At 40.2% G+C, this 288,358-nt stretch overlaps 1 protein-coding gene across 1 annotated transcript; it reads right to left on the bottom strand.

The window, feature by feature from the left end:
- Positions 1 to 60,321: 60,321 nt before the first annotated feature.
- TRHDE (thyrotropin releasing hormone degrading enzyme) lies at positions 60,322 to 282,387 on the bottom strand. Its single transcript, XM_049792005.1, has 19 exons — positions 281,128 to 282,387; positions 275,342 to 275,615; positions 242,539 to 242,665; positions 197,552 to 197,706; positions 190,918 to 191,031; positions 177,820 to 177,957; positions 160,238 to 160,303; positions 140,227 to 140,292; positions 137,540 to 137,727; positions 119,891 to 119,979; positions 110,809 to 110,942; positions 110,655 to 110,710; positions 93,069 to 93,216; positions 90,802 to 90,899; positions 90,213 to 90,320; positions 76,175 to 76,342; positions 75,486 to 75,626; positions 70,446 to 70,527; positions 60,322 to 68,007 (listed from the first exon to the last, which is right to left on the bottom strand). The coding sequence occupies exons 1-19, from the start codon at positions 281,949 to 281,951 to the stop codon at positions 67,864 to 67,866; spliced, it is 3,120 nt and encodes a 1,039-aa protein (XP_049647962.1). The 5' UTR covers positions 281,952 to 282,387; the 3' UTR covers positions 60,322 to 67,863.
- Between the last annotated feature and the right edge of the window lie 5,971 nt (positions 282,388 to 288,358).

The raw sequence follows: 288,358 nt of genomic DNA, 5'->3' as shown, positions 1-288,358 counted from the left end.
TTGCCAACAGAAAATTGTATTCCCCACTATCGCATATCTTGGGGAAAAAAAAAAAGAAAAACCACTATGAAATAGCAATGCATAAAAAAAGGAAGATATACTTTCCTAATGTCTGAGTTGGGGCGGGGGGGGGGGGGGAGGCCATGTAATTAAACTTTTAATGTTTCTACTGGAATATTTAGATCTGAAGTTAGCACAGGAGACAACAAGCTAAATTCTGATCCCAGCTGACTTAATTTGAAATCCTCAGCATCGCCACTGAACTCAGTGTAATCACTCTGGATTTGTACAGGTGATAATTGGGTAATAATCTGGTCCCTATATACATGGGTTTCCTACATGACATTTCAGAAAACTTATAAACGCTTTTTTACAATAAGATTAAAGACCCTGTGGTACCTCTATTTCACAAGCCAAAGCCCAGATTTTTTTCTGGACTCAGAACTTATGTGGCATAAATTCAGCCTCAGAGCAAACGTCTATAGCCATGTTATGAACTTGGTAAATGACAGGGAAGTTAAGGGTGAATAGTGTTGTTGCCATTACAAGCGAAGAGAAGGGAAACTGCAGGATTTACTGTGGAATGATTTTAATCATTTTTCAAAAGGAGACTGCTTTAAACTCATTTCTTTTTAAATTCCACCGAATTTTATCATCTTAACGCCAAAGGCATTCTTGCAAACAAAAAATAATAGTCAGTTCTGGTTTTGCTATATTTGAGCCTCGGTAGAACTATTATCAATTTTAGGGTCAGCCCTGCCATAACAACATAATTCTACGTTTATACAGCCAGAGGTAAAGTTCCTGCTGTTTGCTATGGCGTACCCGTGGATCTTAGCTCCTTTGATTTCAGCTAACGATCAAGCTCATAATTGTAAGGGCCTTGCTGTGGCTGTAAGCTTTGTAGCCATATCCAGAGCTTTGGCCCAGGCCTGGGACTGTACAAAAAGGGCAAAAGGGAAGAAAAGCTGTTTGCGTTTTTCCACGCTCTACCTACGCAGGGACCGGTCAGGTCATCGTCTCTGCATCCACGCACCGGACCTGTCCACTGGGCCGTGATGAAGACGAGCTCATCGCTCCCCGCACTGCCTGCCTCGAATGAACGGAGCTCTCTCTCCTGGAGATGTCGCAGGTGCCGTCATGCAGCAAACTTCCCCAAATCTCCTGGTTACGGCAGGGTGCTGTGCCATGCTGTGTCCTCACTGCAAGCTATCCCTGCTGTGTCACCATAAAGCCATCCATTTCCTCGGTTTGGGGACCGCGAACCTCCTTACAACTGTTCCTTCTTTCAGAGCTTTTTACCTCCTTGGGGAGACGTAATAAAGTCAGTGAATTATTCAATTCATTTTATTTCGGGGGTTCTTTTTTATCTCCTCAGAGTCGTATCATATTTGAGGTAAGCAGCTGCTGCTGAGACACCTACACTTTGACTATCTGACCCGGTGTTTACATACTGGAGAAACTGTTAGAGGTTATATAGCCCCAGACTCTCCTAGTGGTTTTATCCTATAGTATTTCAGACAGTTATTGTTAAAACTTACAAAATTGCAGTTACTGCAATAGAATTGAAAGAGTTAGTAGACTGGAAAATGGAAAGCAGCTACCTCACCCAAAAAGAGAAGGAGAAATATTGTGTGTTTTCATTTTGCCGGTTTGTTTTCTGTTTGTGGGGGTTTTTTTCTTTCTAATTTTCCTAATGAACCTACACCAGCTGTCTGAATACTACAGAGGCTCAAAGAAAATTGCAATTTCCCTACTATATACTGACCTGATACTGTGTTTTAAGTCTAGTCAGTGTGGGAAATGGTAATTGAAATCACCATAAATTAATTGCTCTGTTTTCAGGCAGTACAGAGAAAAATTAGTATCGCATATAACAGAATGCAGAACAACTCGTGAAAAAAGGTGCAGGTGTGTGTACTAAGTGACCCCTATCTTTCTCTTTTGTCAGGAGAATGATTCATTAGCAAAGAAAATTTACATTCTTAAATCAGTTCTCATGGCTATGTTGTGCTTCACCAGCCATCTTAGACATAGATCCTGATGCCACAGATACTTACACATATGCTTAATTTTGCTCACAGGAATGGTTCCAAGTGGCTTTAATGGGGCCATTCCAGGAATATACTTTTTCTGCAGAAGAGTATACAATGGTGTATCTGAGCTTGCCAGATTGGGCCCACAATTATAATCCGTGATTTTGAGTCACTAAAGCAGCAAAGACAGTTTCAACCTACCTCGCCTTACCTAGAGAAGCCCTGATCACCAAAAAAAGATGCTTACGCAGGGAAATGAGAACATAGGGACCTGAGACAGTGTTTCCGTTGCTGTCCTCCGTACGACACACAAAAAAACTTACTTATATTCTGCAGAAAGCACTCATGAAGAGTAATTTTTTGGATGTTCTGACCCACCATGCATACTTCGGGCTCTGCCTGCCATCTGCGGCCATTTCTCGCTCTGCCTCATACCCACCTGGAAGAAGGTTACGGCTGGTCACAGTTTCACAATCTCCTGCCAAGCAGATACTGCAATTTCAGAGATCTGCCCTGTGATTTCCTTCAATAAAAGCCAGTGGAAATGCAAGATGAATTCAGACAGAGAAGTTAGCTACATGTATAAATTAACTTGATTCATCATAATAAGACTGACAGAGAACTGCTAAAATTGGCCTCCTCAAACCAGCAATTAAAGATTTATTCCGTGTGCAAACACACTTATTAAAGTATTATGCAAAGTATCCACATTTTACTGATTATCATGATAGATTATATTACAAATGTTTAGGCTAAAATACCCACCACAGACAAAGACTGGATTAGTTAATCATATTGCTGGACTTGTATAGATTAATCTCCTGCCATGGTTTTATTTGGAAGTGTAAGGCTAAATTTCCATATCAAAACTTTAATTTTCCAAAGCACAACAATTAGCTGTGAAACATGGAGGAAAATCATATCCCTCCCTTTTTCTTTACCCTGTCTTTTTTCACATCTGTGTCTGAACAAAAAAAAAAAAAAAAAAAAAAAAGTTAAATACTTCATCAATTCAGGAAAAATGTGTAGATTTTCATAAGAAATATATAGTAGGTTAAGACAAAAGCTTTAAGCAGATGAGATCTGAAATAGGACACTCCAGGTCAGAGGGATATTTTGAATAAATAAATGGTTGAATAAATTGTAGTAATGGAGAAGAGGTAGAGGGAAGAAATGAAATAAGGGAGAAAAAGAGAGAGGGTTATTAAAAACCTCCTTCTTTTAGCCATGAGTTTACCATTATAAAGTAATGCCACTGGCTCCTACGCAGGGTGGATGGTCTCATTGCCATTTTGTTGTTGGCTTCCATTCTGGGATGGTACTGAACGGTCCTCCTCCTCTGGAGGACCATGGAGGGGCCTGGGGTCATTACTCGCTCACAAACTATCCCCAAAACTAGTGCTCCACAGGTGTGTACCAGTTTGTTGGGTTGGACATTTGAAGAATAAGCTTGGTTTTGGTGCTCGGTTCTCCCAGGTTGCACTGTTTGGGATGCGCGGGAGGAAGCAGGACCGGGTGAGCAGCTCTTACTCAGGGCAGCCAAGGAGACGCGGTGACTTCTTGGGGCTCTCTCCATGCACGATGAGGCCTCGAATTCCAATATGGAAAAAGCTCGAGTAAAAAGAGACCTCCTACTCACTTGCAGGATCTTGGTGCAAAAGTAGAGAGGATCTTATTAGGCTGTGCACAGATCACATATTTGCATTCAGCTGTTTAACATCCATAGGGGTCTTGGATCTGGCAGTGAACGGTGAACGGTGTTTTCTTAGCTTGTGGCGATCTCTCTGCCTAACGTTTTGTGGTATTTCCTCTGAAGTGCTAACAATTAATATCCAGTTGTTTGTTTGGTTTTGGTTTTGCTTTTTTTTTTTTTTTTGCTAGCACTTCTGAATCTGTGAAATAAATGGAACGTGAGCCATGAATACAGTCAACAAAACAGGAACACATGCTGGTTGTTGTTTTCGTTAGCACTCTGATCACTTACTGGGATTTAGCACAACTGATGAGCTCAGGTGGCTCAGGTAACTTTTACACTACAGTCTGCAAGCACTTTTCTGGTAACCCTCCTTCCTTAAAACAGACACTGTACAAATGCAGTGGGGAAAGCTTTTTGTGTCTATTCTTTTAGTCTACACTGTTTATCCTTTATTATATATCCCTTTTCCTTCTGCACTCCTTTTACAGCCGCTATTTTCAAGAGTAATAGGGTTTTTAAAACTTGAGGGGTTGGTTTGTTTATTTGGGGTTTTTTAACCTATTTCTAATAGATCATCATTTCTTTCCTGGACTGAAATAAAAGATATGGAGATTGAGAGGTCTCATTCTGCAGCTCGCAGGTATAAATCAGCAATTAAAGCACACTAGTTTTAAAGCAGGGTAAATTATATGAGAGATAAGCCCATAAAAGGAAGGATTCTTTTCAGAAAGAGTTACACCCAATTAGGTACCAAAAAAGCAGTAGACTTGCAGAAAAGAAAACACATTTGATGCAATTTTCTTCTGAGACCCATACCAGACAAAATTGCTGCACAGAGTTGGTTTTAGAGTTTTGTTTGTTAATGCCACATGTACTTCATTCCCTGCTAATTAAAAATTGTATCATATATTGAATTCATACTAGTAGCACATGGAACAATAATAAAAAGTAACTAAATTTCATCAAGGTAATAAATGAGAACTTCTAGTCTGGATCATATCAAAACTTCCAAAATTTACTTTGTATGGATTAGGGAAGGTATTGTTGTTGCCTTGGGTTTTGGAACAGGTGGAGTGTTTCGATTTTTTTTTTTTTTTTCAGAAAGGCTGTCTTTGCATTTAAATGGAAACCACTTCCAACTACCAAACATTTCAGTGCAAGCTGCATTGTCTTCTGAAAAGCATTTCATGCTTTATACTTTGAAAAATTCTATTTGAGATGTTTACTCCCAGGTACTGCACCCACAGCCAGCCAGCAAGAGAGGCAGTACAAAACCAGACGGAGTCCTGAGAAAAGGCACACTCTTAGTCTGTTTGCCTGCTTCCTTTGCTGGGCTGTGGGTGAACTTGCTCTACACACAGCCTAACCTGGGCAAGTATAAGCCAGGTCTATCCCAAAAGCTGAACGCTCACTTTAGCAGAGTGCTCTGTCATGGATCTATGGTGTCAGCAGAAAATGACAGCTAGGTCTGTGGGCATCTTGTGGTAGACGAATGATGTTACTGAAATTCAGTAATTTATTAGAAAAATGAAATGGGAATACTTCATACTGCTATTCAACCCTCAGCCGGCTCTTCATCAATTCGGTATTTTAGCTTTAAAAATGCCTAATGAAGGAAAAGATTAAGGAAACAGTGAATCATTACCCCTGCTCTGCTGAGTAGGGCTTTAGAAGAAGGAAGTATCATTGACTGTACCTTAATAAAGCCAGAGCAAACCAATTTTCAGTCTTTCTAAAGCTATTAAGAATACATGCTGGTACTTATATAAGTTTTATTATTTAGATTTAGCACTGTAGGAGCACCTGGTGACATTAAAGGTCAGAATCCCACAGTGCTCTGCATTGTACCAAATACACCGCAGGAGACAGTCCTTTCCTTGAGTGGCAGCCTAAGGGGTCTCAACATGAAAAGAGTATAAGGGGAAAACAGACATTGAAGGGACTCGTCCACGCTCACAGAAGTCAGGAGGTCTGTGGCAGAACCAAGAAACTCTCAGGTCTCCAGGCTGTTGACGCTGTACCTTTTTAAAATTCTTCATATACTATTCTTTATAACCTTCTGGGTTTGCCTCAAGCTTTAAAGAAAAAGCCTTGCAAGAGGGTTAAAGCCAATGGAGTCTCACTCTACACGTGGCTCCATCAGCTCCTACTGTTTCCATGGACACACTAGCTAGCCCCTTGAGTTTTTCTTGATGGTGTCTTATTAGAAGGTTATTTCAGAAGAAACTGGAAAGGTGACAGGGGAGGAAAGTTGGTACTAGAGAAGTACAGGTTCTGTGAAATCCAATGGAGACTACTGATTTTATATGGGGTATTTATGCCCCCAAGAAATAGATAGAATTTCTTTTATCTAAATATTTTCATCATTTACCTTTCATCTCTATTTCATTCTACCAGAGTATTTGATACGAGTGTTTGAGCTCTCAATTAGCTGTGTAAAATGAGAGATTATCTTGTCATCTCATTTTTAATCTCTTTTGATTCTGTAAATTGCAAGGCAAAAGAAGCAGTACCTGAAGAAAGCTCCTGGCAGTGGCTGCAGCCTTTTATGGCCCATGTTCACAGCTATACCAAGTCTCTGATTTCTTCACTGTCATCATTTACAGCATCAAAGGGACAGTTAGCTCGCTTCTGCTCTGTTAAAAAAATCAAAGCAAGTTCATTAAATTATATATACATGTACTTGACAGTTTGTTTTAGATGTCTTACTTTAATACCCAGTGGAAAGTAGCTTGCTTTGGTATAATTAGCGTTTAACATGTTCCAAAAAATGAAAAGGATATGTTTTTATAAAGTTATTTTTTGCATTTGAGACTGAAATGTTGTCTCATTCCCCAAGTGGGGGAAAAAATGAACCCTTCACATCACTTTGCAAAACAAATAAAATTGTACTAACACCTACTTCATTCCTATAGAGCAAGAGATGATTTGATTTATGAGACCTTCAATCAATAGCCTTCCAGGAGGACACACAACTCGTTGCTCTACTTTGAAGAGCCTTTGGGAGTAAAGGGAAAGTGGAAGTAATTGAAGGGTCCCTGTGGTCAAAAACAAATGGAGGTACATCTGCTGAAGACAAAACAATGTTAGGAGCTCCTTCTGAGCCTTTAGTATGAGCACACTAAAGTAGAAAAGAATCTCAGTCTCAGACAAACCGAACTGCAGTCCTGCCTGCCTCAAGTCTCATGTGAGTATGGGCTTTGAAATGAAAACATGGCTCAAGACGTAAACATAAAATATGGGGGTTTTTACAAAAGAAGGGTGAACCAGCACCATGGATCTGGACATCTCGACTTAGTTGCTCTGATGGTATATCTTTTTATTAAATCACAGATTTTTCTGGCTACTATAAGTATTCATATCTGATTTAAACTTCTTGAAAAAAAGTAATAATTTTCTATTAAATATTATAACAGGAATATTTCAGATCCTATTGCCTGACTTCTGCAAAGAAATAATTCATGTCCAGCTCTTGTAGTGGCATCGTAAAACTCTAATATTTGGCCATCTAGTTTCAAATTTAAAATGACACCTCAGAATGATTCATCTCTCAGATAAAAAGTTACTTTTCTTCAAGAAGAAAAAATACTTGCGTAGAGGTCAGTACCTAAAATAATTGTGTTGGCACATTAAGATCAAAGACTGAGATTTTAGGTATATTTATAGGGCAATAATATCACAACAATGACACCTGGATGTATCGTAATTATTTTTTGTCAGAGCTTTTTCCTTCCTTGAGCCATCTACCCTCCTTGTTGCTATTTCTTGCCTGCAATATTTGCTTCCCATGGCAGTATGAGGAAACCCTCTCAGGAATCCAGCCTGACCAAGGCCCCGTGTAGCAGCTTGTAGGAAAAGACGAAATAAAAGGACAAGTGTTGGGATATGAATACATGTCTAAGAACCAGAACAGTTCACAAATGTAACAAGACTGTGACTTTTTGTTGGAGTTACGCCCCATCCAGGAGCAAAAGTAAAAAGTATGGTAGGAAGGCTAAACTTGATGTATGGGGAAAAGGCTCTAGGAAGAAATGATAGGGGACTTTTTATGTTATAAAGGCAGATTGCAGGAGCTGAAGTACCACAGGTGGTATTATCTGATTGTCTGAAAACTGATTTTCTAAGTACTTGAAAATCTACATTATAATTGATATTATTTTCAGAAATGCTGTGGTTTGTAAGAGTCCGAGAGGGTTAATGGTCTAAGCTAAAAGTCTTAAGCACTTTATTCCCAAGGTACAACACAAAAACCTTAACCTATTCCCTACCTCCAACCAGGAATGTGCATCTCATAACCTATTGATTACCCTGCTCCTTCCCCACCATCCTCCTAATTCCTCTTCACCCATTCCAGCCACATCAATTCTAGTGAGCCAACTGACCAGGACACAGCCTCAAGCACTGCCCTGCAAATCGCGATATCATTTTGCTGTTAAGGACACTTCTTGGCACAGCTTTCACAAGCGCTTTCCTGAAGTCAGTACTTTCCCAGACAAAGGATATTACTGGCCCCTAACTGTTCCCAGCAAGCAGTTTGGATGAGATCTCCCTGCTATAGGGAAAGAGAGTTTACCAGTATGATACTGATTATGGCACTTGCACTTAGGGCCCAGGAAAAAGTCCTGGACCAATTCACTCAGATGCTGTCTCAAAAGGCCAGAAAAAGAGTGAAGCTGATGACATTGAACGACGAGATAAGGGAGTCCCAAACAGCTTCCGTGGGCTCCACTCTTTCCCCCAAGACACCTTCTCTCTGCTGACATTTTTGCCAAAATAAGGAATGATCACAACAGGAAAACTTCATTTCACTTGTCAAAACAAGCAGTGTTTTACACTCTGCACAATGTCTATTTAAATAGTGAATAGCAGTGTTTAACGCTCCAACAGCACATCAATGCACACCTCTACTGAACAAAAATCAGAAAGTACAGGGCAACAGGGCAGCCTCGCACCAAAGGTGAACCCACAGCCAACATCGATTGCTTCGCTTTATCCCTTTGAATAAAAGCATCAAGTGGTGTATGAAGAACTGGGAGACCATGTCCTCATTAAGCAGCAAAGATCAGTGGGTGACATCTGACATCTGACTGCATATATGCAGTGTATATATATATATCTGACATCTGACTGCATATATGCAGTATAAGCAGAAATTGTCCCTCTGCCCTATGGGCTCCTTTGGAGAACTGTCCATTTTTCTCTGCCCTGCCTTCGCCTCAGCTGGATCTCCACAGCTGGAGTGGACTTTTTGCTCTTCTCCTTGAACACCTCAGGATGGAAACTTGGTTTTGCATTGCTTTTTGAGCCGCGATGAGTTCTTGCGAGCAATTCTGTCATCAGCCAGGGGCAGAGGGAGACAGGAAAAGTATTTCTAAGAGTGTATATGACTGTATATGTTGTTGCTTAGCGACTTACAGTAGGTCTCTGAAGTCGTGAAATAGCACTCTGAGCACCGGGAGGTGTACCTTCTCCTCAGCCTTACCTCTGGTTCAACACAACTTCAGAGCAAGGAACTCCCCCACCATTTCGGGCTGCGGGGCAGAGGGTCCACGTCAGTGAGCATCCCTTGCCAAGCAGCCAGCGGCAAGGAAGCTCGGGTCTCCGTTTGTTGGGAATCTCAGCTACTGAGACAGGACGGTCTAGTGGCGAAATGAGAGAGATGGAGTCAACGAAGAGGCACAAAGTCACACCAGGTCAGTCACAGCTTCAGCCCCCTCCTTCCTCACAAACACGCCAGGTTTGGGCACCTATACAGCTCTCTAGTTAAAATAACAGTGGTTTAATGCGACAGAATTTACAGGAAACTGAAATATGCTTTAATAGGCTGGTTATGTGTGCTCTGGGGACCTTGGATAATTAGGATTTCCTAAGAAAGCAAGGCAGCAGGATAATTGCATGACTCTTAATGGAACATTGGCCAAGAAGAATTGACCTTGACTATTTTTTAATACTTTTTTCAGCTAGAGCTGGAAATTATTTCTCAGTGCAGCTTCAAAGTAAAACCAAGTCTATTTGTATTGACTATAAATATTTTTCAACACAAATTTTGGGATGGGTAAAAAACTGTATTTCATCTCTTACAAATGGCAAACACAGAAGATGAACGTTAAATCTGAAACAACCAACAGTTTGAACAGAGACACATGTAAGAGGTTTTGAGTTTTAGTAAATCAGGTTGTTTACTGATTTATACTCTTAATTTTTTATTATTGGAACTCATTAGTAGTAAGAATACTGTCATTTAACAGTGTTGTTTTCAAATAACAATGGAAACAGTTCTTTAAAAAAGGCAATTTTTTTTCCGCTATTCCACTGCCTACAACTGCAGTCATAGTTATTGCACATAATCAATATTGACCAGTTAAGCAAAAGATTTATTGCATGATAAATTAACATCCTTACCACAGTAACGGTCTTTTTGCCTAGTTCTAAAATGTCTGAATTAATTCATGTCCTTTGGGAAACAACATTTTAAAAATTTACTGTACCTGTTGCTTACAGATCAATAAACATTGCAGTAATGTATATGATTGCTGATTGTGACTGATATAATTTTAACCACTGTGATAAATATGAAATATAGTCACCATAAGAATAATGAAAATGTAATGAATGCAGGCTGGCTTGTAATAAAGGAAGGATAGTAAATGCCAGAAGAGTATTCCTATTAGATGTCAAAAACAGTGTCATATAAAGGAGACAAAGTTAAATGCTTTAGCATTACTGTAATTTCAATTCAGAAAATGAAATGAGATTGCTAACAGCAGCTACTGCTGGAGGGTAGAAGATGGTTAATTAATTTAAGCTAGCTAACAGTGATCTCAGAAGTTCACCTGGGGTCCAGTCTTGTTTCCACTGAAGACAGTGACAGCAAGATCAAGCCTTGATGAGGTTCCTGATACCAGTGTGTGATCTTAGCTCGGTTCTAAGAAAGCAAAGTATCAAAGCCATAGGAGATCTAGCCATCTCCAAAGCCTGTGCTTTTCTCATAGCTAGCTGGAGCATGTAGAAATTATTCGCATTACCACAGTGTTAGTTACTACTATGTAAAAAACATCTTCATCAAAATGACATTGTTATTGTAAATGGGATTTTTGACTAATTGAATTTCCTCAAATAGCTTTGTTTCCATGGAAATGCATTACTTTTAACAAAATAAAAAGTTCTAAAAGCAGAAAAGCGCTCTCAGACATCCCTGCGTGTCCCAGTTCTCCACCAGCCACAATTCTCATCAGCCACAAAGCAGTTTGCCAGCAGGACGGCAATTCCCAGTGGGAAATAGAGCGGAGAGCCCAGGCTGAGGGGCCAGGAGAGGAGCGGCCACCTGAGCCACCGCAGCTGTAGCTCCCAGGACGTGGTTTTCCACGACTTAGGTGTGGGCACTGGTGGTGGTTGCTTGGAGTGGGGAGGAGTCGGTTTGGGTGGGGTTTTGGTTTGTTGGGGTTTTTTGCTGAAGCATTGACATGTTGTACAGAAATACATCGATCAAGGGAAAGAAATGCAATTTTATAATTGTAGCTATGGTTTTCTGGTCCCTTTTAGTAGAGCGTGTACCTAACACCGCAGTGCTGGGAGGGATTCTCCGCCACTGACTTGGGGTCCACACCACCTCAGGGACTCAGCAAGAAATCCTCTTGAGTTTGATGAAGAACATTATCCAAAATGATTACTATCAGTCTTCTGCTGGAAGACAGTCCACAAGGTCATTGCTCTGAATGCTAGAATATTTAGGATATTTTCACATCCAACTTACCTCTCTTTAAAACTGTTCATTCCTGGTTTTAAACAGCTTTTCCTGTTCCCTGCTCCTTGCCTTCGTCCTGAAGTAGTGACACTAACATCTTCTGCTTAGTGGTTTAAACACCCAAGACCTTTTAGTCTCCCTAGCAAAGGTTTCTTCATTCCTCTGATCATCCCAATAGCTATTCTCCGTATTTGCCCCAGTCTGAGTTTATTCCTCATACATTTTTCTCAGGTTGGACAATGCCCAAACTGGCATATGTTACTAATTCATAGTTATCTTGAGATCAACTTCTTCCCACTGTACCTTCTCCTCCAAGTTTTCTTTCCAACTCACACACTCTCTGCTTACTGCACCGGTTTTCTTACTACCCCCTTAGCAAAAACCCCCTTGTTCTCTTTATATCTGTGCATCATTTAATTTCTGTTAAACCATATCTCAGAGTCATGAAGCTTGTCATATGTCACATCTCTCTCTGCGTATGAAAGATGTCTCTGAACTTCACACCATCAACAAATTTCATCAGCACACTGACACCTCTGGTGCAAGGGCATTTCTGAAAAAATTATAACTCAATTCCACAAAGAACTTTTGAATTACTCCACTGGTAATTTCCTACAAACCTGACAGTTTGTCTGTCAATGCAGCTTGTTCTCACCTCCTTTTAGCCAGTTCATTTAATGTGTTGCAGTTCTCCTAGTAACCCCCATCTTCACCCTCTTAACTCATAATTTCCCATGTGCCACTATGTCGAGTGTTTTCCTAAAGTCCAAAAGAGATGCGATCTATCGCATTTTCTTTGTCTAGAAAAACAGCTCTCATCAAAAGAAATCTATCAAGAAAATCTGGCATATCGTCTCCTTGATAACCCTCAATGGCATTTTTCCATTTACCACTGTGTTGCAATTCCTCCCATTTCTTCTCATTTCCTAAATAGGACTGCATGCATTTGTTGCTCCCTAGTCATGTACTCTACCTGTCCTTGCTGAACTTGTTGGCTAAAAATGTTTGGTAGCAAGTCTGTGATTTGATAAAATTTTCTTACCAAATAATGTATTGACTATTTTTTAGGAATATAGAGATAACCTTTTTTTTCCTTTTTCTGTTGAGTGCTTGGGGGAGAACAGGGTAAATCCATTAGTACCATTACAGTCAAGGTTTTTCCTTCTCCAATGGCTCAACCTTTATTTATTATTCATTATTTCTTAGTGAAAGAGGGATTGTTAAAGGACTGTGCTAGACTAATTAATAAAATAGGATCATATTAACTTGTTCTGCTTTGGGATCTAAGTTAAGAATTGGGGCTGAGACTTGGAATTACTTCCACTAAAATTGAGTGACTTTTACAAATTCAGGTAGGAAAAAAAAGTGAAAATCCAATGCCACTTTTCAGTAGGTCTGCCAGTTTGAGATTGCAGTGCCTAAAAATATTTCTTGTTTAGTGGCATGCCTTCAACCCTGGTGATGAGATCTCTTCACCTCCTTTCATGGAATGTCTCATTTAGAATAGGACAAGCAGATGCTTTAACCAGTAACTTAATGCTGGTGTTTCATTATTTCTATTTTAGAAAAAGCATTTTCAATCTTGATGGATTCAAGAGGTCCCAGGGGCCCTGAACAGCTCTCATCTTCTTTGCTTCCTCAAAGACTTATTCTTATTTATTGCTCCCGCTTGTGCTGAGCATCTGAACTCCACAAGTCTCACCTCCCTAATTGTCGGAGCAGAACTAACAGAAATGAAGCTGTTTTATGAATTTTGACAATTTTAGTTACATGGCTGTGGGTCCTTCAGCTGGGAAATACAGATTGTTCACTTTCTGAAAAGCAAAATTGAAATCTACGCTACACCCAGCTCTACAATTGAAAAGCTGGAGGGCTTTTTTTGTTGAATATATTTTCCCTGAGATGCGCATAGCTTTTCCCATCTCAAAGACTCTCCTTTTGTAGGTCAGTCTGTAGTTCCAAAAATATGAAGGCTTTTTACTTTGTGGTATGTTTTTTTTATCACCCACATGTAAGTTCATAATTTTGAATAGATCAAATGGATCAAAGGTGATCTCTGAAAGGAACATCTCTCAAGAGAAGTAGATTTAAGATCTGTTGGAGAACTTGTTCAAAATCCTCCATCCAAAAGCTCTAGGGTAATCTTCCAACAAATTCTGTCACAAATCAATAATTCTGATTCTTTTCAGAGTCATTAGCTCTGGGGTGCAGTGGACATTTTGCATGGTATGGGTACACTAATTCCTGTTTCTATATCATTATGTGACTCCCTAATCCACAAGTAGTTTCCTGCCAACAACTTTTTTTAAAATTTCTCTGATAAAAACATCTTTCCCCTTATATCATATGACAGTTTTCTAATGGATATATAATTTTCCTAGGGCCATCTCAAAAGTAAGATAGACACTTACATATTTTATATATTCTGCTTTCCATAATACTTTAGTAATCTAGCTCCTTCACTTTATTTACAGGTTTTGTTACATACTCCTAAACTTTGAATAGACTGTGAATACATATAATTGCATTTTTACCAGAAAAATAAGCAAATTAATAAAATGTTTATGAAGTGTATATTAAGAGGACAAAGAGGCTAGGAATTTTCTTGTCACTGTTCCTCCACCTTTTCCTCCAAAATAGTGAGTGGGCAATTCAAGGGGGCAAAATTCTGCTTTCAGTTAGAAGTTTGAAACCCCCTTTGAAATTAATGTGAAACCTCCTTTGAAATTAATGAGAGTTCCTCACATATATATATTAGACCAGAATTCTGGCCACAGAGTTTTATAATGAAAATGACACATTTATTTATCTAATCCGGATTTCATTCACAGTTAAAGACTTAAAGTTTTACTTGTACTATAGAGGTGCATCACTGTCTAGCAGTATGTTTCTAATTAAAAAAATAAAATAAATATATTTATAGTCAATAGCTATTCTACTGTGGATAGCTGCTCTTGTATCACAGAGAATGATTGTATTTCTATAAAATCTTTATAACAGTCTGACTGAATACATTGTATGAGTGTAAGTGTCTAAGTTTAACAGGAAAAAGTCATAGCCTTAACCCAATACTTTTACTGATAAAATCCTATGCTTAAACCAGCGTTACAATCATGAATTTTAGGCCAGTTTCTCAGGATTAAGCTGAACCTGTTACACAGCTAATTCAGAATAAGGTCTTGGGCACCTAGGTTATCAGATGCTGGTCTGAATAGATATTATTTCTTTGAGCAAAGGTAAGGGATTTTGGAGTAAGAACTTGTGTGGTTGCAGAAATGCGTTTTTTTATTCCCAAATTTTATTTGTCATAAAGTATTTTTAAAGATGAGGTCTAAAAAAACCTGGATAGTCCTAGTGACTGGCAATACTGTGCAAAGGCCATATACCCAGCAGATGAGAGTTAGACCATATCCTTTTTTTATCTCTGCATCAGCTACCCCATGCTCACAGCAAAGCAATCTATTCCCAGCCCAGCAGAAATGTGATGATCTTGTATATATACCTAGCAGAAAGGCATTCATTTCACTGAAAGTGGTTCTACAGAAATGCATTAATTAGCATTCCTACAGAGTGTCCCATCGCCGAAATCAAATGATGATATGTATAAAAATGAGGAAAAGATTTAGCAATACTTTATTCCTCTTTGCAGAAACGACTGCCAAAAATGGTTGTAGTACTGAATATTAGTACTGCAGTATGTCAGCAGGGATATGAAATAACTTAGTCCTGCATTTTTTTCTGGTTTTGAGGGGAAGTATTTTGCGTTTCTAAAAGTTAATTAATTCATTACAGAAAGGAAGTTTGGAAGCAAAAGTTTAAGTGAGTCTACAACCAATCCCAGAAATTTGCATAGAGTAAATGTGGAAGGAAGCTTATTTTGAAATTGCTTCAAAGAAAAACAGGTCAGTACTATTTCAAAAAACCCGAGGTCACATTGATTTGAGATAGCTCCACTTTGGTCATACTTGAAAAGTATATAAATTTGAAAAGCAAAAATTTGAAAAGCAAATAAATATTTAAGGAAAAATATTTCAGAGGCACTTTACAGAGTGCTGCTACTTGAGCCAAATGGGGGAAAAAACCCCACCACTAAGCAAAAAGCAAGGCGGCAGCCACCCTCCCTGGTGTGTTCGGAGAGAGATGAATCACAGCGAACACCCCACGGATCAGTGACTCCTACCTGTGTCAGAGTGAAGTTCAGGAATACTCTTTGGGTAGCTGAGCTTCCATCCTTTCCACTTTGAGAGCACAGATTGTTAGTTTGAATGCTTTTATTGTTCAAGCTATCAGGTAGGAAGTCAAGTCCCTGGTCATTTAGTACTTCACAAGTCAAAAACCACTGTGATCAAGAGAATGTACAGCTTTAAACACTGAGATTATCACAGAATAAGCTAAGGTCAAGGATGTACTTTCAGAGTTATTGAAAAATGGCTGATGTATATAAACCAAAGGGAAATGGAAAGAATATTCTGTACACATGCAGTCCAATAAGCTAGTGATGACACTGATTTCTCAGAGGCATGATATTCCTTACAAATTACTATTAATTCTCTTCAAATCTTGCCATATCTTTGCATCCTACAGAGTCTAAAAGAACTATCGGAAGATTTTGCAACAGATCTTAAAGGCTGACAAGAATAATGCACACACTAACTGGGAAATAAGTGTGTCGCCTTGGTAGAAATTATCAACTTTCTCCAAGTTGCAGAACATACGTTAGAGTGTTTTACTGAAGAATATCTCAATACACAGACACGCTTGCAGTAGAGATTCTAATAAAGAGTGGCCATTAAACAGAATTAAGCATATAAAAAACACCGAGCACTCAAATTACTCTCTGATTTCATAAATTCAATTACCATCCATACTGATTGAGCCTATCTCAGGGAAGGTAGCCAATCATTCCAGAAGCCATATGAAATAACAGTACTCAGAGAGAAGAAAAAAAAATTATATACATATATATATATATAAGCTTATGAAATGACAAGCAGTGTGTCACTTCCCAGCATTTGCCAGTTCACAGCATGTGCATTGCAAGAGTACAGCTCTCATGTGCATAAAAGGACAACAGGAACTATATAACAAATTAATTTATAAGGTTAAATTACAAAACCCAAAACCAAGGTCTGCATGAAGCTGGTTTACAAAGCAGTGATACCTGCATATTCTGGCAGGGTTTCTGTCCTTATTAAGATTTTGAAGTGTTGAACCTCCCTTTAAAAGCTGGAAGTTGTTCTCATCCCTCCACCAGGGAGTAAGTCAGACTGATTCCTCAAACCAGGCTAGAAATACTGCATAAAGTTGTCCACCTTATGAACTTTGGCAGTGGACACAATGACACTGAGTTTAGAGATCTAACTGCAAAGTTCCCACCAGAAACCTTTTGCTTATCTTTAAAAACCTCTCATAAATTATTGCACTGATCCTGTGGCTGGAACTTGCATTTCCTGAATTGCATTTAAACTTCTCTATTACACTTTTTAGAAGCAAAATTACTGTAGATAAAGACAACTAGGAGTCAGGCTATCCCCTGCAGACAAACCTGGCAAACACAGGAAATACTTTCTCCATACTTACTGAGATTGTGGGTGGATGTGTCTTACTTCTTGGTAAAATATCAAAAATAATATTCAGGTGCAAAATGATGTTGTAACCTTGTATGACATCCACGTTTTCAAGCAAGACTCGTGGGTCTTCTGGGCATCAGTTTCCAAAATACACTTTTTTCTTCCTTCTCCATACAGAAAGGAGATGCATGAACTGAGCCTCTGTCTTTTACTTATTTTTGTTTGCTTGTTTGATGAAATGATCGAACTATATAAAGAACGGAAACACCATCATGGGAAATGTTTAATTTTGTCAGAAAACACTGTTTTCTATCCAAAGAACAAACAATCCCTCAACATATCAGCTCCCAAACAAATTTCTGTATTGTAACTGACTTGATTTCAGCTGGATTTGTGTATTCCAGAGTGAAACACTTTCTAAACATCCTGGGAAAAAAGGATTAATGTTCTGCCCATTTATTATGGCCAGACAGAAGTAGCTCATTGTGTCATATGACAGCCACAAACTGTTCTGCAGTTTGGGGTTTCTTTCTTTTGGCAGCAGAAATACAGGAAACTCTTTCAAAAATCACGTACAGAACAGGCTAGATAAAACACTGATTTCTTTTGTTGCTGTTGATGACCAACAGACTGTTTCAAATATGAAAGAAACTATATACAAATATCAAATGGAAAGGAAATGAGAAAATATGAAGAGTGAAGTTGGAGGAAAAATACAGATATTGCAGTAAAAGGGTTGAAAGGAAATATGATTTTGCAATTACATGCAATTACCTGTGCCTATATACATCAAATTGCAAATTCCCTATTTTCTTACTATTATAAATCAGACAGGATTTATTTATTAGGAATTTTAATTATGTCTTTACACACCTTTAGTCACACATAGACTGTACGTTTCTATTGTGTGGCTCTTTGTGATTGATTTTGCATATGAAATAGTCTGTTGGTCATGAACCAAATAGAAAATAAAAAATCAATGCCTTCTCAATGTATTCATTCTGCCTTGTAATTCGTATTTACAAGCTAGTGATTATTCTCTTACAGTGCAAAAAAATATAATGGCAAACATTAGACATTTCATAATTTGTATGCACTGCTTCTTATCAGTGTATTCTTCTCCAGTATAGAATTTAGCAGTCTGAGCTGGATGGTTGATGGTTCAGATTGGTTTCCCTTGCATTTTTTCATGGGCTTTTGTTCTCCATTCAAAAAAAAACCTTTTAATGTTTTTCCATGGTTAAGCAACTATTAACTTGTCAGCTTGTACCTAAATTTCACCAAACTTTTGCTACTGCACTTAATTTTAAAGAAGAGCTTTGATGATTAAAATGTGTGTCGCCTGGAAAATGAATATTACAAACAGAAGTGTATTCCAACAGTGTATAATGAATAGCTAGTAAAAGATATTAAACACAAAGGATGTCAAAAATGTGTTTTAGCTATCGTTAGAAGATCACACTGTCTTCCCTTCCTCTGTTACACACAGTAGCCTGTAGCCAACAGCAAAAGTTGATAATAACGTCTTTGGATGTAAAGGGATGCTACTGTTGATTTCATCTCTTTAAGACAATATTGAAATCCTAATGAGTGCTAAAGGTTTCTGGAGTCGTACATTAACAATCAAGAGTAGTTGTGACTGAAAATTACTTATTCTCTATTTGCACAGAGAAGGTAAAATGTTCTGATTCTTAAATGAACATTTATTTTATATCTACATACTCCTGTATTCCAGGCACCTAAATCTGTTAAAGATTGTGAAAGCAAGAAATGGTCCTTAGAACCTCAGCCCTGAGAAGCTGTATCTACATCACCTACCCATGTCTTCTTCTTCTTCTTCTTCAGGGCACCACTGCTGAAAGAAATTTTAACTGAACCTTCGGATCCCTTCTACTGGGATGCTTCTGCCCACCTATCTTTGCCCACATCACTGTGACCTTTTGCACAGGAAAAAAAATCTGATTTCTGTGCTTACCAGAGAGCCTCAAGAGCACATTTTGGTAACATAGTGAAGAAGGTCATGTAAGCCAGCATATAGCAGAACGGATGTCATCCCATTTACTTACTGGCTCAAAAAGCAGTGGTATGCTCTACAGAGTGTTTTTCAGCTTGTGAAAAACTGCACTGGATTCATCTCATGATTCTAGCAGTGAGTATTCATCTCTATCACTATTTCTTAAAATGTATGTCAAGCTGCTAACAATTCAACTACTTTTTACCAAGAAAACAACATCTAACAGGCTACATATTGATGTGTGCTTTACACCATAACACAGTAGTTAGAGCATCCACTGGGATGCAGGGGAATCTGGGTTAAGTTCCCTCCGTAGCCTGATGGGAGATAAATCTATATCTCCAAAATATTTCATCGTCACTGCAATATCAGCTATTCTGTGTGAGGTACCACCAGAAGTTGATCCATTTTGCATGGGGAAAGAAAAAAGATGTATTTGGTCAAAAAGGCAGACAAAAAGAAAACTTGAAAGATGTCCCCAAGCTTCATCCATTTTAAAGAGCTGAGGGGTGCTCATGCAGAGAACCCGATCACCTTTTCTGATGGCTTATTGGGGTCCTCTCATGGGTTACTGTTACCCTCCTTCCCTGCCCTTTTCTAGGCATCCTCCTAGAAACCACAGGTTGGAAAACTTTATCTTAAAAGACTCAGCAGCAGCCGCTGCTCTCCTCTGCTCTGTCTGGGGAAAGGATGGCTCATGGACCTGGGCAGCAGGTTTGCACCTCATCACAGGAACATTCTGATGCCTTGGACTAAGCTGCCCCAAATCTGGTCCGCATCAGAACAGCCCTGGGACCAGCTCTGTCTGTAACGGTCCCACACATCCCTGTACGATGCCATAGCTCAGGAGTTCTTTGCCCCTTGATATGTTAAAGGAAACATATTACCAGAAATATTACTAAAACTAACAATTACTTCTGTCAACTTGTCTTGTATTTTACAGCCACGAGCTTCAATTAAATCTTGTTAATAATTAATACCACAGACAAAACAACAGAAATAATATTAATACATATTTATACTCCATAGCTTTGAATAATTTCAAATACACTTATTATCATAACAAAGCTATGGAAGTCTTTAAAACTCCAGTAAAAGTGGAAGAAAAAGAGTACTGTATAAGAACTTCAGATAAGGTCATGTTTTTCAGCTCAGCCAAAACAGTTCACAGATGTCACCAGTAACCAGAATGCATTTCAGTGGCTCCACCAAAATGAACTGCTGAGGTTGGACAAAGCATCTGTTTAAGAAGCACGGCAACTTAGCAATACCGCTCAGAATAAGGATCCGAAGGAAAGTGTTATCTCCATCTCCAGCTGCAGGGTAGAAGATTGAAGCAAAACAGGTTTGCAAATTAAAGTTGAATGAATGACAACTACACTGCGCTCTCCAGGCAGCACTGAAGGCCTGCTTGAGAGCAAGCTTTGGACTAGGATCAAACCCTAGCAGAAGTCTAGAGGCAGTAGTTTGGGAGGTGGATAGAATTTAAAACGTGCAGAAGATGCAGGGGACTGGGGGCAGTGCAGAGGAAACGGGGGTCCGTGGTGATCTCGATGCTGCCAGGGATGGACAGGAGAAGCATTGGTCTGTTTAATTTAACAGCCACGTCTCTAGGTTAGACCTTTAAATAGGGTCTGAGCATAACTCTGGTGCCCGTGCGAGAAGTTGAATCGGATCTCTACTACAGTCAGACTTCAGTGTCTTTCAGACTTCCTTCCCCCGAAGACAGCCCCATGCAGAGCACACCATCTCCCTTCACATTTGCTGAAATTATTGGCTTAAAATGGGTCCTAGAAAAGAGGCAGAGCCAAGGTCTGTGAACCTTCTCACTATGAAGCTTATATGTGTTTAAAATCACGCAGGAATTGGAGTGGAAACCTTGAAAACTGTCTCAGAGAGGAAGACCACCACAGCCTCTTCCCACCTCGTGTGGTCTCAAACACCAGACAAACCCCACCATTAGGCCCCTGAAGTCTGACAACACGTCAATTTAGTTTGAGACAGCTCGTCCATGATTTCTTGTGCTCACCTCTGACACATCTGGAGCTCCTGAAGGATCCGGAAAAGATTCCTGACCAATTTGGATACAGTTTTCAAACCTCAGGGAAGCATTTCTCCTTCTGAACCTCCAGGTCTGCTGTGGAGCTTCCTCAGGAGCAAAGCTCACCGTACTTTCTCGCTTGCCGATTCTGATAAGACCATAACCCAAGGAAGAAAATAAGGAAGCCTTCTGAAGTTCATCAGTAATTATTATAGAAAAATAGAAATTGCCTAGACTAATAAGTTCCAACAATCATTCATTGATCTGGCAGTGTTTGAGCACGTATGAAAAACTTTGATGTTTGTAACTTGAAAGTTTTCAGAGCGGTACCTCTCAAGAAATATTAATCGGGTATATGTATAATTTAAGTCAAAGCTTCAAAGCTTCCATGTCTGCAGAAATCACTTCAGGAGTATTTATGAGACATTTGAATTATTTCTACAGTGCAAATGGACAAAATGAAAACAAGAAGAAAATGTGAAGCAGAGGAAGAAGGGAACAGGTTAGATAACAGAAGAGATTAATCAGAATATAATGAGGAAAGGCAGATTATTATTTGTGATTATATAGCATGTTATATATATATATTTCATGTATTACATCAATATATGAATCAATACATTAATATACTGCTGTCAGAATTTCCACCGCTGAATATACTGACTTATGTAAGAGTGTTTTACTGTGACCTTGTTGCTATTACCTTATTCCCCAAATCACCACGCTATATGTCTGTGGTAGTTTGGCATGATCCTGGTCTTCACATTGTCTGAAGTAAGGGTTGTGCTTATTCTCTTCATTTCTTGGGCCTCTAAATAGCAGCACTGGAAACCACATCTGTACAGACAACTCATGGTTGACTAATTAGAGTAGAGATGTGGTTAATAAGGTTCTGTGCAGTACAGAGCTGTAAACGTCCTGTGCCTTGATAGAGAATCTGATCTGTTGCTTGAAGGTGGCTGACAAAGTAAAAAGAAGAATTGTAAGTTAACAGCATTTCAAATGAAAAGGTCAAAATGCTCTCTGCCTAGAATTACATCAAAGAGCAGAAACTAGAGCTAAGCAAACAGTGTAGAAAACACAACAGTATTTAAACTTAGTTCAAGCTAGCTCACACTGAACATTTTGCATAAGACAAACTCCTTCCTGTCAAAAAGACCATAAAAAGAACAAAAATTAGAGTGGTATGAAAGTCATGTAATGAAGGGAAATGGTGTAAAGGAAACCCATTTTCACTCCTATGACCACTGGAATGTAGATGTGTGGTAACCAATAATTACCTGGAAATAACTGATGGGTTGAATATGTGTTCTGAATATGCAACACAGTGAATCAGCCAAGGAAAGAATACTAATTTTTATTTTCCAAACCTGAGGTAGACTGCATAGTCCAATGAATTAAACTATATTTTCTTTCTATTGCACTTACAGAAATTTCTTCACAGATAAATGTATGAGCTTTAATAACAAATATTGTTGCAATATTGTTGCAACAGCTTACACAACGGTTAGCAAAAAGCCCTGTTGTTTTTCTCTAAACACAGCATCCCTACTTTTTTTTTCTTTTCTAGCTTTCATTGTATGATAATATTTTGAATTGCTACCGACTGATTTGGTCGAAAGAGAAGAGATTTAAAGAATCTTTCTTCATCTCCTGCTGCACTGTGGGACAGAAGCATCCCCAAACCCAGCTCAGTAGGAGTTGTATGACCATGGGGGGAAAAGAAAAGAGAGCTGTACCTAAAAGCCTCATGAAATGATAGGATACATAGAGATAGTGAAATGCTCCCCTGTTCCTTTTCACACCACTTATGAAGAGAAGCAACACAGAAGAAATATTAGCAACCAGTAGAGGCGATTGGAAAGAGTTCTTCGACACTGCAGAGGTTTTTATTATTTCAGTAGTTTTCTGTTTCACATCACAATTACAGTGTCCGTAGTTATCACAAAACAATGAGATTTATGGACCTCAGAAAACCTGAAACAGCACGTTCACTTAGGGTGGGAAAAGTCTAAGCTGAGACACCAGGTTATATCACCCAGGACAGGAATATAAGCCTTGCTTTCATGCATCGCAGTTGAGTTTGTTACCATCAGCCCATGCAAAAAGGGTTTGCCTAGCATGGAAGTGTCAGCCACAGAAGAGAAATCTTTCTTTCCAAAAATGTCAGTAAAAGCAGTCCACCGCTCCTAGGATCTTAGCTTTCTGTGGGCAGTACATTTAATTCTCAGCCAGCTCTAGTGCACCAATAGTCATTCTGTGCAGGTACAATAACTTGCTGAGGATTATTAAAGCACTGAGCCAGTGCTCTATACAGTTGTGTTTGAAAGGAAAAAAAATGCTTTTGCCAGTATAGTTTATTTTATCGGAAGAAATTATATAAATTATAGCACAACACTTCCCTTTCCTGGCACAGGCTGTCTCTACAGAAAAAGCATTTGCCACTAGAACTGCACCAGCTCAGCTACATCAACAAACCTGTTGTAATATATAAAATGCCCAAGACAGGTGCGATCACTCTAAGAGCTGCTTCTGGTGCAAAAGTGGCCTTCAAGTCCTTAACGTGAAATACATTCCTAACTTAATTGCAATTCAGTCTCTGTAAAGTGTTATAATAAATAGCACCATCACAATAGGCAAAATATGCTGAAAAGAATGCGGTCATTGTTACCAAAAAAAACTAGAATATAAAGTCAAGAACAGGTGAATAAAGTGAAAAATCCAGAAGAAATGCTTCATTCTTTTTAAAGTTACTGTCGATGCCTGCTATTGCATTGCTGGCCCTTGCACATGATTTGGGCTCTTTCAGTTAGAAAGTGGATGGAAACAAAAGAAAAAAAACTCCTAGAAAAGGCAACTAAGAATGCTACTTAGAAGACAATATCAGCGGAATATTTTCCTCTCCCCTGCCTTTAAGTTTCACTATTTAGTCTGCCTTCAGATTACCAGGAATTAGATTTTTCCCTGATTTTTTTTTTGTTTCCTTTCAGAAACAAATATTTCAAGGTCTAATGGAGGTGAATAATGGAAATGTAGAGTCTCAGGTATATTCATAACCAAATGGGTTGACTTCAATTCATTGGAAAATGTGAGATGAGTGTCATGCAGATCATTAAGAAGTCTCTGGTATATGACCAGTCTTATTTTTCAGGTTTTCATGGAAATGTTTTCAAACATTGAATAAAAGCACAGAGTTATTCATTGCTGCCTATTGATCTTTCTGTATTTATACCTTCTATTTAAAAAACTATCAGTCAGGAAGTGAGTGAAAACAAAACTAACTGGACTGAGATGATGAATCACACGTCACGAGTAACTAAACAGCCAAAATGAACTGTGCCGCTGCTGTGAAAGCAGCCTGTGCCGACTGGGAGGGGTTAAGAATCATGGTCCATGAGAAGATCCTATGGTCTCAAAATCCTGCTGAGGGTCAGTGTGTTCCCAAAGTCCAAGCTGAAGCAGCCAGGTTTCGTACAGAATGCTCCTTGGCTGAATATTTGTAAGTACTCAGGGCCAGATCTCATCTGCTTCAATCAAGGCTTGATTACTAAAACCTGTTGCCATAAGGCCCCGCAGAAGGTCCAGCACTGCTTAACCCTTCCGAACATCCCTCGTTGCACATCTATGTCCAGAAATACGTATGTTAGAATTTGTGATTCAAATTCCATTAAAATTTTGTTTGGTGTTGAAATGCTTTTGGAAAAAAAAAACCACTATGGACACACTAGTCCTATGCTTCCCAGAAATACTTTTAAAGGAGGAAATAATCTTCTCCTGGGAAATAAACTATCACTTGTGCTATTTTTTACCAGAAAGTGTCAGAAAGTGTCCTTCATGTCCAGTGTATGAGCCATTCAAAGAAAGGAAGCCATAAATGCATCAGAAATATGTGTGAATAAATAAATCAGATGGCTCTAAAGTAAATCTCTTTTTAAAACGTACTTACATTTTTTTAATTACATAAATTATTGCCAAGGATCAAATTAAAGAATTGCTAATGACAGTGCTGCCTTAGATCAGAATCATAAAAGTCAATGTCAGTAGAAATAACTGAGAAGAGATGCTGCACTTAAGTCCAGCTCTGGTATCACAGTTTTCAGAGTTATGAGAGTACGTCATTTCCCCTGTAAAAAATCATGAGTCACAACTGCATAAACATGCTTTTCAGAGGAAAGGAAAAGTGCCGCCTTCTCAGTTTGTCAGATACTGTGCAGGTGTAAATCAAAATGTCTCTGCTGAAGCAACAAGAACAACACAGATTTACCTTGGTTGAGATCAGGGTCCACAATATTGATTTTGTTATCTAAAGAAAAATAGGACGAAATTATAAAAATAACACTAAACAGATGTTGAGATTTCCAATGTTTTAAATAAAACCTGTAGTTTCTTATGGAAGAAATGGACAATTTCTGCTTAAAAGTTTTCTTTCTTTCTACTTTGAGAGAGGGTCAAAGCTTGGCTACGAGAAGGCTGAGAAAGTTTCTCTTCACAATTCTGAGTCTCTACACCCTGAGCTGCTCTGCTTCAAAGGCTTTACAGAGGAGATGCCCACTACTTCACACTGACACTCTCATGCACTAAAGAGACGCTGAATGTTTTACAGCAGGTAGACCCTCACCTCCTTTAGCTCATGTAACTACATCTGGACTCCTCTACAGAAGGTTAAACAAATCCCAGAATGACAACTGAGACCCAGTCTCACAAGAGGAGAAACATTCTCAAGAGGAGAAACCTTCTGCCATCCCTTGCTTTTCTGTCAGAAATTTTCCATTTACACAAAACCTTTAAAATACATTTTCTAATAAATTATTTTCCAGGGTGTTTCAGATTTGGGTTTGTTTTCTTCTACAAAGAATCACAAGTTTGAAAGGACATTTGGAGGTCAGCTGGTCTTAACAGCTACTCAAAGGGCCAACTTAGATTAGACTTAAATCCTGTAGTAGTCACTCATCAACAACAAGAGAAAAAAAGACAATTCTAAAATAAGCTTGAAATCTGACGTGCTGCAATAAAAAAAAAAAAAAAAAACAACAAAAACTACAACAAGCAGAAGAACTGATGAGGAAAGCTACAGAGTTAGTCCCCAGACATAGATAAAGAAATTATAAACAGCTATAAAATGAACATGTTAACAAGATGTGCACTATATTGTAATGAGGACATCCTTCTGGAGCATTATGAAAGACGTGTCCAAAGATGTGGTGCAGTATTTCCAGGACTCAGAAAAGTATTTGTGCAAAAAAATAATATACAACAGGGTCATGCAGCAGCTGGGAGGCACTGGCACATCACAGTCACGTAATGAACTTGCAACATGTTGTTCCACCTCTAAAGCTCACATTTGTCATCTTTTCATTTAATATAATAAGAGGATTGTTTTGTTGTTTTATAAAGTGGGGAGCAGAGCACCTATTCCATTTTTCTAAAAGCAATTTTTTTAACTGTCCGTTAAATTGTTACATTTTGTCCATTTTAAACAATTTACAACAAACAGTGCTCTATGAGGCATCAAACACTTGAAACCTTACAGTGGTTGCTGAAACCAGCAATTGTAACTTATTTATCAGAGCTATGGCTATGCTGGAAGCCTGAAAAATTCTGCAAAAGCTAATAAATATTCAGATTTATTATTTTTTTTAAACATACTTTATTCCTGGTCAAAGCTGAACATCAACCTACAAAAGAAGGGAAGGCTGATATTAGAATAGTGCATACATGTCTGGTAAGTGTTTTCTATAAAGGATACTAAAAGATGTGGAAAATGTTTAGAAAAGAACTATAGGGTTGATCTTAGGTCTGGAATAAAAATACCTTGCACTGACAGATTTAGAGCATACAATTTGTTGAGTCTGTCAAAAGAAACAGGAGCTAGAACTTGATTATAGCATGGAACTGCCTTGACAGGAAGAAAATAAGTTCCAAACACCTTTATAATCTGCGGAAAAAGTACACCAAGAAACAATGTTTGGGGGCTGAAGCCAAACAAATTAACATTTAAAAATTCAGCATGTATTTTTTCATTCGGCTTCCAAAAGAAAGGAATTGTGTTGTGTCTGTCTTGTCTATCTGCCTGTCTCTACCTGCTCGTGCTTGAGCCTCTTGATAAATTGCCACCACATTTGCGACAGAAGTAGATTTATTATCTCAGAAGTACTGTCTCAGAAATTACTAAATCCCTGCAAGCTGCCAGAAAATAATCAAGTAGAGGAGAAAGACTGTGTAGATTCTCCCCAATGAGGGAAAGACATGCACAAAGCTCCCATTAGGCACCAAAGAATCCCTACTGGAAGAGCCGTTATCCATGCTCTAACTATAAGGAAAAGCTTCCATTACAGCTAACATGCTACTAGACACTGGAGAATCTTTACTCAGGACATAAATCTACAGGAACACAAGATGTTGTTTCTACTACTTGCAGAACTAACAGCTAAAAAGGAGGATGATTAAACTCTGGAGTGAGATAAGAAGGGAAGAAATACGCCACCTTAATTTATTGCTATTTCCAATGAGGTCACGTCAGGTTAGGTTTTTTATGCACACATGGTAAGAGTTTTTCTCCCGGACAGTCTCACACCTACACGGAAGAGAATATCAAATGGTAGAGGAATGGAACAAAGCATCATCACAATTGCAGAGTGTCCTGGTTTCAGCTGGGATGGAGTTAATTGTCTTCCTAGTAGCTGGTACAGTGCTACGTTTTTGAATAAGGTCTGAGAAGAATGTTGATAACACACTGACGTTTTCAGTTGTTGCTCAGTAGTGTTTAGCCTAAAGTCAAGGGTTTTTCAGCTTCTCATGCCCAGCCAGCGAGAAAGCTGGAGGCGCACAAGAAGCTGGGAGGGGACACAGCCAGGACAGCTGACCCAAACTGGCCAATGGGTTATTCCATACCATGTGACGTCATGCCCAGTATATAAACTGGGGGGAGTGGGGGCGGGGGGATCGCTGCTCGGGGACTAACGGGGTGTCAATCAGTGGGTGGTAAGCAATTGCGTTGTGCATCACTTGTATATTCCAATCCTTTTATTATTACTGTTGTCACTTTATTAGTGTTATCATTATCATTATTAGTTTATTAGTTTCCTCTTTTCTGTTCTATTAAACCGTTTTTATCTCAACCCACGAGTTTTACTTCTTTTCCCGATTTTCTCCCCCATCCCACTGGGTTGTGGGGGGGTGAGTGAGCGGCTGCGCGGTGCTTAGTTGCCGACTGGGGTTAAACCACGACACAGAGTGAGTACAGCATTAAAAAAGGTATGAGCTGTGATTCCCAGAAGGGGGCCAGAAAAAAAAGGGACAATGGGCTATTGCCCATCTCAGTGAGAAAGGACACAGCTTGAAAGCCACAACTGCTCTGTTAGTCACGCACACCCCAAGACTGTGGTTAAGCTACAGCTCATGTACTGCCCTCCCTCTTTTCCTAAATGGAGTGTATACGCCCCGAGTGTGATCCACGCAGAAACAGGCAGCATCCGAACAGCAAATGTGTGGCAAAAAAGGCTCGCTGTACTCTCGGGCTCTTGATTTAACTGCAAATAGAGTTATAAAGGAACAGAAAGCTACTTCATACAACCAATAAGTCAATGACAAGGGCACTCACCTGGAAGGTGAAGGACGTATTTCCAAATCTCTGTTGCTCCTGATTTAGAGCAAGGATCTGCATCTGGCTTTTTGCATCCCAACCAACTGTCCTTGCCCATAAGTTTTAAAGGCAGATTCATCATTTTCCTCTCCTCTCTCAGGCCAAAACTGTATTTAACTATTTCATGCAACTGCAATAGTATCTTCCAAGAAAATTGCAAATGAGATCTTGTCCTTGGAAGTGACGGATTTGGTCTCAGCTTCCAACCAGGTCTCCGGCTGCTCAGCTGAATACTCCAGCTACTGGCTTAAATCAGCTGCTAACTGCAGTGTCTCATCTCTATTGCTTATGCAAGGTCTGATCCAGCTCTGAAGATGCCTACCGAATAAGGCCTTGCAGATGATGAGACAAGGAATGTCCAGTTCCAGGATCTTACCAGGATTTGCAGGTGCGGGTTTGACTGTGTGTCTATGTGGAAACTGCTGTCAGAGACGGCACTTCACATTCCAGGTTAACTGACAGTGAGACAAGTGGTTTTGGCGAGACAGTGGTGCCTAAATCTCGTACGTGGGCCAAGAAGCCCATAGAGGCTGTCAAAGTTATGAATCACACGGCTTCTTCTCACTTCACACATCTCGAGTCATTCTCCAGTTTTGCACTGCATCACCTGAAACTTCACGTCAAATTCGTTGTCCCCTGGAACACCTCCACTGCTTCTGAGACACAGCTTTCCAAGAGGCAGTCTCCTGATCTGTGCAGATGCTCTGCATTCACTGTTGTGAGATTTTTTTTTGTTCGGCACTCAGCTACACTGAAATACATCCCATAGGAATAAGCCAAATTTACTAGGTAATCCAAATTGCCCTCAGGAGACATTTAATCCTCATCATTATCTGTCTATAAAGTGTCTCATCCATGCATTGTACCGACTCTGATCTTAAATATATTTTAAGATCATTGAAGAAAATACTGAACAGCATCCAGCCTCATCTGAATACCATCAGTACCCCTTGAAAATCCTTTGGTCCATGACTCCCTTTGACAGTTGCTTTTTGGGATTTGCTAGTTAGTGAATTCTTAATCTATTTAATATGTGCTTGAGTGACAATATAAAGTGACTATTTTTAATCAGAATATCTGCGGTGCTAAGTTAAAGGCCTTATAAAGTTCTATTAAAATTGAGCAATTACGTTTATCAAACAAACTTACAATTTTCTCAGAGTGAACTCAGCATCATCATATTCCTAGACTTTATAGAGGTCCCTCACTCACTGTCATCAGGATCAACTGTAAAATACTATTTCTTGGCTAAGGTGAATTAATCCGAAATATCTTAAGTGGCCAATAGTCTTCATTCCCAACATTCACCTCTAGCAATCGCAAAGAGGTTTCATACCTACCAACCTGTGAGACCGATGTTTTCTTTACAGTCCACTCTGTTTATCTTTCAACATGGTTCACTTACAGTTTAACGGGTCACCACTAACACCTAGGGAACATTGCTATTGGAGAACTGTACTATACTGGAGTAAAAAAATCTCTGCTGCTATGAAAAAGTGGATGTTGTAAAGCCTAAAGTGTTTTCTGATTTGAAGTAAAGACTATTTAGCATGAATGTCTGCTCATTTTCCTTTGCCAACATAATATTTTAATAAGATTCTCTTACAAACCAGTAGGCTACCAAATACTAGTTCTAAGTTTTCCACCCACCCTGAAATGTATAAAGTGAAGAGAACAATCAGAATATTCATTTGATGTATCAGAAGGGCTTGAAAGAGAGCAAGCACAGCAGAAAAAGCAAAGAAGAAACGGGAAGGTTACAAATGTGAATTCTTGTGTTTTGCTGGTCCAGGGCACTGGTAGTGCCCTTCAGCAAAAGTGATTCCATCCAACAGGAGAGTTGCCTGAATACATGATATAGGGTGCATAGTTAGCCAGTTAGGCTCTAAAGGGCATTATTTTAACAAAACAGGATGGAGATTGCCATTGAAATTGAAAAAGAACTACACAAAGAAGAAAATACACAAATTAAAAGTCCTAGTTAGCTGCTCCTTTTTTTTCCTTCCCCCTCCCTCCCCGAGTTATTTTTTTTCCAGAAGTTTGCCCAAATTAACCTGCTTGGTACACCACAATGAATTTCTCAAAAGCATCAGCTGATATTAAAATGTCAGCACTTTCTCTTTTCTGTTCCTAAAGATGTCCAACAAAATCTTCTGCTAATATTTCCACAGTCACTTCTAACAGCCAGAAGATTCTTGGTGAAGCTTCAAATTATTGACTGAAAAGAGATCAGAAACCATTGTGCAGCACTCAGCAGAGGCTGATTGGAAAGATCTGATGAGCATTAGTGAGGGTTAGATGTTGTCCAACTTGCCCTTATAGTGTGATCAAAATCCTATCTCAAAGTTTTGTCGCAGCTCTTATATGAATGACAGCAACAATCTACTTCCACCCAGATTTGTAGCAAGATTGCAGCCAAAAGACCCAAAGCATTTGGGGCTTTCATCCTCCTCTGATTGGGAGGCAGCAGTCTGCTTCACAGACTACTGATTTCTCTGCAACGGTAGTTCCATTAATACCTGTCTCTTGTTAAAAGGTTGCACCCACCCCAGCCAAGAACAAAATCAAACATAAAAGGAAATAACACTGAAGATCTATCTATGTGAATATTCCTCTCTATTTTTTTACAATAACAATGAAGGAGTACAGCAGAAGCAATTGTTTCTTGCTATCAGTTTGACATAATACAAATCAAGTGGTTATGGAAGAAATATAATATTGGCTATCCAAGCATGCATTCAGCCTAGTATGTGCACTCATGTGCACTGGAAGAACACAGTGCACAAATGCAAACACAACTGTTTGAGAACTGGCATTAGCTCGTGTACACGGATGGGCAGTAACATGGAGAAAAGTATGTTCAAAAATTCATTCAACGTTCTTCTTTTCACTTTTCTCTGGAATACTGGGTTCACAGATGTTTATGACCCTCCCAAAGCAATGCACACAAATACTCACAGAAGCAGCTTTGGTTGCAAAAATGTTCAAAGAAAGGAGAGTCCTAGTAGCCGGCAATGTGCATCAGACCTTCCAGCTTTCTGGACACAATCACAGAAAGTGAAAAGGACAAAGAAAAGACTCACATAGAGAAATTAAGATGCTGCGAGGTTTATTTTCTGAATATAAATAAATTCTTTAATATCACTTTCATAATTTTTTATTGTCTATGTAAATTATCTCCAGTGACATACATGAAGTAACACAAAATTTGCGCCAGAAGGGGAGTAGCTTTGGCATTGAAATGGAAGCCAATGGAGAATTTCTTTTTTATGGTTTCATGGGAACATTTTCTCAGAAAGCATTCAGAAATTGATATTGAAAGCTATGTGGGGATTTGGGAATCACTCAGTGAGGAAACAGAAACAGCTCACTGCTATTTCCGATGCTTGGAGTATGGCAGTATTGCAAAACCATTATTGACAAAAGCTGCTAAATGCCAGTATTCCCATGAATGCATCTTTCCTTCTTTCACACAGGAATTGTCAGCTCTCTCTGTGGCTGCTCCTGTCTCCAGGATTCCTCAAAAGGCAGAGCCAAGGTAGGTAGGGAAAGGACAGCCCTGGAGTCACACAAACCTGCTCCCACACGGTTCCCGTGGAACTTTTCCAGTGGTGCAACTTGTACTGTCCATTCCAGATGTGACCAAAAGCAAAGGCCCTGGGGACTCTGATCCTGCAAGAGGCATGAAAATCGTTGGAGACCGGGCTGCTCACAAGGAACTGCCCCAGGAAGATCCCCTCTTCTCGTGGGATGATATGAATAGAGATAAAGAATACTTGGCACAGACTCTGTGAAAACACCATAAACTACGATAGAATTTGAGACGGTCTTTACAGGCAATGGCAACAAGCCTAAGGCAATGAAGAATCAGGGCTACTACCTTTGCCATTGTCCATTTAGGCAAGACTTCTGCCCGTTTGATTCTCCCTATGGGGCTAGATTTGTGACAGATTTCTTTTTTCTTTATCAGTCTGATGATGTTTGTTATCACCATTGACCCAAACTGTTAATCGAGTTTTGTAAATTTTTCAAAATAACATTTTTGTCAGAACTTGTTATTTTTTAAAGGTTTCACAGAAAGAGACGAGTTTTTGCAAAACTTACTATTTTTCCCTTTCCCCTTATCTCTGTATGTGAAAGCATTCTCAGGCATTTTCCTTTTAGTAACTTTTCTATTAACCTATGAAGTCACATTAGAATGCTTTATAGACAAGTCTTGCTTGGTTAGTTATATTGCAGCAAACTGTCTTTCCTATGTGATTAAAAAATAAATATTAAGCCACCTTAGTCCCAAGGTAGGTAACCATATTATTAATGGCTCTTGTTTGGTACCTGACCTTATAAAAAGATAGTTGATTTTGTTGCTCCAAACAAGTATAAATAATTCAAGAAAGTGTTTTTCTAAGCAGGTTATTACCTATAAAGATGTTGCTTTTAAGACAGCCTTTAGTATAAAATATGTATAACTGCCACATATATTATTAACAGGTACCCAAAATTGTTAGCATGGTACCTTATTACCAGAAAAACAAATGAGAATTCTGATAGGGAATTCTGTATCAGAAGAGATGTGTGAAAGCAGGCTGTTTCTTTCCTAAATGTATCTGCTCTCCCTTCATGGGAATTTAAACAAACCTCAGCGTAAGGGCTTCACGACGTTTTGTCTCTTTGTTGTAAGTTTAGAGGTAGCAGGAGAAAATAAGAGCTTGCCTCACAGAAAGGGAAAAATCACGTCTCACTGGAAGGGAAAATAAGCATATTTGCCATCAAGAGGACAATCTGCTATTGCATTCCTTTGATGCAGTTCGTATTATGATGGTCACAATGTCAGGATTAATTAGACCAGAGGGTGGTGTAAATGCCAAAAGAAAAAGTTGCCGTACATCTGTTCTAATTTATCTCATGGACGTTCCTTCAGTGAGTAAGTGAAGAATGTGGCTTGGGCCATCTGTGACCCAGTTAGAGTGAGCAGGACGGCTTGTTGCCTTGCGGGTGCCAGGACAGGAGCTGTGACAAGAAGGTCAAAGGATGGGCTGAAGAGCGCTGGGGAATTTCCACTCGTACGCAAACCTCTGACTGGAGAGAAGTAGGAGAGACTCAGGTGACATCAGTGACCTTGCAAGGGAAACTGAAAGCTGGATCTTCTCGGGCAATCCTCTCCAGGATAATCTTCAGCCTGTTAGCAAAGGGATAGACACATTGGTAAGCGTCCATTTATTGATGCAGAATAGTGCCAGGAAGAAAGCCAGTTAGAATCCCTTTGGGAGGAGGACAAAGTGTCCTCTTATATCAGCTTTAAACAGGACTTAGGACACCCAATAAGAGAGAAGAAAAGAGGGCAGATTTTTATTGACCTGTATTGGCAGTTTCGTATTGACCTGTACTTCCAATATAAATTTTAGAAAAATGAGATGGGGTGCTTTACAACATGATATAATGAACAATGAGCAAAAGCTCTGTGTGTTTGATCAGCTCTCTATGAAGCCGAAAGAACAGAGCAGATGAGACGAGCTAGCAAAAATTCCCCATGTGGATTTCAAATGTTGGGCCATACAGAACTTGGGGAATGATGGTTAGGAAAATAGTAAAAACAAGGTCAACCTGAACATATTTCCCACATGCAGCTGCCTTACAGGTGACAAAATTCGGTTAAATTGGGCCAGCAAGAATCTGTGTTTTTATCCGGTAATGATTAATAAAAATACTGACAGTCAACCCAAAAGAGGATTGGAAAGCAATGAGTTAAAAAAAAATAATAAAATAATAAACTATCTGAGAGCTGAGAAAGTGCTACGTAAACAGCCAACTGGAGATGAGTTTGTAACAAGCAATAATGGCCATCACAAAGTCAGTGTAATTTTCTGTTGAATAAGCTAAGGGATCACGTCCTGGGGTTTAAGCTTTCCTCCACATGCTAGGAAAGAATTTAGAGAGGTGTAATTAACAATCATGCTTCTACAGGGATTAGCTGAAGAGAAAAAATGGTACAGGGATGGAAAGGAATCAGCTAACAGTTCTGTAACACCAATAGGAGAAAGCAAGCTACTCAGCTTTGTCAAAAAAAAAAAAAAAAAAGAGAAAAAAAAAGAGAAGGAGAGTTTTTAATAAGGTATCCACATGAATGGGCACGACAATGAAGGAACAAGATTCAGAAAACTAAAGGATATGAATAAGGGTGGGGAAGAGCAGAAATTATATGAAGCAGCAGGAAATGTAAGGATGAACGTTGTGAGAAAGTGTCCCACAAGTGGAGCCTATGAAAGTGAAGAACAGCCTCTTCAGGAACTGCTGAACCGTGTGACTATAAAAAGCTCCAAAGAAAGCATTAAAAAGACAGTCTGATGGAGCTAACAAGCTTTCATTACAGGTAGCTAAGCTAAATAATACATACCTAGAGGTCATTTCCACCCCTAATTTTCTATACCACTTCACTTAATTGAATTAATGAAAAGTTGGAACTTTCATTCAAAAGCACATTGAAACAGATAGACTTAAAATTGTTCCAGGAAGGCTTTGCTTAACTATTAATTTGCTTTACCAGTACTACTGAGCAAAAGGATTACTGAAAGATCCTACTCAAGGAAAGAATTGGGAATAATCTTTTGGATCTTGTCACGGGCCCAGAGGTACAAAATGATCCTGACTTTTTTTCATGAAGGTCCCCAATTCGCTCGAACCCCAGCAGTTCTGAATTATTGTGTTATTGTTTTCTTCCTAATGTCTGCTATGCATCAATAGTTATAATGGAGAGAGATTGATAGAAAGCTGAGATTTAGTAGCAGCTCAGCAATTAAATTGCACAACTAGTCTTTCTTCTACTGTTCCCTGGTGGATACAATTCTGTTCATTAATCTGCATGTTGATTATAACCTCTCCGTGATATTGATCTGTGTTTCACAGGCCTGTGATTGCAAGAACATGTAGTTGCCACGGGCAGCTACAGTACTGCATACATTTCGAATTAATGCTGAAATATTTAAAGCCAGAAAAAGAAAAAAACCTAGCGGTCCTTAAACTGATTTGAGCTTATGTACTTTTGCCATGGCAATGTTTTATTTTTCCCTCCAGTTGCTGTTAATACAAAGAAAAATTAAACAAATTTAGACAAAAGAAAAAAAAAAAAAAGAAAAAAAAAACCCATAACAAACCCCTAGAAGATGTTTAACTCAGGGAATCTCACTTCTGTAATTGTTGAACTAATTTTAGGTCTTTACCACAACTTCTTCCTCTTGTTTAGACACGATTGTGTGGACAAGTACAAGGAAGGCTATTATTTGTCATTTATTCTCTAAGACATGGTGAATGCATTTCTCTTCCTCTTGCGTCCCAGTTCCATCTTCTGCATCTTCTGTATTTTTATTTGGATTTGCTCTAATGTAACAATTATTTAGTTTATTTTTTTGTTCATTTAAAGAATGCACACTCAGATGGAATAGTCCATCTGTGGATTCATCCATGCTTGAATTGGGCAATTATCCTGTCGGCTGCCTGCTCTGTGCATCTATACCACCAGATACAAGACCAGAGGTGAAAGAACCCGGCGGGAGGAGACCCTCACATCCCACCTGGAAGAAAATCCGAAGAGTGGTGTAGGCGGACAATCTGAAGGAGAGACATTTTATACCTGACTATACAAAGAGACAAAGAAGGTGTTAGAGAAAACATTCAGGAAAGGGAAAGATGAATCTTAACACCAAGGCTGCCTGGAAAAATCATGTAGCGTAACAGCACGTAACAGCAAAAGAAAAGCAGAGCTGGTATAGTCAGCGTGCGCACCCCAGCAGCCCAACCCCGTCCCTTTGAGAGATGGCCCACTATGTCAGCGACTTTCCTCTAGCGAGGCAGAGAAAACACTCCTCGACTATTTTTCTTCCAGATTTCTCTTGTGATGAAACGGGAGTCACTGCAAAGAAGAAAGAAATGTTGCTGAAAGGAGAGGAGAAGGAAGAAAAATGACTGGAGAGAAGAAAGGGACTGACGGGGGAAAAAAGAGAGGCGTGAAATGAATAGAAGCAGCAAAGCACAAAAAACAAAGGAGGGAAGGTAACATTAACCAGAAGATGGAAAGTTTTTCTGCAATATCCATCTTTAAGAATGAAGAGCAAAACAGATGCACTGCAAAGTCAGTTTGATTATTGGTAGGATGGCTATCTATAATCAGACACTAGCCCGGTCCCAAGACATTCATTCATTTACATCCTGGGGATTTTTCTGTCATTTTAAACATTTTTTCCTAGCCTGAATCAGGAAGAACCTACGATTTTTTTTTTTAAATTATTTTTGCAAATTGCTAATAATACTGTTACAGCCAATAACCACTAAGCTACAATGGAGATGTGAAGAATTTGAGTTCTTGGCTTTACTGGTTCCGAGCAGAGATTTGTACAAGGCTGTCATATAATTATGTGAGTGCCCTATGAGTGTAGTTCGCATACTATGAGATCCTTATGCGAGTCTCTTTCAGGGTGACTATTTGCAAAGATTATTCAATATCTTCTGTTGGTGCTATTCCATTTTATATGGATTTAAATTATTTAAAATATGCACTGGGTCAAGAACGATGTGAAAGCTCTGCCTCACTTGCAATGAAGCTAATAGCTGAGGTGGTTTAAGACCATCTTAATCACTGCTTAACTCGACACTTCACCGGGGATTACAAATCAGGCTTGATTAAAGTGAACCCCTACCTTGGCCACAGGAGTTCGTAGCTTGACATCTTAATACAAACCCGCCTTTATCGGGGGGGGTTACGTGAATATGCTGGGCTGTGAAATGAAGCATAAGCACACGTTCGCTTTGCACTCCTTCTTGCCAGCAGCCTTTGGCAGAGAGACAGAGCAGGCAACTGCGGGCAGCAGATTCTTAAACTGCCAGAGCTGGATCCATCAGGAATTCTCTGCCTGAGTGTTAATTCTCCACCCGGTGGTCACGGTACCCACCTGAGGAGGGACAATCCCAAGTCACATCACTCCAGAGTTAAGCAGAACAGATATTTACCTCCTGCCCTGCTCAGAGAAGTGTCCTGCGTTTGACAGTATCCAATTCTAGTCTTTCACCAGCACTTCCCGTGGATCATTACAAATTTTCCCCAAAAAGCAGTTTGTTGAAACAGACCAAAACCCATGCTGTGTTTACACTTTAGTGGAGCAGTGTGGCTTGTTTTCCGCTTTCTGGCCAGCTCCCGAAGCGTACAGACACCTTGAGCACAACAACAGACAGCTCTAAATGAGCCGGCGATTTTCTCTGACAATATTTTTGTTATCAAACATCTGGCTGTACTTATTTTTCATTCACTGACCGCTTGATTCATTGCCAGCCGTTCTCTGCCAGTGGAAACATCCACCCCAGTGGATGGCTAACAGCGCTATGGCTTTCAACTCCGGCCAGATTTCACGGAGCTTATCCGGCAGGAGCTGTCTGGAAAACGCGCAGGGTCGGCACGTCTCCCGGCCGCAGCGAGCACCGTGGCTGGGGGCAACGCAGCACCCTTTCTAGTGCCACGACCTGCCGGGGCTTCCACCCACCGCTGACGAGCTGCTTAAATATACACCCGGTTTTAGCGCTCTCCCGCAAATTGCATTTTTCTCTATTTCTAGATAGGGTCACTTCCATGCCTGAGTTTTCTGCTTCTGTGCTGCATTTGGTTTAGCCCGCTCTTGCCTCCTGCTAATTTTCCTGGGCTTTATTTCGCATCTTCATGACATTTTCCTCAGAGGTCATTTCACCCTGACGTTTTACATTCAGGCGTTCTCACGTATTGGCCTAATATTTGTTTTATGAGTGTCTACTCGTTTTTTTGATTTTGTTGCTATTGCCTCCATTTTTTTCCTGTTATTGCTGTTTCCACCAGCGCGACCTTACTCTTTGGACTGCTGCTCTCAGCCTCTAGAGCAACACTTCCTCCTGGCTTTGATCCCCAATTACCTCTTTCATGTGAGGCTCATTCAAACGGCATGTGGAATTCAGATTTCTTGAGCTTGACATCGCAAGCCCCAGAGCAGTTCTTGAGAAAAGAACGGCCACCCGCATCTGATTAAAGCCAAACAGGTCGGACGAGCCTGCCGCCAGCGGCCCGTTCCCGCAGGGCTCAGCCCTGCGGAGCTGTCCCCACTCCCCCAATTTGGCAGAAGAGCCCTGCCATCTTCCCGCTGCTGGCAAGACTCCGACTCCCGCTTCCAGCCGCGATCCGCAGGGGAAGGCACCGGCACGGTGTCAGGACGTTTGGCAGAGTCCGACCCTCCGTACAGAAGAACGTGAGATGTTTTACCTTGGCTGTTTCCTTGCTCCTGACAGATGAGGCTTCCGCTTCTCTACGTTTAGTCTTAGCCGTGCGCTGTGCTTTGTATTTGCTCACACAGCCCCTCCGTGATGATGCACTTTATCTATCCTTTTATTTATTATTTTAAATCCTTTTTTCCAAAAGCCCAGCCAGCCTTACACCCGGAAGGTTGATTCACCATCTGTTCAAAGTGGAAAACATCAGGGTAAATAAAATTTGGGTAAGGAGGCTCAGAGTAAACAGGCCAAATCTTTCTAAAATGTTGGAGGCGACAATGCATCTTAACCATCCAGTTTTCTGAGTATTGAGTACAGCTGTTTGCTTTGAAAGTTTTGTCAGTCCTTAATTTTGAACCCTTTCTTCCCTTTCAGCTTAGCCTATAGCAATCGTGAGTTATGACTGAGACTTGAGGAGGGAGGAAGGAGAGTTAACAAGTTGAAGGCATGGGCTTTACATAAAAGCTAGTGTTACATATTTTTCCACATCAAAACACAAAGAATGGGCACTGAAATGACCTAAATATCTTTTTTTACAAATAAGTGCCTTAGGGCTAGTAGATTTTAATCTCAGATGGGCGCTGCACGTGGTTGTCTATCCCAGAAAATCTGATGCTCTTAATGCTTGCACGTGTGAAGGGCTAATTTTTTATGCATTTTTCTGGGGTACAGAAGTGCCTGGAGTTTTGAAACTAGACCTTAATTTTCAGGCTAAAGAAACCAAATCTTGATTCACTCAGAATTGCCTTTCACTTGTTTACATTTTAAGGGTGTTTCAGCCCCAGAACGTAAAGGATTCAGTTCATCCCTTAATTATTGCATGTGATCAGGCATTTATCTTCCAGTCTCTAACATATTGAAAATTATGCAATTTACTTGAGAATTTTAAAAAAGAAATCAATACGTTCCCATGATAAACATACTGTCTATCCTTCCTCACACTAGGGAAGCCAGTCAGGGGAAGTTAATTGCCTAGACCCGGCAGTGCGGAGAACAGCATTAATAAATGGGGTGTACTGGCTTGTATAAAGGACAGATGTGAGTTTTCTGCTTCACTGTACGATGAATTAATTCCCTCTCTTTTCTACTTTTTTCCCAATTTATATGTCGCAGTGACCACTGAAGAGCTCCATTTATAGTCGCTTTGGTAAAGTGTTCCCAGAGCCCAATCCTGGCCACATCTTGCACTGCGTGGCCACGTCCTTATTCTCCAGTCCTCATCCCTGAGTCAGATCGGTCTGGACAAATGCTCAAGTCTGAGACATAAATGAAGTGTAATCTGAAGACGGGAGTGGCTGACCAGCAAGGACGGGAGAGGTTTGCAAGCTGACCCATGCCCCATCTCACCTGCTGTCATCTACAGACACTTTCTCTCTCCTCTATTACTACTTGCCCCCAGGGACTATGATTTGTGAGCTCTGTTGCAGCCCTTACCAAAAAAAAAAAAAAACAACTTAAAATATAAAAAAAAATGCTGCAGTAGGACTCTAGAAAACAGTCAAAATGGGGTTTGGCAAGTCAGGTGGTGCCTCAGGCAAGAGCGACTTTTGGCAAAGAGGCTGCGTGGCCGTCAGCTGTGGGCTTCTCAAACACGGAGCCCTTCAGGGCTCCTGGCTTTGCGCTTGGCTAAGGAAGGGCAAGACGGCACTCGTGGCATTCTGGTTCCCTGGTTTGTGCCCACCAGAGCTTGTGCTGTCTCTTATGTGGTTGAAAGATGAGGGCAATTGAGCTAGTCCAGGGGAACGGAGGGAGCTGGCACGCCTAACAAAATTGCAAGGCTACCATGGTTGGAAGAAAGAGAGCCGGCAATGGCATGGGCAGAGACAGCCCCAACTTCCAAACCCCCTTCAGATAGCTCTCATCCTTGTAGACACAACTCAGGCCAAGAAAGATGCGCGTTGTTGTGGACAGGAAAGGTGCTAACTCACGACATACTGGGAATTTCCTGCAGGGATGCCGTCAGCCAAAGGGGAACGTGGAAGAAGGCAAACCACCATCCTGGTGGGGGCTTACGAGCACCTCCCCAAGGAGCTGCTGCGCAGTAGCTGTGCACTGTGCAGCACTTGCATGCCCAAAGTCATTACCAGATCTGTTACCATTTTTAGGGTTCAAACGTCTTCTTTTAGAACTTTTCTGTCATTTTAAAAAGCAGGACTATGAAATATTACCCTTTCCCTGCCTGGGTCGTTAAAAGGTGCCTCCCGGCTTCCACAGGAAAGTAGTCAGACACTATTTAGAAATATGCTGTTTCAGAAAAAAATGTACTTTTGTCAGAAAAATAATTTGTCTAAAATTATAGGGACCTCTCAGTCTGATGTGCAGAGGATTTGTGCAGGTTTGTGAGTTACGTAAGCACAAACGACATATCATGAGTCTCACATATATATATACACACACATATATACACACACACACTCTCCATAGTATTTTTAGGAAGTCACTTACTTTTTTAAACATGTCCTTTTAAAGTTTCCACTTGCTGGGGACAAGGTGTACCATTCAGCTGATAATTTCACATTGATTTATTCGTTCTACTGCTCCAATCTACTGTTCTTCACACACTTGTCATGGTAAGTCTGTGTGATCCTGCTGTATATCTGCAGGCTAGATAAGGTGTATCGAATATGGTTTGAGGCATTCACACTACAGCACTCTTCCAAGATCGTTCAGGATCTAACCTGAAAAGTCCAGCAAAATCAGTGGTACTCTTGACAATGAAGTTAGTAGGGTCTGGATCAGGCAATATGTACTAAGACTCTTTAAAAACATATTTGCAAAGAAATTACTGAAGAGATCCCCGATACTGTTTCAAGACTAGGCAGTGAAAATATGAAAAAGATACCTGTTTGATCACACTTAATAAAAAAAAAAAGGGCAAATGATAGGCCAGGAAAAAAAAGTCTAAATTTCTTTTTAACATAAAAATTTTTAATAGGGAATGCTACCCTATCTAAACATATACTAAATCCATGCAATAGAATACTGTAGCAAGCATAATATTCTCATGAAATGCTAAAGTCTGTGTCAAAAACATACGGAAACCTTTTAAAAATTACATTGGACTTTCCCATCAGGTCTATCTTGTCTAATACAACATGCATTATTTCATTAAAATTAAACACATAGCCCTGCTCTCCCTGCCTCATCTCTTCCTCTTTGCTGCTACCACTGTAGCATCACTCATGCTAAGATTTTGTGATGTAGGAGGGCTTAAACTCACACCTCCTGAGGGTATCAAATTAAAGAGCTGCGGTCATAATTCCTCATTCTGCAGGGAAAACATGATCGTATCTCAAAGAGCATCCTTCTTATCCTCTCATTAACACATAGAGAAATACATACTCACACTAATACAATTACAAACACTGGCTAATCTGTATTGCTTTCTTTCCCTTTCACATATCCTTTGGGAAGCTACTGTCTTATTCTATATATTTTTATATCCAGTATTTTTTTTCCATTTACAATGAGATTGAGTTCATCTTTTGTGTAAACATTTTATTTACAATGTTTGGTCTCTTCGGAAATTGTATTAATTTTGAACTCTGTAGCTGATTAGCCTTTATACATTTGAGAGTACTTGCTTGACATACACACATGCACACACTTATACATAAGGAGAGAGACTTTAGCTTTGTTATATATCGGTAGAAAAGGAGTAAATTGACATTCTAGTAATTCCCAAAGTCTGCAGTGAGGACTGACAAGCTGTTGTGACTTGCACTGTACAGAAAAGAAAATTTAATTGCATCATACAGAAAAGAAACAATAGAGTTATCCCCATCCCTAGGCAATATGTGCACTACTATAACTGGGCAAACGCATCAGTGGGCTCTTTCATGTTCAGTGGTGCAATTACATCCCATATTCTCAGAATGCAAACAATTATAGTGTATATAATCTACAGAATTGTATTTAAAAAAAAAAAAAAAAGACTAAAAAAAAATCCTCTTGCCAAAACCTGCAGGGCATTATCTGTAGCATGGCACTCTTTTCCAAAATAAGTGGGTGGAGTCTTTATAAAATCATTTTGCATAATTCTAATGCTAGGGAAAAGACCTTACCTTCTTGCTATGCCATTCTGCCCAAAAAGAAAGCAAAAGCTCATCCCATTTATCTTACTCTGATGATATTGTTCGTCATTACAGTTGTAACTTTCTGTTTTGCTTCTGAACCATCCATTTCAATTGTTATCATAATTATCAGCCTTTTTGTGCGTTTTTTTCCTTGCCAAAAATTACAGAGCTGTTTCAGGCAGCCGTTGCTGTGGATGAGCCTATGCTGTCGGACAGTTTATCTCCCCAGCTCCTTCCCAGCCCCCACTCTCTGATCTTAGACAAACTATCCGGGTGCCTTAGGTCACTTTTCAGTTCTCTTTTGAAGTGAAGTGACTCGGGAACGCGAGCCAAGCTGGGACACAGTCCACACTTCATAAGCACGACCAGCCCTCTTTGGCTACCTCAGCCCTCAAAAACTAGCCCAAAAGGCCTTGCACCCCTTAAACTCCATCCTGCATCTCCCTGCCATGCCCTAGGCCAGGCAGTACACACTAACGAACGGCATCACGACAGAAAAGAAAATGAAAGCAGCCTGGCAGGCTATAACACAGCCCTCGCATTATTCCAGACATTTTCTTTGAGCTGAACAAAAGGCACAAAGAAAGCAAGCAATTATTTCCTAGGGCCATGAGCATGCTACCCAGAGCCCAAAAAAGACGTGAACCCAATCTACAGAACATTGTGAACGAATATAAAAAATATGTTATGATTTGACCTGGGAGCTGGGCACCATTCCCCGGAGCAGATGCCTTTTAGCGGAGTGGACATAGCCTAGAGGTGGAAGATGTCTGTACTGCATCATCCAAGACCTGAAGGTTTCTTGGAAACCAGGCTGAACCGTCGACTGAGTTATCTATCTCCCACACAGGCACCTTAAACCAGACACAGAGGCTGTCTGCTGGGAAAAAAGGTGGGAATTCTCTGCAAGGCCCTTAGGTACCAGCAGCTTCAGAAATTGAGTCATCACCCTCAGAAGTTACATCTGGGGGGGGGGGGGGGTGTGAAGGCAGTCATGGTGTCATGGTTTAACCTCAGCTGGGAACTAAACCCCACGCAGGCGCTCGCTCACTCCCCTCCTACCCAGTGGGATGGGGGAGAGAATAGGGAAAAAAACAAGTAAAACGTGTGGGTTGAGATAAGAACAGTTTAATAGAACAGAAAGGAAGAAATCAATAATGATAATAACAATAATGAAAATAATAATAATAAAAGGATCAGAAAATACAAAACAAGTGATGGACAATACAATTGCTCACCTCTCGCTGACTGGTGCCCAGTTAGTTCCCGAGCAGTGATCCGCCCCCAGCCCCACTCCCCGCAGTTTATATACTGGACGTGACATCACACGGCATGGAATACCCCTTTGGCCAGTTGGGGTCGGCTGTCCTGGCTGTGTCCCCTCCCAACTCCTTGTGCACCTCCAGCCGTCTCGCTGGCTGGGCATGAGAAGCTGAAAAACCCTTGACTCAGTACAAACCCTACTGAGCAATGACTGAATCAGTGTGTTATCAACATTCTTCTCCTACTGAACCCAAAATACACCACTGTACCAGCTACTAGAAAGAAAATTAACTCTATCCCAGCTGAAACCAGGACACATGGAAATGTCACTTTGGACCTTGACATCATTTATTTGCTCCTGAACCCTTTGCTGAGAAAGCTCTGAAGGAGCTCAGGACCTTGCCTCATCTACGCCCTCCATCCAGGGAAGTATCAGTGATGGAGATTGCTCTTGGTGACCAAGACGACCTTCTGGCCCCGAGAGAGTGAAGAAGCAAATCCAGAGTGAATTCTGGAGGGACATGTGTAAGAGCTGGCCCAGCTCAGGAAAGGACACCATCGAGATCTGGAGTCACAGGCAGAGTCCCCTTCCTGGGGAGGAAGGACTGGGATCTTCTCTCAGGGTCTGTGTGCTCTGCTGCCAGCGTGGGGCTCTCCTGACTCCTAACCATGGGGCACTTGTTCGGAGATAGAATACACGGGTAAATGAACGCTTAAATACACAAACACGTGCAGAGCACTACACGGTTCTCCATACAGTTGCTGTCCCACCTCCATCACATAGTTGGGACTGACTTTTCACTACTATGAAGAGTAGAAAGAGACAGCTTTACAAGAGATGACCATCAATAATTTCCGACAGCAGGTTCTCAGCTTGCCTCTACCCATCCGTGGCTGTGCGCGGTAGGAGATCAGCAGCAGGTTACTTACCAGAGCCGGATCCCATCCTGGTAGGAGCTGCATGAGCATCAGGATGAGCTGAGGTCCCTAACCACAGCAAAACAGACAACGGACCAGGGGAGACAGAGAACCAGCAGGGCAAGAACCAGAGGCTTAGAGACATTAGTTTATTTGAAAGAAACAGCCCGGCTATTAGCGGAAAAAAATGGAGACAGAAGCTGAGTGTCTCACCTTGATGCAATGTCCTATCCTACGCTTGATGCAATGTTCAGTGCATTTGTAGCTTAAATGAGTAAATATATTCCATTAAGATTAGTGGCTCACAGATGTGCTAAGAGTTATTGAAGAAAGTAAGGTTGCCATGGTAAGCGCACACACCTTTTCTGTGCAGTAAACAAATAAAATCCAGGTAATATTTGTGTGTGTATACTACTGTTTCTTGAAGATTCAGGAACAGAGACAATCTTATTCCTAAGTATATAAAAATAGAGATGAACACTACTTATGTTACCACTTGAAATGACCAGCAGTTAAAATAAAAAATCATTGACGTTTTGTACGTCTCATTTCAAGTGCTTAACTGAGAGAAAATGGGAAAATGAGGCTTAGGGTTTAATTTGAAAACTGTGAATAATTAAAAGTTTTGAATAATTAAATTAACGTCAGTTAGGTAAATCAACAATATTGCAGTAGTTCAAACATAAATGTGATTTCCCTGCCCTCCACAATGTTGTCATACTGGTTTAATACCACCCGATTTCAAAAGAGTTTGTGTATACAAGCTGTGGCATAGACATAAAAAGCATGAAGTCCATTATCTTTACATCAGGTAATGACGATATAAAACCTGTTTATGATGCATCAAGGTAAGAGTCAGTAATATCCTGTATACTTTAGATATTCTGATTGATATTCATCGCCCCTCACCTACCTATATGTGTCTGTCTGTTCTGCACCCTTCTGATTATCTAGACTTTCTGCATGGGCAATATATGCAATATATGACCGCCCAAACTAATTTAGATATCCACATTACAATGAGATGAGCAACACCGTGTTTCTCTCCATTAACTATGAAAAGACCAGATGACTAATTCAAATATACTTTTCTTATTGTCCCTGTTTGCATAGTATTAAACTCTAAGTGCCCTAAGCAACTTCGTAATGCACAGTCATAACAAAAAAAATCAAATTTAAGACCTCAAAGTTTGATATTAAAGTTCCTCTTTAGATAACATTAAAATCAGTTTTAAGGGGTTTATGTCATTATCAGTTTTAGGGGTTTTTCATGTGATTACTTGCCATGTATAGATTTATGTCCTTATATTTGTAAAGAACTTTAATTTGTGTTACTGTTGTTTTAGTAAAAATGAATAAGATCAGTGCAAGAATGGTTTTGTACTCTAATATAGTAGCTAATATTTTTGTGCCTTTTAGGGCTTTACTTTTTCAAAGTAGTTGTATATACAAACAGCCTACAATGAGAACCTTGAAATTATACTTGTGCATCATAAGACAAAGACCAGGAGCATATCTTCGAAGAGAATTTCCCATCATTCCCCCAAACCTTATCGCACTTTGCTTCACATCAGGGATCCATACGGGAAAGCTTGCGCCGGATTCCTTCTGGAGGAAACGGAGCGAAGATGCACTCCAGCAGCTAACAGGCAGTTAGGGCATGGGAGCAGACCTGAGCTACTCTGAAATAAAATTCCTGGTGCTAGGTCCAGTTTCTCTGTATTGAGCTGCATGTGCAAACACACACACACTGTAGTTTTGCTTTACCATAGGTAATTTTCTGCAGTGTAGAAGGGACAAAAGATGCCAATGACAACCCTTTTGTGAGCCAAAACGCCAGAGTTCAACCTGCACTTTCCTTTGATTCAAGTGCTTTTTACCACTTGTATGCCAAAGTAACTCATTTCATTAGGAAAATGGGATGATAAATAATTGCAATGCATTCACACTTCTACCTGCACTTCCAAAACACTCTGCATCCTCTCCCCCCATTATCCTACCAATGGTGGGATATACTACCACTGCTGCTGCCAGCACTTGGGCTCTCTCCACTAGGACTCAGATCACTCAAAACACAGCAGACTGCAGCACAAATTCTGTCACTCTTAAAGTATTTGATCCCTAAAAACTAATTCTGCCAGCTTACACCCTTCTCGCTCCCATGGTACATACTGTTGCTGCGGATGGAAAAAAAGTGTAGTGCTGTATTTTGAAAATATGTAGGTACATCTATCCTCCAGGTGCCTTCCTTTGGCACGTCAGGCTGTAATTAATTTCATTTACTTTCTTCTGTACCATGTGATGGAGAATGTGAAATTTGATTCTTGAGCTTCAGCACAGTAGCATTTTGTTGTAGACAAGCTTGACAAAGGCTGTGTTATTACTTTTAGCTTACTTAGACTATTAAAATGATTCATGTGCCGTATTTCAATCACTCATTATTTTGCCTCACTGTTTTCTTCAATTGATTAAATCTCTAGTAATCAAAAATTTTACATTTTAGGCTTACTGCTTATTTTGACTACACTTCATTGTTAGGACTGATCATTTAATAAATATCGATTGAGCAAGCTGCTCAAAATTCACCAAGTTTAATGCATAAAAATGTAGTTAGACGGTAGTAGCTTTGTATAACTCTACTTACAGAGAATAAATAGAAATTTACAATTAACCTCACGGGAAAAGAGTTAGGACAAAGCCTACTGAGCTCTTTTTGAAAATCATGATTGTTTTGCCCAACAAAATGCAAGCAGAGAACAATCCCTTTGAAAACTGTTCTCTTAGAGTCCCAGAGTTATATGGTCAAAGAAGAGAGAATACAGGATCCTGTGGAAGGAACTCTGCAGGATGTACTCTTGGAGAGCCTGCAATGTATAATAAAAACATGTCCATAGGCTCTGTGAAATCAACTTGTTTAATTATACTAATAATAGGAAGTAAGAGTATAATGCTGAAGTGCTGCAAGGCTCAAGATTTGTTTTCATAAAAGTCCTTCTCTAGGGAAGAAGAATATAATTAAAACCTTAGTTTTCACAGAAAGTATGGAGATCTGAAGAAAAATGGGAGTTTCAAGGAAAGTGATTAGTCTTGATCAAAGTTATTTGATAGAAAATGGCAGTCTTCTTTTGCTAAATGTGCCTGCTTACAATGCAAGAAAAATGACTATATTAACTTCTACTTTGCCATTTTTGCTTAAAAGACAATTGCGTGTGTTGCTCGTGATTAAATATTCTAAAATATTATTCTTGCAGGCAGATAACATTCCTTTAGTGAATTGGTTCTGGGAATTGGCCAATCACTGGGAACATTTTAATGACTGCAGTCACAGTATCACTGTTATTTGAAGAGGCAATAAGTCACCAGCCACGATGGCATCTATTGTCCTTTGGACAGTTTGGACTTGATCCCATGGCCTTCACTAGGTGTTAGTTGGCTTAGGCTACAAATATCTGATGGGTTCAGTTCATCTTCCAAAAATAAAATGTGGACCAGGGCTTTTCTGCATTTCACAAAAGGTGAGTGGATGTTCTTGAAGATTAGCCCCGAGAAGAACATACCTTTGAATTGGCCCTGAAGCAGAAGTGGCCTTCATTGAAATGATGACATTTGCATGTGAGGCCTCAAGGAGAGTAATTTCTAGCCACGAGTCTTCCCTGGAGGCTCTGGAACAAGAACGATTCAAGTAAGAACTTGAAAATGACCATAGTATGAAGTTAGACTATATTAGACTAGAAATGTGAGCTAAAGATTGTAAACATCACGTGAGAACTGCTTGTGAGCAGTGCCTGAAGTTTCTCGGTTCGCAGGCAGCACGCAGAAGAGTATCGGCTTATTCGTCCTGTTATGAAAGCTACAGAGTTAGCTTAAAGCTATCTGTAATAACACTTGTGTGGCTGCAATGTAAGCATACACTTTGATAGGAAGCCAGAAAGAGCTCTTAAATGAAGGAATTATCATAATTTTGATAGTGCTTTGAAGTGTTTCTCTGATCAGGCGGCGCTGCTCTTCCCGTGAGATCACTCACCACTGAAATTATTGCTGCTTCAAGACACTCTGGCTTGAAGCAGAGCACCAGAAGTCTGGAAGAGGGGCTCTGCCGTTGGACTTCTTTGTCTCCATCTTTCTCAAGGGAAAACGGGCAAAGATTTGGTAGGGATCTCCCCAGATTACCCTGGTGTCTCTCTCGGGCTGCTGTAGGGACCAAATAACTCCAGGGAATCACCAATGCCAAAAATTGTGTGAGTAACACGAAAAATGTCAAAAAAAATCCTATTAGCTCAGTTGGACCAGAAGAAAAAGTCAACCGGCATTTCCACGGCAGAAACACGCCTCAGCCACCTTTTTCACCGAGATATTTGGCAAACTCTAGGGCTGTCCAGCCCCGAGGTCGGGCGGCCAGCGCACCTCACGGCAGCGTCCTGCATCAATGACGGACATCAGCTTGTCCATCTGCACACCCCGCCATGGCTCACTGGCCACTGGCACGGCACGGCAGTGGGAGCTGCCGGGGGGAAGAGAGAGGCAGCGGAGGAATCGGGGTTGACAGCCCGAAAGCAGCCGCTCTTCGATTTCATCTGCAGTCCCAGCCTGGTGGTTCCCTCTGCCTCTCTGAGGATGCTGGGCACGAGCTCCCTCCGCCACACAGCCTGCCTGCGAGCCAAAAAAACCTCCTTTTCCAGCCCTCTGCCAGCAGACCGGAATGGCAGTGGCAGTGCTTTTTCCCTACCTTGACTGCTTTGACTCTTCCAGAGATATTGCTCAGGGTCCTCTCCATCTTCTCGGTAAAGTACGACGAAAATCCCTCACATTAGAAGGCATCCGGGAAGGTCAGCCATCCAAGTTAATTAAACAGTGCCGCAGTCAGCACAGCCACACATAGATCTTGTATGTTCCTTTTTTGCTAGAGTTACGTTCTCCAAGGCCAGTGCCTCTGCCAGTGATCAAGCATCTGAATTCATTTCATTTTCTCCAGTGATTTCTATTGCCCATTTTCAGAAAATATATTACTCTCGGTTCAAGCTCTGGTTAGAGCATTGTAGATCACAGCTCTTTTACAACAAAATTTTGGAACAGTGATGCTAAATACTGAATTATTATAAAAATAAGGATGGAGAACGTAATTACAAACACAGTCAGGATGTTGTCAAATTCACTCAGCACATACCTGTCAGCCCAAACTCCACCAACAATAAGAAAACTCCAGGGTAGATGCTATTCATCTATCCATCTATTTTCACATCTTCTTTTAGCGTTCAAGTTAGAAACAGCAGTATTAGCATGAACTGATAAAGACATCATGACGGTGATGGATGGAGTTCCAGAAACATATGCTGGGGATATGACTGATTTCAGAGACGTACATAAATGAAGTGAAGAGATTGTATTCAGTCTGGTGGAGTCAGTGTCTTGATCTCCCTCAGAAATCTCACTAAGCTATGCCGTCATTTATCAGATGATCTGGTAATTAAAGTAGTGTCAGCAAGGCATCTTGGCAGTCTCCACCAAATATACAGTTTGTAAATTTCTGTTATTGTAGCCAGGATTGTCCGCATGAAGGCTGTGCAAAGCTGGTAGGCAGAAATATATCTTTCATTCAACCTACCGATAGATTTGGAGAAAATCCCTAAGATTTCAGACACAAAAAGCCCTTCCTTAGTTTTGAAACAGAACAACCTACAGATGCGTTCAGATTGCCGCTTAACTGAACTGTGTTAAGCTGACAAGCCGATTACGGAGGGGAAGGAGAAAGGCATCTGCCTCGGGTCAGGCTGTGAGCTGGGCTGGAGGGACCACAGCACTGCGCTGAGTCAGCAGATGTGCCTCCAAAGTCTGGGGATCCCACGAAATGCTCCGAAGACGAGTTGTGTCCCGGTTGCATTGAAAGTGTTCCTTTTGTAGAACACTCTGCATGAACATAAAGAGGTTGGGGAGGTCAATCGTAGTGATAGCTGGATAACAACTGCATCAGTGATGGCTTTGCCAACACGCAAGGAAAACTGTTAGCGGATAGGAGTGGGAAACAAGCGTTAAGAGTGGTAAGCAGCAAGTCACCATCTTCCTGCCCAAAACAGCATGTAAAACCAAGACAACTTTGTATTCACAAAACAACTTCCACCAAAGGCTCTCCCAACTTTTTCCCACCTTTCAATACTCAGATCTCCCAATATCCCTTGGGGGGGGAGGGGGAAGTATTATTATGCAAAGGCTAAATGACTTGCATTCTGCTAAGGATAAATGATTTGCCTAAAGACAGAGAGCAAATCAGTGGCTTTGATTTATAGCTCTGATCTGGCCTGACTGCAAGGGAAGACTTTTCTGGATTCGCATGGAGCCCCACTGAAGTCTCCAGCCCCCACTAGAGAAAGAGCCGGTGCGCAGTACTCGATCTAGGAGAAGACATTCACCCTTTTTCTTGCCCAAGGTACTGTTTGCAGGGTAATGTCTGCAATGTCTTTGCATTATGTATATGACAGAAAAAAATATAATATAATAAGAATACTGTAATGTGATAATGTATGTTTATATGCATTGCCACTCTTCTTAAAATTGTGTTTGAGCAATCTATCTCGAATATTTCTTGTTTCTATAGAACTCTTTGCTAGCTAATTTTGTAAGTGTGTCTGATCGGGCTCATTTAATTCATCATTTTCGTTTGACTCATTAATCTCTGCCTCTCCTTTGAAAGATAATCTGCATTTAATGGCTATGTTATGTAATATGCAGCAAGGCAGGAATATCTTGCACACTTTCAGAGGGCAATATTGTAATGTGTCGCTAGATTTATCTATGCATCAAAATCTCATTTTTAAGATGCCCAAAGTGCTTTCAATTACCAATGGGGTGAGTTTCTGAGCACTGCTATAATTTGTTTCTGGGAGAGTCTGAGGATTAGAAATCAGAATCATGTAAGAGTTTTTCAAGGTATAGCCGCAATCACACAAAAAAGCTAAAGACAGGAATAAATTAAATTTAAATGATATGCTTTGTATTTTCTTATCAATAATTACTTACCCCAAAGCCATCCCTTCTGACAATCACTATGCTAAGATTGGTCATGGGCTGATTCCAGGCCCTGGGAGGGGGACAGTAAAGCCCAAACCCTCCCGTTCCCCGTGCTTCTTGCAGCTCCCAGTAAGGATAGCGAGGTCTTGGCGACTCTGCTATCGGCAGGTAGGTACAATCCATTTCCAGTGGCAGATGTCAGTCCACGCAGCTTTTAGCTAGTGAGTGAAGGTGTTTGATGTTCTTCAAACATCTTTTAAAGACACACACTGACAGCCGCTGGAGAAATTTAAAGATGCAACAGAGCAGTAAATCTGGCCCGCTGTTGATTTGGATTCAGTCTTTGTAAAGTTTTCCAGACCGAAGAGTCAATGGAAACGCTGAGAGGGTACCTGCAGACCGCTCACCTGGGTCTGGCGGTCCTTTTCTTAACTTCATCCCATTATTCTTACCACAGGATTCACCCTGTCCTTTCTAGGAAATTTGGGATAGTCAAGCTATGGCACCTCTTCCTTCCCCTTCCTATTGTTTCTAAGGGCACATATTACCATAGCTGATAGAAGGATCCATATATTAAGCACATAAATGATCCAAGTAATTCAAGATGACATTGCAAATACTCTTCTTACAAGTATCAGGACTTCTTTTGTCTTCGGGTATAATCATAGAAACTTCCTCTCCCTTACTGTGTTTAGGTTACTCATAGACTGTCTTAGTCACTGGTCTTTCATTTAAGATTTTCTTAATTATCTTATACCTATTCAGTATACATATAAATAAATAGACACTTTTTATTTTTGTAATCTCTTTGCCAATGACTTTATTTTATTAACAAGTTGAGACATCTAATTGGAGCAACCAAATACCATTTCCCTAAACTCTGTTTTGTTTCTCATCTTGAATTCTTTCCTATTTCTTAAATTCTTTCAGAGAATGAAAATCCATATCCAGTTGCGGTCAAACCAAAATTGGTAGACAAAGATTATAACTCCTTGTTCGGTGACATTATGCATTACAGTGTGATCCCATAATGGTACTAGCTCATTTTGCTACTATAACTCATTGCAAACTTGTACCTGCTTTGCTCTGCTAACTCCTCTAGACTATTTTGCACTAGTGCTATTGAGGTTTCTCCATTCTACTGAGTAACTGAGTTTCTGAATGATTTTTCCCAGGAGAATTAGCTTGCATTTAGAAGTGCGCGTTAGAAGTGCTTGCATTTATTTCCTGCGTGTTATTCAATTCTTTAGGTAGTGTCTCATAAATTTTCCCCATCCTTACTGTTGTTAAGAAGTCCCTCACACCGTAAATTTCATTAAGGGGCTGCTTTCTCCTTCCTTTCTGAGAAATCATTAATGAGATATTAAAACTTGAACAAACCCAGGCATCCACTAGACATCTCACCCAAGTCTTACAGATCACCCCTTCTCATTATCTTTTCTTAACAGTTCTTCAGCCAACTTCAGTCCATGTGAACATGTTTGTTCCCTGGCCAGTTTGAATTAATTTTGAAAGCTGCTATCAAATGCTTTATTAAAATCCAAATAAATGATAGCTACTGCCCTGAATTCATCCAATAATTTTGCAATTCTATCAAAAAAGCAATCATCGAGTTTGTCTTGCAAGATCTGTACTTGGTAAATTCACACTACTTAATGCTGTTGCTTTCATTATCCTCCAGAAGTCCAGCAATGCCTTTTTTCCCCAACACTTCTTCTTTAGCATCCTGATGATCAAAGTCAGACTTATTAAAGGGCAATATGCTGACTAAGTATACATAATCATTGTGTGTTGCCACCTTCAATTTTCTGAAGCCCAGCAGTAGGTAATAATTGTTTTAATCTAGTCCTCCATTTCTTTTCTGCCATTTGCCTACTATGTTTCTAATAATGGTTTGAAATGTGTGTAGGGGCTGTGAAGCCTAAAGCTGCTTCTTGCTTGGTCAAAAGAAAGAGTTCATCTTTATACATAATCTTCAGATTATTGACGCTGTACTGTACTGTTCCACTTCTATACTTCTCTCTCAATATCTTTCTTCACTAAGTACTCTGGTGCTCTTTTCTGGTCCCAGATTAAAGTGGTATGTTATTCCATTGCAGTTCAATACCTTCATTCAAGGCCATGAACACTTTTGTTACTTTTTTATATTCCTACAACCTTTTTTTTTTTTTTTTTTTTTTTTTTTGCTACAGCCAACTTGTTCATAACTTATTGCCAATTGCCTTCACTGTGAAGAATGTCACTGCACTACCTTATGTGCGCTACTACATAGCGCTTAGATACTATGTCTGTTTTTAAGAGGTAAGACATTACAAACTGAAAAGACCTGGACAATATAAAGGATTTTCTATATCAGACAACATCCCCCCTACCATGGCATCAAAGAGTCAGGAAGAAATTATATTATTCATGGATAAAACAAACTAGAGCCTTGCTCAGAGAATGCATTTGCTCACTGCCCTTGGAGTACTTCAGGAGCTACACTAGTTTTAGGCAAAAGCACTACTCTGTGTCTGTTCTTGAGTAATGTCATCAGGAAACAGTCAAACCCTAAATACTAATTAAGTGAAAAAAAGCTAATATCCCACATATGGCACAGAAAAAAAAATAATCTGGGTTTAAATCAGGATACAAGAAAGAATCAATTTACCAACTTTGCAGCCATTACCTGCTATCAGAGGATTGTTGTCTGTCAGAACAGACAGTGTCTATCCTCAAACATATTTTGACTAGGATATGTTGCTTCCCATCTAACACAAGTGACAGAGGTCTATGAAAAAACCAAAAAAGCCCTACTGAGACTCTCTTGCTTTGATGGTTACTTTTTTACATTCAGGTTCTGACCAACTCCCTTCAATTACTAATTTCATTTACAGTAAACGGAGTCATTCTTCTCCAAGAAGTTCATCATTCACTTTACGTTATGCCTTAAAATTTCCTACGTACATTATCCTACTACTGAAATTCATTATATTCCCCTTTTCTACCCACCTTACTTCATTAGCTGCATGTTTTATGATGTGATTTTTTTGTTTTTCTCTCCATGTTGACCAAGGGATCCTCGATAACTAGCTCAGATGCAGACATCTATCTAGCAGACACCTCAACTTAGCAAGTCTGACACACATTGTAGGAACCAGGCTCTCTGGAAGTAGTGTGTTGCACTGCGTTGTCTCAGCTGCTCGAATCTCTCTAGCTCTGCTAAAATAGGACTGGATAGTACATTAATTGAATCATTACTACCAGGACACATGGAAGTCCCGGTCCTGCTGTGCCTTCAGACCAGGGTATACAATTCTGCTGTCACCAAGTCCGATACAAATTAGAAGTTGCTAGCACAATGTAGAGAAAGTGAGTCTACTTACTTACTAGGAAGACAAACTTGATCTTGCCCAGCTGAAAGTGAGTCAATTCTGTTTATTCGAGTTTATCCACTCGTCTATCATGCCTGCATTTAACTTGCTGAAGTTTGTAGAGTCAATTCTTATTACATATTTCCCTTAATCCATTGGTTTTAGCAAATCTCATTATTTACTTCAGTTTTTCAAACGTAGCACGAGTAGCATTTTGTACTTTTATGCCCTGTCAGGTTTGTATCTGGTTAGCAGAAGCTGCGAGTTTAATGTATGTAGGAAGGAAGTAGTAGACTTTTTTGTCCTTTTATAGCCTAAACAAATCACTTACACACTTAAAATGTGTAGCACCATTTTATACCCTATTACAAAGTAGAATTGCTGAACACAAGTGAAACGCTTTTAAAATTGTAATTGCAGTTGCACACCTAATTTTAAACCTATGACCTTCATTTTCCTGTTTATTATATGTGTAATCTTGAGTACTTCGCCTCCACAGAAATTCCATGCAGCTATATCAATTCCATATTTGCCCATTTTAATTTAATGTCATACTGTGCACACAAAAAAAGTAAAATGCAAACCCTACACATGCCTTTGAAATTTTGGTATTGGGCAAGGTCACAGAAGAATGAGTTATGTACAGACAGATGCAGAGACAGTTTTTATGAACCATGATCCTGATATTTTGTCCTTAGTTTTTTATTCGTCTGACTATTTTTCCCAGGCTGAACTATTACTGAAAAATACCCTCAGTGATAAGGAGATTTAAAGAGAACAAAAAAATTCCTGAGTCAACCATTTATCTGCTACTGAATTCTGTAAACTAATCTTAGTTCAAGCAAGAGCTCCCCTAAGCAGTTCATATATTTTAATGTGGTACAAGCACTCTGTATACATGGTACAGCTTATGGCTTACACTGTTTTAAAACTAAAGGGAAAAATCTGCAGATGCATAGCACACAGGGCAAAATCCCAGCCAAGGCTCCCCTATTCACCAGCATAGACCAGTCACAAAAAGGCACTAAGGAAGTCTTCACCTTTTACCGCCTCTCAAACCCACCACGTTTAGTGGTAACCATCACCCAGTGTTTATCTTGAGCAGAAATAACTTGTCTTACAGTTGTTGGTAACTACAGGAGGAATGTTTTAAAATGCACGAGTTTCGTTAATCTTATGATACCGGCCAGTGAACTCTTTGCAACATAAAAATTCGAGCTCTCTCCTATCACACTGGTTCCACTGGAGATTATTGTAACTGCTGGGCATTAAATTGGACCTGTCGATGTGAAATAACCCTCTGTACATATTTTTTTCAGTCTTTTAATTCAGCATTTAGCCAAAGTGCCTTCTCTGTAAGTTTTTCTCAGAGCCACAGTCCAGATTCTTGCTTGGTTTTCATTTTTTTTTTCATTTGCTCCAGCTTCTTTGGTTGGAGTTTCCCTCCGCTTGTCCTTTATAGCTGCACAAATCTTCAGAAAACAACCAAGAAAGACTCCCTTCCCCCTCCCCAAAGTGCCTCTGCTTTCCAAGCTGACGTGTTCTCCTTTGGAGTAACTTATTTGCCTTGGGGTTACTCGCCTGCTTGGGTTAACCTGCTTTTGATATCAACCACCCTGAACCTTATAGGCATTTTGAAAGGGACAGAACTGCTCTGATTTCCACCGGTACATACGGAAATACATGATGATTTTGTGCTAAGACTTCTATTACGACATCATTACACTCACCTCCACAGAAATGTATTCAAAATGTGTCAATCAGCTAAGCACCCGAGTGGGATGGGAAAAAATGGGTTATATCCATGACTGTAGAGTGGAAAAAAATAACATACTTTTGGTATTAACTATGAATAGTTAATGAATCTGAAAGTGCATCTCTGAAAATAATACCATTTATTAAAATGATATTTGTGAGCTCTTTCATCTTTTTAAGGGACGGATTCACATTTGTGCTTATGCTTATTGCAACCTTTCGACAGTTTTATTGTTGAAAAGTTCAAGGTACATCTCATAATTGTACCAGGAACATGCATTTATCACTGGCAACAGTTCTGTGCCACATGAAATGAATTACTGTAATAGACATGTCATGTAATAGCATCTTATTATCCTCCCCCTCTTCCTCCTCTTTCTTCTTCTTAACTTTCTGCAACGAGCAGGTCAAAAATGATGGTAAGTATAAGAGACAAAAGTGATTCCTGCATAAGTTCAAGAAGCAAAAAGATGTTCGCCAAAAGTAATGCTGTAGCGGTACAATGAGTAATTAACATGGTGTTCAAAATACTGCTAAGTGAAAGTGCTCTACGTGGTCTCGAGCCCTGGTTTCTTGATTGCAGCCCTGTAATTACTGCCAAGAGGCAGAACCCTACGAAACACCCGCAGGCTCTACCCGCTGTTCCTACAGTTTCTGTGTCCTGAGGAAAAGAGGGGCAGGACCGCGACAGAGAGGAGGAGGAGGAGGTGACGCCTGGGAAGCGTACCCGAGGATCCAGGCTCCCCAGCCCTGCTGATGCAGTTCTCCTTCAGCCTTGCACCACGAGTCCACATTCTACTGGGTCGACTTAGGACAAACTGGCACAGACCTGCGAGGACAGTATGGGCTCGATACCGTACAGAGGAGTTTCTGTAGTTTGACATCAGTCCCAAGATGCAAACGACACCCACTAGTAGGGTGTCTCTTTTTAGCCATTCAGCAATTTTAGCTTAATTAGATTTTGGCCACAGTAGATGTGGCTGCTAACTCAAAGACAAAGTTTCAACATAATGAGACTTTAATTTCCCAAGCACATCCTCATTATTTCACATCATTTCAGCCTTATCTTCATTACACTTTTCTGACAACTATCTTTGTGCTCATTTTCCCATCCCATCCATAATACAGCCTCAGCCATCAAAATAAGTCCTTCTCAATACTGTTTCTCTATCATGCGGTTTATGTGCTTGATCCTCAGAAAAGCCAGGATTATCAAGAACTCACTGAATCCTCTCTCTCCACTGCTGAGGCCTTGGTCCTTGCAGTGTGCAGGAGTCAGAGCGCCTCTGACAGCAGCGGGACTCTGCGTGGTGGCTTCTAAGCTGAAGGTGCAGCTTAAAGGAAGCTAGATAATTTTTGCTAGGAATAGGAGGAAGCAGGGAATTAGTCAGCAAAAGCCGATTTTCCGTTACTAAGAGCAAATACTCCTAAGTCAGTTTACGAACCAAAGGCTCTAACTTCTCTCCCTCCTACTCCTTCCAGCTCCGCTGCGGAGCTTTCAAAGCAAAGGGGTGCCTTTAAAGTCCTGCTCTTACTGAAAACACTGAGCTGAGAGCAAATAAACGGCCCTTCATTTGGTCTTGTGTGAAAACGCTCAACTTGAAAGCAGCTCAGCCACCGACTGAAGCGCTGCTGATTGTGGCGGCCACACCGGGGAAGAACCCAGCGTGTTCTCTTTGATGTTTGATTAGGAGACGTGCTGCCGGTGGGATCGCGGAGGCAAGTGCCAAGTCTCCCTCCGGACGCCCTGCCGCCTCTCCCAGGGATGCTTCCAGGGTGGCCGTACGCTTCGTCTCAGCTCTTTCAACGCCGCTGGAGAGGTCTGCGTGGCAGAAAAGGGAGGGACGAGGCCGCTTTTGGGGGCAGTACCTCCTAGCCTTGAGCAGTTCATCCCACCTACCTGTATCCCCTCGAAATGTAAAAGCTCTCTGCTGGCCCCCAAGCCACCTCCTGCCCCAGACCCGAACTCAGGAAAAAGAGGCGTGAGGGGTATGTCTCCATACTCTGCTGACATACACGTATAGGATGGGCAAAACTCTAGCCCCAGTAGAGTACAGTGAAGTGTTTAACGGCCGGATACTATAAAAATACTGATTTAGGCCCCAGCTCTGCTTACCTGTGCTCAAAGCATCAATGCTGCCTCTCGTGCTTTGCAAACTCAGGACCTTAAAAATTCCCTTCAGCTTTTCAGCAGACTAAGATGCGCAGTACAGAAGAGAACGTCTCTACTGTTAAAGAAAAAAAGACATGCTGGCATTGAAAGGTACATTTTGAAAAATACAGGGTTGGCTTCTACTCCCAGCGATGTCAATGTCAAAGCTCCAGTTGACTCCAGTGGGAACGTGATTGTATCCAATGGGTAAATAATTGCCCGTGTTTCACATCTCATGATTACTGAAAACTGTTCTTCAAAAAAGCAAAATAATAGCCTGAATTCAAGGACTCTATTAAAAAGCCATTTGAACTGCATTCCAGTTGAAATCACTTTTACCAATGAAAATATCTTTTTGCTTATTCAAAATTTACATAATTGGAAAAGCACAGAAGACAGACTTTGCTCTCAGTCCTGTTAGTCTGGGAGTGCTTAAGAGTATTTCCAAGCCCAAATTTTGTATTTTGTGGGGATCTCTGCTTTCTACTAGTCCCAGCATTTTAATCTGTTTTGAAAAATTCCTCACGTCAAAAAATACTTTTTCCTGCATGTTTTTCATTGTAAAAGCTCAGTGTATCTATTCAGCATTATTAAACTGTTATCTCAACTGAAATGGGAACATAATCGAAAGGCTGGGTATTATTTATCTTAGCCATGTCTCCACGTCAGAAAATTAAGACAGTGATGAATTACACATTACTATACAAAATTTTATTATCAGAGACAAAATTCAAATTTGTTCTGCTTAAAATACAGAAGATAAAGTTTCTCATTTTAAAAAAAAAAATCCATTTAGTCAGTCCTTAGTTAGAATGGAGTAAAAATTTTATGTTGAAAACATAGTGGTCCCATATTTATGGAGTCATTTTTAAAGGCATATCATAGAAAAACACTTTTCTGGTAAACTGTAACAGAAATCCATATATTTTATTTGGCTAATGGTTTTAATTGCTGATTAGATCTATACTGACCCATTAACATTCTAAGAATAATTCTGATTTTACTCTCAAATCCCAGGATGCTTCAAACAATAAATAACCTTGTTCAATTTGGCATTTTTAGATATACTGAGAATCAGTATCTCCCCTCTATATGCAAAATATAGGCTTTTCTATAAAAAAGAAAAGAGACAGGAGCAGGTTGGCTCTGTATAAAGTAAGTTGTGATTTTAAATTCAGCAAAACCACATCACCATATCCTGCACCTGAAACCTGTGCAGAAACAGGTTTCAACCTAAATCACTTTCCAGAAAGACTGTTTCAGCCAGAGGTGTGATTTGGTACCTAATTTGAAGCACTCGATTAATCCCACAGAAACCAGTGGGACTGTCTCCACGCCTATCTACGTGGCCGAGTCGCGCTCCACACAGCCTCACATCCAGCCCACGCCCAACCGCTTTGCCGAGCTGGAACTTTTGAGTAAGATCTGTAAATACAAATAACCAATGAAAGCTTTGTCAAAGCAAAACGGTCCAGAATTAGAAGCTATACATGCATGTGTATATGGTACACACCGAGCTGTGACTTTATGCAATGACCCGTATTTCCTTTAAATGAAAGTGGCATCCTGATCTTGCAAACACTCATTTGTGTGAAACCATTGGTGAACTGTACCTAAAGTGAGCCAGCTCCACCTCGTATTTGACAAAGAACTGAATTCCAAAGAGTACAGATTCGAGAAGTGATGGAAAAATATGTTCTTATAATTACAGTATTCAGAATTAATCTAAGGCTGAGACAGACTTAATAGACGGACTCATCCATAACAACCAGCATTAATAGCTGCAGGACGACTTCTTAAGGTGTCAAAAGATCTTACATGTGGAGTCTCTTGGGAAAATAATGCAATTTATTATCAAGCCTTTATTTTCAATAGTATGATCCATTTATGTTATTGACGTGTGTGTAGCGGAATAGATCATTAGTTTTCAGGGAACTGGCTTATGTTTATCTTCTGCAAAAATAGAGCAGCTGAACACCTTTCAGTAAAACATCAGACAGGGAGCTACAATCTCTGTTTTTATAAGGCTATACGTCTCACCCGCACCAAAGCCTATTGTCCCTCAAACATAAAAACAACATAGCAAAATTACATTTACACATATAATAAAGCTGTCTTTGTACAGGGTAGTTATACAGTAATTACAATGATGTTTCCATTAGAAACTGTCAGAATATTTTTTTTTTCACAGAGTGTCTAAGTCCAGGGAAGTCCATCTCTGCTGAAATCTACTGTTTGCAGGAAAAAAGAGAAGGGAGTAGCCACACTCTTCACAGTACGGTGTTCCGCAGTTCTCCGAACATATTACAAAGCTTTATCACATTGGAACCGATCACAATGTATTCGTCTAACGAAAAGCGAAAGGAAAACAAAAAACATTTGTCATCCAATATGCGCTACCGAAACACAGAAATAGGTGAAACATCCCGTACACCAGCCCTGCCGTCACCTCAGGGGGCTCTTTTGAAAGCAACGGGTCAGATCCTCAGCTGCAACTCACATCAGTCACTTCAACGGATCTACCGCACCGTGCACCAACGGAGGATCCGAGGCCACGCACACGCGTCGTCAGTTCGGCTACAGGTTATTGTGCAATTACAGAAATGAACGCATTAAGCGGACTGAAACGTATCGCAGAGAACTACGGCCGCATCCCGGCTCTTGGCCTCGCCCGTTGTACCACGACTATCCTTCTCGGGCAAATCCAAGCGATGCTCTCCAGGAAAGGTTGGGGCACTCTGGCCAAAGCCTCCTGGCTCGTGACCGCCCGCTGCAGCGCAGTCCCCTCCGCTCATCTCTACCAACATCACTTTGATAGCTTTAGGAAAGAGCGCACGTAAAATAAGCAAAGCGTTCAGAAATGCTGCTTGGCAAAGTTGCGCCGACTTCACTAGTTACAAATCAGTCAAATATAAATGCAGTTTTTCTGAGAAAGGACGCTGGGTCTGACCCACAGCACTTGCTCTTGTGGGTGATTCTCCATAAACACATCTCAATGAAACCAGCTCCTCATCTGTTTTATAAAATCCAACCTCAACTGCATTAGCATGTGGGGGTATTCTATCCTCCACTGTCAGCCTAAAGACAAAAGATGGAGCTAAGTTCCACAAGCTTCTTCTAAATATACTTGATTTCAAGCTTCTGCTCCAACTAGGGCACGTGGCCTCTCTTTGGTGAAAGATCCTTACACGTAGTGGTCCCCTTCTCCCCTTCCTTCTCACTGAAGACTAAATTACTCATGTCACCATGGACTACTTGCTCAAGTTAAAGTGGTTTCGCTGGGTTTCAGTATTGGTTTTAAGACAGGGAGAAGCTTCCACAGTCACATGAGAAACAAAGTGGCCAATTTTTTACAGTTTTGTATGCAAAAAGGGAACCGTACCGACACTAATGCCATACAGGTTTGCACAGGCATCCGAAATTTTTTGATGTTATTAGTACAGTGACTACTATTACTACCCTTAATCTTTCCAAACCCTTCATTAGAAAAAAGCCCGAGAAACTCATGGCACATTTTCAACATTAACAAAAATACCATAAAGTAAAAGACTGCCTACATTTTTATGCACGGACAAATCAAAATTTTTTTGGGACCATTTCAAATGGCTTCTGAAGAACTTGGTTCTTAATATTCTAGACCTTTACAAAGATTTCAGCCAACAGCTGGGGTGACCAGAGCTCAGGGATTTAGGTTTTTCTGTGCGATGCAGGCTCACTTTGTTTCCTGCTAGCACAAGGCAATGACACTAATCTCTGAAAATCTCCCACAACAGGCAAAGGGACCTTCTGTCCCTCCCGTCTAGCTGAGAGAAACTTGGATGGAGCCTCTCTGCACTTCAGTGATTCCCAGCTGCCTTCCTGACCCGGGTGGGCTGGCAGCAGCGGCGGACGATGCAGCCAGCAGTTTTTGGACCGCTCCATCCAACGGTGGGCAAACAGCCCGTAGCCAGGCTGCTGGGAAGCAGGACGGTCCTTTTACTCCTTCACGCTCGTACTGACGCTGTGGCTATAAACGCTGCTTAGGACAGGCAGCCTGTCACGGTGAGTACTCATAACAGCGGTGGTGGTAAGTTGATTATACACATAAGTAGTTTTCAAAGCCACATCCCTTTTCCTCAAAGAGAAGGTGGCACATTTGGCTCAAAATCTATTTTCATTGACTTCAGTATTGGCTACGATCATGTGGGAAACCAAAACCTTATTACCCAGGTATCTAAACAAAGGCACCCTCATCTGCAAATATTGGCTTCACTTTATTCTATCCAAATAATCAGACTTACTGATATTTTATGGGAAAGTTACCTCTACAGAGAATTTTTCACATGAACATATATATATATATATAATATTTGCTTCTTTGATTCTTTACTACTAAGGATTTCATTGTATGGTTCAGGATCTTTGCTGTGAAAGCAGCCTTCTGCATCAGTGGAGATGTTTCCTTTGACACTCTAAAAGCTCAGTGAAATATCCACAACAGCCCAAAAGCTACACAAAATTCATCTTTGGTTTCCAACACAGTATCAGAATTCTTGCTATATTCACTGAAAATATCATCAAAGGTCACGGACTTGGATGTTCTTAAGGACACAGGAAGTTTTTTTCATCAAAATCAATGTCCCAGTAATAGCAGAAGTGACATTTCATGTCAGAGGAATGTTTTCACATTGTTCTGCCCTGGTCGCAATTAGTAGCTACTATCATTTTAACAGCTATTAGCAGTGGATAAATGAATAATTCTAGCAGCTACGAAGTAATAGGCTGAGATTTTTGCAGTGGACAATGTTATAAAAATACAGTAGGTATTTTTACAATAGGTATATTGTTACGCTGGCAGAAAATCGTATCTATTCATATGTCTTCCTATATGATTTAGTAAGCCGTAACAATTAATAACTGCAAAGGATCCTGAGACATACAAAGGCGCATTAGAGATATAGGTCTCATCAAATCTCTGTAAAATTATGCCCAGGGCTTGGGTGAGGTCCATGTCCACACTGGATCCATGTTTTTCAGCCCCTTCTCTCACTAGAAAGGACAAAATTAAATCCTGGATTTGAAAACGCTGAAAATTTGGGGGTATTTGGCTTCCTAATCACAACCCAAATCATAAAAATGGGTCCCATCGTTAGATAAGGACAAAGGAAGAAAAGGACTGGTAAAGGAGAAGGAAAATCAATAAGATGAATAGATTTTTCTAAGCAAACTGTATTAGAGTTTTCCATGAGGTATCAACTATTCTTTAACACACAGCTGTGTGGAACTTCTTATTAAAAAAAGTTTCTAAGGACATATAATTAAATGCAAGGGGGTTGAATATTGCAGAAAGCAGCTATAGTTTTGCTGGATTTAATCCACTTAAATTTAATCCTGATTCAGTGTGAAACAGCAAAATACAAAATATAAAAAATAAAAGAATAGGGAATTATAATGGAAAGGCCAGCTCAACCTTAGCTAAAGAAGTAATACCAACATTACTAGAATATAACAATTATAAGCAATACATCAATAGGTATGTATAATAGATACATTTAGGGCTTGATATCTGTGGTAGACCAGTTGCTCAAGGCCACTAAAATATTACTTTACATCCAACACCAGCTAAAAGTGCAAGAACTTCAGTTCAAATGAGCGACACCGGAAATTTGCGTGCACTGTGCAGAACACAGAGGTTAAAATAAACTTTTGACTTTGGAACAAACCGTTAGCCTGCCCTTCATCGGCGGCAAGACCAGAAACTTCTACGTGCATCCTGGAGGTATGTAGTTTAATCTATGGTGCTGAAACAGAAAAGTCATCAAGGACAATCTTGAATAGAATTGCAAAGGGACAGACCATTACGCAAACTTCTTATCTCTGAAATCCTCAAAGCAATTCACGTTTGAGGGCTTGGCTTTCTGCACACTCTTTGGACATCATAATTTTGGGCTTCATTACAGGGTAGAAGTTATATTAAAGAACATTTGGCCTGCTTTTTTATTATAACAAATCTGCATGTGATTTTGTTCAGTAGAAATTAATAATGTGATGCTACATACCAGCATTGAGGTTGAGTTTGGTCAACCACGTAAAATAATACTTTGCACTTTTAAATGCCTTTCATCAGAGGATATTCAAGTGCTTTGCTAACATTAGTCAAGCCTCACAACACCCCTGTGAGGTAGGTAAAATACATAGGAGGAGGAGGAGGAGGATTTCACTCAACTTGGACATGATAACGTCTCTGGGCATGAGGTTCACTAGCATTGCAACACAGTACAAAGGTTTAGGGCTTACTATAAGGCAAAAAGTTAACAGCACAAGAGCACAGCGTTCCCTCTTCTTTTGGTTATATGTGGTCAAGCTAACATGCGGTGCTAGGCAGCACCAAACAGGGGAGCAAATGCCCACACCAGGTTTTCACGCACCCAATCCACAAACAGCACTCTCTGCACAGTAAAAAACATAAAATGACAGGCTCGCGATGGGTACGACAGCTTCGTTATGGGATGTGCCTACCAGTTCTTGAGGTGTGGAGTACCATGGGGATGAGAGCCCAGAAAACAATACTGTCTCCACACAACTCCGACAATATCTGAAGATGCCTGGGTTTGGTTCTTTTTGCGCTAACATTTCAATTCACAACTTACTGGGGATAAGCAACTGCAACCGTAAAGCGTGTTGGTAACTTCCACGCCTTGTGAAGGAAACAACCAGATCAAATGGCTGCTCTCTACTTTGGCTGGCCACATGTTCCCAAAATACAGGGCCATGACGTGCTCAGGTGGTTGTGATAGCCTGGGATGGGATAAAGAAACACTGTCGTACATCTACATTCCTCCTCTGAAGATGCTGCAATCTGCCTCTTGAAAACTCCCTGTAGGTTTGTGGGTTTTTTCTCCCCAGTGTAGACATGGGAGAGTATTTGGCCCCCATCAGTTTTATCCTCAACACTTAGCACCAATGGTGCAGACAGTCATTGTACAAGTAGCAGTTCCACTGTGTCACTGATCTTTCAGATTAAGGATTGAGAAAAAAGAAACAAGCATATGATTAAGAAAAGTGTCAATCATCTACAATGGTCTATGTTAAATACAAGGAAACAGAAAGAAAACAGAGTTCTCGGTATTAGCCAGTACAAATAAACACACTTCCCGCCCCTCTCTTTCTCCATATTTCACTTTTCTAACTTGGCGTAAAACGTACATCCCGTATTTGCAAAAGTATTGCCCACATAGAGAATCTGGCCTGTCTATCATAATAAATCGCTACAGAGACCTGTCTATCATAATAAATCACTACAGAGGCTGGTCTACCACATGCAAGACAGCCCTCTTGGGTAATTTTATGCCTTTGCATGCAAGATATTCTCCCTTTTTGCTAATTTCCATTTGAATCTTATGTTTATTTATAATACTTGTGCACTATCAGCTGCATAACTTACTACTGCACAGGTTGGGTGACCCATTGTGAGTATCACTGCCTTGTCAAATAGCTGGGAAGAGGTGGTTCATGGATTCCATGACATCAGTGCAAAGTTCCCCTCCAACACCTTATACATTCACAGCTAAAACTACACTGTTCCACTGATCAGCAGTGAATAAATGTGTATAACACATGGATGATGTCCTTCTCGTTTTCTCTCCCTCCCCTCCTCCTCACCCCTTTCTCTTTCTCCTCTCTCTTTATATTCTGCTTATTTAAATATGGGAATATGGAGAACGCAGATACAACAACTGGCAACTCAAAAAATGAGCTGGCATCTTTGTAATCATATAAGAGACAATCCAAGTGGTACAGTAATTGGCAGCTAGTGGGAAAGTTGACTTTACATCTCATACTGCCCCAAGTTGGAAGCCTTCTGCATTTCCTTTTCCTTGCTTTCCTTTTGTTCATTGCAACACTGATTGTCGTAGATAGTCTTTGTGCTTTGTATAATGCCCATCTTTGATGTAACTGGAACTCACATACAAAATGTGGCTGTTATACATAAGCATGCTAGAATACAGGCAGGGACGGTACAAGCATGCACAAAATAGTCTTCAAAGGGTTTTTTGTTTGTTTTTCTTCAACGTTTACATGCACCACTTAATATCATGTTTGGTTGTGTACACTGAGGACTGGATTTCACAAGCATTCGTGATCTTCTCTTCTGAAAAGCTTCTTGACAATTTCACAAAAGCCCAGTGTAAAAAAAGAATCCCGTAATTTTTTTTAAAAAAAAAAAGGAAAAAATCTTATCCTTGCAATCTGATCTTGTATTCATGATTTTAATGTTGAACACTTCTAAAATGTCTCCTCTTCCTTTTGCAGAGCTTCATGTTAAATGGTCGAACAGAAAGACAGATTAGTGTGTCAAGGATTTTCTTAGCCACTGGAATAGTTCTTCCTTATAAAGCCTTTGCCACCGCACATTGGCTTCTACTGTTTCCACGGCGCGAGAGAAAGAGGCAGCAGCTCCCTCTTCGTAACTCCTTATAAAGTTCTTTAGCTGAAAGTACAATTTAACAAGTTAAATTTGCAGCAACTAAAGGAAGTAAATAATTCTAGTGCACACAAACAAGTCCAGCATTTAGGACAAACCTCCATGATGACTCTTGAAGTAAATGCAGTATCGTGTAGAAAGATTTAATAGGAAATGTAATAAGACAGCAGACTGTCAATTATATGTGATGCAATTGCTTCAGTTCCACTGGAAGATATTGGCATGTCAGTGCCGGATCACATTAATATCATTCCCTCCTTCTCTCCTGCAGCCCACCTGCTGCACTGCGTAGACAGCTGGGCTGCTCTAAACTTTTATTTCTACCTAAGAAACCAAACTGGGAGCACTGGAAATGCTTCTAATTCAGGTTTATATGCAAATATCAGCAGAAGGCAGCCCTGATGCCCTTTGGTTTTATCAAGCTTCAGAAGAAATGTATTTCATTTTGATTCACAGAACCCTTTTGATGATATAATACAGGTCAGTTGTTTGGAAAAAGAAAGGATGGTTACAGTGTGAAGAGAATGGCAAAATGGCAAGTGGGCACTCATTTGATGATCTTTGAATGCCTGAAACAGACTCTTTCCCTTATGAGAAAACTTCGATCTTTTTTCAGCAGACCGAAAAGGCCCCTGCTCTGTTCCTGTGTATACTCAAATTACAGCCCTATCACCTGGATTATTACAGCTGATGGCACTGGTGTGCTTTGAATTACTGTTCTTTTTAAGTAAGAATTGCAAGGCTGATGCACACAGTAGGTTGCTGGTTATGTTGACTTGTATAAAATTAGGTGGTTCAGCAACACTTATTCATAACTAGTTAATTTTTCTTTCCTGGTGACACCAAATTCACCTTGTTTATTTAAATCTAACTTCCAACAACATCTCTTTGCCATGGGCTCAAAACCAAAAGGCTGATCCTGCAACTGTCTCATTCCCATCACAGTTAAAAGCATGGGAGGGACCTGGAAACCATCAAAATCAGACTTTACCTGCTCTCTGTACGTTTTATATCAAAATGTCTACAAAGCCAGTTTCTTTTAGGGGAAGTATAAACAGGCAGCCTGCCAGTACTATCATGGAGGTGGAAACTCAGAGTACAGAAGGCTTCCTTGTTGTCCTGGTTTCAGCTGGGATAGAGTTAATTTTCTTCCTAGTAGCTGGTACAGTGGTGTATTTCGGATTTAGTGTGAGACTAATGTTGATAACACACTGATGTTGTAGTTGTTGCCAAGCAGCGCTTATCCTAAGTTCAGCACGGCCAGGAGAGCTGACCCCAACTGGCCAAAGGGATAGTCCATACCGTAGGACGTCGTGCCCAGTATATAAACTGGGGGGAGTTGGCCAGGAGGGGCCAATCGCTGCTCAGGGGCTGGCTGGGCATTGATCAGCAAGTGGTGAGCAATTGCATTGTGCATCACTGTTTTCCTTGCGTTTTCTTTCTCTCTCTTTTTGTTATCTTCCTTTTCATCCTCATCACCATCATCATTATTATTATTATTATTACTATTACTATTATATTTTATTTCAATAATTAAACTGTTCTTATCTTAACCCAGGAGTTTTACTTTTTTTCCAATTCTCCTCCCCATCCCACCAGGGACATAGGGAGGAGTGAGCGAGCGGCTGCGTTGTGCTCAGTTGCTGGCCGGGGTTAAACCACGACACTTGTGCAGGGCAGATTCTCAGATGTGGCCAGCACTGTCCTTCCCACCTGGGTAGCTTTGAGGAAACCAGCTGCAGCTCTTCCCTAAGTTCCTGAGGCCACTAGACTTGAGTGCAGACAAATGGTTGGACACAAAATATCATAGCGCAATGAGAGTTCAATTAATGGTGATTATGGCACATAAGAATCATTTGATCCATTTGGGGTAATGTTGAGCAGCTGCTCAGCGGAGCATAATGCAACCACACAACCACCTCAGTCAGGGCAGATGTTAAGTTAAAATGAGAAATCTTTGCAATCTAAATAAGAAGCACTTAGCATTTAGAACAAATTATCATGGTGTCATTTGGCCAGAATATCGGGTTAACAGCTTTTCTCACATGGAAATACTGTAGGGAAAAGAAAAACAGAGAAAGCACTAGCAGCTTCTACTTCCAGCGCTGGGGTTTTCTAGGGCTGCCCTCTGCAGCATAAACTAATGTGGATAGAAAGAGCTCATCTTTAGTTTCTCAACCACTAGTCAAGAGAAAAAAAAACAAACCTACATATCCAGCCAAGCACAGAGAAGTGCCTGCACTACCCACCTCCTGACACCATCTCTACGCACTCGGGTGCCTTTGCAATCTGCTCCTCATCCTCGTGCTGCCCAGCTGCAGCACGGGTCTGCGACTCTAGCGGAGCAACCAGAGTTCCCGGAGAACCGACACCTTATTGCTCCTGCCCTGCTCCCTGCTTACAACAAATACAGCCTCACGTGCTCAAAGTGATTTAAAAATTACCTCTCTTAGTTCTGCTTCAGTATTGAGGAATTCCGTGACCCCACTGATAAGCTTCGAATTCATAAATAATGCTTCTCCGTACCTGCAAGGGCAAAAAGAAGAGTTAGTGCAAGTACCAGGCCAGCTGAAAATGAGAAAGTAGTCTTCTGTAAGCAAGGGAGAAGACGTGGGACCGATTCTGTGGATCCAAGGGAATAGCACTGGAACTGGGCACTGGTATGCCACTGTTTTATGCTAAAAGCCTGGACTGAGACTTTCTTCTAGGCTGAGCTGTTTGTAGTTAACTTTCAGTCGGATGCTATGAAACAGAATGGGCTCAACTGCAGCCGCAGATGAGAGCTCCAGAGGAGGAGAGGACCAAACTACAACACCACCTCACGCTTAACGAAACAGCTTTCCATGTAATGGCACCAAGCAGCTCAATATACAGGCGCCAAAGCAGGAGTGGAGCAACGACTATGGAGAAGTATTCTGAGGAACCCTTCTAGCTGTACCATTAAAACAGACTTTTTGAAGTGCTGCAGCCTTCTCTGCATTTTGTATTCATCCACCTCATCTACATTACAAATTGCCTCTCGATAAGTGAACTGAATCAAATTTTCTTGTTCCAGTACCTGATAATTAAAATAAATAATACTGATGGAGAATAATACTGCTAAAATAATCCCCTGGGCCAGGATGTAGCATCTTCAAAGAACCAACCTGGAATGAAAAATTCAACGCTTGGGCAAGGAATATTTAAAGGGTAGAATATTCAGCAGCAATCAGCGATGGCCTTCTGCAGGTACTTGCTTTGAAACTGGCTCTTCAGTTCCTGCTGATCCACTTGTTTTTCCACAAGTTTTTCTCAATCCCCCAAATGAAGCATCTACATCACTTTTAAGATTGATCAGACTACTCGTGAAGTTTTGCATTTCGCGTTGGAATAGTTTGTGGGTTTTGTTTTTTCCAAAGTCTCTAGCATGAAGAACAATTCCACTGGAACACGAAAGCAAGTCTTTTGTTCAAGTTAGATGTCATTCAGCATAGCAAAAGGCACTTGACAAATAGCTATCCTTATCTTTATCTGCACATACACCCAAAGCAGTATCTAGCTAATCTGAACATGACTGTTTTTAAGATAGGGAATCCAGCTCTCCTGTCAGACATGTGTAAGTAATACCAATAGACTTCACTGCAATTAAGTTTATCTGGGGGAACAATTCAGTTCATACCCCGCTTTTAGAAACTGATTTAGAGGAGGAATTCAAAATTCAAAGTGAAGTGAACTAGCACAGTCACAGCTTTCTGTTCTGCTTCTATTAATCCTAAATTAATTACCCTTAAATGCTTAGGTACTGTTAAGCCACAGTCCTTTCAAAAGGGAGAAAGAAAGAGAAAAGGAGAGGGATAGCCCCGGGGAGAAGGAAGAGAACTGGGGTTTCTTTGAGAAGACTCTGTTTTGGGGAAGGTGTACATCGTGTTGCTTGCTACCTTGAGCTTGTGTGAGGGGTAACACAGTTATAGGTATCAAAAATCCTACTCCCTGACCACTAATAACTGAATTATTCATGGATATTTCAGCAAGTACATCTCTTTTTCCAAAACTTCAGTCACACTGACATATATAGACATCCAGCGGAAAACGCCTCCTATGGGAAGTATGGATTTCATGGTCCTTTAAGCACGTTTAGGCTTTCTAACAAAGCCCTTTATTATTACAGTCTCAGCTTAGCCTCATAATTGACTGCTTGGAAAATTGGAAGCTTCTCTTGATGGGGTCTTTTGACAAGGTTACCAATCCACTTTAGAGAAGCGACCTCATAAAAACAGCTGCAGGGATTTTATTTTTCTCGCAGTCTGTACTGTGGCCACAGTGCAAACAAGAAGTAGCAGAACTCCTTCCACTGAAAATGATACCTTCACGAATACTTGTCCTGATTACTGCCCATTGCACATACTTGGTCAAACGTCAGCCACTAACAGTGATTTCTAAATGGGCTCTGCCAGCAAAAACTCTAGAAAAGCCACCTCCCAAAATTGCATTTTGCAGGTGTGAAACATATGAATAAATAGAAAAAGTGTTCGGTCTTCCCACCCTTCACAGGAAAGACAACAGCACTGCAGAACCGGGACCTTATGTGCCTGAGCTCCCTGGACACAGCCTGGAGTCACGGGCTTTCCGCCTGCGCCTATATTTCTGGGGACGCGAAATAAATTCCAGTGCCTCACACTTGTACGGGCTTCGCGCTTGTGCGGACTCAACGCGAGAGGCATCACAGTCCATTGGCTTTGGAGAGATGAAAACGGCTTCCCAAATATTGTCAAATTCCCAAATGCTGACAAATGATTCGGCACTTGAGAATGAAGGAATTCTTACAGGCAGCTGTTGGATTAAATTTTCGCACGCAGACACGCACGTGCACACACGATGAAAATGGTTTAGGAGCCAAGGTAGTTAGTGCATGCTCAGGTAACAGGAATTCAAGCATAGTGTTTTCAACTCTCTTTTTCAGAACCTTAGCACTATTAGTCCCATGGATTTCTTATGAAATACTTGTTAGGCACCTCAGTTTCAAAGTCACCTTTGTAAATGGGGTATGAGTGATTTTGAAGACTTTATACATTATCGGTATCTTCTGGACAATGTGAATACAAGCGTACTGTAAAAATATAAAGGGATAAGAATAATTTGTTGTCATTCTAACTCTTTGACATGCTGTGTTTTAAAGTTAGAGGAAATAGCATTACAGTATAATTTAATCACCCTCAGCTATTTCATATTACTATCTCAAACATCAACACCTTTTATAATAAATTCAATGGAAAATACCGTTGAGATATCTCCTCATTAAATTAATGTTTCATAGCAAGTATTTTAATTTTAAAAAAATTAAATAATAAATTGTAATTGTAGAAAAAAGATGCCTTGGGACAGAGTATACTCAAACTATAAATCCGCAACAGAGCTTGTATTTTAAAAATATACTAGTGTAGCAAGCTTAAATCAGAAGCCTAATTTTGCATTCTATCATGTCACTGTTTCACTGAACATTAAGGGGCAAGGTGTTAGATTAATTCCACCCTCTCAACATCTCTCTTAAAAGGTTTTAATCTATAATTACAAAACAAAGTTATTTTCAATACTCATCACACGTGTACAGCTTGCATGAACTATTTCATTCCACTGCATTCAATATTTTGGCGATTGATAGAAACTCAACTGGATGTCTCTTTCAGAAAAATGCAACTGCTACAATCCTTTTGGTGACTCAGACTTGTGTTTGGAGATCAAACTGAATGTAGATAACATTAAGGCTGTGTTGGGCAAAGTGACAGATGCTGTTATTTTCTCATTTAAAAAAAGACAATAACAGGTTTTTTTATGAGGCCTCACGGATCGTTACAAACTCAGATAACACAGTGATGCATTCCAAGCAAGTGAGAGAAATAAAATTCAAATTTCAGGTGAAGTCAAGCTACTTAATATTAGAACACACAGAAAATTTGGCATGTGGCATAGTTTTCTAAATCTTGTCCATTCGTCTACACTGCTTAACCTCGTCCATGTCTAAAATCACAGCTGTTTGCTAGGTTGTCAGGTGAACGTACTTGCTAAGGTAGGACACAACTTCTGCACATGTGTTTGTAGCAATGCAGATTTTGACGGATTTATGCCTAAACTCTGTATAAATCCCTGGAGGAACCTGAAAAATTATTTGCGATCCAGAGCATAGCTAACAGCACTGGCTTGCATAATAGTAATGGGTCTGCATTTATTTTCTGTGTAAAAGTCCAGTTCCTGGAATAATCATACCAGAAGCAGAGGATTCTTAAATTTTAAACTCTTCAGCACTCTTAAAGATTTTGGAAATTACTTTCAAAAAGCATGTTCCTGTAATATAAACTTCCAAAACCAATTCCAGCTCAAACCTATTTTCCCAGCTGAACTTCTAAAATCCCACTATACTATAAAGTATTATCCAAAAAACCATGAAAAACTTATTGAATCTTTAAGAAAGCTGCACAGTCTCTGAGTTTCCTTGACTTTTCTTTTGATGCTGTGGAACCTATAGCAAGTTTGTACCTGTATTCATCAGGCACTAGTATTTAGTTGCTTAAATACAGCATCGTAAATACACTATGTCAAATATTCTGTGGTACACTAGATGGCTCCTCACAAGTCCAGAATGGAACAGAACTCCAATACTTTTTCTGCCAACACCATGGGATTGGCCTGGAGTGGGTGTCTGAAGTTCTTGGACACCTGTCTTGAGGAACTTGAACCTCATCCGAGTTGTGGTCCCTTCTAATGTGTCCGTGTCAGATGAGCTGCTGTGAAATCTTTCAGACCCTCAGGCTGTCCCTAAAGAACTAAAGGAATTTCTCATTCATTGAATTAATATCAAAATATTCATTAAAAAGGATTTTAAAATGTTGATGGGGCTTCTGAGTAGGAGCATGTAGCACTTGTTCAAAGAGAAAGAGAAGTAGGTATAAGGAACAGGCCTGTCTCCTTCCTGTTCATCTATTTTTAATTCAGAATGTTGCTCCTCTATTACTTGAAACTCACCTGAAACACAGAGTGGAGGGAAAGGGGATGACACTATATTAGCATCCTTTTGAAAATGGAAATGTTTCAAAAAGGGTTTGGTGGGTTTTTTTCCACAGCTGAAATAATGTTCTTGAAAAGAATTTTTTTTTCTGTCAGACTTAAAATCAGCAAAATTCCTTTGGGAAGTGCTGGTTTTTTATCTATGTAAAAGTAGAACTGCAGCACTTGACACATAGATAGACTTCATTATCATAAGTGCAGACACAATACAGTAATAGATACATATACAGATGATCACTAAGAGATGTTTCTATGCATGTGTGTGATAATCCATGAATAAATGCAGTTATGACTTGTATGTACGTATTTCATCTTTAGAGTCATCTCTATGGATTCAAAGAGAATGGACTAGATTCAGGACTTACACGAATACACACATATGCAATACTTACACAAATTACATCAAAAATAAGAAAATGAAAATAAATTCACATTTTTATCTTTACCTAGCATTTAATATTTTCCATTTTTCTCTGAAAAACTTCCAAGCAAGATCCCTTCCATGTGGATTTCGAGCTACGTGGATTATCACATCAATTGCATCCTGATCCAGGACAACTTCTGAGTTGAGAGACAAATTCAAAAGCCTAGTGGGAGAAACAAGGAAAAAAAAAAAATCCTATTTAGTTTCACCAACACATAGTCTAACAACAGCACATCAGAAAACTATCAGAAAAAAATTAATCACTGCCAAATGGTTTGTTTAAGTCTCTAAGTGAGTTCCATGGTTTATTTCTAAGATTGCAAAGACCAGACACATTAGGAATCAGAAAAATCTTGATGTAAAAGGTTTTCAGTAAAAGCTGCGTGGAACTTTACGTTTGTGCTTTCATGAAATCAGTAAGATCAGACTGGTCAATATATTTAAATGAAGGATATGCTAACAAAAAAATAATAGCAATTATTATAGGATTTCAAACATTTCCAATGAACATAGGAAAATTTGGAAATGAAGAGACATAATATGTGTCAATTTTCATATGCATTAATGCAAAAACATGACAGTTTAAATAGACAGTAAGCCAGTGCTTGAAAAGCAAAGTTTTTTCATTCAGAACAAAGCTCAAGTGATGATCTATAAATGTTGAAGTAATTATTGGTAATAGTCAGATACAGATATATAATATCTTTGTACCTATTGAGCAAGTTCCTGTCATCACTGCAAGTTAAGGCTTCTAATAATATTTTCTTCTCAGACACTGCTGTGGTAGAATGAAATTTCATCCAAATGAACTCCCATACATCTTCATCCATCAGTGAAACTCCTGTACAGTAGACAATGTCCCTCACGTTGAGCGGGATTCTACAAAAGAAATCAGAAATAGCATTGTGGTAAATAAGGAGCCTCCTGAGATTGGAAACAACAGAGGAACATCACTACATTTAGGAGACTCCAAAACGAATGCGCAACAGTAATCTTTTTTTGGAAAATTACATTTGCATCTCTTTACTGCCACCAAAATCTTCCAGGCCATCCTAATGGATTTTCTAATGGGTAACACATGCTTGCCATTCTTTTCATAATGCTGTCACATTGTCAGGAGACCATAAATTATGGTCATCCAGTTCATCAACACATAATGTGCCACATAACCTGCAGGACAGGTAACATAAGCTCTCCAAATTAGCATGGGATCTTATCACTCTGCTGCTGGGCTCTAAGCCAAATCTCCTCTTCTTGTCCTTAGTACTGAGGTTTTAAAACAGGAGCTGATCAGTCAGACACTCCTCCTTGCTGGTGCTATAAAGTGCTCCATCTTCATGTAGTAACATACAAGTAAGGAAGGATGTGCTGAGACAATGCTACTTAAAAATGGTGTTTTCAGGAGTGAAGAAAATCGGAAGATCTGTTCATTTTTTCAGCATATTAATACCAGTATAAAACCAGCTATGCCATAGGATGGTTGTGAACTGTGATTACTGCTCAAGTAAAATAAAGTCAGACCACAGTTAAATGAAAGCTTCTTGAAGCCAAATTCAGACCTAGTATAGGATATGCATATGTACCATTTTCGTCTAAATAGATCTCAGCTGGGCTTCCAATTTCCTACCCTGCTTATGCTTCCTATACAAGCACAGAAGCTGAAACATTTGTCAGCTAAAGCGTATTCCTGCAGATAAAGCTAGACGTTTCTCAGAGGATTATGTTTCTGATTTGCAGGAAAGAACGCCCTCTTTTTGTTGGTAAAAATGATACCAAAATGCAGTTCTCTAGTTACTAATAGCTGGGCTGAAACACCTCTGCAGCTTCATATGCATGACCTCTTTAGAGAACCTAGAGGAATATACAGCTGCTGTCAGCATCTGGGCAGCAAAACAGTAGGATACAGAATGAAATTACCTCTGTTAAATTTGGTATCAAATCTTATACAACACATAAAGAAAAGGTTACATCAATACTTTAGTTATAAGACTTTCACCAAAGTCTTATACCATAGACTGGGCTATCCCAGTCAAGAACAAATTGCTTCTTTTACTCCCACCTATTCATTCTCCAAAAAACCCTCTTTCTTCCACTGAAATTTCCTATTGTTCAGCTCTGCGATGAGTGTTTTTGTTAAAAAATGTCGGCTGATCTCTTTGGCCATGTCTGAGTCCCTGGAATATGAAACCAGTGGGGCTTTTCAGCACTTCAAAGTTTTGGTTCCTCTTCAGTACTTCAGAAGGAAGCAGGCAACAACTATGATGGTTGCTTGAGAAAAAGAATAAAAGGCATATGTAGCTAATTTAAGGCAAAACTGGGCAAAAAAAGTGCACTCCTACTGGCTGAAGAACTGTGGGGAATTAATGCCTACTGCTTTTTTGCTATGCTTTTTTTTGAGTAGCAAAAAAGTCCTGAGGTTGAGGCTCTCTTTGTGCTCTGGCGAGTGTAGTCATCAGCTCAGAGGGCGGATCTGCAGGTTTAGATGAAGCCACATGAATTTTGCTTCTGCTGAGCTGACAAGGCTCAGGATAGTGCTGCCGCTTGGAGATTTTTTAGCAGAGTCCCACGCTAACAGACCCACAACGGGCTGCCTTGACTAGTGCTGAGGTATTTTGCATTTGATGCAGAAAAACCCAGGCATTTATTCAGGAGTAAACTCTCCAAAGCAAAACCAAAAGGGTAAGCAAGAGAAATGTAATCCATATTAAAGTTGCTAGGAAATATGTGCGGCCCACACCAGCAATATTGCCTTCTAAAGCAAAATCAGAGAGGCAATGTCTCATCTCTGCCATGAGCTGCTTCATCTAGCCAGGGCAGATTGGTACTACAGTGCAGAACCTGGCATGGTTCGAGATCTTACTGTTTCTTCTCCTCCCACCACCAAATCGCTGTGTGAGAACATGCCCGTCCCCAGCTGTGCCAGGCAATCAGCGTTGCTATAGTTATGACCACATAGCTCAAACAACTCCTACGTGTCACCGACACATAGATGGGACCTCCAAAAAATGCAGGTTCCACAGATCCTCCCCCTTCATGCTTCCTATTACCTTCTTAGATCTTTTCCCTCAATGCTCAGATGACCTAAAAAGCTTGGCACTGAAAAAAGTTAGTAACTCTCCTCAGATTTACCCAGGGTCAGTAGGTTTTGACTTATGTACAGTCTGTGCAACCACTTCTGCGGCCCCTATAGAGCTGCTACACCAAGACCAAGGAGATCAGAAAATCCTTAAAGCTGACCAAATCCATTAAAAGAAATAATGTTTAAACATACATCGGCAGTAATGAAAAAAAGTTATCACTCACCAGCCTGAGTTTTGATTCTCAAAAACTGAGTTAACATTAGTAAAATGTGAGTTTGGTTGACATTTACAGAATTATCCATGTGTGCTAGGTGCTGAATTTCCATTTTACTGTAATGTAATTTGCCCTTCTTACTTGAAAGTCTATCATTAAGACCTCATTGCGATATTTCAAATATTAATGAATATCAACAATATTATTTTTCCCCCATTTAACCTTTCTTTCAAAAAGTGCATGCAAAGGAAACCGTATATAATTGAGTCTATTACAGAAAATTAAGACTACATATTTAAACACAAGAAATCAAGATATATTAAAATTAATGGAGCAGATGTTTAGGTCCTGCCTTTGTGTTGACTTATATTAACTCAGAACGAGTCTTAAAGTTTTCTAAATAACTGCAACTCTCTCAAAACTTCAGCTCAGCAATTACAGTAACATAAATATGCAGCCATATGCACATAGACTGCATAGAACATGAAAGCAATATTAATTATCACCGTGTCTTGATTTTCTGATACGCTAGGTTATTTGTCCTTAAAGCACAACTTCCTTACTAGCTTATGTCTTTCTTTGCTTTTAATTTGGGATTTAATACACTGACAGCAGCCATAAGAATGTATGCCAAACCAAAAGGACTAAGGGATGCTATCCTGACCGTGGGACCAAACAACCTGTTGCCCCAAATCTGTCTTACCATATGATATCTAAATATGAAGAACAACTGAGCCCAGTCAAGCCTTATTTCAGTGAAGGAAGGACTTTATATCTTGACACACAAACACTACATCATTTTTTAGAAGCACACGTAGTTCTATGTGAGCTTTGCCGGCAGAAATATTATCTTTGGTTTACTGCAAGAGATGCAACTCAGCCAAGAGATGCTCTAAAGAACTAGAAGGCGCCTGCAAAAAGTGGTTCTTTTTTGGTTGATTGGCCCATTAATCCAGGTAGGAACTGTGTGCTGGAAGGACTGTCACTCTGGTTTTGCCTAGTACAGTCAGCACAGAGGTGCCCAGAAGTGGATGTCTAACCCCAGAAAGGTCAGCATTCCTCACCCATGAGGTTTACGGTTTTGAAATTTACAGCAAAACATATCAATTCAATGGCCTTTCCCAGCTACTCCATCTTTTACGTTCTACGTGCCAACACTAGCGATTTTAGCAGCAGTGCAGTCAGTAACCGCAGGACCATTTGCACGCTCTGGGAAGGAAGGAGGACGTAAGACAAGCGATGGCACCGATCCCGTGCCCATAGCCTAGATCTCACTGTGTTTCTAGCCAAGAAAACTCTATTGCCACCAAATCGGGAATAGCATACTTGCAGCGCTGCAGCAGATCTACTCGGTGTCACCCAACCAATTGCTCCAGGGAAGGTTTTCGATCTCTGTCTATAAGCTAAGTCAATAGGACAAAAAAAATCAGCCCCTACAACGCAAGACATCAAACCAAATACTGATTTTAAAAGGCTTAGCTTCAGAAACTACAAAACTTATGGCTATGAAAAGCAACAAAGAACTGTGAGAGGCTTGTAATCAGGACTGTAGATCGGAGGGTTCTTGTGGAAACAAAAACTGTTTATGAAAATGCGAATATCTCCAAAGTTATTTCTCTTTAACTATTGCCTCAATAGAGAGCCCTCTAATTGAATTTTCTCCGTTTGTGGGGATTTTTGCTTTCTCTCTCCTCCAGTCATTATGGGCTTGTATTTCATTGTTCCCTACACATGTGAAATCTCTCCAGTCTACAGATTTTTTAATTTTATAGCTTCATGGAAAACGTTGTTCTAAAATTGCAGTTCCAAGGCACTAGATCAGCATGTGGAATGTTTGCCCCCCTGTATTAACTGAATCGAGTGGATAAAATTACCCATTGTTTCAGTACTGCTCAGGTAGTAACACTGCAGAATGTATCGCCTTGTTATACTAAACCTCATCTGGGCCTCCAAGGCTGCTCTCATTTTTAAAGAAGTAATATGATTGATGGATACTTCAGAAGAATAAAGATAAAGATTAACTTTTGAAAGCATCACTTTAAATGGCTTTTATTTGAATACTGATCCAATTTATTTAACTGTATTTTTCTTGCTTAAGAGATATGATGGTGAGAATGAAATATGTAGCTAGCAGAGCTCATGTTTAAAAATTAAACACTTTGGGAAAAAAGTTAAAAATTAAACAGTTAGAAAAAAATTAATTAAAATCGTGCTGTGCCTTTACAGGGATTTTTTTTCAAGAGTGAATAATAAAGCTCTACAATGAGCTAAGAATAATCTTCTAAGTTATAATTAATTGGTACATACTTGCTCCTATTTAAAGTATGTTCTAACTATTGGAGATACACTTATAAAATTGGACCATAATTATTTATCTTCTGGGCAAACTGTGTTCTAATTTTTTAAAATGTAATTGCACATGGTTTAGACAGTTCTTTGATTAAGTGACAAATTTCAATACCATTTAGGGTACTATTTGACAAAGAAAATTAATCAGAAACATTTTTCTTTATTTTTGCAACTATTTAACATTTAACTTAAGCCTATTTTTCTTGATGACTATATTTATAGTCTTGTTTAATAGGTTGCAAGGCTCAGATAAGAAACAACAATGAAGTATCCGTACTTTGCTGGCAGATCTGTAATACAGATTCTGTCACAAGGAACAGCACCGCACCAATTTTATTTTTCAAGACGGCAGTCCCAAAGCTTATACTCCCACAGAGGAGGGGAGGATCCTCTGCCATAGCACACGTCCAGTCCGAAGAGAAAGGGCAGAATTTCCCCTTGAAAATTAAGGCACAGAGGTGTGATGGGCTTGACGCTCAGGTGTCTGTCACGTGTTGAATTCAGGGGATATTAACCGAGGATGTGACTGCTCAGGGATATGGCAAAGCTACGCGCAGACTCAGTCCCAGTCCTGGGCTTCCGAGCTGCAGGTACGGCATGGGCAGAGAACCCAGCATCCCTCCAGGGATGGTACTGCTCTTGCTCCTTTCCCTTCCTACAGCAGATATCCCATAATCGAACATGCCACTAGCACACTCAAGCTCTTCAACCCTGATTTTAATGACCAAGTGGTGAGTTAAGCACTTCTTTGTGAAACTAATCTCTGAGTAGATATGCCCTGTTTTGTCCTTTCTGGACAGTTTTTGCAATAAAAAATGTGGTCCTTTCTGTTCGATTGTTTTGCAAAGTTGTGGAGAGATTGCTCCTGAATGAGAAAACTGGAGACTAATCTATCTCACTTCTAAGGATTGCAAATTAATTACTGCTAACCCGTAATCACTACATACAGGGTCATTTTTTTGTGATCACACGCAGAAATCAGAAGGTAAAAATGCTACCTGAACCAGCTGCCCCATAAAGCCCGGTTTTGTCTTTCACAAGACAAAATTCTCTCTCTTTTCAGACATACTCCCCAGATGGTCTTTCAGAGCACTAACTCCTTGATTAACTCATGCACTCAACAGTGTTTTCTTCCTCCTTAAACAGTTTTATTGACTTGAGTGCAAGATTCTACTCAAATGTTGAAACAACCTATTAATTAGTTAAATCACTTCAGAAACATTGGCTGACATTAGCTGGCAAAGCTCCAGTAACATTTCAAAATGCATGAATAGCTGTGCCTGAATTTTTTTCAGTAATTAAAACTTCTAGGGGTTGAGAACACAGAAGAAGGGATCCATTTTATTGTTTTACATTTATCAGACATTCATGTGTGAAAAAAATGAAAATAACTCTCATTTTTTTCATGTTTGCTGCTAATGATTTCCAAAAATAGCTGGTGGGCAGCAAACCCGTGAAAAAATATAGTGCCTCTTCCAAGCAACTAACAAAAATAATTAACCTGTTGGCCACATTCCCACAAATACTTATGTAGGTGGTTAGACTTAAGTACATTTATAAGTTTTTGCAAGACTGCAGCACTAGTGTGCTCATGTGAAACAAAGCAACAAAATTCTGTATCTCAAGTCATTAGAGAGAGAAATAAGGGAGGAGTAAAAGGAAAGAAAAAATGCTTTTTTTGGAAAAACATTTGATTTTCTATCACCTAAGCCAGACTTCATTGAAATGATCTCAATTAATGACTGGTAATTTGTTATTTACCACTCCCTCAGATCTATGGATAGCTTCATTTATAGACATGTTACAGTCTCCTGTACGCTCCTGCAGTGCAATTTGTTTTTCTGGTGGCATTTCCATTGAGTAGTTAAAGGTCCATCCAAGTAAGCACACTGCCACTTTAGGCAGAAAGATGGACATGAATCCATTGTTCCTTGCAGAGGAAATAGGAATTCTGCACAAACAAGCATGGAAATTTAGTACTCTCAAATTAGGCTTGTTGGTTACCACTGTCTTTGTTCAAATTACGTGATGGAAGTCATCTTACTTCATTACTCGCACCCTTCTTAAGGCTGCTAAAAAATTAACTAATGAATTCTTAAGACTGATGAAGAATTAATAGTCACAGCAATGTGACAAAAGGCTTTGAAATGGCAAACAGAAGTCACTGAAAAAAGCTCATGTCCACATTACTACCCTTAAAAAAATTAAACGAGGTAATTGAGTACTAGGATGCAATCATCCAAGATCCTGATTTCATTTTTTAGTAACCAAAAGCGGTTTATCTGTACTGCAAAATGACACACAGATGTGTTCTGACTTGAAACCCACATACTGAATAGGAAAATTCACAGCATATTCTCTTTTCAGAGATCTCTGGGCCCACCTCAGCACCCCAAGACTTCTTAGAACAACTTGGATGACTGGAGACCAGAACAGGTTCAAGATATCTGGCTCTGCATGCAGGATCACCCAGCAGTCCCTACTTCTCCTCATTCACAAAAAGACAGACAAGTGCAAACTTCAGTAACCCATGGGCTACACAGAATGGATGTTGACTTCAGTCTAATTCAGAGCAGCAGCCTGCACTCCACTGCAAACATCATCTATTCATCTGAGTATTGCTTTCCTTAAAAAAGAAACAGAAAAAAAAAGAAAACCGATGCCCCTTGTATCTCTTGTGTTAGACAGTGTAGAATGAACATACTCTCAGAATTGCAGAAAAAAAGAAAAAGAATTAGAAAGAAGCTAAGTATTGAACATTAGCTCTACTTATCAAATAGCATAGTGATCTTAGCTCTGTTGATCAAAGATTAGAAGATTTTTATCAACCATAAGGTCGCCATAACCGGGGCAAGGACAAGAGACACCAAATTTGCAGACATCAGTATGCAACCCTCACTTCACACACGTTTGATGTGGTAGAATATTGGATTTTCCCTTGGTTTTTATTTTAATTGATGATATCTGCAAGGCAGTATTCCAAGTAAACAAAACTGATCAGAGTGCTTGTGATAGAAGAATAACAGTAAAAATAGTAAAAAGTGCATTAAATCGAAAATCACCCCAAAGTGATATGAAGCCCAGATCAATCAACTGCATTTACTTTAAGTTTTCTAGGGGTACTGAGGCAATTAATTAAGGTACTTTGTTTCTATTTAAAAGACAGCAACCAATAAATAGCAATGGTTACCTTTCTAAAGAAGAAAAGCAAACTGAAGTGGCCATAACTAGCCAGGGGTCTTCCAAGGGGTGCAGTAACATCTTAGAGAAACATCACCACGTAATTACATCTGATGCAATAATACCATCTCCCACTGCTCACTGCTGCGTATTAGCAAAAGAATAGCATCACCACAGCTCTACTAACAGAACCAGAACACGAGCACTCCTGTTTCTGCTGAAGGCAAAGTCAGCTGTCTCAGTTCAAAGCAGCTCTCTCCTCACATACTCGCATGTTTGCGCTATCCTGTCTAACTTTGCCCCAAGCAAGCATCCATCCACAGTCCACTTTGCCAGCAGAAATGTGTACGTGGCAACCTGTAGCTGATGGATGGCAACGGGAGCCGGAAGAAAATCACATCTGCACCCACGGAGAGGTTTGCAAAAACATGCTTGTGCCTATGGAAAAGTTATGCGTTGAGCCATCATGGTGTGTACTCGCATATTACTCATTGTTAAGATACCTCCTGTCGGGAGTTTACAGATTACAGCTCTCCACACATTCTTTCCTGAACCTCAGAAATACACGTTCACTCAGTCTATCCAAGGCAGAAAGTCTGAAAATGCTAATCCTCTTAGAAATATGTTTTTCTTTCAGACCAGATATGCAGTGAAGGTGGAACTGCAGCGCCAAACGAGCGGCTGCGTCGTGCTTAGCTGCTGGCTGGGGTTAAACCACGACAGAAGGTCAAAGGGGTTAACAAGGCTGATTCTCCAGCTCAGGCAGGCATTGTATGGTAATTTTGTTAATTTTTTAGGCTGAACCACAATGCTGTTATACCTAAGGAGTGTGAATAATGTATTTCTTCACACATGAAAGAGCTTCACAGGGATGAGCTCGGTTAAATGAAGGTAGAAGCAAACGTCTTAATTTTCAGCCAACAGTAGTGCAGCATTCTTGTGTTGACTGAATCCCAGTAACCTTACATTCTCAAACTATGAGGGAAATTTCAATGTGCTTATATGTTTTCTACTAGGTTTGTGTTCTTCTGAACATAAACACGGAAGTTTCAAGGGTTTCCATTGCTCCAATATAGGAGTAGCATATATCCCAACTTAACTGAGTGAAAATGTTTGCCTTCCTATCAACTATCACGTCAGAAGTCAATGCAGACATTCAAGGAAAATGTGCTGGAGCCATCAGCCATTTAAAAAGAGCAAAATTACTTAAATTTATTGATTGAGAAGACTGTAAGACATACCTTGAAGTCTCATCTCAGATTTTCAGCTGAAAGAAATAACCACTTCTTTTGTAACAACTGCAAGGATTAAAATATGATATCAATTCCTAGACCAGGACAACCAGATGTCTCCTTATTCCCTCTTCTACATGTAAAGTTACGTGTTTGGTTTGCTCCTCGTAGAGCCAGCTTCTTTTTTAGAGTCATGTTCCATGTTTTAGCATCACAAAAAAGATGCAAAAGTGGTAGTGAACAATACCACCTGAAGCCCTTTGCACACCAGGTACTCCTGGTACTTCAGGTACTCAAGCCTCCCTCCCTCAGATGAACGCTCTCATCTTTAGGCTGGAGAGCTGTGTTATTTCTCTTGCTAACAAAGTAAATCCCAGTGGCTGAGCTTCAACTAGAGGAGGAAAGTGTCTTGCTTAAAGTGTCTTAATACTGTCCCAAACACCTCACAGATAGGAGATGAGGGGGGTGGTCTGCACGCGGCAGAGGTAGGGCTGAGGTACTCAACAGAAGCTCTGCCGCAATCTCAGCCCCCCTGTTTAAAAGGGGGTTGAGGAGCAACTTCTCTGCCAGCTGTGTTTGAAAAGAAAAGGAGCAGACCTTCTCCTGCTTTAGCAACATTTTCGAAAGGCATCTTTTGCAAGGACCCCTAACTCTATGATTGCCATTTACATATTTGTTTGATATAGGTATCTTTCTACCTGCAGTGCTGGACCCTCAGAGGGCCCACTCTCTCTTTGCAGTCTGATGTTAAGAGGCTCTTCACTTAGCACAGTGGCTGCCACCAGCTCCATTTAGAGGTTCCCAAATCCCCTTGTAGGAAACATAACTCCAAGCGTCTGATTCTGCCCTGTGAGCCAGGCATCTAAAAAAGAAGCACTGCCACACCTAAGTCACTTTAGAAATTCAAGCCTTCAAGCCTCTCAGCTGACTTCCACTTTCATACATGGAAGCTAATGTTGCAGCTCACATGTATGGGGTTTTCTTTTTACTAATTCTGTAAGAAAATCTGCAGTGCTACATTTGGAAATCTAATGGCTTTTTTTCAAATGGTGCTGGAAACACAAAGAGGACCTCTGGCTTTGTGCTATGAATGACCGTTATTTTACTTGGTGAACAGTGGCAAATTATTTGCACAGTAAAGAACATGTAATTACAAAGTACAAGCAGTAACTGATTATTATGATTATTTTAATCCCCTACAGTGAAGACTAGATGGTAATTAATTTCTGGACGTACCAGACTAAATATAATTACTAAAAATCACAGCAACTGTAGGCATGTGCTGGTAAAACAGAGTTAGATGTTACTGTATTTGTTTATTACCCAACACCTTATCCATCATTAAACGCTACAAGTAAAACAGAGAAAACATTTCAAAAGAACTTCTAAAAAGCCGTAGGTTAAAACCACGGCTAAAACGTTACGAATTTTAGCATTTCTACAGTATAATCAATTGCACATTCTCTGTTATGCTTATTTGAACTTTAACTGCAGTAACTGCCAGGGAATCAAAAAGTTCCTTTGTATCATTTACTGCCTGTGCATTTATATGGTATTTAATACCACATATTAATTTAATACTACCCTAATTTTGTATTGATTAGAATCTTGAGACATAAGCCTAATTCCATAGTCTCATTTTGGGGCCTACTGCTTTGACGAATTTGTGTTCGTCCCAACAAGTGCTGCTTGTGAAGTAGCTCATTGTACGAAACATCTTGTCTTCCAGAGTAAGGTTTTGGGGAGAGGATGGGTGGAAAGGTTGCAAATTAGCCTTATTGTTACTGTCATAATCAAACTCAAATTATACTTGCGTATAAAAATATCTTTGAGCTCTCTGGAACTCTATCTTTGTGCTCTGGCTATGCAAACCCACCAAGACCAGGCTTTCTGCAACGCATTGGTCAATGTCTTTGTTCTGTTTCAGAAGAGGCAAGAGCATCTACAAGAACTTTTAGGTTCTTGTAGATGAGTACATGGGCTAGAAAACTGTAGTCTTCAGCAGACAAAACTGTACTCATTGCTGATAAGGAGTGTAACAGGCAAGGATACACAAAGTTTCTGTACCTGTCACCAGCTTTCCTCACCAGGAGTTGCCAGAGAAGACTGGAGAAAGAGGAGCAGCATGAGTTTTCCTTTCTTTGTGAGGAAACAAGCTCTGAGGGATTCCTACAGATTCTGAGGTGGCTGTTTGCAGCAAATTCACAAACAGCTGTTAAGGGCATCAAACTGAGCAAAACACTTAACTGATGAGAAAAAATACAAAATGGCACCTGGTGGATGTGGTCTCTGCATGCATCTTGTACTTATGCGCTTGCCCTTTGCACTTGAGCTAGCTATTGTCTCTGAAGTGCTAAAAGAGGCAGAAGCATAACTCAGACACCATGTTAATTACATTCTGATTGTAGAATCATCATCATTTCTTGGTGGAAAAGCAGGGAAAACAGCCCCTGCTTTATTTTCAGATTTCAGTCCGAGTTGGTTTAAACTGAGCAAAGATGATACGGGGTACCTCTGAAGCCGCAGGGATCTAAACATTCCTGAGAGAGCACTGACAGAGCCCTACAAATGTTGTTACTGTGATACACAAGCTGATTTTACGTCTACCGAGCTGCTAGTACAAGTAGCCTTTGCAATGTCATTTCAATATAAGTAGATAGGAAATGAGTCTGCTCCTATGTTAGTTACATTCAGTATGCGAGACTGCTCTGTGAATAGAAACTGGCAAATTCGGGGAGCGGGGGGCAGGAATTGAACAAATCCAGTTATCTTAAGAAATAAATAAAAACACATCTCTGTCTTCTTTGCAAGTTGTACCCCTATGTATCAGCTGACTGTCAATCTGTATTCTGTAATTACATTATTTGTTGCAGCTGTTTTTCAAAACTGTGCATTTCCTTTGGAGAAATGCACTGCTTTAACTTAGTAGCTATTCTCTTCCTCTGCCCTGCTGTGATGCTTTTATCATAATACTTGTCATACGCTGGCAACCACAGTCTTGTGCTCCCAAGAATGGCCCCATAGAAAGGCTAAGATGAATCTTCAGATGACTCCTTAAATTTATTCCTTTCCTCTTGCGCTATTGTTAGTAAAGCAATAAGCTTTTTTTTTTGCTTTTTTTTTTTCCCCTGATGCTTCCTTCTTCAATCCTGTTGGAAAGGATGAAGACACAGGGTAGGAGAAAGCTTTGCAGGGTGACAGCTTTTTAACACTGAATAATCTACTGCTGTGCATGCTAATAGATGGTGCTAGGTTTGATTAACTAATTTTGCAAATGAATATCTAAGTAAATTACTTTTGCAGATTGTTTCCATTGATTCTTTCTCTTTAATCTCCTTTTTGAATAGTTTCATACTGATTGTTGCTGATGATGATAAGAATTCATATAAAACCCTGGGGTATATATTTCATAGTAAATATATCTGGTATCATTTTACACAAGAAAACCCTCCCTCTCACACACACACCTTATTTAAAGGTACATAGTCATAGTTTCAAGATAATTTTTCTTCCAGAGTTCCAAAGTCATACAGGAATGCAATTTCTGTTCATGCTCAGTTCATGGCTGGTTTTAAAAGACACTCAGGTACTTATGTAGATAGGTATGCCTGTAGAGGGCTTTCAAAGATTACAAAGACAGACAGACATATTTTAATTGCAAACAAACACCTGATTGGCCCAAGGTGTCTTGAAAAATCCTACATGCCTATATGTCTATAGAGGTCTGATCCTTTTGCAGAACTAATACAAGATTGGGACTAAAAAAGACTTCTTCTCTTCTAATTTGTTACTTGAAAGTAAAATATTTTCCTTTAAACCAAAATATCATGTGATGTACTTATGCAATTACTTCTACACCCACATGCCACATAATCAGAAAATCCATCATTCTTTCTCAAGAAGTTGTGGTCTTAACCTATAGTCTGTACTTATCTCTTCGTCCATAGATCACTACATACTTAAATTAGTTTCAGTAATTTAACACTTCTTAGATGCTGGCCTTTAAAAGATAAACTTCATACACCATCCACGGCCCATGTTCCCTTGCCTCAGCTGAATAAACCTATGCCTGGACAGCCTAACTTACATACTTGCTGTCAAATCACTACAGTGCTGCTAATGCTCAACGCATCAGCTATCATATTATCCCCTCTGTGAGACCTTACGTGAGCTTTTCCATGTATTCCTGCATCACATTAATTTCCAAGTCTTCACCCTTAAGTACTTCATAACATATCCCTCAAATACGTTGTTTTGTCTCCTTTTTTACTTCTCAGTCCTTCTGCCTCTAACCTCTCTCGCTTCTTTAATCACTTAGCACCTTCTGCTCTCTTGCCCTGACACAGGCTCCGTGTTTGTCTGCCAATGCGGTGTTCACTCATCTTTCTTCCTTTAAACCCCTCCTTAAAACCCATCTTCTTGCCTTCTAGCATATAATTACCTGACAGCAATTTATCAGGAGTGGGCAGAGGCTACATGGGTGTCCCCTCCACCCACTCATAAGTGCAAAGTCAAATAATTCATCCTGAAGCCTCAGAGACATTTTTAAATAACAGCCAGTGACCTGTGCTTCCTGCCATAACACTCTGCAGAACGAGGCACGGTGGATGGGGACGGGCAGGAGCAGAAAAACATGCCAGCTGCATTGCCTCTGAGTGGGAGAAATGGGAAGTATACATTTCGGTTCCACTTACCGGTTCCTATTGCTAGAAATCCAATCTGAGATTAACGTCGCAGCCTGCTGGTGACAGTGTTTGTTACCGAAGCTGCAGGCCAACATGATGACTTCCCGACGCAACTCTCTGTCCAAATTAAAGAAAGCAATAAGGCTGCATTAGTGAATGTGTTTGAATGTTTAAAAAAAGCTATTTCTTATAACAGAGGCAGCAACTGATAGCTGGGCAACATATCAAAGATAATCCAGCTATTCAAATCCCCATGTCAATTTAACACCTACAACTGCTGCAACAACTAAAGAAAAGTCACGGGCCAAAACCAGCCCCCTTTTACACTTATGCACTCTTCCTGACCTCTGTGGTCACATGAGTCCAAGTTCTTAAAAATGCAGTGCAGTCAAATATTAAATTAAGGCTTAGGAAATCATGTTCTCCAAACTCGGGGAAGAGGAATTCATCTCACTGCATCTTGCTGCTCTCCCTCTAACCCAGAAAGGAAAAACAGAAGGACGACAGAACTAGGGAAGTATGACACCAAACTGTAGGAGAGTGCATTATTACAACTATATCCCACAAACAAACAATAAAAAAAGAAATATAACAGTACTCATGTTGGTATGATGCCTGAACAAGCGATTTGTTTAAATTATTCGTTGGCCATCCAAGCTTGAGATACATTGATGCAACTTGTCTTAAAATATACTCCTGAGGGGGAAAAGAAAAATACATTTAATGTTAACATTTATGCTTTAGTTGAAATTGAAATACTACTGACTATTGAGGTTTTGTCTCTCTTTTTACCCTCAAATAATGTCCAACCTTCCAAAGATTTTGATTTGCATTTAGCAAAGCAACATGTCCACTTATAATCCCCCTTTCACTGCTATAGGGAGAAGTAATCTGTAGAACAGCTATTTGATTAGATGCCTAGTATAAAACAATTTATTGTTACAAACCCCATCAATTTAAAAAGTTTCTTACATGTTATTTTGAACTCACAATACACAGCTGAAAAGTTGCAAGGCTGTCAACAGCTTAATTTCTACTGCATGGCCAATCCCCACTACACTGTGCATGTTCACTTTTAAAAGAATATTATTTTAATACCCACAGCAGTGTAAGCACAGTCAATTGACTTCAGAATACAGAACAATGTAGCTGCAAATAAGCTTTGTACATTTCACGACACTACGCTTTAAGTTTAGGTTCTTGGTGTGCTTACACAAAACAAGCCCAAGGTCTATTTTAGTTACTTTTACTTTTTACACAGGAGACATATTTACATATTCTGACCAGTTGTGAAGAAAACCACTCTCATTGTATTCAGTGTAATCTTCTGCCAGTAGAATTCACCAATTTGAAAAAGAGAACTGAGATATAAAGAACCGCATAGGAGAGCATCTATTTTATTATTGTGGATGCACAGGCATGTATATAGGATGTCAACAGAGAAGGAGATTCATAGTGCAGCTTTCTCTAGCAGATATGTTATTCTGTGACTAAAAAGACTTTTTATTTCCTCTGCTATCACCTCTGCTTTCAAAGCTCTCATCAGTAGTGATAAAACACAACCCGGCCATGAATTTTACTGGTTTTATTTATTAAAATTGTGTTTTCTTTACACAACCATGTTTAAAAGTGAAATAGCAATGGCAGACTCCTAAGAATTTTTCTGTGCGGCTAAAACCAGACTAAACATGCAAACTATTTCAACATCATTTTATATTACGGCTCTGGTTTGCATGTAGGCCTACACTCCAGGTTCATAAAGATTTCAATACCTTTATTAATCTCCAGTACATGTTCTACGAAAATAATTTTCCATGTCAGCAGGTACCTCTGTGTATGTGTGTATATGTGTGTATTTCTACGTATATACATACATCCAGCCACCTCTAGCTTCCTGCTCTCTGAGCATGTGTGTCTGTGGACACACGCACCCAAGCAAATATATGTTTAAGAAGAAAAAAGCACCTTTAAGCATTTCAGGCTTTAGAGAGTTCCTCCATGTGAAGGCTTTACAAAATTACATAAAATTACAGTATGTTGGCCATTGAAAATATGTAGACTACATAAAATTCATAGTGAATAAAAAACCCCAAGAGTTCGTAACTGTCACTGGCTGCAATCAAATTCTGTGTACTTCATAAAACATGCTTCAGCGTAGCTACGATTTTTTTTTTTTTTATTTCAGGTAAAATGCTAAAATGTTTGTCATTGTTGGTCATGTCTATCTTAATTATCTACTGCTAGCTGTTACTGCTGTCCCTTCGGACCCAATTATGAATGGGCTTTTGATTCAATGGTGATCTAATCCTTGTTAATTAAGGTAACTGCATTGAATTCACCATGGCTTTTTGGATGAAATAATGACTACAAATCTTTACTTCAGTTGCATGCGTCCTGTTCAGTTGTGCCTGCATTTGGTGCCCTTGCTGAGCCTAGGCATCAATCTAAATATTGCCGTGAGGCTCCTCAAAAGAGAAAATCTGGAAATAGATTACTTTGGCTCTTTTAAGTGAAATACTTTATTTGTCATAATATTTTATAGGAGGGATAATTACCTTTCCTTCTACTAATCATATATGCCTCAAACAACAGTTATCACTGTTCAAATGCAAATGAACCAAAGCTTGACAATTGCTATGTTTAAATAAAGAATAATTAGGAAGAAAGCTAATATCCCTAGGTCATTTACAGTATCTGACTGGGGAATAGTTCAACTCCTAGCAATGAAAGGAGAGAGAGTAAGAGAGAGAAAGAAAGAAAGAAAAGGAAGGAAGGAAGGAAGGAAGGAATGGGGAGAGAAGAAGGAGGGAGAGAGGCAGGGGTGGGGAGGAGAAAGGAAGAAGGGAGGAAGACTGTATCTCTTACATTGAAGATGTTGTAGCTTTCTGTGCGGTCCAACAACTTATCTAGAGGATAAAGAGCTCGGCTGGCAGCATGCCAAGGCAGAAAATCCTTCTCCTCTGAAAGGTATCTGATAATCTCCAAAGGAATATTCTGAGGCAAATAACCAGCTCTGCACAATAAAAGAAGTTAGTATTAAATTGGCTTTGCAGAAGATACATGATGAGGCAAAAATGACTTCTTTTTTTCCCAAATGAAATTAAAAGGCAGAAAAACATGATAAACTCATCACACTATAATGACATAAAAGTCAACCTTACAAAAACCAGCAGCTCACAGTCTCTCCCAACACATGTGCAAGCATACTTACTGGATGAAGGCAAGCATGAACACACATGAAAGAAAACTAGACAAGCTAGCCCTACTTTACACGGATTCCTGTGGCTATAAAAGACATGAACAACAAAGTAACTGACTTTAAGCAAAAAACAAAGGAAGGTGTTCCTTTGCTGATTTGTAAGATAGAAAGCTGTCTGCATAAAATCAACAACCCAAGGCATTTCGCTTCAGGGATCATTTCTACTGGCCATGGGCAAGTGGGAAGAACTCCTGGTGAAGAAGCATCTTTAGTTTCACAGTTATCCTCCCCACTCTTTTCTCTCTCCTTTAGAGCTGCCTTACCTTCTATCCACCTTAAGCCACTTTGGAATGACTTATTTTATTAACCTGAAGTGGCATCCAGTGACATCACTGTGGTTAAGGATGTTCCAGCACTTTCCACATAAACTATGGGTTTTTTCAGGTGTTTATAAATCAATCAGTTAGAATTCTGTCCCATTCTTTTACAGTCATAAAAGACCTCTCCCTGCAAGGGAAAGAATTTAGGGCAGGGGGCTCAGGAAGGCTTTTTAAATTAATAGCTTTACAAGTAAATGGCAATACAGACACAAACATCTGAAAGCTGCTTTTTAAAAATGAGTACAGGAAACATCAAGCTTTAGGATTTGCTCTCATTTTCTTTTTCCGAACAGCATTTTTTCTTAGCTATCCAGACTGCAGAAACAAAGTGTAACCCTGTGGGTGTGAACGTTCCAGAAACCCACAGGTCTATTCTTCTCCTGATGCATGTGTTTAAATCCCAAAGGAGTTCTCTACCTGCCTAAAGAGGAGATAATGATTCTGTTTTCATAAAACACTTAAATTCAGCAAGTTGGATTCCACAAGCTTCAATTTAACATAGGCTACAGTATGATATATCTTCATAGACTATTTTTTCTCCTTCTTGGTTGCAAATATTCCCCTCAATTTCCATCACTGTCTGGGGAAGAGATGCATGCATATAGCAAACAACAAAAATTACACAGATTATTATGGATGATATAAATTTTTATCTCAGTTGTAGCAGCATATAAAAACTACTTTGCTGAAATATTTGAAATAGGTTCTCTTTTTGGTACAGTTCAAACCCACAGTTTCCTTGCAAGGTGCAGCACATCCATGCAAGCCATTGTTTTTCACACTCTCTATTGGAAGAATTACACCCTGTTACCTTCATGCTCTAGGGAAGGAAGTGAGTTCATGTAACAGCTTTCAAAAGTACCTATCCCATGTCCTTATGACAACCTACTCTCCAGTCTGCTTCATGTCATCTTTGCCCACATTTTATCAGCAAGGCTCCGTTTTCAACTCCAGTTACAGCACATACTCAAGCAAGAAAAACCAGATCACTGGGGGAGCTCACTGTGTCACTCAGGAACTGAGCAGATATGAAATGAGAATCATGGAGCTCTTACGCATGGGTGGCGGACAGAGTTCAATGCATCGGAAGACAGAGACAGTTACTCCATTTTATAGGTCTGTCTTATTTCGGAAGCAGCAGAGTATCATTAAAATGAGTTCTAGGTCTTAATACTTTAACCATAATTAATGGAGCCAGAAGCAAGCTGGATTGACTGCAGTTAAAAATCTTGGAGATAATGTTAGCAAAGAGGTAAACTAACTTGAAGTTTCATATATGTAATTAGTTCCTAATGGGATTTGTGATTATTGTTACTGATAATTTGATTGACATGAGAAAGTGTGGAGTAAGGAACAAGAGGAATAGCTCTAGGAAACATGCTGCTGAAGGAATAAACAGATGAATGTTTATTATAGCTGCACTAATGGACATTTAGGATCATGCTTCCAAAATTAAATCTCTCTATGCTAAGCGTAAAAGGGAAATCATCACTGCAAAACAAACAGATTATTTCTTTTTAGCTTAACTTCTCCATCAAGACACATAAGAAGTGAATGCAGAGAGATCTATCTCTTATTCCTGAGCTCCTGGCCTTCCTAATCAGTTTCAAAATCATGATTCTTAGCTGATGATACTCATCCTGTTCACAACAAAAACTGTTACGCTCATCACTGACTGCTGCTAACTTCCAGATTTACCAGCCCATTCAATTCTGCCTGCCTCTCCCCGTCCCCCACTTTTCCTATTGTTTCCCTAAGGGTATGTTCCTTCTCACAGAAACAGATTGTGGCAAAGTCTGAGTTTTTCCTGTTTACTCCTGAACTTGCTTCTCTTTCTGGGTATGACACTTGAAGATCTTAGGCACAGTATCATCAAAATCAACCCCAAACATCAACAGAATCAGTCCCGAGAGCAAGGATGGGGATGAGGGGAGGTCCTTGTGGGTGACACTGGTATATAAATGACAACAAATTCATCACTTCAGACCATGATTTTGAGGGAAAGCGGTTATGGTTGCTACGATCAATGTTAAACTCTCTGTCAGCACACATTGGGCAGATGAGCTTCCAGGACAGTTGCTAGACTGGACCTCTGAGGGAACTTGAGCAAAGACATATCTAAAATCCTCTTACGGTGGCAGTTAAGATAGCAGCACTTTCCTGAAGACAACAGAAGTGCTTCAGGAACTTTGCCTGGGCAGAATGTTCTTTATATTCTACACTATTAATTAAATAATTAAATTATTAAATTATTAAATTGTATGGACACCTACAGAAAACCATGATAGTCCTATTCTTTCACCCTCAACCACTAAGCCATATTTATGAACCTCTTATTCCAAATACACTGCACTCCCAGACTACTTGCCATTAAATAGTTTCTGCCAAGAGGTAGTGATAAGTACATTCATTGTTTTACCTTTTTTGTGCAAAATGTGGTATATAACATATACGTTACCAAATATTAAATGTATGCTACAGTTTAAAAAGCTTGAGGAATACTGTCATTCACAGAAAAAGGAAAAAGTTTGGTAAGGGTAAGGCCAAATACTAAGGTTGCTTATTTTTGGTATTCATAGTTAGAGAAAATAAGATATAAGGAGAAGCTCTCACTGTAAACCATAAAAGAAATAAACCATGAACCATAAAATGGATAAAAAAGTCCTAAAATCCAGATCACAGAGCTAGGACCTGTGTGAATTGTCCTGGGAGGTAGCATGACCCTCACAACAACCAGGGCAGCAGAAGACAGAAACTAGCCAAAGCAGCATGACTGTGCAGTGAGCTACGCTCTAATGTTCTGCATCTTCACAAAGCACAGCAGCTGGTTTCTTAAGCTTTGTGTTTTAGTACAACCGTATTCTTTTACTTTACACTAAAAGCTTGTCTAGCACTAAGAGCTATTACAAGACTCCTCTTTCCCAGGGGATACGGCATCCAGCAAGATGCACCGGCTCACTTGAACAGCGGCAAACTCGCCCACCAGCCAAGGGGTGCTGGCGCGCTTCTAGGATTCTCCTTCACTAGCCTGGAAGAACTCGGTTCAAAGATGGTTACACAGGATCTGGTCAGCAAAAGCAACATTTTTGCATCCAGCAAAGTAGGAAGGAAGGGTCAAAGACTCTGGAGTGTCACAGGACTTGTGACAAGCGTACACCACCAGCTGGCTGACAACTGCTAATTGAAATTACTTGTGTCATTTGTGGAGCAGGATAATAACCAAGATGAGGAAAGAAGGAAGGCAGAACACAGAATGAGTCTGTTCTGAGTATCTCTGTGAACTCTGATGGAAAAACACAGACCCGTAGAAATGTTAAACAGAAATATTTAACAATTATCATTACAATAATAAGAGAAGTAACAGTAGCAAACTTCCCATCAAAGGGAAATACGTAATTTCCCTGTCATATAACTGTCTGGAAATATTTACTCAAAGGCACTACAGAGCGTAACCTAAGTTAAGTACATGCTCTACACATGCAGCTTGACTTATCACTCTCTCTTCCAACAATGTCACTGGAAGATCAGAAGAAAAATAAGGAAATCCTTATTTTTCTTGTGTCTTTTTAGCCATCAATTGTATTGCTATCCTGAAAGTCCAGCAAAAGTACCATCAGATATTGCCAGCCAAATTCCAAATGCATGAGAGCCAGGCCTCAGAGACAAGGTTCTTTTCCAGCTTAGCCATCTCAGAGGAAAATTGAAATATTGTGTGTCACCAGGGGAATTACTGATTATGGGCTATACTGAAATATATAGCCACCTGAGTGAGCACGTACCTACAAGCAAAAAAATTCTGCAGAGGAATCTGGGATAGTCTTGGCAAGTATCTTAACAGATAAAATAGTGAAATCAAACATCGTTGACTCATAAACAGTGGCTGAATGCGAGCTGATATTCAGGTTAAGCATTTCTCTCAAGTGCTGGTTATAAATTTTACAAAACTTCACCTATAGCATCTGGAATGAAAAGGCTGGAAGCCACCTTAAGAACTTGATCTAGTCTCTCCTACCCAAAGTAGATTCATACTAATGCCATTCCTGACAGAAATGTGTCCAGTTTTCTTTATATAGGCCTCTAGCGATGGATATCCTAGAACACTAGAATTTCAGTACTTCTCAGAGGCACGATAATAAGAATATTATAACTCTGGTCTTTTGCCCTGTAAATATTCACAGAAGAGTACCAACAGATCCATTTCATGTCCTAAAATGACCTGTTGTTCATGTACCTTCAGTACAAACTACAAAAAGCAGGGGTCCCTCTTTATTGCATTCTAGATTAGAGGGCTTTGATTGACAACTGTGCTGGTTTTGGCTGGGATAGAGTTAATTTTCTTCCTAGTAGCTGGTATGGGGCTATGTTTTGGATTTCTGCTGGAAACAGCGTTGATAACACAGGGATGCTTTAGTTATTGCTGGGCAGTGCTCGCACAGAGTCGAGGTCTTTTCTGCTTCTCCCCCCACCCCACCAGCGAGCAGGCTGGGGGGGGGGCACAAGGATTTGGGAGGGGACACAGCCGGGACAGCTGACCCCAACTGACCCAAGGGACATTCCAGCCCATAGGACGTCATGCTCAGCACATAAAGCTGGGGGAAGAAGAAGGAAGGGGGGGGGATGTTGGGAGCGATGGTGTTTGTCTTCCCAAGTCACCATTACATTTGATGGAGCCCTGCTGTCCTGGAGATGGCTGAACACCCGCCTGCCCGTGGGGAGTGGGGAATGAATTCCTTGGTTTGCTTTACTTGCATGCGTGGCTTTTGCTTTACCTATTACACTGCCTTTATCGCTGCCCATCAGTTGTTTTCTCACTTCTCCCCTTCCTATTCTCCCCCCCACTCCAGCCGGGGGCAGTGAGCTGTGTGGGGCCGAGCTGCCGGCTGGGGTTAAACCACAACAACATCCCTGGGCACACAGAAGGGAGCCCAGACTTTAAACAGAGCCTCTACAAGCCATCTCTAAGCCAGCCTTCTCCGTACTGAATCACTTAAAAAACATGACTACAGAGGCAAAATTTAACCAAAAAGATCACAATTGAGGTGCTTCGTTGTTCTATCACTTTTTATATTACTGCCCTTACCCATCAGTTTATCAGCATGTCAATCATTCTGTAGTCACTGTTACACATGAGAACTTTAGGGTGTGTTAGAAACACAGCACCACATGGGGTTTGTCTTATCATCTATGTTCCTAATTTCAGCATTGCCTGCTGAACTAAAGTGGAGAACAGGAGAACAGGAACACAGACCAGCAAAGAGATCTGTTTTAGTTATTAGACAAATTACCTCCAGACAAACATCCTGCTCCAGCAGGTTTTTCATGCCTAAAGAAGCTGCTGACAAACTGTGGTGAAAAGGTGATATCCCATTTTTACGACAAGGGCAGAGGTGGAAAAATACCTTTCAAAAGATATATATATAAGTGGCTTATGACATTTATATAATATCACAAGCACCAACCCTTAGCAAGGTACTATCCTGCTTACACTGAAAAAATTGCTAGGGTGGCCATTGCTACAGAGAAAAGAGGCAATGAACAGAAAAAGAAAGTACTGAACGTGGTAATGAAATATCCCTCACAAAGAATTCCCACTAAAAATCTCGCAGCAATCAAAAATAATCTTTAAATTACATGAGCTTTTAATGAGTCAGATAAAAGCAGGAGATCTAGATTATATTATGAAACATCAGTGTGCATTCAGCTGCATTCTGACCTTGATTTGTTCTTTACACTGAGCCGCTGAACTTATGGACAGATCCCAGCACATTCATTTTCCCCTTAGGGACAAAGTACCAAATGGTAGTGTAATTGCCAAGGGAAAATTATTACTCTGTTCTGAATTATTTCTATCATAAATCCAGCACCAGTCAAACAGACTCTGTCAGAAAAACGACAGGGTTGCCGTACAGTGATGAGAGTCCCACATACAAGTGCACCATAAATCCCTTAGTCCCACCACCCAACAAAGTCATTATAAGTCATGTGTTTAAATCAAAATTAGAAAATCCAAGCTGGCAGCAAACTGGTCTGCATTGTTGAAACAATGGAAATGAGGTGATTTACTTGCTGCTGGTTTAAAACTCACCCCGCATCGTCTGTTTCTTATGAACAATGTAAAACACGACCAGCTTTTTGTCTGGGTAATTTTGAAGGGGGAAACCGCAGTTCTTCAGAACATAGATGGGCAACTCAGAATAACTTCAGTTCTGTTTCTGTGCATGTGCAATAGATGAATAATTAGACTATATTCATTAACCCATAAAGGGACAGTTTAAAATAAGTTAGAATTCTTGTTCATTAATCCATTCTTTTACCTTTAAAGTCAAGTGTGTGGATTAAAATAATTCACAGAGAAACTTGGTGCCAATGAACATTCACATTTTACTGTACTTGGCTTTTTCTAACCCTATTCATTTCTTCTGGACCTACCACAGACCGGTGCCCCTACTGATATATTCAGGATATTCTTTCCCACAGTGCTTTAACAGCAGTTCTTTGGCAGCTGAGTAAAACAAGGTATGTTGAACCCTGACACATAAAAAAAAGCTTTGGGCAAGGCAACCCGTGGAACAGGGGAAACTAGCTCTTGTAGTCACGGATTTCACCTGCAACTCCTGAAAGACTGGAAAGTCTAAGATTAAAAACTTGTGATTCCTGGTATCCACGTTCAACAAGGGAAGCTGGAGAAAGAATGTTTTCTCATAGAAAACTAATGGGCAACCTGTAAAAAAGGCCCTGTGATCTCCAGCACCAAAGAATGATCTACCTCATCTTCCACTCCCAGGGTTGGGCTGCCTTAGGAGCAGAGAAGGACTCTGTTTTTCTAAAACATCCAAAGTGACTTAATGGAGGCATCCTGATTTGTACCAGCTATGGACTTCCACATAAACTGGACAGGAGTGCACATCTGCTCTTCGATAAATACAACAGCAATATTTGGCTTACAAGTTCATTTTAAGTACTAAATTTAATCAGCATTCAATCTCTCCAACATCAAAGGATTCAGAGAGTATGACAGTTTTAAGGGAAGCCTGCTTAATATTATGTTTTCTTACACGCAAAGTATTTGAGGACTCTTCAAATGACATTCAACTCCACGCAAGAGCATTTGAAGCATCCTACAAAGAATAGTTCAAATTCAGTGTAATTATCAGGGTATCACTGGCTTAAATTATCTTGCACAGCTTTAGAGCTGCCACATAAGTAAAGGCTAATATTAATCTGAATTAATCAGCTTTGTTGAAAACAGAAAAAAAAACCCCAAACTTAAAGCCCCCTGTGTTTGTAAGAATGCAACAAAAATTCCTTTAAACTGGAGTTCAATATCTCTCCTTTCCTCTTCTTCACCATATGAAAAAAAAAGAATTAAAAAAGAGTAAGGCAAGATGAAAAGGAATAATCTTACTGCTGAAAATTAAGACTAAGCCGTAAGTGAGGTATGCCATGTTTTTCATCATCATGCAACCCTGATTTTTGAGAAATATGTCATTCACACACTTAAATTAACTAAAGAAATTTGAATGTATTTCAGAGGCTAATAGATGTCAATTCCAGATGACTCAATTATTAAAAGTCTTATTTTCTTTCCTGATGATTTTCTTGGGAAGGGTAGAATGAAACAGCCCTTCTATTCCTTGTCAACGGGTAATGGTATCTATGAGAGCATGTTTGAGCAAATTCAAAATTGAGTTTGTTTATTATTATGCACAGTACTTTTTCATATCTCTCTTTTCCTGTTCTAATGTTTATAATTTGCATATCAGTCAGCCAAATGAAATATGTGTTTAAAAGCTAGAAAATTCACATGGAAAGCACAGAAGACTGATCTTGAAAATACACATGCAATCTGAATTTTGTTTGCCAGAATATCTACAGAATTGGATATTATTTCTGTAAATGCAATTCCCTATAAACATATTTATAATAAAAGACTCTCTTAAATTCTCCTAAACTCTCACCTACTCTCTTATCTCCATTTTACAGATAGAAACCAGACACAAGCAGTTTAAGTGATTTTACCAAGATCACCTAGGAAGTCCACAGCAGAAACAGCATCCCAGGTTTCTCTAGTCCCTGTGCAGTGCCTTAGTCGGAACAGGGTCCTTACTGTCATACACTGCTTGATTTCTGGGTGGAGGAAAACCCACTTCTAGCCAGACAGGAAGGAGCTAAACTAACACAACACTGATTCCCAAGACTCCTCTTAAATTTTATCAAATGAAGGGATCTTAGTCTACAGTAAAAAACCTGCTTTATAAAATCAGCAAATGAAGACCAAAAAACCTGAAAGTATAATCTGCACTTTGAATTCAAAAGTTCACCCTGGCAGTATGTTCTGCCAAGCAGACAGAGCGTGCACTGGCAAAGACACAGCAATCAGTTGAGCCCAAAAAGTAGGATCGTTTTGGAGAAGCAATGGTGCAGTCAGGTCAAAAGAGCAGGCAAAGCAGTCAGACTGCTACTAAGGTGGCAGGCTATTTTGTTCATGCCGATGAGGCATCAGCACTGCCCTTTCTAGCTAGAAAAGCTGGTTCTTGCCTTTCATTCATCCATCCTTTGTTGATGTTGGGAAAGGACGGGGTGTTTAGAGCAGCACCTCCAGCCTCTCAGGGTGGCTCATTGCTGCTACCTTGACCAAGGTAGTAGCATACTAGTCCTACCAGACCCTCTGAAAGACAAGTAAGGGGGTTCTGGGATAAGGGTAAGTAGGAAAAAAAGCTGCTTATTGTGAGAGGACAGGTGAGGGAGGTGGGGAAAAGGGCTGGCCAGGCAGCTGTGGGGAAGAAAAAGGTGTCTGTAGATGAGAGGGAGGCACAGGGAACAGCCGTATGCTAGGTAGGAGAGGATAGGGCCCCCACAGAATGGCAAAGGTTGTGAGGCTGGATGAAGACCTCCCCCTGCCCCACCAACACACAGATTCCTGAAGCCGTATTTGCACCTCTCAGCCCCCTTTCCAATACTCAGAGTTGCCAAGAAGCAACTTCAGCAAGCTCCACTCATGCCACTCTCCTCCTCCTGTTTAACCTCAAACTCCAAGTGACGTGTTCTCTTGAAATGTAACTCAGACCTGGTTTACTTAAGGTTCCCAAAACAAATTTCACAGACTGTTCCCCTCCCCTGTCATTACAGAGCAGTCCCTGGCATCTGCACTGCAACATGGATACATCCATACCACGCTGAGTTCAGAGACCAGCTTGAACTGGAACAGACCAAGACCATGGATGAAAAGAAAACAGGCTAACAACCTTTAGCTAAAAATAATTCTTTCACTCCCTTGAAACCAGAGTCATGTTTTCCTGACAGTTTATTCCGGGTTCGGCTAAGAATAGAGTTAATGTCGTTTACGGGATAAAACAATTACCGCTATAATAACTCGGATGTACCAGAAATAATTGAAGCATAGACAAATTTTGTAGGGATGTGGATTAATAACATCACCCACTTCTACAGGACAGATGTAAGCCAGACCAAGACCTACCCCCTGCACTGAACACTCTGCAGAGAACTCAGATCTACAGTTTCTGTTTTGTACGTGCTGAAGAGTTTTCTCCTACTTCTTCCCTGGCTCTCAGCAGGTTTTTCTATTGTCCAGGATGCTCTTGCAGCACTGGCACTTCCCTGGAATATGCTGTACAATTTGCTTTACTGCTCTTAGCTACGCAAGAGGATCAGATTCATGCATGATACATACTACAAAAGCAGAACTGACTTCTAGTGTGATTACTCTCAACAATCGCTTTGATCCTTTTTGTACGAACATATGCAAACGTTAGCTGAAATGTGTATCTCCACGTAAAGCTGGTATCAAGGCTGTGAGATGCCACAGAACATATGGACTGACATGCAGCATATGGAATGGATGATGGCTACCTTAAAATATTTGCAGCTTTCTATTTTCTCTAAAAAGGCGCAGCTGCTCCGGCCCATTGAGGGAGTATTTATGTCAAAGGAAATCCAACAACTTTTGTAGGAAGCCATATCTAAATCAATTGCTGGTGAACCATCACCAAAATTTGCCTGACAGTGAAAGAGAGTTACTATGGCATCTGCTGAAATAATTTAGATGAGGCCTCATTTATTAAAATAGTAAATCTATACCACCATTAATCAAGCGTGATAACAAACTATCGATCTAATACTCCCTCCCTTAGCTGGTACTCAGAGGCACTAATTAAGGGACCTGCTTAACAAATCTGTTGTTTGCCTCTGTGTTGAACTATCAGCAAATGCGATCAGGAGTAATAATGAAGGCTGGAGTTAAACTGCAGTTTATTCATTTAAATGGACCCTATATGATTGTTTATGAATACCCAAGCACAACAAGGTCAACAACCCTGGATGTGGCTGTTGAGATTTTGAAACATTTTGAAGTACGTTAACTGGGCTAGATGAAAACTTCTACCCTTGTCACCTACTTATTATCCAGCCCCAAAATATTAAATGGGCCATCAACTGCCTTGACTTTTCCTGACATTACACTGAATAGGACTTCAAGTAACACAAACAAGTGTAACATGAAGGAATTAGCCCAGATATGTTGGAAGACTTCAAATGCTACAACAAATGAAATCTTAATCTCTGGAGAAGGAAAAAACATAGAAGATCACTCCAACTCCACAGTTTAGTTTTGGTATGCACGTATTTCCACTGGAAACTTCAAGAAAACATTCTTCCAATTTAGCAGTAATAATTCTGGATTTTATATGGAAGCGTATAAACTAGAGGCTTAGTTACAAGATAACTCTTGGTTCCCAGAAGTAAGATCACCTAATCATTATGGGGGTTGGTGCTGCCTCAGATAGCTCAATGGATGAGATGTTTTTGCCTGAGTGGCAATACTTCACATCCAGGAATTAGCTTAACGAATAAGGAGAGGGTTGGCTTTGATTTGTTGGCTTTTTTTTTTAAAAGAAAGAAATAAAACAAGGGGTCCTAAAGACATGATCTTCCAGATCCCAAAGGCTATACTTGGTTAACTGAGACTTACTTTTTAAATGAATTTCTCTTTTCAAGTTGGTGAGAAGGTCATCTGGAGTGAGCATTAGCTTTGGTATTTTACTTCTGGAATCAACCTTGGAGTCAAATGCACCAGCTGTTAAAGATTAATTTGTGTCAGGGGAGAGAATCTGGATTTATATATTGAAAGGCAGCTAGGCACTGCCTTTTCCCTTACCCTCAGACTTTGGTTTTCTAGAGTCAGCAGAACTCACAGCTTGGAAAGAAGCAAGCCAAGAAGAACTGATTAATGGCAGGAAAACAATCATCATAACTCATCATATGTCTGCACCAGGTTCCTGATTTTGGTCTGGTGAATGAAATTCTGAGAAGGAGGAACTCTCATGAAGGCCATCTGCAGCAGGGAAGTCGCTTAGTTCACAGATAATTGTGAAGGTATAATTTTTTGTCATTGCTCATTTCTGACACAGGTCCCTATATTTGTGAAGTCTACAGGGACAGGCTTTTCTGGCCTAAAAAAACCTTCATCTGAAGAGACTATAGCTCACTCTCCCCCTCATCTCTGAAAGGAAATGGACAGCATTCCAACAGGGCCATCCACCCCTGGAGCAGAAGAACAATTATTTAACAACACCGCTTCATGCTTTCTCATGAATCCAGTTAAGAAAAAGCTTCTGATGAACATCAAAGAAATGCCGCTAAGAAATATGCAAAAACTACAGTCACGTTTTATCTTTGGCCTTTGTTAATGTGTGACCAAGCAGGGTAGTCTTGACATGCCCTTCGCTGTCACTGGGCCTATGACCCACCCGAAAGGGAACCGTCAGGAAAATCAGTATCCAAGGAACTCCACCACTATCTCTTCAACTGCAGAACAGAAGACAAGATATTAATCGACAGCAAGACAGACTGTCAGCATCAAAAAAACCAGTTTCCTGAGCAACTGGCATGCAAACCAAGGACCCGTCACCTTAACGTGGTGAGCTGACTACGGTGCAGGCAGGATCAAAGGGGTATGAGGCACACATTAGGTTTCAAGAGACAAAACTGATGGATTCTTCCAGAACTGGAAAGAACAATAACTATTTTAGATGACAGTAAAATAGGTATCCACAGACACATCTGATCCAACACCAATTAACACTGAATACAAACCAGACCTTTTCCTTTGACATAATATTGGGTTAAGTCAACGAGTCTAATGAGGGGAAATGAATATGAAGATTTATAACCCAGCAAAGAAGAACTAGGGGTGACACAACACTCCTGACATTAGAACCATAGAATAGAATCATAGAATCACAGAATCATTTAGGTTGGAAAAGACCTTCAAGATCATCGAGTCCAACCATCAGCCGTGCCCACTAAACCATGTCCTGAAGTGCCTTGTCTACGCGCTTTTTGAATACCTCCAGGGATGGTGACTCAACCGCTTCCCTGGGCAGCCTATTCCAATGTCTGACAACCCTCTCAGTAAAGAAATTTTTCCTAATATCCAACCTAAACCTCCCTTGCTGCAACTTGAGGCCATTTCCTCTTGCCCTATCTCCAGCCACCTGGCAGAAGAGACCAGCACCCACCTCACTACAACCTCCTTTCAGGCAGTTGTAGAAAGAGGTAAGGTCTCCCCTCAGCCTCCTTTTCTCCAGACTAAACAGCCCCAGCTCCCTCAGCCGCTCCTCATCAGACTTGTGCTCCAGGAGGGTGGTTAAGTGGCTCCTATGTGGTTAAGTGGCTTTGAGAGGTCAGGTGCACGTTTCTGTCCATTAACTGTCAGTGCACAGCAAGGTGCCAAGCTCAGGTTTGCAGGTCTACCTTTGGGATGCCTAAAGTGGGATGCATCCCACCTCCCATACTCACTAACTGACCCCTTATCCTAAGGGAAGAGGAAGACGGGAGAAGCCGACAACACTACTCGCACTCTTAAGACACGGTAGGATGTTTGTTATTTCCTGTGACACTTACTGGCACCATCTGACCTGCCCTCTGCTCGGTTTAAGCTTAGAAGAGAACCGCAGACCTATTTGTCTTCTCTCAGCTTTGTCAGTCAACACATCCCATTTACTACAATCAACATATTTTCAAATTGTACTGAAATTTCATACAAAACATCCCCAAAAGATAAAGGATCTTCAAGAAGAAGGGAAGAGAGAGTGCCAAGCTGCTATTCTTGCTCAAGAATTTGGGGCATGTATTTCCATAAGCTATGTTACTGCCAAGGCTACAGCTCTCCAGATCCTCAGGGTGTGTGCATGTACTACAGCTGAGAACAGAATTACGCTTAAAAATCTGAAAAACAAACAAGCTTGCAAGAATTCAAACAGAGTGGGCAAGCTGTAGCTTTCTTTTATTGTTATTGTTCAATTCAACTCTGCTTGATTAATTTTATGGAACCAAAATACACCAAGAAGGAAGAAGGAGGAATATATTTCCATATAAAATGGGCAAAACTTTATGAAATTAAAGGTATAGAGCTTAAAATATTCCTTGGAGGTAACAATTCATTTATGTTGTTTGTTTTTGAGAAATCATTATGCTGGACAGTAAAAGGATAATAAGCTTACTGCAGGAATGAATTCAAAGACACCTTTTTAAAAAATAAAATAAAATGTAGTGCTCCAAAATAATTTATATGAGCAATATTTTCATTTTCTCCAGATCTAAATGTTATTAAATTTTACTAAAGACCTGTACTTGTTCCACAAACAAAATCAATTAGCAGTAAAACTACACAGAAATATCATATTAGGACAGTGCAAAAATTGAGTCACACCCTTTTGGTGTGGAATGGACATTATCTGTATCAAGTTCAACAACACACTAGGGAGTACTTCAGAAGTTTCTAAGGAGGACGGGGTATTTTGAAGAAATACAGTCTCATCAGTACAGTAAGAAGAACTGTTTATGTTAGAAATTCTTTTAAAAAGGACCACCATGAATTTAAGAAGTTATGTTTTCATTTTTGCATTATTTTATCACTGAAAATAATAGCTAGGGATTAAAATAAAAGTATGTTTTCCACAGTTCTCTCTCTCAAAATGTGTATGTTTATAGCTGTAGAAAAGCAGGTAACACATCAGTGCAACTAGGGACCACAACTGAGGACTGAATTACCCTTAAAAACAGACAGTCTTCTCAAAAGTCAGGTCTAAACTCCCAATTACTACCTCTATGCCTGGTCAATAAGGTTACTCACCTTTTCTCATGTCACAGTCAGAGACAACCGTACGTGTTTAATCTCCCCATCACGTAAGATTACATGGGCAGGGAGAAACACACGCTCCGCATCGGAGACGAGCCTGAATCGGCACTGCACCCACGGGGCAGGGAACATCCAAGCCATGGTACCACTCCAAAAGAAAGCAAAGCGACTTTCTGCACTGCGCCTCGCAGCCAAGCGGGGCAAAGCTAAGCTGCTTTTGGGTTGATGGCAGCCTTCTGAACGCTGACTTTTTGAGGAAACTGGAAGGGTCTGTGTGATTTTCCATCTGCTTTCGTACTCCCAGAAGTTCAGGCGCTCTCCCGTCAAGGCCTGCCCCCGGCACACTCCTAACAGGCTCTTAGTGCCTCTCTAGTCCTACTCGTGATAAAGGAACAGAGGAAGGATTAGGCCTATTCCTGGTTTTTCTTTGTCTGGGAGAGGGGAAATGAAAAAGAAAAATACCAAACTCTTTTTTAAAAAGGTACCATACAGTCAGCTAGCCAATTAGACTAACTTCAGCATCACTATAACTGGGGTTTTTTTAACAGGAAAGATGACATATAATAAAGTAAAAAAAGACCAACAAAAAAGTATACCCCACCTGGCAAGTTTAGCCAGGTCTGCATATCTTATTGCTACTCTTGAAATACAGAGCATCAATCTACTGTCTGAAACTCGCAGATCTCTCCTCCACCCAGACTGCCCTGTAAGGCACGTACTCAAGGTAATACTACTGACAGGAGTCTGTGGAGGGATTTTAAAGAAACAGAAATCTAGCTATATATCCCTGTTGGAAGAATATTTCCTCATAAGTAATATCTATGTATGCACAGGTGTATACACTGTAAATATTTAGCTCAACTATTTTTTTTCCACGGTGCATGAGTTGCAAATGCAGCAGCAGTCCGCTGCAGCGTATCGTTAACAACAGAAAGTCAAGTTTTTACAATGTGAAATCTTGTGAAAGACTCCACAGCGCTCTGGCATAGTTACCTCCGAAAAAGCAGCAGGATCCAGTATCATCATAAAACTGCTTTGGAAAGCAAGTGGGGAATGCGTTACTCATTTAATCTCTGGGTGGTTTTTAGGTAGACAAAACTTGGCCAGATGATGTAGGTTGGGCCTTTCATCAAGACCTTGCCTTTATGCTTCGTGAACAAGACATCCTAGAGCACTGGCTCAGCACTGACTCAGAACAAAAACACCCACCTACAAGAATCAGCTTAAAAAACAGCTTTTTTCAGTGTCTAGACTTTCAGGAAAGTCTAGCCGCATCTGACTGTGTTCAGTGCATAGAAAAAGAAGAAAGCACCACACACACTGACTCTGCGGAACTGCACACTACTTCTCTGAGGTGCCAAAACCAAATAAAACTGGAACAGACTGTTACATTACTGAACATTTAGTAGTTCTCCTAATAGCCTAGATACTTCAGAATACTCTGCAATATTCTGCTAGCCAGAGAGTACACAAATCATGGTCCACTGAAGTCTGAAGCGATGACCTATTTCTAGTCCGTTACTGTTGCCAATGGGAAGATGCCACAAGGCAAGAATGAAGGGCAATGCAAAAAGCAAATGGATACTCCTTCTCTCCCCATGAAGCCTCCTGCCCTACTACATTTCTGGACTGTTAAGTAAGGGCTAATCACTAGTTTATGTCATATATTCAGTCTAGCACTGGCAGCAGGAACAGAGTGGTAGGGCACACAACTGTGTTTTACGGCAGTGATGCTGGAACATCACTGAGCCGTAATTTCTGTGTGACACCGTGCCTGAATCTCAAACATCTCTGGTGACCGTTTGTAGTGAAATGTACCTCAGCGCTGCCGATTCCTGCAAGCCCCCGCTCAAATATAGCTATAAATACACTAGCAAACAGAAAAGCCAGTAGAATCAGGAATTCTTTTCACGCTGCCTTTGACATCACAGTGTTTTACTGATGCAATGTTCCCAGGTACCTCAAGAATCAAAAAGTTTGAAATGTTCAACTACTTTCCTCTCATTTTACACTTTCACCACCAAAAGATTGATGTCCTGATTTCAAAATGGGGACAATTCCATTGACTCAATTCATAGAGAAGGCATCACCTAACCAGCACCATATGTGTTAATTATTAACTGTGATCATAGTAAAACACAAAATGTTGTATAAATTCCAGAAATACTCAACAGAGCTCTGATTTTCCATTCTGCATGAAAAGCATCATGCAGAAAAAGAGTCTGTTCTAGCAGATTACATGAAAAGAAAGATATTGGAAAAATGATATAACAGTACAAGTCAGGGCAAAAAAAATTACTGAAGCTTGAAGGTGCCTTCCATCACAAATTAAATACAGCACAAGGGTCAGTTATAAAAAAAGAAGAGGCAGGGCATTAGGGAGAAACAAAAGAAAAAAAACCCCCTCATTCATTAGAGAAAGAGGAAAGAGATTATTTATCTCCAAAGTGTTAAATTGAACTTGCTGCAAAATTGATCAGACCTCTCCAGACTCGGAAATACCCTATGGCTATTATTGATCAAGAGCAGTGAATGTGCTACAGACCATGTTTATGTGCCATGCCAAAAAAAAAAGGGGGGGGGGGGGGGGGGGGGAGAACTAAAGTGTGTTTGAAACATATTTAACTTTGAAACACACTCAACCGCCGAGTTAATGATTGCATGAGTTATTGCAGCAATGTGTATGAGGATAGATTATCTTCAGGAAAACATACCTGGCTAGATTGAATGCATCATCGATCAAGCCTGCTCGATTACTGACAGAGATAACCTGTGAGGGGCAAGCACAAAAATTAAACCATTTAGGGTGATGAAACAGTGAAGGTTCACCTATCAAAGCGGATTTTAGGGATGAGAAGAGGAGCTTACCTCATGGTTCCTTGTTAGCTGATTAATTAGCAGCCTCCAATTCCTAATATCATAATTAACTCTAAAGTAGCCAGTCTGGTTGATGTTCCCCAGCAACCAACTTGCCTCTTCTAAAGCAGGAATTCTGTGGTGTTCTGGAAACAAAACAAGATGGGAAGGGACTTGGTTTTAAATTTAAAAATTCTAAAGACCTATCTATTACATTCTCTCCTTCTTTAAATATCCATGAAGGCAGAAAAATTAATTCAAAGACTAACAAAAACATTGTGTTGGATTAATAATTTCCTTTATCTGTTCTGATGTAGAGAGACACCAACTGACATTCCTATGGGGACCTTTTACCCACGCAGAACTCCAAGGGTAGTTTTTTTCTGGAAAATAGTATTTATATGAGCGGTGTCCATTTTAAGCCTGGTGCCCTGATTCTGGCCATGCTAAAATAGCTTTCTAGAACCATAACTCCAATAATTCAATGGATGTGCTACAGACAGAAGACTAAACCTGTGATTAAAAAAAAATTAAATTCTTAAGTGTTTCTGCATATAGTCAATGAAGCTTTTATATTGGATTTTAAATTAAAGTATTTCCAGATGTACAGCTTCTAGCTACTAACCACTGAGAGGCTCCCCTTTAGAGCTAGACCAATTAACCTTCTCTCAACTAACCTGTTCTTCCTCTTCCCCCTCTTCTTAAGTAATCACTTTGGGGCTGAAAAGTCTAAATTTATTTCAGTATTTGTACAGTCAGGCAGTCCACAACTATTTGCAGGACTAGGGATTTCAACAACAAAACCGGGCTGAACTCACAACACACACTTCTATCACTATAGAAGGAATCATCATGGAATGAAGCCTCAGGTTTCAACGACTCTTGAAAAAGCCTTCAATCTAGTAAATTGTTCTGACAAAACTGATCATGAACCAGAACTCACTAAAAATTCAGCAACATTTTTTTCTACTATAATAAAATTAGTTTGTACGCTGCTGACAAAAGGAACAGTCTTCTCATGCATTTTTAAAAATAAAAAAAGAAAGACAGAAAATTTGTTTTAAATGTAATTCCATCAGGGAATTGTTTAGTGTGCTTGAATTCCCTGAAAGTAACAAATAGGGAAAAAAGTTAACAATACGGTCTTAACAATTTACATATACTATCTAGTACCTAGACTTACTAAAGAAATTGATTTGTTTCAGCCTTTCTTACAAAAAAGTAATTTCTGAGGAAATAACAGATGACTAGGGCTACAGATGAAAGTTATGCTTCTCCCTTGACTAAATATCTCTAGCAAACACACAAATATCAAATAATTAAGGTGCAAAAAATACAAAGAGCAGGAAGACCCCAATCCTAAAGACACCTAATTATATGTTTAACTTCATTCATGGAGTTGCATTATGCACACAAATTCAGATAAAAAGCTGCAGGATTAAAAAAGGAAGTCCTCGTCTCACCTAGGTAGTTCTGGCATCATTAAAATCTCTTAAAAATACACTTCTTAGAAATATTAAGCCCAGAATAACTCAGTTGTTGCCTATTCAATTCATTTGTTATTGCTCTTTTAGGCTTTGTCTAACTGACTTGCACCAGTTCAATTTAATTATTCTGTAGAAACAGTTGAGAAAAAAAATAGTCCCCTGGTTTTAGTTAAAATACTTATTACATCCATTTAGTTATCTGTGATAAAGCACCAAGCAGACACGTTCTTCAGGAGCCAACATATCCTGCAGAAATGGGACTAAATGAGAAAACCAGAATTAAGTCGTACAACTCTGTGGGCTTCCCAGGCATTCATACTGTCAACGCACCTAAGCCGCTTTTGCCATGCAATTCGATTTGGAACAAGGTTTTAACACCGCCTGTCCTTCCTTCCACAGGGGTCTGTTAAATGCTGGGCTATAGAGCTCAGTCCTAAGCAAACTCTCTTAGACTGCTGTACTGAAGTTGCTCCTCTGTTTAAATCCTTTTGTCAATGGATGGACCTGAAGTCAGAATCACCCAGCTGCTCCAGCCTACTTATGGAAGACTTGAATCCTGGTTCCTGTGTAAATCACTGAATCTCATACAAAGAAAAACATTACTGTAGAAATACCGTAAAAGATGGTAACAATTTACAGCATAGGGATAAAGGCACTTTCTTAGAACAGATTTGGATCAAATATCTGCTGTAAAACAGGGAGAGAAGGAATTTGAATCTGGATCTACCCCATCCTATCTAGTTTACCCAGCGTGGTTCTGTGAACGCTGCCTGTCAGCCCTAAATCTCAGCTATGTTCCTTATCAACCTAGTGGGTTTCTTAAGAGCAACAGCAAAAATACCCACTTCTCTATCCAGGAGAGACTGCTGAGGGAAACAACAACTTCTAGAGTTTCTCTGGGTCTTCAGGGGTGTACTGCCATGGGGGGTCAGGAGCAGGCTGCTCACGCCCGGCAGAAAATCCGACTGCCTTAACGCAGTACTGCTTTCTGCCCGTGCTCTTCTGCTGCAAACTAACCTTCAAATGCCACCAGCGCCGAAAGCAGCTACTTGTAACTGGTTAATGCCTGCACCTCTACGATCCCGAAAAGCATACCAAATGGGCTATAAGCACTCATTAATCACTATCTGGGGAAATAAATACATTAAATGGAAATTTTCAAAATCAGATGTAATTAAAAACCTACATGTCTTTTTCTTGAGTATTTGTATTAAATTTTGATCTGCAAGTGAGGAAATTACTTACACTTTAATAGAGTATTGAATGATACTTGCCAGTCAAATATGACAAGTTCAAAATAATCTATTTCACAAGTAACAACTGTGCAACACCTCCAACACACATTGCTTTAATGGCAAACGGTATCTTTTCAAAGCTTGATAGCATTATTGCTTTTTTGGTCAGTTTAAATCCAACCATCACCCCTTGCTATTATTTTTCGATAAGACCACTCATGTGTTGACCTTCTCCTGAAATACAGGACAGGAATCTTTCACGCCTTTCCAGCTCATATAAGCAGGTGGTTATTTTAAGGGACTGCCTGATGCATGTGCTTCACATAGTTCTATATAATTTACTGGAATTTGATGTCTGAGTCTGTCAATTCTCATGCTTTCCTATAAAAGAAATTCTTTCTTTTGGTGATTACGGCACTGAAAATTTCTATACACCTGGGCAATTTCTCCACTTACCACAAACACATTTATTAGCTTCCTGTTAAAAATATTACAGTTAGGGAAAAGGTAGTCATTCAGTGTTAAACCCTACATTAAACCATTTATGACTTTCTAAACAACAACGAAGATTTCATTGGGGAAGAAATCTATCTTTGATGTTTTCAGTTCACCACTTAAAATTCAATCTAAAACATATATACAGTTGCATTTGAGATTAAAGGGAAATTGTTTTAATCTTCTTCCACCAGAAAGTGTCTTTCCATGGTCATGTTTTGTCTGGATGCCTCAGAAAATAACGCTGCTCTGAAACCTCCAGTCTTGCCACATACATATAGGAGACATTTAGGAGGAAATGGTTAAATTTTATGACATTTGTTTTGAAGTAAGAAAATCAGTTAGGGTCTGATTCTCATTTTCTCTGCTCTGGAAGTGTGAGACAGTCCTCCAGCTGGTGCTAACTGCACGTAGCTTGAAGTTCTGAGCTCTCCCAGCTCTCAAGCAACTTCAACTCCATCAAAACCAGCAGGAATGACGGAGGCTGCTCCTCCGCACGGCAACACCAGCACCTTGTGAGGTGAGGTCTGGGCCAAGGGCACGTCTCTGCAAGACACTACTCCAGTGCCGACGAGAGCGTGGGCTAAGCACAGTTCTACTACCATTTCAAGTGTTCAGACTCACAGTTGTTATTTGAACTCTCCATTTTATACAACGCCTAGCATACTAGGAAATTGGTTTAGGCTGGTAAAATCCCTGCTGGGAGAACTGACTCCATTTTCCTCCAAAAATAACTGCATAAGAGTAGCACAATTTCATGCCAACAACAGCAAGTGAAATTTTTCTGACAAAGAAAATGTTCCGTGAGGAATTTAATCACAATCACAATATTTTGTGAAAAGATACTGGCTTTAACTAAATTCTGCAAAACTCTTTGCAAGAACTTTTCATACGGGGAGAAAGCAAACCAGAGGAAGAAGTTCTTTCCATCTCACTTGCCATAGCTCCACGTTGAAAAAAAATGTTTTGGTATAGTGAACAACACAATAAATGCAGCACAACAGTAAATATGATCACGTTCTGTCTCACGTACTCTTTCCTCAGACTACCCTTCTGTCCATTAACATCCCCATATGATGGAACTGCTAATCTCTAAGGTGATACACAATGTAAGCAGCAGTCTTCTGTTAGGATCTTTGCTCACCTGTTGGGACAAGGGGAGTGATTCTGCCTCACTGTCAAAACCATGCCAGGATTGCAGGTCTTGTATCCCTGGTCCTCACTACGGCTGGCTAAACTTGTAAAGCAGGACCTATACATTTATTTTACTTCACAGTGCTTCCCTTCCTCCCGCTTTTGAAAGATAAGAGAGTGGAGTTTGGAAGCAACACCGGTCAAGCTCAGCAGCTGAGTCTCAGAAAGGAAAAGAAAGGATATTTTTCTAATGCTGCACTAATGCTCTATTCTCCAGTGGGCAGGCGGCAAAGCCCAGCTCAGAAGCAGCTGTCTTCTACAAAACACTTCATGGAGGAGAATCAGACTGTCAAGGGGCTTACAGTTAAAGCAGAGATTATCTAGCAGGAGGTGGCATAATAGGAAGTTGGGGCTTGCTGTCTGGAAGGCAATTGCCCTGTTGAACTTTCTTTCCCCCATCTCATGGCAATCCTGCAGAGATACTAAGAGGAGCCTGAATGCGAGTCACTTTACCAGAGGCAGGGAGGTCCATCAGAGGAATATTTCCCTGGGACATAACAAATCAGTCAAGGTACAGGAGGTGAGGATGGAAAGGGCAAGGAGGCAGACTGTAAAGCTGCATCAGTCGGTTCACCAGCCCTGGCAGAGTCACACGGACGTGTTTCCTACCCGGACCCTGAGCACCAGGACAATCACGCCCAGGGAACGGCAGGTATGCTTTTGTCCAAAGCCTTGCTCACCTGTTTGAAATGGATGCTAGCTAAACCTCCTCGCTTGAGGTTAAGGTCACTTCTCCTGGATTTGCAGAAACACAACAGGTAAGCCTGTGCTCCACACTTAGTACGCCTTCAGCAGCCATCGCCAACACTTTCCTGCAAGCCCTGCTAAGCAGTCATCTTGTGGGGGCGGGCTGAGTTCAAAGCTGGTCCTTGACTTTTCACCCACTACTGATTTTGGGCTGATCCCAAAACACTGTGGATATTATGTTCATACATCATTACAGCGACCACAAAAGAGGCAACTTATCTAGGAGAAACAGAAACAAGCCCTGGATCTATGACAGAGCAGAAGTTTGTAACACCAATGACTTCCACAGCGCCGGTGAAATCTATCATTCAGCAGACCTGCAAGACTGGAGCACAAAGAGCGCTGCAGCCATCTTAGTGTGATGTCCCGGACCTCAGCATGGGTAGCAAGGCTAATCATCAGATGTCTCCTTTGTGACCGGTTTAGTTTTCAGAGGTTTACTAGCTGTCACTCGCCTGAAGCAGAACGGCTTCATCCACGGCTACGGGGAGTGAACAGGGAAAAAGGTGATGGTGCCATCTCTCTGCAGCGCTCCGAGAGCAAAAAGGACAGCTCCATTTCACATGCCCAGACAAACACAGCCAGTGAAAGGGTCATCTGATGGCTGGTATATGAACTGATGAGTAGAAAAATGATTACATAAATGCTATGGCTCCCTGGGTATGGAGAAGAGAGACTGGCAGAAGCACTTGCAAAATGAAACCTTCCAAAACTATGACTACATACTTCCCACAAACAGGTCAATGAAGAATCTTGGAGATCTTGCACTTTGTCAGACAAGTTGCCAAGGCTTGGCACTCTATACAGGATTTGTTGCAAAGGACAATGAATTACATCTCAAAAAGACGCTGCATAGTTGTAATTTCCAGTGTGCCCCTTCACCTTGGTGTTGTGAAGAGTGGACAGAATGAGCTCTGTTGCCAGCACCTGGGATGATCTGCAATTATCTGAACTAATCCCGCTCAGCATACTGAACAATCAGCGATCCGCGTGCCTCAGTGTCTCTAGTACACAACCAGACACGGCCAGGATGAGTAGGGAGCAGCAACCCAAGCATCCTACATTCAGTGGCTCTCACGAGACTGGAAAGCAGCCTCTTATTCCTTGCTCATAAAAATGCCAACGGCATCCTACAATACCTCGATGAGGTCACAGAGACAGTAGCAAAAAGGATGCAAAAATCAGTAATTCTCTCTTGTCCTTCTGGAGGTACACGACGGAAGAGACTCCTCCATCAGCAAATAACCATCCCTGGTGAACTCTAGTGCAAGGCAGGGGGTGTACTCCCCTGGGAAATGGATATTTAAACTACCACAAAAAAAGGAATATTTCTTGATGGCAATATATGTAGCTATTTCAAAACTGCTGTGGTTTCATTTCTCTCAGGTAACATACAGATAAGGTTAATTTTATTGAAAAATCTAAGTGATGTGCCAAGATATCATAATGGTAGTCATTAACTTGGACCCTCTTCATTACTGACAGCTGAGATGAGGTATGTGATCAGTATTACATGACAGACAACAGACAGCTGTTCAATGTCTCCTATCCACTCTTCAGGTTACACTGGAAGCTTCTTTAGCACAGCAGTTCAGTCAACAAGAAGGAAAAGCCCAGTCCTTCCTAAAGAGGGCATGGAAACCATCCTCATGAACAGCATTTCCTCCAAATTTGGTTTGAGTATCCACATTCAATTACACTCACTTGAAGACCAATGTGAGCACTCCCATCTTCCAAATATCCTCTGGAGCAGTTTGTTTCACCTCCAGCTTGCAGAGTTGTTCCCAGACAACTCGCTGAGACAACACTGAAACTGTGTCCTCTGCACAACAGAAGGTCTTCAGGATTCTTCCCGTCCACAAAAATCAATCCTGGAAACTGTCCTTTCCAGTCTCAGAATCCCTCCCGCATCCCCATGAAGCAAACATACCAGCAGCAGAAAATCACAGCCAGGAGCATCACAAAATCATCTATACCAGCCCCAATACATAACAGCATGTACAATGAATCGTACGTTGATTACATCCAGGGATGTTCTTACTGACTTTTTTATGTTGAGGAATTCTCCAGCTGAGCTAGACAACAATAAGTAGAAGCAAGAGGACATCCTTGCTGTAGTCGTAAGTTTACAGTCTCATTTTCAATGAGGCACAGCAAGTGAGTGAGTGAGAAAGTAATGAGGAAGGACAAGGATAATGACAATAGATCACAGTGCCATTGATTCGCTACACAGAAAACTGATGACTCAGAAAGGTTCCTCTTTAATTTCTATATAGCAGCCACCCCAAAATCATTGCTCACACTGGCCATCATTAATTTGTTGATTTCTTGAAGGCATCCCGATAGGAGCAGTAGATCTTAAAATAATGGGTAGTGGTTTTATGGACTTGTTCCTCCACAGCACTCTGCAAGTAAAAGGCAACGAGGAAGCAACTGTGCAGATAATAGTGATATACTGAACTTTCAAGGCAGGAGTGAAGGGAAGGAGGCATGCATGTACAACCTAATGAGATGAGATGAGATGAGATGATCAACTCTCTCTGAAGTCAGTGGGAATCTTTCTATTAACTTCAATGAGAGTTCAATCAAGCCCTAAAGGACAAAAGTAGAGCAGGTCATTAAGGCAGATTGTGAAAGTGCAAACAGGTTTGAAGTATTCCGGAGGTGGTAATATTAAAACGTATGGCCAATGCGATACATTTCTGCGGAGTGAGGCAGCGTCTGTATGTTCTGACTAGAGTAAGTTTCCCAGGTATGAAAAGCGGCCTGGTCCCAAGCACACTTCTAGATCATTGTATTACGGGAGCAGCGTAAAACGTGTTACGTTCTGATAGGCTGCAAACGATCAGGGCAAAGAAACACATACCTTATACCACTAGAAAGTTGGGATGCTCAGATGTCCACTGATTGTGCACCATTCATTTCTAGTCCCGCTGGCTACTAAGCTTTATGTGACTATTACCTTTTAGTGACTTACAAAAGAGAAAGAAAAGGAAAAACACAGGCTCACACAGGTTTGACTCCTTCCTCTCTCCAGTTACATTTCCATCAGAGGGAACTCTCTACACCCTTCTAATATAACAAGAAGGGGCCAGTCCTCCCTCTACAGCCCATGTGTTGAGGGCCTGCATGGAGGCTTCTTTTCTCTTCCATATAACCATTCTATTTAAGTCACCAGATTTCTTCCCTCACTCTCTTCAATTCCAGGCCAAAACTGTCAGGTGATGGAGCATGAACTACTAAGGATATAGAGAAATATTTTAGGAAATTTCTATGGCGGGATTCCTTTTTTAGGTGATAAAAAACCACTGGTATCTAGTCCTAGCTGTCCACGCAGTAATAACTATTATGATTACGTAGGAACTGAGGAGGGAGAAAATAAGTAGTAAGCAGAATAATGCACTTTTGAGGTCCAGCATCTGGTTATCTAATAGAGAGAAGAAATACTTTGATAGATCAATAAGGAAACTTTTTCATGACAGTAAACATTTCTTAGCATGGCTCAGACTATGGATCGGAGTTAAAAATGCCAGAATTCTAAATACTTTGCATTTACTAAGTCATACTCATCAGATGCTTTGCTATAAAAATATTACATTTAATTTTCACTAATCAATAAAGTGAATTGCATTCATCAATGATTTGATATGTGTTGCTAAATACAAAACACTTAGTTAGCACTTAGGTACACATTTCTATGCAAAAGCGTTTCATTATACTGTCTAACTTCTGTGATAATTATAAATCTTGCTTGTTGCTCATCCTTCATTCCTCCTCCCTCCCTTCCCAACTCTCCTTTTTTTGTAATTCATTTCAAGTACCTAAAACTGGGTGCAGAGCAACTAAACAATTATCTAGGATCAATTCCAAAGAAACAGTTGAGGAAAACACAAGTATGCTTTATGAGATTCCACTGGGAGGAAAGTTTACTTTTACCTGATTTGTTAGACACCCATATAATTGCCTCTGATGAGATGTGGCTCGTATTTCCTACTGCAATTGTTAATGGAATCTGCCACAAGTAGCTGCAAGACAAAGGAGGGGGAATCTAAGAACAAAAATACTGAACTGATTCTTCTCACAGCAATCAGGGATCATGTCAAAGAAATCAAAACACAATTTCAGTAGCAGTGTAAAGATGTGGATTCTAACAAGTTACTTTGAGTTTGAAATGCATTTGCTATTAGCAATAAAACAATGAAAAAGTCATTCATCTTAAAAAAAACCTGAATTATATTTTACATTTTTCACACACTATCATCATATGAGGACTTTTTTGCAAGGCTTTCCTAATTTAACAAAATTATTCACAAAAGAGGAAATAATGATTTCCCACAGAAAGAAGAACACTTTTTTACATTTACTTAGAAAAAGAGAACCTCCAGGTAAAGCATGCTTTGATTTATAGGACTCCAAAGATTAAAAAATAACATACTCTTCTAGCAACTCCTTAAAAAGCTTTGATGGGCTTTCATAGCTGCTGGTTTATAAAAACAGAACGAATGGGATGGATCTGCACTTCTTTGCACCATTTAATATCACTTACATGTACGTAAACTGGACAAAACATGCTACATGTGGATTGGGAGATACGCTGGTGTAATCACATCCCAACTTCTTTATAGGGTACCGCAAATTGTTTCTCATTTGGAATAAATGTTAGAGTTTACCTAAAACTTAAATTGACTGTATGAAGTCAATCTTTTGGGGGAAAGATGGAAAGGATGAACTCCTACATGTCTTCATTATCACCTCTATTCCTGAACTCTCTAAAGTATCATTCCACCAGCCAGGGCAGGAACAGGGATTCCCTCACAGGTCTGCCACATCATTTTGTACATCAGTCAAGGGGAAGCACTCAGTAACGGTACAGGTAGTACCTTCATTTAGGGACTGTGTGTGCATTTAAGCAAGGCAGCATGGCAAGAGAATGGCCCCAACTCAGAAATCACTGCACGCTACCACTTTGATACCAAACATGTATATCATTTTAGATTGATTGCATTGAAGTGGTGCAAGGATGAGTGTGGGTAGAGTTCTTGATGTCTACATCAGCTTCTCTCCTGCTAGTACACAGCACTGCAAAACTAGCCTGCAGTACTCCAAAAAATCAGGTTTGCTCCTTTCCGCTTACACAGAAGCCTGCTCCATTGAACTACAAACACCACCCAAAAGTGCCACAACCGCAGTCGACACGTGCCGGCTTGCGAGGGTTGCTTGGGAGAGAGACGCCAGCCCTGCTGCCACGCTCGGCTCCCAGCTCCCCCTCCGCAGGTGTCTGCAGCGCTCCGAACAGAACTGCGTGTGCCAGGAAACACTTGTCCGTACAGCAGTGATTCAGCAGAGAGGGGGAGATATTTGGAAAACTGTGCAGCTGAAAGAGCTATGAGTGATGCTAGAAAGCAAACGTGGCATTTATTGCCATATGGGAGAAGAAAAAAGGTCCCATGTGATTTGGGGTTCTCGGAATGTTGGTATCATGACACATTGGGAAAATTATTAGATCTACTCATGCACCAAAGATACGCTCCACATGAGCACATGTGCTGGCTGACACTTTGTAGATAATTAAGCTGTGCCATTTGAAGATGCTACTGCCTTTATCAGTCTGCCCACTCCTTGTGCTGGATGTTACCACCCTCCATAGCGCACAGCCAGCAGAAAAGTATGTCCACTGGTACATTAGCTTCTCCGTTTCTCAGTCTCAGAAGATACCTTCATTGTTGGCTTACCTAATATCCTGGACTGCGAACTGGAGTAACGATAACATGCGCAACTAAAGGGAATGCATTGGTGTTTTTTGGTTTGGTTTGGGGGGGTTTTTTTTGGTAGCACCACATCAATGCATAATACCAAAGTGTGTTAGCATCTCCATTCACCTTAAAGAATAACCAGAGGGACTTGTTTAATAAAGTAATACAATCCTGCATCTGCCAAGGTACATCCAACACTAGAAACTAGCTAATTATGCTCTGCTTGGATTATACAGTTTTTTTGTCTTGAGCATTACACAATGGCTACACAGCCTGTATTAGTGTACTTTATCTCACTCAGAAAACAATCATATTTGTGATGAGTTCTTGCTGACACCTTGACTTCCAAGAAATAAGAACTGAGACCCCTTCGTGGGCAAATGCTGAGACAATAAAGTATTAAGTATGATGCCTCACACTTCTGCCTCTGATGAACAGTAATGTTGTAGTAACACTGGATTTTCAGTGGAACAGTTAGTTGGCTTCTTTGTAAAGAGCTATGCAAAGCCAAAAAAGGGCAGTAGTTTATTTCCTCTGCTGACAAAACAAAGATCTCAGGCCATTAAAAAAAGGAAAGGAAAGGCTCCTGGAGCTTCAGATTCTGCACACCTCTTCAACTACTTTTTCACATTAATGAACATTTTTGCTGAGATGTAAACCTGTGCATTTTCAAGATTCATCTTCCCAATAACCATGACGTGCCAAGCTTCCACCCACTGCCAGCAGCGAATACCATGTTCTTCCAGTGACATTTGTCCTTTCTCCCCTGCATTCAAAACTAAACAAAGAAGTTTAGCTATTCCTAGTCATTACTCATAGAACAATGATGATATCTGCTCAATATTCAGAAGCTTATTATCTTTGGCTACATTATAAAGAGTACACAAATAATGCGATTGCTTCACGTAAAGTGACAGAACATCTGTACCTGAAATACCACAGCAGAATTTAGTTTACCTACTTCTTGAATGGGAGAGGAAGTGAACAACCACATCCCTCTCCATATCCTTCTGCTTTTACAGACCTCTGGGTTAAAGACTCCTAATCTACCCTGCTGTTCTTTATACAGAAACTATACTTAATCTTTCTTATTGTCCACCTCCGTATTTTTTCTATCTATTATACCCTTTTCCAGGTTAGAAAGCCAGGGCTGCCCTCAGTGCTTTAAAGGCATGTCTACCATGGATTAAGAGTGGCATACTTCTTTTCTCTTCTACAGTCTTTATACTGGTTTTAATGCTCCTTTCCTACTAATCCCTTTTGTTCTATTTACTTGCTTGACTGTGTCTGCACACTGAGCTGATGCTTACAGAAAATTACCTACCACAACTCCAAGATCACTTTCCTGAGACAGAACAGTTTCTCCAGAACCCACCACTGAGCATCTAAGACTGTTTTCCCCACATGTATCACCTCATTATCAACATTAAGCTTCATCGGTCATTTTATCACCCTGTCAACCAGCACTGAGGAATAGTTCTGTAATCTTGTAATTAACATTTGTTTTTACTACCCTCGCAAACCTTCTGTTACCAGAAAACTGTCACCTCACTCTTCCATGCCCTTTATTACATGGCTGAGTAGGAAAAACTTCAGCACAGGTTTCTCCAGAATTTCATGGGTTATCACCCTCCACTGAGAAATTCAACAATTTAATTTCTCACTTTTTGTTTATATTTCTTAACTGAGATCCTCCCTCTTATCCAAGTACAGATTACTTTCTTTAGGAATCTTTAATGAGGAAGCTGGGCCTCCAAAAATAAAGAACAGTTAAAATGACAAGAGGCTAGATACATCTAGAAACAGTCTTCGATTATATACTTAGCTAGGCAATCAAAGGAGGAGAACCATGACAAGGTAGAAGAACAGAACAATGTACAGACTTTAGAAAAAAAATTACTATTTTTTAGTACATCTAACAACAGAAGAATAAGGGACAAAATTAAAACGCTATGCACAAAAGCAAATTAAGTGATCTGCCTCTTAGTAGGATATAATAAGCATAATTATTTTAAAGTGTAGTGGCAATCATGAACTTAAATCATAGAACGATTTAGGTGGGAAGAGACTTTAGGGGATACAGCCCTCTGCTCAAATGTGCTAACAGCACAGGAAAACAGAGTTTCATTGTAGGCAGAAGATGAGATCAGAGGAGGATACATAGGCTGTATATTCAGTGGCATCACACAAAGTCAAACAACTCAAATCTGGCGAACGATTTGCCATCTGCTTTTTGTCCTAATCCCTCCCACTGCAAAGCATCTACAGAACTACTTTCAGAAAAGCTGAACACCAAAAGCTGTACGTACCTTCAAACAGCTTACTAGACTGAGAAATGAAATTGTGAGTTGTCTAAATTATTCCAGGCTGGAAAACCAGAAATCATGTACCCATCAACTGGCACTGGTGAAATCTCAACCACCGCTCCTCTATGACTCAGTTTCTCTGGGCTACATTCAGCTGGGCAAGGCGGTGTCAAGCGAGCTGCTGTGGGGTACTGGAGACATCTCCCGTGGGCTGTAAGACACGGCAGAGCACCCACGGATGCTCCTGCCTGCATAGTGGCAGCACGAGGTCAAGTAAGATACCTGAGGGCACCTCCAGTGGCACCAGTCACCTGTGCGAGCAACTAAATGGGCCTCTCCATCCACTCGATGTTGACAACGATACCTTCCACAATTAAATGGGAGTTTCCCAAGGAAACTTTTTCATTTCTAACTGAAAAAGGCAAACTTTCAAAACCAAGCTGCTTGTAAGAAAGAGGAGGCTTCAGCACAGATTTTCAAATACAGTATTTAAAACAGGCACTGCTGAAACATTGTGTAACTAATGTTTTAAATAAAAACTTCCAGTTTGCTGATTCAAAATGAATTTCAGCTGGAAACACAAGTTAATTGAAGGGAGATGTTAAAATGAGTGAAACTGAAATGTAAGGCACTGAAATTACAGAATTGGAATGAACGTTCTAAACCAATTTCTCCCAATTTTTGCTTTGATTTTTGTCCTGATTCAGTGCAGGGAAATGTTTTGATATGTTGAAAATTTATGTGGGATGGGAATCCATTTCTGGCTCACCTGTAACACTTAGTAATCTTTGTAAAGTATTTTGAGAACGTAACAGTCTAAGACTTCATATCACTGAAGTATATGATTAAAGCTATTTAGCACAGAGATAAAGTGAGGCATAAAAATAATTTAAGAGTAAAAAGGATAAAAAGGAAATCCAAGAGTAAAACTGACTAGTTAAGACACCTGCCTCCTTGTTTTAACTACCAGAACTTAATATCAAAATTGCCAACTCTCTCTCTTCAGTGAAAGATAAAAATCTGGTACATCCAGAGCGGCTGAAGCTGAGAAACGGGGAGCAAGGACTCCTTGGCATTAGTTTCCCATTCTCAGCTCTCCAGATGGAGAATGCTGAAATTTCATGTACACAGAGACATATGCTTGGGTGAGCAGTGCTGAGTCTGAGGAGGAGAGACCTTCCCAGTGTGGCCCTTGCCAACAGTGATGATTCCTTGATTAGGTCGGGATGCTGACAGGGACATTTCTGACCAAGGGAATACCTTGCTATGAGCCGTCTGCATGAATTCATGTTGTTGGGATTTCGGAGACAAAAGAACACAAAAGCAAAGTAATGAGAAAAGTGCGACCTTTTGGAAAGCAAGTAAGTCTTATAGAACAAAATGAAAACTAAGAATTAAAGATTTGTATTTTTACTGCAGTCGCATACTCGGCTGATCTGCAGAGCCATGTACAAATAGTGGCCAGTAAAAGAAGCATGTAGCTGCATGGCTGTAAAAGTTTCTGGCTAATAACCTTAAAGCTTGTTATAAAATAAAGGGCACAGAAAGCTGACAACGTGAACTAACTAAAGGATATTGTGAACTTTGGATACTAAATCAGTATAGCAGGAAGAGAGTAGAGATTTCTCATTTCTTCTCCTTGCCAAGACAATTGCAATTTCTGTTAGCGAGGCAAAAGGCGGCCTTTGTTTTCAGTGAATTTGGAATATTAAGATAGTGGAAGGTTCAAAAATAAATTGTTAACGGAAAACCTGAACATGTATTCAACTAATCTATGATATCACAAGCCTTGTTGCCATGATACCTGAAAGCATTTATTCCTAGGCTGAGAGCCCAAGTTAGACATAAGGTGGTCAGAGGGAACAAGTGAAAGTTGTTGAACAGCACACCAGCTTTAGAGCTTCCTACTGCAGAAAGAGATTATACATTAAGCAGAACTCAGTAGCACCAGAGTAAAATTTTGTAAGCCACACTTTCCAGAGAGCCTGTGTTGGGAAACAATTTAAAAGCGTCATAGAAATTTTCCCAGGTTATTATATAGTATAGTATCTAATTCAGTAAAGAGTATTTCAGGTTCTAGGGGAAGCTCGTGTGAATATCACAGGAAATCACATACTTTTATTAAGTGTGATTCTACAGAGTGCTAGTTCTGTTTAATGGATAAGGAGCTGGCAATATATTCATGTTGTGAATATCATTCTCACAACACTGAAGAACACAAAGATTTCATTAGATTTAACATGTGCCCGTAAAGTGATCGTAGGCTGCACCCAGAGGCACAACACAACGGGAGAAGATGTTATTCCCTCTCACAAGTATTACACCTCCTACACTGAGCCGGAGTGTCAAGGGATTCCTTGTACCCTGTCAGCATGGAAGAGGGCAGATAGGAAGAGAAGATTTCATTAACTTCGTAGCAAAGACAAATACAATCTGAAAACGGGTAAAGGAGAACAATTTGAAGTAACTGAGATCAACTTAGCACAGCTTGAAGGTATTCATTGGTCACCTGCACATGCCCAGTGTGATCTTAATTCTTACGTTCAGAGTGTGAACAAGTTTAGTTCAAGCAACAATGAGAAACAGGTGAAAAACACTGGTAAAGGTGACCGATTCAGTTGGATTCCCCTACAAGTAGAATGACAAAGCAGACAACAACAGACTTTTTCATCCAATAAGAAGTTGCAATTAGCCAACTTGAAATCGGAAAGGACAGCACTTAGGTTTTATTAACTGGAGGTGGCCTGCTGGTGTCTAAATCGGACAGGACGTTCACAAGTCCTGCGGACAGACAACTTCTGACTGCAGCACTGTGTGCAGTGAGGAAATGAAGAGCGGGACACGGTGAGTGTGCCACACCGCACTAATTGTGGGATACATATCAAGGGTTTGCCAGACTTGAGCAAAATGAGGGAAGGGAACAGTGCTAAGGTTGGGATCCTGGGGTTCCAGGGGTTCTGCCCTCACCCCAGACTAACAGACTGGCCAACAAGAAAAAGGTAAGCTAAGGCAACAAAGAAACAGAGAAGTTAATAACAGTGACTACATGACCAAGTAGAAAAAGATTGAAAGAAAAAGACTGTGGAAGTGTTTACTCCAAGATCATTCCGGACTATGCTAGGCAGAGGCATTTCCAGCCCCTTTACAAAAGCAAGGTAAGAATTTGGACTTTGGTGGACTCTGTGAATTAAAGAGTGTTCCAGCATCGTCTTTAGGGAAGTCTATCTGACTGTAATACAGACTGTATTTTTTTCATCTGTGAGTCCAGACAGAATGGAGTTAGGGTGCCTTGTAATACACATGCAGTATTGTCTAAGCAGATAACAAAACTGCAAGTGAGGCACGTGTTACTCAGAAATTAATGGTAATCATGTTACCATCTATACCCAAAGGTGTCAAAAGCTAACTGAGCTTTTTGTATCAGTTTCTTCTTTCTCACTAATGCCTCACTTATGGAGGAATTCAAGTTTTCAGACAGAGGAACCTACCAAGCAAAACAACCCCATGGGGTCAGCTCCTGACGGATGCTGCCAGGGCACGATGACCTGGTGGATCCGAATGGGCTCCACACCTGAGGTGCAGGTTTTGAAGAGTATTGCAAGTTTTTAATAGAAGTGAAGTTAATAGATGCCTCACAGATGAACAGAAACCAATTTGTAGAGCAGTCTTGCCTTTTAACTACTAAGATCTATCTACTCTTTCTGAGGTTTTCAAAGGCTCTGATCAGATGTGTAGTTGGATCCACCTAATATGTATTTCAGACGGAAGCAAAACTTGGGGATTTGGGAGGTATTTGGAATTGTGGGCCTATTATAATTTTAAATACAAATTATACTTAGCTGCATACATGGAGGGAACTATGGTTAATCTTTACAGTTTGGAGAAATATTTAGAATTGCGTGAGAGGGTGACTAGGAAGCTTATATTCTAGTCTTGAAAGATGCTAGCACTTCTGAGATTACTTGCTTCTGATGGTAAGCCTCTTTATTTGCAGTTCTGCCTCAATACAGATGCTGATTTTATGTATTTGTCTAGTATGTATGCTTTCATTTAGAAGCTCATGTTAAAAAAGGCAGTCATATTGGTATATTCTAAAATAAGGGTTGATAGTTGCTTCTAAGAGCAACTATTTCTAGGATAGATCACAGATCATTTGGGTTTTTTCTGTATAAGGATCTAAATACAAAGATATGTAGGGAAAAATATTTTCAGTGGCAATACAGTATTGCTAGAATGTATTTTAGAGGCATGTATTTTAATGCAATCATTGGCACTATAATTCATCTGTAGTTAGAACAGTGATTAACATGCTTAACAGCAATGTATCACAGATGTGGATTTTGTAGTTTTGCTTTACTCTGCCATAGTCTTAATTCTTCCTGGATTTCACAAGAATCTTTGGAATAATTTTCAGCAATAAGTAAGTCCTAGAGATGAAAGAGGGAAAACAATTTACATTCTTCAAGAGTCTTATGCCAAATATAATGCCCTTACCAATGCCACAAAACCACAAAGTCCCAGACATAAGAAAAGGCTTCAGTGCCATAAGAGCAGCACTAGCATGAAAGAGCCCGTGTGTGGCTCTGCACTCTGGGACTGCCTTATCTTGACAGCATGCATGTTCCGTTAGAAAACAGCTGTATGTCTTTGGCCATCCCGTATAAACCCCACTCTCCTTTGGTCTGATTTCTTTTTTACGGGTGGACACAAGGTAATTTAAATGAGTTAATTTCAGCTAAATTACCCAATTTGAAAAAAAAAAAATTGCATTGTCCGATAACAATATAATATTATCTGATTATAATTATCTGACTACTAAGCCTTCTCTGAAGTTCTGTGTAATTTTAGCTTAACAATTCATACCAAAATAAATTATAAATCAGGTGGTTATAAATATTATGGCGCTCTCTAAAATGGACTCATTTTCGGTGTCAGTGCTAGCAGAGTACCTTACTATATTTAGAAAAATATTGTGGGCAAAGAACAAATACTACAAATTCTTTGTCAGTACATGCTTTCTCCTCCCTGCCTAACATTACCTTTTTACCCTAAAACACAAAAGGCTTCGTTTTCAAAAGTGACAAGTAATTTTGGGTGCTGAGTCAGAGATGGATAGAAAGAAGCTGCGTTTAAGCAGCGTTGAGTGTCTATTCTGACAGCTGCCTCTTTACCCTCCAATAAAGGCTCTTAATCTCTCTGGCATCCTCTGTTCGGTCTTGCACCAGTGCAAAACGTCCTTGCAGAATTGCACATGTGGTGCTGATCATGCAGACCCCATCTCTGTGTTGTCCTTTACCCATGAGCATAGGCACTTGACTACAAAGTGCAGATCGGAGATTTCTCTGAACGGAGTGGAAGGATGTCTTATGGGCTGAGGAGGGACCCCCCCCCCCAGCAGGAATAAGAGTAGCATTTTAGCTATGTCTGCAATCCTCCAATATGGTCTCAGAGACTTAGTGCCAAGCATTTTTCAGTGTATTCCAATGTTCAGTTCTGATTTTGTCTCAGAATATTGTGAATTTAAGCAAGATTAAAATATAATTACTATGATAGTTTCTCTTTCCTCAGTAAACTTCCCAAAGAGTCCCCCACCAAAGTATCTTCTCCATAAAATCTAAGATTCTACTACTGACCGTGAAGGCTCACATACAGACATAAGGAAAAAAAATCCATTACCAGCAACTTCAGAAAGCAAAAGGAAGAAGAGATAAAAAAGGAAGCGTGTTAGTAATTTCATCATCCTCTGATCTACAATTGGGAATCCTCATCTCTGATTTTAACAAAGCGAACAAAATACAACATCTATCCACCTTCATGCCTCCTCATTACCCTTGTCTCTGCCAAATGCTGTTTGGGCTTTCCCCAATCTGCTCTTTACTTCACTAAAGCCCCCATCATAACCACCTTCTCCGTTCCCCTGGTTCTCCGTATTTGCCTATTCAATCTACACAACTTTAATGCTCCCAACTCCCACTCACATCTGCACCCTCCCACTGCGTGTTAGGCAGCTCCCCACCAGCACCGCTGCCCCGATTCTCCGCTTCGCCTCTCCACCTCACTCGGAATTAAAACAGTGCTGCCCTCAAGTACATGCTCCTTCCCTCACCATGAAATTGATTTAATTAATGTCAGAGTTAATTAACTAGTTTGGGTATCTAGCAATTCCTGAGAGTTAGTATTGGGAAATAAGATGAGGAAAGTGACCCAGTCCGCAGTGATCATAAAATACAGCTGCAGCTTTTCCCTGTTAGCCTAACTTCTGTCAGGATATAAGTGCTGCCACTGCACGGGAAGCAATGACACAATACACTAATTTTGCCTTCTTTAGCATTCTGCAAATTCTACCACCGAAAGTTGCCCATGTCCTGCACACCAGAGCATCCTGGAAGTTTGCCTAGCGAGAAGTGTTTCTCAGAAATAGAAGCTGTGAAGTGGTTTTGGAAATAAAGTGTTAAGTTACAGCTGGCATTTCCGAGATCTTTGCTAGCAGCAAAATCTTGCTGAAGAGGTATCAGCACAGATATGTGCAGGAACAAATTTTAAGAGCGCTTCCTATTCTGACTTAACAATAATGCAACAATCAGAAGAGCCTCCAAAAAATATCAAAAGGCAAGACAAAAGACTGGGGACTCCCCAGTGGCTTCTACAGGAAAAAAAAAATCCTATCGCAGCAGGCAGAGTGCGGCACAAGTATCGGGCTGGCAAACGCCAGCATCCGACAGCAGCGGCACTCCTCCCGGGGCAGGCGGGCTTCCTCCGGGTCACTCGCAGAAGCAGCTCTTCTGCCTGCTCGTCTGCAGGAGCAGCACCGTCCTCTCTCAGGCTGCTGGGGTTAAGGACTGTCCCTATACATGCCAAAAGACAAAATCTATCGGTGTCGTAAAGCTGTAAAGAGAAGGAGCTCCCCACACTTTTTCGCTCTTCTGCAAGAACAAGTGTTTTCAATTCCCTGCTTGACCTGCAAAAAATCTGGTTAAATCATATCTGGCTGTGTTCACACACAGTTCTGTGCTCCACTAAGGAGTCTTGATTTTTTAATCTTGTTCCTGATAATTCCATTTCCTCTGTGCCTAATACCAGTACCTTCCTCTCCTGGAGCCCATTCCCTTCATCATTATTATAGCTGATATAGAGGCACTCAGGTCAGTCAAGATGAACCAGGGTACCACGTCCACTCCCTGGGTAGCAACACAAAAGTTGTTTCTAGTAGAAACGCTGATATAAGCGCAATCTTTCAGGTATAGTAAAGATCAAAGGCATAACAAGAAAACACTCAAAGGACATGAGAAAATGGAAGATTAGAGGATATTTCCCAAAGACAGGAGGTAAATGAGTACTTCTTTTTCTATTTATATTGTGTTAGACCTTTTTCCTCAGCCTATGGAACAATATTTGTCCATGTTATGGTCCTTTTTATTACATAATTAATACTACATATGCTACGTTATTCCAAAATTGCTCTAAGAAGATCTCAAAGATACTTATCAGCATTCCCTGTGTGCTCCTAATATTTTGGTTTGTGTTTAACCAGCCCCTCAGCTGGTAAGTGGACAGAGTAACTTCCCCATCGCTGCTCAAGTGATAATGCCATACAAATAAGTAAGAATACACACGGCAATATCCAAACAGAGCTATGCTTTTACTATTCAAATAATTATCAGTAAAGGGACAAGCACAGCCCTTTTTCCACAAAGCCTGAATAAATGAACTTTGTGTAGGAAATTCAGAAAAGACTTGAAGGGAAATAAATTCTGCAGTTAATCATTCATCTTGGAGCGGAGTGACTGCTGAGCAGCTCTGCTGCCCGTTGTAAAGCCTCTCAGCTGTTGTAATTACTACACGTGTTAGACCCATGTGTCTGTGCAGCTCTAGTTTTGCTGGTCATGTCCCTGGCTTGCACCATTCGACTGAATTTTCCCTAGTCCAGCCACACGCAGAAAGGCACAGAGTATTACCACGCTGCAGCACGTATGAATACCCTGTCTGCATCCCAGTTTGTAGCTCTTGCTTTTTTCTCTTTCCTCACAGCTAGCTGTGTTCAACACCTAGCAAGACATTTCCCTTTAGGATATTATCATGAACAAGCAAAGATTAGCTACGGAAACTGCATGCATGATAAGAATACTCTACGAGTGAATATTACCTCAGCAACGTGAACTTAATTATTTTGATAACATTGGAAAGGTTATTTCTCCACTTTTGAAGAGATAAGCTCGCATATTTTTAAAAGGCAAAACTTATACCCATAACCAGAAAGCTTTGGTCTGCTCTTCAATACAGTATATAAAAGGTTTATGGATTTCATCAAAACTGATTAGTTTATTGTCTAGACCACAGATTATTTTTCATAAGATTCCTTGTCATATCTGTGAGCCATTCTTGTAATGATGGATGAGACTGGTGACTTAAAATCATCATTTTCTCTGTCAGCAGGGAAACCCACTGAACCCTGTCAGATGGAATATCACCTCCTCCCCTCTAGCCTGATAATGTAAGGGCATAATCCATTTTCTCAGGGGTATACAGGAGTCCAGGACTGAACCTACACATAACTAAAGGATTGTTATTTGGGGGAAGAATATGAATTATACAGTTATTACAGGAGTTTTAAACTTTTGCTTGGATAAGCTGAAATTGCTACTGAAACATTGTACCAACCACAGGTTTCGACGTTCAAATCAAAGCCGGTGATTTTGGCCCTTCTGAGGAATGGTGTTCCTAGAAACGGTGTCTGTCATTGTTCATTTTATTCTCTCATAAAATGAGAACTATGGATCATGTGAAGGCGTAAGTGTCAAGTAAAATCTATGTTCAGTTTGCAAAGAAGTGAAATTGTATACCTTATATAATTTCAGGCCGAATGTTAGAGCTTAGCATGCCATACAGTCGATTCTATGCACACAAATAAACCATGGTTTATATATGTATGGCCCTTGAAACACATTTTTCTGCAGTTATAGAAACAAGGAGTCCAACTGTACATGAGATGGGAAAATCAGCTATATGTAATCATTCTCTTCTGCAGTAGAATTAAAGACACTTATAGTAATGGACTAGGCAGAACTAGGAGTAAATCACTGCCAAAGACATCAACAGTTTTCACTTTTACCGTTTATCACTTAGAAAAATCTGCTTGCTGCTTCTATATTCCTCTATATGATTTCAGAGAAAAATTATATATGCTGCTTCTCATTTCATTTTTAACAGTTAATTGCTGCATAAATACATGGCATAAAGAGAAGCATGGACATTTTATAAAACTAGAATGGTTCTGAAATATTCAGTTGCCTCTTTATTCACATTTCTTATGCAGCAGATACATCTGAAAGACCTACTCTGAAGTGACTCTTTCTAAAGGAGGGCAAAGCTAAATTTGCCTAGAGAGGGTCTGAACCGTAAGTTTAAACGCCTCATCACTTTGAAGGCAACAGAACTGACATTTATTGCTGTGCCATGTCGAACTACAGCCCCACCTCTAGATAACTGAAGACTATATGGCACACAGATGCTTTAAGAGCCTTCCCTGGAGCCTTCCGGTGCGTATCATATTATCTGTTTAGATGATAAACTCCTGGAAAGGCCTGGACCTGTACATTTTTCTGTGTTTTGTGTAGCTCTACTCTTTACGGTGTTTGAAATGATCATCACGATTAATCCATAGATAAACTACCCTAAGGAAGCCAATGTTGCCTGCCCTGCAAGAGCATGGCCTCAAATGTGGCATAAATACCATTTGCTCCCCGTTATTTACAGTGCCTATTATGGTTCCCCAGGGAGCCATGCGTTCCAACACCTAATTCATGGGTCACGCAGGGGAGATGAGCACCGACTTTATTGGACTGTGAATTAGGCCACTGATACGTAACACCCCCAAAGACTGCAGGCTGACATTATATACATATATATATATGTATGTGTATATATATATATATATATATACCTCTCTGCCTCCCACAACACCTACCTGTGCTATCAGTCCCCGCGGAACATCAGTAAACCCTTGCCAACTCCCTGACCAAAGCCACCAGCAGAATCAGCCAGAACACGGCACTTCACTGCTGACCATCTGTCAACGGGCTGTTTCCATTCCAGTTGTCACCCCCCCTTTGTATCATGTTATCCAAACTTCAGCTCTTGCAATGTTAAAAACCAAGGTAGAGTAATGTATCATGAATTATCAAATGACATCACACTAATGTGATTTTCCCTGTCTACTGCTTTCACAATAATTGAAGCAATAGTGACTTTTCCAATGAAAAAGAAACCACAAAAAGCCCTGAAAAACATCTAGGTCATTGCTGGCAGTAAGACTAAATTTATTTACAGTATGTCAATCTTGTTGTTCTACTTAATTTGATGGTATGAAAGAATATTTAATGACACAGAGCCATTGTGCATACCAAGCCACACGTGCCTCTGGGCAGTGCACCAATTAATCGCATGGTCATTGTTATAACACTCTAGACACCGATTTATAACTAACCCATAGGACTTCAATGTAAATTGGTGGATGATTTTCGAAAGGTGAATGCATAGGTAAGTTTTACCATTTGCTAAATGTATATGGTTTCTCTTCTTTGGTATTTATACTTACATAACGTCACTTTCAAATAACTTCAACTGGGAAGTGGTAAATTAGCTTCAGCATCTAACTGGCTGGAGTAAACATCCCATCTGTAAAGCCTTCCTGGGCAAGGGGCTTCCTTCCCATTTGTGGTTAAAAGGACACGGAAGCATAAAGAAAAACAAATCCAAAGGGGGAAGAGAACAAGAAAGAGACTTGCCAAAGGAGATACATATAAAATGTGTTGTACTGCCTGTTAGAACAGTAAATTCCTGGCAGGGCTCATGCTGATACCCTTCTCTGTGCTCCCTATAATACTAAATTCTACTTCCAATATTTTGATATTATAATTGTGATAAAATCTATAGACAAAATCTCCTAAGAAACAGAATAACTCGCCATGCTGCTGTAGAACACTACCCTTCCACGTATCACAACATACAAGTTGAATTCTGATTTAATGTCACATATGAAAATAAAACTAAGTCTAATTCTCACCTGTATTGGGTTTGCATGGCAAGGGTTTGGTAGCGGGGGTCTACAGGGGTGGCTGCTGTGAGAAGCTGTTGGAAGCTTCCCCCATGTCCGACAGAGCCCATGCCAGCCGGCTCCAAGACGGACCCGCCACCGGCCAAGGCTGAGCACATCAGTGATGGCGGTAGTGCCTCTTTGATAACATATTTAAGAAAGGAAAAAAAAGTTGCTGCAGCACAGAAACTGCAGCCGGAGAGAGGAGTGAGAACATGTAAGAGCCCCAGCCCTGCAGCCCCCAGGTCAGTGAAGGAGGGGAGGAGATGCTCCAGGCGCCGGAGCAGAGATTCCCCTGCAGCCCATGGTGATGAAGACCACGGTGAGGCAGGCTGTCCCCCTGCAGCCCAGGGAGGTCCACGGGGGAGCAGATCTCCACCTGCAGCCCAGGGAGGTCCACGGGGGAGCAGATCTCCACCTGCAGCCCGGGGAGGACCCCACGCTGGAGCAGGGGGATGCCCGAAGGAGGCTGGGACCCCAGGGGAAGCCCGCGCTGGAACAGTCTGTGCCTGAAGGACTGCAGCCTGCGGGAGGGAGCCCACGGCAGAGCAGGGGCCGAGCGCGGAGTCCTCCTCCCCCTGCGTAGGAAGGAGCAGCAGAGACAAGGGGTGAAGAACCGACCCCAACCCCCATTCCCCGTCCCCCTGTGCTGCTGGGGGGCAAGAGGGAGAGAACGTTGGGACTGGAGTTGAGCCTGGGAAGAAGGGAGGAGTGGGGGGAAAGTGTTTTAAGATTTAGGGTTTTTTCTTATCATCCTATTCTGATTTTGATTGGTAATACAATTAAATTAATTTCCCCAAGTCAAGTCTGGTTTGCTCATGACAGTAACTGGTGAGTGATCTCTCCCTGTCCTTATCTCGACCCACGAGCCTTTTGTTCTATTTTCTCTCCCCTGTCCAGCTGAGGAGGGGAGGGATAGAGCGGCTTTGGTGGGCACCTGGGGCATCCAGCCAGGGTCAACCCACCACAACACCCCTGATATTCCACCTTCCAAAACATTTATACTCCCAGTAGTCTACTCATGAATTACAGCAGCAGTTATTACAATCAATACTGAGTAGCTAGCAAATCTATTTAAGGAAGTCTCTACAATACTTAAAAGGCTTAACATCTCTGTTTTAATCAATCAAAAAACCTAATCTCTGTTTTTCTGAGTAGTAAAATCTACTCAAATTACATTACATGTATACACACTTGCACAAAAGAAATTTTCAAGTGAATAAGGGAGAATCTCTCTCAAGCTGCACTGAACTGTGAGTCATGAACACTTTCAACAGTCCACATTCACTTGTTTTATCTCTTTTTCACAAAGGAACTAATTTCAGCCCAGAACTTAAACAGATGCTTAATACCCTGCTGGGTTGTTCCAATACAGCCAGAAAAACAACTGCGTACTCTGTGTCATGTTTGAGTTCCATATTCACGTTCTAAAAAAAGGATAATGAACTTCTAAACATTTCCCAATAAACGTAACTGTATTTTTAGGCCTTCCTCAGCAGGAATATTCTACAAGCTCCAGATATGTCAATCAAAATTTCGTATTAAATTTTACCTTTTAATGATTTAAATCTACTGGACTAACACAGAGTACTCAAGGTTGACAGCGTGCCCTCTTTCCTGCTGAGCATGAATAGGTGAACACAGAAGCTTCTAAGGCTATCTTGTAATTCTAGCATCACCTCTATATTCTTGGCCTTGAAGTATGATGCCAAAACTGCTTAAAACAATAAGATGAGGATTCCCCAGCATCAACCAGGAACTTCAGCTTGTTTCTGAGATGAAGCAAGCGTGTGGAGTCAGCTGGGAGCAGGAACGAAAGAATCTAAGAAGTGGAAAAAGGGTAGGGGCAGAGATGCGTAAGTGCCTGCTGATTTCAGCCAACGTACACAGTCCCTATAGGACCAGTTCAGCTGGCTTCAAAAATGAAACAGCTGGAACCCCCTGCCTTGTACAGATGTCCAGTTCAGCTCTTGACTGCTTCCCAAGTCAAGCGAGGTATGTATCTGACACACGGTTACATCTGCCTACCCAATGTATGAGCATGGAGAGGACCACGCCAAGGAATTACTTAAAAAGAAATATCAGACCTTCCAACCAGAATCCAAATTACTTCATGGAGTGTGACGAAATCAAAAGAAAAGGAGAGGAAACGGATGTGTGATGTAAGACATAAGATGTAATCACAGAGAGGACTACTAGAATGCAAATGGGCAAATTAAAAGCTTTATCTTGTTGTTCTATTTCTCTAATGATTTTTTTCAATTCTTTTAACTAGACTCATCTTTACTACAGTTCAAATGGAAGGGTCACCACATGCTATTCATACCAAGCAAAGCTCAGAGATTTCTAAAGACCCATCTTCATAAAAATACACACATGAAGCACTTAAACAACTACAGCCTCTTGAAAAATATTCATTGAGAAATGTAAGTACCTGCTGTCTCCAAGGGCAGGATCCTTGGGTTTAGCATCACTATCATAAACAAAACGCTCTTGGGAGATCACTATGACATTGTCTGTAGTTTCATTTCCCAAGATAGTGATAACAGGATAACCCATCTGTAGTGTCCACTGATCCATTACTTCTCGGATATTTACAGATTTTCCAACCCTTTTTAAAGCCTTCAAGAAAAAAGAAAAGTTTCAATCTGTTGAAGCAATATCATCATCCAACATATAAAGCTCTTTTTTTTTTTTTTTTTTTTTTTTTTTGGTCCAAGAGACCATAATTAGTTTTAGAGGTTTAAATAACCATCACGCATGCACACACAGACATTTACACCCAGTACACATACACTAGCTAATTTAAACCAACAGTCTCTGTATATCTTAAAAATAAACATGGAGCAATCTTGCCAGAGAGGAGAGTGACAGTCAGAAAGTCATGTTTCCCACATCATTCAGGCACTTCTGCTATAACAGAAGAAACAACCTGCTTTACAGGGTTTTAACAAGAGCACGGAAATACTGGGTGGCTGTCTCCAAAAGATATTCTTGACCGGCTAAGGTTAAAAAAGACTCCGTGTTAGTTGATCTAGGGTACCTACAATAAAGCATATTCAAAGGACCGGATTTCTAAAAGCACGGAGTGTCTCTGTTCTAAAAATCAAATGACTAGTTATTTGAAAATACTGTCCCTCATGTCTAAAGTGAGGCCATGTACATCTAGATATCCCCAGCTCCTTCATAAACTGCACCTGTCATAACACATGGAGGATTAATGTGTTCATATTTGATACCATTTGTCAATAAAAATGCTGTTTTACAAGTGGATTTTCATCTGAAACAGAAAGAGATACTATGGCATCACGGGAGATGAGACTGGGTATTAGAATGACAGGCATCATTTGTTCTTCAGCGACGGAAATGTCCCTAGCTGCCGAACGGTCCTAGATCACAGACTGAGCAACTTTTGATGAATACAAGCAGAACCCAGCAAGAAGTCTTTAGAACTGAAGCTGCAATTGCAATGCATTAGGAACAAAGCAGCTGGCAACAAACGTGCTTACAGGTAAGGCAAACGGAATTATTAGCCTTAACAATAGATTTGAGCATACAGTATAGCCGTAGTGGTTATGGACCAGAATAGAGTCTCATTTTTGTTCTATTTTATTAGCTGTGGGTTCTGCTGTTCTTTCAAGACTACATTCATCCCTCTGACCTCCCATCACTCAGAGCTGTCCCAAAGGCTTTAACAGAGGAAGACACCGGGTGAGAAGCAAGAAAGACTTTTGCAGTGGCATTCAACTTCAGATTAAGACACAGGTTTAAGAGCCTGACTGCATGTTACATGTCTCAACTCTCATTAGCAGTCAGTACAGACATAGGACTCAGTTCAGTTGCTCACACATAGGTGGCTAATGTCATTTGACCTTGACCTGCCACTCCAAAAGAGTACAGAATTCCCCACAGAATTTGTGTCAAATCAATTAGACCCACCTGAATGTCTTGAACACCCTACTGCACCTAATCTGGCACTACTTGCCTATATTTGAACAACTACCTCAAGTCCCTAGTCAACAGTTGGTGGTTCAGGCTCACTACAAAATAATTGTGTAGTGGCTAGTCAACTGAATTGCTCTCTATGCTCTGCTGACTATATTGTCTGGATTTCTGGGACTCCACTTGTTCCTACTCACCAAGTGTCAAATGAGATGTCCTGAAATATTCAACACATTCTTGCCGAACTGGTGGACCTACAGCAGGCATGCTTATCTCATGTGGCAGGTACGATAAATTAAGGTAAACGTTGTTGTCTATGAGCAGGCAACCGAATCCAGCCCTCATTGACAACAATTGGAGCTTGGACACCCAGTTATATGTATATACCTGCTTGTCTAGGTAAATGCAGATGTCTTGACCTCCACCTGACTCCTAGCTATGGTGTCAATAGTTACAACTAGATTGTCATGTTTACACATGGCTTAGGTTGGTACTTGTGCCCAAACTCCCTGACTGTACTCTACACTGCCTTGCACTCTGTCTTTTCTCTGGAGTGCCCAGACTAGCTTTGTAGGCACAAAATTCAGGCATTCTTGGCTCACTTTATGAAAATTAAACTCTGCCCCTATAGATCCCTGGACCGGGCTCTGGAAACTCAAGCCAAGCTTGAGTGTAGCGACCAAAGGGAACATGGACGTAGCAACTATAAGTCTCTACAGGATGCAAATGTTACACTAAATAGTTATCTGTTTACACCAAACTTTAGAGCTTTGATAGTTTTGTCCTTCACACGAATCATAACTCCATACAAAATCCCAAACACACCTGATGTTAAATGCCAAAGCTCAGCACTTTCATGTGTTTTCCAGCTTATGGGCCTCAGCGTGCTGCCACTAAAGTCAATGATAGCAGATTCCATGAAGTGTCTCTTACTGCACATCAGTGACATAGCCCAGTCAAGGAAATACATTCTAACATAACAAAGGATAGAAATGCTGCTAGAAACATATTTTAATGTTGCCACTATGTTAAATCAAATGGAATTTCTTTGCATCAATTTTTATATTTGCTCTGGTGTCTGAAGATCTCAACATGCACTACTCACTGCTAACCTCACCAAGAAAAATACCACAGTAAATTCCTGCTTCTCCCTCAGTGCAATAAGTTAAAGCATTTTACCTTTGACAATGTGTTCCAGAGATCATTTCTGGCTGCATTGCCATACTTGTGAATGGTTAAATAGTCCTACAGAAACAAAATAAAAATACAAATCAGTATTACTATACACAAGCCAAACAACTAGATCTGTGAATCACTGTTATTAAAAGTTAAATCACACCAGTGTTTGCATTTGTCAGAAATCTAGAAATATACATTTTCATCAAGGGAGTAAATGAACAGTTTCTTAAGCTAGTTTATAATGCAAAAATTGTTGCTAAAAATTTCATTTACAGCATTTAATGCTTTTCCTTTTCTGGGTAAGTCACTCCATAAGCTAAATATTTTGAATATACATTGAAAATATCTGTCTAATCTCAGTAGGGGTTCCTAGGTAATTCTCGGCAACAAAAGGAGAAGTTGCTGAAACACAGTTCCAGTTGCTATTTTAGCAGGTCATTCTGCGTCTAGTGTCACACATTTGCTCACTCAGATGACAGCTAGATTTGTTACAAAAGACTTAACTGAGCCATAGCCTACCTGAACTACAAACTTATCTAGGGAGATCCTGGCGCTTCAATGTTCAAATACATCATACGGGCAACTGGGGCTGTAACAAGTTATCACAAAGGGTCTCCATGAAAGGGAGCAGCGGCAGAGGGGAACAGGAACCCAACTCCGTGCTTGTGCACAGGTACAACATGTGTGTTTTCATGACATATGTGACTCATAGACTCTGAGGAGGTTATAAAAACTGAATGCTTTCACTCATTCAGCTGCAGTTTCAACAGCTGAGGGTCCATTCTTCTCCCATAGCAACTAGAAGGATAATTCCTGGTAAGGTACCATCATATTAAATTAACTTCCCAAATTAATAGTTTAAGCATATGACTAGGTTAGGTCTGGGCCCTTCAGACACAAAATGCTTCCAATTTTTAACAACATCTGGAGAGACAAGACTGTTAGTTTCCCACCATCCTATGTCCCTGGACAACAGCTCATTCAATTACAGAAGTGAAATTCAGCAATGATTATTTGAATAACATACATTTCATGCATTTTGATTGGAAGAATTAAGTGAAAAAACACATCAGAGGTTGTAAATCAATGGGTTCTCCTGCATTTGAATTTCTAACATCTTCACTTTACACAATGGTAGGAGACAAACCCTAATTTACAGCACAATGATAAAACTGGGACAAATTTGCTGACTCTGTTATCTATGCTTTGTGTGAAGTAAGGTACTTTGGGAATAATTAGTATTTGGAAAGCAAATTTTCTGATACACAAATTGTAGCACCTGTGACAGATTTAGCTTTTGTCAGCCAACTCATAGTAGAACAGGCAGCAACTCCCATTTAATCACAGGCTAGGAAGGCTAAATGAGAATACTGACTCTGTAAATGCAGTGCCGAGTCTTAATAATGTCATGAGACTAACTTGGAAAAAAGACAGTATTATATAGGCTGCACCTATAGCACACTGTGCTTCCATTTTGCCTAAAAATACAGAATCATTTAAGGCACAGTGAAATATTCAATAGCTTTCAAAGCTAAAGAAGTTGAATTGCAAATTAAAAAGCTAAAATAGGAATAAACAAAAGTGGGACGAGGTAAATAAATAACAACAAATACACATGTGCATTCTAAGTGGTACTAGAAAATGCTGCATACTTTGGTCCTTCTGAGAGCTGCTTTCAGAATCATTACACAGCAAAATAAAATGGGTGGAAAACTCGAGGATTACTCCATCCAGGCAATAACCCTGTTTACCAATCTATCATTAGACATTATATTTGACTTTCATATTTTGCGTTCGGAAAGACTGCAAAAAGGCCCTTTTCTTTTGTTTTTTTCTCCCAATACACAGATTGGGAGGTTTAGATGTGGCTTGTCACTCAGCTAAAAATTTATTACCCTCCAATCTATCATGTTGATCATACAAAGGAAAACAAAAGGTATCTTAACATTTACAATGAAGTAAGAACATACAAGTACAGTCCTGGTACCATACAACTTGATCATCCGTTTCTTCATGATTTCATAAAAGTTGAGACCATATACATAGCATCAAACTAGGAGTGTTATCAAAAGCATACTACACAAAAACCAGTCCTAAGTGACAGTGTGCATCAAAATGTGCTTCCAATAGTAAATCTACATTGCAATCCAAAATCTGAGTGCACTTTCTAGAGGCACAAGAGCAAAAGGTTACTGAACCAGGTCCCATCAAATGTCCTCATGTACCAGTATCTCATTTTCAGCAATAACCAGCAGCAGACACCTAGAAAGGGTATAAAACAGGAGAAGCATACAGTGATAGATACTTCCCCAGTATGCTCTCCCATCATCCAGCACTTCATGGCACAAGGAATCCTGAGCAGATTAGTATCTTTGTATTTAGTAGTTATCTTCTGTGAATTTGGCCAGTTGCTTTCTGAACCCATATAAATGTTTAGCATTTGCAACACCTTATAAAAAAAGCATTTCTGTCCCGCTTTCAGCTGGGATGGAGTTAATTTTCTTACTAGTAGCCAGTATAGTGTTATGTTTTGGGTTCAGTAGGAGAAGAATGTCGATAACACACTGATGTTTTCAGTTGCTGCTCAGTAGGGTTTGTACCAAGTGAAGGACTTTTCAGCTTCTCATGCCCAGCCAGCGAGACGGCTGGAGGGGCACAAGGAGTTGGGAGGGGACACAGCCAGGACAGCCGACCCCAACTGGCCACTGGGGTATTCCATACCATGGGACGTCGTGTCCAGTACATAAACTGGGGGAAGTTGGCCTGGGGTGGGGGGCGGATCACTGCTCGGGAACTAACTGGGCATCGGTCAGTGAGTGGTGAGCAATTGCATTGTGCATCACTTGTTTTGTATATTCCAATTCTGTTATTATTATTATTATTGTTATTACTATAATTATTCGTTTCTTCCTTTCTGTTCTATTAAACTGTTCTTATCTCAACCCACGAGTTTTACTTTTTTTTATTCCCCAATTCTCTCCCCCATCTCACCGTGGGGGGAGGGGGGCAGTGAGCAAGCAGCTGTGTGGGGCTTAGTTGCTGGCTGGGGTTAAACCATGACAATTTCCCACTTCAGTGGTCTGTTGTGTGAAGATACCCGTTTCAAACATCTGCCCATCTGCTGGTCTCATCTGCTGCTCCCCAGTTCTGGCACTAGAAGACACAGTGCACTGCTGTTCCCTGCTTCACTCTCCCTAAGCCTTTCATGCTTTTACACACCTGCATCATATGTGTCCTCATACCAGAGCTTGGTTTTATACTGAGAACACCACCAGAACCAACCACTGCCAGCTGTGCTGCAAAGTTACATTTTGATAGCATCATACAAACTGTTAACTTCAAAGCTAGCTAGAGTTACCATGACCCAGTCTGAACTTTGTTAGCCAAATTATCAGCCTCTCTTGAAGTACCTTTCATGGACAGGCACTCAACTTAAAAAGGAGGAGAAAAGGCTTATACCTATCAGTATCAAATACATCCCAGGAAGCATTAAAATAGGAGCCAAAGATCTATACATACCCTGCTTGTCTGTTCTAAGGATGGAACATGCAGGAATATAATCCATTTTTCCTCCTGGGGACCCATATCTAAGTCTTAAGTAGCTTGCAAAGGGGCAGAAGACACGTTCCCATTCACTGTAATTTTCCAGGGCAGGAGTGTTAGCCACCCCTTCGCCTTTACATTGAACAGAAAAGAACCAAAGCGAACAGAAGAGACATGCAAGCCAGAGAACGGAAAAGGAGGATGACACTGAAAACACAGCTGCCTGAATCTAAGCTGCGCTCAGCACAGCCCCAAAGGAGGTAAAGTGACTTAAAGCCACTTTCTCATAAACACATATGCCCAGAGCCCTCTGGCTGCAAGGCTGCTTCCCATCAGAAACTTGCAAGTCTATCACCTACAAAAGCTGTCCATCAACTGGAGTATGCTGGAGCATGAAGATATGTTTCAGCCAACTTCCTGACTTTCAGCTATAACCCTATGGTATGTGTGAAGAGAAAAGATGGCATGAAAACCTCTTTAACAACCCAAGACTCAAGGGTGGTCTTCTGCAACTCCCTTTCTCCTTCACTGTAATGCCGCCTCTAAACTTTTTCGTTGTCATGGGGAAAGCAGAGAGTTCACAGACCCTAGTGCAGTGTCACTCAACGTGAAAATTAATCAAACACACGCACAAAAATGGTCATTTGGTTTTACATTTTCAGCAAGTATCCTCTTGTAATATTCTTCTTAATGTCTTCATTAAAACATGAAGGCACTCTTTGACAAAAATAATTACAGAATATGATCCCTTCACCTCTACCAACAAAAAAAAATTTAATCACTGTGGTTTTCCAACATGAGTTTTAGTAATTTTTAACATCAAATAAATAAATAAATAAATCCAGAATCTGTCACGTCATGAAAACAGTCCAATTACCGCACAATCAAAACCTGAGATCTTGCAAAAAATCCCAACAGGTTTAGACTATAACATAATGTTCTGTCAAATAGTAATCTTAATCTACGCCCCCAAAATTAAAAGGCTCAATGCTTTTGAATTGTTTTATTACTTGAATACTGAAGCAGATAGCTTGAACAGTAGTAGAAATAGAAGTACAGCGAAAAGTGCCAAACAATTTTGAAAGAACTTTTGATAATGCTGTATTGATTAAGCTTGCAGGCCTTTTATTGGAGATTACTTAAAAGGAGAAAGTCTTTCATCCCTTTGCAATCTTAGTTCTCTCAGTACTGCTAGGGATTGAGTCTCTTGGTTTCAAAAAAATGCACCACACCACCATCCAAACATGATAACACTCACAACTAATAAAAGGTAGTGACTGATAAATGCAAAGAGGTTAAACAAGTGTAAAGGGGGAATAAGTCTCCTAACATGTATCTTACTTTCAGGGGAGACTTCAGTTCTATAACCAGGAAATGAAACATCAATTCTAGGACCAAACTCCTTTCTTAGTTTATCTGTATGAAGTTGACTGGTTGGCTGAAGGAACAGCTCCCGACTTATACGAGTGGTGCTGAAATCTGAAACAGATTAACATTGAATAACTTACTTTTTCTCCTAAAGATAACTGGGAAATTCCACTATATAAGATGAGCAAGGAGAAAGCAGCAAAATATTTTGGCATCAAATTCTTGTGGCTGCATTCCTCTGAATGCCCTCATTTCTCACGGCTCAGGAAACAGCAGTCTTGCCTCTACCTCCCTCTTTTGTATTTCATTCCTACTCCTGGGTGCACATCCTCCTCCCTTCAGCCTACAATATGTTCTTGATGAACAGTTTTATACATGACTGCTGTATCTCACCGAAGATTTAGAGCTACTAATAAAAACATTTAGTTCAGGTGGAAATCAGGCTCTAAGGCTCTGGCTATCAAATCCAGCGTGTTTGTTTTCCCAGAAATTTGTATACTTAACCTTAAGCCACCAGACACCATCTGACAGATGCTGACTCACTGACTATAACATGCCACCTTTTTTCCCCCCGTTCCTTCACACTGCTAACATCAAAGTTGCTATCGCATATTATCTTGACATTGCCTAACATTCAAATAAAAAAGCTTGGGCAAGGGTCAGAGGGAGGAAGGTACTGCATATCTTTGCAATGGTGAGTGACAAACAAGAGGGAGTGAGAACCAGTGGTAAAGCACTACCAGCAAGCTACAAAGAAGTGAAGATTACTGTAAGAGAGGAAGACTACCAAATGGAAAAGCTAAACCAGCCAACCAGGTTTGCCATATTTTTCAGCTGTACAACAGACTAACCCTTGAGAAAGAGCGTTAAGGAAGAGAAGTGATCACCCTCCTGGCTGGGCAGTCAGACAAGCAGCAGAGTACATAATAAGCAGCAGGTAAATTCACCTTGTTGGTCATGGTAAGCATTGTATAAGGCAAATCAGATGGGGGTTAACTCTATTTGTGTCAGAATTCATTTGTACCAGTAAGTCAAGCTGCAGAGCTACCTCCAGATTGAAAGCACAGCTGTGATCAGACCACTTATCAAAGCAGTACTGCAAAGCCAGCTAAGGAAAACCTTGGAAACTGATTTTTCCAGGTCAAGTAAGCCAAGTCAGGTAAGCCAACTTCTTCACCTTCTGCACTAAGAGTGCCCAAAACTGCTTCCAGGCAGTCTTGTCAGAAACTGCCAACCTACAGAATATACTAGTGTCATGGAATATATTTTAACTTTCATGAGTGAGTTCTACCAGAGGATCAAAAATGTTGCTATCCTTCCCATACTTTAATCTACTATTAAATGTGTTCCTCCAACAAAAAATGAAGTTACTCACTGGCCAATGAGCCAAGAATTAAACTAACTCAAAAAGCGTTTCAACCTACAATAACAAAAAACAGCCCAAAATGATACTGAAACAGCAAGGACATAAGAAGTGTAAGGCCATGCCTGCAGTGTAGATAGTCCCCACCTAGTACTAAAATTGTCACATCTGTTTTATATACAGACATGGCATCACATGCATTCCTGTATCTCCCTTGAGCTACGGTTTGGTGACCCTTTGGTGGTACAGCCAGACTAAGTACCTTCCACAACCTCTGTTCCTCCTTGTCCCCATCCCCCTGTTTGTGAGGCCCCTTTGCAAACTAGACCTCTGAAAAGGCCTGTAGAGGAAGTAAATCTATCATTCTGCACCAAGGACACCCTTCCTTCCTTAATCAAGTTTACCAAAACGGACCCCAAACTCTTCCACCAGTACAAACGAAGTGGTGCTGGGTCACCACGCATGGATGGGAACGAGCAGCTGGAGGTAGCATTGAGGAAAACAGAGGGCTGGTTTCCTAAGGCAGCGTCCTGTCCGAGTATGCGCCGACTATTACGGAAGAGACCAGACAAAAAAAACCACGGTGGTGATTTCAGAAGACAGTTAAAAGAAAGATTATCAACGGATCACATTTAAGGGCAACAAAAGGATTCTTCTGAAGGGCATTTCTCTAAAAGCGATGCTCAAATGTTCTTTTCAAATGTTCGACTAATGGTTGATGACATCATTCCTCATCAACAAGCTAATTTTTACAGTGAAATAGTTAAACTTCACTAAATCTTATGTATGGACACTGTCATTCAGAACTGAAGTAGACTAAACACAGAGCGACTTCAAGTCACAATGAAAACACTATCATGAACTAAAGTAAATGAAATAACAGTTAACTTCAGTTTTGAAAGTGCCCATATGGAGCTACAATGGCGTTTAACTAATCCAATCACAATTCACACCTTCAGATACTTTGAATGAACTTTTGTGCATCCCTGTATAAACACAGCTTAAAACTTGTTTACTTGGCATTAAAAATACAACTCTGAATTAGAATTTTACACCACTGAACAATCAAAGAATATAGCTGCTAAGGATAATCTTTTTTTCTCCTTATTTCAAATAATTCTACACATACCAGTGGAGGTACCTGTTGAATCTCTTCCACATAGAAATTTATTGGCAAACATATTTTAATTGATTAGTAATTCTATCTGTCTCTTCATTTTCTGAAAGTGGTGTCCCTGTGAGATGCCCAGGTCTGGCAGATAGGACTGGGTGGTTTTGGTTTTTTTTTTAATCATCTCCAAATCTTTTTTGTCTTTTTCTTTAAATAATATCACAAAAGAATTAATTTATCCTCTCCATATACAATCATGCTTTCTCAATTGCTAATTTATCCAGCCTGTATTTTTAAAATTAGCTGCATTAAGCCATTAAAAATTCTTAAGAGCAAGTAGCACTTGCAATGCTCCCAATAATTCTATTGTGGTACCACAGGAAAGCAGTGTTTAAACTGTTCCCTATCAGGAAGTTGGTAGCTAATTTCTAGATTCAAACTCACAAATAGGTTAAAAAAACGTTTTAAAAAGCCTTAGAGGTGTGCAACACAATTCAGAGGCATCATGCAAGTATTGTCTTCAGCTGTGTTTTGCCTTCTTTTGGGGCTGCTATCTCAGTCAATGCATAAAATCCTAGGGAAGGAAATCAGTGGAATCCCATCAATGTACACCAGCTGAAATTCCAGCCCTTTATTTTCAAAAGGTATATTTAGATTTTTTTTCACACACAATAGTGATACAATGCTCACAATCAGCAGCAACTGGAAAATACCCACTGTCAACATGTCATATCTGCAATTAAATCATTACATCCAAACAGCAAGCTATAACTACTAATCAGGAAGAGTGATACTGGAACCATATATGGAAATAAATCTTAATTTTCTCTAGAGCCAATGATGCTGAATAGGCCACATGATTATAGTATTTTACTTTGTCCTTTTTCCTTTGTAATTCATAATACTCCCATACGCTCTACCAATAATCAGATCAGCAGAACTGATATTTCTGGCATTAAATGGGTCAATGGGATTTTTAGCATTGATTTCAGCGGGAGAAGAATTAGGGCAATGTTGAAAGTATCTCATCCATGGTGTAACATTCCTTTAGAGGATACAGATAGGACCTGCATCCTGTCCCAGTCAGCATGCCATCCAGGCTGAGACACGACAGAAACCAGCAAGAGAAAGGAGGAGGCAAGAGCCATCCTTAAGTCAATGGGACTGCGTTCTTTGCTCTACCTGCTTCTTGTTGATAAGAGACCACTACTGTAAATAAGAAGTAACCCAAGTGAAATCAATACGGCCCTGTCATTTTCATTCCAACACAAGCAAAGAATCAAACCTCAAGCCACTGTAAGAAACACAATTTTGCAACTAATACACCTTCTGCATCGCAACTCAGTGAATCCAGTGTGAATGGGGCTTCTAAAACAGATTCAAAAATTGTACTTAGGCAAATTTCCAGATACTTTAAAATATATCCTGCTTTGCTGGGAATCCTTATTAAAAGATCAGAATTATTAAATGGAGACGTTTATTTCCCTTGTAAAATTCAGCTTCACCTATTAGCTATTAACATGAAGAGGAAGGAGGTTCCATTTTGAAACACAGCAACTGCAGTCTGGTGGCAAAACAGTTTGCACGCGAAGTCTAAAGGGAACAGTTAGAAGGATTGCAGAGTTATTGCCTAGCACAGTCTGATGGTATCTGCTGTGCAGTGAGACACCTGCTAGTATATTAAGCTTGGCTTTAAAAAAAAAAGTATTTGATGTATTATTTGGTAGTGGTACGAAACTACTGAGCTAAGAACAAATCTTACAGAAATAAAGTACTCTTTGAAATTGAACTGCATATATTTAACTGAATTTGTACATTCATTTTAGTTCTGCCTTGTTTGGTTGTATAATACATTTGAACCTAAAACCATATATTGCTCAATAAATATATTTTTAATGCACACAAAAAATGATGGAATGTTTTCCAGAGATAGTTGGATGGCACCTGCTAATTGTGACAGGTTGGCTGCTCATTCCACTGCATTAACTTGAACTACGCCCAGGGATTGCTAACCAGGCAAAAAATCTCTGCTGTACTTTTCTGTAATACTTTTTTCTATAGAAGCCCCAGAATTGGAAAGAAATTAATGCTACTTACTATTAAAAGGTCACCATAAATCACTCGAGGAAACTTATTGTAAGTATGATTCACATGTCACTGTGTCTAGATCATAATGACCTGCAACATTTGTACAGTAACAATGAGTAACAGACAGGAAAGCAGTAACCATGAAACTTCGACTTTGCTTTTAAGTTATTTGTTGTTTGTATCAATTGAGCAAATGTTTCTCGTGGCACAGAAGACCATCATACAATACAGTCACTACAGCTGCATTTAAGTTTGCAAAATGAAGACACCTTAAAAATCATTAGCATTTACATCTGGCTATATGCTACTGTGTCTACCTAGCTACAGTAACTGAACTTTAAATGTATGCAGAGAAAGGAAGAGGTGGGAGGAGGAGAAGGAGAAGGACAAAGTTTTGACGACAGCCTGGCTTATCCAGTAGGGATTCAGCTTTTCTCTGAATTTCCTCCACTGGGCTGTAGAGAAGTAGATTTATTTCATTTCGGACATGTATTAAGTGTTAACTAGGAGTTCAATCCTACAGTCTTTGTGCTGGAAATATCCCCACTGACTTCTAAAGAGCTAATGGAAATTTTGATTGCACGAGGATGGCAGAATCGCACACAAAACGTGTACTTCCAGCGCCCTGGAAAGTCCATTGTGCTGCCTCATAGCAACAGAGGCGAGGTTGCCACTGAGCTCCTGTCAGGAAAACAGTATAATTTTATTCCAAAAGAAAACATTTTCTTAAATAGCTGCTCAGCCCGCTGACATTATCTGAGAATTCATACATACCATTCTTCCTCTTAATAATTTCTATAATAAAAATGGAGAAAAAGATTCATAACAATTTCACATGCAACAAAATAAGAGAAGCTCACTGAAAGCACGCCACGTGAATATGTACGTGGTATCTGTAATGTGACCGATCGTAGCATTGTCATAAAGGGCAATCCTCTTCTGAGGAAACAAACTTAAGTAAATTGTCTGTATACTAATTGTTTTTCTTTTTGTAAGAAGCTTTAGCAATGGAGCAATAAAGCAACATTTTATCCTAGCTGAAGGACAGCACGATTTCCTCCTAATGAAGGCGACACTGACCGCAACCTTGCTCTGAACGTGGGCAGTGGGGACACGGCCGGCTACTGAGGTTCAGCAGTACCTGCCGTTATCGCTTTTCATAACTCTCCCTGCTGGGACCTCCAATGTGGCCAAAATGCAACTGTTTGAGCTGAAATCTTACCTTCAGAAAGTCCATCTCAGACTCAACCCTTCTCCAAAATTGCAGTCAACACCAGAAAGTATGGGGAAATATCACATTTTACCTTTTCTTGTCACTCTGTCCTTTGACAAGCTCTGCCGTCCCCATGCACTGGAGCACGGGTCTAGAGGTCAGAAGGAAAGTCATCTTGTTTCAGGAACTTTTTCCTCCCACTGATCAACCTGAGGTGCCCTAGCAGCTAGAGAGTCCCTCTCCCTCCCCGTACCGACGGCTCACGGCTGCTTAAGCTCAGAGGGAGTCAGGGCCCTGAAGCAGAAAGCGAAGAGTCCGTGTGTCTCTTCTCTCCGCAGTCCCCGACAGTCTGATCCAAACGCTCCAGGGACAAAAAGCAGAGCAGGCAGAAGGGAAAGGAGTTAATTTAATATAACCCAACAGGAATATTCTGCTAATGCTACATTTTAGGAAGAAGCTTTCTCTGCACAGCACCTGTGTTATATTGGGCAAAACCCACCAGCAGTGGCTGCTCTAATTGCAGGTGCATTACGTTCGGCGCCGTGGTCTGATCTGTAGCAGAGCTGGATGCTGTGACTGAACCTGATGTGAAGTCTGTTCTGAATATCTGAAATAGTTTATAATGATAAATACTTTGACAGAACATCTTCTTGGGTTTCAAAATAGATATCCAAATTTCTTGGATATCTTGTATTTTAATCACATTGGTCCAATTTCCCCCCAAATGTGCTGGCACTCCACTCTTATTGGTTTATTTAAAGCAACATTAATTGTATGACCAACATTTTCTGGAGGCCCACCTTGGTGTCCCTAGAGGCTGAACTGCAGCCACGCTGAGTGCTCACACCTGATGACGAAGCCAGTGGAAGCTGTGCTTCAAACACATAAACTCTTCCGATCCGTAAGTGCTGAGACGCATGGGAGGGAGGGACACGAGACACATGCCGCACCAGGCGTCTCACACTGCATACTCCACACTTGTGCAAATTTTAACTTAATTTTCTGTGGGCCTACATCTCTATTTATAAAATTGAGGCTAGCACCACCCCTTCCCTCCCTAGGAGGTTTACGTCTTCACTAACTGTTGGTGATGTGCTCTGATACCATACTGGATGGCATTTAAGAAAATTGTATGCAGCAGTTAGGAACTGGGGCTACAAAGCTAATTAGAAGCATACAAAACTATTGAATAGAAGGACAATTCAGTTAGCGTGGTCCACTTTGTGAATTGAAGCAGTCCTATGTAGAAAACACTGGGCAATTGCATAATTAAAAATCCTGGTTAAGGTGTGTACAAAAAAAGGAAAAGAATGCAAATATAAAATTAGATTTAGCATTTCTCAATAACCATACATTTAAATTATGCATCTTTAATCACATTTTTTCTTTAAACAGAAGCATTTTGCTATACACATAGTATACTCAAATCCTCTTAGAGCTAGAGGAAGGACTTCTGTTTTTGGCAGTGATATCCAAGTCTGGCCCTTACTATGCTGTACTTCTCTTAACATTTTCAAAGGAAAAAAATACCGTGACACTGCAACTTACAGAAGTTTCTCATGTAAAGTTTTACTGACCTACTTAAGTCATGGTGGAAAAAGCTCCAGAAAAAGTCCATAACACTGAATTAATTTAACAAATATAAACCTAAAATCCAGACTGATGTAAGTTAGAAGCATAAGAAATGCTGAGGGGCCAGAAAAGGCGAAAGATGTTATCAATCTCATATGACATGCAGTGTAGAAAACAGTGATGTCAGCTCCTATGAGATTTCCTATGACTTCCTATGTCCTGCTTTTAACATGCTCAAGTTATCTTGTTGACAACTGTCAGCAGAAGTGAGGCAGTTTAAAAAATAAACGGATCAGTAGCAACTAACTTAAGGACAGGTCATAGCCAGTATGCCCATGGTGATACTCTGATGTTCACCAAGGTCATACACTCTGTGCTCTTCTAAACCAGAGAAGATGGGTGCAGAATTAGCTGAAAAGTACTTTACTCAACACCTACTAAATGCACCAGGTGCAACACCAGAGATACTCCAGTTTTAAAGATGCTCCTGCCGGGTGGCAAAAGTTACATCCTCCCACTGAACAAAGACCCCAGATAGTTTCATGGGCACTGTTGATCCAGGGACAGCATCACAGCTCATTGTTTCACTGAGCCTGACCCTAAAGTGCCTGATTTTTTAAGTTTTACAGAAAACTCTATTAAGAAGTCTCTAACGACATCTCATTTTCCGCAGCATACAGCTAACTGTTGTGAATTGGGAACAAAGAGATAATAAATAGGTATGATAAAATGGCTACACTGAAACCTGTTTAATATACTATGTAAAAAACAGATTATAAAATAATACTGTGGAAATAGATGAATACATTTCTTGTACTACTAGATTCTTGGACAGAAGCAGCAAACAACATGGAAAACAGCACAGTAGAGCTTTATGTTACACCTAGAAAGTTTCTGATAGGGTTTCACATTGACTGCCACAATTCAAACAGAACACAGGCATGCACAGAGGTGTCTAAAAAGCAGGAAATACTAAGCAGTGTGGATGAAAGAAAGTCTAACTAGCCAGCTTTATGATAGTAAAAAGTGATTGAAATCTGAACCTTGCTGTATTTAACAGCCTGCATGTCACATTTCCCCAGACAGCTCCTCTGAAAGGTTGACCAATTTGTTTCAATACAGTGGCCACTCAACAGCACCAAAAAAGACAGTGTATATCCAAAGCACTATATGGAAATTCTTCTTCCAAATGTACAATGTGAAGGCTAAAGTACAAAAGCAGTTAATTTATCACAGAAGCAGAGATTCCTACAGTAACTAATTCAAACTGCTGATGATGCACTAAATCAGAGTGAGTGATGAACACATACATAAGCAGCAAGTGAAGTTCAAAAGGATACAGATCTATGTGATCAATGAGCTGCCACATGGCAAATGAAATGCAGTGTTGACAAACGTACAGTAACAGAGATGAGGCTCCAAAATAATCAAACCAAATATAAGAAAAATTTAAATAAACCAGTGCAGAAACGTCTCGTTACAGAGCTGGAGGTGCCTCTACACACATCTAAGTACCAGACCTTCAAATCACTGGGCTTTCTCTCTATATTTACTATGAAAAAAAACCCACCGATAACTTGAAGAGGTGCCTTGCCATAAAGCAGTAAAACCTTCCACGAAATGTAATACAGTGACACCAGTCATGTAAGCAACCATCTATTTCAAGCACGCAGATTAGGAACAACAGCCTACAGATGAAAATCTCACACAAATCTAATATTATATTGCATATTACTGCCCTGAGTGATGACTGAATGATAAGGCCAACTTATGGCTTCTTCCTCTACCAATCTATGCAGTTCAGAAACATAATCAGAGCAAGCGGTGCTGACCAAGGCTCTTCATACTCTAATTGCTGTCCTAGCTGATTAATGGCTTTTTGACTGAAACGCAACACCACTTTGGAAGAAGAGTATTGGCATTCAGTGACGTGCATCTCTTGAAATTCCCTAGAGCATAAGAAACTTTGCACATCATGAAAGATGTCAGGACTTTTAAAAAGAAAGAAATCACCTACTGTGAGAAGGAAGGGTTTATTAGACATTTTCTACAAAAATAATAGCTGTGACTTTCTCATATGCAGGTGTGACCAGCTGTGGCTATTATTGTCATTATTCAATTATTCATTACACCCAATACAAATATGTTCTTTTTTGTTTTTGTCTATGGAGTGCTATGTGAAAACAGTGAGAAAGTTCTGTCTTTGTTACTACATCTTCTGCTTGAAAATGTCACATGATTCAAGATATCTTATGTCTTTGAAGGGCTTCCAGAAAATCATACCTTCACTAGGTAGTCTCTTGGCTGCAGTTCTATTGTGGAACTTCCACACTATAATCCAAGGGTCTTTCACAGTGTATTTACTATGATAGGAACAGGCCAGTTATTCTTGACAAATATGAATCTCTCCAAAGCCATCTACGCTGTAAAACTAAGCATCTCTACTACAATTTTACCTCCCTGCAGAGTCCTCAACAGAACGGTTTGCTTAACTGTTAGGGATCATGTGCACCTTTGTACATTTGCTTCAGCTCATATTCATTGTTACAGAACATCCAATTAAGAGCTCCACTCTCCTTCATCAACTTTTTTCTTCTTTTTAACACCATTGATTGTTTTCTTTGACATATAAGGGATTTTTCTCCCCCAAGCTATCTTGATTTGCTCTTCAAAAAGTTGACCTGCCGGGTGATAGCATGTAATTAGATTAAGAAAAAAGTGGTAACAAACAAAAAAGGTAGCTATCCCATTTGCTTCTTTCTCTAAACCTTACCATTTCCTCTCCTTACCCAAAGGTTAGCATATTTGTTGTAGCCTCTCTAATTCTGTAGCTCTTAATTACATGATGTATCATACCTTGATTTCAACGAAACCACAAACACTCAATGCGGACACAAATAAAGGGCTACTCATTTTGGTTTATACTAGTGTAATAAGACTACAGGAATACTCTTTTTTTATCATCTGTGAAACACTTAAGGACATACCTAATACACTAAAAAGAACTGAAATTATATTAATACTGGAAATACAATACAGCAGAGAGGAAACAGTCTCGGACGTTCCTGGAGCGTGTAGAAGATAACCTCCTGACACAGCTGGTGAGGGAACCAATGAGGGAGGGGCCCCGCTGGACCTGCTGTTTGCAAAAAGAGAAGGACTTGTGGGTGATGTGGTGGTTGGAGGCCATCTTGGGCATCGTGATCACGAAATGATAGCTTTTTGATTCTTGGAGAAGTAAGGAGAGGGGTCACCAGAACTGCTACCTTGGAATTCCGGAGGGCAAACTTTAGGCTGTTTAGGAGCCTGGTTGACCGAGTCCCTTGGGAGGCAGTCCTGAAGGGCAAAGGAGTCCAGGAAGGCTGGACATTCTTCAAGAAGGAAATCTTAAATGTACAGGAGCAGGCCATCCCCATGTGCCAAAAGACAAGCCAGCGGGAAGTCCAGCCTGGTTTAACAGAGAGTTTTGGCTGGAACTCAGGAAAAAAAAGGAGAGTTTATGACCTTTGGAAGAAGCGGCAGGCAACTCAGGAGGACTGCAAGGATGTTGTGAGGTTATGCAGAGAGAAAATTAGAAGGGCCAAAGCCCAACTAGAACTTAATCTGGCTACTGCCATAAAAGATAATAAAAAACTGTTTCTATAAATACATTAGCAACAAAAGGAGGGCTAAGGAGAATCTCCATCCTTTATTGAATGTGGGGGGAAACATAATGACAAAGGATGAGGAAAAGGCTGAGGTACTTTATGCCTTCCTTGCCTCAGTCTTTAATAAGACGACCGGCTGTTCTGGGGGTACCCAGCCCCCTGAGCTGGAAAACAGGGAAGGGGAGCAGAATGAATCCCATAATCCAAGGGGAAAGGGTTAGCGACCTGCTACACCACTTAAACACACACACGTCTATGGGGCTGGATGGGATCCACCCAAGGGTACTGAGGGAGCTGGCAGAAGTGCTCACCAAGTCACTTTCCATCATTTATCAGCAGTCCTGGCTAACTAGGGAGGTCCCAGCCGACTGGAGGTTAGCAAATGTGACGCCCACCTACAAGCAGGACTGGGAGGAGGATCCGGGGAACTACAGGGCTGTCAGTCTGACCTCGGTGCCGGGGAAGGTTATGGAGCAGATCATCCTGAGCACCATCACAAGGCATATGCAGGACAACCAGGTGATCAGGCCCAGCCAGGACGGGTTTATGAAAGGCAGGTCCTGCCTGACTAACCTGATATCCTTCTATGACAAGGTGACCAGCTTAGTGGATGAGGGAAAGGCTGTGCATGCTGCCTACCTAGACTTTAGTAAAGCCTTTGACACCGCTTCCCACAGCATTCTCCTGCAGACACTGGCTGCTCATGGCTGGGATGGGTGTACTCTTTGCTGGGGAAAAAACTGGCTGGATGGCCAGCCCAAAGAGTGGTGGGAATGGAGTTAAATCCAGTTGGTGGTGGGTAACAAGTGGTGTTCCCCAGGGCTCAGTACTGGGGCCAGTTCTGTTTAATATCTTTATCAACGACCCGGACGAGGGGATCGAGTGCACCCTCAGTGAGTTTGCAGAGGACACCAAGTTGGGCAAGACTGTTGATCTGCTGGAGGGTAGGAGGGTTCTACAGAGGGATCTGGACAGGCTGGATCGATGGGCCCAGGACAGTTGTATGAGGTTCAACAAGGCCAAGTGCCGGGTCCTGCACTTGGGTCACAACAACCCCAAGCAACACTACGGGCTTGGGGAAGAGTGGCTGGAAAGCTGCCCGGCAGAAAAGGACCTGGGGGTGCTGGTCAACAGCCGGCTGAATATGAGCCAGCAGTGTCCCAGGTGGCCAAGAAGGCCAACGGCATCCTGGCCTGTATCAGAAATAGTGTGGCCAGCAGGAGCAGGGCAGCGATCGTACCCCTGTACTCGGCACTGGTGAGGTCGCGCCTCAAATACCGTGTTCAGTGTTGGGCTCCTCACTACAAGAAGGACACTGAGGTGCTGGAGCGTGTCCAGAGAAGAGCAACAGAGCTGGTGAGGGGCCTGGAGCACAAGTCTTATGAGGAGCGGCTGATGGAACTGGGGTTGTTTAGTCTGGAGAAAAGGAGGCTGAGGGGAGACCTTATCGCTCTCTGAAAGGAGGTTGTAGTGAGGTGGGTGTTGGGTGGTCTCTTCTCCCAAGTAATAAGCGATAGGACAAGAGGAAATGGCCTCAAGTTGCACCAGGGGAGATTTAGATTGGATATTAGGAAAAATTTCCTCACCAAAAGGGTTGTCACACATTGGAATAGGCTGCCCAGGGAAATGGTGTGGTCACCATCCCTGGAAGTATTTAACAGACGTGTAGATGTGGCACTTAGGGACACGGTTTAGTGGTGGACTTGGCAGTGCTAGATTAACGGTTGGACTTGATGATCTTAAAGGTCTTTTCCAACCTAAACGATTCTATGATTCTGTGATTCTGTTAACACTGATGTGCTCCATGTACTGGAGGCTAACAAAAAACAAAGCAAGTAAGATGAAGTGAAGGTCCTTCAGAACTCAGTTACCCAGCAAGCCATTAGAATAATCCAGGAGGAATGAACCATCAAGTGGACTTTCAGAGTTTTCATTATTTGCAGAGATTTATAAATAGTAGTAACACTTGATTTTGCAGCTATCCTTAAGAAAGGCCATTTAGTTGAATATTAGAATTCCATGGTAAAACTGGATTCAAGGCAACATAATGCTAAACCCCAAGAGATGGTACCAGGGCTAAAGAGCTAAAAAGCCTAAATGAATGCATAATAGAAAGGGTGAATTAGTCCTCCAGTTCCCCTTATCATTAGCAAAGCTATCCTCCCAACTCTACAGTGCAGGAACACTATTTCATTAGATCCACAAAACACAAAGAATTAAATGATTGACAGACATTTCCAATTGTATAATTTGTAGCTTATGAACAAGCTTATGAACTTTATGTTTTATTTTGTTCAACTTTGAGACATACACATGGAAAATCTCTGTCTGGATTTCAAACAGTTTTTAGAAAAGAAGTTAGAATATCATCTTCCTACTGAACTGATGCCAAGACTTTCACTAGTCAGATTTTCACAGTTAGATTTTTCATAGACTTTCATTAGCAAACAGAAGAGTTTCTATTTAGAGCAGAACCCATGAAAAGCAGAAATAATACGAAACCACTCAAATCAAAAAACAAAGCTCCATTACAACTTTATGGTAATTATGATTACTTAATCCCTGCATAGCCCTATTCTTTGATCTGAACTTTTCTAAATTCATTTCAGGACAACTTGCACACTGTTATTTCTCAGGCAAACATAGAGGAAAATAGAAAAATGAGTCTTGAGATGCACATATTAAAACCTTCCCTTTCTAAAACCTTGAGTGCAATGCTTTTTTGGGAAAATTGCTACTGAATTTCCATATGAATGGATCTGTGCAGGCAAAAGTTTCTGGCTGGAATATGGAGTTTGCTGGACTAAGGACAGAAGTCTTACTGGCTTAAATGAGATGAGGGTTTCACCCTTGACATATACAAGATTTTATGAAGGAAACTTATGATTTCAAGATTTCTTATCTGGATAAGAAGATTATCTAACTGATGTGACCTCATGTTACAACTAGGAAAATGATCCAACTGGGTCCTGTGAGTAAGTTATGCTGCAAGCCCTGAATGTCCTGTAAACTCTCTAAAAAGCTGTATTTCCCCAGCAGGTTTCCTTTCATTGCCTATTGAATGGAACACACTTCTCTGACATAACCAATGCATTTATTTAACTTTTGTTTTATATTTTATCTTCCAATTTATTTTGGTTAGAGGTAGAATTATTCTGTTAAAAAATGACCTGATCCTAGACAGAGTTTATTTAAATTTCAAAATGAAAAGCTTACTAAGAACAGATAAGATTGATTGCTCTTTCCATCTTAGCATAATTGTATTTCAGGTGAACATCAATTTACTTTAAAGGACGCTTCTAAGTAGCAGGCTGCATCATACATAATTCATCAATCACAGCTGCCTGTAACATGATTTACACGAGCAGATTTCAATGGAATAGAGGGAGTCGTATTGTTTTTTATGCTTTGGCTTGTTTGTTTTTAAATAGTTTACGAAACACTCATTTGCACTGAATTATTGCTGAAAAGAGTTCATCCTTGGTAATCAGCATGTTGAATTTCTTTCTCTTTGTACAGAAATGTTACCTCTCTAAATTTCTTTTAAAAGGCAGAGTGAGTTTTCAAAACATCGTTAGGGCAGAAATCACTCCATGCTTATCAAAGGTAAAAATAAAGCCCAAGGATTTTGCTAGGGGGGAAGGGAAGGCAAAAATATTTATCTGAAAAGCATTACTAGTTTTAGGGTTGTGTATTTTCTAGCTGGCTTGACGTCATTTGTTATTATTTGTTATACCTGCATGCAAATGTAATTGAAAAGAAGCAGCTCTCTCCTCAGCTAGCCCTTCACACAGTTGTCACATGGACAAAATGCGGTTTACGGGGCAATCTACACAAAACGGACACAAAACAATGTGCCAGTTAAACCGCAATCACTTGATACACCAAGAAATATAGGTGAAACTGGCGGCACTGCAATGTGTGTTACATTACTCAATGTCTTCCATCAAATTCAGCTTTAGGGACGTGTTGGTGCCTCAGATGGTCCTGAAGTAAAGAAGCATTTCCACAAATAGATGCAAATATAGTTTTAAAAGAAAAAAGAGAGAGCAAGAGAAACTGCTAGAAATGCACACCTACACAAAGACAGAAATGCCTTTACTTACTTGTAAGCCCATTTGAAACACAGAGTGACCCATAAAGTTAGCCAACATTCGAATTAGAGCTGCACCCTGTGGGAAATGATAGAGAAAAAAGAAGTTACCAGGTTTGCATGTCAACATTACACAATAATAACAATCTGAAGTAGGCGTTTCCATCCAACACTATCATCTTGGAAACACATGATCAATACAATCTTTATTTGTGCTGGAATGAAAGAGAGAGAAGATAATGCAAATGCTTACAAGGAAAAGTGAGTAAGTAGACTGGCATCGTTAATATCCTGCCCCATATACTGAATAAGGCACAGGTCATAAAACACACTCTCTCCACTGCTGGAGCAGGGATGTGTCAGCTCCACAGCTGGTTGCCCCCAGCCCTTCTGTGCACTCAGCAGTACTGCACAGTTTTAAATGAGGGCAAAAAATAATGTCCATGCTAAATTCTACCACAGTGATAATATTTTTACCTCCATTATACTACCGTAAATCAGGATTTAGTGATACTACTTTCCTTTGTAAAAGCCTTCAAGATCTGATGATCTGGAAGTGGATCATTTTCATAAGAATATTATAAGCTGTAGATATATGTATTTGACTTATTAATAGTCAGCTTATTTCCCAGACTGTCATGCAAAGAGGTAAGTACTTGTATAACACTCTTTCTCTACTTATACCAGTTCTTATCCCTTTGCCCCTTCAGGCAAAGCAGAGAGATGTAAAAAATTTCTTTTGTTTCACAGGTGATTCTAATTCTCAGTACTTACACCAAGAAACAGATAGACACTTGCCAGAGTAGCTTTCTTTAAGGCATTCCTTTTGTTTTCTCACTCCCTTTCAGAACCACAATTGCTGTGTATTTTCCCCTTGCACAAGTGCTTTATTTCAAGCAGAAATATCTTTGCAGATCCGGATTGATGATTTAGCTATAATATCCTACTTTGCAATCCAGTTGCAAGACAACCAGCCTTCCAATCCCATTAACCAAATGTTATACTTAGTACTGATCACTGCACGAGAGGGAGGACACTTTTGATTTAAAGACAGTGAATCAAAGGCCGTAAGAAAACGTGATGCTAGAACTCAACAACCTCAGCTACAGATGTAGGTCCAGGAATTAGGCTAATGCTCAATTAGAAAACAGAAAAACCCAAATCATTTCACAGATTCAAAAATTCAAAGGTTCTAAAACCAAAATTATAACAGATTACAACAATGTCATCTGACTTCCTGCATTAACAGAGGTCAAACAGTAATTTAAGCAAAAACCCTATTGCTTCTCTTTACACAATAAGATCTATTTTAGGAAGATTCAAGAACACGAAAATGTTTCACAGTACTACATAACATGTCACACTAATATTTACTCTCACAGTGAAAATGTGCATCTTTTTACTAATTTGAATTTCTCTAGCTTCAGCTTTCAAAACAAGATTTTATGCATTTTCCTGCTAGATTAAAGCTCAGATTAGTTTTGGAATTTAACAGTTCTCCAATTTTTAGACCATTTTACACATGTTCCACTGATTTTTTGTACAGTGACTATTTTTGAGGTGCCAAAGGGATTATCTGTAATAACCAACATTTGAAATAATGACATAAATCAAAAAGATTCATAAATTATTGGGAAATTGTAAGGAACCCCACAAGTTCTTCACATAGGTAGCAGCAACAAATAATATATAGTTAGCAAAGTAACTGAAGCAAAAAAGAAAAAAAAATCATTAATTGAGGAGACGTTTGTAGTTGCTTAGAAGAATTGAACAGTGGATAAGCCAAAAGACGGTGTTTGCATTATTAACAACTATGCTATGTTTTTATGGTGGTACATAATCTTGCTGGGAGACCAATCAAGTCTGGAACACACAGCAGCATAGAAAATAATCCCTGCCGAAACAAGTTATTACCTGAACAGACAAGACAATAGGTCAGGAAGCATTATTACCCTTATTTTACTAGAGGAATAGAATGAGTAAAGTTCTCAGAGGTGTTTAAGCAGATAAACAGCAGATAAATCTGTCTAAGCAGATAAAGAGAAGAGAAAAAAAATCTAACAAATAGATAAATCCTATTTATCCTGTAAGTAACTTGGGCAGGGCAACCCAAAACATCTGTAGCAGAACCAAAAATATATAAAGATCAGCCTAAATCCTTAACAACAAAGACATTTTTTCACTCATCACACATCCCTTTTCCTACTCACTTGTCAGTATTCCAGGGTCTCCTTTTTTTTTTCTCACAGTTTAGATTTCACATTGTAGCAATGGACATATATTTATAGAGGCACCTTAACTCTACTGATCGCTGTGAGAAGCAAGGAAGCAAATACCTTCATATGATGTTGCTCACAGAGTCTTTTTCTATCCAGAGACCAAGAACTGTCAGATACACGTAAAAAAATTATAGAATTCCTCTCACAGGTGACATTTAGCCGCACATTGGATGGAACTATGGCTGGCCTTTACACAGCAAACAAAATAAAAAAGCAAGCAAAGACTGAATAAGAAATCCAAGGCACAAAGGCAGGACTACTTTCTCAGGACGGATCCCTTTTCACAGCTACTTCAGAAGTACTTTCCACCTATTAATTACCTTCAGGAAACCCAGAAGTCCTACATAAAGTTTCCAAAACAATATGCTTGTCCCAGTTCTGCCATCTTCCACACATAGGGAAAGCAAATGCCAGGAAGGGAGGGGGAAGGGGATTCTAAAGAAAAAGGGGAAAACAGAAAAACAGAGAACCTCAAGACAAAACAATTGTCTTGGGGAGAAAGGACGAGAAACAGGCGCAAATGCAGCCCTTGGTGTGGAAGGAAAAGAAATGGGAGGAGGAAAAGGAAGGAAACCACTCATTTAATCTTTCTTGCACTTTAAGAGCAGGCAGAAGAGAGGACAGTGATACATTCGTAAGAGCAGAAGCAATGAATCCATTCCCAGCTCTGGGAAGGAAAGGCAGCAAATACCGGCACTTGGGAAATGAAGAGAAATAGGTTTGCAGGCAGAAGCATAAAAAGCAAGAGGTATGCAGAGTAACTGGCATAAGGAAGAGGGGCTTACTAAAAAGAGGAGCTTGGACGATGACCCTCACCAGAGGGTCCTGGGAGGTAAAGAAGGTATGCGCAGTAAGATCAGTTACAGGAGTAATAGAATAAATAACCTTGGGGTCATCTGAACGGCCCCATGTGCTAGGATTTTCACTGCCTATCCACCTAGCAAGCAGTGAACTAGATGGAGTCCAGAGGACCAACGCTTCCATACCCTCTGAAAGCTTCTCTGAGCTAGACCTAAACCTACAGAAAAATCCTAAACCACAACACATCTGTCCTGCTGCAAAGGGTGCCCTCTGGAACCTGTCAGCATCATTCCCTGACATGCAACGGATCCGCTCCCCATTTCACTCTCAGGGCCACTTCTGCTCTGCCAACATTTGTCCAACCGAGGAATGACATATGGAGTCTTGAGAAGTGAACCCGGCTCTCCTACAGGGCAGAATAGCTATTTATTGATGATTTAAGTGCTTTCCTCCAGGCAATGGATGACTCAGTACTTCCTCAAGAGGTAAAACACATTGGTTTAACAGGTCTAGCAGAAAGCAATTCTTTCCTATTCAAAAAACAAAAACGTACCCCTGTTCCCGCCAGTGGAAAATCTGACTCACCTTAAGCTATTGTACCCCATCTTAATAAAAGTCTACTCAGACAAATACACTAGATATTCAGTCAATTATTAATGGCACTACCTGGTTCTGGTGAAGCACTCTTCATTAGCAGATCTCGTAAGTGCTTCGTAAGACACTGATATCAATATCTTGCAAATTAAAGGGAAACTGAGGCACAGCATAGTGAAATTATTTGCCGAAGATCACCCAGCATGCTCCTCATATAACCTACGACACAGTCAAAATTTCCTCAGCACTGTGACTCCACCGCTATAGGAAAGGAAGGTGGAGCATGTTGGCTGCTCCATGGAAATTAACTGCATACACAGCCTTTTTCTGCAAAGTGCTCTTGGGGAAAAGGCATGCTCATGGGCAATTAGCCAACGCTGGCTGAAGTGCTGTAAGTTTATGCTCTTCCTTTCCCTGAAGAAACTTGTTTGCACATTCACACCACGGTAAAGACCATCCATAACTAAAATTAGGAGCAAAATTCCTTTATACGTGAGCTGAACTTGCCTTTGAAATCTACAAAACACGGAGTCACAGTTAAGGCATTCAAATTCTCTCCATGCCAATGTAAAATAATGTTAAATGAAACTAATTTTTAAAGACCCACTCCTACATTTTTTGATCCTGTGACACCACTACAGGTCACAATTACTGTAAGTTAATTTAATTCTCTGACTTACTGAATGATCCAATTTTATTATACCTGAATTCTTAAATTAATTGTTTCACTTGCAACTCGCATCCTGTAATCATTTCTTATATAAAAGAAAGCACCAAATGGAATTTTCTTTAACAGGAAAAAAAAAGTAAGTCTTATGTGTGAAGCCACAAAAATCTGACTCCTGCAGACAACACAGTACTGTTATACAGCCACACAGGAGGGGATAGAGCTGACTGAATACAGGTATCTGTAGCATCTGTGTCTACAATTTCTTTAGCTGTTTAGATTTCCTTTACAGTCAATGGACAGCACCAGTCACTTCTGGGTGCACCCTGTCTCACCTTCAAGTAGATCTCCAGATGGGAGAATTGTACCCTAAAAGCACCCATCTCTTGTAATTTACTCCAAAAGTAGCCTTGGGTGACTAGCTGCTAGGTATTTATCTGCACTGCAGACATCTAAAGTGAGGTGAGATAAATTCAACTGCACTGTCCAAAAAGGCCATACAGAGACTGATTCCCCACTCTTGCAAAAGTTCTGTACTAGTAAGCAGTTCCCAAGAATTTCTGAATTGCGGAGATATAAAACTGGTGTGACACCACCCTTTTCTATATATATAGTTGAATAACATATATCTCAGTTTATTCTACCTTGTCATACTTTCATATAAGAAAACCAGCAACGGTAGGTATTCGAGAGAGGGCCCTGAAGAGAGTGCTTTCTAGCTGAAGGTGGATATTCTGTACCGAGCAGACTGCAAAGAAAAGCACTTAAAATAACAAACTGGTGAAGCAGTTGCAGTGAAGGGAACAATACAAAAACCAGTAAACCAGCACATAGGATTATGCAGAAGCTAGGAGGCAAGGGCAAGGAGCCACGTGTGAAAAGATACAAATGAGCTGGTAAGTCATTCAGCACTATTCTTTTAAGGACCAAAAATTATGTCTGAATTCTAAAAAGTGCTCATGAGAGAAAAATGTCACCAACACAAAACAGAAACCATGAACTACAGCTGACTCTTTTAAGGGTGAAATAATCTATGGTTTTGTAAATGAGTTGGAGTGGGGGAATGAAAAGAGACCATAAAAGGCTGACCCAGAAAAAGCATTGCTCTTCCACCCTCCTTCCCACCAAAACTTGTCATTTTTTCCTAGAACATCAACTTCTTTTTTATTTTTGGTTCTGCTTTTGTGTGTTTTGTTGGTTTTGTTCTAACCGTAGGATTGAGATTCATCTGACTGAATGCAGATGCCTACACTGTAGCTATCTGATGCTTCCTCCGTTGTATACAGCTGAGCCAGCTGCCTCGACTCCCTTTAAAGGCAACGGAGAGAGAAACAAGCACTTCAGCTCATCCTGATTCATCTCATCCAAAGACATGTACCTAAAATAGGACAGATGAATTTTACCCTGAAAGTGCCTGTTTATCTTCACTGATGATACAGGGAGGTTAGGGGACGAATCAGTTGCAGGAGTCTGCACAGGGAACATCCCAAGTGAGATGGCGTGAATCCCTCTGAAGAGATTTTATCCTGCAACTTACGGAGCAACCTTAGAAAATGGGAAAGTGTAAACACTGCAAAAACACCTCCCTCAGTCTGTGAAGTCTGAGATGGCACCTTGCAGGCTCACCTATCCATTTATCCCACGTAATGCCACATATAATATAACACACATATAATATTACACAGACCTCAATATATCTCTTCTTCACTGAATGTCCACCTTGCCATCCTTGTTATAGGAATGAAAGCTGTTTATTTTGATTTAGTTCAGAACGATCCCTTTTGTGACATAAAAACTAAAATCAGGAAGTATTTTGGTATGAAAAACACCACTGTGGTATCAAAAGTGTAAGTGCAGAGTGAGCTACTGAGGAGAGGAGCACTGGACTACCAACAAAAACTATGTAACTGAATTTCTAAAAAGAAATTTAAAAAAATTTAATGTATCAATTTTCCACCCATCCATTTTGCTGATTCTTCTCTCATTTAAAAACAAAACCCAAAGCCAACATTGAATACAGGTGATTTATTAACATTCTTCTATTGTGTAGTAGTCAGCTCAAAATCAGTCTTGATTAATATGTAATAGCTCTGCTTGTTTTTCATATACAATGGGACACAGATAGGAGGCCTACAGTTATTTTTCTGTATGCTGGTATCCCTGCAGTTCAAGATTAGGGTTACTTTCTCTCTAGCTAAGGGAAATATGAGTTACTCTATCCTCTGCCTCAGTTACACTAGATTTTATTCATATTATTGTCAGAGCTATTATTATTATTATCAATAATAATATCTCATAATTACCTTCATCTTCATTGATTGAAACAAGGCTCAGACCACACACAGGCACTCACAAAGGTACCGTTCTTTCATAAAGAGCTCCTGATTTAAGATGAGAATCAATATACAAAGTTTGATAGCTACTAATATATACCTGACATATACCAGTATTCTTTTATTTAATGTATCGGTCATGAGTCACACACATTAAATAGTTTCCTCCTTCAACTACTTACCCTGAGCTACAGGCGCGATGCCTTGTCAAAGACTTTTTTTAAATCCAGTGTCTGCTGACTCCCCCCAAGAACTCCAGCTGGTTAGTGAGACAGAATCTCCCTTTGCAGCACTTAAGTCCAGGCAAGACTGTCATGTTTATCCACACGCTCAGTTCTCTTATTCTTTATATCCTATGAAGTCCCCACCTAGCTGGAGAAGGAAGCTGAACTCATCACCCTATAGCTCCCAGGACTTCTCCTGGAGCCCTCTCTGTACATTACCCCAGCAATTCTCCAGCACAGTGGCCGGTTGTAAGGATGGTCTACCTCCCATTGCCAGAAGTTCTGCAGCTCCACATCTGGTTACCTTCAGAAGGTGCAGGTGGATGCCACCCAGCTCTGCAGACTTCCTAAACATTAATTCACCTCTTTTAGTTATTGTTTCCCATATACCTACCTCAAATTGATAGTTCCTACAACCTATCTGTTACAAAGACTAAACTGAGCATGGGAATCAACCCATTCTTCAGCAGGAAAGTCCAATACAAAGAATTCATTGCACTTCTCTGCTATATCTTTAAAAATCTGAGTCCCCCTTTTACACTTTAGCCATGACGTGGCCCCTCACCCAGTAAGCCAGAGCCATACCTCCTGTATACACTCAAGTCAGGCATAAACTACCGTAGCAGAATCACTTAAGATCACACAACTTTCAAATTTTGGCTAATATGTTTTGAATAATAGTTGAATCTTTTCTTCATGAAATGTGCTGAAGAAAGATTTTTTAGAACTGCAAATGTAATAAAAGCAGCATGTGGGTTGGTTTTTTTTCTTAAAAATGTTGAAGGTATTTTTACAGTATTCTGTCAAATAGAAGCCTAAGGGTATCCACAATCAAATGGGTTCTTAAGTAAATGAGTATAATTTCATTTCAGTTCAAAGTTCCTGAATTCATGCATTATTCTTTATTTCTCAAAATCTTAGATAATTCTGTGATTCTAAGTTCATTTTAAATATTAGAAGAGCATATTGCCAAGCACTCATACAAAGAATGCATATTTGCACATTATTTTTGTAATGTGAACACTAGCCAACAAGTAATATCCAAGTCACGTTTTCCAAGACAATCATTCTTTGTTGGTACTAAGCAACCACAGCTGGATGCCCCATGAAATTTAGCTTATTGGGAAAAACACAGCATGAATTAAAGTGAAAGAACAATGTACATCAAACATGTAGCAAAAATGTGACACTTAAAAAAGAACTCTTACATAAAATTAAAAAACACAATGAAATCTGTCAAATCCTGGAGAAATTTAACACAAAAAATATGTTTTGACTAAGTCACATCTGCAGAATTTGCTCAAACATAGATAGAATAGTGTATATGTGTGTAAATGAATTATTTAAAAACTTGGTAAACTGAGCTGCTCTGTTACACTACATGTAGTGCACTGAATTAACTGAATTGTTACCCTCAGCACATTAAAGAAGAGGACCAAGAGATGGGAGAAGTCTGGCTGTAGTGTCTGTTGAGCGACTGGTGTGACCTTAAGCAAATCAACGGACATCCCTTAGTTCTCCTGCAAGAACAACTGAAAACCGAGTAACCACTTTCAAAGTCAGGTGTTGCATTTAAACTGTCCTTCCTTAAGCAAACATATTCACCATACCCTCTTTGCTTTTTTCCTTTTTCCCCAAGAGAAGTCCAACCATTCCTCAATTCCCACTCAGGAGGTCATGCTGAAATGGATTTTACCTTCCTACCTTTGTCATCTGAACCATCTTTCATGGTATGCAGCCTTTCCCTGATAGCCGTGGAACAAGAGTGTCCCGTTCATGCCATCAGTTACAACACAGTGCTGCGGTGAGCTCCTGAGAGACCTCTGCTAAAGTCCTTCTATCAAGCCGTAACAGCGGAGATAATTGCAAAGCCTGCTCTGGAATTCTTCAACTGTCTCTATCCAAAATATCTCATCTCTGGGAACTGCAGAAGTACTCACTGAGAAATTCTTTTCAGGGAATTAATTAGACTGTATCATGAGTCACCAGCACTAAATCCCTCTTTCATTTTCAGAAACTGAGCACTGTAATACACCAGCTTGGCTATTTTCTGTATTCTCCAGCGGCACCTCCAAATACTAGAAGAAAAATGAAGCTTAATGCATGTGAATTTGATGAGTATGAATGCTTTCTTATTTGATGAGGATAACAGAATGTAAATGAGTAAACATGTGTCTGATTTCCGCCCTGTGGCAGAAACTTAAAATGTTCAAATGAATTCCTAGAGGCTTTCCCTTTGGAAAACCCATGTAAAGGCCATAAGAAGAAGTAAGGACGGAGATCGGTATATGCAAACTATGCAGCATACTAGTACAAAGTGTGATAATATGAGCCTAATCCTGAAGGTCTTAGTCCAGGCCATCATTTAATCACACTGAAGTACCTTAAGCATGTAAGCAACCCAACTTAAATTCCACAGCTTACACACATAAAATTAAGCAAGTAACTATGTACTTGGCTGAAATCGGCTCTGACTGGCTTCCCTGCACTTGGTACTAAATTGTTAAAAAGTAAGGGACTACATTCATTAAAAGGAGTCCAAAAAACTATCCCTACTTGATTTTAACAGTAGAGACTAGATAAAAAAGTCCCTCATTTATCTTCTTTACTTTTCAAAGCAATACAGAATTTCCAATTGATATTTGCTTATCAAGCAGCGCACACTGTCCTGGCTTTGGCTGGAATGAAGTTCATTTTCTTCCTAGTAGCTGGTATAGTGCTGTGGTTTGGATTTAGGATGAGAAGAATGTTGATAACACACTGATGTTGTAGTTGTTGTTAGTAAGTGTTTATACTCAGTCAAGGACTCTTCAGCTTCTCACGCTGCCCTGCCAGCGGAGGCTGGAGGGGCACAAGGAGTTGGGAGGGGGCACAGCCAGGAGAGCTGACCCAAACTGGCCAAAGGGGGTATTCCATACCATATGACGTCATGCCCAGTATATAAACTGGGGGAGTTGGCCTGGGGGCTGGTTAGCAGGTGGTGAGCAATTGTATTGTGCATCACTACTTTTGTATATTTTTTTTTTCTCCTTTCCTTTTCTGTCCTGTTAAACTGTCTTTATCTTAAGTTTTTTGGTGGGGTTTTTTTTCGATTGTCTCCCCCCTCCCACTGGGGGGTGAGGGGTGAGCGAGCAGCTGCGTGGTGCTTAGCTGCCGGCTGAGGTTAAACCACGACAGCACACCCGCAAGTTAACGTGCTGTTGATCCTCATCAATAAAACCAGGATATATTTTAATAAGCAAATTAAACTTACACTATTTTTAAAACTCTACTTAGAGTATGGATGAGCCAATACTTTTAAAATCAGCAAATATACCTATAAACCTGTAATGTACTGTGCTAAATCATTAAAAATGCATAAAGGCATCTTAGGTTGTTTTTATAGATTGTGAGGCCATTTATCTGATGCCAAAACATCACTGAAAAAGCAACATTATATTCAAGGAGAGCTTTTCACTGGGAAATCATAATCATTTTCTATTCTGACAAACACAGCTGTTCTAGGGCTGGATAATACCAAAATGGTCAGATGGTAAGATGAGCTTTGGTGAAATGTTTGTCTTAGACATAAATTCTGTTGCAAATTTTAGGAACATGACACAAAGAACAAAATTCAGTGGTAAATGACCATAACTAATCATGTTCTTCAGGTGGATATTGTCACATCATTTTCCTTGAATAGTAAAAAGTATCAGTTGCCTAGACAAAATGCTATCGGAACTCCATTTACAACAAGAGTTTTATTTCACCTCACCACCAAAATCTCTCTTACGTGTTCTGACACCACTGACAAGGACAAAAGCACGTTATATTTTTTCATTAACTGCTCGTATGAGGAAGTCTTCAAGGATGGACAAACACAAGAGGTTAATGAAATTATTTACACAGACAGGCCATCACCAAAATTTAAGTAAGTAGTGAATAAACTAGTTCATCTTAAAATCCTCTATATTAAGAATCTCTTGTAATAACAAAACAGGCTCCACAAATCCCTGTTTCCATTAGGAGTAATGGACAAAGGTCTTCCCTTTTACGATGAATACTTACACAAGTGTTTACATGGTCACAGTTACTTCACTTCAAAGAGGAAATGCATCACCATTTTACCAACCAGCTCCACAGAGAATCCAAAAGCAAATTAGGTAAAGTAAAACTCAGAATTTGAGATGATTCTCCACTGAAGACTACCTTGGGGATCAGTATGATCTGATAGCTATCTATTAATCCAGCCAATGTGTTCTGTAGCGATATGGTATAGCACTGTTTTTTTTTTTAATTAGAGTATTATGCCATAATGAAACAAAGATTTTAAAAGTCTATGTCTCAACACAATTTATCTTTACCAACCACAAATTTAATCTCATCAAAGATTGAAATCAGGTCTGTTTGACCAGGCTTGTTTCCATGAAGCATGAAAATTGATATTCGTGGTTTTTTAATTCACTAAATACCACATAAGAATCTCAATCCATTTGCCTAAGACTGATTTGCAACTAACTGTAATTAAACATGCCGTTCTACGTTCTCTCTTTGAATACCTCTTTTAATCTTCTGAAATTATCCAGTACTTAAACATACCTTTAAAAGACAAGAATAACAACAAAACAGCGTGGCAGAGGTTGTTCCCTCCTGAAGAGAAGTCCTGCAGGCCTAAAGGATCATATTTTTATGTCAATTTTTTTTCCTTTTACTCTCTTTCATTACCTCCAGTTTATCTTCTATTTCTAATTCTTACAATTTGTTCCAAGTTATTTTAACACTTGTAATTTTTGCTCATTTTACTGATCTGAACTAGGACGTGTGTCAGCAAAAGTTATCCCTTGCCTTTACTCAGGCATCATTGGTTTTTGGACTCCTTCAGAGAAAAAATACAAACTACCTGTGGAGGCTTACAGAGGTACTTTCTGCTTTGCCCTTTGCTGAAAATAACCGTTACAAAGTAGAGCCAGAACAGCAGGAAAGGAAAATGCATTTCAGGAACGCTGGTGTGTAGGCTGGTACCTCCGTGTACACCCACCTTTATCAACACTTTATTTTAAGCCATGGAAACATCTGAGCACTATTCTGTTCCTTCTACTCCCTGTCGGGGAAAGAAGTATGAGGAATGATGGCAGGGCACAGTGTCTTGAGCCACCGTTGCCATTTCTGCTTTGATCACCTCCTCCAGCCCTTGGGAGCTGCAGTTTGTTGCTGCCTTTCGACAGGGAAGGGGCAGAAGACAGTCTTGTACCACAACAGGTTGCATCTTCCCAATTGCTCTACCTTGACTGAGCAATCTAGTCTAATGAGCTCTTCTTTAAAATAAAATGCTTTTATTAACATTGGAAATAATAAAAATGGAGCACAAAACTCATATACAGTTCTCCCCAGCATGGGGAACATAACACTCCTGAAGCACTGTAGGTGTGTAGCTGTTTATATACCACACACAGTGGCTTCTACATTTCTTCTTCAGAAAATACTATCTTAGCATACACTGAACAGTGTAAAAGCATAATGACAGTTTGGTTTGAGTCAGGAAGGTGCTCAGATACCTTAAGAGAGGTATGTTAAGTATCTTGAGGCACCTGCCTAGTTTTACATGCTAGCACCCGCCGGCTGGAGTGGGACAGCCCGCATACTTTAAGTCAGGCACTCTTGGGGCTCCTCTGAACTTGAACCTAAAGGTTTCACCAACTCTGAGCTTCCATGGCTTTCATATTGGAAGCAGTCATGATCTTCAACCTTTATACCTAAACAGAAAGAAATTATTTTCATTACAAGATACTACCTCTGTTACAAAGGCTCCTTCTGCACCCTGGGCGCTGACCTGCTGCACTTGTAAGTCATGGAACAGAAACCAGCATCACGCAAACGGGCACCCAGGACTTAATGGCATTCACAGACGACGTCACAGCTCAGTCAGTCAGGAAGAACAAAAAGCTCTCCCTTTATACTGCAGTAAGGGAGTGGGTTGTAAAGCCACCCGTACTGTATTGCAAGACTTTTAAGTAGCTGGATACCATCTTATGTTATTGATTTAGTTAAGTGAATAACTAAAAATAAAACCTATTTTACTGTATTTTACTATTTATAAGTATTTATCTAGTATTTCTTTCACTGTTAATGAGCTGCTCTCGCTTTTCTGTGGCAAATTCATAGATGCACATTGTCACAATTTCATTGCACTCACGAACTGAGTGGATTTCTCTCTGATACTAATCCCGGTCTTACTGGGAAGAATACATGTTTCGGGGGGTGTTTTATTTTGTCATTACAGTGCCAATATCCTTCCCAGGGCCTGAGCAACAGAAGTAAAAATCAAAAAGTTTTTAGAAAGCCTTTCCAGCAACTGCAGTTAGCCCTCCTGTTCTTCCACATTCTTGCAGAATACATTATGCTGTAAATTTTCAAAGAGAATTACACTCAAAAAGGTGAGCAAGGCACTGCTTGCAATTTCTTAAATTCTCCTTTGCCAGAACTGTTAGCACGACATACAGGGAAGCTGAGCATTTTTCTTTGTGCACATTTTTAGTTGAACAGATTTCCTAATGCAGAACATTACCTTTGAGAGGAGGCAGGGATCACGGTCTCCCTTTATTACTGTTAGAAATATATCCTTCTTCTATCACTCCACACAGAAAGCAGGAAAAAGCATTTTTAAAGAAGTGGCATACAGTTAAGAAAAAAAAGGAAATTATACAAACAAAGGTTTAGGACATAATGAATTGTTTGCATTACAAAGCCAGGGCCAGTAACTGAGCTCACTGCTGAAGTTAATTTTGCTTTTAGGGAAGGAAAAAAAAAGAATATTCTTCCCTATTTGAGTCATCCTCTTCCTTGTTTTGATTATTGTTTGTCACTTGCCAAGACATATTCTATTGGGGGTATTTTTATCGTTACACTCCATCATACTGGTCTTGCCTGCTCTGATTGCTGCCAGAATCTTCAACCAGCACACTTCAAAGCATGCAGCAGGCTGACAGAAAGGACTTCAGGTATTATCTGGCTCTCTACAATGTCCTTGGTGCCCTTTCATCCCTTCTCTTATCTGGCTGTGACTGCTCATCTAGGGCTATGACTCCTTCAGTTCTGGCTGGGATGTCTCTCCCTCTCACTGTTCTGGGTCTGGCCGCTCCCTTTGAGATGCAGCTGTCTTCTTTCTCCATTTTATTACAGACGGTTGTTCCTTGCTGATTGCTGCTCCTCACGTTATTCTTGCTGCACTCTCTCCTCCTCTGTTGATGCAGCTCTCCAGGGCTATGATTCCTGCTGTCAGTTATTTCTGGTGTGGAAAGGCTGTCACGCTTTTTGCTTTGATTTAACAATTCTCAGATCCACTCTTGTGTTCAACAGGCTATATTTCCTACTGCACTTGGGATATAACCACTTTTCCCGTCATCGTGGGAGGACACTATCTCACTTCCAGCTGCACTAGGAAGACATATCCACTCTCTGATGTAACTTGAGAGCCTTGAATCATCTACCAGTACTGTTTATTAATGAACTATCACGACTTCTCATTTTTCTCTCCATATTTGTGGCCCTAGTGGAGGATGACATGCTCCTATCTGAAGAATGACTAGTATGATGCTTTTGAAAGAGGCAAACATTACCCTCAACAGCTTAAGTGGAAAAACATTGTCTGCTGCTGGGCTGCAGTTTCTGTTTCACTCTGCTTGTGGGATTACCTGAATATCATTCTTCAGGGGCTTATGTCATGAGATTTCTTAACACGTGCAATCACCGAGGACAAGAAAGTGGAAATGAAAAATATATTCAGTTCCAAGGCGTTTAAATAGCACAGTTTCAATGGTCATCTCTGAAGTGTGTAAGAAGAGGCATGTCTTTAAATGACAGCTGAATGTCTAGCAGAGATGGGCACTATAACGGTGCCTGATTGATTTATGCCATATTGATGACAGTAAAGACAATGAAATGACAATCTCATTCTATGACTCCCATTTCACTGAAAAAAAAATTAGATGGGAGAAAGTTTCATCATTTCAATATCGTGTAGAAAATTGTGAAGAGAGAAAAGAGATCACATAGACATTCTAAAGTCCCAGGGAACAGAAGGTGGACATTTAAAAAAAAAAAAATAAAAATTAAAAGAGAATGGGAAAAAAACCCCATACCAAAATGTAGGAAGAAGATACTGCACATAATGCTAGACTGTTTAAAAATGAGCATTCTGTTTAAGACAGTAGAAAAGTCCTCACTGACAGTTCTGATCCAAAGTTTACTAGAGTCAACAGAAAAAATTCCTGAGAACTTAATACTTGACATCAATTTACAAAAATCAGTCAGCAAACAACCAAAAAGCCATCCCAGAAACACCAGCAACAATATCGCTCCAGCAGGGCTCATTGTGTAAGGAGGTCTTTGAGGCACCTGAAAATATTTGGACACATGTCTGACCAAGTAAAGCCTTCAGTATAACTTTACAGTTTGGATTTTATTGACGTACCATTCATCGCAGTATTTATATTGGCAGACACTAGAGAGCTAGAAGGATATGCAAATGTTCTAGCTATGTAATAAATGAACATGATTCCCTGGTCGTTTTAAAGTCCAAGCTATGCATGCATGCATACAAGGTTACGTAGGAATGAAACAATGTAAAATCTACAAAATGTTAAATTTGTTCTAATTTATCCTCAGAAGGAAACAGTGTCAGGTGCTTGGAGGAAGATACAGAAACAGTGAAAAGAGCATCCTATGAAATCAGTTAGGAAAGTTTCTTCCTGTTAGATATTGCTTGTATCTAAAACAAAAGGATGAATGGTTACAGAGAGCAGCAGACAGTCAAACTGATTATCAGACAGGAAAACAAAGACTTCATGGGCGAAAATGTGGGTCTTTCAGTCTCCTCACCTATGAAAGTGTGTAAGTAAATTCTTCCATTGCCATTCCTCAAGGTGGTTTGCTAGATCTGGTAACGGGGTTCAAAACTTACAGGATCAGGCCCTGCTAAGAACACACTCAGTGTCACCAAGGGTTCAGGAGTTGGCCATCAGAGAAGCTGAGTGGAGGCGCTACCATATCCACTAGGCATGGCCACTCTTACACTGAAAAAGGAACCTTTAAATGGACAGATACAAGATAGAGATTGTACTCTAATCTGCACAGAAAACAGAGTGATCCTATTAGCCTGCATAAAATAGCTAAAGTATACAGATGTGTCCTACTGTCCTATTTGTCACGTCAATGTAAATGAAAATTCCTTAATGTTTGCAAAGTGTTCACAAGATGAAAAGATAAGTGTCAAGTATTACAGTTTATTGGGTGATATTACTATTATCATATTAATTAGAAAAAATAATTAGCTTGAAACGTTAAGATACTGATATGAGATAAGCCTCTGAAATCACCGAGGTTCAGCTATCACCAGCAAACATACGATTGAAACATTTAAACAATGAGAAGACTCCAGTATACTAAAAGCTGCTGGCTATTATAGCTTAATTGACCAACAGTAATGTTTTCAAAGCCAGCTAAGGGATTTTTGAAAATGTTACTTGGGCTCTTGAGCAACCCTAGCATTTTAAAATATTTTCCTAAGTATTTTGTGTTTGCATAGTACATTCTATACTTATTACATGGACATACACACACACACACACTCATTTGCCCATCCTTAAAGGCATAAGATCCTTTAATGGAAGAGGATCAAGTTGAATTTATTGCTGACTGGGAATAACTGATGACTGATGACTGTAAGAGAGGATACACCTCTTTTTTTAGCCCAGAATGAGCACTGGATAAACTGGAGGTTCAGTAGACAAGTCAGTGCTATGCTGCTGCTGTCTTGTTACAGTCTGATGTTAGGCAGCTAATGATGCAACAAAAAGTTATCATCAACTACAAGGATGATAGTCAAAAGACCAAATCGCCAGCAGAGAGCTCCCGTACAGCCTTCACAGCGGAAGGCTGAAGGCAGCAGCCTCTGCACCACACATCAAGCAGGTTTGGTCATGAAATTAAGGCAGAGCATTACACACAATACCACGTAGCAGAGAATCATCATGCGGTATGATGGAAAGCACCAGCTTTTGGGCCATACGCTAACAGCAAGCTTAGTCATATGATGGAGAAGGTGGAAGCGTGCAGCCCTTTCACTCCTGCACAGAAGCTGTTCCGTCAGTCCCAAAGCTGGCCAAAAGGCTTCTTATTCATTGAAATACAATTTCAAATTGCCTGATTTTAATACACATCCTTTCATCACCCCACAAGGCAGTTCCTCCATTCTCACTGTTCAGCCATGACTTCAGAGTTTTCACTAGCTGACGGAAAAATTCTCACGCATAGAAAAAGAACAGAAAAACCAGTACATTTAACTTTAGTACTTGACAAGTTTTCTAGAGAGTTTCAGTAGGACAAAGACTACATATCCTTCTGCTTTTTAAAGCGTCGAATATAATTCAGACACTGCCACAAAATAAATAGTAATAAAAATCTCAAATCTTCTTGTTGAATTCTGACAGCCTCCCAAGTTCACATATAACATTTAATAACAAGTCCATGTGTTGAATGCATTTGGCTACAATCACTGCAGTATATTCCAAATATATTCAACACAGATTAAAGTTTCCCAGCTAATAAGCACTGTGGTATATGTATTTTTACAATGGCATTTATTTTACAGATGGAAGGTGATCTTCTAATGGCTACTGACGTATCTATATGTAGAGAGAGATATGTTTAATTAGTCTCACCTTTTTATAGGCGATCCAGTCAAACACCCTGTCAATGTCAGTGGCTTGCTGTACCTCCTGGGATACTGGATGTGAACTGGCTAAACCATCCAGCAACATCACTTCATGTAGCACATCTGTCAGAAATCTCTGCTTTTCCTGAAATACAGCATATGCAGTAATATCGCAGACAAATATACATTTACAACAATACAGAAACGATGCACAGTTATCAGAGGCAGCCTCTATATGTCAGCTGACTAAAATCAGACTTTCTGGTTTGAATGTAAGCCACTATAACCTCCTACAGTCTTGAACAGGTTTATAGAATAGACAGGAACTAATTTGAGCACCAGGGATCCCTCTGACTTCAGACCTTTTGCTGCAATGAAAGCTGACTGAAATTACATTAAAGACTGTTAAGTGAATCCAAATACATGTCGGTGCACACCACAATTCTGATAACAACCATTTACTCACGGTTACAAGGAGTGGGAATAGAGGAGAAATGGAAGTCTTCAATCACAAAAATACACAGATGCTACAAATAGTAGAGCTCATTGTATACACAGGTACGAAAACTTTTGACAGAGATGGGTAAATACAATTATTACTGCTTTATTTAATGAGGTTTAGGTCACTTGGCTCTTAGTGCCAAGTTCACACGGCAGGTCGACGTGGGACAGGACAATGAACAGAGCCCACGGCCGTGTCACAGCAAATGTCTGCATTGTCTTTCATAATTCTGGTATAGAAATCCTTTCTCCTCAAGAGCTTGCGTGTTCTGCAAACTTTGTAACTTCCACCTGAAGGAAATTATTATCATGTCTCTTTACAAGTGGGACAATAGCGGCACGTATAAGTTAAATGACAAAGTCAAAGTCACAGCTACATCACAGGCAGGTGCAAATCCAAACGTCCAACATACTAATTTGCTTCTATACCTTCTATAAATATGGATTGCAGACATATATCAAAACTGCTGCATATTTACTCTGGCAGCAACATTAATTAAATGATCATGTATACTCTACGAACTGTGCTGCACTCACTTTTACAGCGCAGCTAGATGGGACTTTTTCAGCTGAGAAAGGACATGCCTTAAAAACTCCTCGTGTTGCATTCATATAGATGTCTCTAATCCAAAAGACTGTCAGGAAAGAAGAGCTTAATTTACTTGTTTTTTCAAGTCACAAATAACTGCAAAGAGTAAATTAAAAATTATGGAAGGTTTAAATAAGCTTTTTTTCACCCCAAAATGACATATCTTCAATTTTATCTAAATTACAACAGTTCCTGAATTAATGTCAACCTAGTGTGATAATATAAAGAAACTCTAGGGAATGCTGCATTTTTTTCAAAAGCCACCTTGATCCCTACAGATAAAATAACCACACAATTACATAATAAATTCTATGTTTAATTTCTTGGGTGGCAAGGTTTTGGTATCAATGTGTTAATTTAAATTATAAGACAGCCAAAAAGCTCTTCCAGTGCTGATCCATCTGGAAATAAACCTTTATGTTAAAATTCATTAGAGCACAAGAAATGTACCTTGAGCTGATTGTATATTCAGGCAATTAAAAACACAGGATGCAGGAAAGCCAATTACCCAACACACTCTTAGTGTTCTCAGCTGGCTGCATGAGGTAAAGTTTGTGAAGGAAAAAGTACCGTCTTCTTCGTATTATTGTTCATTTCCAAATTTTCTCAGGCATACACAGTTATTAACTGCCCTATTTTTATAGGGCAAAAAAGGTGTGGGGAAACAATTATTATGACAGTCCTACTCAGGGGAAAACTGGTGACGCGTAAAGGATTGTAGATGCTTCGATTACACCTCTGCCATATTCTCTGCTACGCAGTAACGGAGCCCCAGTTTCATCAGATGTATGATGTGTAATACATACAGATATCGTATTGGGTTTTCATTGGGGGGGGGGGCTACAGGGGTGGCTGCTGTGAGAAGCTGCTGGAAGCTTCCCCCATGTCCGACAGAGCCCATGCCAGCCGGCTCCAAGACGGACCCACCGCTGGCCAAGGCCGAGCCCATCAGCGATGGTGGTAGTGCCTCTGGGAGAGTGTATTTAAGAAGGGAAAAAAGTTGCTGTGCAACAGCAGCTGGAGAAGAGAGAAGTGAGAAGATGTGAGAGCCCCAGCCCTGCAGACCCCCAGGTCAGTGCAGAAGGAGGGGAGGAGATGCTCCAGGCGCCGGAGCAGAGATTCCCCTGCAGCCCGTGGGGATGAAGACCACGGTGAGGCAGGCTGTCCCCCTGCAGCCCAGGGAGGTCCACGGGGGAGCAGATCTCCACCTGCAGCCCAGTGAGGACCCCACACTGGAGCAGGGGGATGCCCGAAGGAGGTTGGGACCCCGGGGGAAGCCCGCGCTGGAGCAGGCTCCTGACAGGACCTGTGGATCTGTGGAGAGAGGAGCCCACGCCAGAGCAGGTTTGCTGGCAGCACTTGGGACCCTGTGGGGGACCCACGCTGGAGCAGGCTGTGCCTGAAGGACTGCAGCCCATAGAAGGGACCCACGCTGGAGCAGTTCGTGAAGAACTGCAGCCCGTGGAAAGGACCTGCGTGGGAGAAGTTCATGAAGGACTGTCTCCTGCGGGAGGGACCCCACGCTGGAGCAGGGGACGAGTGAGGAGTCCTCCCCCTGAGGAGGAAGGAGCGGCAGAGACAAGGGGTGAGGAACTGACCCCAACCCTCATTCCCCATCCCCCTGTGCTGCTGGGGGGGGGGAGAGGGAGAGAAATCAGGAATGGAGTTGAGCCCAGGGAGAAGGGATGGATGGGGGGAAGCTGTTTTAAGATTTAGTTTTCTTTCTTATTATCCTACTCCGATTTGACTGGTAATAAATTAAATTAATTTCCCCAAGTCAAGTCTGGTTTGCTCATGACAGTAACTGGTGAGTGATCTCTCCCTGTCCTTATCTCGACCCACAAGCCTTTTGTTCTATTTTCTCTCCCCTGTCCAGCTGAGGAGGGGAGGGATAGAGCGGCTTTGGTGGGCACCTGGGGCATCCAGCCAGGGTCAACCCACCAGAGGTATGAACACACAGAGGTATGGACCCATCTCCAAATTCAAATTTGGATATCACAATTGACAAACAGTTGTGGGAGTGGATTGTTACTGTTTCGAATTAACTCATGAAAAGGAACTCTGTTAATCACAAATGAATACTTTAAATATAGAACCTAGAATTAAGAAAATCTGCATGTAGGAAACAAAGTGAAGCTATAAGAAGAATACAAAAGATATGAAAAGGACAGGCTACATTTTGGGTTTCTGTTTGTTTCTTTGGTTATGTCCTGAAGGGCTGAAAAGGAGCATTTTAGATTCATGATCACTCATTCAAGTTACCATAGCTGAAAAGTCTTCCTTGAAATTTATGGCAGACTGTCACACTGGGATACAACTGGAATAGCCAGTACATCTCCAAACATGTAAACCTGCATTTCAGTGAGAAATAAGGCGGCTTTTGTCCTCTAAAGCTAAATTTATTGAATTTAAAAGATTTCCAAAACATTCCCACTTTTATCCTTTAGTACAAAGCCTCTGAGAGCAGGTTCCAAAAGGAGACTCAAATAGAACTCCAGGGAGACATAGAGAAAGCGAGAGAGAGGAGTTTGCTGGTTGACAGGGGGCCTGCAGCTTGAAGAGGCAACAGGAACCAGAAATGCAGAAAGAAACTAAAACTGCCTTAATTATGTTGAAGAAACACCACCTCAGCTATTAAACTCCTATCAGCACATTAAGGGGAAAAGGCCAGCATATGTGACCAAATCACTTATACTGATGGAAGAGGGGCTTTCTATTCCCTAGTTATTGTACCCTATGCGGTACAGTGGAATTGATCTGTTTTAACGTGATACCTACAGGACTAAAGAAACACCTAGCAGCACAGAAATTGTAAAGAAATTCAACCTTGGAATGCATTTAATGAGGCTAGCGAGGTGTCAACACGGCAGGTGACAGGTTTGCAGCTAGACATGAAACAATGACAAAATGGTGTTCAACAGGACCCTCCTCCGAGGGAGTTCAACTGCAAGAGGAAAGCCAAAGGCTGTGATCTGCCTGTAAGGAAAAGAGGGCTTCAGGTGAGCCTTGAGGCTTTGCTTGGAAAGTGTCTGTAGCTGCAGGTAAGCACAATGCTGTGCAGAGCTTACACAGGGCCAGGGCTCTGAGCAGGAGCTGGTATGACAGCGGCAGAAGCCTAGTCTGAAATAAGGACAGAGGTGCTTCCACTCAAATTTGTGCCTTTCTTTAAGGGCAAGCAGGAAGCCCCTCTGCTCCTTATCCTCCTACTGCCCACTCGGAGACGCGTCTCTTCATCTCCTCTCCTCAAAGCCTTCCTTGGGCTGTGGATAGTGAAACTCTGGGAGACCAGACCTGTGCCGAGAAGAGACATGCCAGTTATTTCTGTTTGCCTTCCCTCTCTTACTCTTGAGAATGCTTCCAGGTGCAGGGACTGAAGTGCTGTTACCAGGCAAACATGCCTTTCAAAGATTTACATTTTCAGACTATTTCCCAAACATCTGTGGTCACTAGATTCAACTATTTGTCTCTTCATAGGAATGACTTCTTTTAATCCTCACCCATAAGACCTTCTCTGTTTGGTACAAGGTTGTCCTGAAAGACCTATCCCTTCTCTGTGCTCTCCCCTCCTTAGCCACCATTTAATCATTGTGAAAATTCAAATTTCACTGCTTTGGGTAAAAGCAGCACAAATGCAACAGGTAACAGGGTTAGAAACTTTCCACCTGTATCAATTCTTCCACATTATGGAAATAATCTGGAGATGTTTAAATGTGGATCTGTAGTGTAAATCATTCCACTGCAAAAAGAATCAGGAGTAAGAAACTGGCTAACCACAAGAAAGCTTTCTAGTTCTGGTTTATTTTCACCTTGTTCTCAGGAGGAAGGTTTATGGAAAGGTAGTGGTCACTCTTTATGTATTAATCCCCAACGGGATGCCCACCATTCAACCAGTCTACCTACAACTGGAAAGAAAGCAATTGTGAAATAAAGTTTTTTGGCAGAAAAGACTACACCTTCAAGAGCCATTAAAAATTTGTTGTGCATAACAGGATAACAATGATGTAATGGAACAGGGTTGCTGCTGGTGATTTTACAATATCATACAGAGGCATAATGTAAGAGTACAAGTTAGCATGACAATAATGTAATACTTAAAGTCAGTCACATAAAAATAATTACTAAAAATTAATATGAAATTAACCAGGGAAAAGAATTAAAATGAAAAAAATGGAAAACATCCAACAGTGGAACAAAAGGAATAGCACAACGAAAGCTAAAACTGATAATTAGTACGCAGAAAAGATCAAAGGCCTCAATATTAAAGGCATTGCTTTTGTTCTGGGACAGACATTCAAACAGTTTATGGACTGAGAAATCTACATGTACAAAGCGTAATATTGGTGTGCAAATCTGCAAGTGATTTTCCTAACAAATTTGCTGGAAATATCTTCCCCAAAATATAGAGCTTTACTAGCCATCAGGAATACAGAGGAGATAAGTGATCTCTCATGCCTGACAAAACAAGCATTTGCAAGACACAATACTTGGGTTTATAGGGAAAGTGCACCCTAGGGAAAAAGAAATAGGGGCAAATTTTGAAAGCAATCAAAGAACACCAGCATATACACTACCAGCAGTTCAGTTCTAATACAATATATTTCAGGGTGAAGCTTAACAAACTACAGAGGAATATCATCTATGAAGAAACCTAAGGTTCAATAAAATACCTTAAGGCCAGAAAAGATCTACTGGGGGCCAAAATCAAGTTCTTTTGTCTACATGCCTATAAATCCGAAGTTGTCATAGCACAGGAATTCTCCTGAGTACTTGCAAATGAAAGCAACATTTCTTTCTCTTTCTCTTTTCCCAACAGTAATTTTTTGTAAATAGCTTGAGCAGCTTACAGATTGCTTTTTTTTTTTTTTAATTTATATCTCTGCATGTGTGCTTCAATTATGTGCATAGTTTGTTGAAGGAAGCCTGCAACGCATTCTACCTTTATCAGCTGTGAATATGTCACAGTTCTGTGTCTACCTTCATAGCCTTCTTTTCTGCATTTGCAGTCAAAGTTCTTGCAAAACTTCTGTCCCTTTGCTTGAGAAATTTTCACACTGACTGAGAATTTTTGTTATAAAACAATGTAGATGTTCTAGGAGTTCATAGTTAAGGAAGACCAATAGCTTTGAATATCAGGAAAGAGAATTGGATATGTATTTTCTTTTCAATGAAGTGCCAAACCAGATATTCATGACCACCTGCTTAAGTTGCCAAGCAGATGGTAGCTGATTTGGAGTTTTTAAGCAATTTCACCAGCTACTTCAACTGCTGTTTCCTATCACCACTCTGTTTTTCAGGTATAGCTTTGATTCGGTTGTGCACCAGATCCATTACACCAAATATAGGCCTACAGAATGGGAGGATGCAGTACAAAAAAGGGAGCATTAGAAAAGGAAACATCACATACTGACCACCAGCACTTAAAAAAAAAAAGTCAGTTTCACAATCCAAGATCATGTTTTGCCACTTTGTATGTAGTCGCCTTCACAGAAATGGATGAACACAGATCCACTGTCTCCTCATGCATTTGCCTCCAGAGCATTTTAAAACATTAGGCAACAAAGTATGAAGTTTATCCTCGGATTCAAACTCCACAGGGGGAATCTGTAGAGGAAATTCAGCTCAATTCAAGAAACAGTAAATAATAGTTAAATGAAAAGGGGCTTTGAGATGTGGTCGGTACTTTGAGTCAACTGCCAGCAACAACTGCCAGAGGTTACCATCAGTGAGAATACTTTCCGGGTGCTCCACATCTGCTGGATGGATTTTGCATGCCTAGACTGTTTCAACCTGAAAGTGATGAGATTCAGTGAGCTAAGGCCTAAAGGAACCAAAGATGATTTGCAGGCACACCAAAAATTATTTACCAGCTTGTGTTCCAAGTAACTGCACGCTGCCCCAATTTCAAAACAAACAGTGGCAGCCCATTCAGGAGACTTGAGAAGCAGAGTCTTTCAGTAAGGATGCCTTCAAATACACAGCTACAGCTTTGCCATTGAACTTCCCATATGAACTACACTTTCTGATGAAGTGCATAGTCCTGTTTCAGTAGGGCTACCCTGCAGTGAGTCCTTGCCTTCAGGTAAAAGTTGCCATGAAGTTTCTTTCTCGTTTTTACTGAAGAGTAAGTGGTTACTAATTTAAAATTAGGGGAAATTCAGCCAGTTGACTGAAGTTTCTTTCTGAAACCAAAGCTTCATCTAAACCCTGAATTCGGGAGATTTGAACTCACATGACCCAAAAGCTCTCATCATAATGTCATTTTAACTGTTCTCTCAAGATGAGCAGATAATGACACGAAGAAAGAACAGACACTGACATTCTCCAAACCTGTAGTTAATCTCCTGAATAAATGTTTCATCTAAATGTTGATATTCATTTATGTCTGATCTCTAAATGTTGAGTTAACTACTTAAAGTTCAGAATTCCATGTATTAATCCACCTTGCCAGAGCATAAAAAAAGAAACTGTTAAGGAAGAGCATGTGGAGATGGAAATTTATTTCCTTAAGCTAAATTTAGTAAAAGGATTTCTAAACTGGTATACTTTAAAAGGACTAGTAATTAGCAACCAGAAGATCTTGCAGCTTACCTTTACATATCTCTCTTTTCCTGCCAAAGTCAATTATATATGAGATTCTAGTTAATTTTACATTGAAAGCTTCCCCCATAGTTAAGTGAAAACAGAATATCCTACAAGGACTGACTTCGTTGAGCAGTTACTGGGGGAAAAAACACTCCATGTGGTATTAATTAAACGCTTACTTTATACCGGCATGGGGAGCCTTTAACCAAAAAAGAAGAGATGAAAGTAGTTTTAAAAAATGAGAGGCTGAATCTCTCTCAATGCTGAGCCAGCATGATATTTATGTTGGGTTAGAAGGATCAAGCAGGCTACAGCTCAGGTCTGAAATGCCAAAACAATAATGAAATAAATCAAAAGGCCCATGTCTTAAGTCTACTTCAAAACTCATAATGGTTTTCTGGGTTTTCTGTGACTCAAACGACACCTAAAAAAACTTTACAGATGGAGACAAATGCTTTAGGAGGCAATCTGAGTCAAAGCACATTAAAGACATGCATGTGTCTAATGGCCGTATTCACTTTTATTATTTCAATCGAGTCAATGACAAAGACAGGCAATTAAGATCATTTATCAAGAATTAGGGCAGCATGTTGCTTGATGTTCAAAGTACTTAATGTAATGAAGTTCAGTTAAATGGTTTTCTATTAACTTTTTTAGGCAAAGGTAATTTCTTGCAGCATGTATTTTTAAAACAGAAATGTTGATATGCAACCCTGTTATTATTTGCAGCTGCCTATAGTAACGGCAGGATCATCTAGACTGTGGAACCTAATAATTTAAAGGAAGCATAGTTCACTTTTAAGAAAGATGAAAGACGCCCTTCCATGTAGGCACAAAGTTTTACTCCATATACTTTAATCACAATTGTTTAATACTAAGAAAATTCCTGGCAAATCTGACCATCCTTAATTATAAAAGTAGTAAGCACACAAGAAACTGGGAGATCTTATCCCAGAGCTTCAATAGACAGAGAAGGCAGAGGATTAAAAAATATCACTGATGTACTACACCTTGACTCAGCCAATAAAGTTGTCAGCAAAGCTAACTTTATTATCATAAAGAAAAGGGAGAAGGCAGCAAGGCTCTGTGAAACGCTCTCTCAGCAAAAAGCCAGGTACTGACCACTAAAGTATTTGACATTCGTTTGATGGATGAAAGGGAAAATTACATGCCAGTAATTCCTGCTGTCATAGTCGTCAAAACCTACCCCAATACCAGAGACATTCAAGGACAAACATGATGGTTCCTTCCACCAGAGAACAAGGAGGTAAAATTCCTGGATCTGTAAGCCTCAGCTGAATTCCTTTACAGAGCCACATACAAAGGACTTCAGGATAATGACAGAAAGAAGCAGAGAGGAAGATGGAATATATAGTTGCAAACGGGCCTCCAAAAGGAGAAACGTGAGCAGGGTAGATGAGAAAACACAGGGCTATGAAGCGGAAATGACCAACATGTAGCTTTCTGCTGTAATTTTCTTTTCTCTGATCCTAAAACTAGCAGAGGCACCTTCCACAGAGGTGAGATTACCTTGTCGTACGAGTCGCAAGATCTTACAGCCCAAAAACTCACATCCAGCTGCTGTTGCTTTTTGATGGCATGGAGGGACAACCAACCAGTTATATGGTAAGCCTCTAATACAGAAACCTCGTCTCTTTCGAAGTCCTGAAATAGCAACAGCCAGGGAATTCACACACAGATGACTACTCTGAGCCCACACAATCAAGTGAAATTCTCTGACCTCTGAGGGAAACAGTTTGCAGTGCCAGCTTTCTTTTTAAAACCATCCTGACAAGACTGAAACAATTGTCTAAACTTCCAAACCCTTGAAGAAAGAGATTTAAGAATAAGAATTTGAGATATTTCAGAATAAGAATTTCAAAAAACTTAATTTGGGGGACAGGCAAGGTAAGAGGCTGAAATGTGAAGAATGGTGAATTCATTTCCATTGTGAATGTCTAATGACTGTGTAGTAGGGACATATTTCCTGCAAAATCAAAGGTAGCTTCAACTTCAAGAGGTAAAAGGTAACATGCAGGGACTTATTTTTTAGCTGAGGGATGGAAATGAGAAGTTCTAGCTTTGATTTGAAGTAACTTATATTTTAAAAAGGCTATTATGACCAATGGTGGACCATGAAGGATCTCAGCACAGAAAGCTCACTTTCCTGTTTTAAAACAAGCAAAACTTTGTCCGCTTCCTCAGAAGAGTTGTGATGTATCTTACATTAACTGCAACGAATAATGGACACCTCCGTCAGAATGACTGTTCATTCTGTTCTTCACCCAAAATTTTAATAGGAGGATCCAGGACATAAGGATGGGAAGGGTTTAATAAGGACTGGATTTCCTTTCTCATTATGCAAGCCTGATGAAGTATGCCAACACCTTCTGGACAAGACCAGAAATTCTAGACCTGCTGGAAAGCTCAGTAAAGCGTTACAGCTCCATGGCAGTTCAGTCAATATTGTTATCCATCCATCTTTCCTGCGGTGAAAGAAGACCTTATAAAACAATTGAAGAAAAACTGATAAAATCAAGAACCTCAGAGGGAGAAGAGACGTTTAAGCAAGCTAAAGAACCTAGAGAAGAGGGAAAAGCCAGAAAACAGGTTTTGGATAAAACCCATGGCTCTCTGCTCTGTGCAGAACTCAGTGCTGTTGGTTTAAGTTCTAACAGTGTGAACGTGCCTAATGGCTAGCTCTCCTAAAGAGTCTCAGGTTCAGCCATACCAAGACTCTGAATGCCAAATAAGACGGACACTGAAAAATGCTCAGCTCTACTAAAAGAGACTCATCTTCAGACAAGTAGTAAAACTTTAGGGGCTTACAGAACTTTAATGGTGAAAGCATTGTGTGCCTGTAGCCTACAAGCATCCAACAAGTTAGGTAGGAAGCTGGGGATAGATCCATTTAATTCAGATGTATCCATACTGCCCTAGTTGCATTTCCAGAAAAAAGTCCTTTTCCTGGAATTGACCACCAGTCTTTTGCTTCTACACTTACTCAAACAAAACTGTGACAAAAAGTCTTTAATGAGCTGAAAATAAGCTGAAATTGACATTTTAGTCCATGGACTTCTTGAGCAAACTTTCAAGGGTAACATTTCAGAACTACAAGAGAAAGAAGTTAACTGTCTAACTTTCCCAATTCTTTAGAAAGAAAGAGGATTGTGGCATATTACTCATTGTTTTCCTGATGCAAAGAGCTGTGGTATCATACACCATAACATCTTTTATTTATATTTCACAGGTACGAATTACTGCTGACAAAACACCACCCAGAATGCTGGAATGTTGCTCTGTTTAACCATTATTACAGAAAATAAGGTTTGTAGTTCTTGTTTTTGCAACTGATTCATGAAGCTTGTACTGTATCCTTCACTTTTGAAAAAACATAAGCTGTTTGGGACAGTTTTTCTTTTTATAAATGCTCACTTCTTATTTTTTCAAGTTTACAAATGTCAGTATGTTCTAAACAGCAAATGCAGTTTATACCAATAATAAAAATATCCAGCAAGCCAAATTCCAGCAACTGTACCTTTTGCTTCTTCTTCCTACAATGTCTGTAATAAGGCTGAAACATCACAGTGTTGATTCAATTGCTAATTGAATGCAGCATGTTTAAATGTTTAACTCATTAAGTGTTCCATCTTGCCACCAATTCTTTAATTATTTAAATATGACAGTATGGTTAGTTTTATATCAAAGGCCAATGATATCCAAAGCCCTATGAAAACTTCATGTCTACCTTCTTAGTTTAAGGAAAAACTTGACAGATTAGTATTTTTTCAGGCACAGCAATACTACTGTAGTTAATTCTAATTTATGCAGCATGTGTCTGATTTTCTGAGTTTAATGGTCATACCTTGTTCAACCCAACTGTTGTGCCTGTATTCTGCTAAGATGCCAGGGTTTCATGTGATCGGCAAGTCATTTGCATAACAGTGAACATTATATTCATTACAGAGAAATCTCAAGCAAATATTCTATATTCTAAATGACTTCTAAAGCAAAGTTATTCTCAATTTGTTAAACTGGTTATGTGAAGAACAAATGACTGACGATTTGAAGATAAAATTCAGTGTATAAACATTGTCATCTATGACATTTCACTATGCTGAAATCATAAAGGCCTGCCAGATTTCATTGCATTCATAATTAGAATGATTACATTGTAATTCAGGATGTGTTTTTCATAAAGATGAAGAGAATGAGTTTTAATAAAACCAAAGCTACGTAAACCCAACAAGCCTACCTATGCAAGGCAGATGTCAGTTCAGATAAAGATTTATTTTCCTTTTCATAATGCAATTATAAACCACAATTGGCACCCTAAAGAAAAAATTAAAATACTACAGATAATTCAAACTTCACAAGATGCATACCTAAATACAACTATTTTAAAAAATTAGCTTTAACTCAAAATTATAGCATCTACATTTCATGCCACACAAAAGCTACTGGGATAAGAATATTCAATAAATCCCTGAGAAATGGGAAAAAAATTTTCAGAAGTTAGTGTGCAAGTGTTTAAACACAACATTCAAGCTACAACAAAACTCTACTAGGCAACCTTTATTAATAACAAATATTTTGCCACATAATTAAACCTATGTAAACACAAAAGAATAGCAAACAGAAAAATTTCTCCGAAGGACAATAAAATCTATATAGCAACTTTCAATATGGTCTCACACACAATTTCCTTCTCCTGAGGTCTCATATCTCTTATTTTTCTTAGAAGGACAGTATTTCTAGACTGCAGCGGTCGATATAAAGTGGGACCTGAGCAGGTATGATATGATATACCAGGACTCCAAAAGAACGTCCCTTCCTACTTTGCCCTCAGAGAGCTCCATATTTGCACACCAGTTGACAAAGCATGTTCAACTGTGTACAGCTGGAAAACATACTGAAACCCAGATTGTCAATTCATTCATCCCGTGTTAACTTTGTATGTAGCACTAGGTGGCCAAATAGTAGCAGGAAGATAAAAAGAGTAAACTTAGAGAGAGAACAGAATACTGTAAGAAAAAATATGGTCAGTTTTACAGTATGTTTTAGACAAACATTTCTTTCCCACTTATCTCAGGTTTGTGGATAAAATTCAATATTCTGAATATTTTCAAAAATGGTCCATGTTAAATCATAACTTCTTTAATCCAAAATGTTTCTGAGCAGAGAGACAGTAGTTATTTTAATGTTGAGTTATGATAGACACGACCTTATTTCTTTTGTAATAAATTGCAGATTACACTTTTGGAATGCTGTCAAATTATTTCACACCTAGTGATTTTGCTTCATTGGACATCTGATACTTGCATGCATCATTTGCTATTTTTCAGCAGTCCCTGTCTATAACAAAAGCAGGAGTAAAACAGCAGAGCAACTTTTCTGTGGAGTCTCCAAATTAACAAAATAAACCTGACTTACCATGTTCCACCCTGGGTAGAGGTAGTCTGTCCCAACAAATTCAAAATAGTGAGCAAAACCTTCTTTCAGCCACACATCCTCCCACCAAACTGGAGTCACAAGGTCACCAAACCACTGCAAAGGAAGTTCAAATAAACAGCCTTCAGGAAACCATGTCTGTATACATCTCATTTATACAGAACACATTCTTCACAAGTTTTAATAAAAACAGTGGTGTATATACCACCCACTGAAACTCATTAACTGGTTTTTTTATGTACTAATGAATTAAGCCTTTACAGGATGCACAAGTTACTGAAGTAAAACATTAGAAAAGTACAAGCCGGGGAAAAGAAGTGTTGAGGAGACTACTCGTAGTGTCTATTTTAGTTACCTAGAGTAGATGCTCCCCTAGGTTTAAGGGACTAACATACACAGTGGACAGAAAAGGCTTCTAACTCAAGTAATCTGATACATTACCTGGAAACATCACTATTTATAGTGCGAAACTTGAAAAACTGGGAACTCAATCTCCATACCCCAGACCTAAATTTTAGCATTTCTTTCTCCACGATGCCTGCCCACTAAGATTTACAACACTACTGATGTGCCGTTCATTGGCCAGTTTCCTAAGGAAAGCAGTTTTATACAATCATGCCATCTTTCTGTGGGTAGGACTCAAACGCCTGAAAACAGGTAGTTGATGCTACTTAAAAAGCATCCCAGGGTATCTGAGATACCCGCACAGACCTAGGAAATTTCATACAGGACTTACAGGAGATCTGCAGCCTTCCCGAACAGCAACCGGAGGCAGAGGGTGTCTACACTGGCACGGACCACCTGTATTTATGCAAAGGAACCCTACCCGAGCTGACTGCCTTTCTCGTTCACCCCAGGTCGCTCTTGAATTTCCCCACTAACTTCAATCTAATTTAGAAAGAAGGATAGAGATCTTGAAACTAATTAAACTCCTAAAAAAGTACATGAAGATCAGCAGCTGAAAAGAGAAGGACCTAAACCGAAGGCAAGGCAAGAACGCGGATATTGGATACTCTGCTCAGTAGCTGTCAACAGCCACAAAGCTGCCGTGGTACAGGACACGTGGATGTCAGGGGATTTTAGAGAGAGCTGGGATGATCATTGGAAGAGGAATGAGGACACAAATTCCAAGGAAATCAGGCACCATCAATTCTTCCGCTGATGGATGACCCTGTTTAAATGACTGTAATGGCCCTGTGCAACCTGGATCATCGCAACACCAGTGGTAAGAGCAGAAACACATACACTATTATGAAAACATGTTTCATACCCTCTTTACCATCTTTTTTGCCAAATGAATACCAAAACTTTCTTTCAGTAAAATTCTCTGCCAGTTTTTTGTTGAAGGTGATTAGAAATGAGACTAATTCATAATCAACAGAGATAATTCTGAGTTTTTATGGAGTCACAAGCTCTGAAAATACACCAAAAGTGAGCAGCAAGTAAGTATTCCAGGGGGAGAGACTCATGTCAGAGCAGAGGAGCTGCTGCTGACACCGAAATGAGAGTGGGGAACGAATGAAAGCGGAGTTGGCCAGTAAGCGGTTTGCTTTCATGACGGTTGGCTTACTTGAAGGCTTTGTCTGGGACGTGAATGAAAGGTCTCGGTCCTGTGCATGTCTTTGTGGAGGGAGAATAGTGCCAAGGATGGATCAATGCTGCAACAAGGATCCGTAGTGAAGTAAACACAGGGGCTCCAAAGAACAGACTACAGAAACTGAGATTACCAGATCGGCACACAATGTTCAGTAAATAGGATTCAAACGAGAAAATGAAGTAAAACGTGACAATGAATCTCACTGACAACCAACTTAAAAATTTCAGGAGAACAGATGAGGTTGACAAAAGTCATATTCACACACCAAGTGAAACTAAACTCAGTGATCATGATCTAGCTGAAGGCTATCAATAAATTAACTCTCTACAGGACCAATAGAGATAAATCCTGATCTTAAGAACATTTAACTGAAAAGACAAAGAAACACTGGAAATGCTTTCATATAGATAATGCACTTTTCACAATTTGAAATGTTAGAGTAGCATACCACCAGAGGAGTGTGAAAGTTATATTTATACTAGAATAGGTCTATTAAATGATTTCTAATGACAAACAGACTAAACACAATAGCACAGACTTTATATCTTGACTTACAAGAGGACTGCTGAACAACTACGAAATGAGCACCAGTCATGGTATGCTATGACTATGCAGAGAGAGATTTTAAAAAATAAAGGTTGTAAAGCTCATAATACATCCTCTTGTAACTCAAAAGAATAATATTAATTTATGATGTCACAAAAGATATTTTCTTATACTCCTTTGTGAGTTTTCTGGGTTTATTTATTAATGATACAATTAAAAGTATTCATTTAATTATCCACCTAAAGGAAGAAGTGTTTTACAGGCATTAAAACAGCATGTGATACCAATATGAAAATGTAGAAAATTTGCTTAACTAGTCTTGAATAGTATCAGAGACAGTTATCAATGTCAGAGACAGAGCAGTTCCAGAGACTGCAATTAATGGAGCCAAATTTTCCAGCGGAAAGGTGTTATTATCTTCCTAGGTGTTACATGTCTGAAAAGAAAACATTAAGTAAAGCACTTCATTTATTTAAGTAATTGTTTATTTATTTATTGGTGTGTTTGACTATAGACACTATTTGCCTCAATCTTGGAAAAGAAAAATGAATTCAAATAAATTGATTACATAAATTTCTCATCTCCCTCAAGTATTATGTTCAGCCTGACATGCAGAAGGCACTTATTTTACAGACACACTGAAAGGACACTCTTTCCTATATGCTTTCTTTACAGATTATTAAAAAAAAATTGATTGAGAACTTTTTAATTTTCCTTCTGCTTTCATGCCTTTTTAACTCAATCTGTCACACCAAGTTTTGTGCTCATATGGGAAAACTATCACAAAAAATCATGGTGCATAAATTCAAATGACACTTTCTTCAAAGGCTGTAGGTGGGATTGATCTGTGATACGCAAATAAAACTGATTACTACCTTAATAGAATTATTTTAATAAATTATGGTAGTTATTTCAAGCTATCAACTTAAGCTGCTAGAAATATGTGTGTCGTGACCAATATCTCATTTGTGTTTTGGGGCTTGGAGGAGAAGCTTTGATGCCGAAACACTCCTTCTTCCAATTATTTCTTTTTTTAATTAAATACATAAAATGTTCTAAAAGAACACTCAAGCTGAAATATCAAGCACTAGCAACCTACAAAAAGACTAAACTAAAACTACCTGTGTAACTTTAATACGTCCCTCTTAAAACATGTACCTAAAGTAAATACCTGGTCAAGCATTACAAAGTCACCTGTGAAGAAACTGGGTGTAAAATTCTTTCTTGCACACTTTTTACCTGTATTTTAACAACCACAGAATTTCTTTGTCCTTCTGCAATCCTGTCTCTCATTTTCTATCTGTCCTGAACACCATGCTCAAGCATTAATACCCAGCAGGTTTGGGAATTCCAGTTTTAAACAGTCATATCTAAAGGTAACAATCCCAATTCTTAATATTTGTCTGATTTTTCTAATCTTGGGAACAACATTAGCAAAGCAATTGCTATGTTACTATAAGTAATAAGGGTCTCATACAGGTTAGTTTGCTACATGCTCAGATATGTTCTGTAAGTCTTGAAGTCAAAGGATTAAAATCTGGGGAAACAGCACAATGATACAATTCCTCAAAAAAACAAAAATACGTACTTTAGGAAAACATATTTTAGGATAGTTCGCTTTCCTCTTACCTGAAATTTAAAAAAAAAAAAAATCAATACATAAAAAGTAAAACTGGAGATGTGGATCCTACTTTTGGCTGCGCCAGAAGTGATTTTGGTTATTCTCTGTTATTCTATGTGTAAAATTGACTGAAGGGGAGAAGTACTCATGTGCCACCCCAAGTTCACTGATGAGATGATGCACAGCAAAAGAGGATGAAAAATGCAGTGAATAATTAACAATTAAATAGCAGAGGCAAGAGATCCTGGACCCACCCTGGTCTCAGTTCACTACCTTTTCAGCTAAGCTAGTATTGTTTACAGTTCCTGCTCTATGCTATCCACAGCTAAAGTTTCCTTGAGGGGCTTCTGAGTATGGTGAGATAAAAGTAGAAAAAACTGGCTAAATAAAGACAATACTGGAGGATGGAGGTCCTAGACAGTGTTTTGTGGCTTGTATTTTTGGAGGGTTTCTCCCTTTAAACTTTATTTGCAGATGAACAATCCGTATTCTCTGTGACTCAATTCTGCATCTAAAAAGTAGAAATAATATTTCTTCCACGTCCTTATTTTCTATCTTGGCTAGTTATCCAGTGAAGCAGCTGAGCAAGGACCTGACTGGCGTGGTACTAAAACAGAAACAGCAGAAACATGATTGGAGGAAGAAGATAGTTTTAATTAAGAGAGCAGCACTGAAAGCAATATCAACATGGACACCAGGTAAACCTTCTCATTTGCAATTTTTAGGTCACTTAAAAGCACTCTATGACTACACTGCTACTCTAAAATAAATTCAAATATAGTTTTCACCCACTTCGTGATCCTCTGATATTCCCAATGTAAAAAGGCTTCGGTTTCAATGAGAAACAAATAGACAAATCTGGCAAGTTACAGATGTGATAATTGCCCACATCTGAAGAATAAATTGCTTTGGAAGCAGAAGAAATTATTAAAGAGGTGCAAAGAATAACTGGAAGTAATGGAATGACTTCAGAAAAAGGGAGACTTAAGCTGAACACTAGGAAAAAGTTATTGACCATCAGATTTAATCAAAAGGCTTTAAGGGAAGCGGCATAACCCTGTAATCAGGAGCACTGAACCCGGCACTACAAAATGCACCACACACCAGAATCTAATACTAACAGGAGCTGGGATTTGATGACCTAATATGTGTTTTCCACACCTGATTCCTAAGGCACTGTAATTTTTCTAGCTGAACAGTGTGCTACTCTATTGTACTGCACAATAAAGAGCATATAACAAAATCAGATGATCATATTGAGAACAAACCAGCAATAACTTTCAATAAAAATTTCGTGTTGTAGTTGAAGACTTCATATTAATCGACAGATTTAATGTGAAACATGAATATGAACCAAACATTATTATTTCCAAGTTCATCTACCAGAACTCCATTACAAAGGCTCCCTTTTATATGGTACTTTTTATTGGCAGAAAGTGTTAAGAAATTGCATTGCCTTTTAAAGAATACTGTGTAAAGTCACAGATGTAAGCCATGCTGATTACACAGTAGGATTTCATTCATTTTAACCTGAAGGCTATGATTATGCCTCTTATGAGTGCAAGAAAGGGTTTCCTGCCCCTGTAGCAAATTTCTTCAGTAACATTTGCATTCAGCTCAATATTATTAAACACTCATAATGTGTTTAGTTTGAGATAAGATGGAAGAAATGTAAAATAAATTGTAATATGGGTTTATTACGAAGTTTTCTTGTTGATGCAAAAGTTTCTGTACACATAAAGACTCAATTATCCACCATTAGTGAACAGAGGGTCAACACCAAATTAAAAAAAAAAAAAAAAAAAAAAAACCAAAAAAAAACCAGAAAAGAAAAAGAAAATGGAAGTATGTGTATATGTGACTGTCGTGGTTTAACCCCAGACAGCAACTAAGCCCCATGTAACTGCTCGCTCACTCCTCCCCCTCCCAGTGGCACGGGGAGGAGAAGTGGGGAAAAAAAGTAAAACTCATGGGTTAAGAACAGTTTAATAACTAAAATAGAATAAAATGATGATGATAATAAGAATAATAAAAAAATAACAATAATTGTAATGAAAAGGAACATAAAACAAAAAGAGAGAAATTAGACCCAAGACAAGTGATGCACAATGCAATTGTTCACCACCTGCTGACCGATGCCCAAGTAGCGATCGGCCCCTCCCGGCCAACTCCCCCCAGTTTATATACTGGGCACGATGTCCTACGGTATGGACTATCCCTTCGGCCAGTTGGGGTCAGCTCTCCTGGATGTGCTCCCTCCCAGCTTCTTGTGCCCCTGCTCGCTGGCAGAGCATGGGAAACTGAAAAATCCTGAACTTAGGATAAGCACTACTTGGCAACAACTACAACATCAGTGCATTATCAATTTAGTCTCACACTAAATCCAAAACACACTATACCAGCCACTAGGAAGAAAATTAACTCTATCCCAACCAAACCCAGGACAGTGAGGGAAGAAGATGACTACCAAATTGATTTCAGCCAAAACATTTTTTGACATGAACATGAAACTCAGCATGAATCCGTTATAGATTTGCAATAAATTGTTTTCTACAGTTATCAACAAGTTTAGTCTACACACCAACAGCATGGTCACACACAAACATAGAGAATATAATCATACAGAAGACGGGGAAGTTGTTCATTGCTACTGATTTTCTCTTCTATCCCCATTTTGAGTCTTCCCAGTTTCTACATTGTAGTGATGTGTCTTACAGATCTCTGTATTATTTGGACTCCAGTTACAATAAAAGTTGCAACTGTCTATGTGAATAACACAAATTCATTTTCAGTTTTGAAAAGGAATGCATGGTTTCTGACATTAATATCAAATATCTGAACACCTTTAATACCTGATGACATAGTTCATGTACAATGACCATGGTGACATCCAGCAGGTATGATATAGAAGAAATGCTTGGATCTAGCAGTATCCTTTGCTCCACAAAAACACTCAGTCCCCAGTTCTCCATAGCAGCATATGGGTGCTTAGGCACAGCTAACAGATCTAGAAATAGAAAGAATATACGTTAACACCTTGTGGGAGCTACTATGCTGTAGAGCTATTCTAAGTAGGGCCATAAATGATGACTAAAAGCATTTTAAATAACACACATGTAGAAAAACAAACCTGAATTTCAGCTCTCTAGTAATGTTGTTTAGGAAACATTAATAAAATATTATCTTATGCCACTATCTGTTCACACATAATTACCATGTTATTGCTGTAACACAGTATTTCTAATTGAAGTTTTCTATACAGAACCCTGCTTATTTACAATACCTTGTTGATTTACTTCTGGGTTTGATACTGCTTCTCACGTTCACAATACCCTATCAATGTAGTAATTGGTATGTATTTTTTATCTTTTCATTAAAGCAACTCCTTTATGAACATCTTACGCATCAAACCGCATGTAAAGACTGACGTTAAGGGGAGCACTGAAGGAATACTGTTTCCTAACAACCCGAAAGATGGTAAACTGGTCAGAATCACCAGTTCTTACAAACAAGGCATCTTTGAGTGTATGCTATTGCTAGCATTCATCTTCTGAGGACAAGACTGCTGACAGCGACCTCTCAGCCCCACAGGCTGGAACGATGGTGCCATACAAAACTTCAGGAGTATTATTTCAGTTCTGTATTCTGTAAGTGACAAAATATTAGGAAGAAGACAGGAAGGTCCTTCATCAGGTTAAAAAAAAAAGCGGTGGGGAATTTCTCCCGTTGGCATGAGGTTGAACAAGACAATATCACAATGTCTATCCATGTGTTAGAAAAATCTTACTGCAGAAGACTGAGAAGGAACTAACATTGACTATCAGTCTGGAACTAAATCCAAAATTACATTAACTTGACATAGGGATTAAACCAATACACAATGCTGCTTCATGGCAAAAACATCTGAAAGAGCCCAGAAATAACTTGTATGTCTACAAGAAGCCCAGTGCAACCTGCGTACAAATGAGTCAGAATTTTGGAAGCTACATTGTCACATCAGCATGGTGCTCCCTCCAGGCAAACTAATTAGCCTGGCTTCTTAATTAATTAGCCTGGCTGCTACACTCCTCTCATTTGGCTGTCTTTCTTCTGGTTCTAAAGCTAGCTCATTCGCAGCGAACACAAGTATATCTAGGTGGTACTTCACTGTGTGGGACGAAAGGTCTCTGGGCTGACTTCCTAACCTGAAGAAGAAAAATTTTGACCTGCTTCTTCTAAATAATACTCTCAATTATATCACAGCACTGAAGCATCTCCTAAGTTTTTCTGTTTTGGCTTGCTGATGCGTGTGGTGGAATTGGCTTGAAGAACAACCTGACAGCAGGAGCTCTACTTCAGGATTCACAGGAAGTTGCCACTGAAATACCAGGAATGGAAAACTTGGATATATTCCAGCACTCCCAAAAAGGGCCTGCTGCAAAAAGCATAAAAATACCAGCTTTCTAGTGGAAGCACAGAGAGAGTCTAGCAGCTACTTCCAAATACAAGCAAACTGAAAATATCCAAATTGCAAACAGAGACGTACTACAAATGGTAAAGAATAAATATTTTATATAAAGGCAGATGCTAGAACAAGAGCCTAATTAAAGAAAATAAAGCAAAAAATCCAAAACACGATGTTCAAGATTAGACATGCGACTAAATTCAAAATTACATGCTTTCCTTTTTCAGTTGAAGCTCAAACTGTACTAATTTTTTAGAATAACTGCATTTTGTTATAAATTACATACAAAATGTAAAACTCCTGTCTGCTATACAAAGAAGGGATAAGAATGAAAAGAAAGGACACAAAGGCTACTGGGTGAAATCACTGAAGTTAATGGCAAATCTTCATTAACATTAAACAGGGATCTCTCCCATTCTCAATTCTGTAAAGAAAGCTGTTCACTTCTCCTACAGCAATTAAACTTTCCTCTAAAAGGTATCTTCAGAAGAAGAATACAGAGAGTCTCAGTTCTTATTTACACCCATTAACTTTTCAGCAATTCCCCTCAAATAAGCAAAGCAACACCAAAATAGAACTAGCACAAAAGTAAAACCATTTCCCTACTTTTACCCAATCCTTTTGTTTCCTTTCTCTCCTTTGGGTTCATTTGTAGTTTTTGGTCTTTCTTGCCAGTCATAATGGACAGATTTTGTCAGTGTCGACCAGTAATAAAACTGGAATAACTCTGTGGAACTGGGAAACTAGGGTGAGATCTCATACTAACCACCTTTGCAGGCTAATTATAGACTGCCTGTCACTATTGTGTCATCGGTATTGGTCTGCTGGTTTAGACCGATACTTTATAGCACTGACATACCAATAAAACCTTCCAATCTGATGGACGGCTAACTGCCTTGCAGGTAGACAACTGCAGAGGGATACTCTAAATCACTTTCATCCAGCACAGCCCCGTTGCTCTGCAAGCCTGGAAACTCCTCTCTGCATCGGCTAACGCTTAAAGGGCTTTGCTGAACAGACAAACCAAAACGTAACAGATAACCCTGCCGGTGACCAGAACGCTAATCCTTGCAGGTGACGTGAGCATACCAATAATGCTGAATGAATTAAGAAGTGTGCCACAACGTACGAACACACTCCTACCTTTTCCAAGTGCAGGGTCGGACGCACCGCACTTTGATGCCAAAGAAGAGACTTTCCTAATCCCCAGACTGAAGAATGGACTCTGAACATACTTATTATCACAAAATGAGAAATCTTTTGCTTCTCATTGCCCATGTCTAAACTCTGAACGTCCAAGTCTCAGTGTTAATTTAGAAATTAAATTCTTCAGTGGTCAGTCTTGATTGCTCCACAAATTTCTATTACCTTTAAATAAAATTCCAAACAGGCCTAGTTTTGTGGTAAAAGACACAATAATCTATATCCTTCTCTGAGGAGTCATAAACATTTGAATTCAGAGGAATAACATTTGATGTTCAAGTCTCAACATGAGAATTTGTGTTTCCCTCTGTTTATCACACCATTAGAGCACTGAGGAAGGTATCCTGTACTCCTGGAGGTGACATCTGTTGAGGGTTTAGTGTAATTTTTAAGGGGCAAGATACAAAAGGAGGGGTGATGATTCACGTTTTGATAGAAATATCATTCACACATATTACTGCTCAAAAGTGTTCTGCACTAACTGCAAAATGTGAACTACTGAATATATAACAGCTTGTGTGCATGCTGCATCCAGTTACTGTGCACACTGTTTAATTAAATTCTTTGTAAAGCACTTGTGAATGTTTGATTATGTGGATATTGCTGGGGAAATAGAAATGCGTGTTATTGCTTGCAGAGAATAATATCCTCATACATCATAAAACTGTTACTTGAGATTTCCTGATACAGCAGTGCAGAGAGTCCTGTGTACTGCTGGAATAATAGAGGGTTTCCACCTCTTGGCCTTCACAGAGACTAAATTCATGACCAAGAAGTAAAAACTATACAGCTAAAATAAAATCACCAGCAAAGCCATCAGGACAAAAACGTGTTGGAACTTCACAGTAACATACTATACTGGCACAATTACTCGAATACAAGGATACCATTTGGACATTTTTTAAATCTATTTCTGCGTGAATCTCGTGAAAAACATTTCAAGTTACACAAAACATACATAGCTCAACAGCTGCTTTTATTTCCAAACGTTTAATTAAGGCATCATAACTATGTGAGATTACATCAAAATATAATTGTCTGACATTATTAGCAAGTATCATCATAGTGCAAAATAGAAATTAACAATTTAATACCTAAGTTGGTCACAGAGTGAATCAACATTCAACGCTTTTTTTAACTTTATCTATGAACTTACAATCTGTACATTTTGAACAAATGATACTGTTTTTCCTTTTCCCCCACTCAGTTATAGTATTTTCTAGGCACCCTTATAAGCCATGAAATTCCCCACACCACACAACTGGGAACATCATCCCTGCTTTAAATGAGAGCAGGGTTAGAACTGAACAGGATTAAATGCCAAACAAGATCCAACTCTCTCATGCAGAGTACCCTAAATCTGGGGGTCTTTCCACCCTCCTTTATCATCTTACTCTTTTACAAACATCAAAGCACCTTGTCCACCACTGTGATTCCACTGTGTTTAACCACCTCAGTTTGAAGTCTGATGCAGATACTGGTATAACAGCCACGCATCCTTACTATACATATGAATATGAGTGTGCGTCTAAGCTCAGCCAGCCAGCCACATGCATGAACACACTTACTAATATTATGTACTGCAATTTTATTTGGTTTAGCTGCTGGTTGAAACGTAACTGAGAGCTAGATCCTGCAGAACATATGACAGTATTAAATTTCTAATACTCAAGGTAGAAGATTAAAAGCACTGACTAGGGGGGGGGGGGGGGGGGGTGGGGGGGGTGGGAGAATAACTGTGTGAACATTTTCCGCAAATTTTCTGTTATCATACATAAGTCTCCCAAATAAATTTGAGGGCCCTGAAACACTGCAACTTGTAAATGAGAACATACAGTGAGAAACAAGAATTCTTTGTCAAGCATCTTTACACATAAGTTTTCCTTAATAAAACCGGGAGACACACAGCGATAAACTGTTCAGTCCATGAACTCCATGTTTTTTCCCTTATAATCCCTATTTTTATTACAGAAGTGACACTATAAAAATAATCTGAATTTACCTACGTGCCTCTCACAACATTATTTTCATTCATTTCTTCAGAGAGGCTTTCTTCAAGATTTCAGGTGCAAATTTCTTGCTACCAGGTATTTCAAGGTTTTGACAACAATTTCGACAAATTAAGAGAAAGCATGGACTAATATCAGTTTATTCCAGTCTTGACAAATGAAACCCCAAAGTATGGGTTTGCGCTTTCCTAATGCTGCATAATGCAATCAATTGCTTTATTAAATCTCTCTAAAGGTCTTGTGCGATTTCCTAAATGACTGTTGCTGTACAAAAAAAAAAAATGAACTATTTACTAAAAGGGTTTATATTTCTGCCACTCAGATTCCTTAATCAAAGCCATTTCTTCTACAAAGAATAAGTAGAAGATGCTTTTCTGTAATGGAATACCATTTAATGATTTATGCAGATTGTAAGGAACAAGCCAACTCCAAAAAGTAACAGCTCTGGTTAAAAAACATTAAGTCAAACAGCAGCTATTGTAAGAAATACCCAATTTTTCTACTGATAAAGAACGACTGGTAACAGTACTTATAAGAAATATCTAAATTGACTACTGAAAAACTTTCTTTTCCGCAATGTTTGCTTAGTATATGACAGAGAAGTTTGTGCTGGAAAACCAAGTTTTCCTTGTATATACTTTCATCTCCTTAAAAAGACATTTGGTGGGGAAAAAAAATCCCCCAAAACCCCAACATCCCAGGGCGTGGTGAAAGCTCTCTGAAGCCAACAGGAAGGTCTCCACCTGCCTGCAACAGCAGAACGAAACACAACTAATGGATCTGAGCATTCACCTTGCGACACTTTGAGACACCTGATTTTCAGAAAATACTAATGCGTGTTTCCTGAACATTAAACCATTTCAGTATCTCACTTTTGGCACTTAAGACCTAGGTACCCTAAATTCGCTGTCTTTTAACTATTACTTTTATTTAAACTACAACTTAAGAGTATTCTTCTATCTTCTCTCACTATACGCAAAGCATTCAAACACACCAAAGTCACAAACGACCTGGATGACAGCCCCACGGGAAATCTTCAACTCACTTTTCTGTTTACCCAAACGCTTATTCTGGCACCCATCAGTTTTTCTCTCTGGGACTACACCACCACTATCCTTCTGTAAGCATGACACTTACCAACCCACACGGACGTTAGCCTGCAGAGTTAATGCACAGGTCTAAAACTGTTTGCCATTATTTCAGTCAAATCAAATGGCTTGTTGCAGACCCTGAGGAGAAATCACTGACACACAGCAGTTTATTGCTGGGGTTTTTATTGCTTCTTACTGCTGTACAAAGTATTACTTAACATTAACTGACATAAACAATGGATGGATTTCCAGAGTGTTTGATATGAATAGCTGATGTTTAATGCAATGTGAATACTAAAGGATCTGAGAGGGAGAAAAAACCGTGGGAGAGAAAGCTGGGGCGGGGGGGGGGGAGAATAAGTAGTAATATAGAAAGAAAAACTTTGCTATTTTTTCAAGCAACTGAGCCTTGACACTGGGTAATGGCTAGTTTACAGTTTAAGAAAATAAAACAGAAACCCGTTGATTTTATTTGACATGCATATTATTAAATTGCTTTCAATTTTCATAACCTCAATCTATAGATCATTGCTTTGTTATTTCAAAGTATATCAAATGATTCAATGTTAAAATGAAAAATGAATGCTATCACCCATTGAGGCTGAATTATGTACCATCCTGGTTGTATCGATCTCTACATGAATAATGCCTTTCTTTTAAATAATACCTGGACAGATCGTTATGAATTGCTGCATGGTAACAAACAAGGAAAAAATAAATCTTTCACAATGTTTCTTTATAAACCTTTTTTCCCAGCCTTCAGTCTAATGCTCATATTCTAAACTCTGCTTAGACATACATTAGAACAAAGAGTTACATGGAAGAAACCGAGACACAAACTGAAATCAGCTCAGGTTTCTTTTAGTCCAAGTTAGAGGGCTAGTACGGCATGTGCATCCCTTACAGTATATACACAACAGATGAACAGAGAAAATACATTCCAACTCTCAACACCAAAAGATCTGGAGGGAGGAAAAAAAACAAGAAAGACTTTTGTTGCCTTCATAAATACCGTTTCTAACATAAATACTGAAAGCATTGACATGATGGAAAATTGCCAACAGCCATTTTCCTACCACCACAGTTAATAGAGCATGAGGATTCTACGGCTGAAAACAACACACCACTGATTACCGAGCACTTCCAGTAGGAATACTGCCACAAAGAAAATGATCAAGTGCCACTGCCGTATTCCTCCCCTTCGCTGCAAAACCGAGGTGCAGGTACACAGAAAACTCCAGAAATCCATACTACTTAAGAATTATAACAATGAGGTAAAATAAATCTTTTCATCTGGCATACATACAACTGATTTGCATCACAGTAATAAAGACATGAATGTTTCCATTAGTACAACACTCCATATACCCAGATTTACCTCTTTTATATTTTTCTTTAAAGTGAGATCATATTCACAGGTAATGAGCACAGTTTAGCAATGAAAGTAGAAATAGGAATTTTGGGAAGACAGGCAGGTATTTCACATTACCAGTATCTCAAAAATATGTATCACAATATTCCACCTAGATATAAAATTACAATATAGCTAATCATATGCACTACATCAGAAGGCAATGTTTTTGTGGGGACTGTATCTATCCTCTCCTCTCCTCCAGAGTAAGATGAAGAAACACAAATGGACTGTCCTGGATAGCTCCTGAGATACTGGTTTTAGGTCTTGCTATTTATCCTAAGCCCTAAAATAAAGTTTATTTTACATTCTTATGCAAAATCTTTAGATAATATTAGATCAGGATAAATTTTTTACTATCTTAATAGTAAAAATAGTAATCTATTCATCAGTTTATTTAATACACCAAGAATCAATAACTTTCTGTGACATATGACAAAAAAAACCAACATCCTGAATTCTAGGGAAACACGAATAACAGAGGACTCATTGTGTTCTCATGCAAGTCCAGACTCTCTCCTCCCCACTTGTGCCCGAGGATGTAACCACTTAAACCAAGCCTGGTCACAGAATCCATATTCACCCTTACAACAGGCTCACAGGAACACCCCAATGGACCAGTGGGTCCAAAATGTGAAAGTCAAAACTGAACTTCTCGGTGCATTAAGACATCCTGGAGAGATTTAACTAAGTGAATTTACTCCTTCGTTCTGTTCTGGGAGAGCATGGGCATAGGCTGCCGGCAATGTGCTGTGCAGTTACCCACCACACGTGAAAAATCACAGTTAAAAAGCAGGCGTGCAAGATCGCACCAGAAAAAAAATCATCCTTCTCTAGTTACTCCGCATTTCCCACAGTAAAATGCAGCGCCAGGACCTGAAACTCTAAGAAGCTTCGCTTCCCTGGCGCAGGAAGGCTGAGCAATGGGCTCTGCTTAGCCCACATCCAGGCAGGCCGAGGGAGGCTGTAATACATCTCTGAATAAAGAGGATCTTCTTTAAGCATCTTGGGCCCAGAGTTATTCCTGAACCCCACATGGTTATCAGCAGTGGGGAATAAAAAAAGGCATTAAAAGAAATAAGCAGGATGGAAAAGTAGAGTAGCTGAAACCTCCACCAGAGCTGTAAATCTCTCCAAGCATGGAAAACAATGGGAAGAGATGGAAATGGTGCTTCACTCTGCACCTGGAAGCAATAGCTACTAGTGAAGAAAAAGGCAATAATGAGAAAGTAGCCTTATTTCTCACAGTTGTGGTTTCAGATATACTTCAAGTGTTGAATAGTTTCCATTAACTCAGAGAGTAGAACCCAAACATGAAAACATGTTACAAAACTGAAGAATACTGCAAACCATGTAAAAATAAAACTCTAGAAAGAAATGTTTTTAATCTGAAGTTACAAAAGAAAAGCGACACTAAAGAGAGCCTGGTGACTGATACAAACTGAACTGTACTACTGAAGTTTGGCAAGGAGCTAACAAGAGCTGAGAACAGAAGAGGTTGTGACAAACCGGGGACAAGTACTGCAATGAGAGACTACCAAGAGACTCAGAAAGAAGGAAAAAGCAGAGCCTGACAAACAACAGGAGTCATCCAGTCCAGAACAAAGTTTATAGAGATCAGACAGATCTCTGACACGGTGAGTAAGATTGATAATCCAATATCCCACCAGAAAAGAAACCCGAGACAGAAAATCATGCAGAGCTCAGAGAACCTGCGGAGCTGCACACACAGTGACAGCCTGAACGAGCGACAGTCCTCTTCAGTGTGGGGGAAGAAATATTGGAAAGGTGATGGATTACATCTCTTCCCTCCACCGATGGAGTGACTATATTGACAAAGGGGATAATGACAGCAACACCAACTTCTATTAGTATTTCGTGGGTACTTTCATGACACTCAAATGCCCTAGGGTATGGTATTGCTACACTTTTGTATAAAATATTCCTTGTTAGTTCCCTTAAATCACATTTAAGCCAAATTAAGGTAAAAAATCGGTAACAAATTTTATCAATAACTGTCAAAACAGACAATGCTGTAACAAATGCTTACTGAAGTTACCACCAAATAGACAAAATCTATGCTTAATGTATTTACACTGATCTATACTCACATTCATATTGAGCTGGCACTGACAAGCAGGTAATCACGGCTCCAGTCCTTGTGCACACCTTATGTTTCATGTCTTCCCTATCATCGAAAAAGTATTCAAAAGTTCTGTTCTGAGAATTCATCTGCAAGAGTTGAACTTCTCATGGAACACTTTCAGGTGTGCTCCTCCACTCCCTCTTATATCTTCATATTCCTGCACGTCCCTCGGTTAAATCACAACAGGCTTTTACCAATCTCACTTTTGAAATGTTCCTGGGATCTAAACAGATTTAATCTTTCATCCTGACTCATTTTGTTTCCCCCATTTTTGGGACACAGTCTGTCCATTTTTCTTAATAGTGCTTGTTCACTTCCTTAGATATGCAAATACCTGTTTGTTAGACTAGAAATTATCTTCCATACTAAACTGGCTGGTAAGCAGCTTCCTACTTCAATGACTTCAGTGAGGGGATAAAAAACATTTCCCCCTCCCTTTGGTAATTTATTTGCATTTTTCAACGTGTAATGTGACCTCCCCTGGAGCCTACATTCTGTATCAATCTTTACCTGCGTTATACAAAGACCTAAATAGAATAAAATGTAAGCAGCTCATTACTGCCTGCTAACTGTGACCAGTAATGCTAACACACCAGTAATGAATCACTTTGGGATAGCAGTGGGCTTGCAGCGACTGATCCCCATTGCAGCCTCACTGCTCTCGAAGTCAGAGAGCAGAGTAAGACAACTGCAGGATATAAGACAACATACAGAAGGTACGTCTTCCCTTGCCTTGCTTTTGCACAAAGAAGAACCCATGTAAAATCGGAACTTTTTTTAATTGCCTACAAGGGGAGATATTTTGAGAGACCACCGATGTCAAATATTTCTATGTTAGATGAATATGCAAAATTCTGGCAGCTGCCATTTGAAAAGGTTATATATTCCTCTTGGGGTGGCACAGACAGGGTATCAGGTTTTACACAGTAACACTTCATATGGGGAAAACCAGGAAGAGAGAGTGGCAAGAGGCTTTGGACAACACTGGAAAGATTAAAAAAATGCCACGGTAAAACTAAACACACAAAAAAAAAGCATAAAGGCTATACAATGGAAGTACTGTACTGGAAGCACAGAGAGCTGTTAATACACAAAGATGCACAAACCACAATGACAGCATTATCATCATGTCTAGCCAATAGAAAAGATACTAAGATTCCTTGGAATAATGGATTAGGCAACCAAACTTGTGCCAAATGCAGGTTTTTTAATCAGCAACTACTGTAAACACTACTGAGAAATCCCATTTACAGACATCGGAAAAGTCCATGAAAAGGTAACGAGAACTGAAAGAGCTAGATAAAGAGGATGTCTCTGTAATCCCACAGCCCATTCGGAAACAGTATGACAGGAAACATGAAACTAAATTCTTCAAGTACCTTTAACATGGTATCAGTGCAGTGCTCTAACAGAATCACAGAACGGTTGAGATTAAAAGGGACCTCTGGAAGTCATCTTGCCCAACTGCCCTACTCAAGCAGGGCCACCAAGAGCTGTTTCCCCAGGACTGTGTCCAGACGGCTTTTGAATATCTCCAAGGATTGAGACTCCACAAACTCCGGGCAACCTGTGCCAGTGCTCAGCCACCCTCACTGAAAAAAGTGTTTCCTGATGTTCAGAGAGAATGTCCTGTGTTCCAGTTTGCACCCATTGCCTCTTGTCCTGTCACTGGGCACCACTGAGAAGAGCCTGGCTCCATCTTCTTTGCACTTTCCTTCAGGTATTTAATACACATTGATGAGATCCCCCCTGAGCCTTCTCTTCTCCAAGCTGAACAGTCCCAGCTCTCCCAGCCTCTCCTCCTAGGAGAGATGCTCCAGTCCCTTAAACATCCTTGTGGCCCTTCACTGGACTTTCTGCAGTACATCCACGTGTCTCTTGTACTGTAGAGCCCAGAACCGGACCCAGTGCTCCAGGTACAGCCTCACCAGGGCTGAGCAGAAGGGAAGGATCACCTCCCTTGACCTGCTAGCAACCTTCCTAATGCAGCCCAGGGCACCATTCACCTTCTTTGCTGTGAGGGCACAGTGCTGGCTCACGGTCAACTTCATGTCCACAAGCTCCTTTCTGAAAAGCTGCTTTCCAGTTGGTTGGCCCCCAGCACATACTGGTGCACGGGGTTGTTTCTTCCTAGGTGCAGGACTTTGGACTTTATGAGGTTCTTGTCAGCCCATTTCTCCAGCCTGTTGAGGTCCTTCTGGATGGCAGCACAACCTTCCAGTGTATCAGCCATTCCTCCCAGTTTTGCGTCATCTGCAAACCTGCTGAGGGTACACACTGCCCCACCATCCAGATCGTTAATGAAGATGTTGAACAGGACTGGAGCCAGCATTGACCCCTTGGGTACACTGCTGGTGACTGGCCTCCAACTAGACTTCATACCACGAATCATCACCATCTGGGCCCAGCTATTCGGCCAGTTTTCAATCCACCTTACTGTCTGCTCACCTAGCACATACTTCATCAGCTTCTCTATGAAGATCTTATGGGAGACAGTGTCAAAGACCTCACTGAAGTCCAGGCAGACAATATCCACTGCTCTCCCCTCGTCTGCCAAGCCAGTAATTTCATCACAGAAGGTTATCAGATTGGTCAAGCGTGACTTCCCCTCGGTGAATCCATGCTGACTGCTCCCAGTCACCTTCTTGTCTTTCATGGGTGTGGAAATGGTTTCCAAGATTAGTTGTTCCATCACCTTTCAGGAGATTGAGGTGAGGCTGACTAGCCTGTAGTTCCCTGGGTCCTCCTTCTTGCCCTTCTTGAAGATGGGGGTGATATTTGCTTTCCTCCAGTCCTCAGGTACCTCTCCCAATCATCATAGGCTTTCAAAGATAATCAAAAGTGGCCTCACGACGACATCAGCCAGCTCCCTCAGCATGTGTGGGTTCATACCGTGAGGGTCCATATGGTTAAAACTAGAGAGCTCTGTCACGGGCACTAAACAAAAATTTGGAAGTCAATATTGAAGCAGAGAATTCAAGAAGATCTTGGGTTCTGTTAAAAAAAAGGTGAGAAAATCTCCCCTTTTTTCCAAAAGATACAACTGAGAATTTTTTGTGTGTTACAAATGTATGAATCCTAGTTCAAATCTTTGTAGTTTCAGCAAATCAGACAAGTGCTTTGGATTAACTGCCAGATAGGCAGGGAACAAAATCGAGAGCTGTCTATACCAACAAGAAAAAGGTTGTTATCAGAGAAAATATGGCCTATGACTGCCAGAGAACTGAAGCCTTTCAGAAAGTAATCAATGCTTTTAGGATAGAATAGCCAAGGCAGCATATTGCTGTCACTCCAGACAAGTATTTACTGAGGGTAGAGGCATACTTTCTACAGTTCCCTAAAAGAATGAAGAAATAAGGAATGTAATTAGGGAATCAAAAAAACCTAAGCAATCACTCCTGAGACACCACAATGAATTAACCATCTCCGCATAGGCAAAATAGAAGTATTTTATGGTAAACTCATGAATTTGAGCAGATCAGAGATTATTTGTACACTTTTCCCAAGTTTGGTTTGTGAGTATGGTTTAAAAATTGGTTAAATGACTGGTGAATTTATGTCACTGTTATGTTATTACTACGTTTTAGCTGAAGAAGAAAAAACAGACAGTGGGAATTTTAGCTGTAAGTGGTTCTGCTTCCCAGACAAAAATTATTACAGGTAGGACTCAGTCTAAAGTCCGTGTTCTGGTCAGAATAGTAAGTTCTAGACACATCTGTGCAGACAGGCCATCCTGAATTTTATGCAACGCACACAACACACACTTCCACATTTAAACATGTAGGCAAGATTTTGCTTCTGAGGCATTTTTTGGTGAATGAATGCTGGAGGCTATGTGCCTCCCAGATGATGGCTACGGATAGAGCCAGGGACTCTCTTCTTCACTATTCTCTATACTCTTTACCCACCTCATTTTCCTAGGGCTGAGACCCGACCCGCAGGACCTCCACCCCATACTAGAGACTTCAGTGCACTGTAGTCTGTGAGCATGGTCCTCCTCTCGTACCCCTCTCTTCTAGCCCAGTCCCCCAGCCCAGCCTTCCCATTTGGGAACTGACTCCAGGCACATGAAGACAGTATCGGTCGGCTCTTGACAAAGAAATGGGCTTGGAGGGAGGTCAAGACCCAGGTACAAGACTATTACAACAAATAAAGCAATAGCATCAACATCTAATAATCTCTCATGTAGAATTACCTACCTTTGGAGTTGCACTACAACCATTCTGTTGATGTATCGCTCATTGCTACTACCTATAGGGTACGAATTAAACCAATTTCTTCAGTCAGTATGCCCGTTTTGACTTCTGAACTAACAAATCTCACCACCTCAAATTTAGTTCTTCAACACAAATTGAAATAAGAGAGTCAGCTTTTCTGGTTTTTCAACTCCATGTTGAACAAGTCATGGAACTGAACTAAACAGAATGAACCAACATAAATAAAATTTTATTCTTCCAATAGCACAAGAAACTGTAACTACCCAAAACTGATACAATACTTCAGTATTCTTTTTTTCTGTGGTCTAGTAAATTACCTTTCCAAATTTAGTAGCCTGTCATTCTTTAAGATTTCAGCTAAAGAGTAAACTGTTTGAATATTACCTCAAATTTAAATTAGCACTAAAGAACACAGACCAGTCAGGCCCCCAAAAATCTGCTACAATTTACAAACTGAGTTCTAAAGAGAATATTTTATGCTTAAAATTTGATTTAAACTTTGAAAAATCTGATTTAAATTACATTTTAAATAACAGCGTTTTGTACATTTTTGCTAATATATTTGCTGTAAAATATCTTTCTGTTAGTGTGCACATTTTACTCAGAATGCTACTCTGGAGTAAACACGGAACTCTTGTCATGTCCAAATGAAATCATATTTTTCTGTACTCAACAACCATAAGAATTGCAGACAAAGAGGCTATTCCTACTTCTTCTCCAGATATTTTGCGTTTTGCAAATTTCAGGGTGATGACCAAAGAGCTAAGAAGGTAGCTTGAACATCAGAAAGCACTAGCTTGAGCTAAAAAAAGACTGGATTACTTCTGAAGAAACAAAGATTCAGTGCTGATGCAACTGAGAGATCCTGCCTCAGAGTACCAAGAAACGCAGTGGGAAAAGCTGAAAAGTACTGCCAGAAGGCTTGAGAGACACAGTTGAAGTAGATGAGAAACACAGACAGAGAAACTGAGAAACAAGTCAAAGAAATGAAAAATTTGTCTGAGAGTCACTAAGCAAGGGCCTGGAAGCTGAGGAAAGGCTGCCAAAGGGACTATGAATACAAACAGGAGAAACGTTTTGAGGGGATGAAGAAAATGAGGGAGCAAATATGAATGCAAAAAGAGAATACAGGCTTAATCCCGAGTACATGATTTAATTTCACTTATTTGAGCACACCTTGCTAGGACACATTTGCAATTCCTCAGACTCGGTCCAATAAAGTTTTGCACATCTTCAATGCATAGAACAAAAGGAAACAAAAACAACATGAAAAATCCCATCTCTTCCACTCTCAAGAGTGGAAGGAGCTGAAGGTTCATGAGGTACTGACAGCAACTGTTTGGTTATTAACTAGAGATGTCAACACTTTAGACATTCACGCACTCTGCCTTTCTGAAGAACTTTATGCAGCCAGAAGGGCTGCAGAGAAGTTCTCAGGAATTCTGGAAATTAATAAAACATTGGGAGAACTGTAGCTTAAGGATTACTGAAGAAACAGCTTTACCTGGTGAAGTTGTATTTGAGAGCACACTATATACAAATAAGGCAGTGACAAAGAATTCAATGACCACATGAGCATCAAAGATGTTGAAGGAAAAAACAACAGTTCAATAAGCTGAACTAGCAAAAGAAGCCATAAAAAAAGAAATTTGAATAAAGTGAATGTAAAGCAGACAGAAATTTAGTGCCACTAATTGCACCTACCAGGTAACAGAAGCTGAGAACCTTCCTGATCAGCCCTTGTATTGGCAACAAGAAAGAAACTAAAACAGATGTAGCATGTTCTTCTCCTAAAAGAGCACTACTTGTCCAAGTACAATCTTGTCTATGCGCACGTTATACTGTGGCATTACAAAGTCATGGAGATAAATGTCTGCTCTCAGTACTACTAGCCCACTGAATACATAAACTTTTCCAATTATACAGAAATCTGAATGGTTTCCCTGAGTAGATTTTCATTCCCTGCATCATAGATTTAAACATTAAAGTTATATTAAAGTTATATTAAAGAACCATAACAAAGTTAGGTTCACAAACCTCATCTAAACTTGATAACCTATGAATAATTTACACTAAAATAATATAGTTTTCATTTTAAAGTGTTTCTATTATGACTACTTTACTCTTTTAGAATCATAATTTTTCCATACCATCTTGCTCCATTATTATTTACAGAAAAAACAATTTCTGATCATTCCACTTAAATGAAAAAGAATCCAACTGAAGATTTTGCTGCATCAGTAATGTTTGATGAAGACCATGAAAGAGCATATAGGCTTTTCTTTTCAGAAAATGTAAGAATAACGTGCACAAAATAAGTATTGCAAAGTCTATTAGAAGAAAGATAATAACCTGCTAGATCTTCAGTATAATGAAAAGCACAAAAGAACAACTGGCATGGGATCAGCATCTAATAGTCCTTGAATCTAGAAAATCTTTTTGTTCTGGCTCCCATCAACACAGTTCAGACTACACAGATAATTCAATGTGTTCCACGGAAGTGTTCTTAAAAATCTTAATAATACCATGCAGAGGATCACTGCAGTCCTGTAGTGAACTTAGTAAGCCAGCACCCCAAGTCATCAAATCATCTGCACTGAAAGTATGCAAGATTCACTCTGAAGTCTATGAACCAAGTTCTCCTTTACACTGAAGACATCATCTTCTCCTTCTAAAAGACAGACTATAAAACAGCCTGAATGAAACAGTGTTTCCACGTGGCTCCTGGTCCCTTTTCAATGCTGGAACAATGTATAACAGTGTTGGTTCAAATGTAAATCAGATTCAAAAGGACTAAGGATTTGCTTAAAGCAAATGATTAAGTATGTGGAAGATCAAAGCCTAGCACTTCACTGGCATCTGAGAATGCAAATGAAAGATGCACAAGAGGATGAAGAAAAACAAAGGAGAAGTGGGGGAGTCTTTCTTGGAGCAAGCATTAAAAAAATCTACTGGTTTAAATTAAACAATTTCTTTATCAGTGGAGGAACCCTCTCCTTATCTCATGGCTTTACTTGGTGAAAGGCACATTATAGTATTTCTATAGGAGGACAGTTTGTTTTGTTTTTTCATGCTATTATTTTGATAGTCCTCAAGAAGATATTTTACTCTTAAAGCCAGTTTTGTTCTCTCTCATTTAGCAAACATTGATTTTTTTCCCCCGTCTGCATTTCAAATAGAGCTAAAACAAGCAAGGCTGGTTTTGCTTAATACCTTCAAAGGTGCTGAACCTCCTCTGGCTATCTGGAATAAAAATCCACAGCTGTGACTAGTTCTTTATGGATATTCCAATCCAAATTTCTTCTTCTTCAAAGCTTCAATAGCTGTTTAAAACAAGTACAATGCATCCTTCTTCAAAGATGACAGAAAAGGTACAGCACTTTGCATTACCATACATGATCTCAGTACATTCCTTGCTCTCTGCTCTGCCAGGGAGTTCAGCTTGATGTCAGCTTGCAGGTACTACAGTGATGACCAAAGATAGTCATCCACAGAGACAAATTACTAGGGGCTTCAAGAAACCAGCTATCCTGCCAGCAAGAAAAAATGAAACACATATTTAGCAAAAGGCACTTTTGTCTCTTGCCACAGCTATACGCTACACAAGGAGCTGCTATTTCATTTACAAGTGAATATTCAGTGTTGCAGTGACAACACAAAATTTCAGCGAATGGAGTAATATGCTTGACAGAATGTTGAAGAACAAGATTATAACCTGTCCTCTCAAATTTCAGCACTTGAAGTAACCAATGGAAAACTTTAGAAGCATCAGACAAAAAAATGAATAATCCCAACCATTACTTCAAGATCCAGAAGAGCACATTCATCCATTTGGTATTTAATGTCCTAGATACTCACCTTTTTCCACAGACGTTCTCTCACAAATTTGGGTAATAAATGTATGGGTTAGCTTCATTTGAATGTTCAAACACAATGAATTAGTTTATGCAATATATAATATACAGAAATGCATGTATTATAGAAATATATTCTAGCAACTAGTGAAGAAAGGCAAGGAACCCTCATGATAATAAAAGTTATCACAAAATTTTGCTACTTATTCTACACAGTAGAAGCCCCTCTGACAGCGTGTTTTTTCAGAGTCAGAGAAATGTCTGACTTGTATCAGGATGCAATCTGATCACAATAGTACTGCTGAAATCACAGTTAAGGGAGCACATCTCCAGGAACATGAATCCCTGTAATAACTTCTTCACTTGGCCTGCAGAAAATCCAAGCTTCTTGATACATTCTGGCCTCCCCATAAATCTCATTGTCAGTTCCAGTGTATCTTTTCCAGTTCATGTTATTTGTTAACTCTTCTCTGCTTCCAGTACTTTAATGATGCTTCCCTCTTGATCAAAACCCTTTATTCCCTTTTTGCCTGTATCAGACTACTGCCTTTCACAGCCTTAGATGTATTTGCAATTTACTGTGTTTGGATGCTGGAAAGGACTGAAGAGAAAACTGAAGAGAGAACTGAACCTTCTGTGACTCCACAAGAAAGAAAAGTAGTGGTGTCATCAATCCTCGAAACTCCATTGGGTGTATGTAATCACAGACCCAAAGGAATCGTCCACGTAACAGCCTTATCAGCCCTTCTTACGCAGCATCAGCAATTGTAGCTTTTTGCCACCCTGTTAATGTATCACATTGACATGCCAGGAACTTTCCCCTAGGTCACACTGGCACAGGTCAATAGTATTTTTTCTGATCTAGTCTATTCAATAAGCTACGATCAGCTTACCAGGCTCATGTGGGAAATTATGTTTAACACATTTCCAGGTACAACGAAGATTTAGACCTCTTGGTGTCCCCTGCTTTCTTTGCAACTTTTGAGGTTTTACCGTTTGTACTAAAGGTTTTAAGTACGCTGCAAGCAGTTGGGAAGCATTTTGTGGTTTCTTCTGAACTAAAGGACTATTAAGTAGTCATCTGCAGCTGAAGGTGACTAGATTCTTTTATTCAATTGGTTTCATGAAGATCGAAAATTTTCTCTCCCCCTCTCTCCCTCCAGCACAGGATATCAGAAAACCACAGATACATATGTGATCAAATCTGAGGTTGAAGGTTACACGTTGATGTTGACATAAAACTACAATTACCTGTCACTTCCTAGACTTCATAGTCTGTTGAAGTCTACGTTTTTTTCCAGCGGGCTACTGAATTTGCCGGAGTCTGCGTGTTATTTTGGCTGAAGCAAGACCACTGATCTTTCTTCTTCCTTGCAATATAATGTGTCTAGGAGAGCGGTCCTGTTGCAATGTGCTTTTTCTTGACCCTTTACGTCAAGGTTCTGTATAGGCACATGAACAAATCTAGTGCTGATGAAGTAGAAGAGTACTTAGGAAGAACACCAACTTAGCACACACTTGAAGCAGCATTCGCCTCCACAGTTCCAGGCTACATCTATCTTCCCTTGGCAGCAAAGCCACCTGATGCAGAGCTGTGTCTGCCGGCCCACATAGGAAATATGCTGGAGATGATTGAATGGCTCACCCAAATATGCTGAACTGGCAGGCATTGCCATCTCATTGTAATTTTGTGTCAATAAATCAAGAGTTAAAAGGCATATAATACGAGGTGACTTGAAGTGGCTGTCATTAATTATGTTCTAGCTTTTGCTTAGTAACCACCACAACACAGTCTTCCATAAAACTAATCCTAATTACAGTTTGACAAGTTTCCCAAATTATGCTTATGATTTATTTTAGCATGACAGTTTTGGAAACTGCAAGAGCTGTTCATTTCCTTTTTATTTCACAAGTATATCAAGCAGAGGTACAGTCAGAGATAAACAAACACATAAAAAGTGCCATCTGAACCTCCAGGAACCAGCAAAGCCGGTGCTAGAAGTCACTAGTGTACCCTGAAAATATTAAAAATTAAATTTGTAATAACTACAGTATCAGTTTCAGAACCTGATTAAAAGACAGCAACTTCCTTCTGATCTCTTATTGGAGCAAATTAATCAAAAATTCTCTTCTGTACTTCACTAGCGACTCTGTAAAAAAGTATTTTCTTTTATCTGTTTTAAACCAATCTCCTACCACTTTCAATGAGCATCACATGTAGTAGTGTCCCTTGCAGGATTTGATGAACTGTAGTTCTGCATGAATTCATTTACAGTTTTATTTTTCCCTTTCATAAACTCTCTGTGAAGAACCTCCTTAATAATATATTTTGTACTCTCAAAGTCAAACCAGTTTTGGATAAAAACAGGGTAGACTAGAAAGAAGGGAGAAAAAAAAGAGTTACAAGTAATTTTAAATTTTAAATTCCATCTCAGAATAATTCTTATCTGAATCATTTCAATGTTGCTAAATATACTTTTCTTGCTGCTAACCTCCCTTTCTCTGCAAAACAAGGGAATAAAAAAAGGATGTTGCTGGTTTTGTCCAGTTTACAAAAAAACATTCAGGACAAAATGTTACGGGGCGGGGGGGGAATCAGTCTTCATTGCTGAAAGCTGCAGCCAAATTTGGAGAGCTGTGTTTATATAACATAGCTTTATAAACTCTTAATAGCTAGCATATCAACTAGCTTTCTAAACTTCTATAAGCAGGACAGGAACCTTCATTTCTGCAAAAATGGCAGTCAGAATGAAATAAAACTTTTAAATTCATGTGTTACAAGAAGAATGTCATAGTCACACTTCAAAATCATGAGTATGCAGCTAATGAAGGAAATGTCACATCTCCCATATTCTCTGGTCACCCATACCTGGCACTGTTCCTCAGTAAGGCAGAATCCTTGAATTGGCTCACATCTGGCTGCTGTTCTGCTCTCAGCTTTGGTAGAAAAGGGGTTCATTATTAAAAAACAAAAGATAAAACACTCTCTCTGCCTTCAGTTTGAAGTGTACACACACACCAGCCTTTTCTATACATTTTTGCCTTTAGCTGACATTAGTCATACTGTGGCATATTCTGGAAAAAATTATATAGTGCTGGCTGCATAACTTTAACCCTAAGACTGATTCCTGTAAGGTACCAGCCTCAAAGAACACTAATGCTCTTACTGCCTTACAAGGGGATTGCAAGAAACGTGCAGGACCGCACTTCTTTTCTCAGCAACCTGCTCACACCAGTGCAAAGGCTCTGAGCGTTGCTCCCTGCTCTGTTTGCTCTATTGATCCTCGGCTGCTACCTGGGACATTGCAGATAATGCCAATTATAGGGGCCGCAGACTCCAGCAGCATTTGCTGAGGAGCCTCTGCTTGATCTCGCTCCCAGCACAAGGAGGCTGGCACAGCTCATGATCTGGAGTGAAGCAACAGATGGGAAGGAGGGGAGAAGAAACAGAATCAAAGCTGTTCCACGCTGTTTGCTCAGAGGTTGCCAAAACAGGCACTGAAAGCGAGCAGCCATAGGGAAGTGAGGATAGCTTAAGTCCTAATTTCTCAGCAGGTGCAAAGCACAGAGATAGCATTTTAAAAGAACCCCCTAGGAAACCCTCCATTTTTTCCCCTCTCCCTTCCTTTTTTCTTTTTTTTTTTTTTTTTTTTTTTTTTTTTTTAACAGTTTCATCCCTTAAACAAAACTGCCAGTGGCTTTCAACTTACAGCAACAACCTGGAGGCAACTCATGAGTACTTTGTCAACAATGCTAATCTGTAAGCCAAAGAAAAAAGAATTCCATTTACAGTTAAAAAAAAAAAAAAATAGTTGTTTTCTCTGCCAACAGGCCTAGGAAATGTAAACTGATGCAATCAGGTCCCTACAGCCTGCAAGAATGTAAGAGTTCTGCTTCTGTTCCAGCACTGCAGATCTTTCTTTGTCTTGCCCTGTCCCCCTCTCCTACGTGTACACATTTGTATTAGATTTCACTTATGCTCGGCATGTGTCTCACAGAAATCACAGAGAATGACCCTGTATGCTCTGGTGTGCAGACGTTCCCTTAAGACACACATTACCGACCACATGGCAAAGACTTTCCCTCGTTATCACTGGTCACTGGGAGACACTTCTCCTAAATCAATGAATCAAAAACTATTCAATGCCTTTTAAGAAAAGAAGCAGCTTTTTTTTTATGCCCTTGAATCTGGGAGCTGGATACTTTATTGATAGGGTACTCCAATACCCCATTTTTAAGGACCATTACAAGCAAGAGGGAGTATACTGATGTTAGCTAGTTATTTTTAAATCAGCCTTAAATCAAGTTAAAGTGAAACAAACATACTCATTTTCTAAATTCAAACACCAATTTGCACAGTTAAAAAAAAAAGCATAATGATGATTTAAAGAGAAGAAAGAAGCAGACATACATCTGCTTTACACTTCAACTAGCTTTAGAAGTTTCTCCCACACTGTATATTTTAGTTAGTAAGCCAGTTCTTCTGGCTGAGGACTGTGATTTCCACACATGTCCCATCTCCTAGGGTAGCCTTCACCCTTCACCAGTAAAGAGCCCAAATAACCAGATGTATTCTTTCTCTTATAACCCTGATCTATTGTTGGAAGCCTTCACATTCCAGACTCTTCTTTCATTTCCCCATCTTCTGCCAAAAACCCCTCTTATTTGTATACTTCCACCCAGGCAAGAAGAAATCTAGTATCTCCACCCGTCATCTAGCCACGTCCTGCTTTGGAAGTGCTAACATGTGAGGTGACACCCAAACGGTGTTAGCTGCCTGGGCTGACAACGAGTAAACCCTCAACAAGTTACTTCCTACAAGACACAAGACTCCTTTCACCAGAGCTGGAACCGTTCCATACTCATAGCCTGACACTGATTGAAACATGTTAATCTCTCTTATTTTATAGAAAGGTACACAGGGGATGCGTGTGAACCACGCAAAAGGCAACACTTTTTACTGACACCAGCTGTGGTGGTAACATGTCTCCTTGGAATGATAATGAGTTTGGAATGAACTGATCTTAATCCTGTCTGGAAAGGTACATTGATACCCTAACGAATACCTTAAACTGACTTTGCACCAGGAATTAGAAAATGCAATCCCTCATCCCCTCCGGTGACCATATAACTGTTGCATCTTGCTTTACCAAATGCTTCAGTGAGCAGCACCGCTGGGAGTGAACTGTTGTAAGAAACACACAGCACAAGGTTCTCCCTTTATTCATTTGTTAGCCTCTCTCTCCCTTCTGCCCTTCCATCCCTGTCAATCAGTAGCTGTATTATGTGCTGAAGCAAGAGGGTTTACATCTCTTACAAAGTCTCAGATAATCTACTGTAAATGAATGCTTTTATTCATCTGACTCTCTTCCTTTTCACAATACCTGCAAGGTTCTGGCCTTGATGAGAAGTGAAAGCGCCAGGTTTTACAAATGAATCTGCCTCCCCAGCCACAGCATGGATTTTCTAAGACCCAACTCTGGGAAAGAACTGCCTGTAGTAAAGCTGGCCATGGCCCCTATCAATACATGAAGAAGAAAGAAACTGAGTGGATTTGGGAAAGATGTGGAACTGACATAGTCTGAAAAGGAGAAATAATACAGTACCTAGAGAATATATGCTTAAATCAGTATTCTAGTATTCCACAAAATAGAAACAACATGACTGATCGTGTTGCTTCTGGACCTGCTTTGCAACATCTAATTTAAGTGCCCAGAATAGGACATCTGGATTTTGTCTTTAATGATTTTTAAGTAGCTTATGGTCCTAGGAGGGAACAGGTTACCATGTCATGCCTAAATTGTGAGACTTTCCCTTGATTACCAAGAGCCCTTTTTCTCCGACTTGTTTCTCCTTTCTGCTCCAGGCCTAAGGTATGGCACTAAGTCAGAAGGTTTTACTTCAAACCAATGAACTATCACATAAGCTCTACGTTCAGTCTTTCCCACTTGCACATTTTCCTTCCTGCCCACTCCTTACAGACCAATGATAGCTATTGAGTCCACGTAGCAAACAGCTATTTGTTCAAGGGCATGTCATTTGCTTTACCAAGTCAGGACACATTTACTGTGGAAGAAAAAACAAAATTGTACATACAGTGTTTTATATGGTATGCTTTAAAATTAATGTTTATATTTCCTCCAAAAAGTAGGGTAAAATTAAACATTCAAGGCCCCAATGAGCTTTGAGAAACTAGACTTGAAGAATCCTACCTGTGACCGCAACTAGAATCAGACTCAAAAAGATTCACTTAGGTCAAGAAATTCTGAATCCACAGTATTTTCTGGTAGGAATATTAGAAGCAGAAGACTCTAGACATATTTAAACTAGAGTTTGCTGAGTTGCTGATACAGCTTGCAGCCAAACACAAAAACAGGACTGTGTGCAAGTATCCAGGATGTCCCTTTCCAGGCTGTGTTCCCAACTACCTTATGCATTCTGTCAACCTGGCCCTAACAATCCCTGCATTTTCTCCTATTTAGGGTGGTCCCACAGCAAGTCAATTTTTACCGCTCTGAAAATAAATCTATTTATTTATAGCAGGTGTACAAGTTATCATTCTGGGGCTGTTGACCAACAGCATTTTAGAATAATTCTCAATTTTTTGAAAGAGAAAAAAAAAAATAACGGTACTCAAAGATACACAGCTATTTCTGTTTGCTTGTGCTTGCTTCTCAGTCATTTATTTGAAGGATGCCAAGATCACATCTGTGCAAAGAAGAGTTAACTAAAGACATTCTTAGCCCTTTCGGAAGCACTGCAGAAGTGAGATATTAATAGCTAAAGCAAACTCTACTTTTGCCTTTTTTCCATTCCTTTCTTCGGTGTCTTCCAAAAGGACACTGCACTGAAAGAAACATGCTCCTTGGTGTTCTGTGTGAAGTGGTAACTGGGAGGAAGCCCTCGCTTGCTCAGCATTTCCCCAGATAACACAACCTTTGACCAAAGAATCTTCTTCTAGAAACGCCTATTCACTACCAAGTGGGATAATTTAGCAACAGCAGCAGCAGCAATGTAGGCGTGACGTTGGCTTTGTCACCCACAGTTCAAGGGACGCGAAAGGCTACCCAGCAATCACACTGCTGTGGAGTAATGTCATTCTTGTCCTTATTTCCTCAGACCAATCTGCAGCCAAAACATGCAGGCGCTGCTGTAAAAGAAAAGGTAGTGATGCCAATCTATCTGAAACCAAGGGAAGCCTTGCTGACAGTCTCCTACAGAAGCCCAGGTGAAAAACCCAACTCCCTTCCCTTGAAGCAGTAAGAAGACTCTTGCCTGTCTGGTGCACAACAACTTGACAGAGGCACCCGATCAGCAAAAGGTTTGTCCTGCAGACAGATTTCTCTGTATGTACTCCATAGTCCATGCAGGAATCCTTAAGCCACTTCTCCGGTCCAGAAGGGAATCCGAATTCACGGCTACCATCCACAAACTTAAACCTGGAGTCAGATTTGCAGTGAACTGGGATTTAGTGAAGTCTGAAGAGGCTTTTTGCCATGTGCCACGTGGTCTCCCCACGTTCCACAATTCTGCCTCTAACAATATTTAGGAGCCCAATATTAGTCTCTTTCTCAGTAGCCCACCAGGCACCTCATTTTTGCAATGCCCAGCAGCCCATCTAAAACACACAGACACAGCAGACCTACTTCACATGAACAACATGACTGGTTGAGGAAGCCCATCTACCAGAGGGTGGATCTCCTCTCACAGAAGAACATATATTCAGCTATGGCAGAGAGAGTCTGCTGTCTTGAGAATCTTGCTCCCTGGTCTGACGCAGGAAGAAACAATCAGTAATTACATATAAAGAGAAAGCTTCTTTCTAGGGATTTGTGTAGTGTTTCCCTGCAATAAAGAGTGTTTCTAGCCATAGAAGAAAGCAGCAAAGATCAGACAACATTCTTTCGTCCTGAGCCCAGCATTAAGAGATGGATTAGAGCTTGTGAAGAAATTCTGAATTTATAAAATTACTTGATGGAAGCAGAGTGTAGCTTTTTCCACAGAACAGTTGCAAGAAATTGGCTTGCTGCTTCTGCCAGCTCAAAGCTTTGAATCAATGTCTATGGAAACCATTTCAGGTTTTTTCCCATTGACTCCACTGGGCATGGAATCACACTTCAAACGGCCTGTATAGCTAAAGCTCTAATTATCTTGCTGTACCTGAAGATTATCCCTTGGGCTTTTCTCTGTGATTATTTCCTCCAGATGCTTTTATTCTATCCTAGAAATCGTTTTACAAAATAACATAAACTCTCCACAACACAATATAAAAGACAATTTGCTTTCTCAGCCAGTAAAAAGTCAATGGCAAATGATTCTCTCTCTCTTTACATACTTTACTTGGCATATACTATTTTCTGATGTCAGTGTACTGTACAGGGGACTAGACTAGTTCTTCAAGGGACTACAGCCATATCCTTCTCAATGACCTTTTTCACTGCTATCTTGTCAACATGAGCTTGAAGAAAGATCTCACAGAAAGAGAGAAAAAACATAGAGGAAGAACATTTCTCAGCTGATTAACAACTTTCTAGCAACAATAACAATCTGTCCCTTTACTTCTCCAGCTACCTTAACATTATCCCAAACAACTGAAAAGTGGTGACTCATTTCAGGCTCATTTGCAAAGGGAAACAGAATTTTCAACTACTTACGCTTTTGCACAGAAATGGCAAGTGTACATAGAAAAACATTTGAAAACTAATAAAATATCAGTTTGTTGGCAGAAAGCAAAAAAAAAAAAAAAAAAAAACACCACAGGAAAAATCTGACTCTTAGAAAAGGGGCTGACAAAGAACCACACCATGTTTATAAATCTGGTTTAAAGAAAAGCTGACTGCAGTCCATTGCTTTTGGATTTTGAATAAGTAATTCTGGACAGTCTTTCTTGAGATATTGCCTCATATTCATATGCAACATATTGGCGGATGTTAATTATTTGCTGAAGGGTGGTTTTTTTCTTCATGTATCTTTTAAAAAGTCAACTTTTAAATTTATCTTTTAAAAAAATCCAACTGTCCGGAGGAATCTTTCCTGGCAGCTTATTTTAACCTGTGTCATTTCAACAAGGTGATTCACAGCAGTAACCAATAAACAGTTTTAATGGCCCACATGTAGGGGAAGCAAGAACAAGCAGTAATGGGCAATTTCTCCTAAAGCCAATGTATGGTATAATCACACTCCAAAATAAAGTCTGAGATGACCCAACAGGGAAGATTTCCTGGAGTTCTTCTCACTCTGGAAAGCAAACTGATTTTTTATTTAACTTGAATCTACATTTGAGTAACCTAAGATTTGGTCCTTAAGCCATTAATTTCAAGAAAATCCAAGTGGTCATGGAAAGGCTCACTGGCCTGTTACTCTTGCTACTAATATTTGTATTTCCAGGATGGCAAAATCCTGATGGAGAGAGTGTTGTACAGAGCCATGCTGTGTTGAAGTGTTGACCAAAAGAGCCAGAGATTCCTCAGGCACGAGTTAGTTCAGAAGGTGACCCCAACCAGTTGTACCATGCACCAACGAGAACACTGCTACTCACGGATCTCTAACAGTATGACACATCAATTAGCAGATCACCTTTTTATGAACTACACATGGCACTTTAATATAATATACAGTTTACTTGTAACGTATGCGAGGACACACAAACCAAGAGCCTGCTAACAATTTGAGAGGAAAGGATTACTTAGAACTGAAAATCTAGGACTGAAAAATCCATATGAAAAATTCCATCAAACACAGTGAAAGTAAACTCTGTCTGGAGCACCTTCCATTAACTGAAATATTCTACAAAATTCTTCTTTCCTAAAGACTATTGAAGGAAATTTGAAAAGTAGTTTCTTCTGCAATCAGATATCAGGAAAAAAGACGTTTGAAAATCTGTCATAAATACGGGTCATATTTTTACAATGAAAGCTTACTGCAGCCTATTGCAAACCATTACTTATCACCTATGGGTTTTTTCCATTCTTATGAATCGGAAACCTCAGCACAGTCAAAGCCAAAAAAGGCAAGCATACCCATTTGTTCAAAAATGAAGTCTCTTGCAAGTAAATAAATGTGTTGCATCTATATCAACTTCTTCAATTATATTTTATTACATTAATTTTACACATTTTTTCTGCAAGCACATTGATATTGACATCTGTTAGCTATCGAGCATTCTGTACATTTAATACCACTGCAGATGGAAATCACCTGTTGGCATCTAACAGCTATGTATTTAAAAGTTCAGGGCAATGAGGCACTTAAACTTGTTAGGTTTCAGTCAGTAAAAATAATCATGTACTTAAATTCAAACACATGACTTCTTGAAATAGCTCCTGAATTGAAATCTCCATTGGCAAATTATTCATTTGAATGGACAGGGTTGCACAACTCTTTCTCTTCTATTATGTTCTTACTGAAAAAAGTAGCTATTTTCTATGTCCATTGAGGGCATGCCAGTTAACAGGCCTAAAAAAAACAAAACACTGGATACATTTTAAAATTTCCTTTCTTCTAAAAATGTCTACAGCTTTTTGAAAAACAAGAAATTATATTAATTTAACCATAAAATACAAGAACATTTTTCCAATTGTTATTCAGCGGGAATGCTTTTAACATATTTAGGTATCACTCTAGACTCTAATGTTACCAATTCTAGAAAATCACTTTAGCAACACTGTTAATCTTTTTATAAATCAAATTTGCAAGCTGTAAAAACTTATAAAACCTACAACCTCACAGTCATCATACTTCATAATGTCAAATATTTCTGGTCACAAATATATTCTTCCAGCCTTACCCATCACCATATGAAAATATATATGGGATGTAATTTATTCTGACATTTTTAGTACAACATAAGACTTTCATTTCATATTCTGCACTATATATATTCAATAGACAATATACAGAATAAATTCAGTGCATCCAACAATACAATTTCACTGAAGAAAAATAAGAGTACAGATTATATCCTATGTGAAGTATACAATTTAGGTTGGGTAACAGTGAGTGATGACAGATTTTATAGCACTTCAGTGATGACTTAATCACTTCACTTATTATTTTGAAGAGATTTTGGATTAGCAGGGGTTTAGATGTTGAAGATTCATTTCTATACAAACACAACTTACACTATGCTGGAATTTCACCAAATGTAAGTATCCATATTTATAACTCCCAAAATGCATAACTATTTTAAGTCATGACGTGCTGAAGGATTTCTTTGGTTTTATTTCATACTATTGCAAAAGAATAACTGAGTTGGTTGGAAGCAGAACATCACCAACTGAATTAAAAGACCGTTTTACCATCAAGACAGCCTCCATGCAAATTCTGGTCGTGCCTAGCCATGTTTGATTTATGATAGCTGATGGGATTACAGCCTAGTTGAGGCAACCCACAATACACAAATGTGCTATTAGTAGCCACGGTACATTAATCAATGGTGATGAGTGTAAAAAAATCTAAAATACTCTGATCTCAATATGTTATGGTTTTGCTCAGTTTTAGTGCACAGTAATGGGAAATTTAAGCACAAACCCATGTGCACTGATCATACGCTATACCTTAATTGTACATTCAGCAATGCAGTTGTTCAGCATTTGTTTTAATAAGCTCTGCGTCTACATAAATACAGAATATGAATGCTCCCCAAACTCATCTTCTAAAATTGTACAACATTTTCACTTTGGATAGCAAATAAAAGAAGAAAAGAAATTAACTTTTGTTAATTACATCAAGATTTAAAAGAAACATAAAGGAAGTGAATAAAGTCTGATCCAATTGAATAAAATCTCTGAACTGAAAACATTCTAAATCAGATTTATGGTAATTCCAAGGCTTAAATGGGACATCACCTTTTTAAAATCAAGCAGACAGAACATTATCTTCATGTCAGAAACTATCTTTTTAAAGTGTATGTTTTGGTGCTATCCCATTTAAAACATAAATCAAGTATGCATATAGAGGACCAAGGATAACAAGCTGGTACTCCACAAGTAAAGTCAGGCAGTTCATGTTAATTCTCAAATCTGCAACTCATCCCAGCTCCTGGCAGCTCACCAAACACGTGCTGAATTTCTAGTCTAACAGCACCTGGGATTCCCAATCTCACTGCTCATCACAACACATAAAAACATGAAGGAAAGACGTCAAGCAAAGATTGCTGTAATAGAAAAGAGCTGCACATTGAGGTTTCAAGATGGAGAGCTGGGTTCCATGCTAGAACAGCTCCAGTGGACATAAAAATAATGTTGAGAGCAGAGAAGGTAAACATAAGGTTATTTATATGCTGTTGAGTTCTATAGCTGTACTGCTTTCACAATCATGTTGGCAGGGATGCAGAACTTAACACAGTAACATAGAGAAGCTAGTATTATCCACAGAGTCAACTGTTCAGTCTACCTGGCAAACCAAACACTCAAGATATAATCCAAGTAAGTCCATAATCCCAAATGTCATAAGGTGGGACTTCAGGTGAGATAAATAAAGGCAGAAAAAAAGATCCTTTTTCCTCTCTATTTTAATAGATAAAGAACAATTCCTTTTAAAGAATACAAATCTTAGTATGCTGCTAAAACGCATCAAAATTTTATTGCATTCTGAGTACATATAGATTTTAAATCTGAAGCAAATCTCAGATGATAATTTTAAACAATCGGGTACAGGATTCAGCTTCAGCTTCCTGCTAACTGAGTCTGGAAACCATAGTACATCATAGAAAAGTATCACGTACAAATGAGAAAACAGCTTGACTCAGAGGTGGTTACCATCCTGAAATGGCACACCCAGGAAGACCAGAGAAGGATGACAGAGACAATTAGCCCTATAATGATGACACTCAGCAACCAGTCCATACAGTCAATCCTCCCCAGAAAAGCAAGAAGGAGAAAATACGATTAGATTTTGAAGAAAATCTCAGTGATCAGCATAAAGAAAAATGTAAGCTGAGGTTCCAATGTTTATTATAAAACCCAATGCATGCATCTGCCATTTGATTTTTCACTAGCTCTGCTAAGGACCGAAAGAAATCTTTGCAGGTACAACTTTGCGATATAGATGACACCAAAAATACAACTAATTCACGCTGATAGAACTGCAGCTTACTCTATTCACTTGAGAATGTATCCCTGTAACAGGTTTGTGAGAGGATGAAGAAGATAGCCCTCCTCTACTGGGGTACTCCATACACAGCTCTAGAAAAGTGTCAGTCACGAGACAAGAAAGAAATGCATCTGAGATGAACGCACAACGCAATGTCCATCAGAGCAGGAGATACAGAACTGCTGACAAAACAATTAGAAACTCGCATATTGAGGAAACACCACCAACAAATCAAAACTCCCTACCTTTCTATGGCACATACATTTCACTAGCACACTTAGTTTAAGGAAGAACACAGTTCTAGAGTATTAGGACAGAGAAAAGATGTCTTACTGAAGAGACCCATCCATATGTGGGTGTTTATCTAAATCCAGTTTTATAAAGGCCTACATCACAAGTGAGGTTTTAGCAACTTGAAGACAAGAAAAGCATTATCCTGTATAAGTGATGATAGATGGATAGAGACATCCAAAAAAGCTTTTAAATATACCTACATGAGTTCTGTATTTTAATACCAATACCAACATGATCAGGAATTTTCCATCTTCACACAAAGAAGGAGTAACACTGCGCTGCCTGGACTTGTTCATAATCCTTAGGTCAAAATGCCTTGATCCTGGATGTGCAATGAAGGCAAATTCCCCGCTAGGAGTGTTAAAATGAGTTTCAGTGAAGCTCACCAGTCTTACAGATCAAAGAATATGCTGTCACAAGACTGGTTCTGCATGGAATTACCTTCCAAAATACAAAATAGCTTTCTTGTCAAATCAAAAGGTTTGATATGAAGAGAGACATTTATATTATCTCTAGTCCTATTATCTCTCTTAGGAGCCCTTTTCCTAAATATGATTATTGAAGTGAAACAATTTTACAGCTTCTGTGTCTGTCAACTTTTACTTCTAGGCTACTGGAATAACAGAAACTAGCTGCTGGTGGAAGAGTATGAGACAGTTCTTTCTCTCTAGGTGAGTTGACTCTGCCACCTTTATTTTGCTAACAGGCAGCAACCAGGGGCTTTCTAAGGCTGAAGTCCCTGATTTTGATAACACAGATACAACACACGTAAGAATCTTTACACATGAATCTTAAGGGTAACTCTGGAATTACACTTAACTTTACCTTGCTGTACCATCTGTGACTATAATCTTCCTGGGGTTAGTTTCATGAATACTGGCAGCAGAGCTGTCTTAAGAAGTTCTGGATTTCACCCACAGCCCAGCCACCTGTCCCCATCCCCACATTACAGTTCATCACTTCTTAGTAGTGCAGCTAAACTGTGCGACCAGCCTGAAAAACAGATCTCTGGAAAGAGGTGGTTAAAAATAACCTCCCAAACATCAAAGGGAAGAAGACAACTTTGCACCACTGAAGTTAATGTCTTATGAAACTGCACGTAGGACAGAGTCTGCTAGCTTCATCTTTCTTGGGTCTGATGAAAGAGTCCTGCAGTGAGGATCTGTAGGTGGAAGGGACAGCTAGAAAAAGGGTCAAGAGACTTGTGAAATGGATGTCTAGCCCACAACCAGCAAACAGGACCCTTCTTCCCCGTGGGACACTCGGATAAGGGCCTGAAAGCAAGACTACTGCATCAATTCTCTAGTTATCCACAGACCCAAACTCATCTCATGCTTGGAAGTGAGACTCCCCGTTCCCAGACTCCCTGTCTGTGCAAACACTCCTTGGTTCTATGGTCAGACTTGGCCCCATTACATGTGACAGCAGAAAGGTGGGAACTATGGCCTGGGAGAGCCTCCATAAAAGTCTGTGGCACCTGCTGACTGGAATTTTATCAATAGATAAGCATTTGCATAACCATAATTAAAAGGATTACAGTCATATGCACATAAAATACAGCCAGGATAATATGTGTATCTGTTTGCATGTGTCTATGTGTGTGTATGTATGTATGGTTGGAAAGATAGATTAATGTTAAAGGAGCATTCACAGACAAATAAATGTAAAGTTTTGAGAGACTAGAACTACTTGTAGGAAGGTTTGCTTTTGTTCTCTAAAATTGCATTATATTCACTTGTACTGTTTTATTTCTTCACTATTGCAACATTAAATTATCCTTCAGCTGAGTACTTGGATTCGACCATTTTATACTCCATATCCACAAATATCAGAGCTGCCACACAGCAATGGTATTTTGATTGCAAAGAGCAAGACTTTTTTTGTCTTTTTTCTTTTTTCTAAGAAATACACTGGTAAAGATAAAACACAGTGAATTCTTCTGGGGCTGGACTTTCATCCAGCTGTCCCCAAATGCAATATAAGCGTTAGAGAAAGCTGTCTGTTCATTGTTACCCTGAAAGACTTACAGTGATTCCTGAATACCCTTTGGTGTCATCTGACAACATTCTTATCTTTGGAAGGTTTTATTAAGAGCTACATTATATCATTCTGTTACCAATCATAGCTTGTACAGTTCAGATCCTTTTAATCACTTGGAAACTGTTGTATGGTTCTACAGAAATACCTGGAGAGATGGCATGCGGCATAAAACTGCATTTCTAATGCATCTGTTTGTTACTGAGTAACAGCCATGCTTCTTCATAAAATTCAATTGTCTGCGATTACCTTAAGACAGAACCAAAACTTAAAAACGTTTGAAGAATATGGAGAAACGATGCTTAGGAAATCATTTTACATTAGCAGTGAGAAGACATATAATGCATTTCTCTACGTATCTAAGTTACAGCTGACAGTCTTGTGAAGCTTTATATATTTCCACACCTGAGAATTAGCACCCTAGGAAGAACAAATCTAAGACCAATTTTAAAGCAGGAAACATTGGAGCCACTTGTACGTCCTTCACAAGAAACTGAATCTGCAATACTTAATTACGAAAGGATGCAAGTTCCAACCGCCTTCTGTTTCAATACATACTCAAATTTTATCTGACAAGTGAACATTTTATACAGGTCTGATCAGCAAAACGTCTGCCTGCCTTCACCTCTCAGTATTGTTTGGCTTTCAGCTGCACCTCTAAATAGGACAACAGAACCGAGGTATTTCTGCTTTTGCAAAATACATTATGTGTAAACAGCCAGTAGTGATTATAAAACACTTAGGTACTATAACAACTATGGAAGTATCTCACATAAGTTCATATGAGGATTTCAACCACTGACTTCTGTTACTGTTTTAGGAGTCGCATCATAAACATAGCCATGTGTAATTAAAGTTCTGTCAAAAATACCTGTGCTTTTACATCATGACTTTCAAAGGAAATCTATCTGTAGCTAATGTCATAGTGTTGGCGATAGACTGAACTCCCTGCTGAATAAAATACATATAGGAGCTCTCGCCACGATCAGCTCCACTGACAAGTCCTCTATCGTTGCAGAGCTGAGGTATCCGTTACAAAGCCACAAACTCAGGGGCTATTCTGAAACAGTTTCTAAAGGTTTACCTAAGCCACCCAGAGAGACAGCAATAGCTGCAGAAACTTGTGAGAAGGTCTCCAGAATACATTTCCAAGTTCTTTTGCGCAACTTTGTGCATCTTTCCCCTTGCCTCTCCTTCCCACCCACTTGGGATTCAACTGCCTGGTAACATACAGCCACAGAACTACGCTCAGCCATGCCACGGCTGAACACGCCAGGAGAAAAAGTGACTTGATTTCTCTAGACTAAAATATTGTCCGAGTTTAATTTCAGTGAGGAGTAGCATATGACAAGGAACATATTTTTGAGTTGAACAGTGGGAGTTGGTTTAGCTTAATACACTTTCTGAAGTGTGCTATCACTATGACAAATATACATCTTCATGAGGACAGCTTTGTTAGAAGCGTTACTGATAAGAATCAGAGAGAGCGAAGGAAAACGCAGTCTCCACAGAACTGATCCTGAATCTGGAAATGTTACGTTTTAAATACACAAGCAGATGGCATTTCAATAAATTAGAAGGAAAGAAAAGGAGAATTTATACATGGCAAGGGAGAACAGGGAAAGCGAGCTTAGCAGTATCTGCCAGAGATCTCCACAGCATTTTTATTAAGTGACTCTCTTAATGTCCATATACCATTTTAAGAAGCTTGCCAGCAAAGGCGGGGGGGGGGGTGGGGGGGGGTGGGGGGGTAGTGGAATGTACGGTGACAATTCACTTGTTTTAATGAAAGTTGTTCAGCCATCTTAATATTTTCATCTTTACACTGAAAATCATTGGTTTCCTTAATGCAAAAATGAAGTTGCTTCAGGCATGGTGCTGCAAACGTAGCATAATTCATTGTGTTAGGATGTCTTTTCAGTTACAATATCCTTAGCAAAAGCAATAAAAGGTGAGCACATACATCCCTTTGAATTTCAGTAGCTTACAGAAACTACCTAGTACAGGTGGAAGGTTTATAAGTAAGCCAGCAGAATCTGGGCAGCAGCAATAGGTTTATTCAGCTCTGTAGTTATACACTTCTTCACATCTTTTGTATGAACAGAAATCTCTGTCCTATTTAAGTCCCACTTTAATGTGCTATAATCTTTTTCAAGACACTGTCATAATCTCTTGAAAGAAACTCCTCATGCTCTTTGATGATATATGAAAATGTATCTTCTTTATGTCTGTATCTATGGTTTTTTTACAGTACCGAAGAAAGATGTAAAAGCTCATTTTATATGTCTACATACAGACCTTTAACTATTTCTCATATTCAGGACATCATCAGTAAGTGGTTACTTTTTTGTACATCTTACTGCACCTGTAATGCATAACTCTTATGTTTTAAATTTATTAGGAAATAAGAATATTAATTGTATAGATACTTGTGTGTATATGTGTGTGTGTACACTTCACTCATCTATTTTCTTTCTGGCACAAAAGATCCATAGTGAAGAAGAATGTTCTTGGTAGGGACAATTAAGGAGCTGTTCTGATCTTGGTGTTACAGTAAGTGTGAATAAGGTCAAAAATTTTAAATATATATGCATATTTCAAGATGAACATAAGAAAATAAACAAATGCAAATGCAAGTTAGTTTTAGTGAGTCAGTGGACAAAGTGCTTTCTTCTTAGTTTTGCCTAGTGAAACCTGTGTTATTATCAGCATTTAATGGAAAACAAACTTTGTCACAATACCATCTGGAGAGCATAACAAACTACCCCAAAGAAGCACAATCCTTTCTAAAACTGGAAACATGGAGAGTTAACAGGAACACTTCTCCAGTGCTGCAGGAAACAAACAAACAAAAAACCACAAAAAACTTGTTTTCCATTCTCATTTAAGTTTAGCAATGATACTGATATGAAAAATAATTAAAATCACACATTCTTAAAAGTCCTAATGAGCACAAAAATGATGGCAGTGTTTTCAAAATTGCTGTGAAAACAACTGCTATCTCTTAAAAAGGAACAATACAATGCAAGTATTGTTGAAATCTCCTCTTGGTCTTATCTTGTGGTCTTGTTGCATGGAAGCTGTCATTCCAGCCATTCAGAGACTCTGAGTAAGTGGTAGAAGTTACAGATTAGCTCTGAAACTATAGCCAAGCACCCTAAAACACTCAGCTAACAACTCTTTGAATATCAGGCCTACCCTAAGAGAAGGAAGGCAGGGAGCCAGGCAAACCATAACAGCTCTAAGTGCCTGGAGTGAGAGGAAGATGCAAGAGAAAAGTCTTGTAAGCCTTTCTAGCCTGCCTTGACCAAGGAAATAGGCTCTACTGGTGTTGCTCTGTGAGTTCCGAGCTAAATAAAATTGTTCGTCTGAAATAAGAGTCTGAATAGCCTTTGTCATGACATTAGCTCTTCCAAGGTTGGAAAGCCAGCACAGCAACTACAGGGTTCAGCAAGCATAACACTAAGCAGAGGTAAAACTAGTACAGAACACATGTTTATCGACAGGACTGGAAGAAAGAGTCCATTGTAATCATTCATAGCTCCTGCTAGACTCATTTGAACTTTTTTCTGGTAGTCTGGCCTGAAGTTGAGTCTTCTTCACTTTTCAAATGAAATGCAGGAGGCCAAAAACCTTTACCACAATGTTGAAGGAGAAAATACTACTGAAACATATTGCTGCTGCTCCAGTATGTAAAAGTACCTGTTTCAATCAATTCACAACAAAAATTCTTAGAAAAGAATAAAATTGTCCTGTACTCAAACTGCACATATTAAAAAAAAAAAAACCAACGTCTGAGTTAACTATGTTGGTGTTTGATGTGGACAGTACTCTAAGGCAGGAAAGCCTCTGCTTCACATGTAAGACAGAAAAAACAGAAGTCACCATAGTATCCTTGTTTTTTCCCCACATTTGAAACTGCAGGTTTAAATGAAAACTGCAACCTTCATGAAGTGAATTTGAAATTACCTTTATTTAAAATTTGTCATATGATTAAGAATATGAACCCAATACACCCAAAACTACAAAAAGTCAGGTAAGTCCTCAATAAACTTTCATATTTACTCTAATGGTGTCATTATAAACATGTTACTGTTATTCTGTTAGCTGTCTTTGGATATACAGCTATATTGAAGGTGCTGTTTAAACACCGTTCACTGTAGAAGACTGCATAGGTGGACTACATGTTCCATTAGGTCAACAACAGTCACTTCCCTTTTCCATCAAAGACAATATACTTGAGCAGGTTGTATAACACTTCTGTACTGATTCAGATGTAGAGAGTATCAGGTTTCTACCCCAGTTCTGAGAGAAAAGGCCATTACCTTCTCCTGAGTCCTCCAGTTAATTGATATAGATCAAGCGCATTACCTACTTCCATTAAAACTAAATATTATAGGTACGATTTTTAAAAGGAAAAATTTCCAAGTTTAGCATATCCTACAGCAATCCTATCTTCCTACACACTGCCCAAGGATTCATGCACACCTGTCTTCATGAACGCCACCTAAATCTATCACAGTATCCTCCGTGATATCATTTCTCTTCCAAACCCTTCTATATATGTTTTTCCGCCATGCAGCTCTGATCTCCACAGGCTAACTTTCACAGTGCCATTCCATGCATAGAAAGTAACTCTCCCAATATCCTAATGACATCTAGCCCCTGTCCCATAATAAAAACTACAGCTCCCAATGCCTATACAAATATCAAGTTCATTGTGGGGGCAAGGACTAAGTTTTTTTTCTACATATGCTCATTTAAGACAAAGCTATAGTTGCTAGCATAAAAGCTTTCAGCTGCTGGTCAAAGTCTCTGATGAACCCTCTCAACTGTCAGAACTAACAGATTATCAAAAATCTTCAGTAGCCTCTCAAAAAAAAAAAAAAAATTTCAAAAGCTGGACATGGTCAAGAGGATTCTGGTTCCAACAATACGATGTTGCAGCAGAAATCAGTACTACCTTTCAAAAATCTGATATTCATAAGTGAACATTTCTAGTCAAGAACAGTATGATTAAGCTAACAAAGACAATCACTAGCAGCCCTGGAGAAGACAATCAGGGATGAGAGCTCTGCTCAAGCAGAGTGAAAGGAGCTATAATGAAAACTACTTTAGCCATGGCTATCTAAAAAGTGTTTTGGGTTCATGCACTTCTAGGCATTTAACCATCGCGTACCGGGTAAAAGTTCGGTTTCCTGGTGATTCCTGTATTTCTGCCGAGTTTCTGCGTCTGTCACAGATCTTACCCCATTTTATAAATCCTACAGAAGGATTCACCTGATCTTTTAGCCATCTAAAAATCAGAGATCAATTCTAAACTAGCCAGATTAGTTTCCCAGCAGAGACACTGCCACTGGTGCCTCTGCAGGGAAGATTTATTTCTCCTAACTTACAATAAAATGCATCATTTTCTGAAGGCATCTGTGTTTCTCACAAGGTAAAGAACTTAAAGTAGACACTGCTAAAATTCAGTGCACCCACTTCTACACCCACTTCTACAGGTACTAACTGCTCAAATGACTTACTGAAGAGCAGCTGAGAAAAAAATGTATTTACATTCAGATGAAGGATTCTCATGGCTCAAAAAAAGCCCTGACATTTCCATGAAGTCTCCTACTATCCCACATCCTGTTACACTCTCATAACAGCAGCATCACCCTCTTTTTTTTTTCTTTTCTTTTTTTTTTTCTGTAATTATCTATTTAAAAGCCAAGCTGATTTAGCTGAGTAGCCAGTGGGGATGCTGTCGGATTTTGTCACCTTCCTTTTACTATGGGCTGACTGAAATACTACTGGCAATGGCGCTACTATCCAAACACTTTCCTTGTTTGAGAGGTTTGGATTCTATTCATGTCACAATTAAGAGGGGAAAAAAATGGCTACATAATGAAAAGAAAACATTTCACTTAGAAGAGGATTATTTCCACCAGGGCCCATTCATCTTTATTCTGTATAAAGCTGCTTTATTCCTATATGTAACTTTTCCTGTCTCCTGCAAACAATATCAGAATTGTCGCACCAAGTCAACAGAGGGAGATCAGGTTCCCCTTAACAAACTTCCAAAACCAGTTACAATGCCCACTATGAGCTGTATTATACTAATTACTGGAATTAATTGGCTTACCATTTACAATAGTTTAGAGCAATACAGTAGGAGGAAGTCCTAAGTGAAGATTATTTTTTCCCTTCTTTCTTAACATCATATTATGGACTGATTTCCTACGCAGTTCGTTTCAGTTTAGTAACTCACAGTTCCTTTTCATATTTCAAAGCATTGTTCTGAGAAAAAAAACTATTGCTTTTTCCTATGGCTGGAGCTGGAATTTTTCCCTCTGGAGCCCTGACCAGTTGCTGTTTTGAAGTGCTCACAGCTTAGAAATTTAAAAAGAAAAAAAAGCCAACCTCAAAACAGAGGCTTCAAAGGTCAGGGTAAAAGTGACATAGTTCATTCTGTGTACGAATGCTCTGTATCAACAAATACTCCTCTGTGTGCAGAGGCATTATGCTTGTTTCAACTACCTGGCCAAAGAAAATAGTAGGTTTCAGTTCTGCTGCCTAAACATTGGTGATAGCCCCAACTGAGCTGCTCAACGTTATTAAAAGAATCCATGTGGAGCTGTCAGGTATGGACCAGCCATGGCCTGACAGGATCTCATTTGGAGGCCAGCAGGAGCAGCAGCTAAGGGTCTTTAGGATACCCCAAGGCATCTTAAACAGTACCAGTTAATTATGTTTAGGCACTTGAATCAAGTCCTTAGTGCCTCCTCTCCCACCCTTCCTCATTCCAGAAGTCATACATCCCGCTTCCAGGGCATCTCCCTTCCCACGCTTCCTTTTTCCCAATTCAGAAGAGCATTCAGACTTAACAGAATCCAACACTCCTTTCCCTCTCTCCTACAGGGTTGTGATGGATTCTCTCTCAGTGGAAGAGACCAGACATCTTTCAGAAAGACCGTGTACAGTTCAGACAGACACTACAGCTACGATGTCATAAGAACGCTACAAAACTCTACAGGCCTTGCCATGCTGCAGGTCAGATCAGATCAGCATGTCTTAAATTTTCAGGTTGGCAACCTCTTAATTAAGAGGCAACCAAACTGATGATCATTTTCAACTACTGTAAAAACAAGACCAAAAAAGTATGAATTATTGCTTTTGTTTTATAGATGGACAAGGGAAAATGAGCTATCTTTCTTGGTGTAATAAAGCAATTCCAGGTCAGAGTTGGACAGGTGGCAGAAAGAAGTCACCTTGCTATGGAGAAAGACAAAGTATGAGGGTAGGAGTTGCAAAACTTTTAGCAGAACTAAAGCAGAGAATACAGGCAACAACATGGAGGTTCCTCCTAGAAGGAGCAGCAGAGACAAGAGGAAGGACAAACGAAGGGGAAGTAAGAAAGCAGTAGCAGCAGAAAGAGTGCTGATGAAGGTGACAGAAGATCAAGCAGGGCAGAAGGCAATATTGCAATGAACAGCTTAGGAACATGTCAAAGCATCACAAGCCAATAGTAAAGCAATTAAAACAAAATGAACAGTTAATCACTAGCGCTCACAGCAAGTCACTTGGCCATCCTACAACAGCATCCCAACACTTTTATTCTGGACCTGTAAGGCCTCACACAGCAACAGGCAGCAGCAGTCTCTCTCACCAAAATATTCACTGTCAGCAATCAGGGAATGGAGCAGAGGTATATGAGCTTCCTTTAAAAATCAGAACAGTTCCCTGTTTAACTTTTTCTTTACATGGCGAGCTATTTTTATATCATAAGAAAGAGTTTAAATTCTTCTGTGACACACTCTAAAAACTGAATCCTGTTCTCCAAAAATACTCAAAGAGCAAATGTTAATGGTCCAATCTTGTCTTCCATTGTGCAGCACGTTCACTAAATCCTTTGGAAAATCATTTCCTGAGACTTTGCATTCACAACTTTAAAGCGTTTTATGCTGCATAATGAAAACAAGACTATACCATTTCTGCATGAACCAGGTAATTAGTACTTTGAACATACCTATAAGAAAAAAAAAAAAACAAAACCATAAAATATATCAGATGTAACTCCAAAGTTTGCTGTATAGCAAATCTACAGAAAAAGAGACTTCCTAAAGTCGGGGGGGGGGGGGGGGGGGGGGGCTGTTAAAGGTATATTTTAACATTATAGTGCTCACACAAATTGCAGTACTTCCAAATTAAATACTGATTCATATCCACTGAACTCAAGACAAAACAGCAAGGAGATTTACTTTCACCCAGCCTTTCTGTAACATATGCAGCCATGTCCCAAAGTGGATTCTTCAGCTGTTCAGATTTCCACCTTTCAGGACACTTTCAATGGGGAATTAAAAGCTTTCTGAGATGCCCAAGTTCTTGCCAACCCTATTCACAGCTCTCTATCACTAAACGTCTCCTTCCCAGGTCTGCATATTGTGAAAGTTTAATGGTACCAATGACACTTAAATTAAGCTCAGAGGTTAATAAAACATTTTTTTCTCTTACCTAGGCAGCTCCAGCAGGAGACTCTGCCCATATAAGATTCACACCATCCCCAGGAAGATCTCCTCTCCACTGATGAATAAGGAACCTAGGGCAACCAGCTTGCTAATTTAGACATGCCATTTCAGTGTCTAAAATTGCATGAATCCAAGCAAAGCGCTTTTGAGTTAGGCACTGTGTGTCTAACCCTCGAGACATCCGAGTTCCTTTACACAACCCATAGTGGTTACGCTAATTACATGGGTGTCCAAATACAGTACTCAGAATAAAATGAGTTGTAAAATGAGTTTTCAGAGAAGCAGTAAATGCATCCCACTAACACTGTGATACTGCAATGCTGATAAGGGGAGGAAAACCAAGGCCCAGAAACCCAAAAATCTTCATGCAAGTGGCTTGTTTATGCACCACACATGAAGTTTTGTCAGTCTTTCGTAACTGGAGCCTTATAAAGTTTACCAGTTCCAGTACATGAAGTATTCTGGAAAAGATATTCTGTGGCCCTTTAGTAGAAACACTTGGGAAACTGGAAGACTATGAACATATGGATAACCTTGCCAGCTCAGACAAAAAAGAATGCCTAGCTCAGTATTGTCCTTGCCAACAGCAGCCACAAGCAGATATTCAGGAAAGACTAAGACGAGGGAAGTATAAATAGCACTCCCGAGTATTTCCTAGCTCCTCTTTCCAAACCATGGGATTTTGTCCCATAGAGCACCTCTCCAAGTACCTGTTCATGTCTCTCTTTGGACCCATACAATCTTTTTGCACCTACAATCTCTTTTGACAAGAAGTTTCACAAATCTACCACCTGTTGCAGTAACAGTGACCTTTTTGTGTTCTCTATTATATTCTCTAGCACCTATTTCCTGCTAACCTCACTGGGTGGCCCTTGAGTCTTGGTTGGAAAAGGCAGTCAGCCCCTCCACCCCAAATCATTCACAACTTAAGAGTCACAACTGTCCACATGTAAAAAGTGCTTGCTTACCTAATCGTTGCCCATAGGGAAACTATTCCAGTCTCAAAGATCCTAATAAGAAAAAGCTCTGTGCATACAAAGAAATTTTTTTGTGTATTGCAAGCTGGATTAAAAATAAATATGCGATACAAATACATTAATATATTTTATATTCACCAGCCATAGAAACACAGTTAAAAACCCTACTGCATATCTTTTTAGAATTAAATAAAACCCAATGCTTTGTCCACCCCTCATTTTAACTAGTGTTTATAATGATATTATAGTCCTGGAAAAAATTGTGGTTTTTTTAAAGACCTGACTTATTTTTCAGAAATGAAAGTCATACAAAAATTATTAGTTTAAAACCCTACACAAGCACCTTCCAGTTCAGAGTATGATGTAGGAAAAAAAAAAAGCATGTATCTACAAGCTAAGTAGAACTTTAAACTGTGGAAATTGGTTATTCAAATGAGAAAAATCCCCAATTCACATTCATTACTAGCATTCACATCAATTGGAAACAAATCTACGGTTCCAGTGCATTCAGAATTCAGTACAGGCCATATAAGACCTAAAAAAAATCTTAGTCATTGGGTGACAAAAAGGTTGCCCTAGATTCTCCACAGTTCCCACTAGTAAAAGAGGCTGCAAAGAAGTCAGAGGAGCCCACAACTGGCAACAGCAACCACAGTCACCCAACTCCATGTAAGTACAGTAAAAAAGCCTGGTCAAAACCAGTCAAGTAGCCAAGAGCGTCAGGAGAAAGTGCTTCATATAGAGAACACTAGCTGATTTATTACAAACGCAGATGAGGAGCACTAGTTTCAAATGCCAAGGATCCTTGGAAATAGACCTCAATGACATGAATGAACAAATGAACACAGGTCCCTCTGATACAGCAACACGTCTGAAGAGCCGAAATGCCCTCAGATATTCCTACCATATAGAGAGTTTGAATGGATGAGCACACAGAGGATGGAATTGCTTCACAACAGGTTGCAGGTCCCTTGTCCACACACACACACCCAAGCATACAGCACTGATGCTAACGACGTATCGCTCAGTAGCTGATACAGCACCTGCACAGTAAACTGGTCAGTCTTTCAACAACAGAATTATTTTGAAAACATAAATTGTGTTTTCAACCAAAATAATTACATTTCTTTAAGTTCACTCTTGTTAGAGCTGGAAAATACATGAAAAAAATTTTCATTTTTTAAAACATCTATTTTTGAAATAGAATATTTTCTGCAAAACTAACACAGTCACCATAAAGCTTTTTAAACTACAATCATCAATTTTTACTCCCACTTGAAGACATTTCACAGTTCATTTATAAATCAAATTAAAAACTCCTCAAACATCCCACAAAAAACATTCTGATTTTTTCTTAAAACCTTAATGAAGTACAAAATCCCTTGCAGCAGTGACAGCAGTGTATCAGGTGACAGTGATTACTTTTTTCCTTCTAAATTTTTGGCACCTCTAAGTCTATAACTTCCTTTATTAAATCATCATTACATACTAGAAGCCAGGTATGAAAGGATACACAGAAAGTCTGGTGCACGTGCCATGTTTAACCCATCTGCATATTTCTCCAGAACACTGCCTGTAACCCATCATTTAAAGACAACAAGAAACAAATGCCATAACATTCTTATAAAAAATTCATGCAACACCCTCATCTAGCAACATCAATTACTTTCTCTATCTCCTACACCGTTAGCTGTAAGACTGATAAAGCTACTCGACAGGCAAGGGATTTAATGAAATAGACCCCGAGTTCCTGGGAGGATCGATCACCTATGGTTCCAACTCTAACACTTCTGACCAAATACAAGCTCTCTTCCTGCTGCTGAGCAATAGGCTTTTCTGGATCTTGATCAATCATGCTCCAAAGGAGGGAGGGTGTAATAATATGGTATAAAGTATTCCAAGTGTGTAGGAGAACAATTGATTTTGGTGAAAGGGAGGATAAGAAAAAACTATTTAAAAAATAATAGAAATTGACAGCTTTTACATTTAGGTCACTTGAGCAGCAAAACAAGTTCACAGCAGTTCTTTCAATAAGCAACAATACAATTAAGCATATGTACTAATTGTCATTAATAAACCACATAAGCCAGCATCAAAAAAAAAAAAATACAGCCTTGCACTGTTACAGGTTCCCAGTTTCCACAAATACTTTCAATTCTGTTCCCCATCTAAGGCTGAGGCATCAAGACACAAATATCACAGAACAAACATCTCCCAGTAGCCACTTAATGAGCCACTATCAAAATAAACAGCATCAAAAAAAAAACCCAACCCACTTGTCAGTGAAATGCCTCAAGTTCTCTTCCCATTGCCTAACAAATTTAAGTACTGTCTGCCTCCTGCTCCTTTCAGTGCAAGGCTGAACAGGAGATAATTTGGCTGTCCTTCCTCTGCAAGGAAGAAATGAAAAATTCCTTACTTCTTGATCCTTCTAAACTAACCCAAACGTTCCTTACCTTGAAGTCTAGTACATTCTATTCTTAAATTTCCTTTAAATAAAGCTGATTTAATATCCCATTGCTGGATGAATGTCATGTTCTAGGGGAAATCTTACCTAATTTTGGCAGCGAATACGGCACTTTAAAATAATCTTCATAAAATTCAATGAGTCTCCTTGTAATATTTAGAGCATAGTCCCCCGATCCTCTTCGGATTGCATCAGGCCTTGCATATAACCGTACCTGTTAAAAAACAAAGCGAAAGACTGATCATTTCAGCACCTACCTTTTAAAGCTATCCTACCTGCAGAGGTGAACTATTCTAAGGTTGTTGTGAGGTGGCAGGATTATTCACTTAAAGCCAAATGTGACTGTCATTCGTTCATCAAAACATGTTGTAGCTGAAAACCAGAACTTCCACAATTAAGGTGACAAAGTTGAGAAGTCACAATCTCCTACTTGTTTTTGTTGCCAAATAAAAGACTTAACACTCCTTGCATCAAAATAAATATTCAAAGAAAACACTTACATGTGTTTGCTAGAGATATGATGGGAGAGTGGATTAGTATAATGGTTCTCTGCCTACAGTGAATGTAGGCAGGAAGCAGTGGCTCAGTAGGAGAGAAGTTCACGGTTTGTTAAAGGCACATTATATCAAGCCCTGAAAGTATTAGTAGACTGTGGAGAAAAAAAAAAATAATAATCGTTCTCTTTTCCTTTTCTCTGGCAGTGACACAGTTACCCTCGATGGGCTATGGAAGACTGCAAAAACAACCATTTATAAGCTCATTCATGTACACAAACAATTAACATTCCTGAAACCTCCATGACTGCTTCAGGCCTCTGTTTTCAGAAAGCAGTAAATTAAAGCTGTTTATACAAGCCACAGACTGTTGTGTTCAGTGTAAAACAGCTCCCACATCTGACTACGTGGAGCACCCCAGTGAACAGAACTCACCTTCATAATTCAGCACTCAAGTGTGCCCCTGATTAAGGAGATAGCAGAAAGCACCGCCAGGTTACTCACTACTCCCTGTCCTTACAGTCCTTAATGCTTCCTTAGTGCAAAGATGACATACAGCTGAGAACTGTTAACCAAGAAAGGGATAGAAAGGAGAGTCACTTTTCCTTCTCCATCCTCACACGCTGTCTGATGGAAGCAGTGTGTGCTTTGTCTCTAGTGGCTGTGGTAGAAGGTCTCTACCTGCAGCCCATAATGACCTGATACAAACGAGACTCTACTAAACGTCCATCCTAATAAATAGTATCTGACACACTAATACTTTCTGTGGTAGGATTAAATCCCAGCCAGGGTTCTGAGGAAAGCAGCAGGGCAGCAATCAGAAAATATCAATGCAACATGAAGGAGAAATATCAGTTTTGAAATGTTTCTAAATGCTCTATTCTGGACCAAGAAAAGCCAATGGGATTTTCGGCTTTAATGAAAGCATTACCAAGTATTGCTTTACTGCTCTTTTGCTGAACCAGGTTAGTTACCTGAGTGGAAACCAGACACCAAACCTCTGTACACTGTACCTGTCAATTTTGTTTTAACCCACTTTCTCTTTGTTTTCAGTATGCAGACACGTCATTCTGTTTTGTTACTATGTCCGTCTTTACATTTTTATCTTTGTGTTGTGTTAGACTCAGTGCACAATCAACCATATAGTTATCATTTGTAATGTAAAACAGATAACAGCATAACCTAATGAGACATGTAATAAAGCAGACTTCTCATAATCACCACCTGAAAGCATATAAACCATTATCTGAACACCTCCAAGTCACTATTTTTGTTTATTGCTTCCTTCCAAAGTTAACAGTGGCATGTACATTAAATGTTCTCTTATATGCTAAACTAAATGTATGTTTTAACAAAATAGGTATTAACCACAGAGATCCTAATTCAAACATCTCAAAACCTTTAGTTTATGGAAGGATGGTAAGAATCACAATTAGATTTGTGATGAACACTGTTTTGTATCATTAAACCTTTATACACAATTTTGCATAATTGCTTTACTGGCACAGTTGACTGTATCAGCAAATTAGGAAAAAAAGAGTCAGCCAACCAAGTATGCAAAAAATCATTCAATTTGACAGTGGCCAAATGTGTCCATAATAAGGAACGGGACAACAGAAGGGAAGAAAAAAAAAATAGGTATATACAAGAAAAATTGAGGTTCAACTTACTGCATTACAACGTGTGTCTTTTGGCAAATGAAGAAAAGGCATTTAATGGTGTCTGAGATGGAGCCCAGGTACCAAAGCTCAAAAACCGCAATGCTGCAGACTTTCATTTGCCACCTGCCTAATAGTGAATATAGTTTTATTTTGCCTGTAAAGTTTTCCCTGGGCGCCTCTCTGCCTGCCCAGAACAGCTCCAGACTGCCAGGGCTCCGCGGCTCACACCAAGGTCACCCCTTAGCTGGAACACAGTTCAGGAATTACCTGTGCCTTTGCCCAGGTCTCTCAGGGGCTTTGAGGTGACAGGCATTGCCAAAGCATGCCAGCCGTCTTCAAATGCTGGGTCTGCTTCTGCCTTCCACCCAACAACCGCTGAACGTGAAATATATGGAGGAACCTTAGAGGCACCATCGCAGACCTACCCCTGGCCTCAGAAAATTCCCTCTTGGTTAGCAGAGGGCTACCGCAGGGGACAGTCTGTGACACTCTGCCTACCTGGCTGGCTGGTTTGGATGACACCTTCTCAGGTGTCATTCACGATATAAGAAACTTGATCCAGAGTTCAGTCTAACGGCTGGCACCTATAAGGTTGAAACTGAAGCCCCTAGCATTCACACACCAATGTCCTTCAATGTGTACGGGCTTATCTTGACCATGTTTTACCACCAAATCCATAAAATAGGGTTATATTATTTCCTTGGCTTATACAAAGATTCTAAGTGTTAAGTAATAAAGACTGTAAAGTTTTCAGATACTGCTCCAAAGAGGAGCTTAAATAAATAAAACAGAATGAAAATTAAGACATGAGATTTGTTCAGCATAATTTTTTTGTTTACTGTTTCATTTCAAAAGGCAGATAGGTTGTGCTACTTTGTAACTATGTTGGACTGAACAATAACACATAATTATTACATACTTTCCCACAGGCTGTTTGATCACTATCCTAATAATTCAATTTTACGTTAATTTAAATAAGAGAGAGAACAGAAAATCTTCTGCAGGGTCAGACCTAAATAGAAATAAAAGCAGTATGTGTTCTCCTACAAAAGATAAATAGGTTTCTGGCTTAGGTGCATAATTCATCACTCATAGCAATGGCACCTACTGCCCTGCAAATATTAGTGAAGCTCTTTTCACAGTCTTGGCAATATTAGGTTATACTATTCTTTTCATGTAAGAAAGTGGAGAACAAAGAGAGACGGAGACTAACTCTGGGTGCCTTTCTTGACACCTCTCAATGTCATGTGTACTTAACAGTCTTACTGCACACACTTAAAGCACTGTTCCCATTATATCTTACTGCAGTGGTGAACGCTTTATACAGCTTTGAGTTTGGTCACAGGTGCCTTAGTTTGGGTATTAAGAAAATTAGTAACACACGATTAGTGACTAAATGAGACTGTGTCAGTTTATGTGATTTGCTCGGTATCTGATAGCAACTCTGGTGGCAGAGGCAGGGAGGGAATTCAAGGATGGCATTCAGCCTCACGGCCACCTGACAGCCTGCGCCAAGCACCTTCCACGTTTGGGAATTAATACGGTACAGACTGTTCAAACAGGCATATTCACAGCACACTGGGGTCGTCCTGATGCAGTGTAGTTCCCTGTGTGTCTAAATGACAAAAATACTGGAAAAATATTATGATGGAGTGTATTAGTAATGACATGTAATGGCATAATACCTATGAATATAACAGAGTTCGCACAGTCAACCTAAATTCTGGGGTTTTTTTCTTAACTCCTTCGCACCTACATTTGCAACCATTACCAACCTTTCAACAGAAGTTCTGACTACTAAGAAAAAAAAAAATCCAAACCTCTCATTTGTCTCTTAGATGGAACCAGACTGACCATTTCCTTCCTACCACAAACTTGATTAACTAGGTTTGCACTGGCAGCCCTACAACCCAGACCTCCCCTTTGACATTTATAAGAGGCTGTTGTTCTTATACCACACAGCCACTGACAGAGGACACTTTGCTAGAAATCATTTTCACTTTTCTTAAGAGCAGAGCAAGAAGTTATTAGAGATCCTAAATGAAATTGCTGCAATGTATATTTTCTCCTTCTTCTCTAAAGTGAGCAAAAAATGTGAGTTGTTTCCTCTTGTTTGCTTTTCAGAGGCCCTGAGCTATTTTCATTAGAACTTTAAATACAGACAGTACAACAGCCACGCTCAGATACCACCACAGAAAAATCATCCTGAAGGATTAAATTAAAAATATTCATAACCTAACTCAAGTTCTTAGTATGACTTTGGCAGCATTATCAGATAAAATACTAAAATATTCCTGAAACTTATACAGTAAATTCCATGTATTTAAGTGATCAATAGTGTACTTCTCTCTAGTTAGTCAAAAGTATCCGCTATACAAAAAGTGTACTTTCACAAATAATTTGTACATATTGCAACATTTTCTGTTGTCTCTTAATATTTCATCATTTGTTACATAAAATAAGTCAAAGTAATTTAAAAATATTTGTAATAGCAGGTCACCAGAACAGATGAATGTGGTTGTAAAATGAGAGCTGTTTCCCATAGTGAGGGACAATTGTGATATATGCTAAGAAATATGCAACAGATTTAGAACAAATCACATCTAATTAAAGTCAGGGTATTAACTACTGTGCCTGAGAAAATCTTCCTGTCTACAGCAGGTAAAAATTATTCATCAAAAAGAAAGTTAGCACTTAAAAAGAAAAAAAAAGAGGTTTTCTTGTCTTATTACTTCAGAGAGTTTCAAAAACATGTGAATTAGTAACTGTATATAAGGTATGATGGGTAAATTCTGACAAGTACAAACTGTAAATAGCAATGAATATCTTAATTCCTGGTGAATAGTATGCTCACTAAAAATGTTTCCACTGTACCAAAGACTAGTGATAATTTCAGCACATAATAAACAGAGTAAGGGGTTCAGATGAAAAAGAACTGTTCTATTTCAACATTCTAAAATCACAACCTTTTTTTTTTTTTTACTTTTTTTTTTTTCATTAAAATTGAAGTACATAATAAAAGAAAGGGATGAAAGGGATGAAGAATGGTAAGGAAAAATCTGCAGTCATTTTTTTTCACATTCTGTGCAATATTTCAGGTCAAACTGAAGGCTTTGTTCAGTTCTGTTTTGCAGGTAGGAGGAATATGGAATATTCAGCATTTTGACCACGGAAATAATAGGTAAAAATCCATTATTTACACCTATCTAATTGCAGAAAGGCTGTTGTCCAACCTTCTACCTCTGCAGGAATTCACCAAAGATGAAGGAAGACCACAGAGAACCACAGTATGTTCTCCCTCTGGCACTAGAGGAAGACACTAATAACCTTTGCTAGAGGTGCCACAAGCCTGCGAACCTACTTCCCCAGGGAATTAAGGAAGCTGACAACCTGGCAGAAATCAGGATGTTACAGTAAGAGGCTTGCAAGCCTGAAGTATGCCATACACCAGAGCCCATCCCTTGCTTTAGAATTAAATATGCACTTTGACATTTGAAGCCTGCTCTTGAAGACATTCTCCTCTATGCCACCTTCTATTTTACGTGTGCAACCCCTTTGAAACCTTCATTCTTACGGTGGTGTTATCTTTTTAGGGGAGTGTCACCTTGCCTGCTATCAAGACATATTTTTATTCTTTATTCTAACAGTAGAGTTTGCTGAACACAATAATCCCATATAATAGTCTGCATTCATTCTGCAAGGTATCTTTTCTGTAAACGTTTAGCCACCTTTTCCATGTTTTAAGACCACTCCAATTGCCATCGCTGCCTTCCCTGATGCCCTGGGGGGATCACAGCTCACTAGATGAGAAATAGTGCTCCAAGGGAATAAAGTGCACCTCTGTTCCAGCAAGAAAAGGTTTGTGAGAGCAGATGGCTCATTGGGCTCTAACGGCCTAACGCAACACCCGCTGACTTCAGCTGAATGACTCCTGTTAACTACAGGGGCTTTAAATCAGACTTTCAGGGGAGACATGACCAATCCAGCCCCTAGGCTAGGGACACTTCTGCCAAGGCAACCTTCACCAACAGCATCTGCCACGTCTACAGTCCATGTTTTTAGATCACCACTCACGTAGTCCTTGTTAGGCAGTATGCAGGAAAAAAAAAGAAAAGAAAAAATAGTCCTGTAAATGGCAGTACTCTGGTCATGACCACCGATAGTTCAGATCATGAGAAGCAGGACCACTAACTGGATCTAACGTTTATATCCCATGTGGTACAAAACTAGAATAGCTCTCTACATCTTGAAAACATCCCAACGCAGAATTTACGCAGCAGTAACCATTGCTGCATCTCTGCCACAGCATCAGGTACAACAAGGCCAGCTTTGCTGCTGGCAAGGGGAGAAGATGCACCGACAACCCCAGCCCCGAGTTCCCACCATCGACACTGCCAAAGACGTGACTACACCAAACCACCCCCAAAAGGACCCCCATCCACGGAGAGCCTTTGCCCAGCCCCGAACGCTGTCACAGCACATAGGCCTGTGGGACCACAAGAGACCTGAATCTCTCTCTCCTTTAGCTTGGCACTATTACAGCATCTTTCCAAGCAAACGTGGCTACCGTTCCAAGGATGGCATTTACCTATTTTGCTACTGTCTAGATTTCCCCTCCCCCTTTTTTCTATTTTCGGTCCATTTTGCTACATGTACTGAAGTTTGAACAGACTAGGAGCAAATGGGGGTATGCAAATAGAGCAAAAGCCTGATGACAACCTTAAATCTAGTTTTCTCAGGCAAGCATGGATTAGGTAACCTTGTATCAACACAGGAATACATTTCAGAATTAAGGATAGTTTCCCCTCCCACATACTTCAAGCAGAATTAAAAGTAACTTTGACAGGTGTTTTAAAGCAGCTCAGAGTGCTTTCCCATTACAAAACAGATGTTTCTGCACATCAACTGGTGTCAGCAATGCCACCCTGGGAATAATGCTTGGTTTTTAATGCCTTCCTCAAAGCCAGCAGACTCCACGTGAAGCACTGTTCTTGGGAGGCCCCTCCAAACAAGATCCAGCCCTCCGTGTGACTGTACCCACAGGCTCAGCCAGAGCTGGTACAACTGGGATCTCACTTAGGATGACTTAAAAATCTCAATTCAGGAAAGCAGTTATGCATATGTTTAATTTTAAATATGTGTTTAACCTCAAACATGCATTTGCATGTTTCAGAAGGCCCTAACATTTCAATAGAGCAGCCACTTACAAATTTTAAAAAGGGGAGAAAAGAGTCTTGTGCTCTTTATTTCAAGATCCATAATACTTCTGCAGCAAGTGACACTCTCAGCTGAAAAACACATACATTGCATCTGTACTTAAAAGCTTCAATTTACTTGATAATCTGAGATCTCTTTTATCATTATTTTGCTCACTGACTATTTTAGGCACAGGTATTGCTTTTATTATTGTTAGAGATAAATATATGTTCACATTACATATTTAATATAGCAGACAGATATCTGGACACAACACTCTTGGCTGCAACCTCCCTGGGTCACTTCTGCAAATGAGGCGTTTCATCTCAAATGAGTTTTTAAATGTGATAAAGTCAAAAGAAATAACACTTCACTACATACGCGAACAAGCTACAAGCCAAGTTCCACTAAGAATGTGTGAGTTGTTTCACGTGTGTGCATAAGTCCACAAGTTTTGTGTGTTCAAATGCAATAAATTTTACAATATTGATGAGTGGAGGAGAGAAAGAGATGCAGCTGTAGTGAAATATCAATTCTGCTGTAGTGAACATCGTTAAACTGGATAATGGGAAGAAATGACAGAAAAATGCCTTGTTTCAATCTCCTATTCATTATTCATCACGGACAATACCCAAAAGAGACTGTATGGTAATGAAATGTGCTTACTGAATACCGAAGGGACAGCTCATCTTTATAAGAAGATGACTTTTCTCCAAACTGAGCAGTCACACACAGCACTGCACTGAGCCTTTTTTTACAACCAAAAGTGTTTTAAATAAATTTAGGAAATTTTTTTTTAAACCTAGCTGGAAACAGTGAGAGTTCAAGGACCTGATACTTTCTGAGTATGGAGATTGGGTGGAACTTTTTCTAAAGTAAACAAACATCATCTTTGCATCCTCATTCAAGACAGCTTTAACTGTTTTAATAAACCAGTTAAAATAAGAGAAGTTGCCACTAAAAATAAAATTCATATGAAAGAAATTGTCACGAAGGGAGTTATACAGGTAGAGAGGTGTCTCAGGAAACTAAATGCAAGCACAGGGGTGCCTGAACATTGTTGCTGGGCAAGGGGAAAGAGTCATTGAACAGACTTAGCAGATGTTCCTGGATAAAAACTCGTAGCATGACCCTGAAGGAGAAAGAAGTGAAAGAAACTTCTGGGGTTCCAGCTGACAGTGGGGAAATGAAAAATATTAAGCAAAGATATTGCCATGGATTTTCAGAGTTGGGGGGGGGGGGGGGGGGAATAGGTTTGTGCATCTCTTTCCTAAATAAACATGACTGCATGGGAGAAGCATCTAGTTGCCTCATCAATTTCTCATCTGAACAAAAACAAATACAAGTGTTTGCTGACTGCTCCAGCCAAAGGTGCAACAATATATTCCACCAGGAGGCAAAACTGTCGTGCAGACATGCTACAATTTCTAACTTGAGGAGACATCATAAAATACTTTGGAAAGTTAATGAGCTGCACTCGCATATAAATCCAACCAATGCTCAGCTGGCATAAAATAAAATACTGGCTATGTCACTGACCACAGTGCCATTAAGATTAATTTAGAGCACTCAGAATCTGTATCATCTTGTTGAAATGGCTCAGGGACAGAAAGTGAACATGTTAACAACTAATATATAGCAAATGTAATTACGGACACCCTTCCATAACCATTTCAGCCAACTAAGACTGCCTCGATCCCACCACCAGATACTCAGTCACTCAGCCTCAACTCCTCTGTTAGCTCTAGAGTTCATCTCATCTCACAGCAAGCTGTCAACCAGATGAGTCAGCTAACTCTGCGTCCTGGTTTCAGCTGAGATAGTGTTAATTTTCTTCCTAGTAGCTAGTAGTGTGGTTTGGATTTAGCGTGAGAGTAATGCTGATAACACACTGATATTGTAGTTGTTACCAAGCAGCGCTTATCCTAAGTTCAGGATTTTTCAGTTTCCCATGCTCTACCAGTGAGCAGGGGCACAAGAAGCTGGGAGGGAGCACGGCCAGGAGAGCTGACCCCAACTGGCCGAAGGGATAGTCCATACCGTAGGACGTCGTGCCCAGTATATAAACTGGGGGGAGTTGGCCAGGAGGGGCCAATCGCTGCTCAGGCATCGGTCAGCAGGTGGTGAACAATTACATCACTTTGGGGTTTTTTACTATTTTTTTACTATTATTTTATTATATTCCTTTTCATTACAATTATTGTTGTTATTATTATAACAATTATTATTGTTAGTTTTATATTTTATTTTACTTTATTTATTAAATTGTTCTTATCTCAACCCCCAAGTTTTACTTTTTTTTCCCAATTCTCCTCCCTGTCCCCCTGGGTGGAGGGTAGTGAGCAAGCAGCTGCGTGGTGCCTAGTTGCTCGCTGGGATTAAACATCGACACTGTTCCAGCCACGGGGGTAGTGTCCAGGCAGCCCAGCTTCCTCACATGGCAACCCATCAGGTCAGTGTTAGAGCCAGCGTGAGAAAGCATTTGGGGAGTGAAAAGAGGACCATGACAGACTGGATACAGATAAATTTGAGTTGTTACAGAACTTCAACCTAGGAGGAAAAACTTCACTGTTGCAGGGAATTCAGTGTCTAAACTGCTGAGATTCCCAGTGGTTAAAGCTCCTTCCAGTTCTTTGTAGGAGGTGAAAAATCAGCATAGCTTTAAGAAACAAAGCACAAAGATTTACCTTATTTACTTATTACACATAAAAACTCTGTATCACAACACAGAGGTGATGTAAGATGTTGTGAGAATGGCTTTTTCCTCCAGGAAAAATCTGCAGTAGATGTATCCCAAGGGTTAACATCAGTTTCCATTTCCTTTGATTGGACTGAGATTGGATTGACATTTAAAAGAATTCGCTTATTCAGAGTATTTTTCATTGGCTATTTTATAGTGAAAACATTTACATAGCACATGATTCATAAATAATATTTCACCTATTCTTGGATTAAAAAAACAGAGTTCCGGAAGTAGAAAAGTTTAAAGAAAGTACTATCAAGTGACCGAAAATATTCAGCAGCCCTACAGCATGACCAGTTTCACCTGGCTAGAGACTGCTCTGTCACAAGCACACAGATGTTACCTTAGAGTGATTCCATGTGAAATGATAATCTGCAACCATTATAACTGCTGATTTATATTTTGGCATTGTCTAGAGGCTGTCAATATGACAACAAGGTTCCCCTGTGCTCAGCTGACTACATAAATAGGAGCAAGAGTTGACTGTTATTCTCAGATCTTTCTGTCTAAAGAGAGACAGGCAAAACATGGGGGAAATGAACTGCTATTATCTCCATTTTATAAATGAAGGATGCAGAAAGACGGGCTTAATATCAGTAAGAAAAACTGAAAAAGACCTGGAAATAGAACTTGAATTTCCCCACTGCCCCAAACTGATACATCATCTTTTCAACATAAATGATCAAATTACTATTCCTAAAACACATTTTCTGGAAAACAGTACCTTTTCCATTACAGATTAAAAATAATAATAATAATAAAAAAAATCCTGTCTTCAGGTTCCTCAGTCACAACATGTTTTTCAAAAACCAGACCTAAACTATATCCCAAACTGTAGACCTGTATCCTTGAAATTGCTCAATTTCAGAAGACATTCTGAAAACCGAAGTTCCTCACATTCACTTATGTCTAAAAGCAACCATCCCATTCCCATAACATCTTTTGTCAAGTGGCTACCATGCTGAAACTATTTAGCTTTGTTTAAAGGGAAAGGCTATTTTATTATTCACTTAAAAGTAATTACTTTAAGAGATTTCAACAAAGTGGTCCCCTACAAAATAGCTACTAAGTGATGTACTTGTCCAGAGCATAACAAAAAAACTGGGAGGAGACAGACTGTACATGACGATTGCAAGGGGATGTCAGTACTTTCATGTTTGACATAAATTCAGCACAATCATAGTGGAAACCATAGCCTGGTAGATATAAGTTTCACATTGCTCGTCATATGTTTGCAGTAATCTTGATCAGTATTAGGGAAAAAAACCACATATATCTGTGGTAAATAAAGAGAACTGATGAAAAAATATAATCCCAAGTAGAGCAAAGCAGAAGCACAGCTCATTTGTGAGCTTAAATGCATTTACTCAATGCATAGCTTATAATAGCACTGATAAGCAAAAGGAACACAGGAAAGTATCTTGTGAGCTACCTGTAAACTTAATAGAAAAACCATTTGCAAAGTAAACAGATTAGTACTGTAAGGTGCTGAGCTTTAAAGTACCCTTTAAAACTTGCTGGCACTGAGGAAATTCAGCACTTTGTAGACAATTCTGCATTGTGCTGGATTCAGCCCACCATACTCTTTGAAAAACCGTACCTCGCCCTTAGGAGGGAGAAAAATATGCACATGGGAAATTTTGTGTTCTGACTGGTATAAAATCCATAACAAAAATGGGTTACATCAATAAGAGCAGCAACCATATTAACAGTGAGAGTTCCTTCAGGCTAAAAACTTGTCAGAGCAAAGAGACAAACAATTTGGCCAGTAAAAGCAAAATCCATAAACCATGAAATAGTGAAACAAGAAATCAAATTTTTTGTACGGACACACACTAAAATCCACTAAAAAAATATATATTAAAAGCTGTGTTTCTGACTCTCAACTAATATTTAAATGTTTTTAAAAAAACCTCCAAATCCACAGAACAATATAAAAATAAAACAAAAAAGCTAAATGTGCTAATAGTATCCAAACACTTTTGCACAACTTGCCTCTGACAAAACCACGGGCAGAATAAGCACTGCAGCCAGAGAAGATAAATTAGGGAAGAAGCAGTTATCTATCAATAACATCTCCAACCCATGGGTGGAAGGATTCCAGCCCTCTTCTGAGCACACCAATCTCAGTGTAAAACATGAGAATTAGAAGAGAAAAAAAAAATCCCAAAGGCAAATTACAATTATAAATAGAGAAAGCAAAATAAAAGGGCTGAATCAATTAGAACATTATTCCTATCTCAGGACTCCCATCCGAGAAAGATCAAGGCCACAACCAGGGATCAAAGTGATTAACCGCCTAACCAGCAGCCAGCAGAGACACAGATGAGAAGTGGCAGATCATATAGACACAAAGAATCTGAACTGGCAAACAAAGGCTTTTTGCACCTTAAGACAGAAGAAGCTGCAAAATTCAAGTACTCTGACATATACAAACTTAGACAAATGTGATAAACAAGACTGTGAGGCATACTGGTTTTAATCTACAGAACACACATTAATACAATATGTGAATCATTTAAATTAAAATAAAATACTATAAAATGTTTAACTGCAGGGTTATTAATCAAATCCCTTCCAATATATGAAATGCTCAGATGTTTACAATTATGAAAAATTATTTTTGCATATTTTATCATTCAAATTACTTTCCTCATCTTAAAACTTCCACTATTCAGGACATACTTCCTATTAGGGAGATGCAAGCTAACCAGCAATGGCCTCTGCATGCCTATGGAAAAGGCTGATTTGCTAACACTTTCTGATCACCCACAGCTCGAACACCACATCTGGTTTACATTTGGAAAGCTAGCCAGTCAGCTAACCAGCTAAGATTAAACTAGGTGTGGATGATTATCACACAGCTTTCCTAAAATAGAACAATTTGATGAGAGCTGACCTCTTCATTCATACTGATGTGCTGGTCGGCATTAAAATAGTTTGTTTAGAACAGGATCATGTCTAAGAAGAACAGGATTATAACCCTTTCTTAGAAAAAAGTCGAGGCAAACCCTTCCCTGGGAAGCTAACTAGCACAAAGCAACAGGGTCCAACGGATTATGGGAAGATGGAAAGAAGAGAAATATTTCTGAAACCTAGTTTCCAAACTTTTAGATGCTGCAAGCATGGTGGTCATACCACAGACAGAACCAAACTCACACTACAGGTTTAAGTCTTAAATAGCCTGTCAATTAGGGAAATTGGAAGACAAAAGCATTTTTGCTACAATCATTTCTTCACTTCCTAGCACAATAAAACAGACTGCACAGATACATTCCTTTGCTGACAGTGGAGCAGATCGCTGCTATTTGAACAGTCCTTCCTTCTCTTTTCCTAGCTGATGAAGCAAGTTATTCCCCTGCTTAGCTTCCAGCTGACATTCAAGTCAATGTAACAGCTTCATTAGCCTCTCTCTTTTTAACACCTTCTTAGAGTCTAAGATAGCATTCCCTCTCATGAGACATACCCTGACTGCACAGTGCAAGGTAAACCTTTAAAATGGCAGGCTTTATTTGCTTTCATCATATTTGTACCCACAGCATAAGCTGTTTCTACAACCGGAGGAGCTGCAGATTAACAAACTTTAAGAACAATTACTAGGGGCAACATTAACACTGTACGGGCAGCAAGAGCATTTGTGCACTTCAGCAAGTACTGACATGAACAAATGCGAAATCTTTTGGAAGCTTCCATGGGTTATAAAGACTGGAAAAGATACAGCAGGGACTTTGTAAGGAAGCTTTCTCTAGGTTTAGCGTATCAGAACAGGACCTCAATTACCCTTTTTCCCCAAGTTTCTGGTGCTTGACTCTATTTTTGGCAGGACAATGGAAGAGAAGGAGGAAGGGGCTGATCCTGCCCCCCAGATTGTGTACTCTAATTATTTGCAACAAAGTGTCAGTGAGGAGCGGGATCTCTGTGCTTGAAAATTTGACTTCTGTAAGAGGCAAACTGCCACTAATGCCATGGGGATGCAGGAAGATTATGAAAAACAGACAAGGACTGAAGGAGCTAGGCTGAGAAAGTATAAACTAGTAACAAGCTGAGAGTCTTCAGATGAGCCCGTGAAGGAAACTGCTACCAGAAGCTTCTAAGAAAAACCTTTGTATAAATATCACTGACCAATATTCTGCTGCCAGTTTCACCTAAAGCTCTCAAGTAGCTTGTTGCTACCACCTCTAAAATATCTACTACACTTTTCCCATGAGGGTTTCAAAGCTGCTGTTTCCTATTAGGCAGAGCAAAGGGGGGGGGGGGGGGGGGGGGGGGGGTGTGGAAAACCAATGAGGGAACAAGAAAGAAATCCTAGGGAGAAGCACTGCTGTTAGACTGCATGCTCACAGTGCTGACTGACTCCTTAAATGAAAGGCCAAAGCTTAAAATGTTCCCCGGTTCAAGGACCAGTCAATCTCGTCATCAGCACCCCTCAGGATTAAGCCTATGAGAGACAGTCAGCCTCCAGGTGCCATACTACAGGGACTCCCAAAAACTACCCTGCCAACTGCTGTTCCCAAGTGCCTCCGTGCATTACGCTTACAAATCCAAACAGGCCTTGTGACTTTTACAGCTGCATTTGATCATTGCCCAGCTTGCTCATGAAAAAAAAATAAAAAAGGTTAGTAGTCACAGATTATGTTAAACAATTACTAGAGTACTTCACCACTGGTTTTCCTTCTAACAAAAACCCCCAAGCTAACCACAAGATCACTGGAGGCCTGTAGATGTTCAGTCTCAGAAAATGGTAAGCTTTTGGAGGAGATGGCACATGGAGACACGAGCAACCTCAGCAGCAGCCTGGACCGCGCTTGTGAGCGGAAAGCTCTCCTCGGCAGTAGGGCATGGTGCAGAGGAGCTAGCAGGCACGCTGGCATCGCTGCGCGTTACAGTCCAGCATCACTCAGAGACACACGTATGGCAGAAGCAGAGCCGTGTCTGAGCTAATAAGCCTCGACCTGCAGCACAGTAAATGACCTGGGACATGATGCTCTGCTGACATTGCTATCCCACTCTCCGTTCCAGAGGCAGCTAAATCAGTGCCCATTAAGGGATCTCCATGCTGTACTTGCGCTGTACTCCACTGAGGATTACTCATCTCTCCCTAAAAAGAACAGATGTGCTTCATTCATTTTACGCCAACGCAGGAATGGGGTCAAATACGAGCTGCGCGATAGCTGTAAGTCAGCTGAACAGCCATCGTTCTCCACATTCTTCTCCATTATTTTCTGTATCCGGACACCGTATCGCAGACCCTTAAGCAGCAGCAAAGGCCGCTCCATCGGCCTTCTCTGACCCGAGTTTCACTGATGCAGTTGTACACTCTGCAAAGCATGATCACGTAAGACCCTGAGAAATGACTCTTCTCTGAATGCTGATTTTTACTTTGTCATTACTGCTGAGCTGGCTAAGGGTTTTTCAGACTCTCGAGCAATAGGCGCTTTGAAAGCTCTTGGGTAGTACTGAATGGGGAAAAAATAAAAAAGGCACTTTAATAGGTGGTGGTCTTTGAGCTCATAAAAACTGAAGCATCTTCTTCACATGCTAGAAGGAGCAGGTATTTCGGAACAAACTCCAAATCCTAGGTCAGTGAGGGCTCAGAAATTATGGAAATAGATTGAGTTACTAGGTCGCTCACATAAGCAAGCCAGTAAGCACAGCAAGGAAAAGATCTGATAGCACTGCACTGCCTTATGGTCCTGCAGTTTAAAAACAAAACCAAGCCAAGAAAGCAAACGCAAGATTAAGGGTTTGTCTGCAATGTCTTAAGGGTTTGTCCGAATGCTGCAATGTTTGAAGAGTTGATCTGCGATGCATTTACTACCACATTACACAGCACAATCACAACTATGCAGTCTCCCCATTTAAATTAGTGGCGTCCCTACACCTGACCTTAGTGCGTATGTTACCTATCTCTGCTAGTTTATATACTGGTAGTTTTCCTAGCTATACATTGCACTCCATTCAATATGGATGTATTCAAGGACTTAAAATCTAAAACAATCAATATCAACACAAACATTTAGAAAGTTCAGGAATGGATGGAACAATATGACCCTGTGAACAATTCTGTCTCATTTAACTCCTATGATGAGAGAGTTAGCAGCAACCTGAGTTCATTCTGTGGACACAAAAACAGGGCTCCCAACAGGTTTGTACATTGTAGTCTCATCTGAAAAGAAAAAGGAGCTCTGGTTCAGAAGTTTCCTGTACGCTTGTGGATTCTGGGATTCATTTACTAAAATGAAGAAGCTGGAGAGGAACAACCCAGAAAACAAGGGTATTTTCAGCTGTACAAGGTGTTTGGAGGCCATTTGCAGTCATCTGTGAGCCATGATAAACAGCCAATAGCACATTATACTAGTACGAAATACTATCCAGAACATTGAATTTTAACTGGGAGGGAAGGGATTTCATTATTACTATTATTATGATTATTATATTATTATATTGCAAATAGGTACTGTGGAGGCACAGCGTCCATGATTACAGAGTCTGTGATTCCACAGTCAGCTATTCGAAAAGAAAATTCCAGCTTGCAAACAGTTTGCAGATGTTCAAGACTACATTCATTAAAAATACATTGTCAGATCCAATCCGGAACAAAATGCAAGTTTGCAAAAGTCTTTCAAAGTTGTTGTGGATTCCTTTTTGTGTTTTGATTCCAGTATAGGCACATTCTAAAATGAATTATCTTTCCATTGTGCATTTCCCACAAACAGTGCAGCACTGTGCCAATGCATAATAATTTGAAACATTAATATTATTTGAAAATAACACCGAAAAGGTACTTTTATTATTTCTTTTGATAAAATGAAATTGATAAGTTTGCTAAAATTATTTTTTATACTACTATCAATTACAGCGTAACTCAGTCATGTAAATACTACCACTATAGCCTATAACCCTCTCTGGTAGCTCTGCTTTTACCACCCAGGGGTGCAGCTGCCTGCATGCTAAGGTCCTGCTCTGCTATTGCCTAGCTGTGTAACTACTGACGAAGAGCTATGAGAAAGTCTGGAAGCAGATAAAACCATAAAAGTTACAGAGGTTAAAATTAATGAGAACATCATCACTAGCTCAGGGATTCAAGATGAAAATACCAACACCAAGGTATAAAACCATAGAGAGAGGTTAGCTGTTCCCACTGGGAATCATCACCTCCAGTCATCACCATCATCAGAACTGGTGGAAGACAGCAGCTCAGCAACACTGAGAGTCTACTGAAAGGAGCCACACAGGACAATCCTTCCTCCCCAGCCAACATCTGCCAGGCCAGCAAAAACTGTGAGCAAGGGTGAGCACACTAACACTGAGCCTAGTAGCTCATTAACTCCTAGGTATCTTTTGTGTGCGTTAACAAACAAATAATTGTTTTACACTTTTAAGGTGAGTGTATCCTGCTTGCAGAATCTTTTTATACCCAGCCCAAACAAACTGAAGAAGGGTTGTAACAGGCCTTACTCTGGCAACCACAAAATTCCATTATTGGCAAAGCCAATAACCGAACAGACACTAAATATGCAGGTCACATTCATTCTTATGACTTTACAGAATCAGGATGTCTATTTCCCCTGCAATCAACTAATAACAAAGTCATTTATATTTATATGAATACAAGAATAAAATACGAAAGGCATGTATTTTACTTAAAACACTGTCTGGGGTTAGCCATACTGGGCAATTGTGCATTGCCAAGCACTGATTTGATTTTCATTATACTGCACTGACGGCAAAGTCATTTATCTTTTTTCAGCTCCCAGTCTCCTTTTATCTTTTTCTTATGCTTCTGTATTTTTCCTCTATCCTGCAGTGTTGCTGAATGCTGATGAGCAGAAAATGGTATAAAACCAGAGACAGTCTCTTTCAGATTAAAAGTTCAGGTCTGGAAGGTCCAACTTTTTTCCATTTTGGAGTTCCCAAAGACACTGTGTATTTGGCATTGACCAGCTATATAAAGATCAGTTAAATATTTCACTAGCTGTCCTTCTCTAGAACAGACAGACTTTCAAACAATGACATGATGTTTCTTTCATGGTTCTAATGTGCTCTCCGTTAAGAAGAGAAATTACTTTCCTGTCACTGCAGCCTTGGATGTTTTAACAAAAAATAAAGTGACCAATGCAGAAACAGTTTTCCATATATCAGAACCACAATTTTTACAACTTTAATTTTTTTTGCATTCAACTTGTTACATTTGTAGATTACTAGCATTCCATAAGAATCAGAAAAACTGGGACTATAAAGAAGAAAAAAATCTTCCCAGTGTTCTAGTACTTAGCCTTTAAGTGTGTTAGCATCCCACCAGGGATGTGCAAACAACTGACTTTTTCAATTCACCAGCTGGACTTGCCATTCTTAGTTTGTTAGTATTGAATCAAGATTGCCTTAACCCTGTTTCCCACCAAAACAAAACCGAAGTATTTAATGTCATGACAAACAATACATTCCTCTTGAAATAAAGCAGAATGCTTAACTTCTTAAAATTTGTTCAAAAAACAATGTAACAATTACAGTCAAAACACTACAGCTTATGGTTACAGTGATGCTTCACAAAGCAGAGACCTCAGATGTCTTTCAGGTCCTAAAGGTCCCTATGACGTACACGTCTGCATACAAATGGTATCTGTACCTCCACTGTCAGTCAATGGAGGTCTGGTCAATAGAGTTAATAGAACCTAAAGAGCAATTCAGAATATTCCAGAACAGATACAGCTACATCAGGTCAGCTAACACTGATTAAAATACACTAAAAGTGTTGAAGATGTTGGTCAACTTCAGCACAGCAATTGCAATCACTGATGTTACTAGACTTCTCACACAGCAGTGACCTCAACCATAATTATCTATGGCCTCTAGCAACAACCTTTGTATTCTCTATTCACCTGTTTAGGCGTGTATATTATCACATTGCCAGAATCCTTTTCAGCAAGACTTTTCAGTAAAGTTCCATCAGAGTTTCCTGCCACAAAACAGAACATGCAACTGCCATCTTCTTGCTAGTCATGAACTCTTCTGCCACGCCAGCAGGGACAAGGAATAAGGAATGTGTCCAGAACTGACATGGACATACAAACAGAAAAGTGTGCAGTCTGCACAGAATCATTCAGAATAGTCACATGTACAAAATGCTGCAGGTGAATCTCACGATACTGAGTGGCTGGTTGGTAAAGTGGCAGATGAAATTCAACATTGGTAAGTACAAAGAAACACAAATAGGAAAAAACCCATAACTATATATACACAGTAATAGAGTCTAAATTGGCTATAGCTCAGGGAAGAATTCTTGGAGTCACTGTGGTCAGCTCTCTGAAAACATCAGCTCGGTGCTCAGCAGATATTCAATAGGCAAACACAATGTTACACCTGATTAAGGAAAGAATAAAAACCAAAACATTATTATGCCACAGAACAAACTCAAGCATATAAACTTTGAGCACTGCAGGCAGTTGTGGTACCTCCCCTCTCTTTCACTCAGTGTTTCAAAACAGGCACCGTAGAACTTAAAAGGCACAGAGAAAGGTGATAAGAATAAGAAGAGATGGGAAGTGAATCCCATACAAGGAGAGATTAAGTACTTTTGAGTTCTGAAAAAGGGACAGCTAAACCATCTATAAAGTCAGGACTGGTACACAAGAAGCAAAGGAAGAACAACCAGTCACTGATCATCACAGCAAAAGAAAAGGGCAGCCAGTGAAAACATGGAATAAATGCATTTAAGTAAACGAGACACGTAAGTAAAAATACAGATCTTGTTGCCACCAATTGTCACGGAGAGCAAAGTGCAACAGCTTCCAACACGGATAATGTACATTCACAGAGAGCAGGTCCTTTGGCGGCTATTAAACCAGTGGCCCATGTATAACTCCAGGTCAGGGTCACTGATCGCTGGAATCTAGGAGTAATACTCCACTGGCTGTCATCTCTAAACTGGTCTCCATATAGAACACAGTAAAATATTTTCCTCTGTGGCTGTTCTTACAATAAGCATTGGGGTTTTTTAAAACTGAAAAAAATATTTCTGTGTAATCTAACACATGACTTGGAGGCCAGCTCTGGTTGGGGGTCCCTTGCACAGTACCTCTTCCTAGTGGGTAATACAGGGCTTTTTTCTCCAACTATAGTGACCAACACAGCTAGACTCCAGGAAATAACTGGTAATGGGTTCTTAATAATCAGGAAGGTGAGGTACAGATAGAGAAATGGTAAAAACATCTCACCCTTCTGAAGGGTCTCACTTGTAATTCACACCAAGCACCTGGCATTAACTTATTCACCTGAGTAATAATGAGAGCAGCTTGGATGTGAAAGAGTAACACCTCCACCAGTCAGAGAGTGGCAAAGTACTTTCAGAGATAGTTTTACATTGTTCCTACTCCACGGTTATGATAGCATATCACCAAAAAGGACAGTCGCACATTTCCTCCTCCGGCCAGGTTAGATCCATGAACTATCCACACATTGGGTGAGATGTTTGGTCAAAAGGTTATTAAATTTTTTCGTTAGTTTCCCTTTGGATTATTGCAGCGAACAGGCTCACTGTTTAGCCACAGATCACTAGATCCGACAGAAATGATACAGCCAAAGTGTGCAGGCAAGATGAGGGGGCAGGAAGCTCTGTTCAGTTGCAGCTCTCAGCTATGCTGCATTACATACAACACTAAACTGCAACCTACGGTTCAGCAACATTATTTGAACTTTGTCTGCTGAATGAAAAACGCAGAAGTCCTCAGACCTGAAAGACAGCAAGTCTGAAGTGCCTAGATGCCACAGTGTAGTCACTGAAGAAGAAAGAAAAGGATATGAAAATCTGTTGTTAAGGGTTGGTAGGTAGGGTGAAGCTTGTCCAAGTTCAGGTGACAGAGCTCAATAAAAAAAGCACTTCAACTTGTAAACGTTTATCGTAACTGTTACAGTAGTTCAACTTCATGAAAACACCCCAGAGTCAGTAAACCTCCTCTGCATTTGAGAGGAAGCATCTTTCACAGCAGATAGATTCTGCAGGGAAATCAGTTCTGTTCTATTCCGGACTTCCTCATGTAGGTACTGCAAGGTATCATTCATTGTACTGGTGAGTTCAGTTAGGGAATAGACTGTATAATTAAATGTATTTAAATACTTTAAATGCTGGTAAAGCACATACATACGTACAAAACAGTACTCAGGATATTTCTTCTTAGCCATCAACCCCTGAATAACAGAACCATGAAACCAGGCAACTCTACACTACCAGCTGCACTATGATTCACTGATCCTTTTTGTCCTCACAATACTTCATGGTAGTATAATCATTCCTAGTCATATGTGAGTCATCAAAGTATTTTGTAGTAAAGACAAATGTTATAATATGGCCTATTGTAGCCATGCAAATTACAAATCTTCATTTCCATACCTAAATTATGCTTTCGCTGAACTTTTTCTGCTGCTCAAGCAGCTTTCGTGTACAAGCTAGTTAGGCATTTCAAAGTTGTTTCATAGCAAGGAGTCCCAAGCTTTCTGAGAGGTGGTCTTTTTCATCCTCTTTCACTTTCTGAAGCCTCTTCATGCCTTCCACATCACTGTTGTGAAAATGTTTGCACTAGGTTCTTAACTCTAAGCTACCACGCTATCTCCTCTGCATGTCTCACGTTTTTCCTGTGGCCAGAAGTTAATGTGACTTGACTTGGCAGATAAATTACACAATACTTCCCACAGCAACTCTGAACGACTGGTCCTCTGTGGATCATCACAAGCCAAGCAATACAGAGACACAAGGAAAAGTTTCAAAATTTCTTTTTCTATACCAAGATACCATACTCCCAGTGAATTCATCTTTCTACTGTCTTAGGGCCTATTAACTTTAATATACTCATTGCTATCCCTGTCCACAACAGATGCAATATTTTTAAGTAGAAAATAGAGTCTACTCTATCTCTTAATCCTCTGCTTATTAATATTTTTTTTTTAAAACTGATCATCAGGGTCAACAGGTGACTGCAATGTAATTCTAGAACTGCTCATATTAACTGCCTAAATTTCCAGTTCACACCAAGTGGGCTTGGCTCAAGAACAAACATTAAATAGCTCCAAAGAAAGTAAAGTATGACTTTGTGAGGGTTTTTTAAACCAAACACAAAAAGGAAACACCACTCCATATTTCATAGGTAAAACAGCAGATCACAATAAAGCATACTAAGAATCACAGCCCCATGGACAATCCTAACGAAACCTCAAACTGAGGAAGGTCTCAAGTTCCAGAAGAAACCCCTGATACGTGCTCATTCAAATGAATGAAAGGGAATACAGAAGAAGTAATATACAATCCCTTCCCAATAGGAACATGAATAGCAAGAGTTTTTAAATTCAAGCACAAAGGGAAACATACACTTTATATGCATTACAGATGCATACTCTCTGTGCAAGTAGTTGGACAAGTATTTGTATGAATACAACTTGAGCATGGGATGATAAGAAGCTTCCAAATAAGGGCAGAATGCTACTACTACCTTTGCTGGTGCTTGTCACAGAAAGGTGATATAGTAAAAGTATTGTGGATGGACATATATCAGATATTCCCTCTGATCACTCTGTTCTCTTATTCTAGAACTGCATATTCAACACATTTTAAACATATGGAGTTGCTAAGGAATAAAAAAAAAAAAAAAAAAAGGATAATGAAGAGAAGAAAACCAAGTTTGGGCATCACTCCCTTTCCATCATCTGAATCCAGTTAGCAGAATTTCCACAAGATGATGAGAATAATTCCTTTAGTCTGGGGGAAAGAAAAAAAAGGTTACATCTTTTCTGATGCAGCAATAGTCAAAAGTATAAGTATTTGTTTTATGAATGCATTTGCATTCATACATATGACTGTAAATGAAGCAGTACATGTTATCGCTCATTGACATTCCCACGTACAGATTTGGGCTTCTATCTGAATTACTCAAGTCAAACAAAAAAATAATCAAAAACTTTCTCATCAGGTATAAATCCATCTCCATTTTTTCCCATGGTATTTAAAGGGTAAAAATGAACTTACTCCAAAACAACATTATCAAATTTTAAACATATAGGAACACTTTTCAGTAAAACAAAACACAGCATGATGTACTGTTGTTGAACCATGGACTGTGATTTAATTAGCCAGAGGACTGGAAAACTACAAGAAACACGTATGTGGTATGCGAATGATTCAGTAGGTATACTTCTCTCTTTGAAATTAATCCATAGGAATCCACTTCCCTTCCTCCTCCTCCACCTTTTATTCCCTTCTTCTTTTATCTTTATTAACTAAGGTACTGCTTGCTGTCCTGAGGATACGAACTCTTAATGGAGGTTCCAAGCTGCTGTGACTACCAAACCATCCGCTGCTCTCAGGAAAGAGAGTGTGAGAGGGAAGAAAGTGTGGGTACCGCCAGAGGCACCCTTCGTGAATGCCAGTAACCACCTTTTGCTTCTTATCCCCTTCCCCACTGTAGTCATTTCAAATAAACAAAGTATTAGTCTTCTCATTCTGTCCCACACTGCCACACAGCTCCACTGCATGCTGTGAAACAAAACGCATCACTAAATATTTTTCAGGATAATCCACTGTGGGATAACTTTTTTTAATACACTTTAGGTCATTTACCCTTCAAAGAGAAACATAATCTGCTTTCAAATTATGCTGTTCCAAATAAGAAGATAACAGGCTCAGTTCTCATCTCTGGCTGCTCTTGCTATGTCTCAACAGCACGCAGCAGCCAGAAAGCTGCCAGACAGGAGCAGTGGAGGATCTCCTAGGGGTACCGTTCCGTGGAACCGAGCCAGCACGGCTGGTTCTCTGCCACCTGTCCTCACCCCGCTGCAAGAGAGGGATGCCAGGGGATGGGGCCACGTGCCAGGCTCGAGCAGTTTGGGCAGTCGCAGCAGCTGCTGTGAGATGGAACAAACTTGAGAATGAGACCACTGTCTGCAAGGCGGTCCAGAGTCACCCTGCCTATTCTCACAGCTGCAGAGTTTGCCCTGCGCAAACGACACCCTTGGAGAGTAGCAGGGAAGGACATGTGAAGCCAGTCTGTGCCAGGCTGGACCCTAGAAAAGGGCATTTACGCTATGAAGCTGTGCTATTCTGGCATCTTACACAAAAAATCTTCAGAAGAGGTACCTGAAGCATGAAAGGACCCCACCAGAAGGATGAGAGAGTCTTGTTAACCCTACGGACACCCTCACAGAGAATCAAACCAACAGACTAGGTCCTCTACTACTACAAGTGGGGTAACACCACAAACCATAGAGCCTTTCCTCTACTCCAGGCAGCAAAAATACTGGGACAAAGGCAAAAATAAGATGGCATTTGTGCAGGTTTTCCAATGCAAAAAAATAGAATCAGGTAAAGGCAAGCCTAAAAGGTGAATGTTACAGACACCTGACTGTCTGGAAAGGAGGGGCTGGACTGGCAACAGTTATGAATCTCTGAAATAAATGGTTTCTTTGCCACCACTGGCTGTAAAAACTGGGAACAAATAGGCTAAATTTCTTGTTCTTGTATGAAAAATATGATTAAAACTTACCTAAACCCTGGAGAAGAGACTGGTCTATAAATAAATAAAAGTACACATCACTCTCCTCCCTCACGAATAGCATATCTGTCACTCAACTAGATGTCAACTTAGCCACCTGCCTCAGTAATCCATTTTCACTGCACAGAGCACAGTTACTATGGTAGGTGTATGGGATAACACCAGTTTGACTGACAGATGTTCAGGCTCATGCAGGAATGTGTTCACCTTTATGTTGTCGTGGGGCGAGATACCTCCCAGGGATTATTTGGCACTTCATTTTTGCTTTTATAGCAAGAGTATGACTCTTATGGAAACATGTTAATAGACTCTTGCTCCTTCCTTGGATGTCAGAAAGCAGAATTCACACTGATGCCAAGGACAGAGACCTTAACGAGTAAGTTAATGAAGTCAAATATGACAGCAGAACATAAGAGGCATAAGGAGACATAAAAGAATGTAGTACAGAAAGCAGAGCACAGCTCGAGTGTTCAGCCTTCACTATGAGTTACATTGTCACAGTACATACTACTAAGCATATGCTCATTAGCACATGAAAGGAAAAGGAAATAGTTTTTCCTCTTCCATCTCCCTCCTTCCCCTGCTTGTAATGTGGGAAACGGGAGGAACCGCAGGGACTTCAGTCTCCTCTGAGCAAATGGCAGGGAAGGAGTGGAACGTACTAAGAGTCTCAGACCTTTCTTTTCATCAGCCAGAAGAGACCCCAGATGAAGCAGCTACAGGCTGAACTGCTCTTGAAGGTATGAAATTGCAATCAGGATGCTGTTCTGACAGCCATCAGGCCAGGAATCACATGTGCCGCCTCTCTCTCTCTCTACTCCCTATTATTGCAGGCAAGCCATAAACCTCCAAATTAGCCACAAAGTAAGAAACTGAAGTGTGCTTTTCGACAGTCTTCTTGCTACTATGTACAAAGTTAAGTACACCACTGCCACCAGATACTTACAGGTGATCTTCCTAGCCAAAACAAAACAATGTGTCTTTCAACTCAATAATACTATTTGCAGAGTAGGGCTGGGAGTTTATGTTAATAAAACAAACAAATATCACATTTAAATACTGCATGTACTACAAGTGCTGACAGACAGCATTTTTTAAAGGAGTAAGCACAATACATGTACAGTGTTTTCCTAGTGCATTCAACTTGCAAATTCAACCAGAAATCAATAACAATGGATTGCAAGTTTGCAATTTATGTTTTTAACAGATTCCCTGGCATATTCAGTTTAGCATGGATGCTGATCACATAGGTTTTTGTTTGTTTGTAGCATATTTTGTAGCTATAGTATTTAAAAATTAATAAACTTGAAGTCATTTTCAATATGCAAACCTGAAACAGAATGGGTAAACAAATATTGATGCAGTGAATCTGAAAAGGCTACAATTTCTTTGGATTGCTAATGTATTATATTACAGTTCCCCACTTAACTAAAACAATTCACAGTAGTAAGCACTGAATTGAGTAAAAGATACTTGTAGAACCAGCCTTTCTGTTGTTACTACAGAGAAAATTTCTTACAAGCAAAAGAAAGCACAAACACACCTATCCATGTTCATACGTGCGTGTGCTTTTCTAGCTCAATATAACCGCATACCTCCCAACACATTCTTTGTAACATGCATTTTATTTTTAACTGTTTGATGAAATCTATTTTGGAGGAGGCAAGAGTGGAACATTTGTAATGAAAACCAAAAATTAATGGGTATCACCATATCACTATCAGAGCAGCATTCTAGGACATATAAAGATTAAAAATTACAAGTCTGCATCATGCCAGGCTTCAGAAATAGGCCTGGTGCTTCCTGCATTAGCTGCTATCTGTTTATCAGGTACACATGTGGCCTCCCAGTGGTAAGCGATAGGCTAACAAAAGTTACTTTTCAGGTATAGGCGAGCTTAGAAAGTAGAGCTCAATTCTGGAGCTGGACTAAATTCAGGTTGCAGAGGAAGTAAACTTGATTTTAATTGAGGACTAATTCTACTTCTGATAGCTAAATCATTCTGCTCTAACCAATTTGCTCACCCACAAAGAATTATCTGGTGTATAATTGCTTCAATACTGATTAATAAATAATAACTGACAGAAAGACTTTGCTGGCAGTTAATAACCAGCAGCTGAAGAGAGGGCCTAAGGAAGAGCCTCAGGCCTTTAACCCAGGTAGTCATTAACTGACAGAAAATGCCTGGTCTTCAGGTCATTACTGCTATTACATAAAAATATTAATACATTTCTCAAATACAGAATAATTTTCTAAAAGCTACAGGCCAAACTACACAGTAAGTGCAGAGTTATCTTAGAGAGAACTGATGGTTTTGTTTTTTTCTAGCAACTAACAAATGATGGAATCCACTGGGGAAAAAGTTATTCTGAATAGTTGTTCAACATGATTATTTTTAATTTTTTTTAGACTATTAGTGAAAGTCAGCTCTTCAGTCTCCTCAGACTGATCACTGCACTGCAGAGGCGGGAATGCCCAGCCCAGCTCTCCAGCATCTCACGGATTGCTAGCAGCACTACACTATCCCCAGTTATGTTAAAGACACGTATAAAACCATGGTCCTGTGGTACTGGACCTAAATTAACGTGAGCTATTGGACATGCACTGGATTTTGACCTAAGTCTGCTTATATGATTCTGTTCACTAGCCTTCCTGGGCAAAAATGATTTTTCACTTGTGGAGAATCGAGCAACTATTACTGCACGGATCCTGTTTTTGAGACCACTCTATCTTCTTGTGTGATGCTGAGCCAAACTGAGTGAGGCCCCAAACACATGCCTAAGAGAATTCAGTGCTCGGACATTTATTCAGGCTCCCTCCAAGCCAGGAAGCACTATGGAAACAGTAATTATCTTATTTTCCTTTAGCCAGATTATTACAGCTCCTCCTCATTCGCCAGGATAAGACTTAACTGTACTGTAAAGTATTGAATTAAGATCTTTACTAACCAGGAGCTTGTGATCTCTAATTACATCTTAGATAAAGTAATAACAAAAGTACAGCAGTGCAATAAAGGTTGGCTTTATTGTGATACCACTCTTCTCATAAGATCTTTCTTAGCCTCCAGGTCTTTCCCTGTATCATGACAAATTACTCGGCACTGATGACTCTCCAGTAACGTTTAATATAACTGAAACCAAGACATACCCTCTTGTAGAGGTCTCTTCAAAATGTAACGCATGTGGATTCAGCCAGCCAGCGGAGGTCCTACCCTGAGCAGCTGATCAAGCCATGGTCAAGCCCACACACTGCCAGTCCTGCAACATATGCTGCAGCCATTTTGGAATAGGAGCTGGAGTAGCAAAAGTGAAACCACGCAAAATTCTTCTTTCAGCACTGCCTTCCATCGGCATTCCTCCTCCCACTCACCACCACCCAGCCAGATAGCCACTTCCTTCCACTGCTGCTCACTCCCATCTGCTCTAGCGCTGCCTGCGCTTGCTCTTCTAACCCCTGCACCCACAATTCCTCCTGACTCCACTCCTTTCCACACACTTTCTTTTTAGCAGATACTCCTCCTGACAAGGGCCAAACACTTTAAAGCTGCCAGTTGGCGCTTTATTTCCATATCTATCTCCGCACTCCATCCACAACAAAAGGCAAGAATGGTAGAAGATGAATCTCCCTGAAACATCTCGTTCCAGCAATGCATTCATCTCCACAGATATTTTGTGCTTTGTCCCTCAGCACTCACTCATTCCACTAACTAAAAAGATAGAATTAGCAGGGGAAAAAAACAGAATTAAAATAACTTATGAGGCAGTGAGAAGGCATGCAGGATATAGTTTGAGAGATATGAGTTTCCATGTCCACCTGACAAAGGAATGAGAAAGAGAGGGTTTGTAGAATAGAAGTACAGCTAAACAAGAAGTACAGTAAAAATAAATCCAGACAGGGGAAAAATAAAGTAACAATAGTAGGAAAAGGCCTGGTGGATTGAAAGCACAGATAAAGACAACAATGAAGGAAAGAGACACAGCGATGATGTGACAGACATTTCAATCCAGCCAGCAATATTTTGCTTTTAAGAATTACTGACAAAGAATATACTTAAGAGGTATGACTAGGAAACACAACATACGGGTAGAAGCAAGCAACCATGTGAAGGTAAGTGGAGTTTTCTGGATTATTGTACTGTGCAAAGATGACAGTACACAGATCTCATGATTTTCACCAACCACAGCTGACACAACTGCTAGGGCCATACAGGGATCAGCTAAGCCTGCTCCTAAGGTCATCCCTCCTCCCTCAGCACAGCATTATCTCAGGCAGCACCCTGGTAGAACTATACCGCTCCCTAGTCTGCAGCAGCATAGATCACTGCACCGCAGTCCTGTCCACAGGAGTCAAGCCCCTGCCCAAAGGCAAAGGCAGCTGAGTGATTTCCTGTAATCCCAGATAAATCTGAACAACATACTATATATCTGTAATGCATATAAAAAGTCAACTCTGCTTTTAAATTACCTGCTCTGGAAAGGATTTTGATCAGACCCATATGGACTAAAGACTTATGCTAATGATTCACATTCACTAAGCTGTGCTCCTAGAAAAGCACTGCTTGTCTTAATTCCCATTTCCAAATTAATTTTAGTGTATGAAATATAGCACATCTTCATGTCTGCAAGAATTATATAGGATATATCAAAATTATTATTTTGATTGTCCACCTAAGCTTTCCAAAAGTCAGTTTCTGTTTATAGCTTGATCAGTACTGAATCTCACACTCAGGTTCAAATTAATTTTGAGGTCGATATCATTCTTTCAGAAAAACTGAACTGATAACCGTTTTTGAGAAACAAACTTGCTTTTAAGCCCACTGTTTCTCCTATTCCTCTGGGAGTTTATCTACCCTTGACCATAGCACTTTAGTAAGACCACTCAGCTGGAAGAGAGGTGAGATTTTAATCGTTAACATGCTGTCAAAATTTGAACGGACAGCCCTGCCCTCCCCTCCCTAAATGTTTTGTGAGCCAAAACCAGGTTCATGAAAGTGCCAAAACAAAAGCAGAAGTATATGCAAGCTGAAGTCTTTTAGGTGTCTACTATATGTCTAAAAAAAAAAAAATGCAATATACATTGCATTAATTGAAGAATGATTTCCAACCCCAAAAAAAAAAGAAATGGCCTATCAAGATGATTCAATATGGAGGTTCGGTTTATTTTCCTGAACATTCATTCATTTTTAGAAGCAAATTTACTTTTTTCATACATTTACATTCATTGCCATGGATATGGGGGCAACCAAGTTTTAGTGAACAAGTGGCTTCAGAGGAAACCAAGAAGTTCAGAATTGCATGTGCCAGGATTCAGGTGATTTCAAATTCACCCAGTAGTATCCATGAACTCCTGGTACTACAATACAACAGACTCAAAAAGATAGATTACCTCAGCAAATCAGCTGAATGATCACAGCTCTGAACGGAAGCATTTGCCATGAATTCATACGTTAAAAGATACTCTTTCAACAAAACTGAAAAACAGTTAAAGATGATCAGATCACAAATGGACTGAAAAATAGCAAGATATACTTAACCAAAAACTCAGTGTAAACTATTTGGTATTCCTGAGCATTAATATACCTCTCTGATAGGGGCATTATAAAAAACAGGAGCTAAAACTCTAGACTAACAATTTTACGGGGTAAGAAACTATCCCAATCTATGCAGGCTTTTGGTCTTCAGGTCCTTGCGAAGATTACCCACCGACTTGCGTAACTGTCGGCAAAGTTCTGTACAGTGGTACAGGTAAGGCAGTGCAGTATAGGTATGTATGTCCTACATGCGTTGAACCAACAGACTCAAGCAAAACTATCAGGCTCTAGTAGCCACAAATTCCTAACAGATTAATACTTGGATTTTCTCTTCAATTCCTGTTAAACCTAACGTCTTGAGAACAGTTCTGCCAAACATGAAAACAGCAGAAAGTTATCAATTATTGTCTATAAGACATGAGTATGCATCTGTCTTCAGAGTATCGAACCTACTCAAGCAGCAAAAGTCTACAGCATATGAGCTCTGAATAACACTACAAGAAAATTAGATTCTCCTTGAATTAAAGAGGAAGTAGGCTGTATCTTTCAAACTGATGGGCTGAGGTCCATCCCCCATGCTGCACATATATGCTTACACTGAAGTTGGAAGCTACTGCTTGCAGCTGTTTCTCAGATGAGTCTAGGACACTTCAAAGTGAGTTAAGAGGGTAGTATTATATATGACAAACTTGCAAGTGTTACACTATATTAGAGCACAAGGAACACAAGACCTCCCTACTAGAGTATACACCAAAAAGTTCCATCTTATTAGAGCTAAAGATGAATCTCAAGTAACCAGTGTTTTCTAAAGCTGAAAATACCAGACCGTTCTTAGTTTAAGACCAAATCCTTCAGCAGCTGGAGTACATTACAACGAAAATCATCAACTCCTACTTGTTTCAGTAGTGATTAAGAGAGAGTAAGAAGTGGCCTAATGTCTCAGCCTTTTCTACTAGGCTAGTGAATGCTCCTCTGACTATTACAACAGCCAGAGGCAACCAATTTGTCATCCCAAGAGCAATCCCTCTTGTCCAGCTCATTAATCTGCTGGTAGCAACACTAAGAACCAGGCATCCACCTCTCCCTCCTTACTTCTTTGCCCTGGTATTTGTGAGATCCTTTTCTAAACTAACTCAACTCACTGAACTGACAGAGAAACAACCTGCCCAAAAAACCAAAACCAAACCAGAACAAAAAGAAAATAAAAAAAAAAACCACCACCAAACCCAAAGGCTTTACTACTGCAGGTAACCACTAGGACTGCAAGCGTGGCCTCAGCAGTTACACTCATCCTTACACTCATAGGTTAAAGCGCCTCAGAGAACCACTTCATAGCCATGCTTCCTCCTCCTCTTACGCAGGACCAGAGGGTAGCGTCATAGTCTGCTGGCCATGGTATGAAAGGGCTACAGAGGAGTGAAGGGCTCCCCAGCATCCTACCCAGCTGTCCCAGTGACAAAAAACAAGCCTTATTTCCCGATCACTTCAGTATGGCCTCAATGAGGGATGCCAATGCAGAAGACTGTCTGGGTCCACCTTCCCTCATCTACAGCACAGACTTGAATCTGTACTAGGACTCTGGCAGTCACACAAAAAGCTGGATCAGAGAACTGGTTTGGTTGAAAACTCACCACATTTTCATTTATTTTTTCAGGTCAGTTTTCAGACAGATCATGCGGCTGTACAGAGCTGAGGGCTGGCGCACAAAGGCAAAGAAAACCTCTGGCTCAGAGCAGGTGGGATCAGCTCCCTCCACAGCAGCTTGATGCTTAGGCTAGCCAAAAGTGGTTCTGGAGGTGCTTCCTGACCTCATCAGCCAAGGAAGGGAGGCCTACAGTCCTTCCTCATGCCCCCAGGCTACAGCACAGTTATAGAGCATTTGCAGAAGTGTAAGGTAAACACCCCCTTTGCTCAGGCACAAAGCTTAAACTGCTGCCTAGCGTTCTGCTTCCAAAACTAGCTCTGTTTTGTTAATCACTAACTGAAAAGGAAGGGCTTCTCTGTACGCTCACCTGAAAAATCAAGATGACAGCGTGGTGAAGTATTCTACTAAGCTGACAGCATTTCTCATGTATGTTTTGGCTTGTTATACAGTTCTGAGCTTGATACTTGTAAACAAAAACAAAACTGACATAAATAAAGGATTTTCTCTCTTTTTTTCCATGGCATAACTCCTGGAATCATGCCATATGTGGAAACAACAGCTCCAGAAAGTGAGTCCTTCCATCAACCTGGACCTCTACAGGAAGCTGATAGGTTGTAAAGGCCTGCTCCTTAGCAAGAGATCTAAGATAGGAATTATTTATCAGCCACCTGAGCTAGCACACAGCACACCAGGGGACATGTCAGTACTGAAGGAAGGAGACTGAAAACCCTGCCAGTATTACTGCTTTCTTCTAATAAATAGTCCCACAAATACTGGTATTGAAAAGGCTACAGGAAAAACAGAGAAAACTTCCCAAGAAAATCAAAGTGAAATGAAATGGCATATTTAAAAGCTTCAAATATCAGACAACCACACCTACTAAGCTAAACAGTTACAAAAAGTATCAGACAAAAATGTTAGACAAACCTTCAGAAAAGGTCCCAAACAATACACGCCGTCATTAAATACACTGGTAAATTTTAGGAATGCTAATCAAGAAAATACTTTAGTACTTGATGTTATGATCGCTCACAAAAAGTGAGGGTTTTCAAAATAACGTATTTGATAGAACATTAGCAATACTTACAACTACTCCACTCTTGGTGACAGTTTCACGGTATGTAAAATTGCACACTGCCCAAGCGAGGTAATACGTGGACATGAGAGGGGTCTGTGAAAAGTGATCTGTAACCCATCCATCTTCTTCAAAAACAGAAGTTTCAACTGGCATGTTGGACAAAGATAAGTAAGTTGCTTGATGCCTGATGCTGATTTTGAAAGTGGCCTTGTAGATGGGCTCATCAAAGCAAGGAAAGGCTTTTCTGGCATGAGTAGGAGAAAACTGCGTAACACCAAGAAACCTAGGAAAGAAGCAAACACAAAAACAAAGCAATTACTAACTGTGCACTGCACTTGATTCATAGACGTATCAAATAAGACATTGCTTGACTAGTGTAGTTTAAGGGGCGGGACGGACAACAAACTGTACAAGGTATACAGTGTTTGAACACTGCTTTATCACTTCCTTACTATCTGTACTGCAACGCAATTGATATAAAGTCACGGTCTACAAATTCCCTACAAATCTGCAGACACCACACTGATGTTAAATAAATAATCCCTTGCCTCATACCAAACTTCAGGTTCTAGCAGCAGTTTGGTTCATCAATACATGAAAGAAAAGTTAGCCAGTATTGGTTATACAATGCTAAACAAGTAAGCACAGTCCTCAGTTCAAACCAGGATTTAACAGCCTTCAGGGAGTTCAGTCTGCCCCGAGACACTGACAGGGCACTTTGCCTTTCTTTGGACATGAGAACGTACAGTCACATAGTGCTCTCGAGAGGGTCATTGTTTTCCACTGCTGATTACTTCTGTACCAGTTGCATGTAGGTCTGAGACACAAAACTATACAGCACTGCCGTAAGAGTGCAAGTCCAAAAAACCACTCTGTGAGCTTTGTAGAATTACAAACAAATTTCAAAAATGATTAAACAAGCAGAGAGCAGTCCACTGTTCTTCTACACGTGCTTTTCTTTTCTGGTGTATTTTATAAAGAACAAATTGACATTCTCAGTTAATGGGTCAGATTATGAAAAGATCTCTGAAGGATGAAAAGATATTTATTATGCCATTGTATAGAATGGGAAGGCTTTAGTTTGACAATAAAATCTGTACCTGTTTTCTTTGGAACTAAAGGGATGTTAATCCAGATACAGAATAGGAACCTTTCTCAGTAGAGACTTGTATTTACATGTTTAGAGAAAACTCATGTGCAATGATCTCTTTGCAGAAACAAGAAGCTACACCTAAAAGGTTGACTTATGGGGTTCAATAAGAATATTTACTGGAGGCATGCAGGATGACAAAATTACTATGAGCCAACTACGCAACTGTAAAGGTAGCACATATGTAGGCTTTCTGAGTGGTATTGATTAGTGTCTCACTTTCCAAGGTTCCATCAGTGGGAATAACCATGAAATTTTAGATACCAGGTAAACATTTATTGGCATTTTAGAGGTTGACTAGTCATCTGGTATTCCTCTGGGGGAAGAAGATGTGTGGATAGATTTGATGTAATGAAACTGGTGGCACCTATTATTAATCACTCTATAGGCATTATTCTGCAATATGATACTCTCTAATGCCGGGGGAGAAAAAAAATAGGTGGCTCATAAGGAAAGTAAAGTATCTAACTGTTTCTAAAACTTCTTGGGTTTTATAGGTATTTTGGAGCATCATTTTATTGAAAAAAAAAACAAAACCACAAAGAAATAAACTTTTTGAAACATTACACTTTTATCTTGCTATAGTGCACCCATGCCTGATGGAACTAGTTGTATGTTTTCTGGTGAAATCATCACCTCTTTCAAATAAGGTTAATTTTTTTAAACCTTGAAAAATTTTTCCACCACTGAAGCGGTTACCATTGCTCTTTGGTCTAAAATAAAAAGCCTTTTTTGGCTAGTAGTTATTGAAGGAATTAATCGTATTGCATTTTTCTTGTTTCATTTTAAAACATGGATTACTAAAATCATAATTTTGCATAAGGTTGCTAAATATATGGTAAAAAGTTGGTGCCAGGTATTCCAGTGTTAATCCAACAAAATTCTATATTATCAGTGGATTTGCACTAGTGCAATAAAGCCAAATCAGCCAATTAAATGAAGCAAAGCAACTTAATTTATATGCAAAATATTTCAAGGGGACCTGATTCTGCATTCGAGGCACACTCTAAACAGCTACAGACATCAACAGAAGCTTCAAGTGAGCATGGAAAACTGTACTGGCCTGTTATTAATAAAGCAAGAATAATGAACTTTCCTCTGCAATTAACAATTTTAATGAGCTCAGACGCACATGTAAATACATACTTAGGGAATACTGTATATATTCTGACACTCTCTAAATAAGGAAGCATTTTTTTCCCCCCATTTCTTGGAGATCCTATCAGTAGTCTTTTAATACTTGTTATGTTTTAGGCCATTGAAACAATCCCTTTGCCAGACTAACAGAACCTGATAAACTCTGCCTCTTCTGTATTCTCACAGATAGATATGTCTGCATACACGTAACTGAGCAAACACTGGGCAGTCAATATTTCATACTAAAAGTACATCAACTACCAATTACAGTGGTATTTATAACATGTGCATTACTATCAAACATTGATTTGCTTGTTGTGTCCTAAAGCGAAACAAACAAAAAGTTAAAAACTGCTTCCCAAAGACTAAACCCTTACACTTCAAAAAAAACCCCAACACAAAACATTGTCTGGTTTTATCTCTTTCTCTCTGTGTTTGGAGGCAAAACCAAGCATAACTTCTATAGCATGCCAAAAGTGAAGAGCAGGCTGAGGATTTCATCCACCTCTCTACACACCTCTCTGGGCACTGACATTTTTATCTCCAATTCCCCAAAATATCACCATAAAAAGTTGTACTTCTGGGAATGACAGCCTTGCAGCTTGTCTTCTCAGCATACCCACGGCAGTAATCTGCAGGTGTTTTAATTCCACCTCATCTATTAAAGGAAGACATGTGTTTCCTCAACAACCTATCTGTTTTGACATCTTAGTTGTTATAAGATAGAAGAACATGTCTGTTTGTTTTGTCTGCGTGATGTAAGATTTTTTTTTCCTTTTCATTTATGCCAAAGTTTGATGTTCATTTAAATTATGCGTGCATATCCTTACAGTACTCTACAGTAGCTCTGTATTAAATGTCTGTTGATTACTGCCAGTAAATTCTGGCACATAATGCAAAGTAAATTTGTAGCATATCATTTTACATTTCAATTAATGTAGCAAAGATTTCGGTAAGAAAATAAATACTTTTATGTGGCTATCAACACTTCAGGCTGATTTTATGACTTTCACCTGTGAAGACCACAAAAAATGAACTAACTTTAAGAAAAAAATTATAAAGTGAAGGCATTACTATGTTTATGAAGCCTCACAGTTAGCCAGAGTTATTCACTCCTCATGTACAGCAAGAGTGAAAAATGACGGTTTAGACCCTTTTATAGCAACCGCTGCTCCAATGAGGTTGCTGTATTTTAATCGAATATAAAGATGTCAAAAAGCTAAAGCCCTGCTGGAACATCAAGGTCTCTCAGAGCACGAGAGAAGCCTGTCTATCGTAGTAGAAGCCATCCACGTTTAAGGATTACAAATGGTTATACGTATTACATTAAAAATGGGTTATTAATCAAAATGCAAATTGCTACACTGCAAGAGCACACTCTGAACAAAGAAGTTACCTGGTTCAGAATGTGTATTATTTACTTTATACTACCGTGAGTTGTTAAGCCTGTGACAGTTGGAAAGGAAAAACAGTACTTCTGTTAAACACCTTCTATTAAACAACCATGCTTTGACTACAGTTTCAAAAACAACATTTTACCAAAAGAAATATAAATGAGATGCTGTAAAAAAAAAAAAAAAAAAAAAAGAGAGATGCCACTGCTTTCAATATAACAGTGCTACCTGACACAAGGTAAGGATCTTGCCCCCAATATGACTTATATTCAAGTGTATTAAAAACAAAGCAACTTGTATCACAAAAGTTACAGAGTACTGGGAAACACATTTTACCATCGCCTTGCACCCTGTGTCCTAAGCTATCCTGATGATTCAAAAAGTGAACTGGCTTGTTGTTTTTTAAATCATAACTGAGGCATTGGTACTATAGTGTAGTACAGTAACTTTGGAGAAATGTCACTGTCACACCTATTTGACAGTTCAATTACTCCTATACAAAGTCTAAATACACAAGAGTAATAACTGCTTAAATAATTTCTTGGGTTTGTAAAGTGAATTATACCCCCTGCTGTTAACAGTATTTATTTTTTTCCCCATTTGCCCATTTCCATACAGGTCTGTAAGAACTCCCAATTACCCCAGTCATTCACTCCTCCGTGATAAAAGGCATTTTATCCGCTTCTTTTCCTACAACCGTGCTTTTTCAAATTTCCATTTTCTTTCACTGTGACGACAAATTGCACAAACTTAATTTCAATCCTGCTCTTGGTTCTAACATAGGGCTGTTTCAAATTGTCAGTAATCACAGTAATGAAAATATGTTTTAATACAAGAGCTGTTGATTTACTTGAGTTGGTGAGCACTCTTTTTCCTTCTGACTTACTATTTTTCCCCAGTTCTTCCCACTAGAGAGTCTTTGCTTCACTTCACAGTAGAAAACAGTAAGATTCCAAAGAGAAAAACCTGTCACCGCACAGATGTTTCACGAAGGGACAGCTTAAAAAGAAACTAACGCTACAACGATAAACCACGCCAGCACTATCAAGCAGCCCACCGCGTTCTCCTTTCCTATTACAAAGCCTGATCGCGGTCAGAAGAGACAACTACTTCAAACCAGAAGAAAAAGCCTCTCTCACTGCCTGAGGGGGGGCCTCCGCAGTGGCCCTGCCTACCCCGACACGGGCCTCGACAGGGACCCAAGGGCTACAGCAACAAGAGTAAATGAATAAGGACCAAAACAGAATCTCGTTCTGCCTGAAAAGAGCGAAAACCGACCGGGTTTGCCCGGTCACAGGGTGCCGATCTGCGGCGGTTCAGGTGCAGCAGGTGGCGTAAACGTATCCACGTCAGGTGAAACCGCATCCCGCCACCCTTCTCCTTCGAATAATGGAAAATTAAGAGCAGAACAGCAGAGAAGTTCCGCTCCCCTGCTCGCTGCTCTCTGTAACCCGGCAGGGCTCTGTCACACGCTGGCCGGACACGGAGGGAATGTTTATTAAACAAGACCCGGGGTCTCCGTTCCGGGCTTGCCCCGTCAGGGAGGGAGCGGCGTGCCGTACTCCTGCCACCCGTGGAACTTCACTCGTTACCCCCGTCCATTTCCAAGCCGCCCCGAGGCGCCTCCTGACCCGCCGGCCGCAGCCCGGCCCGTCCTCCCGCCCCGACCGAGGCGGCGGCCGGCCCGGCCCGGCCCCCGCGCCCCGCTCGCTCCCCACACACACCCCGCCTCAGCTTCGCCGGCCGGTGGGGTTAGGGCGGAGCGGGAAAAGGGGCTGCCTGCCCGCCGAGAGCCCTCGGCAGCTCCGCCTTTCCCAGCGCCAGCCCTCGGGAACGGCCCGGAGGGCGGCCGGGGAGCTCCCTCCCCGCCTCAGAGAGACGGGGGCGGCGGCCTGAGGCGAGGCCCGGCCCTCAGCTCGGCTCACCCCGCCCTCCCCTCAGCGCGCCGCGGAACCGCCGGGGCCGCGAAGGCGCGGAGCCCGCGGCCTCAGCGGAACCGCCGGGTCCTAGCGCCGCCCCGCCCGAAGTTCGGAGAGGCTCTGGGGAGGGGAGGGGTGGGTGGGCGGCAAGTTGGGCCCCGAGTTGAGTCGGAGGCGAGGCGGGCGCTCCGCTACCTTCTCTCGCCGTGGAGGACGTAGGAGCTGCGGAAGAAGCCCAGCAGCTCGTTCTCGATGAGGGCGTTGTAGATGATCTTGAGGTTGTAACTTCTCTGCGCCTCCAGGCTGCGGTTGAGGACGACGACGAAGACCTGGGTCTGGGGGTAGAGGAAGGAGCGGGCCACCCGCACGCCGCCGGCCAGCTTGTCCTCGGCGACGCGGACCGCCTCGATGTGCATGCGGTGGGCGTGCAGCACGATGTAGCGGCTGGCGTTGTGCACCTCCAGCTGCACGTTCACCTCCCCGCTGAAGGTGAAGTTCTCCATGAAGGCGCTCAGCATCAGGTTGTAGTGCAGCGGCCGCAGGTGCCGCGGGAGCCGCGGCCGGGCCCAGGGCGGCAGCTCCCGCCGCCGCTGCCACTCCTCCTCCTCCTCCTCCTCCTCCTCTTCCTTCGCCGCTTCCCCGCCCCGCGCCTCCTCCTCCTCCTCCTCCTCCTCCTCCTCCTCCGGCCGGCCGGGGGGCTGCCGGGCCGCCCCCGGGAGGCTCCCGTTCCCGCCGGCCCGCGGCGGGCCGTCGGCGGCAGCGCCGCACTCCTCGAAGCGGACGCTGAGCAGCACGGCGATCATGGTCACCGCCAGCAGCGCCAGGATGGAGACGGCGAAACCCAGCACCAGCCGCTTGTGCACGGCGATGTGCCGTTCCGTGGTGCGGGGTCTCGGCCCCGCCGTTTCGGTCCAGGGGCCCGGCGGTAGCCCCCGGCTGCCGTTCCGCAGGGCGGCCTCCTCCTCGATCATCATGGGGGTGACGGGCGGGCGTTTCTCCCGCTTCTCCTCCAGGGCCATATCACGGCAGCACCGCCCCCGCCTCCCGCGGGGCCGCCGCCCCCCGAGGGGGCCCCGAAAGCATGGGAGGCTCCGAGGCGCCGAGTGGGGAGGGGGGGGGGGAGGACACACGGACACACACACACACACGACCCGGACGACCACGACCCTCGGCCCGGGGTGGGGGGACACGGGGACGCGCCGCCTCTCACTTCCCGACGAGCCGCATCACCCTGCTCTTGCCGGCAACCCCCGGGCGAAGCGGGGGGGGGGGGGGGTTGGAAACGGGACGGGACGGGCTCGGGCAGGAGCCGGCGAGCGCTCCCCGCCGTCCGGCCGCCGGCACCGCGCCTCGCCGGCAACTTGTGCGGCTTCTGCGGGGCACTTCAGCACATGCCGCCCGGCTCCCCTCGGCGCCAAGGGGGAGGGCTCTGCCACCCCCGGGCGCCCACCCCCCCCCCCCCCTTTTCCCAGCTACCGCCGCCGCCGCCCGCAGGGAGCTCTCCTTCCCCCGCGCCCCGAGCCGCCGGGGCCGGGGTCGGGCTCCGCGCCCGGCCCCGGCAGCGCCCGAGCCATGCGCGCCCCGCTCCGCCGCGCAGGTCGGGCTGCCCCCCTCCCGGGGGGGGGCTCGCCCGGCACCGGACAGGGGCACCGGGCCGGGCCGGGCCCGTCCTCCTCCTCCTCCTCCTCTTCTTCTTCCTCCTCCTCCTCCTCCTCTTCTTCTTCTTCCTCCTCCTCCTGGCGGGGCTGGCTCCGGAGAGTCACTCCTGGCGGCTCCTCTCTTTATTTTGTCTTTTTCCGTCTCCTGCAGGTACAGAGCGGTCTCCCGGCTGGCTCGGGCAGAGGCGGCTATATATAGGCACCGGGGAGAGGCGAGGGAAGGGATGGGATGGGAAGCGGGGAGGAGGAGGAGGAGGAGGAGGGGAGAGAGAGAGAGAGGAAGAAGAGGCGGGCGAGCCCCGCCGCCCCTCGGCTTCAGCGGCTGCCGGCGGTGACGGCGGCGGCGCCCCGGGGGAGCGGGCGGGGGCGGGAGGCGGGGGCGGCGGGAGGGTTTTCTCCGGTGTGACACAGCCGGCGGCTCCGGGGGGAAGGTCTCCGGCCCCCGAGGGCGAGAACCGGGCTGGAAAGCGGGGGGACGGGGCGGCTGTAGAAAAAAAGGCTCCGAGGAGCGGGACTGCCCGGGATGGCGAGTGGGCTCTCCGCCTAAATATTGAACGCCGGCGCTGGCTCGTATTGACACGGGGTGTTTTAATAAAAAAAAAAGCCGCCGGCTCCGCGTTTGGACGGCGATAGCGCTGTCCTACTAACGCGGGGATGGAGCCGAAAAGGGGATAAATCCTCCTACTTAAATCGATAGGATTAGTATGCCGAGAAAAAAAATCGCTCTGGTAAGTGTCGGCTGGGACTTTCCGAAATCCCCTGCCGTTACTCGGTGGCCCCCGGACAGCCTTCTCCCTCCTGCCCACGCTTCTGGGTTGGAGGGATTTTAGGATGAGTTCGATGCTGCCTGGGGTAACGCGCCAACACGTGGCTCGAGTGGTCCTGGGAGCGAACCCGGCTCTGGAAAACCGAATTACCGAATCTGAGCCCACTTCTTCCACCTGCCCTCAAAGTTTTGCACCTAGGGACTGCAGAAACACAGGATTACTATACGCAGCGAGGATCTAGATCCACGTCGGAAAGCGTCCCTCTTCCCCTTGTTTTGCTTCCACGCTTCAAAAACTATCTCCGTTCGTTTTCTGGTTTGAAGCTCTTTAGCTCCAGTCTTGTAAGCAGTTACAGCAGAACACATCCGCGGCATTCAGCCCTGTGGAATCTACGGGAATATATGCTGTACATCAAGTTAAATGCGTACATAACAATTTGCAGAATAAGGGCCTTATTTTCCATAGTGAAGGGGAAAAAGATAAAAATCGAGCCCTACCCTTCTTTCATAAGCAAAGCAAATCGACGGAGTTTCATGAAATGTGATGTATTGGTCATTTTGCTTCCCGAAGGAATGCCTGATCTCTGTTTTCCCTCAAACTACTACATCTTCTAGGAATGCTACGTGACTTCATGTGATGTTGCAGAATATGAATGATCATTTACTGACACTCAAACCAGTTTAAGTCTAAGGAATTTACCAGTTTCCTTATCTACTCCTTACATTTCCGTATATATTCCTATATAAGGATTACATCTAGGTCTGCTCTCCCTGGAAGGAATTGAGCCTTTGTTTTTCTCTTGCAGCACGGTCTAACAAAGGCTTGTAATCTTAACTATTCTTAATTATAAGTATGGCGATCCGCTTGCTAATTGTGCTGGTATGTCCTAGGAGGACTAAGCTTTTGCTCCCTAACTAGCGTTGCCACCTATTTACTGCAGCCTTATTTGGCTGCCCACCTGTTACAACAGGCCAAAGAACAGAAACGTTTTATTACCTTCATTATTTGCTGTTTGAAGTTTGAGGCAGAAAGGTAGAAAACTATTGCTATGTGATTTGGAAAAAAAAAGGAACAAACTGACACTGCAAAATAACATCCAAAGCTACAGGTTTAAAATGTCAGTTTCTATATGTTTCATTAAACCCTTTAAAAGTGGGCACAAAAGAAGTGCCTGAGTGCTTTTGAGATTTTGTATGCAGGCTGTCAGTATCAGGCATTAGTAAAACAGGCAGTGTTTCCCTCTATCGCTTTCTGCAATGGTTTTTAAGTTATGTTTGTTCCCATCAGCAGCGCAGGGACACATGCAAGCAAAGATGTGCTTCAAGAGGAGAAGTAGCCTGGAGTACGGTGGAACAGTTTGAGCGTCATTTATAAATATTTTTCATTTTTAATCACATTTTTAAGTAAATACAATTGAACAGTTACAAGTTTCACAGGTTAAGGTGTTTGTGAAGCCTTCTCAGAAAAGCAGTGAGTGCCATGCAGTTGGGCTAACCAGCTCTGCCGCTTTTAAAGAGGGATGGACAGCCGCAGGTGACAGCACAGGAGCATCATTCTGGCCTTCTCGATATACAGGTAACAAGTATGTAACCCTCTGGGCCGAGGTCTTCCAAAACCAGCTGAGGGAGTCAGTCACACAACTCGGCTTTGACAATATTAGTCTATAAATGGAAGGGTTGGTATCGGAGAGGGTATGTAAAAGATTTAAGGTGCACGCTGGTAAGAAGCCGTGAGGCTAATTCCGTTTAAGCCAAGTTGAAATAGCGCAGTCAAAATACCGGAGCAAGGCATGAGTGACGGGAGTTGAGGCTGCTTATATTCACCTCCAACTTTGGTCCCATTACTCAAACAAAGCATCGAGAGGTTTGCACACACACCCACCCCCCGCCCCTCCTTGGGCTTCTTGTCAATCTGGAGACGTACGATACGAAGGTGCTGCTAGGTACTGTGTTAAATAGCTCATGTGCCTCGACTCATCCATCATTCTAAACCTGCACATTTCTAGATTAACCTCTTCTTCATATTAGTAATGATGGGTTTCTAAAATGTAGCTTGACGAGGTACAGGTCAAAGGAGGTATTAACTTACTAATTTGTTCTCAGATGCTACTCTCCGCTAGTAGGTCCGTATACAGGTTGTTACATATAGCCATTTTGATGAGAAATTACAAAAGCACGGGGCTCCCAGGAAACAATTTGTGTACAACTGGGAAAAATTCTTGGTTTTTTTCATTTGTCCACAGTTACAAGCGTAGACATGGGCTTCATGGGTATTGCCTCCGAAGCTTGCAACTCCTTTGGTCTTTCTGCAAAGACTGTTGGAAAATACATCAGATCATGGATCATTTTTTCAGCAAAATCCTCATAATGACTCCCAGTTGTTCAAAACTTCCCCTAGGCCATCAACATCTTGTATGCAATCTCATTTTATGAGCTTATAGGGTAGGGTTTCAGTTACTCATACAAAATAAAAGAGCATGCCTCACCTTAACTGAATTGCTATAGAGATGGCCCTCCCTAGGCAAGTATCGGAAGAAACACGGATAAACTTCAGGCAGCGCAGTTTCCAATTCTATGCCAGTTTATACTGTGGCCAGCAGAGAGCTGATGAGGGACCCCCATAAAGCTGTGGTTTATGTTATGTTAAGATTGCACACAAACACCTCTCAGTATTCACACTGGTGCTTTACAGTCTTGGAAGAAAAGCTCTATAAATGAGCAACCCTACTGTATATCATGCAGCTGGGTACAGTTCATCCAAACAGAGGATCGGCACATTATAGTTTTCCAAGGCTGCCTAACTTTTTCTGCTTTTTAACCTGAGTGATCCATCCTTCATTCCTCTGGGTATATCAAAAGTTTACAGACAGACTTTATCATACTGACCACACTCACACAAAAAAAACCCCACCATAGTAAAGGGGTCAGAAAACGTCCTTTCATCCAAAGCCCAGAAACTGGAATTTATACAGGGAGGAATTACAAGGGGAAAAGACGGCATCAGCCCACATCAGTCAGTGCTCCACCAACCCTTTCAGCCTCAGTCAGGCATTTCTGTGGTCATAGTTGGATTCTCCCTGCGTACTTCAAAGTCAAGGATACCCATAGCTCTTAATCCCTTCTGTTTAAGCGCTAAAATGGACTACACTTCAGAGCCTGCTAACGTTGCTCAAAACACATCAATAAGCTGACATCTCAAAGTATTACGAACTAGTCACTTCCCACAGATCCAGCTTCCACGTGGCTGTTCCTTGCAAGACCAAGCGGTGGATGACTGGGGGACGACGATTCCCAAGCCACAACAGGTTACCGGAGAAGCAAGGAGGGAATTAGCAGCATATCGTCCGCTGGCTTTGCAGGTTACGACTAATTCCCCAAAGAAGTGCCGCTACCTAACAGGGGTCCGTGGCGTCCTCTTGAGGCTTGCACGGGGGCCAAAGGGAGTGGATTGGGACAGTGGTCCTGCCTTCAGTGGGTTTTGGGTTGGGGTTGGGTTTGGGTTTTTTTTCCCAGAAGACATTTTCAGTAACATGTCAGGTTTAACATATGGCACTGGGAAATACACCTTCTGTTTAGTTTAAAAATTGCTGCTAAGAAAAATGCTAAGGGAAAGACTTTCTAATTAAAAGCCGAAACAGCCAAAACACTGGATTGTAAAACAAGCTGACACACGGTGATTTGTGCTGGCTTATGCATACCAAGAAAAGGAACTTCCCTTCCATCGTCCTCCTCTGCTCCTTCACCCTCATGTCACCTGTACAAATGACCTTCCTTCTTACTTGAGTCCAGTGGCATTAAGCCCTATTTATGTTTAGTTTATAATCAGAGCCGGCCAGAAGACTAGATACGGCTCCATCTTGAACAAGTTTTATTTTTCCTTTTATAAGGGAACAGATGTAAGAGGAAGGGGTATGGTGCTGCAGTATGCTGTGGGTGAAGTCCCATCTAACGAGAACCTGGAAGTTTGCCGCAGGACAGGCGGGCTCCCTAGTCATCTGGATGCGTCTCTCCTCCTCCTCCCTACTTTCTCTCTTATCATCACCTCTTGCTTTTCGGTCGCCTCTCAAGTTGGAAGGAACATCTGAGGAGGCGTCGATGGAGTGTTGCCTGGGTACCACCAGGCCCCAGTGACCACCCGCTGCTTCCCGTTCACCCCGTGCTTTGAAATCGTACCATCGCCATCCTTTGCCGTGGAATTTTCTTCCTTTTTATTTCAATCCTTTTAAAACTACTCAGTACTACCCTACTAAATCATAACACATTTTTTTACTCAAAAGCCAACATTTTCTATCTCAAGTTTTAGGATAAAAATATCTACTTTCATATGAGAATTAAATAGTTTAAATTTCCAAATTAGGTGGCTGAGATGTATTATCTTCCCCAGATGTTCTGTTTTCATATTTATCCATGTCTATTCAACAACTGATTTTTCTTTTCCTTCCTTTCATTTCTTTTTCCTCATTTCAGCAGCAATTTAAGAAGGAATACAAGTGTCCTCATTCTCCGCTAGCAAGTTTTAGTTAAAGTATATTTCAATTTCTTTACAAAGGTTTGTTTGGGGTTTTTTTCTTGGTGTTTTTAAACACAGCTTCTTGAAGGTGTTTTTTTCCAGGCATGAGGCATTTCAATTCCACAAGTTCAATAATGCCATGTTGTTAGTAGTGGGATGCAGAGCACAGATATAATACCGTTTGTTTCTTTCACTGAATAATTACGCTTAAAACTGGCTAATTGGAATCAATTAGTGGTAAGAAGTTAGTCTCAGGGGGAGAAGAAGAATTTGTGGAAATTCCAGATTGTGTTAGGAGCCAACACTTCCACACCTAGACCATGTCTTATCTGCTAGTTCAGCACCTTTTTCACTGAAAAATAGAAGGAACATGGTAGTAGGCAAGGCAAGGGTTTGTTACCATTAACATTTATATTAAAGCACATTTATTAAAACATCTGTGGATAATCTCTTCATCCACTTAACTCTACAACATGTCAGACTTCTGGTACT

Source organism: Accipiter gentilis, chromosome 34 (assembly GCF_929443795.1).
Source record: "Accipiter gentilis chromosome 34, bAccGen1.1, whole genome shotgun sequence".
NCBI classification, from domain to species: Eukaryota; Metazoa; Chordata; class Aves; order Accipitriformes; family Accipitridae; genus Astur; species Astur gentilis.
This window is presented reverse-complemented; position numbering and strand designations above follow the sequence as displayed.

Excerpts from the sequence above, each read along its gene's own strand:
- TRHDE (XM_049792005.1), bottom strand. The coding sequence starts at position 281,951 with ATGGCCCTGGAGGAGAAGCGGGAGAAACGCCCGCCCGTCACCCCCATG. Across the intron at positions 119,980-137,539 it reads CCTGCCCTTGGAGACAGCAG|CTACTTGTGGCAGATTCCAT; the intron begins GTACTTACATTT and ends TTTGTCTTGCAG. Across the intron at positions 68,008-70,445 it reads CTGAAGCAGAACTAAGAGAG|CTAAAGAACTTTATAAGGAG; the intron begins GTAATTTTTAAA and ends TTGTACTTTCAG.